Below are 216,918 nucleotides of genomic sequence, written 5' to 3'. Positions count from 1 at the left end.
TCTTTGGCGACTTTCCTCGAACCTGCTTTTCGTTGAAACCTACAGTAGGTAATGTAATTTCCTTATTTTGTCGTTGATAAAACCTCTCTTTCTCCGTTCAAAGTTCAATAAGAAAAAGGAAAACTACTAGAAACAGCTTAGGTGGTTGCAACTTGGGTTCGGCGGGTCAGGTTTTGAACCCTACGCTAACCGAGAAACTATCTCGGGTTGGGTCAGCTTGGGTTTTTTGGAAAACGTACAATTCTCAAACCCGGCCCTAGACATCATAACTTCTCGGTTGGGTTTTTCAGGTTGACGCAATGTTTTAACTCCTCCTCTAACTCCTTTTGTCAGAATAATCTGTCTTTAATAATTTGTTTGCAAAGTCTCTGACCTGAAAAGGGGATTCATAGCAGAAATTGTACGATGCCATTGATCCCTTTATTTTAATTGCAGAAATGGCTTAGAAATGCTAACACCAGTATCACAAAATATGCATCTGATCTACAACTCTCTCTCTCTCTCTCTCTCTCTCTCTCTCTCTCTCTCTCTCTCTCTCTCTCTCTCCAAATGTGAAAATAAGTCAGTGATTGAATAGCAGTATAGTCCCACTCAAACTCAACTCAACTCAACTAAGCCTTGGTCCCAAACTAGTTGGGGTCCATAAGGCTTAAAAGTTAACGATTTCTGTCAGGGGGGGTTGGGGAAGGGAAGGAATATCACTGCCCTAAAAAAAAAATATTATTATTTACCTTCACTGAGCACTTGAGCAGTCCCAGTAGCAGTAGCAGATGTCCTGATCCAATATAGTTATGTTTATTTTTTTATTTTTTAATGGTAATATAGTTATGTTTATGCCCCTCTGAAACATTACATGGTTTTGGAATTAACTACCAGAAGAAAGAAAGAGATATTGAAGAATCACATTAGGAATCCTTTCTTTTCTGCTACTACGCAATTTAGGGTGCTATAAATTCAACCAATCTTAGCTTTTTACATATAAAAGGAAAATAGCCATTAAAGGAGATACCTCACACACTTAGAGAGGCATTGCATTTAAGCAAGAAAAAATCAGTCTTCTTCAAGAGGGGAAAATAGATCTATACTCCCACGCATTACTCACGGTTTTATTTATTTTTTTCAAATCAGGGGCTTTTAAAAAGAGAAACAAAATAGAGAAACAAGAAAAGAAAAATCAACATACCTTGACATTTGTTGTCGATGCACCGAGGGGGTAGGAAATGTTACGTACATATGATTAGATATTTGGGTTAGTTTTTAGATTTAGTAGGATTCTTTGGATAAGGACTAGTGGTTAAATTTTTAAGTGTTTTATAGGATTAGGTCTCTTATTTGTTAATGGTACAAATAAATTGTAATCGGCTATTTTCAAATCAACGAAGAAACTTATTCCAATACGTGTCTTTGTGCACAGAGGAGGAACTATCCTTCCCTCTAAGTGGGTCAAGAGACTGATCTTCCCTCTGAGAAGATCAAATCCGTTACAAATCAATCCGGGCTCGTAACAATTGGTATTAGAGCAGCACGATCTGAGCAGTGGAGAAGAAAATCGAAGGAGCAATGGATCCGTGGGATGAGATAATAAGAGAGATCAAAATGGATCTAGCTTCCATGAATGCCAAGTTCAACAAGATGGTACTCTAGCGTGGCGTTGAGATAGAAGAGCCCCCATGTTTGAAGAACTTAAATGAAGAGTTCAATAAGATGATCGTTGAGACTGCTTGTGTGATGAAAAAGAAAAAAAGAAAAAGAAAAGAAGAAAAAAAGGGACAACAGAAGAGTGAATGAAACCAGATAGAAGAAAAGGAGAAGAAGGCACAAAACAAAGGTCACCGCCGAAGAGTCTACCATTCCTCTCCCTCTCAATCTGTACAACGCAATCGAAAAGATTCTCACCCACAACCATCCGTCAATCAAAATATAAATTACTTCAAAAGAGCACAAGCAAGGAGCTTCGATGAACGGCACGGTGTGATGACTAATCATAAGACGAAGAGAAGAAGAAAATGAGCACAAAGGAAAAAGGAAAAGAAGAGAGAAAATAATTTTGGAATGGCCTACAAAGGAAGATTTCATTTTTCACATATTGGCTTAATCTTTAGATATTTTGGACAAAGAAAAAAGAAAAAGAAGAGAGAAAATAATTGAGGACAAGGTTGATTTCAAGGGAGGTGGCATATTACATACATACGATTAGATACTTTGGTTAGTCTTTAGATTTAGTAGGACTCTTTGGATAAGGGTTAGTGGTTATATTTTTAAGTGTTTAATAAGATTAGGTCTATTGTTTGTTAATGGTATAAATAAATTGTAATTGGCTATTTTCAAATCAACGAAGAAACTTATTCCAATACGTGTCTTTGTGCACAAAGGAGAAATGACCCTTCCCTCGAAGTGGGTCAAGAGGCTGATCTTCCCTCTGAGCAGATCAAATCCGTTACAAACCAATCTGGGTTCGTAACAATAACTTGCCGAGGAAGACACGCCCTCCACAGAGAGGCAAAGTCTTGCGAATTTATTTCCAGCTTTCCTTTTTTGCTTAAGACACTAGAAATAAAACAAACAAACAAAGGAAATTGAAGTGGGGTCGGGTTTTACACCTTTATACTCGACCCTACCCTACCTTGCAACCCGTATATACCGAAATCCCCTAAAAAAAAAGGCGCTGATATTTGCCGCCCCCCCGCCCCCCCCCCCCCCAAGCTATTTTTCCCCCTTCACGGCTGGCTAACGTTAAACGTTAGGCTTTAACGGCTAACTCTAAACGGAGCTTATATTCCCTTTTTTTTTCCTTTTTTTAATGACGTAGTGTGTCCCCACCTCCCCTTGAATCATTTAGTGCACGTTTCCCACCTATAGACCCTCTCTCTCTCTCTCTCTCTCTCTCTCTCTCTCTCTCTCCACAACAGGAACAGTTGATGGGCTCCCAAAATTCTCCTCCTTGGTGCCCAAATCCAACCCACTACGACAATGTACCGCCCAGACCATAGGATGATCCAAGAAGTCCATTTGATATGCCACATCGTAAATAGGTTGTGTCCCAAAAAACTGTTTCCATATGATGATCCTAGCCCTCAGATATAAAGAGAAATTGCTTATTATGGAAACCTCTATAGATTGGAGGGTTGTGATCATCTTATGCAAATAATTTTGGGGGCACAACCCATTTACGTTATGGCCCATCAAATGGACGGCTCGGATCATCCTATGGTCTGGACGGTACACTTCATTTTTAAAAATATGGGTGGGGCCTAAATTGGGCCTTAATGATACTGTACCAACCACACCATAGGATGATCCAAACCATGAACGGCTTGGATCATCCTATGTTGTGGACGGTACGCTTCAATTTGAAAAAATATCAGTGGGGCCTATGATTGGGCCTTAATGTTACTGTACGACCAACTCCATAGGATTATCCAAACCATGGACGGCTTGGATCGTCCTATGTTGTGGACGGGCCTTAATGCTACTTTACTACCAACTCCATAGGATGATCCAAACCATTCATTTGATGGGCCACAATGTAAATAGGTTGTGTCCCAAAAATCATTTCCATAGGATGATCACAACCCAACAATCTATAGAGGTTGCATAAGATGTAGTTTCTATTTAGATCGGAGGGCTAAGATCGGCCTATGGAAATGATATTTTGGGAGGCAACCTATTTACATTTATGGCCTATCAAATGGACGGTTTGGATTATCCTATGGTGTGGTATGGGCGGGGCCTACGTTGTTCAAAGATGGGCCCACCATTCCACCAACGGTTTATTTGTGTGTGTGGAGAGAGAGAGAGAGAGGTCAAATGGTGAGAAACGTGACATATTCGTTACGTTAAAGCCTAACGTTTAACGTTAGCCAGCCGTTGGAGGGGGGGAGGTGGAATATCAGCGCTCTAAAAAATTCTTAATTAATTACCAATAGTAGAATTTTGCGCCTTAAATTGCTTTTAATTTTTTTTCCTTTTATCCATTTTACCTTCAATGTATTACTCTACGGATAAGGTAGAAATCCCTGAAATTTCTACCGATTGAAATTATGTCTCTTAGACTATAATAAAGGCAACATATCTCTCTTAAATAAATGAAACAATTCTCTAATTCTCTCTATCTTACTTGAATTCATCTCCCTCCCACCTGCCCGTAAGAATATCCTCTTTTTTTGTTAACTCTCTCTTAATTAAATCCATTCTTTGTGGCTTGGGCATGTGCCCATTCTTTAGAAACTTTGAGCATGAGGCATTGAAAATGGTAACATTCCTCATCTATGTAAGGGTTTTGAGAGAGAGAGAGAGTAGTTGTTGCTAAGTTTAAGAGCCCAATAAAGTAACGATTGCACCATATATATTTTTTAAAAGGGCAAAAAACGAATATAAATAGAGAGAAGTGTTTCTGAGCTCCAATTCTGTATCCGTCCAAAGTTTCTTCCACTTTTGGATGGGTTAGAATGATCCTATGGACTTGAGTTTTTGTAGGCACCATATCTATGTAAGGGCCTTTCAAATGAATGCTTTGGATCACCCAAAAAATGTGGGCCCACATGTGTTTTTGAAGCTCGAGCTAGATAAGCTATAAGAGCTCGTGTTCAAGGAACACTTTACTCGTATAAATATTAGTATTTATTTCCTAACCGAACCCATATAGTCTTCGTCAATTTTATTCAATCACATAAAGAGAGAGAAAATTACACCGTACCACTGTTTATTGTCCACAAATACAACAATAGTACAAACTTTCCTACTCATAGCATCTACATCTTCATCCAACGGTCCAAAATTCATCATCCCCATCTCCTCTTATTCGATCTCAATCTCATCTTCCTTGTTCTCAACAACCTACAAACACCAACCTTCTTCTTCTTTCCCCACCTCCAAATCCTTCCTGCTATCTTCTTCACCACTGATAAAACTCCCTCGGAATCCGATTCCACTAACACGCTCAATGCTCTCGTCTTCCTCTCCATTCTTTCCTCCAAATCAGTCTGAGCCACTAACACGCTCAACACGATCGAAGCTGAGTCATCCTCCAACGATTCCAACCTTCTCTCCCTCTCTCTCTGCTCTTCCTTAAGTAAATTTCTCTCCTTCTTCAGCTCGCGAAGCTCCATAACACTCTCTTCGTTGATCCTTTCCACATCTTCTAATTCCAAATACAACCTTTTTACCTCCTCCGTCTTCACGTCGAGAGCGTTTCGAAGATCGTCCATCTCGAGTACAACTCGCCTATAAGCGTCTTCGAGTTGGGTGACTCGGTGTAATGACACGTCAAAATTCATCTGGGTCTGATGGTTTTCGTCTGTAACATGACTCGGATGATCGGAGATCTCCATTTCTTCTTCTTATGGGCCCTCGGAAACCATGGCTGATGAGAGTAGAAAGAGTAGAAGGTAGGAGAAATGATTATCTTTGAAACATTAGCCTGTGGTGTGTAAAAGACAAAAGTAAAAGATGGGTCAATGGAGTCTTTTTTGTCAAAGTCGCTTTTCTGTATAATTCATACGTGTAATAGGGTTCGAACTAATTTGTAGTGGTTAGAAATGCTCGAGTGAAGCTTTCTTTGGCGACTTTCCTCGAACCTGCTGTTTGTTATTTTGTCGTTGATAAAACCTCTCTTTCTCCGTTCAAAGTTCAATAAAAAAAAAGGAAAACTACTAGAAACAGCTTAGATGGTTGCAACTTGGGTCCGGCGGGTCAGGTTTTGAACCCTACGCTACCCGAGAAACTATCTCGGGTTGGGTCAGGTTGGGTTTTTTTGGAAAACCTACAATTCTCAAACCCGGCCCTAGGCATCATAACTTCTCGGTTGGGTTTTTCAGGTTGACGCAATGTTTTAACTCCTCTAACTCCTTTTGTCCTAATAATCTGTCTTTAATAATTTGTTTGCAAAGTCTCTGACCGGAAAAGGGTATTCATAGCAGAAATTGTACGATGCCATTGATCCCTTTATTTTAATTGCAGAAATGGCTTAGAAATGCTAACACCAGTATCACAAAATATGCATCTGATCTACATCTCTCTCTCTCTCTCTCTCCCTCTCCCCAAATGTGAAAATAAGTCAGTGATTTTTTATTTTTTTTTGAAGAAGGCAACAGAATATATATTTATATATATGAATAAGCAGAACCGAGATGGTCCTGGCGGAACAATGAGCAAATAAAATAGCAAGACAATGACTCAAGGGGGGAGATAGTCAAAACACTCCATTTCGGCCCGAGAAACACCACTTTTAGCCAGAGAGTCGGCTGCCACATTGGCCGATCTCCGGACATGCTGAAAGACCATGGAGTAGCCCTTTCCTCTATCCTCTATCTCCTCAAAGAAAGGCACAAATCTCCAAGGGGGAGAAGCATCTCCCGAAAGCCAGCGAATAACATTTACGGAATCGCCTTCGACTATCAGACTGTCGCACTCCAAGCGAGGCATGGAAAGAATCCCACTGTGAACGGCTCGAACCTCCGCCTCAGACGAGTCGGCAAATCCAAGAGGCCCTGAATAGGCCCAAATGACTTCCCCTTTGTGATTCCGACATAACCCCCCCACTCCAGCCGCCCCTGGGTTACCGATAGAGGAACCGTCAAAATTGAGCTTCAGAGACCCCGGTGGCGGGGGGGACCATGAGGGTCGAGATTGCACTTTGGTAACCGATTCCATGCATATGGTTGACCACCCTTCCCAAAGGGCATACGCAGAAACAAAACGAAAAAGAGGAAGTGAACGGGCCCAGGAGATGACCGCTGCTACCACCTGTATATAAATCCAATATGGGGACCTGACTTTCCCTTCAAAGACCCGCGCATTCCGCTCTTTCCACAAGAACCACCAGGAGGCTAAGAGACACATCTTCCACAAAATTCTACCTTTCCTCTTCCACGGAGCCCAGTCCCAACTCCTAATAAATTCGGCCATAGAATTGGAAGCAACCCAACTGACTCCAAATCTAGAAAAGAGCTGACCCCAAATATATGAAGCAACCTGGCAATGTATAAATAGGTGGTCGATGGATTCCCCGGCGGATAGACATAGGGGGCAGTGATCAACCAGCCACATTCCTCTTTTTCGTAAGAAATCTATCGTCTGAATTCGTCCCCTGCTAACCGACCACCCAAAAAAAGCAACTCTTGGGGGCATGCGAGGCGCCAAACCGCGGAGGACGCATGCTCCATTAGAGTGGGGATCAGATGGAGATAAAAAGATTTAACAGAGAAAATCCCCGACGGATTCCAAATCCAAATACGACGATCTATGCCCGAAGACTTGATGAAGTAAGAGTTCAATAAGGAGATGAGGGCGTTGTAATCGCTTAACTCCCGGACAAAGAAGGCTCGACGAAACTTAGGAATCCACTCCACTTGCCCTTGGACCCGTTCGAAACATTCCGATACCCAAGCTTCTTTCTGAGAAGATACGATATATAAGTCAGGAAACAAAACTCGGAGAGAATGGGACGAACACCAAGGGTCCTGCCAAAACCGAATTCGATCCCCCCTATAGACTCTGAAGCGAACTCCAGGGGCAAAAACGGTCTTCAAACGCAATATGTCCCTCCATACCGTGATTCCTTTGATTTTGAAAGTATCAACAGAGTCCCAATTCCCATGAGATGAACCATACTTACTGTCAATGACCCGAACCCACAAAGAGGATTGTTCTTCTCCATATCTCCACAACCACTTACCCATAAGGGCCTGATTAAAGAGCTGGACTCTCCTGATACCCAAACCTCCTTTTTTAATTGGAGAACAGACTAAACTCCATTTAAGAAGGGAGACCCCTTTGGAAGTCCTTGAACCGCCCCACAGAAATCGTCTCTGAATTTGCTCGATGCTCTCAGCAACAGAAGCTGGACAATGAAAAAGGGATAGAAAATAAATCGGCATATTAGAGAGAACAGCCTTTATAAGCACCAATCTACCTCCTTTGGAAACCAAACGGCGCTTCCATGTGGCCAACCGACGCTCAATCCTTTGTATAATAGGAGTCCATAGGGTGTGTCTCGGACGGCCCACCCCGAGAGGGAGACCCAAATAGGTAGCGGGAAAGACATCTAGACCACACCCCATAATTCCGGCGAAGGATGAAGCCTCACTCTCAGATACATTAATCGCATACAACCGAGATTTACCAAAATTGGATCGTTGACCTGAGACCATCTCATAACACCGAAGCATGGCTTTCAGATTGAGAAGCTGGGAGAGGACCGGGGAACAGAACAGGAGGGTATCATCCGCAAACTGAAGCAGCGAGACTTCCACCTTATTGGTCCCAATTAGGAAACCTCTATATAGCCCCATATCACTTCCCTTTTTCAGTATACTGCATAAGGATTCGGCCACTATCAAGAAAAGAAATGGAGAGAGAGGATCGCCCTGCCGCAATCCTCTAGAGGATTTGAAGAATCCTTTTGCTGAGCCGTTAATTAGAACGGAAAACCATGCAGATGATAAGCAATTCCGGATCCACCCTCTCCACTTTTCCCCAAAACCCATACGACCCATAAGATAATCTAAAGCGGCCCAATCCACACGGTCATATGCTTTCTCCATATCAAGCTTACATAAGATGCCGCCTTCCCCTGACCGTCGGTAATAGTCAATTGCCTCATTTGCTGTTAAGGAACAATCAAGAATTTGACGCTTGCCTATAAAAGCACTCTGATTTACCGATATAATGGATGGAAGAACCACTTTGATACGGTCCGCCAGCACCTTCGCAAGCACCTTGTATAGGCTGCCCACCAAGCTAATCGGACGAAAATCTGATACTTTGGATGCTCCATCAATTTTTGGAATAAGGACTAGAAAAGTCGCCCCCGTCCCCTTGTCGAGAATAGCACCCTCAAAAAATTCTAGGAAGAAACGAATAAGATCCGATTTGACTGTGTCCCAACACGTCTGAAAGAAAGCCAAGCAAAATCCATCAGGGCCAGGGGCTTTATCCTGAGCTAGAGAGAATAGAGCGATTCGGATTTCCTCCTCAGAGAAGGGGATTTCCAATCCAGCAGAAGCTTCCAGGCTCAAAGTTGAGAAACAAATGTCTTGGGGTATTGGGCGAAGAAGTCCGTCAGCGGAGTACAAAGAACGGTAGAATGCAATAGTTTCCGCAATAATCCTCTCCCGGTCCGAGATAACAACCCCTTCCACCTCTAAAGATTCAATTCGGTTCCTTCGTCTGCGAGTACTGGCTATGGCATGGAAGAAGGCTGTATTTTTATCCCCCTCCATCAACCACTTGACTCGGGATTTTTGCCGCCATGAGATTTCTTCAAGCCTTAACAACTCTTTATGTTCTTGGATAAGCCTGCCTTGTTGCTCAAAATCCTCCGCCGTTGCCGATCCACTATCAGCCAATGAATGGATCTCCAACAATCGGTCCTCAAGGACCCTCTTCCTGCCGAGGGTAATCTCTTTCTGCTCCTTATCCCATGCTTTTAATTTCCCTTTGATAAACCTTAATTTTTTGCCAATGACGACATCACTGGGTCCCGAGAAGGCACAGTCCGCCCACCAACGGACTAATTGAGCCTCCAACAGGGGATTTTCCAGCCAAGCTAATTCAAATCGGAAGGGAGGGGGGCCCCAGGACTCCATTTTAGGGGACAAAAGAAGAGGGCAATGATCGGAGACAGAATGGGGTAATGCCTGCTGGTAAACTTCTGAGATACCTGCCAACCAGTCGCCCGATAAAAGAAACCTATCAAGCCGGCTCCGGTTCGTACCTCTTGCCCATGTGAAGGATGCACCGCCCAACGGTAAATCGACTAGTTCGTTGTTTGCGATAAAATCAGCAAAATTTCTCATACCTACAGTAATGCGCTGACCCCCAATTCGATCTCGTGAATCTAGAACTTCGTTGAAATCCCCCCCAATACACCAAGGAGCGGAACATAGGCCACGCCTCTGATTTAATTCTTCCCAAAAAGAACACTTGTCGGAAGGGGACAAAGGACCATAGACGCCTGTGAATAACCATTCTGATTGATCGTTACATTTGCGGAAGGCTACAGATAGTGAGAAGACCCCTCGCCAAACATCCGAGCTGGCCCACAAGACTGTATCCCATGCCACCAAGATACCCCCTGAAGCTCCTTTAGATGCTACGAAAGTAAAATTCCAATCAGAGTTGAACCCCATGCTACTCATATCTATGGAACTGATTTGTTCCATCTTAGTTTCCTGTAGACACACCACCTCGGGTCGCCGGTGTTTAACTATTGCTTTTATTTGAATTCGTTTCTCTCGAGAGCCCAAGCCATTGATATTCCAGGATAGAATCTTCATCAACAACTAGAGTGCGGTTAGATCCTCCCCTCCCCAACTCCAATTTTTCTTCCTTTTTTCGTACGCTTGAGACCACTGCTATGCGAGCCAGAGTCATAATTGATATCTGAATGAAGCCGTATCAATTCTCTCTCCGTACGTTTCAGATTTGCGTCGGATATAGGTGCAGGAGATGACACTACATCGACCTCCCTCAATTCTGCCGCCTTTATGTTGGATCGGTAATCTTCAGCCGGACCCGGATAAACTAGGCCCAAGTGGGAGCTGATAGACACTGTATGATCCACCATCAATTCAATCACCTGATGGATAGTAACTGGGCCTGATTCAACCCGAGAAGAAGAGAGTGATGGGGCACAAAGCAGGGGCTGGAGGACTGCCTTGCTACACCATCTTGGAGAAGGAGGATGGGAGTAGTTGCCGATTGAAACCTGGACCAGGGAACAAAAGGGCCGCCCCCTAGGGGTACAGTAGAATAAAGAACTCATATCACCCCAGCAACGATTGTCAAATAGCACCACCCTATGTCCCACCCGGCACTGAAGGGAAAAACAGTCTTCTCTAGGTAAAAAGAAACATCTGCTGGTGGGATTTATTGTCTTAGGTCCTCTCAATTGGCTGACCCCAGTCTCCTCTGCTGTCGCATAATAAGATCGATTGTTACCCGATGTACTGAAATTGGAAATAAGATTCATCTGGGTAGAGCTCAAAGCTGCCGAAGAGGAGGGGGTGAGTGAGCCAGGACATACGTGATGAGGCCCGAAATCCCTCTCCCCTTCCTGGGACCCAAGATCCGCCAGCGAAGAATCCCAGCTGACTTTTTCACCAACCCCTTGTGTATCAATTTCCTCGCGCTCCGAAGCGAGCACAATACTAACACCCACTCGAGAGGAGTCTCTTTGATACGGAGAAGATAAGATGGATAAAATATCTGCGTAGCTGTGGACCTGGGAGTACGGAGAATCGGAGTAGGGAAGTCCCTGAATAGGCCGATCAGCACTGTGCCACCTGATTGCCTGTGTGGGACCCTCTGTTTGAATTGGAACATTTGCCTCAGATGAAAGGTGGAGATCCGGCAACTCCTGCTGAACCCGAGTAGAGGCGATTGGAGGGAGCGCGGAATCCACCAGACCGGGGTTGGTGACATTGAAGGCTGACTCTGAGAGGATCTCTGTGACGACAATGGGTGCATTAAATGCAAGCTGGACTTCATTGATGAACGGTGGGTCTTCATTGATGGCACAATGATGATTTACCTCCTCCTCCTCACCCGGCATCTCATCTGTAGCAAAAGCTGGTAAATTGACACAGTGCTTTTCACCTTCATCAATTTCCCGGGAGGCGAGAATCCAGCGAAGGGTGCCATCGATAGAGCTCTGTATAGATAGTTCATTTCCAGGGCGACCTGCAGTTACGATCTTCAACCTACCCACCCCATATCCGGAACCAGCATAACATGAGACATCCACCTCCACCACCTGGCCTAATTTTTTACCGATGCGCCGAAAATTGTCTGCACACCAAGTCAGTGATTGAATAGCAGTATAGTCCCACTCAAACTCAACTCAACTCAACTCAACTAAGCCTTGGTCCCAAACTAGTTGGGTCCAGAAGGCTTAAAAGTTAACGATTTCTGTCAGAGGGGGGGAGGGGGAGGAATATCACTGCCCTAAAAAATTATATTATTATTTAACTTCACTGAGCACTTGAGCAGTCCCAGTAGCAGTAGCAGATGTCCTGATCCAATATAGTTATGTTTATTTTTTTATTTTTTAATGGTAATATAGTTATGTTTATGCCCCTCTGAAACATTACATGGTTTTGGAATTAACTACCAGAAGAAAGAAAGAGATATTGAAGAATCACATTAGGAATCCTTTCTTTTCTGCTACTACGCAATTTAGGGTGCTATAAATTCAACCAATCTTAGCTTTTTACATATAAAAGGAAAATAGCCATTAAAGGAGATACCTCACACACTTAGAGAGGCATTGCATTTAAGCAAGAAAAAATCAGTCTTCTTCAAGAGGGGAAAATAGATCTATACTTCCACCCATTACTCAAGGTTTTATTTATTTTTTTCAAATCAGGGGCTTTTAAAAAGAGAAACAAAATAGAGAAACAACAAAAGAAAAATCAACATACCTTGACATTTGTTGTCGATGCACCGAGGGGGTAGGAAATGTTACGTACATACGATTAGATATTTGGGTTAGTTTTTAGATTTAGTAGGATTCTTTAGATAAGGGCTAGTGGTTATATTTTTAAGTGTTTTATAGGATTAGGTCTCTTGTTTGTTAATGGTATAAATAAATTGTAATCGGCTATTTTCAAATCAACGAAGAAACTTATTCCAATACGTGTCTTTGTGCACAGAGGAGGAACTATCCTTCCCTCTAAGTGGGTCAAGAGACTGATCTTCCCTCTGAGAAGATCAAATCCGTTACAAATCAATCCAGGTTCGTAACAATTGGTATCAGAGCAGCACGATCTGAGCCGTGGAGAAGAAAATCGAAGGAGCAATGGATCCGTGGGATGAGACAATAAGAGTGATTAAAATGCATCTAGTTCTCATGAATGCCAAGTTCAACAAGATGATACTCTAGCTTGGCGTTGAGATAGAAGAGCCCCCATGTTTGAAGAACTTAAATTAAGAGTTCAATGAGAGGATCGTTGAGAATGCTTGTGTGATGAAAAAGAAAAAGAAAAGAAGAAAAAATGGACAAAAGAAGAGTGAATGAAAGCATATAGAAGAAAAGGAGAAGAAGGCACAAAACAAAGGTCACCGCCGAAGAGTTTACCATTCCTCTCCCTCTTAATTGTACAACGCAATCGAAAAGTTTCTTACCCACAACCATCCGTCCATCAAAATATAAATTACTTCAAAAGAGCACAAGCAAGGAGCTTCGATGAACGGCACGATGTGATGACTAATCGCAAGACGAAGAGAAGAAGAAAATGAGCACAAAGAAAAAAGAAAAAGAAGAGAGAAAATAATTTTGGAATGGCCTACAAAGGAAGATTTTATTTTTCACATATTGGCTTAATCTCCAACCTTGAGGACAAGGCTGATTTCAAGGGAGGTGGCATGTTACATACATACGATTAGATATTTGGGTTAGTCTTTAGATTTAGTAGGACTCTTTGGATAAGGGCTAGTGGTTATATTTTTAAGTGTTTAATAAGATTAGGTCTATTGTTTGTTAATGGTATAAATAAATTGTAATCGGCTATTTTCAAATCAACGAAGAAACTTATTCCAATATGTGTCTTTGTGCACAAAGGAGAAACGACCCATCCCTCGAAGTCGGTCAAGAGACTGATCTTCCCTCTGAGCAGATCAAATCTGTTACAAACCAATCTAGGTTCGTAACAATAACTTGCCGAGGAAGACACGCCCTCCACAAAGAGGCAAAGTCTTGCGAATTTATTTCCAGCTTTCCTTTTTTGCTTAAGACACTAGAAATAAAACAAACAAAAAAAGGAAATTGAAGTGGGGTCGTGTTTTACACCTTGATACTCGACCCTACCCTACCTTGCAACCCGTATATACCGAAATCCCCTAAAAAAAAGGCGTTGATATTTGCGCCCCCCCCCCCCCCAACAGGCTATTTCCCCCCTTCACGGCTGGTTAACGTTAAACGTTAGGCTTTAACGGCTAACTCTAAACGGAGTTTATATTCCCCTTTTTTTTCCTTTTTTTAATGACGTAGTGTGTCCTCACCTCCCCTTGAATCATTTAGTGCACGTTTCCCACCTCTCTCTCTCTCTCTCTCTCTCTCTCTCTCTCTCTCTCTCCACAACAGGAACAGTTGATGGGCTCCCAAAATTCTCCTCCTTGGTGCCCAAATCCAACCCACTACGACAATGTACCGTCCAGACCATAGGATGATCCAAGAGGTCAGGCCACATCGTAAATAGGTTGTGTCCCAAAAAACCGTTACCATATGATGATCCTAGTCCTCAGATATAAAGAGAAAGTGCTTATTATGGAAACCTCTATAGATTGGAGGGTTGTGATCATCCTATGCAAATAATTTTGGGGGCACAACCCATTTACATTATGGACGGCTCGGATCATCCGATGGTCTGGACAGTACACTTCATTTTCAAAAATATGGGTGGGGCCTAAATTGGGCCTTAATGTTACTGTACCAACCACACCATAGGATGATCCAAACCATGGACGGCTTGGATCATCCTATGTTGTGGACGGTACGCTTCAATTTGAAAAAATATCATTGGGGCCTATGATTGGGCCTTAATGTTACTGTACGACCAACTCCATAGGATTATCCAAACCATGGACGGCTTGGATCGTCCTATGTTGTGGATGGGCCTTAATGTTACTTTACTACCAACTCCATAGGATGATCCAAACCGTTCATTTGATGGGCCACAATGTAAATAGGTTGTGTCCCAAAAATCATTTCCATAGGATGATCACAACCCTACAATCTATAGAGGTTGCATAAGATGTAGTTTCTATTTAGATCGGAGGGCTAAGATCAGCCCATGGAAATGATATTTTGGGAGGCAACCTATTTACATTTATGGCCCATCAAATGGACGGTTTGGATTATCCTATGGTATGGTATGGGCAAGGCCTACGTTGTTCAAAGATGGGCCCACCATTCCACGAACGGTTTATTTGTGTGTGTTTGGAGAGAGAGAGAGAGAGAGAGAGAGAGAGGTCAAATGGTGGGAACGTGACATATACGTTACGTTAAAGCCTAACGTTTAACGTTAGCCAGCCGTGAAGGGGGGGAATATCAGCGCTCTAAAAATTTCTTAATTAATTACCAATAGTAGGATTTTGCGCCTTAAATAGCTCTTATTTTTTTTTCCTTTTACCTATTTTACCTTCAATGTATTACTCTACGGATAAGGTAGAAATCCCTAAAATTTCTACCGATTGAAATTATGTCTCTAAGACTATAATAAAGGCAACATATCTCTCTTAAATAAATGAAACAATTCCTAATTCTCTCTATCTTACTTGAATTCATCTCCCTCCCACCTGCCCGTACGAATATCCTCTCTTTTTTTGTTAACTCTCTCTTAATTAAATCCATTCTTTGTGGCTTGGGCATGTGCCCATTCTTTATAAACTTTGGGCATGAGGCATTGAAAATGGTAACATTCCTCATCTATGGCAAAAGGTGAAAAGCAATGTGCATTTGAAGGTAGGGGTGCAACTCGGTCGGGTTGAGGCCAACCTGACCCAACCAAAGGAACCCATTTTTCCAAGCCAAACCCGACCTGACCTTTTTCCGGGTTGAGCTTGACCCGAGTTGCACCCTTAAATTGAGGGTTTTGAGAGAGAGAGAGAGAGGTTGTTGCTAAGTTTAAGAGCCAAATAAAATAACGATTGCACCATATATATATTTTAAAAGGGCAAAAATCGAATATAAATAGGGAGAAGTGTTTCTGAGCTCCAATTCTGTATCCGTCTAAAGTTTCTTTCACTTTTGATTGGGTTAGAATGATCCTATGAACTTGAGTTTTTGTAGGCACCCTATTCATGTAAGGGCCTTTCAAATGAATGCTTTGGATCACCCAAAAAATGTGGGCCCACATGTGTTATTGAAGCTCGAGCTAGATAAGCTATCAGAGCTCGTGCTCAAGGAACACTTTACTCATATAAATATTAGTATTTATTTCCTAACCGAACCCAGTTAGGGTGTGTTTGGCGTACCGTTTGAAATAGCGTTTAAAACTCCATTTTGCAAAACGGTGTTTTGGTTCAAAACGGTGTTTTGCCAAACGGCATGTTCATGTTTGGTTGGCCAGATCAAAACGGCATTTTAAACGGCAAACGGAGGTATTGTGTGTTTGGTTGCAAATGCTCCGAAATGGAGTTTTAGTGGTAAAATGACCAAAAAGGGCATTGTTCGGTTGGCTTCAATGTAACTCAACTACTCTCTCATTAGGCCCAATATTAAAAGGTCATTAGGATCTCATTCAAACACTATTAAAATTTAACATCATTGCCAAAAAAAAAAATGGCTATACCTTTGGGGTTCTTCTCCTTCTTCTTCTCAACGGCCGGATTTGACGGACGAGTGGAGGCGCTGAGGCAATGAGGCGTGAGAGGGTTTGCAACTTTGCAAAGTAAATGAAGAAAGTAAGAAACTAGGGTTTCTTTTAATTCTTTTGTCTTTAAAAAATCAAAATTAAGAGATCATATAATGATATCAGCAGCCCCTTGTTTTGAATTAAATATTAACAATTTAACAAATTTGTGTCCTCAAGAATGATATTAACACCCCCACTTTTTTTACATTTGACGTAACGCATAAAATCGCACGCATATACGTAAAAAAGGGTTTTGGTGAGGGCAAACATGTAAAAACCCGTAGCCCAAAAACTCCGTTCAAAACGGCGTTTTGCAAACGGACCTCCCCCCCTCCGTTTACAAAACGCCGTTTTGAGGGTTCAAAACGGTGTTTCAAACGGCGTTTCAAACGGTGGCTGCGCACCCAAACACTCCCAAACGGCCGTTTGGCCCCAAAACGGTGTTTCAAACGCCAAACGGTGTTTTAAACGGTACGCCAAACACGCACTTAGTCTTCATCAATTTTATTCAATCACATAAAGAGAGAGAAAATTACACCGTACCAATGTTTATTGTCCACAAATACAACAATAGTACAAACTTTCCTCCTCATAGCATCTACATCTTCATCCAACGGTCCAAAATCCATCATCACCATCTCCTCTTATTCGATCTCAATCTCATCTTCCTTGTTCTCAACAACCTACAAACACCAACCTTCTTCTTCTTTCCCCACCTCCAAATCCTTCCTGCTATCTTCTTCACCACTGATAAAACTCCCTCGGAATCCGATTCCACTAACACGCTCAACGCTCTCGTCTTCCTCTCCATTCTTTCCTCCAAATCAGTCTGAGCCACTAACATGCTCAACACGATCGAAGCTGAGTCATCCTCCAACGATTCCAACCTTCTCTCCCTCTCTCTCTTCTCTTCCTTAAGTAAATTTCTCTCCTTCCTCAGCTCGCGAAGCTCCATAACAGTCTCTTCGTTGATCCTTTCCACATCTTCTAATTCCAAATACAACCTTTTTACCTCCTCCGTCTTCACGTCGAGAGCGTTTCGAAGATCGTCCATCTCGAGTACAACTCGCCTATAAGCGTCTTCGAGTTGGGTGACTCGGTGTAATGACTCGTCAAAATTCATCTGGGTCTGATGGTTTTCGTCTGTAACATGACTCGGATGATCGGAGATCTCCATTTCTTCTTCTTATGGGCCCTCGGAAACCATGGCTGATGAGAGTAGAAGGTAGGAGAAATGATTATCTTTAAAACATTAGCCTGTGGTGTGTAAAAGACAAAAGAAAAAGATGGGTCAATGGAGTCTTTTTTGTCAAAGTCGTTTTTCTTTATAATTCATACGTGTAATAGGGTTCGAACTAATCTGTAGTGGTTAGAAATGCTCGAGTGACAGCTTCAAGCTTTGCCATGCACGTGGCGTTTCTACAATGAATGGGTAGAGATTGAGGCAATTAAACTTATTAGACAATTCCAACCATCCGATTGATGGCTTGGATTTAGATGACAAAAATGTGGTACGGGCCCACACAGATAGTACGATTTGGGTTGAGTTTGGGTTGCCCCAGCCCTCAACCCAAACTCAACCCGGACCTGAAACCGAACTCAACCCAACCCAACTTTTTTCGGGTTGAACCCAACCTGAGTTACACCCCTAATATTGGTAGACCCTATATTCATCGGGGTTATACGTACTGGAGTGAACGGAAGATAACAAAATCTATCCTAGGATATAATACACTCTGGCTTGCTATCCATGGAGAATAGCCCCAGGTTTTAGATATGTAGGTCCCATTCAGCTAGCTCAATTTGGTCCATCCTCCTGGTAGAGCTAATTGTTGGGGGTTCCACGTTAAAGAAAAGATCCCACATCGGTAAGGTTGAAGGATGTGGATAGGGTTATAAGGGTTTGAGCACCCTCCCCTTAATGGCTGCTTTAAAGGGCGAGCTCTACCCAAGTCCCGACAAGTGGTATCAGAGCCAAGGCATGGTAAACCCGGTGTTGCCTCCGAGGACGGAAAGTTCCCTCAGGGAAGATACTAGTAATTCCGGTGTGCCTATGAGGACGGTGAAATTCGTTTGGAGAAGATCTTGTAATTCCTACGTTGTTGTCGCGTGGAGGGGTGAGATTGTCCACGGTGCTTCCTCGTTGAGGGAAGATTGTTGGGGGTTCCACGTGAAAGCAAAGATCCCACATCGGTAAGGTTGAAGGATTGGATGGGCTTATAAGGGTTTGGGCACCCTCCGCTTAACGGCTAGCTTGTAAGAGCGAGTTCTACCCCAATCCCAACTCTAATCTTGGATCTTCTATGAACTAAATCACTATTTAGGGAATCCTAACCAGAAACCATATCTTTTTCTTGATCAACCATTTGTAGGGTCTTTGCCAGATGGATGGTTAGGATCATCATGAGCTCTATGTTTTTTAGATGGTTGTAGGTACAATTGGGCCCCACGATTATGGGACGGTCTAGATTGACCAAAAGTTGGTTTCATCTCAAACTCATTTTGCTAAATACATGCATCTTCACCTACTCCTTTGAATAATTTAAAAATAAATATGGTATACTGAAAAAGTACTTAAATTAGTGAGACCTACCATGCAATTAAGGTCGAAGACTTGTTGATGAGTGATCGACATGGTCATGTGGACTGCGCAGCCCCAACCATAGACAACTTCATTCTCTCTTTGGGTTCTACGAGGGCACGACTATGACTTGTGGGATGAATAGAACAACCACCCGGACTGAATCGTCTGGATCAATGGTGGCGGTATGTACTAGGCTGGGGTTCTGTTTGGGGGAATCAAGACCATTGTACTTGTAGAAAATCAAGAGTTGATATGGGAGAATGAAGGGGGAGATTTTGGTAAGAGAGAGCATGAGAAGAGAAGGGGAGAGAAGATGGAGGCCCATATCCTCGATTATCTAGACATTGATAAAGGAAAATGACTACACAAAATGCCACTTTTACAAAACCGTTGATCTTCTAGAAATCACAGTGATGAATGGAGAAAATGGACCCACGAGAAAATTCACCATCAAAGGAGGGCAATCTGCAGCAAATGGAGTCACATGTAGAAGTTTCATAGAGACAGGTCCTCAAGAGTCAAGAAAATAGATTTTCACCTTTAGATACCTGGGAGGAATGGAGTCTCCATATTGAAGAAGGAAACGGAAATATGGAAAGATCTATCCTTTTGATGAGATCCCATCGAAGAAGACTCAAAGCAAAAAGTCCAAAGGAAAAAACGAATACAGAAAGCTGGCGACGAAGAGCACCCCCTATGAAAGAAAACAGAACTTCTCTATCAAAGAAAAACAGAACCCCCAAAGGTTCAGGAGTCGAGGAAAAGCTAGAGAATTCGGAAGTATAGCTAGAAGATTATGGACCTCCTGGATCATAGTAAACATGGCTTCACCTAAGTATGGGATCTTGCTTTAAGGATCATGTATATCCCGAGCCTCACCAATTGCTTAAATCCAACTTGTGTATTTCTTTTCTGTTGCTTGTTTTAAGTTTGTCTTCAAGAGTATCATGACCATAGTTGTTCTACCCTTTTCCTTGGACATTGTTCAAAGGATTGGGCACTGGTCTTGTTCTTGCTATCGTATCATCTTTCCATATTAAGGAAATACATTCCAGACTCCGTCACCTTTCCAGTATTTTTTGTTAACCTGGATGAGAAACGGACTAGCATATTTATATAATCAATGTGGGATTACAAAAGGAGCAGAGGCCCCTAGCCTCACAACCAACTAAAGATGGTGGAGTATACAGATTGTGTGAAACGTTTAGGAAGTTCATCCCAAGGTCCCTAGCCTCACAACCAACTAAATCAGACAGAGGATCAATAGCCTTAGATAAATCCAAACTGTTATAAGTTCATACAATCCATTTTAAATCCTAATTTAATAAAGTTCATCCCAAGTCCTAGACAGAGAGAGAGATCGTCGAGAGAAAGAGAGAGACACTTAGAGAGAGGTCATGTAGAGAAAGGGAAATTTAGTCATTCGAAAGTAGATTTAACATTTTCCGGATGAAATGGTAGTACTGCAATTTCCGTGGTCTGTCGATGACGATCTAGACCTGCAACCAGAGGGGTGCAACTATAGTCGGGTTCAACCCGAAAAATAGTCGGGTCTAGTTGGGTATTTTTCGGTTCAGGTTAGGGTCGGAAAATCTAAACCCGGTTGAGTTCCGGTTGCCAACGTCGGAAAATCCAAACCCGACAAATTTTTTTTTTTCTTTTTCTTTTTTAGCTTTTAAAGGTTAAAAACTAGGGTCTGGTCGGGTTTGGGCTGGAAAAAGGGTTCCTCGGGTTGGGTTGGGTTGAACCTCATCGGGTTAGAACTCGGGTCATGTCGGGTCAGGGTCAGGTTGAGTAAATGATTCCTCAGGTCGGGTTCGTTTTGGCCTCAACTTGGCCCAACCCTCCTCGAGTTGCACCCCTACCCTCAACTTCATTACCAATCACCTAAAACAAAATCACAAGAGCAAGGTTTTAAATTTCGGTCCTTGTCGAAACCATAAATTTAGGCCGAAATTTCAAAATTTTGGGCAAAATCTACGAAATCAAATAAAATATTCTTTTATTCCATAGAAAATTCGGACCGAAGGAAAGTATTATTTAATGGAAAGAAATCTACTTTTTGGTAGGGGTGTCAACGGATCCACTTCGGGTCAGATCCACCTATGTCACAGTCACGATCCATTCAAATTCCTTATCGGTCGGGTCGGAGTCGGATTGTTCTTCGGATCCACGTCATGATCACGATCCATTTAATTCGGACCGTCCATCGGAGTGTCCTATTATGTCCCACTAAGCTAAGTAAACAATTAATTTTTAAAAAAGAGAAAGAATGGCAGTCCACTATTAGTGCGTCTCTATGCATTTTCTTCAACTAAATTAAAATTTTATCCATGTCTAATCTATGTGCATAATAATGCTTATAAACAATAAAACTAATCAAAATTACATACACAAATATAATGTATAACTATTATCAAAGAATATGACGCATAAAGAACAAAACTCCTCTCTCTTTTACTTTGTGAAAGTATGAAATGAAACGACTGAAATGAGTGAAATCGCATTCCCTCATTAAGTGATAAAAGAGGTTTTGACCAAAATACCTTTCATAGAAGGGTTAGCATTAACAAAATTTGAAGGGTATTTTTGTAAACCATTTCGGATCGTGACTATCCAATGGGCATCTGTGGCGTGTCCATGCACAATCCAGATTTGATGATCCGAAATATGCCCATGGATCCTATTAATATGTTAAATCATGTTCATTAACGTTCGGATTCGGACGATCCATCGGACCGTGGATCCATTGACACCCCTACTTTTTGGTGAAATGAAATCGATCGAAATTTTTATACGGTTTCGAGCCTGACTACCAGTGGCAACCCCATTTTCTTCCCCAATTTCATCTCTTTATCAATCTCTGTTCTGTTTTTTCCTTTCTGCATCATTTTCCATGGCAAATGCCTGGAAAAGAGTGAAACCCTCATCTCTCCACTCCTCCTATAAACTCTTCCTCATCTTTCCAATCATCATTATCCTCATCCTCTTCTTCCTCTTCTTCAAAACCCAAACCCCAAATCTCACCAATTCCTCTTTCCTCCAAACCCTAACCCTAACCCCATCTTTTCCAATACAACCCTTCGATTGCTTCAAATGCCCGCAACCCTCCCCTGTTTTTGCCAACACAGTCGAAGGAGTCCGATACCCATTCCTCTACTCTCTCGCTGATCTAGGCCTACCCGAAAAACCTCACAAAAACATAGTCCGAATGCTCAAAGGAAAACCGTTTCGGAAACCCGATATTTCCGTTACGATTCAAGAGACTCTAGAGAGATTTAGATCACAAGGGAGAGATGGGTTTGTTGTTGATGTAGGGGCGAATGTTGGAATGGCGACGTTTGCGGCTTCTGCAATGGGGTTTAGGGTTTTCGCTTTTGAGCCTGTTTTTGAGAATTTGCAGAGGATCTGTGATGGGGTTTTCTTGAATCGGGTCGCATCTCTGGTTACATTATTCGCGGCTGTGGCTTCGGATCGGATTGGGAATATCACTTTCCATAAGGTAATTTGATTTATTTTTACTTTTATTTGTTTACTTCTGTTATGTTGAATTTGAATTTGTGATCTCAGTAATGTTGTGAAATGTGAACTTTATTTTTGATTTCCTTTCTGATGAGAGAACATTTCCTACACACTTGTGTAGGTAGCTTAAAATACAGTGGGGGCCCACATTGTTTGGGTGATCCAAACAATTCATTTGAATGGTCCTCACATAGATAGGGTGTCCACAAAAAATCAGATCCATAGGATCATCCCAACCCTACGATTTGTGGAGGTAAAATGGACGTGTATAAACCTTCACAAATTAGTCCATTTTTGCCTCCATAGTTTGAATGGTTAGGATGATCCTATGGATCTGATTTTTTGTGGACACCCTATCTATGTGAGGATCATTCAAATGAATGGTTTGGATCACCCAAACAATGTGGACCCCACTGTATTTTAAGCTAGTGTGTAGGTAACTTACCTACACAAGTGTGTAGGAAATGTTCTCTCTTTTTTGATATATATATATATATATATATATATATATATATATATATATATATAGAGGAAAGTGAAGCTACACCACCGGTGTAGCTAACTTAGCTACACCGCCGGCTTAAAATACAATGAGCACACATTGTTTTGGTGATCCAAAACATTCATTTGATTGGCCCTCACATAGATTGGGTGTCCACCAAAAATCAGCTCCATTGGATCATCCCAACCCTTCAAACTGTGGAGGCAAAAATGGACAAATTTGTGAAGGTTTTTACACGTTCATTTTTGGATGCCACTGACAATTGGTAATATGTGATAAAAGTTATCAAATGGAACTTACTATTGGCAGAGACTTTTATGGATGCCACTGACAATTGGTCTTCAGAAGCTAAGTACGGCATGGATGGGAACTTAACCTCCTTTTTTAATTCTTGTTTTTGAATGGTATTCGCTAACTATTATGATTGAATAGTGGAGTTTTTTTTGTTGATGTTACAATTGGTTTCTCTAATCTATGGAATCAGAAGAGCCGATTTTGGTGTGTAGAGAGAAGAAAAAACCTCTTTAGCATTGAGGAATACAAATCAAGGGTTGGTGGGGTTGGGGGTGGGGGCATCGGGGATCAAAGGAAACTGGCCGATTTTTATTTTCATCAGTTAACCTTGTGAAGATATCCGACCTGGTAGAAAGGAGCAGTGTCTGACAACTATTTTGCATGACTATGAGTGCGAGTGTTTGAAGCTCACATTAATACTGAATGTCAAACTCAAAAAACCCCTAAATTTCTGATTAATATATTCTACACTATTTTTGATCAGTTTTAAAATTTAATATGATAAAAGGGTTATCACCAGTAGCACATTGGGACATTTAACAAGTTAGCCATTGTGCCTTGTCTCTCGCCGATGAGGAAACGTGGACCATCTTTTCCTACATTGCAGTTTTGCTAGAGAATCCGTTTTTTTTTTGCCCTTTTTTTTTGTGAGCTGGATCTTGTTCGACCATATTGGGTATCTCTAAGAGTCGTGGGTTTTTGCTCTTTGGCCAGCTAGAAGTTGTAAGGGTTTAACTTTCTTTGTTTCTTTTGCTCCTCCAGAAGGAAAGGAGCAATAGAGTCCTCAAGGGCTCTTCTATGAGAGCTCACTCCATTGAATAGCAGATTCCATTTACCATTGTTTACTACTCAGCCGTTCTTTCTGATTTTCAAAGTCTTCTATCCGGTGCTCTTGGGTTGTGGTTCGGTTGAGTGAGGGTAGTGTGGACAAACCTACTTCTAGGTGGCTCTTGGGTTGTGGTTCGGTTGAGTGAGGGTAGTGTGGACAAACCTACTTCTAGGTGGCCTCTTCCTCGCCTATGCATTCTCAAGCTCAACTTCGATAGTTCTACTTTGGAAAATTTGGGTCCTGCTGGCATTGGGGGTCTGCTTCATAGAGCTAAGAGTGGGATTCGGTGAGCCTTCTCTAGTTTGATTGGTCAGAAGGATTCCAACAAGGAAGAAGTTCGAGTCTTCTTGAGTGGGGTTCAGTTCGTGGATCAGGATCTCCTTGATTCGCTCACTGTGGAACGAGATCCGCTAATTGTTATTCGCTGGGTGTTGCACGAGGTTAGTTATTATTGAAATTTTACAGTTGCTATTGAGGAGGTGCTGGATAGGATTGAGGGGCACACCATGCTATTTCCACATGTTTGGTGTTTGACCAATACCTGAGGCAGATCAACTGGCCTGCTTTGGGGCATTGAGATTGGAACTTGATATGTTCGATGATCTTCCTCGAGTTTTTTTTTGTTGTTTTTAGCTTTTTATTTGCCTATCTCGACCATCCATCTCGGAATCTGAGCTTTGCTCCTTAATAAAATATTTGCCACTAAAAAAAAAAGCTTACTATTGGGATGCGTTAAAGTCGAGACCTATGATAAATGTTGGTTTACGTGAGTGGAGCTCAAAAAAATAAAAAAAAAAGATCTAGACTTGTTGCACCTGAATCCTGAATCAGTGGAGTGTTGGAATATAAAACGCGTGACACATGTACTTTGCCAGCCAAGAAGTCATGCATCGTAGGTGGAGTTAGTAGTCATCAAGATCCACTTCTTTTGCAGTATTTTGTTCAGCTCCACCTACTGTCGGTTATGGTGATGGGTCCTCGAGCCTCATGCTATGCTCCACCCATAGTTTTTAAACTCTCCTGCGTCATTGTGGACTCCCCCGAGTTGACTCCCTTTTAACTTGGTCGCGTTCTGCGTTTTGCCCTGCAGTCAATAAAAACCATTTGACTCTCCCAAATTATGATTGCGTCAACCGAGTACTGAGCTGCGTCAACCGAGCACTTGAGTGCTTCGTGCTAAGTCAACTAGGATTTTCTTCATCCGCGTTCTGCGCCGCATCCGTGTTTTTAAACATTGGCTCCTCCTACTTTTATGCTTGATGCGTGGGCCACCTTGAGTGTTGCCGATTGCGTATGTGGCACATATAAAGGGTGATTAATTTACATCCTTTGCTTCTTCCTCACCCTGGATAGGCTGTGGCAGAAAAATCTGCTTTAAAAGATGATCCTATCCATCTAAAATATTTGGCGACAAATGAATTGCTAAGAAAAGTTATATATCTGCCCATAGCTTCAAAACTCTTCCGCGTCATCTTTGACTCGCCCGAGTTGACTCCTTTTTACCGTGGTCGCATTCAGGTCTGAGCCTGCATTTTGCCCTACAAAGTCAACCAGAACTCTTTTAACTCTCTCGAGTTATGACCACGTCAACTAACACCCCCCTCCCCCCCCCCCCCCCCCCCCCCCCCAGTTTATTTACCCTGCATATATGAACAACAACAATTAATCTCAAGGGTAAACCAATGCAGGGTAAGTAGATTTCTCTGAAATGGATTACCCCTCTGTTATTTACCCTTATTGGAACATACCTTAAGTGCCTTCAATGCCAATTCTCCAAGACATGATTCTTCCGTTGCTTTGCACATGATGCATCTGTTTGCCGTGTAGAACTTCATTAGCTCGAACCTGTCCAACTTGTTTATCTTTTTTCTTGTTGCTATCCATGAAAATGCTTGATCCTTGGTTCGAATTAGAGTATACCAAACCCTCCGCCAAGGAAAGGATGTACTCGCCTTCAAACTAAGCGCCTTGAATAATGACTTGATTGTAAAATTTCCTCTTGGATCAGTGCTCACTCTTACTCTACATTCCTCTGGTACATAGCATTTTTTTTCAAAATATGTAAAAGATTCATCATGCTATCGAATTCAGATTCTTTTAAATTCCTATAAAGTACCCAGCCCCATACTACCCTACAGCTCATCCTCTCATAACAATCTGAAATATTTTTGTTTGTATCTTTAACAAATCTAAAGAGGCTCAGGAAGGCTTGTCTCCATGGGTAGTCTCCTTGACAAACCTGGAATTTTTAGAAACTCTCAAAATATTATTACTGGCCACTTTCCAGTGGCCGCTTAGCTATCTCTATTGATGCCTTTTTGTCTTTAACACTAATGTTTACTTGCTGCCATTGAATCAGTTGGTGGGGCGACTCGACAACAGTGCTGTTTCTGAAAGTGGTGCAAAGTTAGCATTCAAATCAAATGAAGGGATAGCATTACAGGTAGTCTCCATCCCTTTAGATGAAGTGATTCCTGAATCTGAACGAGTGTTGTTGCTCAAAATTGATGTTCAAGGTTGGGAATACCATGTATTGAGAGGAGCCACAAGGCTACTATCCAGAAAGGCAAGTGAAGCCCCTTATCTCATATACGAGGAAGACGAGCGGTTGCTTCAAGCCAGTAACAGCAGTGCTAAGGAAATTAGAGAATTCCTTGGTAGCGTGGGTTATTCTCACTGTACTCAGCACGGAACAGATGCGCACTGTACGAAGGATTAGAAAGCGGTTTTACCATTTCTCTCTTTGATTAGTGAAAGGTAGTGATGGTGACTCGGGGGCCTTTAGAATATTTCCCCCCAATATGACGTCAACTAGCAAACAGTTCCTCGATGCTATACCACAGACAGAAACCTCAACCCAATATGGCGTCACAGTTTTCAGTCCCTCTTAACATGTCTAAGATCTTGAAGTCCTGATGAGCAGCTTGAACGTCACCGATTGCCCAATTATCTGCTTGTTTCTCATACCAACCTTACTTGAATAAAATTCTCTGATTTTTCAGTTTTGTTTTACTTAGGTAATTCTTTGACATTAATCTCATTGTAGAGCCATGATATGATTGTCATGTAGGTTAGATCTTGTTCCAGTTTGGTTTGGTGTAGATGCATTTGATAATTTCCATTTCTATTATAGGCGTGCTGCAAAGTGTCATCAACCATAAATTGCTTGCAGAACTTACTCCACTCTTTCTTTACTGCATTGTGCATGAATGAATTCAATCATCTTCTTCTTCAAAGGAAAAAAAAACTCACGTTCTTTCCTATTGTTCATTATTATCCAATCACTGGCCATTTTTCATCCCATGTACACATGTTGACCAGGCAACCTTGCGAAAATTGTAGAAGTCTCCGGCCATCATTATAGAACTTAATTTCCAGCTGCACATTTGCTCTTCATATTAAGTTCTATGCATTGTCCATGAGTCATCCTTAGGGTGTATATGGTTGCACAAAGGCTCAACAGCCATCGGAATTTAGCTTGGATTTGGCGTGCCATTCCACGTTTGGTTGCCAAATTAGCATTGGACTTTCCTTTCACTCCCTTGGATGTCTCGCATCTTTGGATGTCTCGCATCTGATAATTATTTGTCCTCTAACATAGACTCTTTGTCCCCTCCCTGTGACTTTTAAACCAAATTATTCTAAAAGTAAGGAATTTTGGTTGAATTTGCTAGGGAATGGTGCTCTCTCTCTCTCTCTCTCTCTCTCTCTCTCTCTTATATATATATATATATATATATATATATATATATATATATATATATATATATTGGTAATGACACCCCCTACTTTTTCTCCTACTCTCCAAGTATATGCCGCTCAACACAAGGTTTAAAATTTCGGTTTCGGTACCAGTTTCGGACCTTGAAATTTCGAAGTACAAAACCCGAAACTAATATTTTATTCAATATTAAATTTCGGTTGAAATTTCAGTGAAATATTAAATTAGTATTAAAAAAAGATTTTTTGGGTCAAATATTAAATAAATAACTGTTTCAGTTTTCATCGATTTCGGTGTCAGTCTCCACCGAAATCCAAAATTTCGGTCCGAAATCTCGGTTTTTTGTCAAAATTTAAAACCATGGCTCTACCAAACACTACTTACACTATTCTCCAAGGTAATTCCAGACAAATCAGGCGGTGAATTTCAGACATGGAGCTAGAAGGAGACCTTACAAAACTTAGTTCATTTTTTTTGGCCATCTAATTTTCAAAGTTGAGTGGTCACTGTTAGTTATGTGATCATTTCCCTTTTCTTTGTTCATCAGATAAAAAAACCCACCCCCCATCACCTGTTGTGTTTGTTTGTCTTTCTTGTTCTGAACTGGCCTTGCCCCTCCAAACATGTAGTTAGGAATTTGTGAGTTTCTTTCCTAGATTCTTATATCCACTATAGGGATGTAAACGAGCCGAGCCGAGCTTGGCCAGGCTCGGCTCGGCTCGTTAAGCTCACAAGTGAGGCTCGGCTCGGTCAGGCTCGCGATTATGTTCACACCCCTCATCTTCCCTGGACAGCCCTACTAGTGTAATTTGACTACTTTTTTTACACTATGGGGGGTGGTCCTAGTAACAAATGGGGTTCCAAAAATGAAGTGACATATTTTGCCCCCCCTTTTCACTCCATGGACAACCCTTTTAATGTATAGATTATTATATAATATATATATTTAAACATATTAAATTCTTAACTAGCCTTAACGAGCCGAGCCGAGCCTGGCCTAACTCGGGCTCGGCTCGTTAAGGATTCGAGCCGAGCTCGAGCGAGCTTCCGAGCCCGAGCCAAAATTGACACCCTTAATCCACTATGCCAATCTGCACAAGAGCAGGAAATCAGAATTAGCTTCTGGCCTTATCGGAATTTTGCCTATAAATCCCTAGTTTGTGCAGTATTTTCTAATTAGTTATTGAAATTATATAATAGCCAAGAAAAGCAATTTATTAGAAAGGGATTTGCTAGGGTCCATCACGAGAGGCACTTCAAGGCTGGTCTGTCACACATCAGACCAGCCACCTCGTGAATGGAGACAAAAGGCTGGTCTGACATGGACAGACCAACCACGAAATGCCTTCTGCGATAGATGCTAGCAATTCCCTACTAGAGAAATACTTTCATGAGGTAACTAAATACCTCATCAAACTTATGTCGATGAAGATGTCCTTCAATCAACTCTAAAACTATCATGTATTTTGCTTAAATCGACCCCATATAGGGCAGTGCTGAGAGAGAGATGAGGGTCGATTTAAGATACTAGCGGGTCCATTTATCATTGCCCAATTTATATCATCAAGTGTATAAATTTAGGGAAATGATTTCAACACAACCATGTTTTGATACAAGACGCTCATGTTTCTTGTCTTTTAGTATTTAAAGAGCTGTAAAAGGGTTTTTACGGTTCCCAAGAAGCACTTACGTGACAATTAAATGCTAAAAGACAAGATACATGAGCGCATGAATCAAAACATAGTTGTGCTGAAATCATTTCACTAAATTTAAGGACACTATATTTTCACATAACAACATGATCACCTCAATGAAAATAATTGTATCAATATATCAGAAAATAATTTTCTATGTTATTCAAGAGATATTTAAGAAAGTCACAGTACATCCGTATGAGTCGGGTCGGGTTTCAAGTTTTTTTTTTCTTTAAACCTGAACCTACCCAAGATTGAGTCGGGTTTTCCAATTTAAGACCCGGGCCTACCCAAAAACCATGTTTCTAAACCCGACTTTACCCGACCCAAGTTGCAGCCCTACTCTTGCCTAAATGTATTTTAGGAATTGAGATATTCTTTGCATTTATATCGTTTCTTTATCAGAGAAAATTATATGGTGCCCGACCGTGAAGTAGCGTCAAGGTGACACTTCAAAAGTACCACCCTTGATATTTAATCCAACAGCAGCCTCTTAAAAAGTGGGCAGCTGTTAGATCAAATATCAAGGACAGTACCTTTTTTACGGTGCTCGACGGTCGGGCTCATATAAAAACTCTCTTTTATCATATCAATCCCATAAATCAGAGATTTTATTTCTCTGGCAACATGTATATTCATATAAAAACTCTCTTTTATCATATCAATCCCATAAAAACTCTCTTTTATCATATCAATCCCATCTCAATTAGCTCTCTTTTCGACTCATCAACTCGGTCCATGGACCCAGAATCGGACCACCTCGTCTCTCTTTCGCTAATGGCTTCCGGGTCGACAAGGTGAGATTTTCACAACAAGGGTGACATTTTTTAACTGTTTAATTCAATTGACCCTTTTGCATACATTCGATTGTTTAATACTGAGAAGGGGTTTATTCTTGATTAATGCTACTTGTAAGTTCTAACAATATTTAAACAAGGGTGCTGGGAAAGTTGCCTTGTTTCCCAAGCAACTCACAGTTTGCAACTTTAGGTGGTAAACATTGATAGAAAGAACCCTTTTTTGAGCTCCCATTTTTTAGGTCTTCAGTAAAAACCTAGAATATAAATTGAGGTGTGGCTGTATGATAGCCAATAGAACTTTGGATTTCCTTCCTGTATAATAGCTACCAAATACAAGATTAGAAACCAACTAGGACTACTTAGGTCGGTTTCCAAATTGATGTATATCCTCATATGATCCTATTAGAAAGAACCCAAACATGTGGTCTTCCAGAGAAGACCTTAAAACAAACAAAATTCCCTAGACATTTTGCCTTTTTATAAACTAAAATAAATAAATTAATAGAATCATAATAGAACTACCCACATCCATAACCATCCTTCACATAAGTTAGGAAATTTCTCTCCATTCACACGCTCAAATGGGCCAAATCTAACTCTTAACGGATTCCTAAACTTCCCAATAGCTCATGCTAAAAAATCAAAACAGGGAGAAAAGACTTTGTAGGGAATTTAACTAGGTAGAACTCACCCTCAAAAACTAGCCGTTAAGGGGAGGGTGCACATTCCCTTATAAAGCCCATCCACATTATTAACTTCACCTATGTGGGATCTTTTGCTTTCACATGGAACCCCCAACAATCTCCCCCTCCTTGTGGAAGCAGTGGGGACAATCTCACCCATCCACATGGGTGAAACGTGAGAACTACGAGAACTTCTTCGAGGGAATTTCACTGTCCTCGAAGGCACACTGGGGTTACTGAGATCTTCCCGAGGGACTTTTCCGTCATCAGAGGCTAAACCGGGGTTACCATGCCTCGGCTCTGATAACACTTGTAGAGAATTTAACCGAGTAGAACTCACCCTCAAAAGCTGGCCATTAGAGGGAGTGCGCCCATTCCCTTATAACCCATCCACATCCACGCATTCTTTTCCGATGTGGGATCATTTGCTTTTGCGTGGAACCCCACCAATCTCCCCCTTCGCGTGGAAGCAACATGAACAATCTCGCACCTCCACACACGAGATACTACACCGGGGTATCCGAGATCTTTCCCGAGGTACAACTCTGCCCTCGGAGGCAAACCGAGGTTACCACACCCTGAGCTTTGGTACCACTTGTAGGATATTTAACCGGGAAAAACTCACCCTCAAAAGCTAGCCGTTAAAGGAGGGGCCAATTCCCTTATGTTGGGGTTCCACGCACAAGCAAATAGTTCCACATCGGTGAAGTGATTGGGATGGGGATGGGTTATAAGCGAATGGGCACCCTCCCTCTAACAGTTATCTTTTAGGGGTAAGTTCTACTCGGTTAAATTCCCAACAAATAGTATCAGAGCTCAGGGCGTGGTAACCCTGGTTTGCCTCCGAGGGAGGGATTGTCCCTCGGGGAGGATCTCGGAAACCTTGGTGTAGTATCTTGTGGTTCCCATGTTGCCGCCACGTAGAGGAGGAGATTGTTGGGGTTCCACGGAAAAGCAAATAGTCCCACATAAGTAAAGTGATTGGGAAGGGGATGGGTTATAAGGGAATGGGCACCCTCCCTCTAACAACTACTTTTAGGGGTGAGTTCTACCCGGTTAAATTCCCAACACCTTATAAAGCCCATCAACATCTCTTAATTTCACCAATGTGGGATCTTTTGCTTTCATGTGGAACCCCCAACAGACGCTCTTCAGATCTGTTCAGATTTCAAAAAAAGAAAAAAAATAAATCAAAACTCGAAACGTTGCTTAAAAATGTTTTTATTTTATAGGTAAGCTGGGGTTTGGCGAGGACCCGTGTCAGTTTATTTATATGAGAAAGATGTTGCTTAAAAATATTAGGAGTGGATAGAGCTGATCTTTGTGAAACTGGAGCCAAAAAGTGGTTACAGATCTCGGAAAACCCAAATAGCATACTTTATCTAAGCAGATGTGAATATTAAAATGGCAATAACCAGATCTAAAAAACAGAGAAAGTAATCTAAATGCGACAGTTAAAGTGATCAAATTGTCTTGTTTTGTTCAAAGATAGAAAGCCCTTCTCGCTTTTCCTTATGTGGTGTGAGAATTATAACAGTAAGAATAGAACAAAAGAAGAGTAGAAAAGGAGTCATTCCTTGCTTTCTCATTTTGGGAGGGTGAGAATCTCTGTCACAAATATTGTTCTCAGGAATTTCTTGGCAACGGAAAATCTCGGGATATATTAATTTTTTGTTTTATATCCGGGAAAAAACGGTAAAAAGAAAATTATTCAAAAAAATTATAAATATATAAATTTTGAGGAAAAATATAAAATAAAAACATAGTAAAAATATCAGGATAATATCATGATGTTATCATGATATTTTATAATGAAAATGAAAATATCGCTATATTTATAAAATCCGACGATTATTTTGGTATTATGTCAGTTTTATCAAAATGTCGTGATAAAAACGTGATATTTTGAAAATATCGGAGATATTTGTGACATAGGTGAATAAATAAAGTACATTGCAGCTATGGAAACGGCAAGTGCAACCGAGAGTGAAACCGAACATATCCATCCTTCCACATAGGCATTGGAGGGGTAGTTTTACCATAAGGAAAAGAAAAGCCCAAAAAAATAAGGGAAAGCTAATATGTGATTTGAAAAGGCTATTTGGTCAGTTACTCTTCGGTTTTACCATATCATTATTCAATAGGCTTCGTCTCTTTGGACGTAAAAACGAACGTAAAATTTGTTTTATGTTGTAGAAATGAACAGTAACCGCTCTTTCATGCAATATATAATGATTCGACATTTATACATCTCTGCTTAAGTGTAAGGATTTGGGGACAAGGATGACTGAACATTTTGGGTTAGAATCTTCGTGTGGGCAAATCGCGAACCACCTGGAATTGAGGGCGATTGGAGAAGGCTCGAACTTCGTCTTTTCTCCCTTATCAATCCATGTCGCCCTCAGCTTAGTCGCTACCGGATCAAATGGGCCTACATTGGAGTAGATACTTTCATTTCTGGGATCTAAAAGCATCGACCATCTCAACTCGCTCTCTTCTCTACTCATTTACTCGGTCCATGGATCCAGAATCGGAGGACCTCGTCTCTCTTTCGTCAATGGTGTCTGGGTCGAGAAGACTCACACTCTGAAATGCAATTTCGAGGTGATCATGAATTCAATCTACAGAGCAAAAGCTGCTTTTGCTGATTTTCAGAACAAGGTGAGACTTTTCACTTCTTTTTTTCTTCTATTTGTTTCTCTCTTTTTTCGTGGGAACTGAAGAATTTGGATCGCCCCAACAATGTGGGCTCGACTGTATTTATGGGCCGCCCACCATATAAATTCTCAGAAGGAGAAGCTTAGGAACGCGTATTTAAATCTCCATGAATTTTGATCTTCCCAAACAGCAGCTAAAACCCAGCAAAATATTCAGATTTCACAAAAAAATGTGAAACCACTGATTACTAAGCTTTTGGAGTAATTGGTTGTTTCATGGTATCAGAGCTATTGCCTCAAGTTCAAAACCCAACAACTCCTTGATATTAAAAATTTATGCATTCCTCCCCTCTGTGAAACAACTAGTTACGCTAAAAGCATAAGCTGTTAAGAGTTGGTGTTATTCTATAATTTATGCTTTAACACTCACCCTCATGTGTGGCCCCTCTATTGGGTTGACAGTACACTTAGACTTTTAATATCAAGGAGTTGTTGGGTTTTGAATACTTCACGGATTTTCAATATCAAGGAGTTGTTGGGTTTTGAACCTAAGACCTCTCCTAAGGCAAGAGCTCCGATGCCATGTGAAACAACCAATTACTCGAAAAGCTTTAGTTGTTAGAGTTGGTGTTATTTAATCATTTATAACTCTCTCTCTCTCTCTCTCTAACCCGGAATTTATCAATCTCTCCTTCTCTTTGGATATGAATCGTTTGCTTTTCCGTTCTGAAGCCTGATGAAGTAAGAAAGGAAGTAAATTCATGGGTTGAAAAGGACACCAACGGACTCATCAAAGATCTTCTTCCATGTGGGTCTGTGGATCACACAGCCAAGCTAATTCTTGCAAATGCGCTCTACTTCAAAGGAGCATGGAATGAGGAGTTTCATAGATCTGAAACCAAGGACTCCGAATTCTATCTTCTTGATGGAAGCTCTATTCAGGTGCCCTTCATGACTAGCAAAAAAGTTCAATTCCTCCCCGATATTGATGGCTTCGAAGTCCTCAGACTCCCCTACAAGCAAGGCGAAGATCAGGGATGCTTTTCCATGTACTTGTTTCTTCCTTATGAGAGAGATGGGCTACAAGATCTGATAGAGGAAATGGGTTCTGATTCAAGTTTCTTAGATAAGCATCTCCCGTACAGACATGTCGAAATTGGGAAACTCATGATCCCAAGGTTCAAATTGTCATTTGGATTTGAAGCCTCTCTGGTGTTCTCAAAGACATGGGACTGCATTTGCCTTTCTCAGAAAAAGAAGCAGAGCTTACAGAGATGGTTATGGGTTCTTCTCATGGTGGTAACCTTTATGTTTCGAGTGTTCACCACAAATCTTATGTTGTAGTTAATGAGGAGGGAACTGAAGCTGCTGCCACTACTGCAGTTTCAGTATTAGATTGTAGTAGTTATAATTATTGGCCGCGCATGGACTTTGTAGCTGATCATCCGTTTGTGTTTATGATTAGAGAAGATGAGCGGAGTCGTCTTGTTTATGGGGCATGTTCTCAATCCCTTGTCTGCAAATTAGTTTTAAGTTCTTTCTAGGACTTTCTGATCTATGTGAGATTGTTCTGCAAATGAACTGATGAAACATTTGTTAGATAAATAAATGGATATGGAAATGATTTCCACATCCTGTTGTTTCAGTTACGGCACTCCTGCCTCCATTCTACCTTTCTAATTAGATGATGATAGTATATGCTGCGTACCTGTCAAGTCCAGTATTTTGGGGAAAAAGTACAGTGGGGTCACTTCATAGGATGATCGAAACCGTTTATTTGTTGGGTCATAAAGTAAATAGGATGTACCCCATAGATCATCTCCATAGGATGATCCTAACCCTCTGTTCTATAGCAGTCTGTTTAATGTTCAGTTCCTCTATTGATGGGAGGGTTAGGATCATCCTATGGAAAAGTTCTACTGTGGATAGCGATCCCCGGAGTGCCAATATGCTCGAAATCAGTTCCTTAGCAGGTAATCGTAGGAGGGCTGGTGATAATTTTCCAATAGATCATCAATTTTATCAATAATTCTACATGAATACTAGTATGTACAACGATTTTGGTCACTTCATCAAGATTCTTTCTTCTTTTCTGCCACCTCTGTGATCAGTTTGATTCTATGATTCCATGAATGAATTCTTAAATTCCGAATTGGGTGCTCGATTGATCAGTTCCAATTGACTTATCTTGGGCTTCCGTTGTGTGTGGAACACCACCAATTCTAATCTTAAGCCGACGATAGCCTGAACAGAGATCGATCTTCGAAAAGAATTGATCGCCCTGAAGCTAATCAAATAGATCATCTATCTTTGGCAGTGGTTGTTGAGTTCTCGAGGTAATCACGGCGGTGTCGAGTGTAATAAGAATCACTTCATGATTTTCGTTACAAATCGGTACTCAAAATGCGAAGGCTGATTTTGAGTTCAAGATTGATTATTTAACTAAAAATTAAATGCAATTTGGAGTCTAGTGATTACTTTTGGACTCAAAATCCAAACGAACCTATCTTTCGACAATAATGCCATGTAGTAGTAGAGAAACTAGTACTTGTATCTTTGTTAAAGGATGTTCTAGTAAATTGGGCTACAAACAGCACCAAGTCATACATTGTGTACCACACAGGTGCCATGCTAGCTACAATGGTGCTACAATCAAGCTTTAATAGAGACCCGACCAATTCAATGCTGAGGACTCCATATGAAATTTGGAAGGGTAGGAGGCCCTCATTGATTCATCTGAGGATATGGGGTTGTCCGGGCCTCTCTCTCTCCATCTCTCTCTCCTTTAAATAACTTATCTTTTTGCACCAAAAAGAATAACTACTATTAAATCCCAATGAAGTAAAATCTCAATAGAATTTCACGGTATGGAATTTTGGTTTGGGACACCCAACAACAGCACTGCCCACACATTTTCATGTCTTGAACTCGCGAAATACGTGGGATTGAGTGATGTTGGAAAAGGCTCTAATTTTGTTTTCTCTCCATTATCAATCCATGTTGCCCTCAGCTTAGTCGCTTCCGGATCTAATGGGCCTACTTTGGATCAGATACTCTCGTTTCTGGGATCCGAAAACATTGATCATCTTAACTCGCTCTCCTCTCTACTCATCGACTCGGTCCATGGATCCAGAATCGGAGGACCTCGTCTCTCTTTTGTTAATGGGGTCTGGATCGACAAGACTCTTACTCTCAGACCCAATTTCATGGAGATCGTGAATTCAGTCTACAGAGCAAAAGCTGATTCTGTTGATTTTCAGAACAAGGTGAGATTCTTTTACTGTTTAATTCAATTGTCCCTTTCGTATAGATTCGATTGTTTAATTCTAAGAAGGGGGTGTTCCTCCGATCCGAATGTTAGAGGGTTGATCCTAACCCTCTATAGATCGGAGGGTTACGATCAACCTATAGAAATAATTTTTGGGGCACAACCCATCTAATGGACAGTTTGAATCATCCTATGGTGCGAGCCATACCTACCGTACTTTTAATAAAGTGAGGAGTGCCCTCGTCAAAACCACAGTAGTGCTAATAATTTGTTTTCCTCTTATAGAGGGACTGAATATTAGATTGTTGATCCTAACCCTCCGATCTATAGAGGGTTAAGATCAACTTATGGAAATGATTTTTGGGGCACAACCTATTTAGGATGTGGCCCATCTAATTGACGGTTTGGATCATCCTACGGTGCGGGCCATTCCGCATTTTTTAATAATGTGAGGAGTGCGATCATCAAAATAAGGTAGTGGTAATATCATTTTCCTCCATTATTAATGTCTTGACAAATAACCAAAATACACTCATTTGTATAAGGGGATTTGCTAGGGACTTGGAAATGGGTGGATCCAGAATAAGACTTGGGTTCATATCCGTTCGGAGGAAGTTGCTCCAGGACCCTTTCTAACAGTGTAATAGCAAGGGGTGTGGAAATATCAAATCCTTTTGAAAATAAAAAGTGGCCATGGATTTGATATTTCCACACCCCCTGCTATTAGAGCGTACTGGAGGAACTTCCTCCAAACTGTTCTGAAGCCAAGTTTTGTTCGTGGATCCAGGCCTTTTTGACACCTTTCCTATGCGTTAGCTTTAATAGTGGTATTTACACTCCCATGTTTTGATATGTACCCCCCTTTTTATCTTGAAACATGATATCCCCCCTTCCCTGTTTTGGTAATGGTGCTACTCTCTTTTATTAAACACTTTCTTAATTTATGGCAATTCTAACAACATTTAAACAAGGGGCCTTAATTTGTTCTCATTGACTATTGTCAATGAAGTAAAAGGAGTTTATGTATCAAAACAAGCTGGTAATCCCCACCAAAAATTGCCTAAGACAACAGACTTTTGGGAATCAACCTCCCTTCCCTTCTCTTTCTATTTTCTTTTTGTTTATTTCCGTTACGGCCGATTAGGCACACCAACGATTTGCGAAAGGTTTGAACACAATCAGTATAGAGATAAAGAAAATATGCAAAGAATATGAAAAGTTGAATACTATCCGTCACTGAAACAGACCTTCCTTTCTCCTCTTTCGATATGAATTGTTTGCTTTTGCTGTTGTTCATAATGATGTTGTTGTGAAGCCTGATGAAGTGAGAAAGGAATTGAACACATGGGTTGAAAAGGACACCAATGGACTCATCAAAGATCTTCTTCCTTGTGGGTCTGTTGATGACACTGCCAAGCTTATTTTTGCAAATGCACTCTACTTTAAAGGAGCATGGGATGAACAATTTGATAGATCCAAAACCAAGGACTCCAAGTTCTATCTTCTTGACGGAAGCTCTATTCAGGTGCCATTCATGACTAGTAAGAAAGATCAGTTCCTTTCCTCTTTTAATGGCTTCAAAGTCTTCAGACTCCCCTACATTCGAGGCGAAGATCAGAGACACTTTTCCATTTACTTGTTTCTTCCTGAAAAGAGAGATGGGCTACAAGATCTGATAGAGAAAATGTGTTCTGATTCGGGTTTCTTAGATAACCATCTTCCGCACAGACGCGTTGAAATTGGGAAACTCATGATCCCAAGGTTCAAAATCTCATTTGGGTTTGAAGCTTCTGATGTTCTCAAAGACATGGGATTGAAATTGCCTTTCTCAGAAATAGAAGCAGAGCTTACTGAGATGATTGTGGGTTCTTCTCCTATTGGTAACCTTCATGTTTCGAGTGTTCATCACAGGTCTCTTGTTGAAGTTAATGAGGGAGGAACTGAAGCAGCTGCTTCTACTGCGATTTTAGCAGTTGCTTTATGTGCTTTTATTCGTGATGAGCCGCCCATGGACTTCGTAGCTGATCATCCGTTTGTGTTTATGATTAGAGAAGATCTGAGTAGGGTTGTCTTGTTTATGGGGCATGTTCTTAATCCCTTGTCTGCAGATTAGTTTGGAGTTCTTTCTCAGACTTCATGGTCAATGTGAGATTGCTCTGCAAATCAACTGTTGAAACATTTGTAGGATTAATAAATCAAGGGATATGATTTCAGCGCTCAAGTGTTTTGATAAACATGCGCTCCACTTGTTTGTCGTGTAGTATTTAAAGGGATGTCAGAGGATATTACGGTTCTCAAAAATCTCTTAAAACCCTTTAAATACTACACGACAAACAAGTGGAGCGCATGTTTATCAAAACACTTGAGCACAGAAATCATTTCCCTAAATTAATGGACAAATGATATATTGGCACTCCTGTAACGATACTTCTTTGATTCTGCATGTCTAATTAGGTGATGATACTGTTATAAACTTTAGGTGCTAAATAGCCCACAATGATGACATGTTAATTGTCCAAACATTAAAGCCACACTTTTTTTTGTGTGTATTAACAATATGCAATGTTTGTCGAAGTTTTAAAAAGAAAAAGAAAAAAAGAAACAAGCCACAAGAAGCACACCGAGGATTTATATTGTCCAACCAAGATGCCTTCATCCACAAGTGACAACATGATCTTCAGTTAGGGGTGCAACTCGGGTTGGATTGGGTTGAGGCCAACCTAACCCAACCCGACCCGAGCCTCGGGTTGAAGATGGTCAACCCTAGCCCAACCCGCCTCTAAATCACTCAACCCTAACCTAACCCATCTACTCGAAATCGGGTCAGGTTGGTTCGGGTTCACCTTGGGCAAAATAGAAAATTACAATAACCCAAAGAAAAATATGATAAAATTAGGGGACGAAGGTTGGGTTCGGGTTGGGTTGGCGAGGCCTCCACCCTAACCCAACCCGAAATTAAATCGGGTTGGCCTTTCCCAACCCTAACCCAAGGAATTGCCAACCCAACCCGAGCCAAAATCAGGTTGAACATACCCAAGTTACACCCCTATCTTTAGTGTAAAGTGTATGCAATGTTATCATTGCAAGTCACATCAATCAAAATGTCTGAAAGAGCTGACGAGTCAGACAATGGTTGCAATTAAGGCAGTGGCAGTAATGCAGGGTGGAGGCACTTGCAAAATCCCTTTTATTCAATTGTTATGTTTTTCCAGATCAGTCTTATTATCAACAAAGTTAGAAACCACCCCGCCCGACCAATGCATGCAAAGTGTAAAGTAGTCCGCCCCCCTCCCCCGAGTGTAAATTCCTGTCCCCACGCCTGCAGTAATGGATGAAGGATAAAAGTAGACGAAGATGATTAATGAGAGGAGGGGCTACACTCAACATATGGAAGTGATTCTTAGTTATCGCTCTCATATTTTAGTCTATTTTTACTCTCATATTTTAGTCTATTTTTACTAAATTTAACTGATTTTTGTGAAATGACCAGTTACTCCAAAAGCTTAAGCTGTTGGAGAAGGTGTTATTTATACTTTTGTACTAGTTTATTTATTTGGTCTAAATTTAGCTTAAACACTTATCGTAAGATAATTTGGGGACAATATAAAGTTGATGTTGGTAATTTTAACTGATTTTTGTGAAACGAGTCATGGCTAAACAAAGAGAAGGGTAAAAAAAATTTACTTTTTGGCCCATGCAGGTCTCGAACCTGCGACCTTCGCGTTATTAGCACGACGCTCTAACCAACTGAGCTAATAGGCCATTTTTGACAAATGAAAGCATTAACAATAGATTTATAAAAATTATTGACTTTTATAAATTTTTTGGTATCCGCACGACGCTATTTTTACACTGCAGACTCTAATTTAAGACATCTGCACTAACAAAGTTTTAATAATTGCACAAACACGGCTTGTGTTTTCTTTTTTCAATCGGCTTCGGGAACCACAACATAATATCCTTTGCCAGTTCTTTAAATAATAAAAGACAAGTTGAGTTGGTGCAGTTATCAAAACATGGTAGTGCCAGCATCTGTAGGCCTTTTTAATGACAAAACTGTCCCTCGTGGCTGAACCAGTGATTTGAATTTGAAATGAAATACCGCCATGAAAAGAGGAATTCTACTTGCCCCAAAGACCACAAAGACTCTTCCTTCTTTCTCCTCAATCTCTTCCCAAACCCAAGACCCAGAGGAAAAATGCATCAATTTACTGAAATCCACCACTCATATTCATCAATTCAACCAAATCCTCGCATTTTCCTTCACAAATGGACTCAGAAACTCCAGCTTTTTAGCCACCAAATTTGTCGATTTTTGCAGCTCTGCTCACGATATGCGCCTTGCATCTTTAATCTTTCGCCAAATTCATCACCCAAGTTCCTTTGTTTGGACGGCTTTGATAAGGGGTTTTGCCCAAAACGGCCCTTATAACCATTCCTTACTCGCTTTTGAGCAAATGCATTTCAGTGGTACTTTCCCTAACCACCTCACATACCCTTTTGTTTTCAAGGCTTGTGGTAATTTGATGGCCATTTTAGAAGGGAAGCAGATTCAAACCCATGTTTTAAAAACAGGTTTTTTGTCTGATATTTATGTTGGGAACGCTCTGCTTGATTTTTATGTAAAGTGCAGGTGTATTGAAGATGCATGCCTAGTGTATGATGAAATGTCCCAACGGGATATCGTCTCACATACCTCAATTATTTCTGGGTTTTTCGGTGTAGGAGATTTGGGGTCGGCTCAATCGGTTTTCGATGAGGTTAAAGAAGTGGATGTTGTTTTGTGGAGTGCAATGATAGCAGGGTACGCTCAGAATGGAGCTCCAAATGAAGCTTTGGAATTGTTCGAACAAATGCAGAGTTTGGGGGTGAAACCGAATTCAGTTACGATGGTGAGTGTGGTTTCGGCGTGCACTCAATTAGGAGATTTTGATAAGGGGAAATGGGTTCATGATTTCATGGTTGGGAAAGGTATGGAGATGAATATGATTTTGTATACTTCTTTGTTGGATATGTATATTAGAGGTGAATTTGTAGATGAGGCTCGCAAACTATTCGATAGAATGCCACAAAGAGATGTTGTGTGCTGGAATTCTTTGATTAATGGCTATGCAAAGAATGGCTATGCTGCCGAGGCGTTGGAAGTCTTCAGAGAGATGAAAGATACTGGCATAGAGCCTAATGAAGTCATGTATTTAAGTGTTCTTTCATCGTGTGCTCAACTTGGAGCACTTGAGAAAGGGAAGGAAATCGAACACTTGGTTAAGAGGATTGGAATTGATTCTGATTTATTGATAGGAACCGCCCTTTTGGATATGTATGCGAAATGTGGAAGCCTTGTAGATGCAGGTCGAGTTTTCGATAAACTCCATCCTAGGGATGTTGTTGCATGGAGTGCTATAATAAATGGCTATGCCATGAATGGCCGTTGCAAAGAAGCGATTTCTCTGTTTGGACGAATGTTGAAGGCAGGCATTCGGCCAAATGAGGTCACCTATATTGGTATATTGATAGCTTGTTCTCATGGCGGTCTAGTCCGTGAAGGATACATGTTTTTTAATTCAATGATTGAGGATTTTTGCATTGAACCTAGAATGGAAAGCTATGCTTGTATGGTTGACATCCTTGGCCGAGCAGGACTAATTCATGAGGCTAAGAAGTTTATAGATAACATGCCGATTGAACCTGGTCCCAGTGTTTGGGGATCTTTGTTGGGTGCTTCTGCAACCCACAAAAACATCGAGATTGGCGAGTATGCTGCTCAACATCTTGATGAATTGGAACCAAAGGACGATGGGAATTATGTGCTTCTATCAAATATATATGCAGCCACAAGTAGATGGGATGATGTACATAATATAAGAACAACGATGAGATGCAATGGGACTCAAAAAACCCCTGGATGCAGTTGGATAGAGATTGGGGAGAAGATCCATGAATTTCTTGTGGGTGATAGGACAAATCCTCTGTGTCCTCAAGTATATGAGATCTTGGATAACTTAACTGAGCAATTAAGATTGGTAGGAAACTTTCCTCCTCATGAAAGTCTTTTGAGAATTTGAGCTAATTATGCGTCTGAATTTGTCTATTTCATTGGTTTTCTATACTAAGATCTTGGATAATTTACCTGATCAATCCAGATTATTTAGAAATTCTCCTGATGGAAGTCTTTTCTTTTTTTTTGAGCTAATTATGCATCTAAGCTGGTCCTTTTCATTGGCTTATGGGTTAAAATATCAAAGGAGTTACATACAGAACAGGGGAAATGTTAAGGAATTGGAAGGCGGGTTATATGGGAAAGGAAGATACCGGCAAAAATCACTCCTAAATAGGAGGCTCCACTGGCGGGATGGATGAAGCTGAATTTTGACGGTAGTTCTATTGGTAATCCCGGCAGGGCTGGGATTGGTGGATTAATCCATGATGATCAAGGAAGAACGGTGATGTCCTACTCAGGCCCGATTGGAATATGTGATGCAAACGAGGCGCAGAAATAAGAGCGCTGCTATTCGGTATCAAATGGTATTCATCTAATTCCTCTAGTCCTTTGATCATCGAAGGGGATTCGTCTAATGTGATTACATGGGCTACGGAAGGATCAAAGGGATCCTGGCGGCTTTAGAATTATATTGCGGAAGTGAAAGATCTAGTACGGAGGATCCGGCCTAAGATTAATCATAGAAGGCATTCAGCTAACGAAACAGCGGATGACTTGGCTAAAAAGGGTGTCTTGTTAGACTCCATGCAAGTTACACTCTCAGAGAATTTAAGGGGGGAGGGGATTCGGTAACCATAACATTTTGTAATGTAACTCCAACTGTATCGCCTTCAGGCTCCTGTATTTGATTCCTGGATGGGGGACATCTTGTCCCCTGCTCGGATCATTTTTGGTCAACAAAGTCATCTTTCAAAAAAAAAAAAAATTCATTGCCTTTCTGTATTATCGTTCTGCTAAATGCACCAAAGGCTAATATGGCCATTTTTCAATAGCTATTATAGATTATAATATGGTCTATTTGAAGCTAACTACAAATTGCAATAGCTCGAGGGTGCACAAAGAGTGGTATAAGAGAAAGAGAACATTTTTGGTGCCAATTGAGCAAGTGATGTTTGGGGTTCCACATGAAAGCAACGATCCCACATTGGAAAAGTAAAGTGATGTGGAATGGCTTATAAGGACATGGGCACCCTCCCCTTAATGGCTAGCTTTTAAGGGTACCACTTGTTATAAATTTAGGCTCTCAAACAGCCCATAACGATGACCTGTTAACAATCTCAATACAAAAGTGTCTTTTCGGTTTTGTGTGTTAACAATATGCAACATTTGTTAAACTAGATTTGCAAGAACAAAAATAAACAAAGTGCAAGATAATCACAAATAAAGCACACCAGATAATCAGATATACATGGTTCACCATGGTATGTGGCTACATCTACAGAAGAAGACTTCCAAACTCCAAAGTATGTGGATAGTAAAAAGATAACAAGAACCTCTCACCAGATTATACAAGCCACAAAGTTTCATCGAGATCAAATATTTGAGAAAAAATTGAAGAAGAAATTAAGAAAAGCAAGAAATACACAAATCTGTCCAGAAACTCAGAGCCGTTGGAATTTTGGAGAATTTGATGAATTCCATTGAAACAAAAGTGATGTCAGATGTTAAAAGATGTAGAAATCAGCTTGCAAACCCTCCCCCTCCATTAAAGATACACCAGAAACATTATCCTTGCAACAAAAAAATTCTCTATTAAAATGAAGAACTTTCTTAACATAAGGAAACAAAAATTTCAAAGCACATATAAGTTAGCTAAAGATTGACCTGGCAAACGGGTAACCCGTGCGGGTACGGATACCGGCGGGTACGGGTAAGAAATACCCGCACGGGTACGGGTAGCCTTTCATGAACCCTGAACCCACCCGGGCGGGTACGGGTATACCTGGCAAATTTAAAGAAGAAATTATATATATATTTCCGAAAAGAAATTATATGATGAATGGGTGTATGAACACATAAAGGTGGTACGATGGATGTACAAGCCTTGATATTTAATCCAACAGCAGCTTCTTAACAAGTCAGCGGATGTTGGATCAAATATCAAGGATGGGATGATGAGTACATGTTTATACGGCCATTCATCATACAATTTTTCATTTACTTTAACAAATGTTTGTTTTCGGACAACCAAAGATACCAATCACATGATTTGATTGCTTTGACTTGTTTTGTTGGCCCACCCACATAGTCTATTTTTTAGTGTTTAGGCCTTAAGAATAAAAAGTTGAAAACCGAATGGCGGGTAACCCGCGGGCACCAACGCCCGACCCAGACCCACCCGCGGGTCACGGGTATGGGTTGGGTGCGGGCATTTTTTTTCGCGGGTATTGAAATTGGTACCCATACCCCTGCGGGCCAGGTGTACCCGCGGGTACGGGTCCCATTTTGCCGCGTCTAGTTAAAGAGCACTGCTAGCAAAATGGAATCCTTTTGGAAAAAAAAAGGACAGGATCCTCTGTTGTGACACATGCGCAAAAAGACAAGAGGGTTGGAATCCCCACCAAACGCTAAGAACACCATGGAAAATGACCAGATCGTCTGTCTATTTCCACCTTGGTCTTTATTTTCCAAACAAAGTTCCATTTTCAAAGTGTTTTTCTAAGTTAAACGAAGCTTACTTAATCCTTGAACTGCCTAACTGCCTTGTTAAAATCAAGGCAACTTTAATAAAAACCAAAGGTACCCAAAAATGCCCAAAAGAGTTGCCCCAAAGAAGTGTTCACCGCCTTCAAGAGATTAAGGTGTGGGAGCAGCCTTTGCATTTCAGCCTAAAATAAAGTCATTTGTACTGAAATATCTGAAAATGATGAAGTATGAACTTTTGAGTTTGACTAGATTCCATTTTTCACTCACGTAGAGAGATGAAATCTGTGGGTGCAGGGACATTTTAAAAGTTAAATGTAATTTGTGGGTAAGTTTGCGATTTAATTGCACCTCAAATCCACTTAGATTGCAAGTTCAGACACAGCTGCACCCACAATTAAATTAGATTACACACCCAAACTAGTCCATAAGGTTGCAAATTTCCATCGACCTATGTTTCTTTGTATGTAAAATGGACGTAAAACAAATTTTACGTCCATTTTAAGTGAAAAATGGTTCTAATACACGGATTTTATGTCGAAAGAAACAGAGCCTAGGTTTCAAAATTTTCAATCCAATGTGTATGTAATTTTGAAATAGATGGTCCAAAGTACTGAATAACAATGCAATTGATTTTCCAACACCCATGAGGTCCAAAGTACTGAATAACAATGCAATTGATTTTCCAACACCCATGATATTCGGATGGGTAATGGATGGCTCTCTATTACTTGTTCTCAAGTTTCTCTACGCCGAAACCAACTTATGTAAGTCCCACAAAAAAGGTCCAATTTTAGAAGGAAATAAAGAAAAATTCCACTTATTTCCATGTAAATTGAGTTAGCCAAATGCTAAAAAACTCATTTTTCAAGGAAATGAATTTCCATGAAAACTTTTACCCTAGCCTAAGCTTTGTTCAACTCAACTACTACCAAGGTTTAAAAATCCGGTTTAGGTAACCGTTTTGGACCCCACCAAAAACCCAAATTTCGGTCCGAAATTTGGTAATTTGGTTCCAAATTCCAGACCCAAATTTCAAATTTTCAGACCCAAATTCTGAAATTTCGGACCTAAATTTTGTATCACTCTTTTTTTTTAATAAATAATGTTATTAAACGGTAATTTCGGTCCGAAATTTGGTAAAGGGCGAAAAATGGAATTTCAGACAATTCCGGTTTCGGTCCCCACAGGTATCCGAAATTTCGGATTTCGGTCGAAATTTTAAACCATGACTACTCAATAGCTACCCAAAAAAAAAACTCTACTACTTAAAAGAGAACGGAACAGAAAATGAGCATTGGGGCAAAAAGGGAAAGAGATAGTGGCGTTAGGAGAAAAGAAAACTGTAGACGTAGAATCCGCTTCAAATATCTATTCTTTTCCAAAATCAGCGTAAGCATTGAATAGCAATCCAGGTCATTTGTGCAATGCAGAACTGCCAAAACAGCACTTAAGCAGTGTGACCAAAATGCCCTTGGCATAGGTTTTTATAACTTCATGCATCTTACATAAACTAAGGGATGCTAAACTCGGGCGCCCCACATAAATAAGATGAAAGAGTGCTCCCATTGGTTGAAAATCACCAAAGTGCTTTATTGCCTTTGATTTTTACATTTTGAGTGCTATTATAAAGGCAATGTGGTGACTTTCAACCAATGGGGGCAACCTTGAGTTTAGCATTCCTCTAATTTTTCTCTCTTTCTTTTCTAAGGTAAAGGATATACTCATGAGATTTTATATTGTGTAAGCCCCTATAGGCCCTTATAAAGAAATGATATTTTCACCGCCTTTGTTTGTCTTTTCCTTAAAACAAAGATTAAAAGTTAAAACAAACCAAAGTGGTGTAATGCAGCCATTTTTAGGATAAGACAAACAAGAGGGTTGGAAAAAGCAGACATTTTTAGGATAAGATGATAGAGAGTGGAGGAAAATGGAGGGGCGGGTAGAAATATCATTTCCCTGTACTTATTTTTTATTGGCACTACATGTATTGATAATGGGCTTTAACTCACCTTCTTTTTATTCTTTAACCAGCTGTCAAAAGCTATAACAATTCCCAAAAAAGCTCTTAGAAACCAATTGAAAAGGAAACGACAAAACATGATAGTGCCAATATCAGTAGCCTTTAAAAAGTTGCAGGATGCTTATTTATAACCTCCTCCACAAAAGGCAATGTCTTTCTCATGACAGAGAAAGTGTAGTCACATGACTCACATGGGTTTCTCTTCTACAGTTCTCATAACCATTCTCCCAAAAACCCCACTTTTTCCCTTTAAAACTACAACTTAGAGAGAGACAGAGACAGAGACAGAGATGGAACCACCTCCTTCTCAAATGATTTCTAGCAAAGACTACCAGTCAGATGATATACAGGATAAGGTAATCAATAGATGGTGAGCATCTTAACCTTTGCTCATATGTTTTGTTATTTCTGATCTATTTTTCCCTTCTGTTCTGTAATTTTTTCTTTACATATTTTTTTTTGCAGCTGTTCCTGTTTGTATGACTGTTCAGAGAACTGCCTTGATTTCTTCTGTTGTTCCTTCATCTTTTAAACTTCATTTTTTAGTTGTATGGCTCTCAAGAATCAAAAGAAAAGAAATAGTGGAAAACCATGATATTAAAAAAGTTAGATGATCTTTCTTAGCATTTTTATTTAATCTCTTCTTCTCTCTTTTGTTGATCACTCGCCTCTGGTCTGTCGTAGTTAGCCCAGATTATCTGGACCATCTATATGCTTTACCCTACTTATTATGGTACAAAAAATCACACTGATCAGACAATCCTAGCCTTCTGATCATTACGGCAGATGAACCAAAAAGAGTACAGAAATTATTCAGACCACCAATGGCCTGTAATTGATCTAACGGTTCAACGATCCATATTCCACAAGAATTGTGCATTGAAGCAATGGTAACGATTGATCTGATGTGTATTTTTGTGCATGATGATGGATGGTCGGGATCATCCAACCATACATCCGCGTGAATGGTTGAGATGATCTAGACAATGATGGCAGACAATTTGTGTGTGGACTACAAAGGATTCTTTTCTTATGATTTTTATATTGAAAAAACAAAGATATGGTGGGGGGAGCATATATGCAGCCTTAAAAAAATCCAAAAGGTGGGCTTATCATAATCAGTGTTTCAAAACTTTGATGAGGTCAATTTTTTATTAACTCTAGCGAGTCAAAGGAGTTTTGAATGATTTGATAGGGAAAACACTTGGACTTTCATGACAACTCGGCTAAGTAAGCAATCATTGACTCAGGCGAGTCAACAATCGACTCGAGAAGTTTCCAAAGAGTGTCCATGATTTCTGTATCCACACTACACCACCAATTATAAACTGATTTAGTGAACTGATTTGACTATTTGGTATCAGGATAGGAACCTGAGAATGAAATTATTTTGTGGAGACATGCTCTTGCACTTAGAAATTATAACCGTTGGTTTTACTTATTGTTTATGGATGATTATATTCATTCCTCATGGATATTTCCAATCCACCTGATAAGTGATGTTGCATCATGTTTTTTTTTTTTTTTTTTTTTTTTTTTTGAATGGTGTGATGTTGCATCATGTTTTAAAATTAAAACCGTTAGGCACTGATCAAGAATTCACTATCTCAAAAGACTATGATAGCGGAGGAGAGTATACTAGGTGACCATTTAGATCCATTTTATCTGAGAATTTGGGATCAAGCACTTGATAATTTGCCCCATACATTCAACAAAATGGCATTGCTGAACACAAACACCATCACATTATTGAAATGTGATTGTCCTTATGAGATCACGCCCATCTCCCACAATGATTTTGGATAGAAGCCTTTCGACAAGCATCCACAGTATTAATTGGCTCACAACTCTTAAAGAGAAACTCTCCTAATGAAGCCTTATTTGGTCATTCTCTTGAGTACAACCACCTTCGGACGTTCGCTAACGCCTGTGACTGCTTTTGGTCCCATACAAGTCCAAACTAGACCCTTAGACTCGACCACACATTTTTGTTTGTTATGGTCATTTCACGTCATGTAGTTTTTGATGAAACAACTTTTTCCCTTTGCTAGACTTCACAATGACACTCCACCCTCACTATTGACCACAGTCACTATACTTCACAGACAATTTCAACCCCCTCCATCTTCAACCACACCTCCGCTCGCCATTATCTCTATTGTCTCTCCTCCGGCTACCAATTGTGATTCGTATTCCCTCTTCTTCCACTTTTACAGTCATTCCCTATTCTCTTGAACCCGTCCACTCACCCTCTCTTGTTACCACTTTACATCTTTTACCTTCATTATATAATACCCATCCTCTGATTATTAGCCTAAAATATGGTTTTTGAAAACCAAAATCTTTGCTTACTACCAAGCATCCTCTCTTATACCTTTCTAAGTTTCCCACAGTGAATAATCCAACATGCTTCTCTGAGGCCTCGAAATATGAATCTTAGTGCCTTGCTATGAACGAAGAGTTCAATGCACCTCTTCAAAATGGAACTTGGTCTCTTATCCAAACCCCTCTACACATCAATCTTTCTGGATTCAAGTGGGTTTTAAAAACAAACTTAAAGTTGATGGCTCCTTGGAATGTCACAAGGCTCGGCCTGGTGCCAAATGCTTTCACCAACAACATGGCATTGATTTTCTAGAGACCTTTAGCCTGGTCGTGAAAGCTCCTACCATAAGATTGGTACTTGCTCTATCCTGCTCTCCTCACTAGCCAATTCGACAACTTGACATTAGCAATGCCTTCTTACAATCTTACATGCCTCCCATAAACGAGATCGTCTAAATGCAACAACCTTCAGATTACTTGATTCGGCTGCCCTCACTTTGGTTGTTGGTTGCGCAAGGCCCTTGTAGTCTTAAACAGGCTCATTGTGCATGGTTTCAACGATTCAGTTCGATCCTTGAAGAACAAGGTGACTCCAATAGTTGCAGTGATACATTTCTTTTCTTTAAACACAACTCAATGGGTTCCATTCTTTTATTGGTCTGTGTTAATGATATTTTCCTCACTAGCAGCAATGCTTAATGGAATTACAGATTTGTATTTTTTTAGGCATTGCAGTTTCTAGGACTGTAGCCTCCTTGTCTATGTCACAATCCAAGTATGCTCTCGAACTACTTCAAAGGTCAGGAATCTCACATGCTTATAAGCTTCTTTCTACACCATCTGCTACTGGTTCTAAACTATCAATGTTTGATGGTGACCCTGTCTCTAGTCTCTAACATTACTACATATCACAGCATGTTGACATGGCCTGAATTTTCATACGCAGTTAGTCAAATTTGCCTAAACGGCACACTTAAATCTCTCATCGACTTTTCAAGCATATTCTAATTTATTCATTTGTGCCTACCACAATGGTCCATACTGGCGGTTGTGTGTTCTTCAGATCTAATTTGATTCTTTGGTGCTCTAAGAAACAACCGAATGTGTCTCATTCCAATGCAAAAGCAGAGTATTGTGTATTGGCCTCTACCATGAGTGATATTTGTTGGATTCAGTCTTTGATTCGGGATGTTTTGTATTTTCATTTATGCATTACCACATATTTATTGTGATAACACTGGTAGATGATCTCCATGTTTCTTTATATCCTACTAGGTCCTTTGTATAGCTAACTAGGACTCTATGGATACACATTGTATCCTATTTTTTATGTGGTTATTTTTATCTCATTACTAGTTGTCATTGCATTTAGTGCTGATCTATCTTCATCGAGATATCATATATAAAACAAGCACTCTGCAACTGTGATTAGTAAGCAGTACTCTTAGCAAATCTGGATGCATTTTCTCCTACCCTTAAACCTTCTATGAGGACTGGGTTTTTCTGGATCAGATTGTAATCTTCACTTATTAAGAAAAAATAAACTAAAATCAATTATCAAGGCAAAAAGTTTAATGTAAACATGAAGGCCAATTTATCATTCAAAAAAAAAAAAAAAAACATGAAGGCTAATTTTGGATTCTTAACTGGTAAGAAAGAGCGTGGTTTTAGAAACGGCGAGCATTACTTCCCAATACCAATAACAAAGGCCTACAGCACATTCACTCAAGATACTTTCTCAGTCCAAATCTAAAACCCAGTTCAGAAATTTTCACCAAAATTACTTACATTGACTGTGCTAAACTTTGCCAATGAAATAGCAAATCATTTTGCTTTACAAAAATGGCATAAATCACTGTCAGAACCCTGAATTCTACTTTCACGTTGTCACCAAACACAACGGTAAACTAATAATAAGAAAATGACAAGAAAAATAAGATTAAAAGGTGCTCAAACCAGAACCCGTGCCGCATGGTGGTTAACTTTAATCCTGCACCAGCAAAACAAATTAGTTGTAAGTATTGATGCTGTCAAAGACCGAGTAATATAAGCAATATTATCTACAAATGCTGCAGATATATCTGTAACTTAGGAGTTCCAGTCGGTAAAAACATAGAAATGGGGCAAAAAAAGAGAAAAAAAATCCATGTAAGGATATAGGCATAAATATGAAATAAAGTACTTCATATGGCAATTACACTTGCTAGGCAGATAGTTAAGCCGAACATAAATAACCCTAAAAGCTAAAAATATGTATCTGAACATCAGCATGTTTGTCTTACAACACAACCACATTTTCCCAAGAAAAAAAATATTCAACATTGGGATGATCAGAAGAAATGGATTGCCTTCTATGCACACTTGTCATCATGAAAATCGAGGATGGGCTTAAATTTGGCCTCTATGTTTTGCTACTCTTGACATTCGAAGAGTAATTCTGTGTAAATTTGATTTGAGCATCTTCTATGTAGTTCACTCAGAGATGCCATGGAAGACTCCTTGTGTCGACAGAAAACACCAGCACATGTCTTTGTCCAATTCGTAGCTTCAAAGTTGAGATTTAGGAATAAATTGGCCAGGGGAAGTTTTTGGGAAAAATGCTAAAAAAAAATTGTGTTTTTCTATTTAAGCACGTATATCTGCTATATCTGCTAATTTCTATAAACATGAGACAAAAAAAGCATATAAGGGTGGTTAAGTACATATGTTTGCTAGATTAAGATGGGAGTTCAATTTTCATTACAATGCCTTTTACAAGAAATATATGAGAAAATTCCAAATTATACATAAATTTTGTATTTGATTCAGAAAATTCAGATCTCATTCCAAAAATATTGGATTTTTTAAAACTCTAGTATGAGGCATAAAAAATCAGATTCATTTTTGAAAATTTTGTAATTATAACTCCAATTACAAGGTAGAATACTAAGAAATGACTTAAAGAACAAATGCAGTGTAATTAAGAGCTTGATATCAACTCACATCATCATCGTCGTCGTCATCATCATCATCGTTGTCTTCTGCCTTCTTGAGCTTTGTACTACCCCCTTCCCTGTTGAAGGGCAGTTTCATGGGTCCAAAGGGAGTGTCCACATCTATGTTCCCCTTCATCGAATAACCAGTGCCCCGCCCCCTTATCATATCCCAAAGTGCTGATCCAAAATCCTTGGGCCTAAACAAAATTGGAACCTCAATAACCCCATTCCCGTTCTTGTCGATCTTCGCAGACTTGGAAAGATTAGCACCACCAATGCTTACTTCCCCAAGCCAAACCTCATAATCCAAAGCATTCAATCCGAGATCAAAGTCATTCTTATTCTCCAATTTCAGATGAAGGGTTGCGCTTGTTTCTTCGAAAGAGAACCTATCAAACTTTATCTTCTCTAAATCTACATCTGGTTTGTAAGGCACCGGTATCTCGCCGGTCTTCTCTAGAGGCAGAGTAATGTTCCCTATAACTGGTACATCCACAATAAGCTCGAGTCTGACCTTATAAGGAATTATGCTGCCACCTTTAATATCATTGTAAGTACTCTTAATATCATCAAAGATTAGTGTTAATGGTACTTTAACAGTTTCAGTTCCATGGGCATGGACAGTACCCCCATCAGGGATGAGGCCGGAGACAAGCTTTCGACCATCACTTTCGATCAAATAATTTATGTCGACTAGAGGGATTGGAATTGGGTTTGGATTTGTGATGAGAACATCGATCACGAGGTCGGCCTTTTTCAAACCAATGGAAGGAATGTGGACTGCTGTTACATCGGCGGTGGGTTTGCCGAATCCTACGGCTTCTTCAATCTTCTCTCCAATGTCATGAATGAAATCCTTCACCTTATCCATGAAACCCCCCTTCTCCTCATCTCCTTCTTCTTTCTTACCCACTGGGTTTTCACTAGATGCCATCTTTCAACAGGGGATAGGCCTGATCCCAAGAGACAACGCAGAACATAAATGTAAGATTAATCTGAGGATTAATTTATCATAATATGATTTTAATTTAAAATATGAGATACTTTATACCAGTGAAATGATTCAATGATAAAAGTACAAATCTGAAAATAACTTAAATGAAAAAGCTAATGTCAAAGAAGCAATGATATAAAATTGTAGTGAAAACATTAAGGGGCCGTTTGGATGCGCGGATTTTAGAATCCAGGTTTTTAGTTTGAAAACAGTGTCAACGAGGGTTCATGATCAAGCTGTTGTATGCTGTTCTAACAGCGTTTCTTGGATTTTAAGTGAGAAATTTAGTTTTTAAAATTCTGACAGCGTTTCTTGGATGTTTCTTGGATTTTAAGTGAGAAATTTAGTTTTTAAAAATCTCTCCTGCATCTTGAGATTTCCAAAACCTGGAAATATGGGAGGATCTGCTACTCTCTTGCTGATGGAAAGAAGGGCGAGAAGTAAAAAACGACAGCTGGTCCGCTTCTTCTCTTGTCTCTTAGGTACAATTTTGAAGGCCTGATTCTTATCTAATCCGAAAATTTGATGCAAATACAATACAAAATGTGGCCTGATCAAAGCATTTTTCTCTTTTATTTTATTGAAGCAATCAAAAATAGGTTTATGGCCACTTTGGGATGCCACCAAAATTGGTTCTTATTAGCTGATATCATTATTTTAATTTTACCTCTTGTGCAAATTGGACATAAGAATTATACACCAATGTTTTTAGAGGCAACCAGAAAGGAAGTAATTATTGAAAGAAACCTGATTTTGATAGAATACAAAGGAAAACCTAACAATTAATTCACCCCAGATTCGAATGACAGACGAAAACTGCCTTGTTTTTTTTCCTGAATGCCTAAAAAATGCCTCGTATTAGGAAAAGAAAAGGAAATAATCAAACAGCATAAAGAAAATTTTGATCCATGTATCCGAATTAAAGATAATTGTTCTGAGAAGAACATTTCGAGAATGTAAAAGGGAAAATCAAAGAGTACATTTTTATTTATTTAAAAAAAAAAGGAAAAAAGAAGATGAAACCCATCATCTTGATTCTGATAATCCGGTCCAAAGTAAAGGTTTGGATTTCCAAAGTGTCTAAGTAAAGTTTTCAACGAGAAAATTCACCCCATTTTTCCTGTTTTGCCACCCCTTTTGTTTTTCTTCTTTTTGATACCTCATTTTGTTCAGCTATTCTTGAAGATGATGTCATTTTTAAGGAGAAAACAAACAAAAGGGGTGTAAATATAATTTCTTTTTAGGCTCCGTTACTTTCGACGTAAAAATGGATGTAAATTTTGTTTTATGTTCACACAAGCCTTGCACACTAGGCAATAGGCATGCACACAGCTTGGACTCCCATATTCCGCATTGTCTCGTAGTGTCTCGGCTCAAACGCGCCTCCTCCCGGATATGCATGCCGGTGAGCATTGGAATGCGCAAGTTTTGGGCGTTTTTGCCCGGATATGCACACGTATGCCCCGATAGGCCCGGTATGCCCCAGTATGCACGCGTATGAGCAATCACGCATGTTCTCTGCAACCAACCATCAATGCCACTTAATAGGGCCAACATAAGCAATCATCCACGGTGCCCTGGCGTCGTGCCCGTTTGTCTTTGCAACCGATCATGAATACCACAAAAAGTGCTAGGGCGTCAACACGAGCGAGCCATCATCCGCAGTTATAACATAAAACAAATTTTACGTCGAAAGGAACGGAGTTTTACATAAAGATTTAAACATTCCAACATTAATCGACAGGTAATACGAAAAAAATTTGTTTTACCTTTTGCTTCTGCAATTTGAAGTAAAATAGAGCAAATTCCTTACACAAAATCCGTGTATGAGAGAGAGGATCGGAGGAAGTTCTTATAGGGTGGTGGATTTTATAATTGTGAGTTTCCGGAGAATAGCCGGGAAGTGGGGCCAACCTAACGAAACTTTAAAAGGCAGTTGGCCGTTTGCGGGACTCCATTCGTTTGGCCTTAAAAGCAACAAACTGAGACAATTTAATTGTTAACCGGGGATAATTTGGTCAATTCACTGAGAATAGCCGGGTAATTTGTGCTACTATCAGTCGCTGGAGGAATGCTTCAGTCGACATAGAGTCCACCATAGTTGATCCAAACCGTCCATTTCGAAGGCGGGCATATTATTAGATGCTTGGATTGCAGAGACATCCACATCAAAACAAGGGGGAAAATCAGTTTCACCCGGATAAAGAAATGAATAGAAAAAAAAAAAAAATCTCTGCATGTCTCTTCTTCCCTTCTTTTTCTTCTTCTCGGCGTAAGGGTGGAGAGCCCCCACACCCTTACGGCCTTCTGCCTTCTCCAACAGCTTAAGCTTTTGGAGTAATTGGTAAGTTTAACATAATATGTGTCCAAATAGGGTGGGAATACACCAGCACAAATGTATTCGATCTCATCAAAACCTTACACAGTTAAACATACATAGCCAGCATGCCCAATGTGGGCCCCACACCCTTATGAGAAATAGAATCCTATTAAAATTGGATACAAGGTTCGAAATCTTATTGAAAAAGGAAAGACAACATAATCGTGGGTGTGTGCCAAAAACAATGAGATAAAAAAAATGAAAGAAGAAAGGAGTGACAGGAGGAGAAGAAAAAAAAACCTTTCATTTGCATTTTTTTGGGGTTTTGCTTTGGGATCAAAACCCACAACTTTACGGCAGTCTTCTTAAAGATTTTTACCACACCGTTTAATCCTCTTGATGTACAGACTTTGTGAGGATTTGTATTTCCTCAAGTTTTGGGTGAAAACTTGAGAGAGACCAAGGTTGCCAGAGCGGGGAATCGAAAGTGGGAATTGAAACGGGAATCGAAGGCTCCCAGGGAAGATTCCTGCTCAACGTTGCCAGAGCAGGAATCGAAAGCGGGAATCAAAACGGGAATCGAAGGCTCCCAGGGAAGAATCATGCTTCCTTGAGAGAGACGCTGTGATTTTTCCCTCTTAATTTGAGGGTTTTCCATGTAAATCTTCTCCGTTTTTTTGCCAGTTAAATTTTTGTCCTAGGAATAATCTAGTAAAATTTTGAACCCATCCCATGTTTGGTTGCCTTTTAGCACTAGAATTTTTTTAATCCCACTCTTGTAATGATTGCTTATGTGGTGACATGGACTCTTTGTCCCCTCGTTTTCTTTCCTTGGGAATGATGTCCTCTCTCTTTCTCTCTCTTCCCTTCCTTTCCCATATTTGGTAATGACACCCCTAAATTTTGGCGGGAAGTTCTGAAATTGTAGGAAAAAGAAAAACCTATTTGGCTTCACTGTTGGGATTAAAAAGTTCCCAGGATAAAAAAAAAAGTCCCAAGAGTTAGAAAAAACCCGGCAACCAACTCGCTTGTGTGATTTCTTGTGTGATTGCTCTCTTGGTGCTTGATTCTTAAATAAATCAAAATAACAAAAACATTAACCCGAGAAAGATTTAGAAAACGCCTATAATGGATCGCTAAAAATCACGCTCTCATTAGATACAATACCACCCCGTCTGCACTGGGTAGATCATCGTTTCTACAAACTCGTAATCACCCTTATCGCCAAAAAATATTAAAAGTATGAATACCAAAAGAGAATATAAAACCTTACTTTATATATACTATAGATAAAAACGGCAAAATACAGAGTCCATCTCTTGTAATTGGTTTAAAGTCAAAGAAGGGTGGGAATGATGAAAAGTGGGTGGAAATATCTTTTCCATGATTAATATCATCCCAAATTAATGGTGTCCTGTTCTTAATGTTAGTCTTCCACTCACCCTCATCTTTTCACAATCAGATCAAATGAAATGCCATTGTTGCATGATGACCCAATATAGTGATATGGTATGCCCACTTGATGAATTATAGGGATATAGTATTCACTCGCAAACAACTAAAATTTTTGTGTTAAACACCTTTTAATTTAAAATTTATTTGAAAGTGATTATGCTTTTTTTAATTCTTTCCCGGCCGTAAAGTGAATTTGGGCAGTGCCATTCCAAGGTAGGACGCACTAAGCCCATATTCAAATTACACCAGGCACACCAACTTACATCATACACATGCATAGCTTCCACAACTTGATAAACAAAATTAAACACTAATCGTGCCTTTGTTTTTTTCAATAATCTACTCTGCTTCAATACCTGTCTAAAAGTTCTTCAGGAAAACAATTGCCAAAGTCACACTACAATTCGTTTTTCAACACGTAAAGCTAAGTTCTTCATTCAGTCCCCACCCTTTGACATACAATTCAATGGCTCGTTTTTTATAATCATTCATCAGCCCTTAGATTTCTTTCTGTCTCTCGCCATGAAACAGTCCAAATAAAGAATCATAACTTTCTATTCCACTCATAGACTTTTCTATGACCACTAAGAAAGATCATAATTTGGAGTTTCGAATGACTCCATTTTGATTAGTGTTATCACCACTATCGGAATGAAAAACCCAACCATGCAAGCTCCTTCCTTTCTCCCAATATTTTTGCATATAAGTACCCTACAATCCTGCAGGAGTTCTCACTGCACTAAAGCATTTCATAGCAAAACCCAGTTGGCAATTAATCCATGGATTCCAAATATTCAATTCAGTTCTCAATTCTTCCACTGTTCTTCCTTTTGTTGCTAAGTCCCTCAGTCTACTGCCAACTTGACTACTATTACTATGACAACACTTGTCCCGATTTGACGAGGATCGTCAGGTACAGTGTGTACTCGGCTCTCTGGACGGATGCTAGGATGGCGGCCTCTCTCCTCCGCTTGCACTTCCACGACTGTTTCGTCGATGTAAATGGCTCTAATTCAAGTAATCCAGATGTGTTTTTTTTTCTTTTTATGGTTCAACAGATGTGTTTTGTTGATTGAATCACTAGGAGGTTTACTTTGAATGGTAATTTAAAACCTTAAACACCTTAATTGACTCTGATTTTTTAAACCTGGAATTGTGCACTAAGGCCCGGAGCTGGCCCAAAAATTTTATTAATACTTAAAAGAGCGATACACTGGTTTTGAGAAACCCTTCTAGATGGGACTCAAACTAATCTAAAGTTTTACATTACAAAAATTGAAATATGATTAATTAAGGAACAACTATTGTCCTTAGATTGGGTGAGGCCTATCTATGACATCTGCTTGCTCCTCTGGCTACTCTAGGAAGATCCCTCCATTTGTAGTATTGCATGTTATCTTGAGTAAAACGCCCCTCGTTGGCCAAGACGGGACTCTAATTTGATCATTTGATTTTGTAAACTTAGGAGAGTGAGTGTTTGGCCTATGGTAATTGCACCACTCCAATAACAAGGCTAGCTTATCAACAATGAGTATTCCATTGATGTAGTTTTGTGAATTGGAAAGAAACTGATTTCTAAGACGAATTTTTCCTTTCTGGGTGTACAGGGATGTGAAGGGTCTGTTCTACTTGATGATACAAGCAAGTTCAAGGGGGAGAAAAATGCATTTCCTAACCGAAATTCGGCTAGAGGTTTCGAGGTTATTGACGACATAAAGGCCAATGTGGAGAAAGCTTGCCCATCGACAGTCTCTTGTACAGATATTCTAACTCTAGCAGCAAGAGAAGCTGTTTATCTGGTAAGAAACTCTGATTCTTCACATCATTCATACATAAATACATGCCTTATGACGAAATTTTTATAGATAAAAATCGATCTTGCTCTTAAAGTGTAAGGTATTATTAACTATATTTACATATATATCAGATGTTTAATACGTATAGAGAAATTTACAAGCAAAAGATATTTAATAGATATAAATAAATTTACACGCATAAGATATCTTTAACATTTATGAAGTTTTAGATAACCTCATGTGTTGCCAAATTTTCTCATTCTATGTAGAGGAGTTCTAGCATTACATGGAGGGGACAATCCCCTCTTACACATCCTCACATTATATTATCAATAACATATACAGAAATATTGATTACATTTTAAGAGAAATATTGATACGACGGAATCTATTTATTTGGACGATTTAAACCATTCGTTTTTTGGTTCAGATAGGTCGTGACCCAAGTATCTTTTGCATTGGATGTTTTTTCTAACAGTTTGATATGTTTGATGTAAAATGAACAGCTCAAAAAAATTTAAAAACTATAGTATAGAAACCTCCACAAATTGAAAAGGCTTAAGATCATCCAATGGAGAAGATTTTTTCTCTACAACATGTCTTTGGCGAGAACCAAATAAATGATCAAGATATTCCAGATAGATTGGCCCCACCAAATAAATTACAACTTCCCTCTAGACCTAGGCATTGTGGAAGCTCCATCTACAAATGGATAATACTAATAAATCTTTAGTGTTGGCGTATATGAGGCGTGCAAAAGTTGTCCTCTTGCATAATATGGATTCCAAACATTCATGGTATGTATGTGAATGAGTTGTATATTTTAGGTAAATGAAATATTCGCCCTTTTTACTTACTTGGGCCACCCCCTTGTAAAAGGCAGCGAGTGGGGGCAGGCTTAGGGAAGAAAAGGGAGTGAATATATCACCTCCTATATTTTAATAGGAAGATGATATTATCGAGATGGAAATGATGAATAACATTAGGGCCCGTTCGGATACCTTATATTTTGTATTTGGATTTGGAATTGAGTTTTTGAGTACAAAATGAATAGATCTGTCAGCTCATGTTTAGGGAGATAGAGAGGGAAGGGGGACTTCCTACTGCAGGGGAGAGGTTGAGGAGCAAAGTGGGTGAAGGAAAGTGTCAATCTGTGGATTTCCAATTACTTATTTCCACAGCTTATTTGGAAATCTGATTTTTTTCACTGTCAACCGCTGAATTGGAAATTCAAGGATTTGATCTGGATCAGAATGTCAATGCAAAAAGGGCTGCAAATGTGAGAATTCCAAATCAAAATCTTCTCGGCATCCAAACATGGCCCTTTTTGAAATTTTGAAGTTGGAAACCCCAATATTTTCTTTATATATAGTATAGGTTATACTTAAATGACTATTAAAGAGCCTGGGTAGGTGATGATATTTCCACCCCTTATCTTAGCATTTCCACCCTCTTGTTTTCCTGCAAGTAACTTTATTTTCATAGAAAGACAAACAAAAAGTAGTAGAAATGCAATCATTTTTTGGGAAAACAAAGGAGGGTGGAAATGCTAAGAAAGGGAGCGGAAATATCATTTTCCTGTATGTATGTAGAATTTTTGTAATGATGTTGGGTTTGTGTCTTTTAGACAGGAGGGACTTATTGGTCAGTACCTTTAGGGAGGAGAGATGGCAAAACAGCAAGTGAAAAATCAGCTAACGAACAGCTTCCAGCACCTGTGGAGCCCCTTCAAAACATTACAGCAAGATTCATTTCAAAGGGTCTAAATGCCAAGGATCTTGTTGTGCTCTCAGGTAAGAGAAATGAATGAGAGAAAGAGAGAGAGTCTTCATAGTCATGAAATTAGATTTATAAATTCTATGAATTCTATTGGAGCATTCAAATACTAGGACTAAAGGAAAGAACATCTTAAGCACACCATCACTGTTCACTTCGTTGAATGATTGGATGATGAGTGCGTTGGATATTTTCAAAATATTCTTTTTTTAAACTATAAATTAAGTTGGCCTCTAGATGGACTTCACAATGCTGCGAAAGAGATGATGGCTCTTCGCAAAATCCTGGAAGCTTCCCTTTTTCAGAAAAAACGAGCTAAATCATGGGGTTGGATTTTTCAGAACACCTTAAAAATATCACCACTGGTCCACTTTTCATGTGGTGTATTATAAATCATAATAGGGATCAAATCTTTTGATTGTAAATCGTAAGATTCATTCATATTTACATGTAAAAAATTATAAAGAAATTAAAATAAGGGAAAATTACAGATACACCCCCTGTGGTTTGGCCATTTTCTGCTTTAAACCATGTGGTTTAGAAGTTACCAGAGACACCCCTTCAACTTCCTGACATTTTTAAGTACACCCCCTCGCTAAAACTAACTATGGTTAATATTTTGATGACAGAAATACCCCTTATCACTAGTTTTAAGCCATTTGCAAAGGGATTAGGGTTATGCCATTTCCCCCCGCTACAAACAATGAAACCCCACTCTCCATGGCTATATCAAACCCACATTTCAAGAGAAAAAAACATTATAAAAAAATAAAAAATCCCTAAAATATTAGGATTTATGTGCAAATCATGATAATGATGTGAATGAAGAAAAATAAAACTCCTAAATTGAGGGTTTAAGTTGATAAATAAACAAGGATTTGAATCAAACCCTAATTTTCAGTTTTAAAGTATGAAAACCCTAATTTCAGTTGAGGAAGACGAGGGCATAACAGTCATTTCCCCCTTTCCGTCGACTCCGTCACGTTAAAAAAAACCCACAGAAAGTTGAGGGGGTGTCGTTGGTAACTTCGAAACCACGGGGTTTAAAGCGAAAAATGGCCAAACCACAGGGGATGTATATGTAATTTTCCCTTAAAATAATAAAAGAGCTAATTATTCATTCTTCATCTAAATCTATTAATTAAAATAGAAACTGCCATGATTTTATTCAATATCATAATAAGAATTGTATGCTAATTGACTTTATCACATATTAATTATCTATTTTTCATCCATGTCCATGCAAATTGAATAATAATTTTTGAAATAGTAAAATATACAAGATCATAATACGAATTATAGTCATCTCCCTCATTATAGTCAAGAAATTTTGTATACTTTGTATAAATCAAAAAGCAATTGAAACACATTTACACATGTTTCAGGGGCACACACCATAGGTTTTGCCTCGTGCGCCAACTTCAAGAATAGGCTCGTCAACTTTAAGGGATCGGGTAAGCCTGACCCAACACTCGATTCATCGCTCCTCCAAAATTTACAGAGCATATGCCCCAAAGGAGACGGATCATCGGACCCCAACTTGGCTCCTCTCGACCCTGTCACAACCAACCAGTTTGACAATGTGTATTACAAGAACCTCATGAACAATTCAGGCCTCCTCCAATCTGATCAAATCTTAATGGGGGACTCTAATACTGCCTCCATGGTTATAAACTACAGCAATTATCCTTATTTGTTCTACCAGGACTTTGGGGCTTCGATGATAAAGTTGGGTTCTTTAGGTGTTCTCACTGGACAAAATGGAGAGATAAGGAAGAATTGTAGGGTTGTTAACTAACTTGTAATAGTTCAAAAAATGATGTAATTAATTTGCATGCTTACATGAAGAGGTGTATGTATAAATAAAAGTGGTGATTGCTGATGGAATTTCATATTTTACTTTGTTCTTTTCTTGGAGCTTAATCACAAATCAGTTACCCCATGTTAAGATCTCCCAAAGCTTTTGTTTTTATCTTCTTCTAGGGAAAAGATTGTGGTTTTAAAAGGAAAACTATATGCTAAACAATTCTAAAGGGAAATATTATATCTTCATTACCATGTAATGATAATGCCATTGCCCACTTAATTAAATACATTTTGGATTAGCTATCATAAGTTCTCGGGAGTTAGGCAACTTTCAACAACTGATAGAAAAGCGTAAATAAAGAGAGGAGCATCATTATTGAAATAAGGGGGTGGATGTTCATTTGGCATGAGAGTAGGACCATATGGGTCGCCTCACGTCAAATCAACAGTCCGATCGTACACAGATGTTCTGGTGTACGGGGATGACACATCATAAATATCTATAAATCCAAGGGTTATGATCATCCTATGGAGATGTCAAGGCACAGCCGATTTACGTTTGGGCCTAACAAATGAATGGTTCGGATCATCCAAGCAAGCACAATCCAACATGCATGGGCCCTAAACGCCCATTCTGTTACCTTGCTTATTAGCACTTAGTCTAGATCATAGTTGCCACAGTAGCAAGCGAGTGCGAAAAGGGATGCAAGAAGTGAGGGGGTATAGAAATGATAAAATGAAGTGAGAAGCTCCAAAAAAAGTAAAGTGAAACAACTTAGAAGCATCAACCAAGCCTCATTAAAAGCGAACAAGTACATAAAAAAATTGTAGTAGGTAAGGATTACAAGTAGCAAATGTCAAAGGACCAGTTACTCCAAAAGCTTAAACCGTTAGAGAATGCGTTATTTAATCTTTTATACTTTAGCACTCCCCCTCACGTGTGGTCCCTCTCTTTAGGGTTGGCCTATACATGGCACAGGTGACCCCTCTTTTGGGTTGGCCAAATAGATGTGGATTTTTAATATCAAGGAGTTTTGAACCCAAGACCTTGGCTCTGATACCAAGTCAAATGACCAATTACTCCAAAAGCTTAAGCCTTTACAGAAGGCGTTATTTAATCTTTTATACTTTAACAGTAATGAAGACTTCTCAACTAATTAGAATTACAAGTTTTAGGAATTTATTGTTTCGCTTGTTTTATTCAGGTTAATTTAATGTAAAAAATTTTGAAAAAGATCTTGCCTAAGTTTTATTTAAAACTTAAGGTGAGTTTTTCAAGTTTTAAATGCTCTCTTTTAAATTAAAAAAAAATCTATTCCTTTGGCATTATTGAAACCAGAAAACGTTCTTTTAGGAATAACTAATCACTACACAGGGAGGTACTCTTTCTTATAGGTAAGCGGGATTGAACCTCTGACCTCCAGGTGGAAGAACAAAGTCATGACCATTGAGCTAGAGGCTCGATCCCTAGGAAGGTTCTCTTAATTAAGAGGAAACACATAGAAAAGCATGAGGGAAATGCCCTTACCTTAAATTTGAGCAGCGGGAAGAACATGGCTAGGCGAGCTTCCCATCCAACTAGGAAGCTTCCAGTAACTATGGTCTAAATCCTCTTGAAACTTACAGTACACATCTTAGATCAGTCATCCAATGGGTCCCATCATGGAAATCATGGCCCCATGTCCATCTGATTAGAGACCTTTAAATTTACATTTTTTTTTCCTGAACCACTTATTTCAAAGGTACAAAATGAAAAATTAAGATTATTTAATCAAAGTAGTTTCTAACCTTTCTTTTCCGCGGATGGGGGAGGGCCCACACGATGAATGGTCCTGATCACTTATCTCATGGGAGCTCTTAGATGGGCGTACCTTGTAGAATGTAACACTAGCCAGTGAAGTTGGTAACCTTCTTTTTAAGCTCCAACAAATATGAACACAACCTCTTGAGAGAGCAAACCGCAAACACCGATTTTCTATTTGAAAATGAAAGAATTAAATTGAGTAAAACCAAACTTGCATAGATAGAGACGATTTTGGAGTCACCCCAAATTTGGCATCGGGACAAAAAAAAATCCTTGCTATTTTAGAGTTCATGAGAAAAACAGATTTTCTGTCACCCCATATGGACGGGTTTCGATTTTGGAGGCATACCAAATTTAGCGTCCAGACAAAAACCATCCTTTCTATATTTTTTTGTTCATTAGAATTAAGACATTGCAGTCACCCCAACTGGCCCAAGGTAAGCTGATATTGACATCTCTTCTTTTGATATTTGCACTCCCCTCTTGAGCTTAAGGAATGCTAGGCTGACAGGCGCCGTTGTAAAAGAAGGGGCACCCTAATTGGTCAAAATCTATTTCAACAGTGATGATGGTAATTTTTAGTGCCATCATTAATGGGTTTAGGCCAATAGGGGGGCCCTTTTCCTCTCTTGTTTTGCAAGGGTGCCTGTGAGTCTAGCATTCCTCTCTATCTCTATCTCTCTCTGTTTGTTTTTTTTTTTTTTTTTTTTTTTTTTTTTTTTGTGAAATGATGGTATTTTATTAGATAAGCAAGGCCATGACCAAGATGGTCATGGTTCAAGAAGGATACCTTGTTAATTTCTCTATGATGTTAAACATATGTTACTTTGTTTACCCTACAAGTTGATAAGAGTGGGACTGGGACATGCGATCACATTGGAAACCGAAGCTATTTTTAATTACCATTTTGTTAGACAAATATTAGGAAAATTCATAGTAAAAGAACCAATGGTGGAGTTAGAATCTAGATTCGATGGTGTGTAGCTTCCTGTACTTTGGAAGGCCAATGGTGGTTTGCAAGATAGCGGACTGGCAGCGACATCAATGGAAAAATCTTCATGCAGCTCAGAAACAAGCCAAGATCTTATATTGAATAGGACTTGTGATGCATGTGACGCTGGGAAACAAAATAGAATAAGAGGTCTTATACAGTTTTTAGTAAAACTAAAGAGAAGAGAAAACGTTCAGGAGCTTTCTCTTCGCGCGCGCACAATAGAGAGAGAGAGAGAGAGAGAGAGAGAGAGAGAGAGATTCTTATTGGGGTTTTCTCTTGTTTTTTCCTATTGGGTTTTTTTGGATTTCTCTCATGTTTATCTTGTATAAGGTCATTTTTTAGAAGACAAGGGAAATAGTTGGGGTTTGTGGGTTTGCGGGTTCACCCTATTGTAATCCTTGTACTTTGTTTTCTCTTAATAGATGATTGTGTTCTCACCCGTGGATGTAAGTATCTTAAACACGTAAAATCTCAGTGTTCATCATGTAGTTAATTTGTTTTTATTTATACTTTTTCATTAATTTGTGCACGATCAGATTGGATTTGGCTGAAGGAATTTCTCTACACACAAGGCCTAATTTGGATTGCAAGATTTTTTTTGTGAAAAAGTTTGGAAAGGGAAACTACTTCTAAAATTTCCTACTTTTTTAACAAAGGAACAAAAGATAAATTGAACGGACCCTATTTAATTTTTACTTAGAAGGACTTTCAATTCATGATAATATCCCTCTACATTAACTATATATAATTGTGATATCCCTCTAAATTATGGAAGGAAAATCCTTTTCCATTTTCTTGCAATCCAAATAGGGCTTTTTTTTTAATTCAAGGCTTCACTGGGATGAGACAGTGATCTCTCCCCTCCCCTTTCCTACTTCCGCTTGTCTCCCTATTCACCCTTTCAAAACCAGTAAAGACATGGTATGAATATAAACTCTCTTTTTATTCCTAGTCCCCCTACTTAGAGAATCTACTTTTTATTGCGATTTTTCAATCAATTGGAGCCGAAAAGATGAGATCTCGATCATATCTTGGGATTGCACGACAGGACAGCCACCTTAGATGAATTAAATGAATACAACAAAACCTGCTGAAAAGACAGAAAAGTTGTTCTCTCAAAGAAATTATACAGAATGGGCGTACAAACTCATCCTACCCTTGATATTCTAACAGCAGCACACTTTTTAAGGTGCTGTTTGTGTATCAAATATCAAGGGCGTTACTTCACTCGTACCACAGAGAACAAAACTTGGCTCCAGAACGGTTTGGAGGAACTTCTCCACCTCTCTAATAGCAAAGTATTAGCAAGAGGTGTGGAAATATCAAATCCTTCTCAAAATAAAAGTAAGCATTGAATTGATATCCACACCCCTATCTATGAGAGGGGTTGGATTGGAGGAAGTTCCTCCAAACAGTTCTGGAGCCAAGGTTTTTTTTTGTACCATAGATATGAGATTGTACGCCCATTCTTCATATAATTTCTTATTCTCTCATGCAAAAGTAAGCAGCAAAATGACTTTCCGCAAAATTGCCAACCAAATCCCTATCTTTTTATTGCAATTTTACCCTTCATTACCTAATATAATCTAGTATATGTATCACTAGGGATATCCTAAGGTCCATCGCAAAAGGCACGGCTGGTCTGTCGCATTTCACACCAGCCGCCTCGTGAATGGAGACAACAACTTTTGTCTCCATTCACGAGGTGGCTGGTCTGATGTGCGACAGACCAACCGTGAAATGCCTTTTTGCGACGGACACTAGCAATTCACATATCACTATGTAGTGATATAGAGCACTTTGTTTAGTAACATTCCACGCACCATGAGCCCCAATGGTACTCTACTAAATGGATGTCATTGTCAAAACATAACACCACTACAGTTAGCATCAAAACAATACGGATAATCACAAGTACTAGGCATATTTCTTCTAAAATCCCCATTTGATCTCTCAAACCATAACTCTAAAAGAGAAAGAAAAGGATTAGTCTTCCTAACCTCTAAAGGTCTTAAAGCCAGCAATGAAGATAGGGTTTGGGGAGTGGGGTGGAGGAATCCAAATGAATAGTAAAATGGGTACAATGTCTCACACCACATTCAAATAATCAATGGGCCAAACTTCCAATCTAGTCAAAAGAACAAAAAGAAGAGGAAAAGATTCCATACAGAGAGGGACTGCACTTTCAACGTTGTCTAGTCTCCACTTTTTCAAAAGATAAGAGTACTAAAAAAGACCTAACTGATATGGGTTTGTGTAAATTTGCGGGTACTTTGAAAAAGAGAGACAATATTTTATAATATAAAAGTGTGATATTTACACCCCTTTCTCAGCATTTCCAGACACTTGTTTGTCGTGTCCCGAAAATGAACGATAAGACACTAAAAAGTGGGTAGAAATTGAGCCTTTTGGGAAATGAACAATTACCGATGGGGGACAAATTCGGCGGAATTATCAAGAGCATCCGTGCTTTTCTGAAATTATCAACGAGGGACAAAAGAGGTCTTCTCAGTAAAAGCTGGACCAAAATGCCTTTTTCTTAAGCAACACGTTTTGCTTTTCCACTTTTCAACTTTGTTTTTTTTTGCCCTACCAGTCATCTTCTTCATCGTTTAGCCATCATTGGAGACGGAAAAGCTCGAAAACTTGAAATGTGAGTTCATTCCCATCTATCTCTCTGTATCTAGGCTTTGTTTTTCATTTGTTTTAGGGTTTTGCATTTCTCCTTCTCACTTTCAATGGCAGATGAGGAAGATGAATCGTAGAAAAAACTGTGAAAATGAATGAGTGAAAAAAACATGAAGTAAAAACGTATTCATAAGGGACTTGATAAGCTCATTCAGAAATTGGTAACCCCATTTTGATACTAGATAACCCAATCCCAGAGACTTGAAAACCCCTTTCCAAAACTCCAGTACCCTCCGCTAATTTAAAGGAACTTGATAAGCCTATTCGTAAATTGGTAACCCCATTTTGATACTAGATAATCCCAATCCTGAAGACTTGAAAACCCTCTTCCAAAACTCCAGTACCCTCCGCCAATTTTCAGGGACTTGATAAGCCCGTTCGGAAATTGGTAATCCTACTTTTGAGAGTTACTAACCCCCTTACAGAGAGTTGATAAACCTCTTCTGCTTCAAAACCCCTACCTATAGCAACTCTTCTAATGGCATTACAATTCTACTCATGATAGAAATAACAAAAGAAATTGATATTGTTTTCATTAAATGTGCTTCATGTATTACATCCCAATTTGTGTATTACAAAAAAAATTAAGTATATCAAAAAATGTGTAGCCATCCATTCATATATTACATCAAATTTTTCTTATACCACCACTTCTCTTCCTGAAAGTGAGTGAAGCCATCCATGCATTATCTCCAGAACACACCCTAAAATACGAACCGCTTAAACCCTTAACAAAATAAATCAGAAGCAGATGAATGAAAAATAGTGCAAAACCCTAAAAAAAGAAAAACAAAACCTAGATACAGAGAGATGGTAAGAACTCAACATTCAAGTTTTCAAAACTTGCCAATAATAATGGTGGCTGGACATGGAGGAAGATGACTAATAGAATAAAATAGTCAAAAAGTGAAAATGGAAAAGTAAATAAAGAGGGAAGAAGGAAAAAACAAGATGAAAATGTGTTGTAAATGCCAAAGGGCATTTTCGTCCAGCTTTAACTAACAAGACCTCTTTTGTCCTCGTTGATAATTTCTGAAAAGTACGGGCATTGTTGATAATTCTGCCTAATTTTGTCACCCCTTGGTAATTGTTCCTTTGGGAAAAGACAAACCAGATGGGCCAGAGTAGATATCAATTTACTATTATAAAATCCGTTTTGTTCTTTCAACTCATTCCCCACTGACATCTGTCCCCTCATCCTAATCGTATATACCGACCATTGGCATTAAATTGTATTAAATGGTACTTAAATGACAGCTATGCCCCTTAATATCAAGGTTTTAAATTTCGACCGAAATCCGAAATTTTGGAATTTCGGTCCGAAATTTAGTGGGACCGAAACCGAAATTGGAAATTTCGGAATTTCGGCCAAAATTTCGATTAAATGCCTTTTTTAATTAAAAAAAAATGTTAAAAAATTTCGGAAATTCGGTCCGAAATTTTGAGCCAAAGCCCGAAATTTGGGATTTTGCCGAAATTTAAAACCTTGCCCCTGATTATATAATAAACTGTATAATAGCCACTCGTTTTCGTTTGAAATGTTTGCAAGGGCATAAATGTCTTCTTGTAGCAATGTTTAAAAAATCCGAACGTTGAACAAACCAAAGAAGGTCCGGGATTGGTCCTAAGTCCAGACTGGCACACGATGGCTCTGTATGGATGGATTCTAGGGGAGTCAATGGGTCCAATTGGAATCGGATCATCCTACTCTTGGTCATAGTCCATTTGGATTTATCCTTTTCAAAGTGCTTTTCATATCCTTCCAAGTATGGGTCAAAATCCATTTCAAATCAGACTATCCATCGGAGTATCCTAGGTCCTACTTACATTATACAACATGGTTAGAACTTAGAACCATGGTTTCCATTTTAAGATTGTAGCTGCTCAAATAGTTTTTAGAAACTTACTCACGGTTTAATCAACTGGGGGTGAAAAAATTACTGTTTCAGAGCGAACTAAGTTTTTATTTTATTTTTTGGAATGGAAAAAAAAACTGACACATGGGTTGAGAGCATGTGAAATTACCATTCATTTTTAGTTTTCGTGAGAAACTACTGACTACTCTTGCCTAGTAAGTTTCCCCATTTTGATAGTAAAATTATAAAAATAACCCCTTCCCCTTCAAATAAATGATCTAAGGACGACCATGTCGAGACTCGAGACTATCATTGTCGTGGGCTCTTTTTACACCCAGTTTTGGAATTAAGATAAGTTTTTGTCTTGTAAGAGTGAATGATTCATTGGATATTAATTCGTTAGATTTAGGAGAGTTAGCCAGCAATGGTTATTTCCTTATAAAAACCATTATTTTCAACGAATTGAAATTTGAAATTCAAAATGGGTAGTTGAGACCAGTTGTGACAAGTTAACTCGTGGCAGCTATGTACTGTTCCATGGAGAAAATTTTATAGGCAGATGATTGGAGGTCCTGGACTATTGAACAACGTGTCATATCCACTTCCAGTTTACACCCCCTCTAGTTTCAGACATATCCACTTCCACCCCTATAGTTTAAAACGTGACAAATACACCCCTGTAGTTTCAATTTGTTTAAGGTTTGCCCCCTCAGTTGAAGGTTCGTCCATAGATTGAAGGGTTAGGATGATCCGATGGAGCTGATTTTTTGGGCACACCCTATCTATGTCAGGACCCATCAAATGAACACTTTGGATCATCCAAACAATGTGGGCCCACATTATTTGGATATTTTTTGGTAGTGTTTGGATTCGGGTATGGGCCCACATTATTTGGATATTTTTTGGTAGTGTTTGGATTCGGGTATGGGCCCACATTATTTGGATGATCCAAAGTGTTCATTTGATGGGTCCTGACATAGATAGGGTGTGCCCAAAAAATCAGCTCCATCGGATCATTCTAACCCTTCAATCTATGGACGAACCTTCAACTGAGGGGGCAAACCTTAAACAAATTGAAACTACAGGGGTGTATTTGTCACGTTTTAAACTATAGGGGTGGAAGTGGATATGTCTGAAACTAGAGGGGGTGTAAATGTAATTTTTCCTTTATTTTATCGTAGTTTTTATTTATCTCAGTCTGTAGTTTTGTCCAAGTACACAAACCCTGCTCCGTTTGGTTACAGGTAAAAATTTTGTCGGAGGAAGTTTTAGTAAAATTTTGGTCTCATCCCATGTTTGGTTGCCTTTTAGCACTAGAATTTTATTTAATCCCACTCTTGTAATGATTGCCTTTTCATCCCATCCCAAAATAATCCCAGGATCCAAAAATAAGCTTGAGAAGATTTTTTTTTCTTCCCAACAGTTCAAGCAACCAAACAAAGGTATTTGTTTTCCCCACCATAGTCCCGTCAACCAAACATGGGATTTTTATTCTGCTGGGATACTTCTAGGACTTTTTTTTTCCCACCAATCTCCTTGGATTTTTTTTCTCCCACATAAATCCCAGGAACCAAAAAAAACCCGGCAACCAAATACCGCTGCATATTCTCTATAAATGCATTAGTGTTTGTTATTTGACTGAATGTCTACTGCTTTGCTTTACTGATGTTGTTAGCATGATTTTGTGTTAGGCCTACATTTTGGTAAACTAAGTCCTTTTCTTTCTCTAAACAAGTATTAAGAGCTTAAGGAAGAAGTCGGGTTATTACGTAAATATATATAATAGGATATTAAATGAAATAATGCATAAAAGAGGAAGAAATTCAAGAGTGAGAAAAGTATATGGGAAAATAAAATATGGGATTTGCTAGGCAATTTTGCGGAAAGCGATTTACGGCTCACCTTTGCAAGAGTGAACAGCCACCTCATTGATTAAGACAAAATCTAATAAAAAGTGAACCTGTCTGGCTCTTCCCTGGGCAAAAGAGAGACGCAAAATGGCTTAGCAAACCCCATAAAGTATTTTTTGAGAGTAAGATTTTTTTACGTTTACAAAAACACCTATCATGAATAGACATAATTGAAACAAAATTCTCTCTTCAATAGGCATAAATCAACAACTACATGAAGGACATTCCATCATATTTGCGTCTGGGTCACGATACGAAGTAATTTTGGACCTTAAAATATGAATCCAATGTACACGGTTCGTTTGCAACTGTTAATCTCAAATCCTGTCTATTAGTGTTTAAATCCTTAGTGTGCCGGTTCGGTTCGGTTCCTCGGTTCGAACCGGAACCATGTCCACCCCTAGTACTGTGGGGCTTGGCAAACCCCTACGAACTGATGTGCCCAAATGCTGTCTATTAACGTTCGAATCCTTTAAATCGACAGGAGGGTCCGGGTCCATTGACAACCCTACTAACGAGGTATATTTTAGTCATTTTCTCATAGCATAGGATAGGCTGTAACCAAATCTCGAGTCAACACCCAAGGGGCATTTTGGTGAGGCTATCTAGGAGACTCTCCCAGAAAGACACACACACACACAGTTATTGTAGGAATAATATGTAATTGAAAATCCTTAAAATTTGACACCACTATTGTTTATTGAGGGAATGTTTTTATGTTTTGTGAGGCAGAGAAGGCCATTAAATTCACACATAAAATAGAAAGAAAGAAAAAGATAAGTCCCCTTAATCAAATGGGCAGCTTTCAATTCAAAATATTAGGGAGAATTAATAAGAAAAGGTCAAGATAATGATGATTGAGATTTGGTATTAGCTTTTGTATCCAAGAAAATTAGTTCCTAATTTCTATGCCTCACTATTGCATCTCATTACCATCACAGAAATGTTCTAAGAGAGATCCACAGTACTCCAAGACAAATACAAAAAGAAAACAATCAGCCTTTTTGTGATCTTTCACATCCATGAAAATCCCAGAAAAACCAACATAACACAAAATAAAATAGAAAGAAACAGACCCAAAAAAAGGGAAAAATACTCAGATTCAGCAAAGACAGAAAAAAAAAAAGCACAAACCCAACTCAAGATTCAGCATTTGCAGGTGGGTTTTGAGGAGATTGTTCAGCTTGCTTTATTTCTTGAGGGTTTTCAGCTGGAATTGCAATAGGAACAGAATCAGCACTCGAATCATTAGTATTCCTTTGTGGAGGTGGATCTATCCTTCCATCAATGCATGAAGAACATTTTCTTTCAATCCAACCTTCAAAATCATAATCACCATGGCCTAAAATTCTCCTGCCGGAACACAGGCGACCGATCATGCCGGCGACTACCCCTAAGATCGTGATCACGGCGAGAACCGCGATCACTGGCCCGATCGAACCACTTCCTGAGTGAGAACTATAAGCTTGTTGATTTATAACCATTGGTGGGGGCTGCTGATATAATGGCATTGACATTAGAAAACCCACCCAAAAAAAAAATCACTCTTTGGGTTGAGGATGAGAAGTGTAGAAAATCTACTGACAAGGTCTAATCAAAACCACCGATCAAAAGCAAGAAAAGAAAAAAAAAATCACTACTTGGGTTGAGGATGAAAAGTGTAGAAAACCTATGGAGAAAGGTCTAATCAAAACCCGCGATCGAAAGCAAGATAAATCAAACAATAAGGCCGAAAATGATGTGAACAAGTAGTAACTTCTCTTTGAGTATTGGACTAGAAAGTCTAGGGTTTTTGGGTTAGTGAGGATATGGCAAAAGTAAAATAGATTTGGGGTTTGGGGTATTGAAACTTGGAGGCGGTTGAGAGAGAAGATGGGTGGAAAGTTGGGATTTTAATGTAAAGTATTGGGTTTTCTGTACTAGGGTTGAAGGATGAATTTTTCACGATTTTAGGGCTTGAGATTTTTGGGTTTTGGAGTTGAGAATCTTAGAATGATCCTCCTTTCTAATCCTTCTTTAATCAATCTCTTCAAAAACTGTAAACCACTTTCTGGGTTTTAAACTATAACCAGTGAAAGTAGAAATTTTTTTTTTTTACTGACAACAGCCTTGAAGAATTTTGGTGTTTTGGGGGTTTCAATAAAAAGGGGAAAGGAGGGTGAAAGATGGGATCTTTAAACCCTAAAATTTCTGGGTTTATTTTTTTACCCTATTCTGAAACTAAGAGGAGGAAATGTTTGAACTGTAAGATAGAAAAGAAAAGTTTTTCCACCCAACAATTCGACAGCTTTGGTAAAAAAGTCAATAAAAAGGTTGGATCTTCAGTAAAAGTGGGTTCGCTCAAGACCCCAGAAAAAAAAAGTAACAAATGATGGCAACAGTTGAAATATCTGATCGCCAAAACCATTTAAAAAGCATTGTAAAATCATAGCTTTTTCAGGACCTTTTCTGGGACTGCAACAAATTCAAAAGGGAAACAAAAATAGCCCTAACTTTTGAAATTTCAGAAGCGGAGAGCCTATTTGGTAGACAAAATTCAAGAAAAAATGGGTTCTCTCAGAAAGCGCGTTATACCAAATTTAAAGGGAAAAATGGGTTCCCTCTTTTCTTACTTTGGGGTGTTATAGGGGCGAGAAAGATCTGGCCTTTCAGCTGAAAATATGGGATTTTAAGGATGAGCGATACGCCTTCCTCTGTGGGCTTACACGCATGCACTCAAATTATCATGAAGGAGGACTGAGGACTGAGGACTGAGGACTGATAGTTCTAGAAACTTGACATGGGCCCACCCAAATGATGCCATGATCCCAATCGTTGGTTGCGGGGCCCTTAATTTGTAGATGAAATGGTAACTGCCCCTTAATCTGAGGCAGTTGTGCGGGTTGGCTCGGAGACTAGTGGGATAAGATAAGAAGTTAAAAAGGAGGAGACCAGCATAGAAGATGTCTAGAATTACCACTCGGAGAAAGGGCCCGGGTTTTGAAAATAAAGCATCTTTGGTTGCGATTTGTGCACTTTGTCTACCTTATATTTTTTTTCTTAATTGATAATTTTAGCGAAGGGAGCGCATGCGTACTTTATGTCGGTGATAATTCAAAAAATATGAAGTAATGTTGAAGATACTTGTCCCAACAGACAAAAACAAGTAAAGTTTTTACAAAAATCATGCCATAACTGGATGTAGTGATGAAGGAAGCCCTAGTAATTACTGTCTTTTTAGCAATTTTCACTCAAGGCCATGATTGACTGCCATGAAAAAAATTTCAATAGAATTTTAGTTTTCTTTTCAACAAGCAAGTTGCGGTTGGGCAGGACCCCTACCAGTGTATTAATCATGAAAAATAAAAAAAAATTACGTTCTTGTATAAGGATCTCCTGATTTGTAGGCTATTACAATATCAAGAAGGCGAGAGAGGATGATAGGGAGGGGGATGTCCTCCCCTTTACATAGACAATCAATTTTGGATAAAAAATCCCGTGGTGAATTGGCTTCTCTCCATGTTTGTGATACTTTCCATGATCGTAACAGTTGGAGGTTGGCTTTAATTTTTACAAGTATTTGGTTCTTCTTCCAAAGGCATTTGTAGCTTCCTTTAATGGCATTCACTACATGTAGTGAATCCGATTCAATCCATAGGTCTGCAATCCCTATGCTTTTCGCTACGTAAACCCCTTGATGAAGTGCATTAAGCTCCGAAGTAAAGATTTCTTCAATGTTTGTGTTTATGGAAACGATACCTCTAATGAAACCATCAATATCCGTGATGCCTTCTATTGCTGCATTGTCAATCTTCATGAAAAGCAGAGCCTTAACCAATTGAGCTAGAGGTAACAGTGCAACTTGGCTTGGGTCGGTTTGAGCTTTTTTGCTAAACATTGAATTGGAATCATCCCGATCCCGACCCCAATTGTAAGGTAAAAGCTCAACCCGAATTCTCAAAAATTGACCTAAGTTGCACCACTAGCAAGAGGCTCAACCCCGGGAAGTGCCACGAAAGTTAAGAAGTTATTTTGTAATTGTACGTGCATACAAAGAACTAAAACATGACGATGGTTTGATAATACTGATAATACAATGATGTGGCTATCGTTAGTTAAGAAGGAAAGCCAAAATACATGATTTCATGGGGGGAGATAAAAATGAAAAGTAAAGGGAGAATTGCTCTAATTAAAGTTCTTGTTGTAATAGATACTTTCTTTTTTAGATTTTTTCTTGAAAATCCTTTTTGGTATTTTTTCTTGTTGTGATATAATGCCCCCCCACCCCACACACACACACACCCACGCCACCACCACGACCACGGGGACAGCTCCTTTTAGTGTATTTATGACTTCTCTTTTACACTCGAGAGGCTGTCCCGAGTAAGAAAAAGGGGCGGATATATCATTTCCCTATGTCCAGTTAACTTTAATTTGATGTCCTGCGACTTGTGTTGTATAACTTGGGTTAGAAATGATAATTTCAACCCCCCTTGCTTCAACATTTCTATGTCCTCTTCTTTGTCTTTTCCTAAAAACATAACTACATGCCTTTTACTTTATTTTCGAGAAAAGATGTGCAAAGTATCAATGAAGGGTCCCATGGATAGGATTTGGGCATATCGAAAGCAAGAAGCAACAGATTGAGCATTAGAAACGGAAACTTGGCCTTTGTTAGAAGACCTTGAGTTGGTATTACAGTAATACTATTATTACTCACAGACAACAAGCAGCTGGGTCCAAACCATGTCCATTGGATCCAAATCCAAAGGTCCAAGATTTTTTAGGATCGTTACAGAGACATAGTTACAAAATCCAAGGGGATCCAAACCCACAATTTTCATCCCATTTGTTAAAAATTGTGTCCTTACCAATTTTTAGGAAAAAGACAAACCAAAAGGAAGTTGAAATGTTGGAAAAGTGGGGTGGAAATATCATTTACGGTTTGTATCATTTTCAAAGAAACACGTGCGACATGGTGGATTCGCACGTGGGAGATCGATTCAGGCCGTTAACGAAAATCCCGTAGCTTCCCGCTAGAGACCTGTTCTCCCCATAAACCAACACAAGACTCTCTCTCTCTCTCTCTCTCTCTTCTTCTTCTTCTTCTCTTTTCCTATTCTTCTCTCTCTATCTATCTCTCTGCTTTTCATTTTTCAGTCTCTTCAGCTCTCGAGCTCAGAAATTTATCTGAAATTTAATCTCCGATTCATGGATGTAGAATATGATGTCATAGTTCTTGGAACTGGCCTTAAGGAATGCATTCTCAGCGGCCTTCTCTCTGTCGATGGACTCAAAGTAACCAAAAAATAATAATAGAAGGAATGTTTATGTTTATGTTTTGAGATCTTCATATCATGTTGACAGTTGGATTCAGATTTTTAAGTTGTTTATGATAAAGTATTAGATTCTGTGTACGCTATAAAGATTATTGTTTGATTATAAATACTGCATTGGAGATCTGTGATCTTCGATGTCTTGTTTTTAGCTGTTATTGTTTTGTTCTTCTACTCTCTTTTTTTCTTTTCTTTTTTCTGATTTGTGATCTGTATTTGGTTTTTATGGGATGATAAGAAGTGATGATTTACTTGCTGTTGAATTGGATCCATTTATTGTTATTTTCTTCTTGTTTATGAAGCGATGGCATGTATTTTTGGATCATATAAGTTTAGTTTTTGAGGATCATTTGATTGTGATTGTTTTCTCGAATAAATGTGGATCTTGATCATGACGAGTTTTCGACATTGTCTTGTTTCGATGGGCAGGAGATCGAATGTTTAGTGTAATTTTATGCATGAGGAAATTTGCATGTATGAGAATATCTACTTGTTTGTGGTTCATTTTCTACACCAATTGTGTGAATTAAGTTGCTTCATTGTGTTTGGTGGAACCACTCCCATTTCTTCTTTTGGGCTTCACTTAGAAGCATACCAAAGTGGTATATATTGGTTTTGTTATTCGTTTTAATATTCAAGATGATCAAAGAAAATTCATCATCTTTGCCTGTCAAAATCCATTACTGTTCACAATCTAAGTGTGGTTGGATCCAGTTAGTTCCTAGAAACTGATTAAAGCAAACCTATATACAATGTCCTTCATATATGGATTTCTATCCAGAAATATGAATCATCTTTTTTATGTTTGTATGTAATTCTTCTGAATGTGGTTTATTTCAGCTTCATTAAGTATCAAATACAAATTAATGAGGACTATTTTTATGAAAATTGTGACCTTTTGAAAGTCTGTATACAAGATAAACAAAGCGTATGTCTCTCATTAAGTATCAGATGTGTCACAAACCTGGCCCCAATTCAAGAATACATGATGCCTACAGGTAGGTACACTGGCATATATGTTGTGGGGTTACTAAAGTTGCTGATATGATGGCTGCCCTGTTCCACCTGTCTCATTTTTCAGGATCCAGAGTACATTATATGAAAATGTAGATTAGGGAAACACATACCCATTAAGCTTACATGGATTACTTTCTTCAGTATATTTAAGGAAAGGAAAAAAAGATCTAAAGGAAAATTTGGCAAAATTAAGCTCACAAAATGCATGAGTGAGTACACTTCCCTTCCATGGATTGCTTTCTTCAGTATATTGCATACTCTTAAAGTTTTGAACAAGAGTTAAAGACAAAACTGTATACAACAATACATCACAATGCACTAGAATTGTTAATTTTTTTAAAGTGTTTAACATTGAAATGACTTGAAATTTGTCTGATTCTGTTGTTGGCTGTAATTTGTTGAATAATAGAATTGCTTTCTATAGATTTAGCAGTAGACAGGGTTTATTCTGGTCTTGGAGGAATAATAGGGTCAAATCACTAAATTAACGGTTAGGTGCTGTGGAACCAGTAAGGTGTGGTGTTCAATATGCGTAACCGTTGATAAAGTGAGTGTAATGTGACTTCAAGTATGACTTTTTGACTATATATTGTAATCATTGCAGTTGAACTTTTGATTTATATTGAATATGCATCAATTATATTTTATTCATTATTCAGCTGTGTGGTTCTAATTTTTGTGTAACCACTTGAAATAGGTCCTTCACATGGACAGGAATGACTACTATGGAGGAGAGTCCACCTCACTTAATCTCAATCAGGTGCTTTTTTATATTGTCTACAGCTTGCTTTATTTTTTGATAAATACATCGTGTTTGCCGTAGCTCATTATACATTTTCTGGTTTGTAGCTTTGGAAGAGGTTCAGGGGTGACAGCAAACCTCCAGAACATTTGGGATCCAGCAGGGAGTACAATGTTGATATGATCCCTAAGGTACTCAAAGATTATTTTGATCTCTAGTTTAGGTTAATACTTTGAGAGTCCTTATGTTGAACTTTGGGAAGTCCTACCAGCAACCCAGGTCCGTGAGGGAATGGTGATTCGATTAAAATAACCATGGCATGGTGAAAGTAGCATCCTCTTGGAGTTGAGATTTCTATGAGGCTGAAAGATGTTAAATGAGATTTCTCTATCTATGACATATGGAAGTTGCTCTTTTCATGGTCAGCGAGAGGCAAACAAATAAGCAGACCATTTCACTGATAGTACTATGAGATTTTCTTATTATCTGAATCTGTCTCTGGTTGATACATGGCTATGTAATTCTTTGTACTATTACTCCTCTCTTCTTAGGGAAAAAAATAAAAAACTTCATTGATATGTACAGAGTTTGATAGGTCCACGATATATGTGTGCCCAATATAATTGTTGTGGTTCCTGAATCTTGCTCCTTGATGGGATGCAACTCTGGGATTCTAAGGAAAGGTCCAATATATTTAATTAGTGGGATAACTTAATGCAATTTATTTGCTAAAAGTTCCTATATATAATAATTGGAATTATTTAATGCAATTTATTGCTACTGAGAAGGTTTTTCATTTGGAACGTGCTGATGACTGATTGCAACTGCATATTCAGTGTTTGAGTCTGTAAAACTTGGTTGTAATGCAACTTTCTGTATTTAAGATTAGTTTTTTGTATTTTGTTTAGGGAAATGATATATTCGCCTCATTTCTTCACTGGGCCACCCCTTGGTATCGTAAAAAGAGTAGTCATAAATACACTAGAGGGGGTGGCCCAGGGAAGAAAAAGGGGCGAATACATCACTTCCCTTTGTTTATCCATGTCACCCTAATGCAAGGCACTATCTATAATCCTTTGGCAGTTCATGATGGCCAATGGTACTCTAGTACGCGTTCTCATCCACACTGATGTTACTAAATATCTGAACTTTAAGGCTGTTGATGGAAGTTTTGTGTACAACAAAGGGAAGGTATGACCGTCTGGTTTATCACAATTCATGATATTTTTATTTAACTATTTGTAGCATTTTAAGTCAAAACTCCTTGTGTCATTTGAACACTTTATTCCTACATCTTATTTTATAATAATTGCCAGATTTACAAAGTGCCAGCTACTGATGTTGAAGCACTGAAATCCCCCCTGATGGGTCTCTTTGAAAAGCGTCGTGCTCGGAAGTTCTTTATTTATGTGCAAGATTACGAAGAGAATGATCCAAAATCACATGAGGGCCTGGACCTCAACAAAGTTACAGCAAGAGAGCTTATTTCGTATTTATCTCATCTTTGTCTCTGTTACTTATTGAATTTGATAATTTGCTTTTGCCAGCTTTGTCAATTATGTTAAATTTGCTTTGCATTATTATTCTTGTTTAGTTTAATAGCTTCAAAATGGAGTCCTGGTATTATTTTTTTGTAGGGTCTTGACTTTATGGTCAGCATTATATCATAAAAGGATGATAATTTAAATTTCCTCTAATCTGTAATTTGTTTGAAATGATACTTTATTATTAACTTGGAGACTTCTCATTTTCTCCTCATTATTCCAACACTCCGACTCTTTAAAACTTATGTCTTTCCCCTAAACCCAAACCCAATTACCCTTCTTATTCATCTAGGTGCATGCTTACACAAAAGTAAGTTGAGAAGCAGTTCAGAGGATGCTGTTATATCATATGTACAGTTAAGATGAAGGTATTTCATAGAAAAAAAAAATTAATACTACTTAAGACATGATGAGAAAAGACCAAATGAATATAATCACTTACTAGTAAGTAGAAGTTCCAAGGTTACCTTCAATTTGAAAGTGCATGCTTACACAAAGGTAAGTTGAGAAGAAATTCAGAGTAATTACTTACTAGTAAGTATACTGTATAAGTGCCAAGGTAACCTTCAACAGATGACTCCCATAAACTATGCACAAGTAGGAACCTATTAGACATAGTTATTTCTGCCAAAACTTTTGTCTATCATTGAGACCCCTCTGTCTATCTTCATACATTTTCAGCTGTTCTTTTTAAAAAATCATTATTCCATTGTAAAAATGAAAATCACTTTCCCAGTTTTTGCTTCTTCTGAATTGGATATTCTGGGATTGTACTTTAATATTTGTGAACATGCTACTTCGTTAAGTTTAAAATTTAATCACAGTATTACATATCCACAGTAGCTGATCTTCTCTTATTTGGAATATAAAGGTCCATGTCAGATAACTGTAGGTCAAATGCTTTGAGATTTACAATGCGTAGCTGCTTATGGGTTCTGGGGTTAGGCCTTCTCCCAAGTATTTATGACTCATTCGTTGCAATGTTGATGCCATGGGTTCAACCCCAGCTTACCCATCAGAAAAAGACACAACGGAAAAAAGGACTGCATATGGATCGTGCCATCGTTAGGATTTGCCTTGTAAATTGTTTATTTACAATGATTTCTTTTGCAAGATAAAAAGAACATTTAGCATTTGGGAAAAAAACTATCAGATGTGTTAGTCCATTAAGAACGTAAGATTTTTTTGGAAACCTATGGCAGTTACAATAAAAGATATAATGACTTCTTGTATCATGTATGTGTACATTGCTTACATTTTCCCATTAATTTCAAATTTTGAGACAACCCCTTAAGAGACAAATTTTGGTGCCTCACTGTGATATTATTTGCATGGTTTCTCCATTCAAGATGTGAATCATCTATTGCTCTATCTTCGCATATTTAAAGTTTTCTTCTTTTTTTCTATGTAGGAAATATGGGTTAGAGGACAATACAATTGATTTTATAGGGCATGCTTTGGCACTTCAAAGAGATGATAGCTACTTGGATCAGCCTGCTATGGATACTGTAAAGCGGATGAAGGTGAAAAAGTGTCAATAACTCCCTATATTGTGATTATCTTATAGCAGAAAAACAAGTTTTTTTTTTTTCCCTTTTTTTCTGTTGAAAAGGAAGTCACATGATTTTTTGTCTTTAGTTCAATAGAGATTTATTGGTCTATATATCAATTCTATGAAATTTATAATGACTTCTTTTGGAAGTTTTGGAGCTGTTTGATTAAGTTTAGACAGATTCATCAGCAAATCTCAAGATTCAGTTAGTCTTTTTGAAACCTATTTTTTAGGTTTCATTTGTGAATGTTTTATTAATCATGATTTCTTTTTAGCATCAGATATATGGTTTTTGGCACCTGTTCATGCTTTGTGGGGCATTTAGTAAGGCACTTGAATCATTTTTTGGTAGGTAAGCTGGGATTGAACATACAACCTCAATGTTGAGATACAAAGCCTCAACCAATTGAGCTATAGGCCCAACCCCAAAATTACGTAAATAAGTGTCGTTGCCGGGGTTCAAGCGTGACACGCGGGAAAACTCACCATTATACTACAATGATGATGCACTTGAATCTTTTTTCTATACTCATGCATTTGTTTCTTTTCTGCATGTTTTGTTACTCATGCATTTTTATAGCATCAAAGATATATAGCATCAAAGATACGGTTTTTGGAACCTATTCATGCTTTGGGGGCATTTAGTAAGGCACTTGAATCTTTTTTTTGTTTTCCAATTTTCGAGTAGGGTCTGGCCCCCATTTTCCTTTGTTCGTGGCTTTGAAGGTGGTAGTAAGGCACTTGGATCTTCTTCTTTTTCAATTTTTGGGTAGTGTTTTGCCCCCATTTTCCTTTGTCTGTGGCTTTGAAGGTGGTTGATCGTGTATTGGATCATTTCATCTTAAGGTTCCTTTGATTTATTTTTTTTACTTGAAAATTCCAAAAAAAAAAAAATTGCCTTTTTAATGCAGATTCAAGTAGATAAAATCAATGAAAAAAGAAACAGAAAATGCAAGGATCTGATTCTAAGTTGAGAAAATTGCAGCAAGAAACACCCAGGTTCTGCCCAAAGGTTTGGGGGGTGAAAGTCAACACTTCCCATACATGTCAATCGATTTGTGTGCTTAGCAAACAAAGAATCACTAATGCCAAAACAGATCTCCACCCTCGATTAGATCTAATCTTAACCAACTATACTTAAGTGAAAAGACAAAGGACTAAAATACTACCTAACTTAAGTAGCATCTTAAAAGAAAGAAAGTAAAAGTTAAGCCTTGTCATCCTTGTGCAGCTGTTTGAAGAAGTGAAAACATGCCTGATACTTCATAAAATTGATCAACTAAAGCCTCTAAACTGGATGTCCCTTGCACCTGTTCATTTTGTCTCTCTTCTCCATGTAATCAAAAGCTAACTGACCTACAAACACCTTGGATATCTTTTTGGATGTTTGTATATGGTTTATGCGTGACTATTATTTTCATCTCCTATTTTGCCTGTCTATTACCACTCCACTTGTGTGCCTTTAGAGTCCCATTTTTTTATACAGTCGGGTTATGAATTGTGCACTTTCTACTTGGAGGATCTTATTGGTTAGCACACTTTTCCTCGAGGCATCTTGGTGCAATTTGTTGTTCACATATGCTCTAGAATATCTTCCATACACTGGTCTTAACTTGGTTACGAAATTATGCTTCAATTGAAGAGGATATTTTGATAATTGCATTTTGTTATATTTGTCTAATGCCGCATGTCCTTCGTGACTGTGAATAGCATAATGTAAACTGCTCTTGTGTCATGTTGATGTGATCCGGCCATGACTACGCATATTTAGAGACACTATTGATTTGTTTTCAGATTTTTTTCCATTTAGGACATGTTCTTAATAAATACTTTATTTTTTATTGGAATACCTTGCATGCGTCGGAGCAAACAAACCTACATGCATTAGTTAGGAACATCCATAATATCTTCCTAGAAAAGTACCTGAAGTATTGAAATGCAAGCACATGACCAAAGACTTCAGTTAACCTATAAATCATTCTCTGAAAGGGACTATTCAATTCCACTTCCACCATATGAGTTACAAACCATCCTATGAATATAGTAGTTAAATATGATTGCCAACATGAATATCATAATTGAAGATTCTCATGTTGCGATTGATCTTCTAGCTCAATGGTCAAGGCTTTTTTCTTCAACCCGGAGGTCGGAGGTTCAATTCCAGCTTACCTACGCAAAAAAAAAAGATTCTTATGTTGTATTTTCTTCTTTTTCATGATTTGTGAGGTGCTAAGTTATTCTAGCCTTGTTGTGCCTAGGTTTATGCTGAGTCCTTGGGGCGTTTTCAAGGTGGATCTCCATATATTTATCCATTGTACGGATTGGGAGAACTCCCCCAGGTTTGTTTTCATCAAATACACTACATGGATCTATAAGTAGTTTCTCAGACATTGCGACATAACATGTGCACAATTTGCAGGCATTTGCTCGTCTAAGTGCTGTTTATGGTGGGACATACATGCTCAACAAGCCAGAGTGCAAGGTTTTTCTTTTCCCCTTAAAATAAAGTAGGCTCAATAATGCCCTCTCTAGCAACAGAGTCATCCCTAATATCAGCACCTCATAAAATATGGGAAGAAAAAAATCTAGATCTTTACAAGAATCTCATAAATAATGTGGGCAAGTCTCCATATCCCCAAGCTATGCGATGTAGCCCAAGACATAGCATTTGACGAGTCACTTCTACCCAAATTATTGTACCTATTGAAGAGAGCAGGTTCATATCTTATGGTAGAGTCTTTTTCCTAAGACCATCTTTCATAACTTCACATTGTTGCATCTGGGGGAGTCATTGTCGCTCCCTTGATTCCTGTAATCATGCCACCTAATTGAGCAACACCATGAACTTAGTCTTAGGTTCTTCTATCATTTCACATGAATCAAAAAAGTACTCCACAATCATGAGCCAATCCAAGAAAGCTATCAGATAAGCTTTCCATGGAAATTGGATACTTTGTGTTGGATCAGAGGCTGGTGTTCACCTTGATTACATTGTAGCTGATTAGTTGAATTTCCTAGAGAATTTCTGACCTCTTCTCCAATGATACTTGAGACTAACTTATAACTTCATCCGTGTGCCCTCTTTTTCTTTCCATGTTTCCATGCCTCTTTCTTTCTTCTGATCTTCTCACCAAAAAAAAAAACCCTATCCATTTTTCTTGTCAAGCCCAAAATGTCTCGAAATATTATTAGGACAGCATCATCTCCCTTCCAATTTAATTTGACTCGTGATTCTTTGTTCTTCTCTCAACCCGTCCAAGGTGATAACTGTTCAATTTTCTCAACATTTCCAAATAACATCTCATTCCTGTGTACTTAAGACAATGCTTAAGACAATCCCACATCATATACATATTCATTCCATAGCATATAATTTATGAAAATTTCTAGCTTTAGTGATTTTCAACTATTTTAATCACCATCTGGTGAAACTGATTGAATTAGGATGTCCATGGATTCAAAAGTTTCTCAGTACCAATTAACAAGCAGAAATCAAGAACATTGCACCGGATTCTAAAATAAAAACCCCATAATAAAACTGCAGCAATAAATCCACACAAAAAGTAACAAAAATCCCCATCTGTCTTCACTCTTGATTTCAACCTAAAATAAAGATCAAAATAACTTAAATATATCGATTTTTTATTGGGGGAGTTCAAAAGAAAAGAAGGATTTGTTGGCCCACCTTCTCTTTTTTCTTCATTTACACTTATATAATGACTGGGTAAATATCAAATTATCTTCAAGAAATACCGTTCTTAGCAATACTGGAACTCATAGGAAAGAAAATGGATTTATGGATGGAATAAAATGCAATCTTTATGGACAAAAGTATTCAGTTATTAGGGAACAATCAGTCTCAAGAATGTCTTTTATCTTCTGCGAGCATTGGCATTTTATTGAGTGTTTTCCACACAACCGAAAGAAGTATTTTCCTTGCCTAGGACCTCTCGAACTTCTAAAACAACCAGTTGAACTCCAGTTAAACAAGATAAAAAACTTACTAGTTGAGATCATAGACCATCTATTTCATCCTATAGCCCCTCACATTAGTCTTGGGACAACCAATCCATATGGCCGTAAGACTTTTTCACGTTGTGGTACTCCTGCACTTTTCTTTTATTCATAACAATGTTGATATCTTCGCAATAATTCAGTTGTGTAAGCATTTAGACCAGGGATAACAGTAAGTTGACCTACTTCTATTTTTCTAATGATCTATTCTAATTTGATTACCCTTTCTTATTAGCCACTCTGTTATACTTTACTGGTTTGAAAATGACCTACAGAATTTATAGCTATTGTTTTTGTTCTCTTAATCAAATTCTGTCATAAATTTGCTAGCTTCAAAACCTTCTACTAAAATCTGATGCTGTGTGTGTGACAGGTAGAGTTTGATGAAAATGGAAAAGCTTTTGGTGTAACATCTGAGGGAGAAACAGCTAAATGCAAGAAAGTTGTTTGTGATCCTTCTTATTTGCCTGACAAGGTAATAATTATCAATTTTCAAGAAGTTTAATGATTTTATTGTGGACTTCGTTAGTCTCAAAATGGGCCTCCGAGTTGAAATTTTCGACCCACTGATTCCAATAGGTTCGAAAGGTTGGGAGAGTTGCACGTGCTATATGTATTATGAGTCATCCCATCCCAAATACCAGTGACTCTCACTCAGTTCAGGTTATTCTGCCACAAAAACAACTGGGACGTAAATCAGATATGTATGTTTTGTGTATCTTCCTCCTAAATTATGTGTATTCTTTGCGTATATTTGCAATTGTCCTGATTCCCAACCAATTCAAACTTTTTACTCCTTTCTGTGTGTAATGGGATTAATTAAGAACTGAAATGGCCATTTATTAAGTGGAGCAGGGGACCATTTTCTAGTCAGTGCATATCTGAGGTAGCTAGTTTGAGATTGAATAAAGCTGCTAAGTTACCTTGTTTAATAAATACACTGGACATAAAGAAAATGAAACCTTAAATTATGCAGCTGGGAAGGCTCAAACCCAACAATGGTCCATTGCATGTTTACATAAATTTCATATCACCAAACCAACAACGGATGGCTTAGGGCTATGCAAGCTTGTAAAGAAGCCAGAATACCAAATCAAAACAAAGAATGGTGTCACTAATTGGCTGAATATTGGAGCCTTAAAAGGAGCTTCTTACTTTCTATCTTGACTGTAGGTACCTATTCTGCTGCTCCTATTCTCACAATGTAGCTCCAAAAGGGAAATATATTGCTTTTGTTTCAACAGAAGCTGAGACCGACCATCCCGAGACAGAATTGAAGCCTGGGATAGATTTACTCGGACCTGTAGAGGAGACATTTTTTGATATTTACGACAGATACGAACCTACTAACAAGCATGATGTTGACAATTGCTTCATATCTACTGTAAGTATATTTACATTATACTGCCGGTTTATTTTGGTTTTGCAAGTTAAGATTGATGAATGCCAAATTTGCTGTCACTGAGAAAACTCAAACTCAAGACTATTTTGCTAGAACTTCTTTGTTTGCTATTCGATAATGCCCTTTCTGCCATATCAGATATGGGAAACTGTATCCTATTTCTTTTTGAAATGGCAATCTATACATGGTATTGCATCCAGCATTCATTTCTATGGTCATTCATTTTTGTAAATGACAAAGATATAAATATTTTTGGCTGCTGAAGATTTGGGCTGGGAAACCAGGAATTTAGAGAACTAGTTTTTTTGAGCTTTGGCCACTTTTTTTAACAACTGTATATAATGACAATTGTCCCTTGAAAACCTTAATGGTGGTAAATCTCAGTGAACAATTTCAATATTCTATCAGAAATCAGAGATTTGGTATCAGCGTTACATCCTCGCTTGTTCACAGAAGAAAATCGGCGAACTCTGAGGCAGACTCGCTAGCTAACGAGGGTGTTTCCTTACTATCTGTAGTAGTGTCGTGTTCGGATCTTTTACAAAGTTTATTGTAACTGTTTCTCTTTCCTTTGTGGGATGATGTCGCCTTTACTTTCTGGGGACTACTCGTCCCTGTTGTAATATTTTCTCTGGCATAAATTGTTATCTTCTCTCAAAAAAAAATCTCAGTGAACAATTTCCATTTGTGAAATCCGGGCGGGTGCTTTTCATTTTAAGAAAACATTGCTTTCTTTCTTTCTTTCTGAGTTTCCTTTTTTGTGGCAGACTTTTCACGATACCAAATATGTACCACTAGAACATTCTCATTATTAAATTGAGTCAATTGGCTTAGATGCCCCTGCCCATTAATGACTCAAATCCAAGCAGCAGGCCACTCTAGAACATTCCGACTATACAACGAGTCAACTGACTTTCCCTTCTTTTCTATTTTGATTTCCACAGTACTAATCATTGGAATTGAATTGCCTTACAGAGTTATGACCCAACAACGCATTTCGAATCAACAGTACAAGATGTGATCGCCCTGTACAGTCAGATAACTGGAAAGGTAAAATATTTTACTTAGTCTTAGTAAATTTAGAATTAAGCTGCACATTTTATTGTACAAAAGGAATAGTCCTGAACTTTTAAAAATGAAATAAATACTTTGGGTCTATAGAAAATAACCAAAGCAGCATGCAATTACATTTCCTTTTGAATTATCCACAATATTACATTATTACTATTACAAATGCATCTGAGAAAAAATTAATGGTTCCAGAGAACATAGAAAAATGCCTATAGCTTGATGGAGAATTTGGATTATAAAAGCAAAATGATGTTGCACATATGTATGTATATTACGTAAGAGTGTGTGTGTGTGTGTGTGTGTGTGTGGGGGGGGGGGGGGGGGGGGGGAGGGAGATGTGGAGGAGATTGCAGTTACTAATGTAAAGCCACAAAAGTCACTCCATATATCACTTCAGTTGGGCTTCTGTGTCAACAATTCCATGATTCAAACAAAATTCTTTCGTTTATTATGAAATATTTTTGTACCATGAGCGCATAATTGAAACTTTACCAAGAGGTCTTATCTGTTTCAATGGTCATGCAGTAGCTACTAGAAAGTGAATTCATTTCTCGTTAAACTGTGTTGTTTTTCCAATTGGATTTCAACCATAAATCACCTAAGACAATGGTTATATGCCAAAAGTGGCAATAGAAGTCAGTCAAACAACAAGTCATTTTTTATTTAATATCATCTTAGTTGGCTCAAGCAACACTCTACTTTCGATGAGCTATATCGAAAATCACATGATAATACATTTTGAAATTTTAATAAGAATTTGGACTTGAAGTAACATTCTTGAATGGCCATTGATTCTGTCTAGTATTGAGTTTCTTTTGTTCTTTTGTGGTTCAGGTTCTTGATCTTACCGTTGATTTGAGTGCTGCCAGTGCTGCTGCTGAAGAAGGAAACTCTTAGATGTTTTTTCGCGCACTTTTAAGTATCAGCGAAAAGCTTCAAAGACTCTTAATCTCCCCTTTTAGTTTTTTCTATTCTTTTATTAACTCTCAAAACATTGACTCTGATGTTCTCTTCTTTATTTTCTATTCAAAAGCATAGACGGAGTGATATGGTTAATATGTTTCTGAATTTGGGCTGTGGCTTACCGGAATTTTCCTTCCAGCTCGTGGGAAAAGTTTGTCGGCGGGCGTGTTCTTGGATCTGTATATGCTTTTGGCCCTGTTAATAAATTTGTTCACAATATTCTTTGCCAAGCCTTTCTACACTTGTGTCTGGAAATGGGTATGTCACCCTTTCAACTGTTCCTTAGCTGCCTCCTTTATAAGCAAAATGCTATTAGCATTTACCAGATAGTGGGTAGAAGGCTTATTATATTCTTTCATGTGGCATTTCATGGATTTTGAAATTAAATGTGGTTCCACTTTATCAGCAACTTGGTTTCAAATATCTGGTTTGAAATGAAGTACCTAATGTATGTTAACATAAGTAGAGCATTTAGGGACATTAGACATATTTTTTAAAAGAGTTACTTTTCGGCTAAATCATGATTCTTGATGACTAATCAATATATACTTATGGTGATTTGCTACGCAATTTCGCGGAAAGCTATTTCGCGGCTTGCTTTTGCAGGAGAGAACAGCCACCTCGGATGAAGTACATGAATAAGACAAAATCTGCTAGAAAGTGAGCCTCTGTGGCTGTTCTCTCCTGCAAAAGCAAGCCACGAAATGGCTCTCCGCAAGAAAATTGCCTAGCAATTCACTGCCAAATGAACTTGATACATGGATCTCAATCAATAGTGAGGGGTTTGTGGGGATCCATACCATTCATTTGTCTGGTCCTGCAATGAATAGAATATGTTCCAAAAATCCTCTCCATAACAATCCTAACCCTCTGTTTTTGCCCTCTAATGGGATTGTTGAAAAATTAAAGGACAGAAGCCAACATTCGGCATTTGGTAGGAAAGTCACCTCAACTTAGATGGTTAGGGTCATCCAATGGAGGAGAATTTTTGAGACAAAGAAATCCATAGTGGGTCTCAGTAATGAATGGTTCAGATCATTGAAAACTTTGCATACACCTCCAATATTGTCTGCTAGTAATTTACAACATAAATCATGTTCAATATTGATTAGCTAGGATTAGCCTTCACATTTGAAATTTGATTCCTTGAATGGAATAGATTGCTTACACTAACTGCATTCAGAAAAGGTACTGGTACAGAGATATTGTGAATCAATCAAAGGAAAGCAATACAAATCCTACTCGATTTGAGCTATTCTTTCCTAGACTTGGAGAGAGATTTTTTTTATTCCTTCTTAGACTTGGAGAGAGCTTTCTTCCTCTGTCCAAGCATATATCGGTACATGTGTGGACCCCCTGTAAAAACACCACATCATCCAACCAAAAAACAAAGTTAGCAATCAACAGAATCAATCACACAACTGAAATCCAAAATCATATTTAATAGAAAATAACAAAGTAAAGCTCCATGCCTGGGACATAGATTCCAAGGGCAATAACTGCAGCATAAAAGTAATCGAAAGAGAAGTTCCATTTGTTGGGCATCCTTATGCAGTATTTTTCCGAACTCTGCAATCATCCAAAGGGACTGTAAGCTATGCACCGAATAAGAGATGGAACAAACACTACCATCATCTGTTTGATTATTCAGGTTGGCAGGACATAGAGGACTGATTGAAAGAAATGAAATCAGCTACAAGAACAGTAATGTAATTCTGTCACCTCCATTGGACTATTAGGCATGTGTTTTATTTTGAATAATGGAACTATTAGACATGTGCTATTTTCCTTTTAGTTAGTATTTTATTGGATTTATTGGCATTTGTATTTAGCCTGGATGGGGGTATTCACATCAGCCTATAGCCCACCATGTCCCTTTTCCCATACGTATCCATGTTAAGAACATAACTTATAACCTTTTACCCATTTCTCGTGTATCTTATTTCCTATTGGCTAAAACCCCCTATTGGCCAGCTATAGGGTCCATCACTTAAAACAATTCCCCTCCTTATAAATAACCATTCCTCAATCAAAAAAGAGAATCTTAGAAAAAAAAGAAGTGAAAGGAAGTCTCTCTCTCTCTCTCTCTCAACCATATCTTCTTTCTTACATTCATCCCTTCTGCTCCCGCTATTGCTTCTTTGTCTTGACTCTCGCTATTTGTATTCAGATGTCTTTTAACCTCTTTTTCTCCCCTTGCCTTCACCCTTCCTGGTTGGTTTCATAACCCCTTTCTCTCCATTGGGTTCATAAACCGCTACCCCCGGGTTCATAAACAGCTCCCCTTTTCTACTCCTATCACCACTCTTTCTTGATTTGATCTTTCTTGTCTCTAATCTTGAATATCTATTCTTTCTCTCTCTTTCTCTTGGCTGTTATGCACATCAAACAGGCAGCATTGCAGCAGGAAAATAACATATTAATAGTCAATTCATGAAAACAATAGAGCCACTTAAGAGCAAAATGATGAAAGCAAGAGAAGCTATATTATAAGTCATGACAGGCCAAGCATATCCTTTCAAAAATTTGCAGGGAGGCTTCCTAAATTCTACATAAATGAGAAGGCCAAGTTACAGAAGCCTGCCTCCCTGCTTCTTAACTAGGTACGCAAATATTTTAAAAAATTACTCTCTGAATGAAGTTCCATCAATTCAGATTGTCTATCATTTGTTTCAAAGAGTCTCAGTGGTGTTTGCCACTTCCATGGCATATTGGTTGTCTCTGAAAAGGACTACCTTCTTGAAGATGAAATACTAAAATAATAAAGATAAATGACTTAAACATTCCATTAAGTCAACTGAGGATGTAGCATGTCATAAGGTATTCAGAAGTAAAAAGAGCCATCTAACATATAATCGAACACATTACCTTCATGTATGGCAAGGCAATGTAAATTAGACCAACCTCACTGACAATGCCAGTTGGGTACAACAGCAAAAATGTGCTGTACCTGCACAGTTTCAGTTCCATGTGAATAAAATAATCATTAACAGGAGCAAAATCAGTCCAACATCATATGGGACAAGTTATACCTGAGCCATAAAAGCCAAAAAGGAGTAACCCCAAATGCCTCCTTCATACCAAAGAAGGAGTACCGAATAATCTGCAATTAGAAGTAATGGAAGAATGTTCATGCCATAAAAGATTGTTACTTTATTTTTTAATGGCAAGATAGTTACTTTGTTCCAAATCTTGATTTTAGAAAACAGGTTTAACAAGCAGAGAGATAAAAGCACACTTGTTTCTTTGTTAAGCAGACATAGAGCAATATCTCAGTTGTCAAAATGCGCAACCCCCCCCCCCCCCCCCCCCCCCCCCCCCCCCCCGCACTCTTTCATCCACAACCACACAAAAACAAATGAGAATTTAAAATATCTAAAGATTAAATGGAACAACCATGATACGGTGACATACCCCCAATCCCCAGGCAGGATTTAGAATGTATTCCAGGCCTTGTTTTTTCATACCTTTTATTTGTGTACTTATCATACTTGGATGCGGACACGTGCCAGGTTATACAAATGACAAGGCGTAAGGGATGGCATAACACATCTATACAGAAGTTACAATATGTATGAATCTATAAAAATAAAAACCTAAGTACATAAAATATCTAACTATATCATACATCCAAATTAATCAAGAAGCACAAAACAAGAAAACTTATGACATCCAAAGTAAAATCATGTGTTTTCCTCCCTATTAGTGTAAGTATATCTGACATGATAATTTTTCAAAAAACATGAAGTGGCCTTGTTACATGGGTCTCAATATCTTCAGTGTTTATTTTGAGAACAACACAAATGTTATGGAGTTGTTTTCAGAGTTGTATTGCAAGGACCATAGCCTCAGAAAACAAATGTAGATGCAGACGTAGTCGTATGATTGATTTAATCACAATCCCGCACAGAGAAAACAAGCGGTCATCCAATCAAGGAGCAATATTCACTCTAAACACCCAAATGGCACTGCTAAAAAAAGCAGGCAAATACACCAAACAATGGAACAACATATATCCAAAAGGAAACACAGTAGCAGGTACGAAGATGACCTTGTGCCTTAGTGGATGCATGCAATTAACCAGATGACATCCCAAAATCCCAATGGCACTGATCATAAAAAACTGAGCAGATGCACCAAACAATGGAACAACAGACATTACAGAGCTAGTAGCAGGCCAAATGTTTACTCTGTGCCTAGTGGATTCATGCAATTATCCGGATTAAAAAACAATCTGATACATCCAAAACTCATGTCCATAGCAACTTGTATGGACATTGATTTTGGTGCAGCTGCCTCGTCACAATCCCAAACAGAGAAAACAAGCCAACATCCAATCAAGCAGCAATATTCACTCTAAGCATCCAAACGGCACTGGTAAAAAAAAGCAGGCAAATACACCAAACAATGGAACAGATTGAATTATATCACCATTCAAAAGAAAAAAAAGAATATTGAATTATATCTTAGACTTTTTTTTGAATGATCACGGAATTTCCTTTTTATTTACTCATAATCTTTTCTAACAGCTTCATACTTTGGGATCAGGGGAAAAGAATGAAACCCTGCTGTTCCATCTATGCAGGCAGTTACATAAATTATACATAAATACTTCTTTTTTCTTTTGCACACACACACGTGGGATTAGGGGAAAAGCTTCTTCTTTTTTTGTGATTGTGTGTGTGTATGTGTGTGATGTTCAAATCATCAGATCATGCTAAAGAGATGCACTATGCACATGGAACAAGAAGGGTTGTTTCAAGACCATTCAAAATAAATCTCGCACCCTTCTATTCTCAATAAAATACCAAGCTAAAGTTTTTTAGTATATAAAGGTACGAAGTTCAGAGAAAGGGTCACAATTTCATTGTCGAATTTAAAAATAAGGGATAATTACATTTACACCCCCTCTAGTTTCTGACACATCCACTTCAACCCCTATAGTTTAAAAAGTGACAAAGGCATCCCCTCTAGTTTCGTTTTGTTTAAGGTTTGCCCCCTCAGCTGAAGGTTCGTCCATAGATTGAAGGGTTAGGATGATCCGATGGAGCTGGTTTTTTTGGCACACCCTATCTATGCCAGGACCCATCAAATGAACGCTTTGGATCATCCAAATAATGTGGGTCCATACCCGAGGCCCACATTATTTGGATGATCCAAAGCGTTCATTTGATGGGTCCTGACATAGATAGGGTGTGCCCAAAAAATCAGCTCCATCGGATCATCCTAACCCTTCAATCTATGGACGAACCTTCAGCTGAGGGGGCAAACCTTAAACAAAACGAAACTAGAGGGGATGTCTTTGTCACTTTTTAAACTATAGGGGTTGAAGTGGATGTGTCAGAAACTAGAGGGGGTGTAAATGTAATTATCTCTAAAAATAAATACTAATTTGGTCAATGAATTATATGATGCAATGAAGAAAATATCTAAACAAAGGCCTAGTCAAAATTTAAAAAAAAAACAAGTGTATGGTAACACCTATACTCAAATTCATGTGGAACTCGAGAAACATCAAGCACAGATACTAACAAAGGTTCAGAGTTTCTGTTGTATCAAAACAGCAGTAAAAATGGTTGTTTTGAACAAAGAAAACACGAGATTCAAATCAATTTTCATACAAATTTAAATTGCAATCATATAACATCCACACCTCTGTAACAGACCAGCTGAGAACCAGAGAGCTGACAAGAAAATGCGTCCGAGTCTGCAAACAAACATGTCAGTTTAATCAACACAAACCCCTACGATCACAAAAATAACAAGAAATATTCACAGAACCTGTCATTGTTACCTCAGGGAAACTCCACAAAATACCCCAAGTTACATACAACCTCGAACTAATCTGTGGTAATGTTGCCGAAACCGGAGATCTTACCAAACCTTCTCAAGATTAATATAATAAAATCAGTTCTTTAGATCTCCTATTCGGACCCAAAACAGAGAAAGAATAGAACATAGCTCATGTTTGGATTGGAGGAATTTTTTGAAAATTTTGGAAAGGGAAAATATTTATAAATTCCCTTTTTTTTTACACATGGAAAAAGATAATTTGAATCAAACTTATTCAATTTTTACGTAGAGGGACCTTCAATTTATGATAATATCCCTCTAAATTAACCATTATCATATCATTTTGCTCTAAAGTGACTCGTGCCAAGTTGATGGAGTAAAAAGAGGTAGGGGCAGACTGAAAACAACTTGGGTAGAAACAGTGAGGAAAGACTTCATGGCTAAGAAAATAAAAGAGAACATGACCTTGGATAGGAGAGAATTGAAGAAAATGATCCATGTAGACGAACCCAACTAGTGTCAGGATTAAACTTATTCAATTTGAGCCGGGTAGATTCTTTCACCTTCTTCATGAAAATTTTCTAAGGATTCATTAGCCGACCCCAGCTAGTTTGGGACAAAAACTTAATTGAGTTGAGTTGAGAATATCATTTTGCTCTAAATATTGGAAAGAAATTTTTTTCCTGTAGGAAATATTTTTCTTGCAATCCAAACAGGGCAATAGGGAAGAGATTCAATACCTATAAGGCTGTGAAGAATCTGTCCAAAACAAAAGAAAAATTACAACTTACAGAGAAAAAATACGCTTAAAAGAATACTCTGAAATCATACAAAAAAGGAAAACAAATTCCATTATCTCCAAACCTCTATGAATGCCGCAGTCTGCACCAGTAGGAGCGGCCTTTCTACGGCATTATAGACCTTTTCATGATCGGATTCATTCAGAGTTTTTAAAGCAAAATACAACACTTGACACCTAAATCGATCAAAAAACAATCAAATTCATCAAGAAAAAAAAAAACAAAAGAGAAATTAAGATTTCAAAAACGAGATTTCGAGTTTTGGATGTTGAATTACCAGCCGTAACAGACGGTCCAGTTGTAGACTGAGAGGTAGAGCCTCTTGAGTGTGGATAAGAAACCTGCCATTGGATCTGAAATCGGAGATTTGGAGAACTAGGGTTTTAGTTCATGAGAGTGGAAGTATTGGGATACAAGAAGAAAGATTTATAGAGTTGAAAAGGAGGGAAAATGTTATCAAATGTGATTTGGCAAAGGTAGATGAACAACGTTGCGGCCTTTAAAACTCAACGGCCGATGAGGCCAATGATTAGGTTTTGGACTCATGATTGTTTGTCGAAAACTCATAATCGTTGGTTTTAAATTGGGAGACGATAAATTCGCACTCATCTACGATGATTCGCACCCCTTTCATGTGAATTGACGTCAAAAAGAAGCAAACACCATCAAAAAGCGTCAGACATTAATGCTTTTTGACGTCAATTCAGGTTTATAAATTTACAGCGGAATAGGAGGTGGAATGGTGGGGAGTTTGATGGTGTAAATAAGTGGGGGCCCACTTGGGTGTAATGAGATTCAATTTTGCAAGGGGTGCTCCATACTCATTCCTAATGATTTAATGCTCTTACGCTCGTTTATGCAAACGAAACGAAGACACGTTTGTGTAAGGGTTGTTTAAAACAGCCCGTCTCATATTGCCACGTGTATCTAAATATGAGTAATATTATGTAAGGGTATTTTTGTCATTTAAAATTGCCACGACATAACGTTGGTTTATTGGCATGATGATTGTCCAGGTAGGGCGATTGGTTTTTTCGCCCCCTGTAACGTGATTGATGTCAAAAAGCGCAATTCACGTTAGAAGGGGGCGCATTATCCTATGGGGGGCGAAAAAATCATCTCCCTCCAAATATTGTTGTGCCTGCCTAAATGAGGGTAATATTTGTGTATAGGGCTGGCAATTTCACCCGAAAAAACGGGGGTCCGCCCCGCCCCGCCCCGTTTGGGGAGGGGATTCCCCGATTTGAAAGGGGAAGGGGAATATAAAAATTCCCCGGTGCGGGGAGGGGAAGGGGAAGGGGATGGAGTTGTCCCCGCCCCGCCCCACCCCGCCCCGCCCCGCCCCGCTACGCCCCGCTAATCAATGCCATTTTTTGTAAATTTTTAAGTGTTTTTTTTAAGGAAAACTACTAGAAGCTCCGTGGATCGGCTACAAGATTCCCCCAAACATAAACTTAGCTTGTCTTTTCCTTTTAATTAGCTTCTGAGAGCATTTTGGGAACTATAATAACCTTTTCACAGATGTTGAAATAATAAAGACAAGCTGAGAGCCTGAGACGCTGAGTGTATGCAATTATCAAAAAATCGTAGTGCCAACAGAATTTTAGGGTTGGATTGCAGGTTTTAATTTTCAACAAGAAAAATTTAGCTACTAGAAATTTGTTTCATGTCAGCACTAGACTGAATTGCAGTTAAAGAAATAAGTCATTTGTTGATTTTGTTCTCTTCTCCATTCTCATTTCTCATGCTCATCTGGGGGTTAACATGCTATACAGAATGAACTAATGAACATTATTTTGCGTGTGTGAGCGCCCACTTATGGACTTTTAAAGTTCATTGTGACTACTGAAATAGTTACTTTTTGCACATTGGCTGCCTGATAATGAAGGTAATCCTGGTGCTCATTTCCTATTTATCATTCCATAATTTATGCAGAAAATTGCTGAAAGATGAGGTCCTGTTGTTATTTATGTTTGTTGTCTCATCCATGCATTTCTTATTTTGTCTATCTGTTTGTTGATCACATGAATAGAATCATAGCATTCATCACAATATTATCTGTAATGGACGTAGAAGAAAGAAGCTCTGTTTGCTGGTTTGGTTGGGTTCCAAAGAGGGGGCGGGGCGGGGATTTTGTCCCCGAAGGATGCGGGGAGGGGAAGGGGAAGGGGAAGGGGAAGGGGATTAGATATTCCCCGCGGGGAGGGGAGGGGGATTCCCCACCATCCCCGCAGAGGGGAAGGGGAAGGGGAGGGGGGGAATTCCCCGCAGAGGGGAAGGGGAAGGGGACCCCAACATCCGGCCCCGACCCGCCCCGTTGCCACCCCTATTTGTGTAGGGCATTTTTTGGTATTCATTTTTTGGGCCCCTATGCAATAGATTGTGCCTAGCAAATCATCTCCATAGGGTAATACTAACCCTTCTGTTGAGGTTTTTATATTGTGTTGATCAGAGGGTCCTAATGGAGATGATTTTTGGAGCATGGTGAGACCCAGTATATTTTTTAGAAAAAAAAAAAAAAATGTGCGCATGTAAATGCATAGAAATGATAAGTAAAAAAGAGACGAGAAGGAGATGGGTAGGAAGAGTCTTACTCGTCGTAGTAGCAATGAGATCTCCAGTTGCTCTTATGAGATCCAATTCTTTGGTTTTGCGCCTATGTGATTGCAGGAGATGTTTTCTCTTGAATGACCTCCTGTCATGAACTGCTTTTTTTTTTTTCATGGATGGCTAATCCTGGTTTGGTTTTATATTTTGTTTGTTTTATCTTTCATTAATGGAAATTGTTTAATGTAGTGAGTAATAGGGGCTCTGGTTGTTCTCCAACCCAGCTTGAGCTTGATTCCCCACTACCATCACTTCGCGTCGAGTGGAAAGGAAAGGGGGACAGTTGCCCCGCTTAATTTTTTGGAAAAAAAATATATATACCTTTATTTTTTAATATTTTTTTACACTTACCTCCTTTTTTAAAAAAAATGCCCCCATTTCCAATCATCCCTAAGATAGAAAATAAGTTTAAAATTTTAATTTTACCATTTTTATATCAATTCCTTGTGCAAAATTTACTATAATTTTTGCCTCCTTGTGCAAAATTTCAGATAGAAAAAAAATTACTATAATTTTTGCCCCCCTTGTGCAAAATTTCTAGCATTGCCCCTGCTTTTCACTAATCTATAATAATTTACAATAAGCATAAGGAGGAGTGTTTATATAGAACACTCAAATGATAAACAAAGCAAAGAATAAGATAATTATGGAAAACAGATAATTCTAATATGATCTGGGATACCAATATCTAAGGGTTGCCTCTTCTATCCACTTGTCTAATCCACCACATAACAGTCCATCTTGCTTAATCTAATAAGATGATCCAACGGTGAGATCTCTACACAATCCACCGATGAGATCTCACATATTCTAACATTGAGTGACCCACTCTATGGCGCAGCAGCATCGAGAGAGGCGTTTGGCAAGGTATCCTATCTCTCGGTTACCTAAGAACCAGGTCTCAAATAAAATCCAACGAGTTATTAACAATCTTGTTGTGCAGAAAAAGAGCGTATGTAAATAGATACTACGTTTGCACATGGATCCCTACGTAGTTACATAGACATTGTTGTCTGGAGTTTTTATATGATGCCTGACCGTCAAGTTCCTTGTGGGCGGTGCCACCCTTGATGTTTGATCCAACATCAGCTCACTTTTTTAGATGCTGCTGTTGGATTAAACATCAAGAGTGGTACTTTTATCGTACCATGCACAATAGACTTGACCGTCGGGCACCATATAATTTCTCTGTTTTTTGAACTAGAAGTGTTTGTTTTTTGTTCAATGTCGTACTATACAAGTATTAGTTTTGTTTAAGAATATTAGAATCTAATATGGCTCTTGATAATAAATGTGAGGGACTATTTGCTTGTTCCGTACTATGGGGTTCCCAACTAGGTTGCCATATTACTCTTAGCTGATTAAAATATGATACGGTAAGGATCTGATGGGCCATCTGTATCCGAACTTTTCATGGACACGTTACTATGTTACATGGGCAAATTTTTGAGACCCGAAATTATTACCGATCGGATCAAGACAACTAACAAAGCTAGTGGGATAGTCCTAAATCCGAGTTTACTATACTATTGTACGAAAATACTCTCTAAGTTTTTCTAACTTTAAAAGTTATTTCAAGGGTATTTTAGTAAAAATAAGCCATATGCAATTTCTTGAATTGCTCTTTCTTCTAGTAAACTTTCATTCGCCTCTCAAGTATGGAGTCACCCTCTTCTCTTCCTTCTCTAACCATTGACACCAAGTCTCTAGCTCACCACGTTGTTGCCGTTGCCGTTGCCGTTGTGGGTCACGGTCCTGCTTGTCTTCTGAATTTTAACTCTGTAAAATGTGAGTAGTACTTACTAGGACACTCCGATGACAGTCCAATTTGAAACGGACCGTGACAAAGACACAAGATTTGTCACAAGAAGTAGGATGTGGAGAGCACTCCGAGTCCCATCCGACTGATAAGAGATTTGAATGGATCATGACTAAGGGATAAGTGGATTTGTTGATATCCCTACTCCATTGAAACCCAAACCCAATGCGTAGATGGGGGCACGAATTGACTCATAGCCAGCACTAATAAAATTTATTACACCGCTTATTTTGATAATAACACCCTTTTTGAGAATTGTAAGTTATTTGTAACGGCTGGCAGCCGTTAGAGAAATGTAAATAGAGGAGTGACGTTACCGAAACTTTGGAATGCCGATATAATAAGCTTAGGGATGCCTATTTCATTTAATTAAAAGGCGAGAGCTCTTTCGTAATTTGACATTTTTTTTCAACCTGTGGAAGCTTCCCCGATGGAGAGGCCCTGCAATTCCTCTTTCCTTCCCTCTCCCTCCAACTTTTTTCCGTGATTCTGAAGCCGGAAGTCGAAAATTCCGCCCCCTCATGTGATAATTCGCCCCCCTTATAAGACCTCTTTATTATTCCAAGAATCTAAACCCTAATTTTCGTGAACTGACGTGATAGATCTTCGTTTTTTCGTTCCCAAGATGAGGGGTTCTTCCCAGAAGGATATATCCGTGTTCGAATTCGGAGGTGATGAAGATATGGTAGAATCGGTGTCCAGCGAAATCGTGAAAAAATTCACGTCTACAAACCCTAGCACCAAGAATTCTGACCTTACAAAGGATGCTTTTCTGCAAGTCTGTAAGTCTGAATTTGAAAACCCTAATTTTCTGCAATTCTGTAAGTCAGAATATATGTTTTTTTAAATTTATGAAGCTGTTTGATAGAGAAAATTTGAAAACTTCTTAGAAGTGAACTTTGAGAAAATTTGAAAACCCTAATTTCTGCAAGTCTGTAAGTCTGAATTTGAAAACCCTAATTTTCTGCAATTCTGTAAGTCAGCATAATATATATGAGAAAACGGTTCCTACACATATGTGTAGATGAGTTATCTACACACTAGCTTAAAATACAGTGGGGGCCACATTATTTGGGTGATCCAAACCATTCATTTTTAAGGCCCTCACATAGATAGGGTGTCCATAAAAAATCAGATCCATAGGATCATCTAACCATTCGAACTGTGGAGGCAAAAAATGGACTAATTTGTGAAGGTTTAAAGACATCCATTTTACCTCCACAAATCGTAGGGTTGGGATGATCCTATGGATCTGATTTTTTGTAGACACCCTATCTATGTGAGGGCCTTTAAAATGGATGGCTTGGATCACCCAAACAATGTGGGCCCCCACTGTATTTTAAGCTAGTGTGTAGAGAACTCTCTACACATATGTGTAGTATATTGAGAAAACGTTCCTCCACATATGTGTAGAGAGTTCTCTACACACTAGCTTAAAATACAGTGGGGGCCCACATTGTTTGGGTGATCCAAGCCATCCATTTTAAAGGCCCTCACATAGATAGGGTGTCTACAAAAAAATCAGATCCATAGGATCATCCGAACCATTCGAATTGTGGAGGCAAAAAATGGACTAATTTGTGAAGGGGCAAAAAATGGACTAATTTGTGAAGGTTTAAAGACATCCATTTTACCTCCACAAATTGTAGGGTTGGGATGATCCTATGGATCTGATTTTTTGTAGACACCCTATCTATGTGAGGGCCTTTAAAATGGATGGCTTGGATCACCCAAACAATGTGGGCCCCAACTGTATTTTAAGCTAGTGTGTAGAGAACTCTCTACACATATGTGTAGTATATTGAGAAAACGATTCCTACACACAGGAACCTTCTCTCGGGGTGCCGCTCCCACCTCGGAACTTCGATTCGGCGCTCCTTAGGAAGGAACTTCCAGGGAGCGCGACCCCAGAGAGACGGGAACCGCTCGAATAACGCTCCCAGCCTGCTTCTATTACTCTATAACTCCCACCATCACCAACTTCCTTACATCAAACTCCTCAAACTCTTCAAAGTACTTCATTGGAGCAAGCACAAAGGCGTGTGCGTCTTCAGAAGGCACGAGGAACGAGTGCACACAAATGAAGATGGTTAGAAATTAGCTTTAGATTTACTTAAATTTTGAAAGATACATATGAAAATGATTAGAAACTATTATTTTTTTGATGTACTTGAATTTTGAAAGATATATGAAGAAAATATTACATACACGCTCCCATGGCGCTCCCAAACTTAAACTCTTCTAGACCCCACGCTTCCCCACCCCCGCTCCCGCCCCCGCACCCGCTTCGTGCTTCTAAGTTCCCTACACACTAGCTTAAAATACAGTGGGGGCACACATTGTTTGGGTGATCCAAGCCATCCATTTTAAAGGCCCTCACATAGATAGGGTGTCTACAAAAAATCAGATCCATAGGATCATCCTAACCATTCGAACTGTGGAGGCAAAAAATGGACTAATTTGTGAAGGTTTATATATATATATATATATATGAGGAAAGTGTTGGTGAGCTTAAGCTCACCAAACTTATGGTGAGCTTAAGCGCCCCAATCACATGGGTCCCACATTTTCTGTGGTGATCCAAACCATTCATTTGCAAGGCCTTATCATAGATAGGGTGTGTACCAAAAATCAGCTCCATAGGATCATCCTAACCCCTCCATTTGTGGAGGACAAAAATGGGCAGATTTGTGGACAAATAATGTCTGTCCATTTTGACCTCCACAAATGGATGGGTTAGGATGATCCTATGGAGCTGATTTTTGGTACACGCCCCATCTATGTAAGGGCCTTTCAAATGAATGCTTTGGATCATCCTAACAAAGTAGGCCCCAATGTGATTGGGCGCTTAAGCTCACCAACACTTTCCTCTCTCTCTCTCTCTCTCTCTCTCTCTCTCTCTCTCTCTATATATATATATATATATATATATATATATATATATATATATAATTTATGAAGCTGTTTGATAGAGAAAATTTGAAGACCTTAATTTGAAAACCCGAATTCTCAATTTTATTATTTTCTGGATATGGTGAACGGTATTCGATTCTGTACGAGATTGAATAGATTTATAATTTTTGTAAGAATTCTTAGGGTTTTTTGGGGTCTTAATTTGGGAAGAGCTTACTTAAAGGGTAGTTTATTTGTAAGAAGTTATATAGACAAATTTAAAAGCTAATGGAATATTGGATACGAGTTTTCAGAGGTTTAGAGGTTTATTTTGGGTGTATCAGCTCTTCCTTTATCACTCTCAAAGTACTACTCACTAAGACTCTTATTCCTTTGCTGCAACATGAAAATATTCACAAACAACATTTAACCACGAGATATTTTCGTGATGAATGCCTCCTTGATAAAAGCTTTGATGTCTTTGGCCTTGTCTAAAGACATCACATGGGTACAAAGTCTTTAGACGTCTTTGGCCTTGTGTAAAAACATCACATGCGTAATGACTTGCGGTGCAATGCTACAATAATCAAGTCATGATTTGATAAGTCCTCATACCCAATCTCGTATCTACTGTTTTGGTTCGTTGTAACTTTCTTCAGTCAAAAATTTTAAATTATTTCTATCACTCAGTGCTACCTATATTAACTTAGCCCAGAGAAGATAATTGAGCTTATTCAACTTCACACATGTGAGTAGTATCCCTGATATATCCATAATGTTAGGTAGCCTAGGCTTAATCCCACTCATATAATAAAACACTACAACTTATCTAAATAATGAGGCCATCCCCTAACATCTCCATAATTTTGGGTAGCCTAGGCTTACTTCCACTCATATTATAATAGAAGAAAACAACTTTTTAAAATAAATGAGGCAGCACTTAGGTCACACAAGGAGTATAGCCACCCTTCAAATCACAAAAAAGGATCTTAACTAATAGAGAAGCAAGTGATCTAGTCTAATATGGATGCAAGAGATCACAAAATATTGGGCATCACACACATACACAAGGCTGATCTAGTACCGCAGCAAATATCCACACAAATGAGATAGCAAGAGGATCATTCAAGCCACTCAAACACTATTGAGTCACTAGTCAAGCCACCCAAACATCTTGATGTAGCTATACAGGGCACATGAACAACACAAAGGCATTACATGTTACACTCTCTCAAACTAGGAACTATTATGTTTCCTGAACATTGGTAATTCAATGCTTCCCTTGCTACCCAAGGATTCGTACTCATTCTAAGTTTCTTTGCCTTTTATTCTCAACACACCATAAGAATTGACATTGGAGATCTGATGAAGCATTTGCCTTTGGCAGTAACATAAAAAAACCAGGCATTTTCTTGCCACTCGACCACTGTACAATATTTAGTGTATTGTGACCAGCATTTTGTAGGATATTTCACTTCATCCCATGGCAACCAAAAGAATTCTCACTTACTATAAATTGTTTACCATTATGAACATGCCAATAAACATTTAAATGGTGAGTAACATCAGATAAATTTACTTAATTCATAAAACATAGACAGAAGCTTAAGTGAAGATGCCAATAAACATTTGAATGGTGACACTACAATTAGGTAAGTTTACGGCGAGAAACAAAAGACTGTTTGTCATAAGATTGATGCAGTTGAGAAGGCGCACATGGTTCTGAACACACTTTCATTTGTCTATGATAAGCTGTTTGTGATGTGAAAATCTGAGATGAGATCTTTCTGAGCTCTGCAACTGAACTTTGAACAGTTTATATCTAATAAATTTTGTTTTTTTTTGTTTTTTCCTTTTATTTATTTTTGGTCTTGTCCAATTAGCAGATATTTGGATATTATGTTCTGATTTTGTTTACACAAATTTTCCTTTGATAGTTAGACGGGGACACAATGTTCAACAATCAGGGATCAATGATGCAAGCAGCGATGATGGTAAAAGTAATAATTGTGTCTCCTATGGTATAGGCTCATCAGAAAAGGAATTTTCTGTTGAAGAAGAAACGCCTCAATTTGGTCAACAATCAGGGATCAATAATGTAGTGTGCGTGGATTTTGTTGAGAGCAGCGATGATGGTAAATGTAATAATTGCGCCTCCTATGCTATAGGCTCATCAGAAAAGGATTTTTCTGTTGAAGAAGAAACGCCTCAATTTGGTGATATTTTGGTATCCAATTCAATGACTAGTGATGACGTTAGTCACATCAGTCAAGATAATTTTGAAACGGGAAATCTCATCCCTGGGTGCTTAAGAGTGGATTCCCTTGCAATTGAATGTTTAAGTCCCGGAGTCCCTTGTGTGGGCAGCACACAACTGAATTCAACCCTTCTGGAGCTTCCATCCGATGTATTTTACGTTCCTCATTTTGACTGAATAACAATATGCAATAGTGTGTAGGCTTCATAATCTTCAATATTTACTCTGTTCTGAACTGCTGCAGAGAAAGCATGTTGATGTGGTTTCAGATGACGATGAAAGCTTGAAAGCAGGCTCACCCTCTATTTCTTCTTCTGATTGTGCAGAAACTGAAGGTTTCTTTCATGCTTCATATCCCTCTTGAGTTTATGATATTTTTTTTACACGCCATCTTTCTTACCATAGACGCCATGTAATTTCAGGTGCCATAGAACGCCCAACTTCAGATTATTGTACTGGTTATGTGGGAATGGTAAGCAATTTTGCTCTGGTGATGAAATCCATGGGAGTGATATACTAATATCAATCAGATGTATAGATTCATTGTATTGTGTTTGTTTACTTTGTTTTTATATCTTTCTGGAATTTGTTAGCCACATTTGTTAGGGTTACAACTTGTCATAGGTTCATTGTCTTGTAACTTATATTGTAATCATAATTGTCCTGATAGTTTATGTTAGAAAATTCATCTGGTCAATCAGGATATTCATGTAATTATACAACCCATCAATATAAAGTTCATGTAACTGCTATGTTTTTCTTTTGAGAAAGCACACACCATTGGGAACTTGCCTCTACACTTCCACTTCATTGATTTTTTACATGGTGTCAGAGCAAGGTTTCATTGTCTATAAAAATTTGATTCTCTTTCTCCCTATTTGAAATGTATGTCTTGGATATCTTCTTCATAACTCTGCATCTCTCTTCTGACTTCTCTCTGCATACCTTCGTATCTCTCTTGACTTTATGGATGGCTATCTTGCCTATCTTGACTATTTGATGGTTTCTAAGTGTGTATTTGTGCTTTTTCTAGTATTTCTCGAAGTTCTATCTTAAAATTCTATCATTTGCATATGTTTCTACATGTTTCCATCATTTTACTGGATTTCCGAGATTTCCAATTGAAACCGGAACATTTCCATTTCCAAACTGAATCCGAAATTTAAAACCTTGATTGTGTCGACATATCATATATATGTTATCTAAGTTATTTTTGATGAGAATGGGAACTTACAGAGTTACAGTTGACCCTTATGTTATTGAAGAAATGAAGTGGAGTTTCTTTTTAGTTCTATACAACCGGTCTTGTGTGGCATTTGACCAGTCTCTCCCTTTAGAACCCTTCAGTTTGTGAGCTGCCAATGGATGGTTTAAAAATGGAAAGGGTACAATTTGTTCAACAGGAAAATCTCCAGAAATCAATGGGTTGGCCTTGTTGACCCTGGCCCTATCAAAGCGTCAGCCTCCTGATTTTTTGATCTTTTCACTTGCTTATAAATTGATGGGAGCGCCTTCCACTTGATCTCGGATTTCGTTGAACCAGTGCTCGAATCTCCAAGGATAAGGGAGACTACCCGTCAATCACCTAATCACATTTAGGGAGTCTCCCTCTGCAATTAGACTATCTACGATGTCTGCCTCCATTAGCTTCAAACCTTGATGGATTGCTCTCACCTCTGCTTCATTGGAATTTGCAACTATAATTGGGCTTGAGAAGGCCCATTTTGTCCCTCCCCGATCATCTCCTATTCCTGCTGGTCCTAGATTCCTAATGTTAGAACCATCCAAATTAAACTCTAATTTTCCTGCTTCTGGTGGCTCCCACCCAGGGGAAGGGATCATTACATGCTCTGTGCTATTACATACCTCTCTGCTGCCCCGCCACAAATCATGGGCTGAAACAAAACTGAATTTTGGTAGGCATTTCATCCATGCAATGGTCAATGCTATGACCTTCGTGTAGATGAAAAGTGGAGACTAAACCAGGCCATTGAAGACTCGAACGTTTCTTTCTTTCTGTAGTACACAATGTGGCCAGTAACATCATATTCCATAACGTTTTACCTTTAGCTCGCCAAGGTACATGAGACGAACCCTCCAATAGGTCGATCAGCCTAGGTGGAAACACCCATATGATGCCAAATCTTACTCCATATTTCTTTTGACATCTTGCTATTTAAAAACATATGACGCACTGTTTCTCCTGACTCCACACATAAAGCACAATGGTCAACAATCAACATTTGTCGATTGCAGAAGTGATCCAAATTCTGTATCTTGTCTAAGAAGGCAGTCCATCCAAACTTGCAAACTCTGTGCAAAGCCAGAATTGCCCATACTTTGGCAAGCGGCGAAAGTCTGGGATCAGGGGTCAGGTGATGCTAGAATGACTTAACTGAGAAGGTCCCGGAGGTGCACCAAGTCCAAACCCTTTTGTCCCTACCCGTCTTCTTGATGTAACACGAATCCAATAAGTTGAGTAATATTTTGCTACCTTTTCCATTTCCATTTTTTTTGTCCCTACCCGTCTTCTTGACGTAACATGAATCCAATAAGTCGAGTAATCTTTTGCTACCTTTTCCATTTCCCTTTCAAAAAAATTCCTTATAACTGTTGCTCCTATGTGCCGATACTTGTCGTCGTCTGATATCCATTGACCTATCGATTCCCTAATATTTACCAGTATTTACTAGAAATTACCCTGCTCCACAAGCTGTTTCTTTCCTCCACAACCACTTCGCTAACAACGCATTATTAACTCTTTTCAGTTTTCTAATGCCTAGGCCCCACTCACCCTTGTGGGTTTGCACACTTCCTCCCAATTAACTAGATGGAATTTCCGCTTTATGTTTGAGCCACCCCATTAAATCCTCCTCTTTATCTGCTATATCCTCTTAATAATGCTTGCTAGGCATCTGAATACTGATAGCTGATAGATGGGGATGTTGGCTAGAACTGCCTTTCTGAGGGTGACTCTCCCTCCTCGAGAAATCATGTTTCTCTTCCAAGTGTCCAGTCTCTTTTCCACCCTCTCAACAATTAGCTCCCGTTCCTTCCTCTTTGGTCTTCCCATGCATAGCGGAAGCCCTAGTTATGTCGATGGGAATTTATTCACCTCACAGCCCTGGATACCTGCCAGCCCTCCTACTGCCTCGTTCGCCAAAGGAAGCCTACATAATTTGGACTTGTGGAAATTTGATCTCTGCTATGCAATCAACTCGTAACATCTAAGAGTATCCTTCAAATTAAGGACTTTTTCTACTTCAGGAGTGCTGAAAACCAAGGTGTAATCTGCAAATTGAAGATGGGAGACATGTAATTGTTGCTTTCCCACTTTGAGACATTCGATTAATCCCATGCTGCATCCCTTGTCTATCGCTCAGGGTTTGCTACTATCACAAATAAAAAAGGAGAGAGGGGGTCGCCCTTCGTTGGGCCTCTCGAAGACTTGAAGAAACCTTTGGGTGACATTTCCCATGGCTCATTGTACGTTAGGATTGTCTAATATAGGGGACATTGGCTCATTCATAGAGGGACCTAGCTGATTGGTTGGATCATCAAACATGTGATATCACTATATTACTTTTTCCGCTTGTATTATTTGTGGGGATATCATATCCGCTTCCGTTAGGAAAACCATTGCCATTTGAAAATAAAAAAATAGTTGGGGATCCAAGTGATCGTAGAAAAATTTGGCCATTTTGAACAGATTAATAGATATAGTAAAAAAACAAAAATACAACTGGGGAAATAATATGAGGGCCATAATAGAGCCCAATCAAATACAAATAAAAGCGTGTCAATTATAATGTTGGCGTATAGTGCAAGAAACAAGATTTGCACTAGATACATCAGAGGAATAGAAAGAAGAAAATATAATGAAACGCGAGAATACCTCTTTGTCGAGCAAGATACTTCAACGTTTTGAAACAAAACTAATGGCCATAATAGAGCCCACTTGAATAAAATCAAAAGCGTGAGGGTTACAATGTAGGCATATAGATATAGTGCAAGAAACAAGATCTGCACTAGATACACTGAAGGAATAAAAAGAAGAAAATAGAACGGAACAGGAGAACCTGTTTGTTGAACAAAAGAACTTCAATTTTTTTTTTAAGGTGCACGCACCTTTGTAGGTTTCCCAGAAGTAATGGGATGGCTAATGTGATGTGAAACCTCCTCAAAGAAAAAGCTCCTTTATTTCCCTATCCATATGACCGGCCAATCCGTGACCGTGACAACCTCACAGCAAAGAGTGAAATGCCAACCCAACCCCAACCCTAACACTAACATCGCAAGCTCGTGAATTTGAAATTTCTTAGTGAATGAAAGAGCCCCAGTATGGGATATTAGAGATTTTAGCTTAGATAGGGAGGACTGATCTGACTTGCACGTCTGCCTTCCTTTCATCACTACGACTTGTTTTCGAAAGAAGGCTTTCACTGAACCAAAGACCTCTAGAACGCTTGCCGCAAGAAGTCACAGGTTCGTTCACTTACCAGCAGTAGTTCGGATCTTAGCAAGCAAGCTGTCGCGATAGTATAAGTAATAAATATAGATTTTATAAATATTTAACATCCGTCCAAAAATTCCATTCTCATAGGTTCATATATATAAGCTTCTCATCTAACTTGATTCATACTTTAACTTAGCCTTCAATTCCTTAGGAAGTTGTTGATGGAATTAGAATTGGAGTAAAGCTTCTGAAAATTGAAAACTTCACAAAAGAAACTTAGGGCGTGTTCGGCAAGCATTCTCATTCGGTTTGGACTTAATGGGTAGAAGCAGATATTGAGAATCTTCGGAAGCGACTCCGCGTTGCTTCGAAAAATCTCATTCTTCACATGTTAAAAAAGCAAGATATTAGGAAGCGGACCTTGTGGGCCGGGATTGCCGAACCACTTATTTCACTTATTTCGTCTTTTCTCATTCACCGCCCCTTTAAAATCTAAGGAATCCATTTTAGGTATGGTTGCCGCACACAACCTTAATTAGGACTCTTCCCAAAAATCTAATAGAACTTATGTAAGCTCCTAATAAATGACATGATCTATACTTTTGGCGGAAACTTGATCACAGCCAATGTTACCAGGGTCGCTGCACAATCCCAAGTGTTACGTTCGCGATCCAGATTGCTAAAATGGCGACCCTGTCGTCCCGGACTACAACGAACTCGCATATCAAGCTTTTCAAGAGGGAACACTTCGGTGGACGAAGGAAAGACAGTTGCACACTAGCTTATTAGTTTGATCTTTTTTCTTATGTTTTTATTTCAGAATTGGATAGTTATTTTCTATTTGCTTTCTTTTAGGATTGAGTATGCAATATATGCTCATACTTTATTTAGTGATATTTTGATATCTCCATATTTTATATATTTTTGGTTTGGATTTGGAACTTTTTGAATAAATATGTATGGCACCCCATTGTGCCGTATATTGGGTTAACCACTGTACCCTGTACCCATTACCGTACCGCATACCTGAACAAACCACGTTCTAGGTAACATTGATCACAACGTCAAGATGAAGTAACCATTGTGTGTGACAGAACCCCTCTGCAGCCTTTCTATTTCTTCTTATCCGTCAGTTCTAGGTCCAGATGGTGCCTATAGTTTGCATCACATCTCCATCTCGAAGTTGGTACATGTATGTGGTGATCAAGGCTGTTGATCTGCAAATCCACTGCCAGGTAATTTAGTGGCTGCTGATCCCATGCAAAATGGAGATCCCATTTGCTCGATCATTGCCTGAAAAGATAAATGGTCTCAATAATGTTTTATTAAAATCTTTTTTGGACCCAAAATCAACTGTCAAACACTAAAATAGACATGAATCAACAGGTCATCTAGTGGCTGCTGATCCCACTGCCAGGTCATTTATTAAAATCCTTAGACATGAATATACAGTAACAGTACAACATATCTTGAACGACTTGGGTCCCCAATCCATTTATCAAATAGAAATTAACAGTAAAAAAAGTTAGAAATAATACTAAAAAATATTAATCTACATAAAAAACCCCCACACAACATTATACATCCATGGATCTAGCTTTAACAACATGGAATTGTGATGTTTTCATGGATTCAAGTGAAAAAAAGTGAATCGACCGACAGTAAGGCAATTTTCATGAGAGCTTAAATTCATGGAATCTCTGTTTATGAGCACTTTAATATTTGGAGTTTGATATATAACAACCTCTTTAAAAAAATTGAAATCCTCATATTTTCATTTCAAACAATAAGAAAAATGGACGTGGGAGTATATTTTTCAGCTGGAAACTGAAATGAATGGTTAAGGGTCTGGCCCAGCCGAAACTGTCTGTGTTGAGCCCATTTTGGTCTCACATGTTGGTTTTGGATCCTTTTTGAACTGAAACCATTACAATCCTGATATTTTTTTGCGTGTTTTGAACCTTGTTTCTTACCTTCTACATAAGCTTGAGGTGGCTAGATTCCGAGTGTGCTTTGTATATTGGTAAATTTAGATGCATTAGTTTATTTTTTGAGTTGATAAAATAAATTATTATTTTATATTATAACTGATAGTGTTCTTTTTACTGGTAAATTTACGAACACTATTAGCTGGTACTGATGTCTATGGCGATGCTGATCTTGACTTCTACTCTCTATTGTATATTCTTCTGCCTCTATCTGCCTGGACATTTTACATAATTATTTTGCAAATGGGGTTTTTACTCGAAAACTTGGACTGGTTTTCCGAAATTTTGAATTTCGGCCAAGACCGAAATTTAATACCGAAATTGAAATTTAAAAATTTCGGCCGAAATTATAAGAGTTACTCCGAAATTGCCACCGAAATTTCGTTTTCAGCTGAGTCCGAAACCGGAAACTGAAATCAAATCTTGCGTGCAGGTAGATGTTCTCGTATTATGACAAACACTTTTGTAGCTTTTTATGATACTTCATGTGTGGATTCAAGATTTTCAAATGCTTTTAAAGTGGCACTTCGTTGTCCCGCGAAGTTCTTTACATATACTAATATCTCTTTTCTCTGGATTCAAGATTTTAATCAACAAATGCTTTTGATGTGGCACTGTGTTTTCCAGCGGCATGCTTACATATAGTAATATCTACTTTTTTCTTTTCTGATTAATCTCCTATCGTACACCGTTTTTTTTTCTTACGTCATTATCAGTAATAACTCTTTAATTTATAACTAGGCATGTTTTGTTTGGCCACTTTTTGCAGCTTACTGAATTCTTGTATGTGATGAATAACTCTCTCTTTTTGTTTTTCTGCTTTAGTAGTTGTGTCCTTGACTGCTCTTCTTTGCTGTGTTGGCAGGAGATGGAAATAGACACGGAAGTCACTGTTTCGCCTGATTATGTTACATATGGGCATAGATATTTTACACAGTGTCAATTAACTTTCTACTCTGATTATATTAAGCTTGAAGATTCAAATGCATGTGGAGACTATGAACCTTATAGCTATGAGTGGGCAGTTGATGATGTTATTCATATTAGATGTCAGTGGAAAGAAAGTGTAGGTTCTTCTGATCTAGCCAATTGAGTTTCAAATGTACTGCTGCCATGTAATAGTTGCAATCGAGCAGTAGTAGTTTTTTTTTTTTAGTGGTAAGTTTCGCTAAAGTAGTTTCATGTCAAATTTGATCTGTTTACAGGTTGAAGTTGCTTCTGTTGCACTTCTGTTAAGACGAACTACTCCAGTAGGAGTTGAGAATTTACATGCCAGTTCGGGTGGGTGCTTCTACCAAAAACATTTGTGCTCGTCTTGGTGAAGTTTTATTTATTTGGGTTGGTTACGTTCTGCATCTCACTGGTTAATATTAATAGCCTTTGGATATGTTGGCCTTTCTGTCCTGCCCTTTTCGTGTATGACTAGTTTGAGATGTTATGAAAGCTGACTTTAAGTTACTGCATTCATTTCATTCTAGTCCTGTTGTTGTCAGATTTTGGTCTGCCTGATCGGACTTGTAGAAATAGAAAAAGAAAATCTGGAAATCTGCAAAAGGAGAATTAGTTTGGCTAGTTCTCTGGAAACGTAATTCCTTTTTAGACTACCAAGTTGAAGGGAAAGTTTTATATGACAGCTGTGAGGCCAGCCATGCTGTATGGCTCAGAATGTTGGGCCACCAAGAAGCAGCATGTGCATAAGATGAGTGTAGCGGAGATGCGAATGCTTAGATGGATGTGCGACCACACAAGGTTAGATAGAATTAAAAATGAAAACATTCGTAAAAACGTGGGCGTGGCACCAATTGAGGAGAAGATGAGAGAGCACCGCTTAAGGTGGTTTGGACATATCCAATGTAGGCCTTTGGATGCTCCAGTGAGAAGAGGCGACTTGTGCCAAGTTGATGGAGTAAAAAGAGGTAGGGGCAGACCGAAAACAACTTGGGTAGAAACAGTGAGGAAAGACTTGATTAGCTAGGAACATAACGTAGAACATGACCTTGGATAGGATAGAATGGAAGAAAATGTTCCACGTAGAAGAACACAACTAGAGCCAGGATTAGAGCCGGGTAGATTCCTTTCACCTTCTTCATGAAATTTTTCTAAAGGATTCATTTAGCCGACCCCAACTAGTTTGGGTCAAAGGCTTTGTTGAGTTGAGTTGACTGATTAAAGCGTGGAAGATTGTATCAAAATGGGCTGTTTTTACCTTTGCATGCCTTTTTTACTGCCTTCATGCTAGCAAAATATCAAAGAAGCACGCTTTTGTAGAAAATATTGTCACATCTCCTTTTCCGACTAAAAGGAAGATGCTTTTCTTATTGCCCCGAATATTTGAATCCATTCAAACTGATTCTTCTTTTTAAGGGATAAAAAAGATTTAAATATGATTTTTGACACTTGTTTGTTCCTGTTCCCTTTCTTTTCCTGCTGCATAATCTATCATCTCCATTCACTTGGTGCCAGGTACTAATTTCATGCTAAAATTTTTGTATAGGTATTGTGAAGTTGGCCTTTGCTGTTGAGGACCCTCAGTGGCTTGAAAAACAGCAGAAGATCACATCTTTGGCTTCAAGATACAAAGCTATTTGGAATGTTAGGCTTGAGTAAGTTCTTTAAATTTCCTGCTTCTTATACTTTGTGTCCTTTCTTCAATGACTGTTGTTTGGAAGGAAGGATAGTATGATTGGGTTGAGTTTATCCAAATAGAAATAGGCTAATGCTTGATGATATGACCTGTTTAGAAATGTGATGGTTTGAAACCTAAAAAGTGGCATGGCTTGTTTAGAAATGTGACATGTATTCTGATGGTTCACGTGCTCAGTATCAATAACACACCAAATGTTGCATGATGCTGGTGGTGGAGAGGTTGAGAAGCTTGCCACATTAAGGAAAAGCTATACCTCTTTTAGAGGTAGAATCACCCTTCACAGGGCCCCTCCTTTTGATTCTCGTGTACTTTCTCATTGTATTAAGGTTCTCGTTGTGATTTCTAAGAGGTTGGAAAACCTTCAAAGACATTTTCTTTGGGTAGGGATGGAAGAATGAAAGAAAGCTAACATCTTTGGTGTATGGAAACTTTGCTTGTTTCCTAGGTTACTTAATTTGGTGGGAAACCAAATAAAAAAGGGATTCTTTCTTTAGGTTTTGATAAAACCTATGATATACAAGAGGGCAGACGTGAGTATCCCTCTTGGCGTGAGAATGAGGAGAGAGAGACCATTCAAAAAAAATGAGGAGAGAGAGAGAGAGAGAGAGAGAGAGAGAGAGAGATTCTTGGGTTTTCTCTCGTTTACGATCTTGAGTGAGAGGACAAGGAAAGGGTTGTGGTTTGTGGGTTTACGGGCTAGTTCAGTTATAATCCTTGTATTTTGGTTACTCATAGTGGAAGATCATATTCTCACCCGTGGATGTAGGCATCTTGACCAAACCACGTAAAATCTCGGCGTCCATCTTTTGGTTTGTGTTTATTTCTACTTTTCTGTTTATTTGCACATGATAATATAAGAATTTGCCCTCTGGGTTTTCTCAACAAGTCGTATCATAGCTGTGGTTGGAGCGATCATCGTTGGGCTGCGATTGGAGCGATTGTGGGTGTCGTTAGATCACAGTTAGAGTGATTGTCAGAGGTAGAAAGATTGTTCGAGAGATTCTCGTTCGAAGTGGAGTTCCGCATCAAGGGTGATCTGTGATGGCCGTAAAATCGAGTTCTACCCAATTCAACATAGTTCAACATCGTCAGGTTTGACAAAAAAGGATAGTTTTACCGTAAAACCTGGCTAAGGTGTTGAAAGGAAATGATGAGTAGCCAGAGAAGATGACGGATACCGAGTGTGGCAAATTGTATCGTCCTATTGGGTACATTGTGACCGGTGTTCCTAAGATGGATAGTTAGAAATGACGCGTGGATGGCAAATACTTGCGTAGGCTTTCTTTGGCAGTTGGTGCAGAGACGGGTTTCTAGGACGACGATGAAGAGGTGGTCATTCCTGCGTTGGGAGGGCCCTTTGAGATCCCTCTCTAGGGTTGATTGGGTGAGTCAATGGGTTGGAAGCTACACATGTGCATTGGCCGTGTCGATCAAGTCTGTGGAGTCAGGACCAAGATGATTCGATGGTCTGTGGATGATTCGATGGCGTGTAACTGGTACTTCGGAAGGTCAATGTTGGTTTGCAGCGATAGCAGACCGATGGAGACATCAATGAAAAATCTTTGGTAGCTGGGAAACAAGCCGAGGTGGAGATTGTTGGGAAAGTTGCCTTGTTTTCCAGGTCACTTATTTTGGTGGGAACCAAATAAGAAAGGTGGGAACCAAATAAGAAAGGGACTCTTTCTTTAGGCTTTGATATAACCAATGAATTGCATACACACACACACACACACACATATATATATCACACATATATATATATGTGTGTGTGTGTGTGTGTGTGTGTGTGTGTGAGAGAGAGAGAGAGAGAGAGAGAGAGAGAGAGAGAGAGAGAGAGAGAGAGAGAGAGAGAGAGAGAGAGAGTCTCTTCTTGGGTTTTCTTCTCGGGTTTTCTTGATTTTATTTCGTGTCTGATCTTGGGTGAGGACAAGGAAAGGGTTGCGGTTTGCAGGTTAGTCTCGTTGTAATTTTTGTATTTTGTCTTCTCATAGTGGAAGAGCATTTTCTCGCTCGTGGATGTAGGCATCTTGGCCGAACCACGTAAAATCTCGGTGTTCATCTAGTGGTTTTTTTTTTTTCTTCTACTTTTCCGTTTAATTGCGCATGATTAGATCAGATTTTGCCTGACAATTTTTTTCAACATTTGGGTTGGAAATAATTTTATTAACCCAAGAATAGTGGGGACCTTTGTCTTGGGAGGTTGAGGTTGAGGAACAAGGCTCTCTTGGGAAAATGACTTTGAAGTCTTAGGGAAGAGAAAATGGCTCTTTGGGGAAAAATCATCCTTTGTACGCAATGGGTGGCTTGTGGTGTTGTAGTGTGTGATTTTGTTTAGATGTATAGCCTCATGGTCAAAGGTTGAGAAGGTTGCCATATTAAAGAAAGCTATATCTCTTTTAGAGGTAAAATCACCCTTTACAGGTCTCCTCGCTTTCTGATTTTGGTTTACTTTGTGACAATATAAGGTTCTCGTTGTGATTCCAAGAGGTTGGAAAACCTCCAAAGAAATTTTCTTTGGGTAGGGAGGTAAGAATGAAAGAAAGTTAATCATCTTTGGGTTGGAAATAATTTATAAACCCAATAATAGTGGGGACCTCTATCTTGAGAGGTTGAGGTTGAGGAGCAAGGCTCTCTTGGGAAAACAACTTTGAAGGCTTAATGAAGAGAAATGGCTCTTTGGAGTAAATTCATCCTTTGTACGCAAGGGTTGGGGGTTGTGTGGGTTGGTGGTGCGGGGGGTTGTGTACGATTCTGTTTAGATGTATAGGCGCAGAGATTGAATTCTGTTACAGCTTCTTGTGAGAAATTGATGAGGCGGATATGTTTTAATTGTTGTTTTTTTTTTGAGGGGTAAAGGGCAAGGAAAGGTGGGGGGGGGGGGGGGGGGGGAAGGATATTTGGTGTGGGTTTGTCTTGTTTTTCATGGCCTACTCGAGTTTATATAGGCAGGTGATCCATGATCCACACAGGGGTTAATAATGAAGAGTGCTGTACTAGAATGGGAGGAGAAATGGTGTGGTAATGGGTTTTTAAAAAGAATTTAGAACTTGATGAGTATGAGTTTGTCCTAGAACTTCATGAATTTGTCCTAGACCTTGATGAGTATGAATTTGTCCATTGCATAAAAATATTTGGATGATGGACTTCTAGGATAGCTTCTCTGTCAATATGACTCCCTATTTGTTATGCATAAGAGGATTTGGATGATGGGCGTGTAGGGTAGCTTTTCCATCAACTTTTCGAACCTCTTTCGGCTGCTAATAGTCCAACTTCTCCCATCACTAAGGTGTGGGATCCCCAGTTCCCTCTGCCAATGAAGCCTTTTAATGGTTGGATCTTCTTGGGTAGTTGAAGGCTTATTATATGCTTAATGAAAAGAGAGTTTGGATTGCTAATCGGTGCATTACTGCAGAGAGGTGGAGAAACCAATGGCTATTTGAAGGCTTGCGATATGCTTAATGAAAAGAGAGTTTGGAATTGGATTGCTAATCGGTGCATTATTGTAGAGTAATTGGAGGAATCAATGGACTATTGGGAGTTGGGACCACCTTATCATCCATCATATGTTGGGTTTTAGGATTTTGTTGACGATCCTTTTTGCTACAACATTCCTTGCATGTTCAGCGGAAGGGTGACTGATCCCTTTTCTGAATGGGATCTTCCTTCGGCTGGTGATAAAGGTGGGAATAGGATCCTATGATGGATATTGTGCTTACACAATGGAAGAAACAAGTAGTTTGTTCGACCATCATGTTTCTTTGCTGGGAAGCATTTTGGGGGTTATTGGGGGTGGACATCCTTTACACTAGGAATACCGTTTCTTTTTTGTTCGTCTAAGTCCAAGAAAATTGTGGCTTGATGGACCCTTGCCCTCGACAGTGTGTTCGAGGTGAACTGTGACGGAAGTTGTTGTGGAAATTTTGGTCATGTTGTAAGTGGTTTGATAAGAAGCTCTGGAGGGAAAGGTAGTCAAAGACAAATCCTGTCCAATTAAAGTGGACTCCACTGAAGCAGGAGACTTGGCTTGTTTAACTGGTCTTTGTCTATTCGAGGATCATTTGTTGGAGTCTTTATGGATGGGGACTTGGTGAATGTAATTGTTTGCACATCTCAAGCAAGTCCAGGTCCATGGCGCTTGGCTGATATTATTTTGGAGATAATGGACGATTGCTAGTTAGGGTTTGACACTTCAGTTTTTTTTTTTTGAAAATTGACAAATATATTCATACCAGCAAAATTTACAATGGGGACCAGTAGTCCCACCAGATTTACATAGTATGAATTGCCCATGAGCATTCTCCTTGGCGCAAAGGATAAACCATTCCCCCTAAAAGCCTCAATTGTATCGAATCCAACAAAAAGTGCCATATTTGTGGGCTCCACAAAATCAAGATCGTGACCTGCCACATCACATAGACTTCTCCACCACATTCGAGCTAGCGGATTCGATTTTCAAAAATCCTGCTACAAAATCGAGCTATTGTGCGCCTCTAACCGTGGACGATAGCCAGCAATCCATCAACATCATCCGATCTCCGGCGGCCTCCACCTTGCACCACCACCAAACTCCGGTGGATCCCCATTAAAAATATCTTTGTTCCTTCCACCATCCTCTCCATGTCCTACTTCAACTCAGCCCATCTATCTTCTCCTTCCAATCTCCATTGCTATTTCTTATTACCTTCCAATCTCCATAGCTCTGTCTCATTCGTGACCCTCTGCCCCTCTTCTTACCACCCAAAAAATCCTCCTCCCCACTAGAATCAGATCATCTAATTCCCATCCGTGACCCTTTGCCCCTCTTCTCACCACCCAAAAAGTCCTCCCCACTTAAATCAAATCATTCAATACCTATCCGAAAGTGATCTCCAAACTCTAACCCTAACCCTAACAACCATAATACTCCCCCTCCTTCCCCCTTTAAACCCTAACCCTAACAACTATAATACTCCCCCTCCTCCTTCCCCTTCAAACCCTAACTCTACATGGCTACTAACGCCTCCCTCAAGTCGGGGATCCCGATTTCCACCCGGAATTCCACCCCCTCCCGATCTCAACAAAATCCCCCACAATGGCCTCCACTTCTGGCCATTCATGCTCCGCAGGCTCCATCACCGAAATTCTAGAACACACCGCCATGTTCCCCGTCGACACCCCTCAAAACCCAAATGCGAGCCCGCTCCTGTTCGTCCCCCACCCTCGGCATCCGCCAAGCCCTCCGTTCCGTCCTTTCCACGAGGGTTCCATCGGCCTCTACCGAGGCATTGCCACCAGAGAGAGAGAGAGAGAGAGAGAGAGAGAGAGAGAGAGAGAGAGAGAGAGCCACCTCCCCAGGTATTCCGTCGACCTAGGGAGGGAGGCGAAGCTGGTTGAATTTGCTTCTTGAGTTGGGCCTTCAACTAGAACTACCCATCTATTTCTGATCAAAATCCTCTCTTTGCAAATATGTTGACTCACGTTTCGGTTTTGGACTACCCATCTATTTCTGATCAAAATCTTCTTGAGTTGACATTTCGGTTTTGGACGCCAAAGAAATGGAAACGTTCCTGTTAAAGTATAAAAGATAAATAAAGCCCTTCTCCAACAGTTTAAGCTTTTGGAGAAGTTGGTAAGTTAACATGGTATCAAAGCCAAAGATCTCGAGTTCAAACCTCCCGGATAGCAAAAAAAATCCACATGCGATGGTCGGCCCAAAGTGGGACTACATGTGCCACGTGTTTGCTAAGTGGGCCACACGTGCGGGTAGGGCTGTTCAATCGGTTTTAACCGAACCGATTTTACCGAAATTAACCGAACCGAAATATTTCGGTTACCTTAATTTGCTAACCGAAACCGAACCGAATTATTTGCTAACCGAACCGAGCCGAGCCGAAACCGAAATATAATTTCGGTTGTTCGGTTAGTTCGGTTAGAGCCGAATAAATCTACAAAACAACCCTAAAAGCACTAAAAAATTATATTTATTAGAGATTGCTGGAAAAAACTCAGACATTCATAAAAATAAACGGAAAAAAATTGTAGATGCAAAAACAGAGATCAAATCTCCAAACAGATATAGATGGAGCCGTGCTCTTGAACCTTTCCGGATCTACTAAAATACAAGGTCGGGCGTGAGAGGGATTGAAAGAGCGACGCCGTGGAGCCGTGGAGGAGAAGATCAAAGTGCGGGATTGGATTTCTCGGACTAAAAGAAAGATTGAAAGAGAGGAGAGAAATCAAAACCCTAAAATGAAAAAGAAAAAAAAAAGAAAAAAAAGAAAAAAAGAAGAAGGGAGAGGATCTTAGACTCTTACCGTGGAGGCGTGGAGTACTTGAGAGGTGGCCGGAGTTGACAGGTGGTCGGAGACTCGGAGGCGAAGTCGCGGAGGCTCTAACTGCAGAGACGAGAGAAAGAGAGGCGTAGAAAAGAAAACCCTAGCTTGAGTTTTTTGATAAGATGAAGAGAAAAGAGTAGAACCCTAAGTAAGTAAGTTTTTTAGCCTTTAGTTTTTAAGTTTTAAGCTATTCTCATTTCACCCCTTATTATTACTCAGGACAGCCCATTTTGTTTATTCGGTTTTTGAATAATAAGACAAAAAACAGAATTTGAAAACCGAGTTTTTTGGTCCAGACAAATGCCTCATTTAATTTCAAGTTTTCCAATATTACTCGGGACAGCCCATTTTGTTTAGTCGGTTCCAACATTCAATAAAAAGCATTAATGAGGGTATCGTACGCTAAACGCCACGCGTGCGAAGACAAAAAGTGTTAAATGCTGCTCGAGCTAGAGATGACAGGTGGCATAAGAGTCTGAGTTGTGTGAGCCCCTATGCCGCTTCATTAAATGTCCGACATGGACAACATTTAATGCCGCTTCATTAAATGTCGCAGAGGCTCCTGGGAAATAGTTGCTAGACTTTTTAAACAGCAGTCAAACCCGCCGTTCGGTTATTCGGTAAACCGAATTTTTTTTGCTGAAAACCGAAACCGATATCCGAAATTTGGGAGGACACAAAACCGAAACCGAACCGATATACTTTTTAACCGAACCGAAATAACCGACCGAATTCGGTTTTAACCGAAAAATGCACACCCCTACGTGCGGGGAGTGTTAAAGTATAAAAGATAAATAACGCCTTTCTCCAACAACTTAAGCTTTTGGAGAAGTTGGTAAGTTAATAGTTCCGATTTTGGTTGGAAATTTCGGTAGAAATCCTGTAAAATCACAGCAACATATGGAAACATACACACTATAGAATTTAAAGGCAAAACTTCAGGAAATGCTAGAATAAGCACAAATAAACACTTGAACCCATTACATAAGCAAGACAACAATCCATAATGGTTTAAAAACATCGATCATCGAGTGATATGCACTGTCGCTCGTGTATCATAATTTAGTATATACTAAATTTCATATGTAAATCATATAAATATTTATTCATAATACATGCACCATATTTTGCATGCAATTCCTATAAGCCTATAAGGGGAGTGATAAATCGACTCCCAAATATCTTAAATCGGCTCCCCATGTGTCTTTCTCTCTCTAACCCAGAGGAGAGAGAAAGACACATGGGGAGTCGATTTAAGATATTTGGGAGTCGATTTATCACTGCCCTTCATATAAATATAATTATGTAACACAAACTTATATAGTATACCACTATTACACTTTACCATTTTGACTTGTCCATTTTGGTCGTTTCGGTTTTGGTTTCGGTGGGGATGGAAACAGATGTGCTGTGATTTTAGTGGAGAATGTGGTGCTTCTGTTGTAGACTTGAATTGTCTTGTTACTTTTTCTGTTTCTTTTATTTTTTTTCTCCTTTTCCAATTCTATCTTAGCACTTTATGTGCCATCTTGTCCCTTTTATTGCAATATTTGGTGTCTCTTTTAATAATTTTTCTGTTTCCACTAAAAAATGTTTCTTTACTGGTGAAATCGTTTAACGTAGGTAACTGTCTTCCCATTAATAATGTTTTATAGTGTAGTATAACTATCTGTTCCATATGTAAGGCCATATCGTGTGCTTCTCTTCCCGGTCTCATGATGTAAGTTTAAAATTCCACTTAAAATTTCTTGTTTGATTTGATTTGATTCATATTTTTCACTCAATGATTTTGTAATAGTGATGAGATTGCGAATGAAGTGGATGACTTCATGGGGCAGACTGGCATCTTCGTTCTAAAGCATTTCTTTTCCAAGTGAGTGAAATTGACAGTATTTATTATTCTTTTAATTTATGAAATGAAAAGTCTGATGCTTAATGGTCAGTATAGATTCCATCTTTCTCTGTGAGGAGTAGAATCAATCACATTTTATTTGTTACATTACCTATTTACTTTATTGGATATTTGAAAATTTCTATATCTTGGGTTTGTCTTAGAATTTCATGCACTAGTGCATGTTAAAGTGTGATTCATTTTTTTTCTTGTCCCTTGCCTTTCACATTCCTTCCTATCTTATATGATCTTGAAGATCCCATATGGTAGGGCATATTGGTCAATGCATAAGGACAGGGTTATGCATAACTTGGTAATCCACATATTATCATTATCTAATGACAAGGCAGAGATGGTTCCTCTTGTCTCTGCCTTGCTTTGCGTTACTTATTTTGTCAATTATCTAATGACAACATCCTTCTATGACATTCTGTTAAAGTATATATCCATATATGCCATTTCTCCTCTTTCTTTAATTTCTGCCATGTCTCGTATTCTCGTGTGTCTAATGCCTGCTTTCATCCTTTGCAATATTATTGCAGTGATATAAATTCCAGCTTTGATGAGCCATCTGAAGAAGTTGTGTACCCAAAAGGAGATCCTGATGCTGTTTCTATTAGTAAGAGAGATGTAAAGCTATTAGAACCGGAGACATTCGTCAATGACACCATCATTGACTTCTATATTAAGTAAGTCAGAAACAGAAAACTTCAGTACTTATTTTTTCTGGACTACTATACTTGATATCCATATCTAGGTTTCTTCATTAAAGTTGTTCCTTCACGTTTTCTTATGAGTCTATTTTAATGTTATTTCTTATAAAGACCTAACCTTTTAATATGGCTACACTTGTGCAAATAGTTTACCGGTTCACACTTCTTTAGTAGGAGCTTGACAGCTAGGGTTAAGAACTTGTGTGGAAATGATTAGAACTACAGTGCATACCTCCTAGCCCCAGAAATGCAGAGTAATATCTTAAATCGACCAGTACCAATCTAGTGTTATTAGTTCTTACCTTATGATATTTATTATATGGACCTGTATTGGACGAGATGGATCTATGTGGCATGATACTAAGAAAGTTTGCAAACCCATTTTTATTTGCATTGTTTTACTTGTTTCGACTTAGGAAATGATTAGTGATTCAACCATCTCACTAATTTATGAAGAAAAACATAGCAAATATTTTATTGGTGAAAGGGAGACCAATTGTTTTGGATAATTTTAAAAAATTGAGGAATTGCATTTCTTGCTGTTGTTATTCTTCATTTCTTTCCGTCAAACACATGCAAGAACACTGGTCATGCCAGTATTTGGTCGGATTGGAGTGAAATTGTGTTTTTTTTTCGGGTAACTTTTTTTTTTTTTTGAATGATTGTATTTTGAGGTAGCTTATTAGTAATTTTATTGATATAATTGCGTTTTCTTTTATAACATTTGCATGATTCTCGTAAATTGTACCAACAAACAGGCTGGACCAGCAGTGTTTTTCTTGTCCATAGATCAGCGAACTGATCCTCATTATATTTTATTACCCCTGTTTGAAGTTTTAAAATTGTTCCCTTATTGTAGAGATTAATACTGTTACATTTTTTTAATCTTGTTTAAATGTCTTCAATTTCTACCTTCTAGAAATGTTTATGATATTTTACTTGACTTGCAGATACTTGAAGAATGAGATCCGAACTGAGGACAAGCACAGATTCCACTTTTTTAACAGTTTTTTCTTCCGTAAGCTTGCTGATCTAGACAAGGACCCTGGGAGTGCTTTAGAAGGCAGAGCAGCTTTCCAACGTGTTCGTAAGTGGACACGAAAAGTGAATATATTTGAGAAGGATTACATCTTTGTACCTGTTAACTTCAAGTAAGAAAGTATTGTTCATGAATCTCTTGTCCTTGTGAAGTATTCTCTCATATGCTAACAAGTGTGCATTGGTGTCTTTTGAATGACAGTCTTCACTGGAGTTTGATAGTTATCTGTCACCCCGGAGAAGTAGCTCTTTTCAAAGGTAAGTGTTTTTACGCTGACATTTCTGTTTTCGTTCTACAATTTTTATCCGTTACATTCATCTTCCATTGATGTATTTCAGATCATGAAATTGACAAGGCCCCTAAAGTACCATGCATATTGCACATGGATTCTATAAAAGGAAATCACCAAGGCCTCAAGAATCTTGTTCAATGGTGAGATGATTTAAGGCCTGCGCTATAATTCTTTATTACTTTTCCTGATCCATGTGGTCTGAGCAGCATGTTCCTTCTTCTCTTTATGTAAGAATCATGCCCTGTCCATCATACAAAAAATGCATTGTGTTTTTTCTTGTCCAAAATGACTTTAGGAAACAAACTCCGAGTGACATGTTCCTTTTTTTTTCTTTATGTAAGAACACGCCCTCTTCATCATAGAAAAACTGCATTACATGTTTTTTCTTATCCAAAATGGTTTTAGGAAATGAACTCCACTGAAATGTGTACATCATAGAAAAACTGCATTACATGTTTTTTCTTATCCAAAATGGTTTTAGGAAATGAACTCCACTGAAATGTGTAAGAGGCTATATTTGAATATTTCTACTTTTATTTTTATATCCACGGCATTTTTTCTTGTGAAAGATAGCAAAAGAACCTTTATCTCATGTCCTTATTTAGGATGCCTAAGGGGGTGGCTCATAAGATTCGAAAAGCTTCAAGGGGATTCTATATGGGAAGTTGTGGAGGGGGGATGGGATCAAACATTTGGAGATTTGGAAAAGGTGTGTAAAAATAGGAAGGGAGGCTTGGATTTGAGGAATACATTTTTTAGGATCTTGACACTTCGAGGGAAGTGGTATTGGAGGTTTTGAGAGGAGGCTCTCTTTGAAGGAAAATTATTGGAGGAGAATATGGGGAGGGTGGGAATGTAGAGACTTAAGTAAACACTGTTAGAATCTACATTGAAGGATTGAGAATGGAGAAGAGAGGAGAGGAGAGAAAAGATGGAGAAGAGAGTGCGTGAATCAGTGAGATCAGATTTCTCTCATGCACACTGATATATATATATATATATATATATATATATATATATATATATATATATATATATATATATATAGAGAGAGAGAGAGAGAGAGAGAGAGAGAGAGAGAGAGAGCGGTTTCTACACACCACACTAGCTTAAAATACAGTGGAGGGCATATTGTTTGGGTGATCCAAACCATTCATTTGATTGGCCCTCACATAGATAGGGTGTCCACAAATAATCAGCTACATAGGATCATCCCAACCCTACGATTTGTGGAGGTAAAATGGACGTGTATAAACCTTCACAAATCTGTCCATTTTTTGCCTCCATGGTTCGAGGGGTTAGGATGATCCTATAGAGCTGATTTTTGGTGGACACCCTATCTATTTGAGGGCCAATCAAATGAATGGTTTGGATCACCCAAACAATGTGGGGCCTCCACTGTATTTTAAGCTAGTGTGTTGATAACTTATCTACACTTGTGTGTAGAAACCGTTTTCTCATATATATATATATATATATATATATATATATATATGAGAAAACATTTCCTACACACTTGTGTAGGTAAGTTACCTACACACTAGCTTAAAATACAGTGGGGGCCCACATTGTTTGGGTGATCCAAACCATTCATTTGAATGGTCCTCACAGAGATAGGGTGTCCACAAAAAATCAGATCCATAGGATCATCCCAACCCTACGATTTGTGGAGGTAAAATGGACGTGTATAAACCTTCACAAATTAGTCCATTTTTTGCCTCCATAGTTTGAATGGTTGGGATGATCCTATGGATCTGATTTTTTGTGGACACCCTATCTATGTGAGGACCATTCAAATGAATGGTTTGGATCACCCAAACAATGTGGGCCCCCACTGTATTTTAAGCTAGTGTGTAGGTAACTTACCTACACAAGTGTGTAGGAAATGTTCTCTCTCTCTCTCTCTCTCTATATATATATATATATATATATATATATATATATATATATATATATATACGAGAGGTGTATAACATGATCATTCTCAACACTCTCTCTCAAGCTGGAGTATGTATATCATACATTCTTATCTTGTTACATAAATCACCCAATCTAGCCCTGTTTAGTGGTTTTGTGAACATGCCTGCTATTTGGTCGTTTGACGCTGTGAACACTATGCAAATTTTCCCTTTTTGAATCCTATGACGAATAAAGTGACAATCCACCTCTATGTGTTTTGTCCTCTCATGAAATACTGGATTCATGGCTATATGAATGGCGGACTTGGTGTCACAGTGGAGCGAAGCAGGTGACGAGTAGGGCAACCCAATCTCTGACATAAATGACCTCAACCAGATCAACTCGTATATGCCATGAACGAGCTCAAAAGGACTAGACACATGACTAGGTGATCTGGACGAAAATGAAACATGATGGGGTTTTCCATACTCGCAAGACTCACACTAAAAAGGACTAATAGGACTAGACACAACGGATGAGTGTTGCATGCAATCCGCTGGAGGATGACCAAGACAGCAGTGCAACGTAAATGAATCGATGGAAGTACTCAAGGCAGAATGTGAAAGTAACTGTCAAAGTAGTAGAGGCCGTCTACCTCATGACCCGAACCAATCCTCTTCCCTTTCGCGAATTTAGTTTGTTGTCTCTCTAATTCCTTTAGATTGCTTTCTTCTTCTTTCTTTTTACTCGGTTTTGTTCATAGTTTCTCTTTTTGTCTGAAATGATTGCTTAGGTTTTTTGTTTTTGTTCTTCAAGGTCTTGCTATTTGTTGAAGTATTTCTCTTTCTCTTTGCCTTTGTAGAAGGGGATTCGAGGACTGTCTCTTATGTTTCTAAAGTTTGAAGGACATCTTTTTCCTTCTCAGTCCACAGTTAATAAAAAAAGAAAATTCTTCCATTACATGCAATGGACTTCCTTTTCTTTTGTTCATTTTGAAACAATAATTCATATTGTTTTTTTCCCCTTTTTCTTCTCTCTAGCTATTGTCATAGTCAGTCTGCTCTGAATGCCTATGATTTTCAGTTCTCTAAAAGATTGCTAATGACTTTCTACTTCTATTTTTAGAATTTTAATTCAGCTAAAACCCAAAAGTAACTTTTACACTTCTCTTTTCCTACTTCCCTAGTTGCAACTTTTTTTAGTAGGTAAGTTGGATTTCACCTATGACCTCAAGGTTGACATACAAAGCCTTAACCATTGGGCTATAGCCCTAACCCCGTCTTAGTTCTAACATTTAATATCTAACTCTTAATTACATCCTTAAATAATCCAAGTCAGATTTAGAAATAAAAAGCCTCAAGCACACTATTCAGGTTTTCCCAACCAACCTAATGCAAAGCCATCTAAACTCATGCTCGAAATTATTTTAAATTGCAATAAATCACGGCTTACCCTCCATTTTTCAGCCCAAACATGTTTTTGGGCCCCCTTTGTTACTCTTTCTTCCATTTGAAAGTTGGCCTTACCATTTCCAATTTTTATTGTATGGAGGACCCATTAGTTTGCTCTACATCAGCAAATCTATAGTTTTGTTGAGATAGATTAAATTCCTTTGACTTCTCTAATATTTGTAAGTTCTAATGTGTATCAGTAACTTCTTATTTTTGATCATTTGATGGTATCTATTATTCAAGTCTTCTTCTATTTATTATCATTCTTGTTGTTCTCAGCAGTCATAGTTGTGTTTTTGTTTATAGTTATACATTTTAAGTTCCTACAAACTACTGTTGTCTTGTCATTCCAGTTTTCTTAGCCCAAAGCATGGTTTTTAGGACCCAGTTTGCTTCTCTTTTCTCCTTCTGAAGGTAGCCTCACCATCTTTAATTTCTAGTCTTGAAGGACCTATGAATTCCCACTGCATCAACTAATCTACAGTTTTTGCTGCGACAGATTAAAGTCAATATTCTAGTTTCTAGTACAAAGCACCTATTAGTTTGCATTGCATAAACTAATGTATAGTTTTTCTCATATTCTTCTAGGAGTTGCAAGTTTACACCAATATTTTACTAGATTTGTTCATTTGGTGGTTTGTACGGCATGATTCCTCATCTTTTGTTTTATGGTCAGCCTTATGGTTCTCAACGCATTCATATTAAGCAATTACAGTTCCTATGAACTATTACTGACATGTCACTTTAACTTGAGAGAACAGTTATCTATGGGAGGAGTGGAAAGAAAGGCACGAGGAGTCATCTGAAGATGTTCAATTAAAATTCAAAAATTTACGATTTGTACCTCTAGAGGTTTGCCTCTTGTCTTTGTTAGCATGTTGGATATCTCTTCATTGTATAATGGTAAAGAAGAATCAATATATGAGTTTTACATCGGGAAATAATATCCACAGTCCCCTTTTCTGATGATCACACTCCACACTTTTTTAACTACTCTTCTGATTGGGGATGTTGAGAGCATCTTGGGAGTCTTAAAGTTTTAAAAATCAATTAATAAAATATGGAGTAAGGGAGTGCCATTATTGAAACAAGGGAGTGTTGATATTAATTCTCTTTAAATATCGTTGCATTTTTCATGTCCTTTCGTCAGTATGACATATCCTACTATTTGAAGTTGAGGCATGAATTTCCTTGAACATGATGGGATATATGTGAAACAACCAGTTACTCCAAAAGCTTAAGCTGTTGGAGAAGGCGTTATCTAATCTTTTATACTTTAACACTCATTACGTGTGTAACTAACTATACGTAAATACCAATTACTCCAAATGCTTAAGCTGTTGGAGATGGTGTTACTTAATCTTTTATACTTTAACAATATACATGTTGGTAGATTATATTGAAGTTATGCGATCAAGATTTTTCCATGATTCATTTGTGTATCCATCACTTTTATTGTATTGTTACCATGTAAATAGTAAGTTCATGCATCATAGGACTCTTGTAAGAACTTGCTTTTGTAATTTTTTCTACAGGTTCATCTAATCACTCCTCACCTGTAAATTTGATCTTGAGTTGACTAATCTCAATTGTTTCTTATTATGTTTGACCTTAGGATGAGTATTTGAAAACTCGTACTTGGACAGGAAGTCGCCCAATGCCAAAAGTTAACCAAGTCGAGTTGGGCAAGTCAAAGACTTGTTGATCAGAATGTTCGAAGTTTTGTTGATTGACTTGGTAGGGTAAAAACTGAGTTGAGTTGGCTAATCAACGATGAACTTGAGGAGTTCGTAAACAGTGCTTGGGACATGTTATTTACCTCTCAATTCATTGGATCATCGTGAATGAATTTGGTTATCTTCACTAGTTTGTTTCATGCTAGATTCTTCTACTTTGAAGTGGGAGCTTGCCCATTCCTTGAATCAGCTACTCATAAATGTGGCTCTCTCTGTTTATCAACATATCATAATGGATTAAAAAATCAATAACATCACTGCAAATCTAATGTGTAGGCAGATGTGTCTTAAAATATGTTTAAGCTGTTCAAAAAATTGTTTTTACTAAATTTGCTTTCTTGTTCAATTCAGTAATAATTTACACCAGTTTTTCAATTGTTTTCATGAATATACATGACATTCATACTTTCTTATTGTTCTGTCTTCTTCAGTTGCCACAACAGGAAAATTTATATGATTGTGGCCTCTTCTTGCTCCATTATGTCGAACTTTTCTTGGAGGAAGCTCCAGTTAACTTTAGCCCTTTCAAGATATCCAAATTCTCAAATTTTGTGAGTTATTTTTCTCCCTTCAGACAATTTTGATGATATTCTCAGTTTTCTTTTCCATGCTTTAGGATCTGATTAACATATCATTTGTGTGTGTATAGATATTTCCTTGAATTTGAAGAAAATTTGTATGAAGGCATTGGGCTAGTTATACCTTCTTTTCTATTCTTGTGTTGACATCCTTTGCACAAGGAATGTGTTTTATTTTCTATATTATTATTTTTTAAGAGACAATGGGAATTTTCTTAGAGAGCAGGAAAAAGGAGGACAAACCTCGAGGACTGGGATGGTCGCCAGACAACTAGGGATGCAAATCGGGTTGATTTTTGGGAATTTAGGTTGAGCTTTAACCGTTAAATCAGGTCGTGTCAGGTTGATTCCAATTCATTTTTAGCAAAAGCTCAACCCAACCCGACCCAAATTGCACCTCTATAGACAACCAAAAAAAAACATAAAAAGAAACAACAAACCAGCTGAAAACATGACTGGATACAACAACTAACAAAGAAACACTAAGGTGGGAAAAAACGAGAAATACCTTCTTGACAAGGATCAACCACGATGTGCAACAAAACACCAAAAGAATGATGCAAAGAACACAATCACACAAGAAACACAAGATTTTATGTTGTCCGGCACGGCCTACATCCATGGGGAAAGATTTTCCGCTATTTCGGTCTAGGGTTACAAACTCTCTTCTTGGCCAAGAAAACACAAAGAAAAACATTAATCCCGTAACCCTAAGATGTGGCTTATATATCAACGCCACTGCATAGGGAACTTTACCAAAATACCCTCAAGAGAAAACACACAGGAAAATATTAATCCCATAATCCTAAGATGTGGCTTATATATCAACACCACTGCATAGGGAAATTTACCGAAATACCCTTAAGAGAAATTTACTATATCAACCCAAGCTCGACCCGCGTGTGTCGCGCACATTAGTCTGTTAGGGTCCTGTATAATGCCAGAATACAAGACATCTGTACAACAATCTCCACCTTGGCTTGAATTCTGCAACCACGTGAAGATCATACTCAGTTGTATGCTCTCTTAAACACAGCTCCGCACCTTGTGTACATGAGGTGCCCACGCTACTCCATGGGGTGCATCGCCAACCATCAACAACGACTGATATTAGCCAAGTCCAAGCAAAGCTTGAACTTGGTCGTTGTAACTGACTTTGTCAGCAAATCTGTTACATTGTCATATGTATGTATTTTCTTCAAGTTGATGCTCCTATCATATCTTTTTGAAAATTTTCCAAAGGATTCATTAGCCGACTCCAACTAGTTTTGGGACAAAGGCTTAGTTGAGTTGAGTTGATGCTTCTATCTGTCACCCATTCCCTTATCTTATGATGTCTCACATATATATGTTTCGTCTGACATTATATACTTGATTCCTCATTATATACTTGATTCTTCGCCAAATATATTGCACTTTGATTATCACAGTGCAACTAGACTTCTTCCTGCTTCAGCCCCATATCATGAACCAATCTAGCCATCCAAATAGCCACCTTGGCAGCCTCACATAGCATGTGGTAGATCTCTCATCCAAGTCTTCTGTATAGTCCGAGTCCACATATCATGTCAACCCATCTTCAATTTTTCCCATGGCATACACCAAGCCAAAATCCGTAGTGCCCCATAAGTACTCAAGAATCCACTTCGCTGCATTCCAATGCTCTTTTCCTGGATTCGCCATGTATCTACTTACCACGCTCACTGCACGAGTCATATCTGGTCTCGTAGAGACCATCGCATACATGAGACAACCAATGGCACTAGCATAAGGGATGTTAGACATATTTACCCGTTCCTCATCAGTGGAAGGGCACAAGTGCTTACCCAGTTTGAAGTGACCTTCCAAAGGAGTGGTAACTGGTTTTGCATTTTCCATGTTGAACCTCTTCAACACCTGTTCAATGTACTTGGCTTGCGAAAGCCAAAGTAATCCTTTTTCATGTCCCGTCTAATTTCCATCCCAAGGATCTTCTTGGCAGCCCCTAGATCCTTCATGTCGAAATCATGACTTAACATCAATTTCAGCCTATCGACTTCCTGCCTGGTGTTAGCAGCAACCAACATATCATCAACATACAGTAGCAGATATACATATGAATTATCATCAATAGCATGATAAACACAACAATCATAGCTACTACGTGTGTACTCATTCCTCGTCATGAATGAATCGAACCGCAGGTACTACTGCTTAGGTGACTGCTTCAACCCATAAAGAGACCGTTTCAGTTGACACACATGATCCTCTTTGGCCTTTTCAACAAATCCCTCTGGCTTCTCCGTGAAAATTTGTTCCTCCTAGTCAACCATGAAAGAACGCTGTTTTAACATCCATCTGGTCTAGCTCTAGATTATGCCTTGCGACCAGACTCAACAACGCACGAATTGAGGTGTGTTTTTACTACAGGTCAGAATTTCTCGTTGTAATCCACGCCCTCTTTCTGGGCGTACCCCTTTGCAACTAGACGGGCTTTGTAACTTTCTCCACCCGTATCAGAAGATGCCTCCTTCCTGTATATCCACTTGCAGCCAATAGCTTTCTTTCCCTTGGGGAGTTCACAAGAATACAAGATCCCACGTTTGATTTTGATGAAGTGACTCCATCTCATCTGTCATAGCCATAACCCACTTATGGCTTTCTCCACTACTCATAGCATCCTGAAAACACGTAGGTTCTCCGCTGGTAGTAATTAATGCAAAGGAACCAAAGTCACCAAACTCATACTTGACTGGCTGGTTTGTATTCCGCTTTGGCTTTGACATTGCTATGTTATGCGGCTCTCCTTGCTGCTCATCATGATTGCAAAATGATTGTTCTCCCCTGGTGGACTATATCATGTCCTTCCCATTATCAGATAATCCTGAGTCATCTATATCAAACCATGCTGCATCATGTTTTTCATCCACATCTACATCCTGTGACTCTTCTACCGGCCCACTAGTTTTCAGCATATTAGTCTCATCGAAGATCACATCCCGGCTAACAAGTATCTTTTTCGTAGTAGGATCCCATAACTGACTCTTCTATCGGCCCACTAGTTTTCAGTATATTAGTCTCATCGAAGATCACATCCCGGCTAACCAGTATCTTTTTCGTAGTAGGATCCCATAGCTTATATCCTTTCACCCCTTTCTCAAACCCGAGAAATACACACTGCTTAGACTTAGCATCTAGCTTGCTCCTTTGTGCACTCTGAATATGCACATAAGCCGGGCATCCAAATATACGAAATATAGAAAAATCAACTGACTTTTTAGTCCATACCTCTTCTGGAAGTTTGAAGTCAATTGTTGTAGATGGAGATATGTTTATCACGTAACACGCGATTTCTACTGCATCTGTCCAAAATGTCCTTGATAGATTCACATTGAGCCTCATAGCCCTGGCTCTCTAAAAAAGGGTCATGTTCATTCTTTCAGCTACTCCGTTTTGTTGTGGGGTACCTGGATTAGTGAAGTGACATTTGATTCCTTGGTCTTTGCAGAAGGCCAAGAAATCACCATCCTTGTATTCCATGCCATTGCAGTTTGTAGACATATCAATCTCCTTCCCGTCTGATTCTCAACTACCAACCAATACTTGAATTTGGAGAAAACTTCAGACTTTCTTCTCATGAAATACACCCATTTCTTCCTTGAATAATCATCAATGGAGGTAATGAAATACTCCATACCGCCCCATGATCTCATTGGCGATGCCCCACCCCCCCCCACACTCACACACACAAAAAAAAAAAAAAAAAAAAACATGTGAGTGAACATAATCAAGTATACCATCACTACTGTGCGTCGCTGTCCTGAATCTGACTCTGCACTGCTTCTCGTATACATAGTATTTGCTAATATCCAACAATTTCAAACTCCCTTAAGCAATTTTTGCTTATGAAGTTCCATCAACCCTCTTTCACTCATATGTTCCAGACGCATATGCCATAACTGTGAATCATCCTCGCTAGCCTCAACTGATGCAGCTCCACCTGTCACAGTATTCCCTACCAGCTTGTACATGTTTCCAAATTTCTCTCCCTTCATTACAACCAGTGCACCCTTCACAATTTTCATAACTCCTGCTGCTGTGCTGTACCGGCAGCCACTAGTATCTAATGCCCCGAGATAAATTAAATTATTCTTTAAATCTGGAACATTTCTTACCTCAGATACAATGTGTACAATTCCATCGTGAATCTTGATTTTTACAGTGCCTATCCCAATAGCCTGCAAGGCAGCATCGTTTCCCATGAGAATCGTTCCTCCATTTTATGGCTTGTACGTATCAAACCAATCCTTGTTCGGACACATATGATAGGAACACCCCGAATCAAGAATCCATGCATTTCAGAAATAGCCCTTATCTGAAGAAACTGATAAGATATCCACTTCAAGTTCGCTGGAACTTTCCATTGCAACACTAGCTTAATTTGTACTTCTTTGTTTCTTCTCTTCCAAATCGTGCTGGCGCTTCTTGCCGTCTCTTCTGATGTGCCCTTTTTTATGGCACCAGTAACATTCAATCATGCTTCCTCTCGATTTGCAGAATTGGCTTTCCCCTCACACAACCCCTACCTAGTAAATTCCTTGGCGTCCCGTTGTGTGAGGGGAAAGCCAAGATTAAACGATGGGACCTAATAATAAATAAAGTGGAAAGACACCTTTCTTCTAGGAAAAGAAACTTAATATGGATGGGGGCCAAAATCACGCTGGTTTTGCCCCGTAGGGTTTGTGTGAGGGGAATGTAGCATAGGGAATTTGTCCTCTGAGCAGCCTAGCAATTCTGCAAATCTATTCCTCTTCGGTAGAAACTATATCCCCATCAGTTTTTTTTTTTTTGAAAAGCGACGAGAAGATATTTATTAGCAATATACGAAGATTACGGAGTGAAGGGACAAAATGTCCCTTAGGGTACATCATATGGTGACCTAGAGGGTCACTCTAGTCCCCTTAAAAAACAAGAAACAATAAACACCAAAAAAAAAAACTATTCCCCCTACCCCCTTCATCTTGCATGCTTCTCACCCCAAAACATTTCCCAATTTGTGATCTTCCCATAAGATCCCTCCAAAAAACTTTTCACACTACCACCAAAACCTTTGCGATCTTCCTCGAAGATGTTGAAAGCAGAAGAGAGTTTCCCATCATCATTACAGTCCAACCACAAAAACCTTAATTACACCCTATCAAAAACTTGATTTTTTACAGGAGAATCAGAACCCACTCTCCTATAAATTCACCGTTAATCAGAACATTTTTCTAGAATCCCTAGAAGAGACTCAAGCTCAAATTCTATCTTGTCTTCTTCTGAAAAGAAAGCAGGAGGGTCCTCGGGGATTATTGCCACGATTCCAGAGGCCTTTTTCTTAGCAATCCTTTGCTCTAACTTCCTGATCCCTACCGCCTTATCCACCTCCCACGTAAAGCTTCTTAATCTCCTCTCATCGGCCATTAATTTGATAAAGAACAGGTGTTTATACAGAGGTGAGTGGGTTTCCTTTACGCTATGTGATCTAGTCAGACGGAAGAACTCCTCCGGCTTCCAATTGGCCTCATCCTTAAAAAGTTTCCATTGCCTGCTAAAGAAAGTCCTTAACAATTTCCTTCGAGGTAGGGTCAAATTTAGAAGCCTTCTCCTCGTTGTAGACCATTGCCTTCACCCTAGTAAGGATTTCCTCCAAATCTGTGACTGTGAGGTTCGTATAGCGTTTCCTTTTCCAGCCAGTGGAGCTGGATGAAGGGGAAAGGGTTGTTTTCTGCTCCATGTTGGTGTAGTTGAAAGACAAAAAAATTCTCCCTTTAAAATCTCACGGGGAAGCCAAGAGGCGCCTTTTTAAAGGGAAGACCGCCTAAGATATCCACTAATATAATCCCACTTGTCCACAGAAATGTGTGTGACAAGGCAAGCATTTAATGCGGTCAAGTTATTTCTATTTTCCTGATAGATCTCCTGGGAAGTGTTGTTACTCCCTATGGCGCCTTTATAATTTCGAAAATTCTAATCATGATTATCGTCCCATTCAGATATGCCGCCGCTTCCAGTTGCCATTTTCAATGATAAAATAAATTCCCAGAAAACCCTTTTCTATCCAGTTGTTTCTCCCTGCATCTTGATTTGTTAAGAACATTTCAGCATTAATAATAATACTAATATTAATATTAAATTCCAGTCCCTGATCAAAACAACCTTTGAGCCAGCTTCCATCATGGTAGGGGCTGGGGGAGCAAGAAGATCAAGTCTCCCCAGGACGATACAAGCCGTGGAGAAGGCCTGAGGGATATTCGGGACAAGGGGAATCCATTCAAACCCTTTTCCTTTCGAAGGGTTTCTTGAAGGGGGCTCTGAGGTAGTTTTCGAAATGTTAAAGAAACTTTTATCTGGGTAGCAGCACCCAAGGTGGGTTTTGAAACTCTTTGTCCGACTCTCTGTTTCCACAATGAAGCAACATTGCGAGGCTTGCAAACCATGGCAGATGGACGCGATCCAGAGGTCCCTTTCTTGGTAATGTCCAGGGTCTTTTTTGGCTTGGTAAGGTCCAAATCCTTTTTTGTCTTGACACCCTTCCCGAAGGCACCGTCGGGAGTTAGAACAGAACCCACAGATTTTCTATCAACCCCCAAGGGTTTCAAAACCCTGGATGCCTTGGGAACACCACCACCCGTTTTCTTTGGGGGGATTTGAATTTTAAACTCGAATGTACGGATCCCAAGGACACATCCGTCTTCCTGCAGGGGCTCCCCCGCTCAGCCGGCAAGCAATTGGCCAGCGCAGGGACCACTAACAACCCTCTATCCTGCTCAAGACCAACAAGTGGGTCAATTGCTGGATCCACGACCGGTGGAAATACTGGAGACACTAGAGACATCGGATTCATCAGATACGAATGTCTGGATTGTTGGGATACATTGTTATTTGAACACAAGTGAGGATTGATGTTTTCTTGGGAAACTTCGATTCCAATGGTGAAGCAATCATCCTGAATCGGGATCTGAATAGAAGGATGAGATAATTTCCCATCAGTTTTGACTTGCTAATTTTTTTTGAAAATTGACAGCTTCATTAATAATCAGGATGAGGACGAGAACCCTTGCGGAGCTGGGGGCGATCTCTTTTAAGAGAGAATAGAGCACCCTTAATTTCTTCTTCAAAAAGGCAGTTCACGCCAATCACTCTCTCTGGAGTTAAGCTAGTCGAAAGAGATACCATCCAGGATTGGAAAACTTGATCCCTTTTGAGAAATAAAAATTCACTTTCTTTAATAATGGCTTCCCTATGATCACATGGTACCATCAATCATCAAATAGAGAATTCTATCGTTCCATTTCCTAGCACAAGCAATCCCGTGAAAGAGAGCTGTGTTTTTTCACCTGCATTTAGCCAATTGGATCTAAATCTTTGTTTCCAAAGAGTGAAGATTTAACTGTCCGTGCTTTATCTAGAGGGAAGATCGAGTTTTATGTGCCCAAAAAGAGTTTGAGTGTTTTGCACCTTAGTTTTGTGTAGGAGCAAGCGATGTCCTTCTGGTAAATAGTGAGTGGAAGTTTGGTCTCTATGCTACGCTTTATTTCCTTTCATTTTTTATTGTGCATTTAGTTATGTGAACATAAACAAAAGCATGACAATGCTACACTTTGATGTAGGCTGAGAAGAGAAATTGAAGAAGAAGAAGAAGAAGAAGAAAGAAGAAGGAGAAAAGAAAAATTAGAAGAATAAGAGAAGAATTTAGGGAGGAGAAGAAGAAATTAGAGAGGAAGAAGCACTCAAAGCTTAACTCAATTCAATTAATCATCAAAAGGTTCCTAATAAGCTGTAACTTAGCCTGTAAATAGGCAATCAAGAGTCCTAAATTAAACAAAGTTACTAAATTAAGAATCCCTAAAAGACTAAACTACCTAAAATCAATAAAGACTAAAATAACCCTAATAACATCAAATATTCCCCCAAAATATCCCAAAGACAATAAAATAACAATAAAAGATCTCTACGGGGCTCCCCTAGGGCGGCCCCACCGAGAATAAACTTGCAAGGGATGTCGATCTCCATCACACTTACTACATCTCTTGTCAAAATAGTCATAACAATATATTGAATAGTGAGTTATGTTTTTTTTTTCTTTCTGCTTGTTTGGTTATCAATGGAAGCATGCTGAAGATCCAGGAATCAAGCATCCATGAGTTCTTTTTTAGATATATCTTGATTGTCTAATTTAAGTTATGCAAATCCAGCTTGTGTTTATATGTAGTGGGTTCTTCTTTTCAGCTTAATATGGACTGGTTTCCACCTACCGAGGCTTCTCACAAACGTTTCACTCTCCGGAAGCTAATTTGTGAACTTTTTGATGAGCATTCCGAGGAAACTCCTCCAGCGAACGGCATTAACCTGCATCATTCTTCCCAAATTCCAGAAAATGATACTGAGATAGAACCTGGTGTCGAACTCCTTTCTGAGCAATGCACTCTCCCCAAGAAGACTAGTCTTGGTAATTCGCTTTGCTCCACTGTTAACAGAGGGATTGAGATGCAACTGTTAGCTATATCATCTCCAGATGGTGTTCAGTATGATAAACAAACACGAGTTGTTCTGCAAAAGCTCTTTGAGCAAGGACCTACAGCAACATCTTGTCATGATGAGCGATACGAACGTTTTCACCAGAACACCCCTTCTCAAAAATCCGATTGTACTTTGTCACCAATAGAGGTATCTAAGAATATCTATTTTCCATTTATTTGTGATACCATATGTAGCCACCCTCATTTCTGGTTGTATTTTGTGTTTCTCAATAGGAAGATTTAGAAACAGGTGAACAGTTCATAAGCTCGCCTTCAGACAGAGGTGGTTATCCGCTGCCAGATGGAATCGCATGTGTGACATCATACTCCGCCAAGGATGTGGCGGTCCTTGAGAGGTCAAAGGAAAACTCGGATGATGATTCCTCATCCGAGTTGTTGGGTTATGAGTCCCCACATTCCGCCGAAATTGGGGTTGATGGGCATCCCCTACCTCTGCAAAGTAGAGATGTTATGAGCTTCAATGAGCACAAAGAAACAGAGAACTTGAGAAACTTGAGATCGGTCTCTCCAGAGATTTGTGAGGCTGCGGCTTCAGGCTCTAGTGAGAGACCAGAGACTGGAATTGTTGATGATTCCGAGGAATCAGATTCTCAGGAAGTGGATGCTATTGGTGAAAGCAAAGAGAGTGGGGAGTCGGTTTCCTCCCGCCAAGAAACTCTTCCTGCCTCTTCTCGTCAAGACATTGAATCAACCGAAAATGACGATTGCACAGGTGATGGTGTGCAATTGATTAGTGTTGTTTCGGAGACGAGATTGAAAAAGCAGGTCAACAAGCGCAGGAAGCTTATGGTGCCAGAAGGAGAAAGAAGACGCACGAGAAGGGTGGGAAGGGAATGCCTTCCTTAAGACTTGGCTGCCCAATTGAGATTACAGCCTTGTGGATTTTAAAGATTGACTTGGTTGGTCGTCGTTGCTGTTTTGTGTATATTCTCGCGGCCGTTCCGGAAGTTGGCTGTGTTGTGCATTTGATAGAACAGTTCGATCAGGTGCTTGCTACTATATTAGCTCTCCTTGGTACTTACTCACTCTCTCACTGTCTTTCGTTTTTCTCATTTATCTCTCTGGTGCTTATGTGAATCTTGTAATATATCATTTCTATAGCTTATACATTTCAGGCGAGATCGAAAGATCGAAATTCTCCGAGTGGGTTGCTGTAGTTTAGACCCGATTAAGGGCTTCCTTGGATATCCGTAAGAATTATTTGTATACAAGGGAAGACATTTCACGGATGGGACCCGATGGGCTGTCGCATGTGAGAGCTGCCATACAGGCTCACTTTTCAGCAGATTTTGTCTTCATTCATGAGGTGGCTGCTCACACATGCAACAGCCCATCCGTGAAATGGCTTTTGTGATGGACACTAGCAAATTATATGATTTATCTTATATGGAAATAATTGTTAAAATTATAATACCGTTAGATCCATCTTTATTTAATAGCGACCCTGTGACCTTAATACCCCATTTGCAAATGTGATTAACTTAAAAAGGGGTATCGAATGATTCTCTTCCTCTCGTTTCCACACAGGATTCTCTTTCTCCACTAACGGGAGAAAGGTGTGCCTACGGAAAGTAGTCTATGTCTTGCACCAGCTTCTGAGAGTTAAAAATTGCAGTCCTATGGAAAGGTGTGCCCTCCCAATAAAACTCACGTTCGAAGTAGCAGAAAGTGCTGGAACAAAAACTATCCGTTGTGTAGGTGGCAACGGTCAATTGAAGAAAATGGCAATGAGACAAATCGTCCAGTGTCATGATTCAAATCACTATAGATGAAGTGGGACGAATGACAGGTGGCATTCGCTGTTCTTCCTAACATTATCTCGCTTAAAGCCAATGTCCATTTTCATCAGGGGCATCTCTCCCTCCCCCTCTCTCTCCCTGTACATTTTCACCATTGTGTAATGATTGGGTCTGTAGTCTTATGGGTCCTCACAGCTCATTATTTAGTCCCATTTTTTGGAAGAGCTTTTAACAGAACATCACATAGAGTATTGCCTATTTTTGAAAAGCCACACTGTTGGTTTGGAATTATCAAAAGACTACCTACTATTTGTAGGTATTTGTCAAAAGACCACCTACTCCCGGTGAATTGACAAAGATAACTTTCTCCAAACTTCAGTTTTAATCATACATTTAGGCCATATCCGGCAGCCAGGAAAAAAAAAAAAAATTTCCATGATAAATTAGTGTCTTCAAGTGGTGAGAGTGTTAGGGCAGGTGGGAGGAGAGAGATTTGAGAGTGCACGAGGATGAGAAGTGACTAAAAGTCAGAAAAAAAAATAAAATTGATCTTATTTTGAGTAGAGTTTTTTGTTTCCTAATTTCTTACCAATTGGAGACACTAGTTGCCTAATTTTTAACCACTTCACCCACCCTACGCCTCTCATCACTTGGAGATACTACTTTATCATGAAAAAAAATCACGGTAGCCAAACGTGCCCTTAGGCTACTACTACCCGCACACCTTATGTTTGATAACGGATGACTTGCCATGTTTAACAATTTAATTGGCTTATGAGAGCTTTTTGGGAATTTTAATAAACTTTGACATCTGGTTAAAAGAAGTAAAAATAGGCGAGCTTCTCACATTATCAAACCACAGTTCTGTCCCCTTCTGTATTCATACAATAGTTAAGATTATTACTTTATTTGAATTTATAAAAAGGCAGGTATTATTTAAAACTCACTTATGTTCGAAGTGAGGGTATTCTCATCAGTTCAGTGATAGCAGGAGTCATTTTACATATACCCACAAACACTAGGTAGTCTTCTGATAATTCCAAAATCACTAGTAGATTTTTAAGAATAAGGGTAATGGGCCTTGATCCGTTAAAAAAAAAACCTTTCTAGATGGGTCTTGACCCGTTAACATCATGTGCCCTCCAATTTGGATTTTGGCCCATCAGACAAAGTGTCTTACTTGGGTATCTCGTGAATGACCAATCTTTTGGACTGCACTGGCTAAAAGATGGGCCCAGTTGTTGGCCCGTCTACATCAAACCAGTTGTCAGATAGATAGCCTAACGGCCCTAACCTGATCCAATTTACTTGTAATCGGATCCTATCATAATTCGGGTTATTCAACAACAAAAACTCCAAATCAATGGACATGAGGAATACCCACATGGCCACATGGGTGATGGGTGATTCTTTAGCCTATAAAATGGACGGTCCAGATCAATCAAAGGTGGGACCCGACCCACTCATTGTATTACATTGCATCTCCAATTAGAGATTAGCAACTAATTCCCAACTAGTCTAGTGTCGGTGCCACGAGAGCATTAAAGAGCAATAAGGAGGGTACAAAAATGATATCTACACTCCCTATCGTTTGTTTTTTCTGCTCACCAGTCACTTCATTCATTGTCCTTCCTTTTCCCTAAACAAGACGCCATTATAACACATCATTCTGCTACTAAATAAGACGTACATGCAGATGTCCAATACTGGTGAAGGAGAAATGGCCATTCCATGAAATCTAGGGTTAGGGTTTCAAGCAACAAAACGAATTCTAGACCTGATTATCAGAATATGAAGAACTACTACCAAAATCAATCTCAGAAAGGAGCACTCGCCGCACTTTTGGTGCTTTTGCTTCCTATTTTCTGCCCTAATTTGTTCAAACCCTTGGGTCATGCTTCGCCTTCGATCTTCTCGGTACTATTTTTACTCTTTATCTTTTTTTTTCCCTCTCTCTAATCGAATCACGTATGTCTCTTGTTTTGTTCTTTTTTTCTATTTCTTGAAATGTTTTGCTGCTTGATTGTATCTAATTTTGTGAGGATTTTGAGTTTCGATGAGGAGATGTTAGGGTTTGAATTTTTTTAATTTTTATAAATTTGGGGAGTTGTGATTTTCTATTGATTTTTTTCATGAAATGAGGAATGTCGGTTGAAGCTCGTGTCCACCACGGCGCACGTTAGAGTGGCACATTTAGGGAAATGGAAGGTGTAGAAATGCTAGAATTTTATGAATAAAAAATGAGTGGCACTGAGTCGGCTGAATACACAGCAGCTGAGTCATGGACCCCTTGACTCAGGACATGGGCGAGTCGACCTGGTTGACTCGGTGAATCGGAATTTCTTTCGCTGGCTTAATGAATAGTTTCAAAAATATAGGGAAAAAAAAGAAAAAGAAAATGTGGGTATGCCTCCAAGTGGATGTTGGTCAAACTTGGGGATGCTTGTCAAAATGCGGCCAAAGAAAATCCTAGTCGACTCAGCATGATGTGGTTGGGTGCTCGGTTGCCGTGGCTAAGTACTCGGTTGACATGCTCATGACTTAAGACATTCAAAGGAGTTTTGATTGACTTTATAGGGGAGTTTTGATTGATTTTATAGGACTGAAAGTGTCTTCGTCTTAGGGGGAGGGGCAGGGTCCGTCCGTTCAGGCTTGATTGGCTTGAAGGATTCAGATGAAGCCAATCATGTGCTCTTCCTACCTGTCTTCAAATATTCCATACCAAAAGTTCAAAGCGTGCATTTGGGTCGCAGCCAAATACGAGGTGTCCGACATGGCAACCCTTAAAACTTCAGAAATGGGGAAATACCTGTATACGCGTACATATGAATTTACTTGTTACTAATTAGAATTTGTAACAAGATAAATGTAGTATTGTTTAATGTATTAACAAATCCTTAGGTTAAGCAACTACAAGTCTAAAACAAACATGAGATAATAAGATAACAGAACATTCGTCAGAGTGCACCTGGTAGTTCTTCTGCATTTGCGTATGCGTACTTCTTATGCATGCGTACATTTTTATGAATGAATTTGTTAGCATTCAAATGCAAATTTGGATTTTATTTAGTCTTTTTAAATTTCTATCTAAACAATGCAATGTCATTTTGTAGGAATGGAATGCTCCTAAACCTAGGCATCTGCCACTACTAAAGGGTGCTTTACAACACCAACCAGTGAGTATTGATTAAGTTGTTTATTTTTCTCCCCTCTGACATTTTAATTTGCAATGCACTTAATGTCTTGTGTTTTACATGTTTCCCTTCAGTCGGATGGACAGCAGTCTGATCTCTGGTCTCCCTTGCATAGCCAAGGATGGAAACCATGTCTTGAGTCCCCGAATGCCCCTGGTCAGTGCTAGACAATGGTGAAAGATATTCGATTAGTTACTTTTTTTTTGAGAGAATTTGCATTAGAAAGAAAAGTTCATGAATTTTAGGAAGTAACATAGGAATAAAGATCAGGTTGTGTTGATGATTTCTAATTTAACTCTTCTTTTTTCTTTCTTTAATAGTGTTGCCTAGGGAATCAGAGGGATATATCCAGGTATTTCTTGATGGAGGGTTGAACCAACAAAGAATGGGGGTAGGTAATTTACATTTGTCAATAGGGTTTTTTTTATGTTTCTTTTTTACTTGAAGAGAAATATGCAACCTTCAAGCTGCCAAACTTTTTCTTTGTCTGCATGGACTTTGACACTCATTCATTTACACGTTTTATTTAAAGATATGTGATGCAGTTGCTGTCGCTAAGATTTTGAATGCAACGCTTGTGATCCCTCATTTTGAAGTGAATCCAGTTTGGCAAGATTCAAGGTACTTCTGGCATATGCCATCTTTACTTGTTCTAGTCCAGCATGGATAAAAAATGGGTTTGTGTTTACTTTGAACGAAATTAATAGTGAAGCTACATATTCTTTTTGCAGTTCATTTGCGGAGATCTTTGACGTGGATCACTTCATTAATGTGCTGAAGGATGAAGTTTCTGTAGTTAAAGATTTGCCAAAAGAATATTCATGGAGCACGAGAGAGTATTATGCTACAGCTATTCGCGCTACAAGAGTTAAAACGGCACCTGTTCATGCTTCAGCAAATTGGTATCTGGAAAATGTCTTGCCTGTATTGCAGAGGTTAGTAGAAAGATGAATCTTACTTTGGTTTACACTTACAATTCAGCTTATCGGCTGGTAATTGGACTTCGATTCCAAAGCCAGCATGACATGATTGTATTTTCCAATCCCCAATCTATTAGGCCCTGTTCGTTTAAGATAATGTCAACTGATTGTGAGTGCCAAACCAATTACTGGACTTAAAATTATGTTTAAATTTGAGTCTAATAATCGCTTTAGCACTCACAATTGGTTTTCATAATCTTAAACGAACAGGGCCTTACTGATGATATGATTAAGGTTAAACATTGTTCATATGAAAACTATGCTGTTAGTTAGCTGTATTCTGGCTATTGCACTCTTCTAAATATTTGAACTGCATTGGCAATTTGATTCTCACATTTGTTTGGAGTGAAGTACCATAAAATTGTATTGCTAATCTATAGCCTCATCTTTGATAAAGGATAATCTCAAGAATATAGTCCCTCAATGAGGCCCACGTAATCACGCTGAAGGGGTCTCGCTTTAGAATTGTAGCCCCCGATGTAGATGAAGAAAATACCTGCCATTTGCCACTGCTCTAATTTATGTCCTATTAGATTTATTTTTTTTTGATGTGACTACCGGTTCCAAAACATTATTTTAAGTTTTTCTTTGCACTTTCTAATATCGTCAATTCGTCATTAATGCATGAACGTTTCTACTTGAACTTTAAACAAGATTGAGCTTCATGGACCCAACCTAAACCTTTGTGAAATTATCATAAGCTCTGCTTTGCACTTCAAATGTCAAACCTTTGGCCAACAACCTCCAATCTTGTTTAACTTGAATTTCTTGGTTTTCTTTTCTTTTTTTTTAAATTTTTTTGAATGATAATTTCTTGATTACCTTTTGTAATATTATTCTTCGAGTAATACAATTTTGTATCCTTTCTTTGATCTTCTCTTTTGAAGTAGTCTCAACTATAGTTGCCAGAGTTGGAAGCAAATGTGAGAAAAATGAGAAAAAAGAGTGCTCTAGAAAAAAGAGAAATTATGGGAAGCACCAAGGCATGGATTGAGAAAGCAAAGAGAAAGTGGATTGGAAAAGCGAAGAGAAGACGGGGGGGAAATGTTATGGGAATTGAATATGAGGCATGTAGGAAGTGTAAAAAATGTTTATATGAAGAGACGGGGTGACGATAGTTTACAAAGGGAGGGAAGATGCCGGTTAGGGTACAAGTTAAGGAGGACTTCATGGTTAATCAAGCTTACAAGTTTTAGGGATTTAGTCTTAACAATTTTGGCTTTTTAGTTGTTTAGGTTTAATGTAAACCCTATTCTATAATTACTCGTGGCATTAGGATAAGTTTCTGAAGAAAAAATTGTGTAAGGTTTATTTCGAACTTAAAATGAGCTTTTTAAAGTTTTAAATACACTCCTTTAGAATGAATGTTGGAGTATTTCTGGTTTTAAGAACACTACTTTTCCATTTCCAAAAGGCGACAAACAGTTGTTTAGGGAAAAAAAATCCCTTAAACAGGATGTGAACTCTTAATTAAGGAGAAACTTCATTAAGGAGAAACATGACTGGAGCGCACTTCCATTAAATTTTGGAAGAAGCAAGATTCAAACAGTTCTAGGGTGGTTCCAGTAACTATGATCTTCCTTTCAAAGTTCCCACATCATCCAAAGGAAAGATCCTCCAAAATATGGGTCCCCTAGTATCAGCAACCATCCCTCTACAAAATCTCCACTGCCTTAGCATGGATGATTCACCAGATGCCAAAAAGATTTACAAAGTGGGAACCCCCCTCTATATAGCAAGAAATGAATAAAACAATAATCCACATTCAGTGCTTCCCTATGCATCATGCACATGTTTGCTTTCTGAAGCCCCTATTTTGTAGATGATTTCTAGCCAATAGTGTCCCATCCTCCTTTCCAATCAACTTATGAAGCTATAACAGAGATTGGCATCCTCTGGTCGGTTTCTTGCATTTAAACCTCGAAGTACCTGCATTGTGGAAGGATATGTTACTGCCATCTTGACTTCATTGAAGTTGCATACATACCTAAGTAATACTTGTAATTTTTTTAAGATAGAATTTGCATCTGTATATAATCAATCCCATAATGTCAAACATTTTTGGGTAATTGCTTCTGGCCTGTGGATCAAATCAAATATTTATTTTTCCATACAAATATTGTTTGTCAATGTGGGTGTCTTTAATTGGTCCAGTTATGGGATTGCCGCTATTGCCCCTTTCTCACACCGTCTAGCTTTTGACAACTTGGCAATGGATATTCAACGCCTTCGTTGTAAAGTCAACTTTCAAGCATTGGTTTTTGTTCCCCATATCAATGCTTTAGGGGAAGCACTTGTCAGACGCCTGAAGTATCCATCTAGCAGAAGCAAAGGCATGGATACAAATTACCTTCAAGAAAGAACAGATGAAATGCTCAGTCAGGGGACTGGAAAATTTGTTGTGCTACACCTTCGGTTTGACAAGGTATTGCCCAAAGTTCTGTTTGTAATACTTTACCAAACCATTTTTTGCTTTGCTGTTTTTAGTTTCTTTCCAACACACCGTTATGCTGAAGCATGAAGCAACAATTTCCAAATGTTTCCGACACACCCATGCATTTTGCTCACATTCTATGTTGTTACAATGCCAATGATCAATTCGCAATGTCCGTATGGTTATTACTTTTGAGTTTGACTTCAAGTTACAACTAACATAACTGGGTATTGTTTGTTATTAGAACATAACTGTGTGTTGTCAGGAAGGTAAGGTTTATACTGGGATGTTTACTTAAATTTACAATATTGCTTAGTCTTTATATATTACTTCGTATTAAATCAATAGTATGTTTACTTACATTTACATTATTGATTAGTCTTTATATATGATTGTGTATGAAAACAATTTGAGGTAGAAGTTTATTTCTTACACAATTTTGGTATGTAATTGTGCAATTCTCCAAACATGTTCAGATCATTACAAAATACTAATGTTGGTATTTTACGGGAGATGCTATTAGTGCATGGAAATATCACTAGTGCTCTGGAAGGATACCCGTCTAGTGGTGTAGCTGTCTTCTGTTGATCCTTGAGCATGGTATTGCACCGGTTTGATTGATAAGGCGATGCTCAATGTTCAACTAAGATGTGAAAATAGTCTGCCAACTTGCAGCAGCTAAATGTCACTAGAAATTTGTATTTCAGTGACAACCTCCAGGAAGCACCAAACTAAGCTTTGTGATAAATTTCCAGTTTATATGGTCGAATTTTGGCACATCAACTTTGATGCAATGCTATTTTCCCTTTTGACCTTTAGAACAAGGCACCGAAAACAAAACTTCCTACCTCACCTTTGGTTGTGAAACCAAGTTATACATGTGTATTCTGTTCAATGACTCCAACCTGTCTAAGTGAGTGCGGCAGGGAAAGAAATTGACCTGAAGCAGTCTTAATTGAATTTGGCAAGTTTTGTAATTGATTTCAATGTTTTCAAGAACATTGGTGGCAAATGGAACTGGCATCAACTGTGGTTCTAGAAATTTGGACCTATGAGTATAGCGATGTGGTCGTTCTGAGCAAAACACGAGATTCCTCTTTTGTCTTATTTATAAATTCATTTGACTTTGCGAACGGTTGTGCCCCACCCATTTATCTTAAACCTGACATGTGTGCAGGATATGGCTGCTCATTCAGCCTGTGATTTTGGCGGGGGCAAAGCTGAAAAACTAGCTCTGGCAAAATACCGTCAAGTGCTTTGGCAAGGGAGGGTTTTGAACTCTCAGTTCACTGACGAGGAGTTGAGAAATCAGGGTCGTTGCCCATTGACCCCAGAAGAAATCGGATTACTGCTGGCAGCTTTCGGCTTCGACAACAGCACCCGTCTCTATCTTGCCTCTCACAAGGTTTCCCCTTTCTGTCCTTTCCATAACCAGGGAAAGTCATTGCATTTTGAGTTTCAGAGTTGGAAACTTAGAATTCCAAATGGCTTTGTTTTTCAGGTCTATGGTGGGGGAGCAAGGATCTCAACTTTAAGGAAGTTGTTTCCATTAATGGAAGACAAGAAGAGCCTAGCTTCCGAGCAGGAACGGGCAAAGATCGAAGGAAAGGCTTCTCTATTAGCTGCACTAGATTACTATGTGGCCATGCATAGCGATGTGTTTATATCTGCTTCCCCAGGCAACATGCACAATGCATTGGTAATACTTAGTTTTCTTAAAACGCGATTATATCTTACTTTTTTAGCATAGAAATCAGAAACATTCAGCGAGAATTTCTGCCTAAACAGGTGGGGCACCGAACGTTCGAGAACACGAAGACTATACGACCAAATATGGCATTGTTGGGACAGCTTTTCCTGAACAAAAGCATGGGTTGGTCGGAGTTTCAGGAAGCGGTTCGCGAGGGGCACAAAAATCGGCAAGGGCAGATCAGATTGAGGAAAGCAAAGCAATCTATTTATACATATCCAGCTTCAGATTGCATGTGTCAGGTATGAAATTTTTTAGAAAATGCACTTGTGTACAACTTCTATGTTCTGTGATGGTTTGCCACGCTTATATTATGCTTGTAAAACTGAAAATAATCGAAGGATCCGATTTGGATGATTCTTCTTGCTAATCTTGTCGTCATTGGGCACCTGACTCTGAGTGAAAAATCATGCGAGGGCATTTGGGTCATTTCCCACAACGAGATTTTCAGTCCTGTGGGGGGTATAAAGGGGCCTGCATGTGAAGCCAAGACCATTGATCTTGTAGAAGATGATACATGAGTAAGATAAAGGACTACAATGGCATTTGGTTTTCTTGGTGGAACCTAAACAAGGCTCTATTGGATAGGGGCCTAGAATTATGTAATCAGGATGCTCTCAATGGCATCTGGTTTGGACTTAGGTCCAAGTCCAATGGCAAATGGACATTCACAAGATTGATGCATGCAAAGAGACTTTTTATAGACGCCTTTTTGTCAAGCTTGATGAAGGGTCTAGAATCATCTGATGAGAGTGGGACCGCCAAAATGTGAGCCAGAAGAAATAAGGTGGGGCAACAGTCCTAACTTGTGATATTTCACAAGAATTTGGAAAGGAAAATTAGTTAATCAAATTACATTTTACCTTTAAGAGGGGTTAGGGACTCATCAATTCGATTGATTTTTCATAAAATCCATCGTGTAAGGTTGTCTTTATCAATTTAGATTTAGGGTTCGTTTGGATAACTGGGTTTTACATTCCAGAATTTTAAAATCTAGGTTTTAATTTAAAAATAGTGTTTGGATAGCTAAACTAAAACTCCTGGACTTTTTAAACCCTCAACCTGAATTTTCAAAAGAAATAAGGGCCCTTTTGGATACCTCCCATTTTGTATTTGGATTTGGATTTGGGTTTTGAATACAAATTGAATAGATCCGGCAGCTCATGCAGAGGGAGACAGAGAGGGGAGAGGTTGAGGAGCAAAGTGGGTGAAGGAAACTGCCAGAGTGGATTTCCAATTTCTTATTTCTACAGCAAATTTAGAAATCCGATTTTTTTTCACTTTCATCTGCTGAATTAGAAATCCAAGAATTTGATCAAATTACAAAGCAAAAAGGGCTGTCAAATGTGAGAAATCCAAATCAAAATCTTCTCGGCATCCAAACGGGCCCTAACGTATGTTTTATTCCCTATTAGAAAGAGTATTTATATATGGGGTATGTTCCAATGGACTAAACTTCCCTATCTACTACTACTACCCATGGAATTCTAAATGTAATGGGGTTGTAATGAACGTCCTTTATCTTTTAAATCCATTTTTAACTAATCCTCACGTCCATTTTAGGTATGCTTCCTAAAACTCTCTCCTCTCATGCCGATATGCCATATATAAGAACCGCCATAATCCCAAAAATTTAGGGAATACTTTCTATTCCACTTCCACCTCTAACTAGAATTCAATTTCACAATCAAAATTTCATTCCTACTCAAAATCTTCTCCTAATAGTAATAATAGCTATAAGATAACTCCTAAAGACTTAAAATTTAGGAAGGCAACTTCGGATTCACGTTGTAACCCAAATTGAATCTATTAGTCCTCAATTAACAACTAATCCTAAAATATGTTCCTCATCCAACGGTCCAAGTTAGTCAAATCTAATCCCAAAGTCCTTTCAAATCCTCATACTATCTATTGGTGGCCAACACAAGAATGAACTAATTCCATTCTATTACACTGCTTATTACTTATTATTTCCCTCCATATGTTAAGCCAATTATAACCAAAATGACTCTTATACGTTCGGCCAAGCAACCATGAAAGGAACCTGGTCCGCCTATGCCACTTAAATTATACTTCTTAATTAGAGAATCAAGAAGTAAAATAAACAAAAATCTAATCCAAACTTCCAAATAAATTCTCTCTTTTCCATATGTCCAACCAAGGTGAATCCCTTGTTTTTTTTGTTTTTTTGTTTTTCATAAAGAAACCCATTTCAAAGAAGAAGTTACAAGCGCATTGGGACTGGGTGTTACAAGTTCCTCTATAGATCGGAGGGCTAGGATCATAATATGGAAATGACTTTTGGGGCCCAACCTATTTATGTTGTGTTCCATCACATGAACGGTATGTGGTCCATACAGTACTTTTTGAAAAATACTGGACTATAAAATCTCGGAAATTACAATACCTAGTTTGGGTTTCTCGGGGAAAGTCCCCAGTAAAGAAAGTTTCCTTGTTTCCACGAGGTTTTAATTTTCCAACGTTTCCATCTAAACATCTAGTGGTGGAGAGCAGAGAAGGAGAAACGAAAAGAGACTTAGGAAGGTAAAAAAAAAGGCCTAGGGGAAGAGATGAAAGAGAGAGAAAGGTGCTTGGGTTTATTGAGGGACTATTCGAATTCGATCCTTCTAAGAGTGGTTAAGTTTTTTTCAGAGAGGGTTCTTGGGGTGATGAAGAAGATGACGGCGGCATTGGTAAGGAGGTGGAAACCAGCTACATCTCCACATCGAGAAAGCAAAACCCAACATGCTCCCATCAAGCTAGCTAATTATTGAATTGGTGGGTCCTTATTAGTGAGACATGATCCTGATCTTATTCGCATGTCACGTGGATGCCCCATCTATAAAATCAATGGTTTAGTTTCTCTCGGGCAGACCAGCTAATGTGCTACGATTGTGCTTCTACAGTAGTTCAATGGGACAGGCATGGGGCTCTGAGAGCACACATTAGTAGGAATGCTAAAACGAAAGGCGTCCTTGCATAAACCCAGCCGAAAGGTGCCCAATTGGATCCGCGTCCTCAAACTGTATTTTATAAGGGCATTGTAAAATGCAAAATTAAAGGAATGATAAATGCGTTTGGTGACTTGGATCCAATGGGGTGCCCTTGCGGCTGCGTTTTGACAAGGGCACCCTTCACTTTAGCATTCCAATGTCATTCTAACAGACATCCTAAGAGCAGGATGAAGGAATAGTTAGCTCTCCTTTTTCTAAATAGTTTATTTCTAAGCTTCTTAATATAATTAAGAGATGGGTGCCCTAGGAAATAGGAATAGTTAGCTTTCCTTTGTCATTCGTTTCCTTTCTATGGAAATTTTTTATTGAACTTTGTCTACCCTAGAATTTTTTACACCACCCATCACCTTACAACACATGTTTTAATAAGCTGAGGCCCACAATTTTACACCCATGCATAACATCCGTGGGCTCCACTATTTTACACCTCATGTTTTGAATCTTTTGATATGATGGTATGCATATGATAATGCCCAACATTTCACAACCACGACTGGGCTCGCCATTTCCACCCAAATCCATGCATAGGATGGGGCCCACCATTTTACCTCATGTCTTGATGGGATGGGTATCAGGATCTACACCCAAGCCCATGGCCCACCATTTTACACCATGTATTGATCGAGGGGGGCCCAAATCCGCTTGTTTTAATAATGAAAAACCCCTTTATTCAACATATTTGACGACGATAGGCTATTATACACTACAATCTGGCATGTCTTCACTGTTCAGAGAGTAGGGAGTCTCATTACCAAAACAAAAGAGAGTGCATATATCATTTCCAGTGCAGAAACCTAAGTAGTTTTGCCCCGTACAATTCACATCAAATTACGAAGGTTTCAATTCCCAAATCTTAAAAAGAAACACTGAAAATATGAGCTTAATGATGAACACATCAATTGCGAAATTTTAATTAGAACACATGTACACTGAATCAAACCAGCTTGCAAAAACACAGCTTTTAATTCAACCCATCACCAGCAAAATCCCACTTCTAAACAGGCAAAAATAACATCTGCCTTGATCACCTCTCCTGATCGCGAAGATCACCGGACGCGGCACTGGGAACTGCCGGAATATGACCATCATTCTTATCCTTTCCAGCAGGTGAAGATCCACCGGAGTTACGACAAGCCGCAAATTCCTTTGTCTCTGCAGGAGTTGGAGAGGCAGTCATTCCATCCTCAATTGGGAGCGTCCTCTTTGAGCCCTCTAGAGCAACCCCAAGAACTATGTTTTCCTCCAAAGTGCGTGTGGCTATTGGGGCAGTTACTGGCGACTTCTCGCTTTCCTGCTTTAGATGAGAGGTGGCCGGAGGAGCACTGTCTGCCTTTTCACCACCGGATTCAGACATGGTGGCTGGAGACTTCTTGAATGCTGCTCCCAGTAATGTAATGTCTTTGGAATTCAGTCCCATCGAGTCCAACCCTTCAAGTTGCGGCTTGGGTGTTGGAGTTGACGCTGTCAAATCAGAAAAATCATTTGATCCAGGATTCATTCGAACAAAAGAAGGAATGACCTGGCCAGGTCAAGGGAATAAAAGAACCTTCGGGTGAAATCAAAGAGGTACTCTTTCTATTGAAGGTTATCTGTTTCGAATAGTTATCTAAATTGAATTTCTAATAAAATTCACTTATATAATAGGGAAATGATAAAAGCATAACTGCGGTTTAATAATTGCACAAATGCATCTTGTCTTTTCCTTAATAATTGGTTTGAAAGAGCTTTTTGGGAACTGAAATAACCATTGACAGCTCTGTAAATAATAGAAGACAAGATGGGATAGTGCAATTATAGCATAAATGGCCTTACCAGTCTTTGGGCGAGTGTCTCCTGGGGTAACCTTCTTGCTTTGCTTGTTTTCAGAGCCATTCTCAGCAAAGCCATCTGATAATGGACTCGCCGTTGCTGCCTTGGAATCGGAACTTACAGCTGCCTTCACCTCCTGTTCTTCACTTGTACGCGTGGAACGAGCTTTTGTTTTATCTTCCCTGTTAATTCTAGATGAGGGCTCAATCAGCAGTAACGGGCGATTAGTAGCCGCTCCGGAGCGAGAGAAAATGGTTTCTGCAACATTTTCCAATTCAGCGTCAGTATAAAACTTCTGAACCGTACGGATAGGAGTGGCAAGCCGGGCTCGGTGATGGCTGATAACTCTAAGGAGATCCAACAAAATGCCTTCCTGTTAAAAACACCAACGGAATTCAATGAGCTAAAAAGCAAACATTTCAGTACAATAGTCCATTGTCCAAATCATAGATCCTATGCATGTCGTGAAGATATCCATGCAAAGGATAATATGCGTAGATTCGAATATTAGTTAGCAAAAGCAACACCTGGCAAGGGCAAGATAATAAAAAGATTTGGACAGACATTGTTCCCTACCTCGATTTTTTTCATATAAAAAGAGAATTTGGAAGTAACCTACAATAAATACATAACATCATATATGATGCATCAAACTCAACTTCACTGAAAGCTCCCACTGAAGTCTGGAGCCAACTGGTGTTGGAGGGGTTTACAGGAATCATATCAAGGAGATTGCGAAGGTGGAGATTGAGAGCATTTTCTCCAGCCCCATTCGCATCAAAAGGGCAAGCATCGTATTTCTATTGATCTAATAGGGCCAAAATCAACTCAACCCAGGCAAAAAAAAAAAAAAACAAACTTGGGATTATTTTGGCAACTTCAGACACTTTTTTTTTTTAATCTTTTGGCACACGGCCATCTTGACACTGGGCATTTGTATTGGCTTTATCAATGAAATTACACTGCATTTCTAACATAATATATTAACAGAACATGATTAGAAGCATGGGAAGTATGTAAAGAAAGCTACCCAAGCAGGTCACCAGGAACAAAAGACACTACTTAATTTACTCTGTCAAGACTCAAGACCCTTTCTAAACGAATATCATGTCTAAAATGTTAGTCATGAATGTGTTTTGTAAATTTAGTAAATACAATTATGTTTGTCATTTTCAGAAAAATGGAAACATGAAAATTTATATTCTCTTCTTAATTGAAGGTGGATCTTAGATGGCAAATGGAACCCTCCTACCTTGACACAAAGGTATTCTTCAAAATGTGAGGTCTTCACAAAACAGGATATCAGAATCTGTAACAAAACACAATCCAAAGAACAAATATCAAAAGTTGATCATGTCATAATCTTGAAAAATAACTAAAAGAGATACCAGTGCATTTACACACAAGAAAAAAAAGAGACAGGTCTCATAAGCAAGGATTAAAAATCAGTAGTAAAGCACATACCAGTCAGCCAAAAAAACATGAAACGTATCCTCAGATACAGCAAGTACAGGAAATGTATTGAACATATTTTAAAATTTTAATATTATGCATACTGATTCCAAATTGTGACAATGGTATATATCGATATTTCATTTCCTTTGTTGATGATTACTCCACGCAAATGTGGCTTTACCTAACAGGATGAAGTACCACATGTTCTTAAAATGTTCCACAAATCATAAGGATTTTTAGGTCTGATAATAATTTGGAATAGTTTGAAAAAGGCCTTCGCCTGCACCTTGAAGAGAATGCGATTATTCATCAGAGTATGTATTCATCTATTCCCCAACAAAACAGTATTGCCGAGAGGAAGACTTGTCGCCTGTTGGAAGTTACTCGTATGCCATCCAGAGGACTAAAGTTTCTCCCCATCAGAAAGGGCAGTGTACCTCAACCTCTCATCCTATTGGGAAGTTTATTTCCTATGGATTTCACACATTTTGAGTCCTCTTCTATTTACAGTCCTCTCGTGCCTCTCTACAGAGAGAGAATATCAGTGGGGAGGAGAGGCTCTCCTCTCAATTTGTTTGTCTTGTTCTTGTTCCAATTATGGTTCCTGTTGATACTACACCAAGCCAAAGGAATTACAAGTGTACTCAATGAGACAGAACAGAGAGGTCATAGCTGATCTTCCACACTGGTTAGAATTTTTTTTAAAATTAGATTCATGCATACAAATTTTTGCCCTTGATTCTCTTGGTTCTTATGTTTTGGTTGATAATGACCCTACCCTTGATCCTATTCCTATCTCTATTCCCACAGATCCTATTATTGTTCCTGTTCAAATTGATCTTGATCCTACTATTTCCTTGCACAAAGAGAAGCGTACCTCAACCTCTCAACCAATTGCTAAGCTCATTCCCCATGATTCCTTATCTCCTTCATATTGTGCCATATATTGTTGTTTCCTCTGAGTCTTCCTTGTAGTGTTGCAAAAGCCGTTCCTTAATCCAAATGGAAGGACGCAAATGAAGAGATGAAGTAATTGTTGAAAAATAACACCTAGGAGATGGGTGACTTACCTAAGGAATAAGAGTCAAGGGATGCAAGTGGATGTTCATAGTCACGCACAGGGCAGATGGGTAGGATGAAAGATTCAAAGCGAGGTTGGCTGCAAAAGGATGTAAACAACGTTTGGTATGAACTACAAGATCTTTGCTCATGCAGTTAAAATGAATTTTATTAGAGTTTTGTTTTCTCTTGCTGCGAATTATTCTTAGCCATTGCCATTGTATCAGCTCGATGTGAAGAATGCCTTCCTGGATGGAGACTGTTGGGTACAAAACCGAGCACCAACCACACAATGCCAGGTGATTACTGGGCCCACGAGAGCCTTGAGGCGCATGGCAAGACACGTCATCCCCAGCTATGATGATCCTTTCAGGCCAGCACAACAATCTTCTCTAACATGACACCACTAACAGGTCATGTGCCACCCCGCTGGCCAATCACAAACTACCGACCGACCTTGGACAGAAGCAGCAACAGTGCCAATTATGTTAATCCCTGGAAAGGTCCCGTCCATGGTCAGAGCCACCTCGAAAAGGCTGAGCAGACCGGCAGCACCAGCAAAGGGAACAATGCCAGCCCTCGCCGAAAGCTTACGGCATTCCCACAACCCAAGTGAATTCCATCTATAAAAGGGAACTCACATCCAGCAGCCCAGGGAGGAGGCCAAGGTACACCTAAGTCCTTGATTTGAACCTAGTTGCATATGTTACCTCCAGAGCTGACTTAAGTGTAGAAGGGTTCCCCCGGAGTTCCCAAACTCCGGGTGGCCTTAACCCTTTGAGTTTGAGGCTTTGAGCATAGGTCCCTCTCCCAAGACCATCTTGGAGACCGGAGCACTTGGAGGAAGGAGCCATCAGAACAATCGATCAGATTTGGACCGCAACACTACATGAGGAAGTATAGAAGTTGCCACCTCCGGGATTTTGACCTCCATAAATCAAGGTGTGCCCTTTGAAGTAGTCCATTTATGGCCTTAAAAATCTCCACGGCTTGGTTCAAGAGATTAAGCAATGTGATAAAAAGGATTGGATACAAACAAAGCTATGTGATCACAGTGTTTAACGAGAGACAGAGAGAGAAAGCTTCTCCCCGCCCTCATTGTGTGTGTGGATGATATAGTGGTGATCTGGGAGATCTGAGGGACTTCTTGGCAAATACAAGGGAAATCTGAAGTACTTGGGAATTGAAGTTTCCTGTTGAAGAGGGGAGTTTTCCATTAAAAGTATGTGTTGGATCTCCTAAAGGATACTGAAAAGTTGTGAGCCAAACCAACAGATACTCCAATTGACCCCAATCACAAACTCAGTGAGTGTGAGAACTTCTTGACAATTGGAGTATGTATCCAAGACTTGTTGGTCGGCTTCTTTATTTGTCTCGAACTAGACCATGCATTGCTTATGTGGCGAGTGTGGTCAGTAGGTATATGCACGAATCTTCGGTTTACATTTGGAGGCTTCAGAGAGGATCTTGAGGTACTTGAAGACTACTCCAGGAAAAGGAATTCCATTCTCCAATCATGGTCGATGGTCTTTATTTGTCTCGAACTAGACCGTACATTGCTTTTGTGGCGAGTGTGGTCAGTAGGTATATGCACGAACCTTCGGTTTACATTTGGAGGCTTCAGAGAGGATTTTGAGGTACTTGAAGTCTACTCCAGGAAAAGGAATTCCATTCTCCAATCATGGTTGATGGTCGCAGATCTACTTAGACTGTTGTAATTCCATGCAAGGTGATCTCTTTACATGGATGAGTAAAATGCGATGTGTGATTGCAAGATCAATTGTCGAGTCAGAATACGGAACAATGGCTCGTGGGGTAGCTGAACTTCATAGTGATAATCAAGCAGCTATCAACATTGCTCATGACCCGAAGCATGATAGGACCAAACATAAGGAGGTGGATAGAAAATTTTATGAGTGAAAGAGTTGTCCCTAGATAAATGTGTTTATCTTATGTGAGATCTAAGGACCAACTACCTGATGTCCTTATGAAGGTGATAGTGAAGTCCAAACTTAATGATGCACTTGGCAAGCTTGGCATAATCAATACATGCCAAGGTTGGGGTTGGGGTGGGGGGTGTACACATTTGCGTTTTTATGATGGGGCTCAACCATTAAAGACAGCCATACATATGATATAGGACAATATTTTAATCTACGCACATGAGGAAAATACCAGATTTTAAAGATGGATAAGAAACTTGTTCGGTCACCAAGGTAATCACTAGTTGGAAACTTGTCAACCAGATAGTTTAGGTAACTGTTATAGGGATGAACCTGAAACAGCTACTTAAAGGACAACTCTTAACGCCCAAAACTAAAACCTGTTTATGAAATTCCGAGCAAAACCTTAATAATTTTCGTTACATCAATTTTCAAGAAAATGGAGCAAGATGACAGCAATATTTGAGTGATGCCTAAGCCCACCAGGTAAGCTGATTTTCACTCATCATTTAAAAACATATCAAGTTCATGCACAGAGAGAAATCTCGAGACACAAGAATAACCATTGGCTTAACATGCTTATTCATATGGCTATTCTCTATTTTGATCTTTTCATGTGCCAAACTTGGATTCAGCATAGTCATATCACTGTATTTATCATCGCTTGTTTCAAATCAAAGCCACAATCTGACACAAGAAAACAAAAAAGAAATTTACCATAAGAGCCTGATTTTCTGGATTAATATTCTCCAAAAATACTCTTCTGTGCAACCTCTGCTGCTCTACTTGAGGATTTTTTGCCAAGACTTTGCGCATATCTGCCACAATATTCTGCAAAAAGGAAACAGGTATAAACCATTACGCTATGACACAAAAAACATAGACAAAGTCCCTTTTCAGATTAAGCTTCCAACACAAGTTTTATGATTGGCAGATTCACCCATATTGTTCCTCACATTAATCTTATTGACATCCAAATGGCTGATGGCAAGGTGGGTTTTGATACGCCAATGAGTCTTTTGAGTGAGATTCTTCACAACGCTCACAGTGAACTTGTGGTTCGGTACGTGAACTGCCTCACGATCTTCACCTCTTATGATTGTTGGTGACCACCATCCCACATGCTGGAACAGCATCGAAGACTAATTAAAATGTGAAAGTGTGTCCCAGAGTTCGCATCTAGATGTCAAGCATAAACCATTTAAACTTATAAATCAAAAAATTTAGATATATCTATTCATCCAGAGAGTTTTTATTTTGCAAAACACGAAGTAACCAGGAATCTTCTATGTATCATTTGTTAACTGATTAAAAAATATCCAAAGCACTCCTCGTCCTAACTCAATACCAACCTCGACAGTACCAGAAACATCATAGCCTTCAATCTTAGTTTGAATCCATTCATTCACGACAAATGGCCGTGTCGCATGGATCATCACACTTGACAGGAAATTCGTGAAAATCTGCAAATATTGAACAATAACTTTTTATATTATAAAACAATATCCATCAATCGTTGGCATGAATTAAGATAGACCTATAAAAGCTAAACGCATTGAAAAAATTTAATTGCCCAGTAAGTATAAAAGCAAAATCATGATAGCCCAACGATAGGAGACACAAAATATTGTTCAAAAATTGATAAGGATGACAAAAAGTAGTGGTTGTCTCAAAAGACAAATGAGTAAATGGAAATATGGCTTCACCTCACGGCCAGCAAGAGTCAGCAACACAGTCCCGAGACCTCCAGCAGTTATCCATTTCTGGGTAGAGTAACCCAACAACTCCATGAATAACGAAACTGCAGCAACCCATACTCCAGTATACACAGCTTTCCCAGCAAATTGGAAACCCATCTGTATGAAGCAAATGAAGATTAATTCAAATTTTAATATTAGTATGAAAAACTCTGGTTGGCAATATCGTCATGGTCGGATACACTGATATAAGGTGGCACTGAAACTAAGCTTAATGACCAAGGAAAAGAAGAAGAAGAAGGTACTCTTTTAAGGAATGAAGAGACTGACTCCAAATAAAAAGACATATTTTCGCCTGGATTCCTGTACATATTGGCTGTGTAAAAATAATATAATTTACACACATTCCTTTGGCAGTAAACATCCCTTCTTGAATATCTTAAATTAAGAAAATGGTGGAACAGAAAAGGTGAAATGAATCCTACATATTTAAAATCAAAACTCCTTGTAACTTACATTAACTAACTTTCTAGATAAATCCAAAAAATTACAAAACAGTTACTCTTTTTTCCCTCCATTTCACAATTCTAAAGATATTGTATTTCTACAGTTGATAATCAATCTCAGATCCCAGGACTTGTGCCAAACTTGTGCGAATTTATTTCTTTCCAATAAATTTTGTACTTGTAGTATGATTTTGAAGTTATGAGTTAAAGACAGGCGTGGAAGAAAAATGCATAATGCAGAAGCAACAAAAACATACATTTCTTGTATCACTGGGGTCATTTGTCTCCGTAAAGAATTTTTGTACTTGTTGAATCAAGCTGCATAAAAAGAACATTACCATGATGTCACAGATGCAGTCGCTCAATATACAATGCCACCACAAAGTCTTAATAGATTGGAAACTAAACAGAATCAGTTCATTTATCAATAATTTATAGAAAAAGCCAAAAAAAAAAAATTATGATAAAAATAAATTATCAGTGATGAGTTATATGACAGCACTGCATATAGAAGTGAAGGATATAATGAATTTCAAATCATGAAAAAGAAACTACATAAATTTAAACGTGCAAATAAAATCTCACCGTCATAAAAAAATGTAAGAGGGCTGCTAGCAAAACGGGATCCCGATTGGAAGAAAAAAATGGGATCCCATGTTATGACACATGCGCAAAAGACAGGGAGTGAGCACGTATCCCCACAAATGTAAAAAAATCTTGTGAAAATGGCCTAATCGGTCATTTTCACCCCTTCTTTATTTGCAACACGGGATCCCCTTTTAGAAGTGTTTTCCAAAATGTAAATATGTCTTCAAATAACATGTACACGTTAAACACATTAAAAGAAAAATTCTTAATAAATTTTCAGCCATTATTATGAGAAAATTCATAACATAAACACTGAAAATTTTCTTAAGGCCGCGATTAAAAACAAAATCCATAAGCCATGATCATAACAAAATAACAAAAACCACGCTCACCTTGATAGACAATATGCAAAGGCCATCACAGTTGATAATGATCTTACAAAACTCAAAAGACGTTGTTTAACTGCTTGGCTTGCTTCTGATGGTAGAATAACAGGATCCAGCACCCTGTAGGAAAGCCTACAGTTGTCAGTAAAGTGGTCACACGGCACAAAGGTGTTGGGCAAAAACGGGAAAAAATGATGCAAAAATCAGTATACCGGCAAATGAGTGTTGCTCCGGTCCACAGCAGCAAGGGTTGAAGATAGGAGGTCAAAACATAATATGTTCTACTCTTTTTCCAACTACTATCATTCCGCTACACAAAATTGTCAGAAAAAAAAATAGTATGTTAAAGCACTTTGTGTTTCAAAGTATAAAAGGTTCATTAAGTATGAAGTTCCTAATGGAACATGACAAGGAGTTTATATAACATCATACATGGAGGAACACGTTTCTGCTGCGACGCATGAGTGGGCCCAGACCCCATACAGCAAAAATAATGATCCCCGCCGCTGGGACCAACTGAAGTACAATAGGACTTCCGTGCAAAGCATGATAAGACCTACATAATATCCAGGAATTTTTTACTTTAGATATTAAAGAAAATACAAGTGAAGAGAATCATAATGCTCAAATTAGAGACAAAGGAAATGATTGATATTAACTGAACCCGACATAGAACTTTGACAAATGTAAATCTATGTTGTTCAATTTGAAGAGGTGGAAGTGAAACTGATGTGAGGTGGACAGAATTTCCTTTTAAATGTGTATATTACTCAAATTAATTTTGAACATCTTGATGCTTGACAGGGTATACGCTGAAGGTGTCAAAGGATCAGCTAGGTAGTCACACTTTGGTGGGTTGTTGATGGACAAGTCATCGAGGGACTTAATGAGCTCTTTTCAAGGATAAGACCATAGTCAGAACAAGTTGAGTAAGCGCACCTAGTAGTCAGTTGAAGCCAATATTTAGTCATAGCAGCAAGGGGAACCAGGACATGCTAAAGTTCAGCGTTGAAATTGTAAAATACAACACAAAGGAATATTTATTTGGCTAGGGAAAATGAGAATGTGTACGTGGTAGCAGTAGAAAGTTTAGCCCTATGGAACGGTGCAACATTACCCACGGAAGTGCTGTAATATTTGGATTGAGAGAATGTCACTTGATGCCGTCAAATGGCTTAAAGGAGACTATACGTCTATACCCCTCCTTGGTAGTTGTCTTCCAGAAGTTGGGAAAACAGAGCATATCAACCACCGCCATTAAAAAAAAGAGCAATTAACTACATTTTCTCAGTTAGGCACTATGCTGAGGATTATTGATGTTACTAAGGGAATTCCTCTCCTTAGCATATGCTGTTTTGTCTTTCTTCTTTATGTTTTATCTCCTTGTATAACTTATGCAAATTTCCTTTATCTCTCATTTTATTGGCTAAGATCAGACCCTTTCAGATGCTTTTCATCTCTGCTCTAACTACCTCTCTTTCTTCTCTTCAAGTTTACTTACGTCGGGACTACCATGGCCGAGACCCTGTGCACTACCCAAGTACGGATTTCCCCTACATTCTTGTTTCCATTCCGCCTACCAATATTTTCCCTTTTGAGTCTCTCCCATTAGTTTTACAACCTTGCTTACCTTAACCAGCCTACATTCATTCCCCTTAAGTACCATATACCCAACACAGAACCCTTATCCCTTTATTTATATCTTCCCCCTCATCAAAGAAAATTAACCCGTTTGCATCAATACTATTGATTGATAAGCCACAAGCTTGTGACACAGCTTCCTCAACAAACCCTGATGATGTAGCACAAACTTCGTCGATAGGAAACCCACAAGCTTGCGACGAAGACTCAGCAATTTTACGTACCTTAAAACAGCAAAACGCACAAGATTTCAATAAAATGGCCTAAACAAAATATTTTGTAATAAACTGGAATTCCAAGCTCTAGAAATAAAACACAGCTTGCCCGCCCAAATCAGTGCCACAAGACACATTACATTTGTTTAGGAAGACATAGTGCATTCGTTTAGGAAGACACCAAAGCACTTGATTTTCGAACAACACAGCCCATATGACTCTTAATTGATTTTTTTACAGTTTGTAGTCTTGTTTGTTTTCGATTCTGAGAATTGATTTTGAATCCAAACTGATTATTGAACTAAAATTAAACACAAATTTGAGTCTAATAACCAGTTTTGAACTCAAAAATCAACTCTAAAAATGTAAAAATAATGGGCCTTGAGCATATTTCGGGCAATCTGACATCCCATATGTAGATCGACGCTACTATAAAGAAATCTCTACATATCAGAGGGTTAAAATCATCTTATGGAGACACAACCTATTTATGTTGGGGCCAACAAATAAATGGTTTGAATTTTTTAACAAGGTTTAGATCCGATAGATAGATTTTATCCTCTCAAATAGGATAAAATGATTCTCTCAAGAGGCAATTTTGGGAGGATATGGATGAAGTAGTCCAAGGAATACCACATGGAGAGAAGTTAGTTATAGGAGGAGATTTAAATGGACATGTGGGAAGAACTAGTGGAGGTTTTGAAAGGGTTCATGGAGGAGTGAGTTTTTTTTTAAAGTAATGAGGCAGAAGAAGATATTTTAGGGTTTGCACTGGCATATGATTTGATGTTAACAAATACTTTTTTTAAGAAAAGAGATTCACACTTAATAACCTTTAGCAGTGGCACCAACTATAGCCAGATAGATTTTATCCTCACTAGGAGAGAGGACAGAGCAGCGTGTAAAGATTGTAAAGTCATACCCGGGGAGTGTTTAGTCACACAACATAGGCTCGTGGTGTTGGATATATGCATCAAATGTTGGAGGAGAAAAGATAGAGATGTTAGACATCTGAAGACTAGGTGGTGGGATCTCAAAGGAGAAAAACTAAAGATGTTTAAGGATAGATTGCTTAAAGAAGGACCTTGGAGTCTTGACGAGGGGACTAATATTATGTGGAATGGGAAGTCTGGTTATATCAGGAAAGTGGCTAGAGAGGCACTTGGAGAATCTAGAGGAAGTGGGCCGCCGTCTAAAGACACGTAGTGGTGGAACGAGGAGCTCCAAAAAGCGACTAGGTCTAAAAGAGAGTGTTATAAATGTTTGCATCAGTGTAGAAATGAGGAGAACATTGAGAAGTATAAATTGGCTAGAAAGGAAGCTAAGAAGGCCGTAAGGGAAGCTAGAGGCAAGGCATATGAGGATTTGTAACCACAGGTTAGGGACGAAAGAGGGTGAAAAAGATGTCCACAAGCTTGCTGAGATGAGAGAAAGGAAGAAGCTGGGACTTGAATCATATAAAAACCATCAAAGACAAGAATCAAAGATTGTTAGTAAAAGAAAACGAGGTTAAAGAGAGGTGGAGAAGTTACTTCGATAAGTTGTTTAATGGAGAACCTGTAGCGAATTTAGGAGAACTTGATAATGCTTTTGTCAGGATTCGATCGTAGAATCCGAATATCAGAGGTAAGAGTAGCTATTAAAAAATATGAAATTCGGTAAGGCTGGGGGGCCTGACGATATTCCTATTGAGACTTGGAGATGCTTGGGTGATGTGGGTTTAGTTTGGTTAACTAGATTATTTAACAATATTTTGAAGACTAAGAAGATGCCTGATGAGTGGAGGAAGAGTACATTAGTACCTATTTATAAGAATAAAAGGGATATTCAGAGTTACACTAATTACCAGATAATTAAGCTAATGAGTCACACCATGAAGTTTTGGGAGAGGGTAATTGAGCATAGACTGAAAGAGACTAAGGTGTCAGAGAATCAGTTTGGCTTCATGCCCGAACGATCGACTATGAAAGCTATCTTCTTGATTAGGCGGTTAATTGAAAGATTTAGAGAAAATAAAAAGGACCTTCATATGATTTTCATTGATTTGGAGAAAGCGTATGATAGGGTTCCCAGGAATGTTATGTATTGGGTCCTTGAAAGGAAAAAAGTGCCTACTAAATATGTTGATGTGATTAAGGATATGTACGATGGAGCAGTAAGTAGTGTCAGAACCACAGATGGCACGTCTAGTGAGTTTCCAATTACAATAGGACTGCACCAAGGATCAGCTCTAAGCCATTATCTTTTTACACTAGTTATGGATGAGCTTACGGAGGTTATCCAGGATGAGGTGCCGTGGAGTATTATTTGCAGATGGCATAGTATTAATCAACGAAACCAAAATAGGAGTACATGTTAAGTTAGAGTTATGGAGAACTACTTTGGAATCCAAAGGTTTTAGACTAAGTAGGACTAAGACTATGGAGTGCAACTTTAGTAATGTAAGGAGGCGGGACGAGGATGTAGTAAATATGATTGGACAGGAGGTACCTAAGAGGGATATCTTTCGCTATCTTGGTTCAATTCTATATAAGGAATGAGAGATTAAAGAGGATGTTAACCATAGAATAAGAGCAGATTGGCTGAAGTGGAAGCTTGCCTCAGGAGTTCTGTGCGACCGTAAAATCCCTACAAAGTTGAAAGGAGAGTTTTATAAGAAAGCTGTGAGGCCAGCCATGCTCTACGGCTCAGAATGTTGAGCCACCAAGAAGCAGCATGTGCATAAGATGAGTGTAGCGGAGATGCGAATGCTTAGATGGATGTGCGGCCACACAAGGTTAGATTAGAATTAAAAATGAAGACATTCGTAAAAAGGTGGGGGTGGCACCAATTGAGGAGAAGATGAGAGAGCACCGCTTAAGATGGTTTAGACACATCCAATGTAGGCCATTGGATGCTCCAGTGAGAAGAGGAGACCCGTGCCAAGTTGATGGAGTAAAAAGAGGTAGGGGCAGACCGAAAACAACTTGGGTGGAAACAGTGAGGAAAGACTTGATAGCTAGGAACATAACAGAGAACATGACCTTGGATAGCATAGAATGGAAGAAAATGATCCACGTAGAAGAACCCCACTAGAGCCAGGATTAGAGCTAGGTAGATTCCTTTCAACTTCTTCATGAATTTTTTCTAAAGGATTCATTTAGCCGACCCCAACTAGTTTGGGACAAAGGCTTTGTTTGAATTGAGTTAAGATCCGTCAGACACGATTCAGTTCCATATCTTAGCGTGACGATCAGACCAAGACAAGGCTAAAAAATACCAGAGCGTCCTAGATTTGATTGGAAGTTGCTAGTGTATGAACATAGAATACAGCTTACCCACCCAAAATACTAAAGAGAAAAACGGACAGAGAGGAAGAGAGAGAGAAAACCTGAGTTCAAATTAGGGTTTCTGCTTTGCCGAGCGAAGAAGACGAAGGCGTGGTGGGGAGGCCGTCAGAGCGAAGAGGTCGCGCTTTAGGGTCTCTCTCTCTCCTTTCGTTTCTGTCGAAGTCGAGAGAATAGAGAAGAGAATAGTTGATACTCCTTTTTTTATAAACAAGCGGCCACATGACGGACCAATAGGAAATTACTTCTCTACTCAAGCGCAGATAGTGTATCTGAGCTCGAGCGCAGGAACACTATTCTCTCTCTCTCTCTCTCTCTCTCTCTCTCTCTCTCTATATATATATATATATATATATATAACTATATATATATATATATCTCACACATATCACTTGATTAGAAATTTTTAAATATTTTATTTTTTTGACACAAAACTGACCTGATATAAGCTAGGAATAGGTTCATTACATACGAGTCACATCGTATCAAAAGCTAGGAATGGGTTCATTACATATAAATCATGTTTTTTTAATGGCTACATAAAAATCATGTTATAATCTCATTTAGAAAAATCATTCAAAAAAAAAATCGCATTTAGAAAAAAAAAAAAAAAAAAAAAGTGGCATGTAATGGTACAATAAGTAGGGCAAAGGGACATAATTTAAAAACAGAATACTATTCGTTCACGGTATATAAAATATTTAGCCAGAGCCGCTCCTGTATAAGGCGCGAAGTCTCATCCAAAAACTCCTATAACTTCTATGTGGTCAAGACAAGACAAACTTCAAACTGAAAATAAGTCCACATAATCATTGTTTTGAAAATCTTACGATTTACGGTTCGATTTACGATTCTTAGGCAAAACGATTTGAATCCCATGATTGAATCTTAATTTGTATGAATCTTACGATTTTTATTGAATCTTACAATTTGATAGTAAATCGTACGATTCATACGATTTATGCGATTTATCCAAATTAAGTTTCGTATAAAAGAAAATATGTATTTCTTTCAAAAGACCTCATTTCCTTTCTACATTACAAGAAGCCTTTGAAATCCCTCTCATTAGAAAGAAGAAGACAGAGGAGTAGGACTTCGAAAGAATCGAACCAGTCGAGCACAAAGCATTTGTTGAGGGCATTACTCACATCGAGGTGGGAGTCGAGGTGGGAGACTACCATAATAACATTGATTCCCGTCTTTTATGATTGATATTTGTCATTTGATGTTTGAGACTTTGAGAATTGATATGATCTTGTGTCTTTTTTTAAAGATTATTAACCAAGATGCATGGGTTTGGATGAGAATGAGATGATTAGCATGTGTCAAGTTTGTCACCAAACAATTCATATTACGATATTGAATGCTAATCATGGTAGTTTCTGTTTGAATTAATGAATTTGGATGAAAAATGAATAATTGGCCATTTTTATTCTTTAATTTATTTATAATTTTTTATTATATATATTTTTTTATATTTTTGAATGGATCGTACGATTTATAATACGATTTACAATCCGATACGATTCGACCCCGATGACGATTTACGATTCGATTCCGATTTTCAAAACATTGCACATAATAAAGGGATGAGCTGTTAGCGGGACAAATTTGTTTTCAAATCGGAACCAGCCTAAATCCGCCGCCCATGCACTTGAGCTCATATCAAATTTAATATATGAAGATTATCGAGGTGTATCTGTGTCTATTCCGGTATGCAAAATGTAATGACGTATGTGTCAATGTGTGTGTAAACATGCATGTGTATGAGCAACCATGTACATATGGGAGGACATCAAAAGAAAACAATACCTTTTCAAAGCCACGGCAGCAGCTTTCAGAATGGTTGTCTCATTTGCTTGACCTGGTAGAAAAAATGACCGGCACTTGAAAACATTAGATCTGGAAGGACCAGATTGTATTGGCCTGTGTATACTGTCCGACAGCTGGAAGCTCCAAGCATCCTGTCGCTGCAAAGTAATAAAAGTGCCTTAAATCTTCATTTATGTAGCATTCAAACATACATTAGAAGCATTGACTTTGGGAATCTGATGGAAAGAGCAGGAAGAAAGAATGGACATAAAAAACATAGTAAGGTTCTTAGGCACAATTCATTAAAAATCACAGATTAGCCTTAAAATCTATGCTCCAAAGACGAGCCATCACGGAAAGACTACCTAGTGTACTGGTACTCCAACTGTTCCACAACACGTAGCTACTTATATTAATCCACAACATCTTGTTGTCCCTTTCTAAAACACATGCATATTCTCCTTTTGAATTCTGGAAGTTTACATACAACTTCAATTATTCTTTCTTGACTACATTCTTCATTTTCATTTTATTTTTGAATGGTGAAGACAATTTCAGCAACTCAAATAGGGATCAAGACGATCCCAAAAGTACAACAGACAGAGAAGGAAATGGGCCGGGACAAGTAAAAGACGGGAACATTGAGAGCTACGGAGGGAGAGAGTGGAAGAACTCAATACTCTCCCTGGATACACCTTCTTTGGCCAACCTATCTGCCTCGCCATTTGCTGACCGCCTTACATGGTTAAAGAGATAGACACAATCCCCATTCTATCCTGAATCTCATCAAACAGGGCAGCGAATCTCCAAGGAACCATAGTTGATCCTCTTAGCCATCTAATGACTTTTAGAGAATCTCCTTCCACCACCACCTTATTTAAGTCTACATTTTGACTACATTCTCTCATTATGTCAGCAAAAGCTGCAAATCCCATTTTTTTATAGTTATTGATTGGTTACAAGCATTTCTCTAAATTCCTTTTTTCCCTTTTTGGAAACTTATAATTGATTTCTATTTATCATGCTATAGACATATGAAGTTGCAGTATGATCCTTCCTCATTCACCTTGTTCACATCCAACTCGTACAATTGGACATAAGTAAATAACATTGGTATACCCTTTATCCCATATTGTTTATTATTTCTTTTTATAAAATTGTATCTATTTAACATTTTAAGCTATTACAAGATTACCTAGAAGATAAACAAGCTCAGACATACCCTCTTACTCACCTTTCAGAGGATGGCATGCCCACATACCAGTACCCCTGCCTTACTGGATACCAATACTCATACCTAGGCATGTCCACATACCAGTACCCTTGTCTTACTCGTTACCCATACTGAACCTAAGTAATATTGCTTAACTGGTTTAACAGATCATATGAAACATTTATTAGAGCAAAATAAATAAATTGCTCTCTACATAACCCTTTCACTCCCAATGATAACACACAAGAAATGCAGAAAGATAGATGACCGGGTTCAGAATGCCAAATAAGATTGTATGAAATACAGAGAAACAATGTTGCCAAAAAGCCATATTCCCTCCAAAACGATAAACCTAATTTCAAAGGACTTTGAATCATCCGAAGTAAATGAACCAGAAAAGTGGAACTTGAACGCAATTTAGAACTGCATCTATATCTTAGAAGGACACAGGACTCACAGGAATTTGTATCTGACATTCTCTAGTTAAGGAGTATTTTGCACCATGTTGCTCATGGATAATTGAAACTACTCAGTACTAGAAGGCATGGTGGGGTTCCAGTTTAAGGCATTGCAGAGAAGAAGTAAAATATTTAAAGAACAAGGCACAACTCTACGTGAAGCACACCAAAAATGCATGCATACTCTCACGACATCGGGCCCTGAGGCTCAGCAACTGCAAGGCGTATGAATCAGATGCAAGGTACACATCAAGCAGCGAGGCGGAGAACTCCAATGAAATGGTCTCAAGAAGCACTACTTCTAACCACCTCATCCATAAAGATGTTGGTTTAACATATCCGCATCTGAGAAATTATTTTGTTTAACATTTCTAACCCTATTCCTTACGAGAACGAGATACCCCCAAGAGGCGGGCCTTATAGGTGTGGGCCCTTCAGGCCTATATTATAATCATAGAGGACAGGAGGAATATATATGGATAGAATTCAAGACATAAATAAAAAATCCATTACATTCTACACCTAGGGACAACCTTTTTTTTTAATGGTAATGAGATTTTATTGAAGCAAATATAGACCGAGAAAGTCCCTAACAGTATAAGCACCCAAGAAACACCCGAGACACAGGAACAATATAAGCACAGTAAAGGACAGGCTAAGGGGGAAGAAAATTGAAGAGTTCGACACTTTCCTTAGCAACTCCCTCTCTTGCCAATCTGTCCGCCTTGCTATTAGTTGACCGCCTGATATGGTTGAATTGCATCGATGCAACCAATTCTATCTTGGATTTCATAAAAAAGAGCGGCAAATCTCCGTGGTACTGGATGTGAACCTCTTAGCCACCTGATGACATTGATAGAGTCTCATTCGACCACCACTTTATTCAGGTTGACATTTTGGAGCATCTTTATTCCTTGGTGAATGGCACAAACTTCCGCCTCATTTGAATCAGCCACCCCAATTGAACCTCTAAACGCCCATATAACAACCCACCCCCACCCCAAAAAAAAAAAAAAAAAAACACCTTCATCCCTCAGGAGGCCTCCTACACCACCAGAAGGTTCAGGGTTCCCCAAAGTAGAACCATCAAAGTTCAATTTCAGAATCCCTTGTGACGGAGGCATCCAGACTTGAACTACTTTTGGACATCCTAATTGCCTTCATCAAAGTTGTGATTCGAAGGAGGTACCCTATTTTGGGTCCTTTTGTCATAGTTCCTAGATTGAATCATGATATTAATTAGCTTATCAAGATACAATTTCATGACTGCATACATTTAGTATATGTTCCAAGAGGAATATACATGGATAGAATTCAAGACATAAATAAAAATCCATTACATTCTACACCTAGGGACAACCTTTTTTTTTTAATGGTAACGAGATTTTATTGAAGCAAATATAGACCGAGAAAGTCCCTAACAGTACAATCACCCAAGAAACACTCAAGACACAGGAACAATATAACCAGAGTAAAGGACGGGCTAAGGGGGAAGAAAATTGAAGAGTTCGACACTTTCCCTAGCAACTCCCTCTCTTGCCAATCTGTCTGCCTTGCTATTAGTTGACCGCCTGATATGGTTGAATTGCATCGATGCGACCCCAATTATGTCTTGGATTTTATCAAAAAGAGCGGCAAATCTCCATGGTACTGGATGTGAACCTATTAGCCACCTGATGACATTGATAGAGTCTCATTCGACCACCACTTTATTCAGGTTGACATTTTGGAGCATCTTTATTCCTTGGTGAATGGCACAAACTTCCACCTCATTTGAATCAGCCACCCCAATTAAACCTCTAAACGCCCATATAACCACTCCTCTCCCCCCCCCCCCCAAACACCTTCATCGCTCAGGAAGCCTCCTATACCACCAGAAGGTCCAGGGTTCCCCAAACTAGAACCATCCAAATTCAATTTCAGAATCCCTTGCGACGGTGGCATCCAGAGTTGAACTACTTTTGGACAACCTAATTGCCTCCATCAAAGCTGTGATTCGAAAGAGGTACCCTATTTTGGGTCCTTTTGTCATAGTTCCTAGATTGAATCATTACATTAATTAGCTTATCAAGATCCAATTTCATGACAGCATACATTTAGTATATGTTCCAAGTAGTAAAATGTGCGTCCATTTGTTCAATTTGGTTGATGGAATGGTCTCTTAATTTTAAAAATGTTTTCTATTTTTTTTTTAAAATCTACATGTCGAAGTATCTTTTTTGTAAGAATGGAATGGCCGGAACATCAGAACATTCCAACCAAGGAGAAAACATAACGGAATCGATAACTAAGATACAACCCAAACCCTTGATCCTCTTCTCTGTTATAATATCCAAATCCTCTTCCTTTAAAGGACATCTTGAGATTTAAACACAAGTTTGAAGAAGGAGAAAGATTCAGGGTCTATTCTGAGGACCGAATAAGGTTTTGGCAAGACAAATAGTGCTCTCAGCTTCCCTTGAAGGACATCTTCCCTGATCTATTCGTGATAGAAAAAGATTTATCCAAGGAGGTTTTAGTGAAAGATTGCTTTGAGCGGAGAGGCAGTAAGGTGTTGTAGACTCCGGCGTTCAGAAGGAACTTCTTCGATAGAGAACTCCAATCGGTGGCTAGGTTTCTTGAGACATTGGAAGAGTGCTATATCAATAAGTCTAGTGAGGATAAACGGGTTTGGATCTGGAATTCCTCTGGGTTGTTCACTGTTAAATCATTCTATCAACACATTGTGCCTTACCCTGCGCCTTCCAAAAAAGCTGGAGTTTGGACCTTAAAGGCGCCGCGCAGCCCTAGGTATGTACTTTTGGCAGAGCCACCCTCCTTGACAGAATCCAGACAGTCAACTTCCTGCACAAGCAGAAGCTACTGATCATTGACCATTGTGCTCTTTGCATAGAGGGGGGGGGGGGGGGGGGGGGGAGATTTCGAGCCGTATCATGAAAAGATTCAGAATTTCATGCGTTTTCCCCGCCAAGATTATAGACTTATTGGAGGAGTGGTCAGTTGTCCCATGGAAAAAAAAAAGGAGGAATTCTCTGGAACATAACGCTCTTGGCTATCATTTGGGTCCTTTGGAGAGAAAGGAATGCCAGAGTTTTTAAAGGATATTCAAAGCAATCTTCTTTCCTTTACTATAAAGTGGTAGCTCTAATTATCTCTTTGGTAAAGGTTCTTCCACGTTTCAAGTTCGTATCTGCTTATGACTTATGGAAGGGGTGGCAAGAGGTTTGGTGTTAGCAAAGAGGAACACCCAAAGGTCAACTACCACACAAAACACTTCTCCTCATGTGCCCTTAACAATACTGGGGCTATGATTGGGCGTATGCGGGCCCTATAGGTATCGCTAACACCAATGAGGCTGAGGTGAGGGTTGTACACCCGGCGATAAAATTATTAGCAGGCGAGTATCTCGACAAAGTGGTGGCGGAGGGGGACTCCCTCAACGTGATTCGTTGACTTTGAGGTTCACATGAATTTCAATGGAGATTTGCATGTTTCTTCGATGAGGTTCATGACCAGGTGTGGGCTTCGGATATTTCTTTCCAACATGTCAAGAGGTCCACCAATGGAGTGGCCTATAGACTTGCTCGGGAAGGGGTTTACAAGGAGGGTCTAGAGTTATATGATGATCTTCCTCCTTGAGTGGTTGCTCAGCCCATTAAATCTTTTTATTCCCCATTGTTTTTTTAAATTGTTCATATATCTCCTCTGTGCTCTTTCTTTAATGTCGTATTGACCATCTCGGTCCCCCTATTTTTTCATTAATGAAAGGTTCTGCTATTCAAAAAAAACCAACCCTCCTCTTCCTTACAGCAACCAAACTCCCTCCAAGTGACTCATTCCAAAGCCAGACCCCCCACCCACCCACGCACCCACCTCCTCCTCTTTATTGTATCCTTCCTCTCCTCTCTTCCCCTCTTCAAAAAGACCACCATCAATGTCTTTTCTCAACTCCCTTGCCACTGATTCATCTTAGGACCTTATAGTCAAGCCAACCTTCAAATCCCCTGGTCCTGAGATCAAACAGATGAGCCGGCTAGTTATATGCAACAAGAAGAAGATTTGACAAGAAATCACCCAAGGATGCAAACCACATATGCAGGCTACTCAAACGGGGCTGAGATTTTCTCCTTTCTACAGACTCATGGGGCTGAGCTAATATGGTGGATCTCGTTGACCTAAAAATTATGCATCCACTTTTTCTATTTAAGATAAGAAATGAGACAGAGTAAATGGAATATCCCAGCTGATTTCATATGATGCTTTATGAATTGAGTTGCATGATAATTTCCTCAATATTCAACAATGGCAGTTCATAAACTGAGTTTGCAGAAGATACAGAGGAAAAAAACCAAAAGATCCTTCATTAACAAACAAGGGCAATAGTTTTATAAGGTTTTTTCTGTCCTTACAAAAGTAACACTTGAATTTTTTATATCAATTTTTCATTTATTATTTCTCACCAAAACAACAACAAAAAGGCGCACAAGATGTGATAATCGTGATTACATAAAATGAAGTTTATTTTAATATTACAAAGGTTAAATTCTAATATGGTTAATTGAATTTTATCTATGTTTACACCCAAACAAGGCCTAAATCCTCTGAAATTTTTCTGAACTTTTTTAATTGCGTTTTTTTTTTTAATGGCACTTTTTCTTATTGCGTGTTTAATTCTTTTCAACTTTCATCTTAAAATGCAGAAAATAGTGCCTCGTGATCCACTGCAAATCTCAAAGCAGGCTGAATGCACGGCATCACTTTTTGTCTTAAAGAGATTGGACCTAACCACCCATTGGATATATCCTAACTAAACCACTAGTGCGTACTCCAACATCCTACAATTTCTTGGCAGGAAAAAAAGAAAGAAAACAGCAAAACAGTTGGAAGTACCCATTCATCGTGACCTAAAACAACTGCATCGAATTTCTTAAACCACTATTTATGGTTTACATACTTAAGTTAATATCGATAAAAGAAGAAAGCCTAAACTCATTTATTATGGAACAATTATTTGAAGGACTCCTTGTCACACACCCACATATCCACGTCAGAAAATGAACAATGAGCTAGTAGCATCATTGTTGCTCAAAACAATATCGTTCAAAGGTGCTCACTTCTACTTGCATATTAAGATGGTCATTAAGTTAGGTGTGGTCAAAATCACGTAAAATAAAATGAAATGCATAAATACATTAGATCACCACTATGGAAACACAAAATAATTCCAAAATAAAAATATTTTGTAAAATCTAGATAAAAAGAAACAGAAAACAACAAAATATTGTCAGAAAATATGATGATAATTTAAAGTCTTCAACATTGCGTGGTGATTTCTCACTAAGTACCGAAATTGCAAAACTTCATTAAGTCCAATTTGGATCCACATAAGCTACATGTCTAAATATAGATTTTTTTTTTCTTGAATGGTACATGAATAAAGATAGATGAAAGGGTAAAGAAAAAGAAAACTTGAAAAAATTCTAACACTTAGTAGAACTGAAAAACACATATAACCAAGGAATATGAATGTGTGTGTGTGTACACACACATATACACGCACGCACGCACTCATGCATTAACAATCACACGCCAACATACTTGTAGTACAACATAAAAGGTGTCTACATTTCTTTTCTTTTTCTTCTTCTTTGAGAAAACAAAAGGTGTCAACAATATAAACTAAAAGATCATGAATAAAATTTTAGAAACAAAAGACAACCTACCGAAGAATGTGATGAGAGAGAAGCGCTCAATAAATGTGCAGGGGCTTTCGTCACTGTATTCCTCTGAGAAAAATAGGCATAATCAAGCTCCACAAACAATATATCCAATGTGAAAATCAAACATGCATTAGATATAACATTGAGAAGACACAAACATGTACCTTAAATTGGTTAGTGCGTCCAAAGGCACCGTGCTGCTTGCAAATTCCCAATTCATGGGATAATTGCAAAGAACCAGCAACAGCCATGATTGAAACAATTGGGAGATGCAGCTAGGAGCACAAAATCATTATGTTGTTTTTGGGCTAGCAATTGCTTCTAAAAAAAATCTGGTGAACAACTAGTACAGATGCTGGAGGAATTGAAGGCACTGAATGAAGGACTACTACACAATATGAAACAATATTCAGAAACCAGTCAAAGAAAAATCTAATGCTCGGTTGGCGTGTAAAACATGATAGAAATTTACCCAACAACAAACCAGAAATGTCTGAAACTCTCTAAAAAATGGAAAACATCAATGAAATATTGCCCTGCAGATCACATCATTATTCCATTTCGTAAGGATATGATATTTATAACAAGTTAAATATGCAGAAATAATCCACCAATGCTCACAAAGTTAGCATCCCTACGACCACAATATCTGTTAAATCGATGGACAACTATAAATCAGTGTTTCAAAACACGGATGTGTGTCAAAATGCGGCCAAATCAAATCCTAGCCGACTCGGCACAACGTGGTCGAGTACGCAGTTGACAGGGGTAAGTCCTCGATCGACGCAGTCATATCTCACTAGAGCCAAAAGGATTTTTGATTGACTTGTTGAGCAAAATGTGGACTTGGACAAGAACACGGCCAGGGTAAAAAAGAGTTTACTCGGGGGAGTCCATGCGTCAGATGACGCAGAAGAGTTTTGACACTATGCTATAAGTACATTATTTGATTCTCTAGAATTTCCAACAGAAATTGGCAAATGCTGTACATGTCATGAACTGTTCTCCATAAGTTACAGTGTAATTGCAGCCCAATTATATTCCTTCAGGCAGTTTTGTATTGCAGAACTTTGCTAAGCATAATAAATACTTGGTATCTTCTGGGAAAAAAATTGCTTCATCATAAGTACTTAAAAATAATATTTGAAAGCAAACAGGAAAATCAGCTTTAAAATTCAAGAACAGAAAACATGCACACGCATTCCAGCGATCATGTAAGAAGACAATTCCCGGCACAATGGCACATTTATGCATTGTTAGATTTTTTTTCCTCCTAGCTACAATTGTAAAAAAAAAAAAAATTACTGCATGTATCAATCCATGGGGCGAGAAAATGTAATGGGATATAAGAATCACGGACGATCCTAAAACTATAACGATAATATCATCTCAGATATTTGGGCAGTAAAATGATTAATGGGCAAAGAACAACATGCAAGGTCATGAATTACATAATCAAATACCCTGACTCCCCTTCGTAGTTAATCTCTTTACTGTTTTTTTTCCCCTTTTGTGCGTGTGTTTTTTACCACCACGGTCATAGGGCTTCACCCTTTAATAAAAAAAATTACCTTTCAAAAGAAAACCTAATTTCAGAAAAAGTAATTATGAAAGTGAAATTTACAATCTGAAAACTGAAACCCTAGAATTTCAAAAACATCCTTCTAATCAAACCCTAAGCTGCTATAACTGCTAAAAGAAATTGCACCAATTACAAAATCCAGACCTCTGAAAAACAACGATTCCACAAAAAAAAAGTAATCGAATAGAAGAGAAATACCGATTACAGAGCTTTGATGGCCAAAAAACGGAAAATCAAGGAAGTTGTGGTGCGTTCCTTTTGTAGAAGCTGGATTTCGATATAGTCGAGGGGAATTGAAAGGAAATTTCAGATACGACAAAAAAATAGTAAAATTTTGCACAGAGAGAGAGAGAGAGGGAGAGGGATACGAGGCGTATCGAGGAGTTGGAAATGTCGGCCGCTCGAAGACGCAACGCTCATCTACCGGTGGTCAAAAGACTCAAAAACAGTGGCGTTTGTAAGAGGATTTTGTGTGGTCCCACAGTATATTTTAAGGAGGATGGTAAATTCGCACCAATATACGATAATTCACACCCCTTTAAAGAAGGGTATGCGGCAGACTTTAACGCTTTTTAGCGTCAATTCACGTTACAGGGGGTCGTATTATCCTACGTGGGTGCGAATTTATCATGGTCTAATTTAACGGAGAAGATGGACGCACATTCTTCGTCTAGGAGTGCCATTATTGAAACAAGGAAGTGTGAATATATCATTATTCTTTTCATCACGAGCTATATCCTCCAGCTGAATAAATCAGGTTGACTGGCTAATAATGAACAGAGAAATGATATATTCGCCCCATTTTATTCCTTGGGACAGCCACTTGTAGTGTAAAAGAGTAGTCATAAATTCACTAGAGTGGGCTGTCCCAGGGAAGAAAACCGGACGAATATACCACTTCCCTTGTGAACTAATTGGTGCTGAGTCTACTGGATGTGATGATGTAGTGAACAGAGCCCACAAAAGTTATATATTGTTAGGGGATATTTGATATGTTTGCCCTCTTTTATTCCCACGGCCACACCCTCTAGTGTATTTATGACCAGAGATTTTTACACTACAAGGGGTGGCTCGAGGAGTAAAATGGGGGAATATATCATTTCCTATATTGTTAATCTGGTGGGCTCATTGCAGATGAGTTAGAGAATAATCACCCTAATCTGATAGACTTGACTATTAGTTATAGATAATGGTCCCATTTCCATGTCTTTACCACAAGATCATTCCCTATAATGTCACCTTAGGTTGATCCGAGCCATCCATTTGATAGGCCCCCTGGTTGGATATCCAATGGCCCAAAGATCACACCAATTAGGCAATCATAAAATATAGGGAAATGATAAATGCGCCCCTTTTCATCTCAAGGGACACCCAACTGCAGTGTAGCAGCAATCAAATCCGTTGTGCTCGGTGTCCCAAGTGATGATAGGGGCCCATTTATAATTTCCCTAAATTAATATTGTAGATAACCATACACCGTAGTCATAACCCACAGATCTAAAGTTCCAAATTCTCTGGCACCACCAAAGTTGGGGTTGTATACCATGGGTACAGAAATCCTTGGATAAGTTGTTCCTACAATTACACGTTTTACTTGGATAAGTTTTATCTTGATATTAACTTGTTTGTTGTTTCCTATTTTTTATCCTAGTACAAAAGTTGGCCGAACAGAAAATTTCTATTCCTTCCAAGGATAAAACTAAGGACAAAAGTCGACATGAAGAAAGGATTGCTAGTTTATCAAGGATAAAACTAATCCTCAGCTTGAACAGTCCTATTGTTTCAACGATTATCCCCGTGTGATCAGTGTGATCAATGTGTGTTTTTGGGTTATATCTAGGGGTGCAACTTGGGCGGGTTCAATCTGGGAAAAGTCAGGTTGGGTTGAGTTCAAGTCGGGTTCGAGTTCAGGTTCGGGTTGGGTTTTCTCAACCCGGGTCGGGTTCTGGTTGAGGGCTTTGGCAACCCGACCCGAGTGAACCTGACATTTTTAATAATAAAAAAAATTTAAGCTTAAAATCCCGGGTCGGGTCGGGTTGAACTAGGGTTGGGTCGGGTTCGGGTGGCAAAAAGGGTTTCTCGGGTCAGGTCGGTCGGGTTCGGTTGGCCTCAACCCGACCCGAGTTGCACCCCTAGTTATATCTCAACAGCCATGGAAACCAACTTAGACTATTCAAACCTATATTTTGATTGATTAGGTGAATCTCATATGAGGAAAATGATTGTGAGCTTGAAGCTCATATAGCTTATATGAGCTTGAGGGCCCAAACACATGTGGGCCCACATTGTTAGGATGATCCAAAGCATTCATTTGAAAGACCCTTACATAGATAGCGTGTGTACAAAAAATCAGCTCCATAGGATCATCCTAACCCATCCAAAAGTGGAGGGCAAAATGGACAAACACCGTTTGCCACAAATCTGCCCATTTTTCCCCTCCACTTTTGGAGGGGTTAGGATGATCCAATGGAGCTGATTTTTGGTACACACCCTATCTATGATGGGTCCTTGCAAATGAATGGTTTGGGTCACCACAGAAAATGTGGGACCCATGTATTTGGGCCCTCAAGCTCATATAGCTTATATGAGCTTGAGGGCCCAAACACATGTGGGCTCACATTGTTAGGATGATCCAAAGCATTCATTTGAAAGACCCTTACATAGATAGGGTGTGTACAAAAAATCAGCTCCATAGGATCATCCTAACCCATCCAAAAGTGGAGGGCAAAATGGATAGACACCGTTTGCCACAAATCTGCCCATTTTTGCCCTCCGCTTTTGGAGGGTTTAGGATGATCCAATGGAGCTGATTTTTGGTACACACCCTATCTATGATGGGGCCTTGCAAATGAATGGTTTGGATCACCACAAAAAATGTGCGACCCATGTGTTTTGGCCCTAAGCTCACAATCATTTTCCCCTCTCTCTCTCTCTCTCTCTCTCTCTCTCTCTCTCTCTCTCTCTCTCTCTCTCTCTATATATATATATATATATATATATATATATATATATATATATATATGGGGAAAGTGATGGTGAGCGGTCGCTCGTATAAGCTATATGCGCAGTCGCACAATAGCCGTTGATTACAAACGATCATAGCCATTCACTCAAAAATCCATAGACAAAAGGGAAAAACCCATTCAAGCTTCTCTCTCATGTGCGATCGTCTCACCCAAAACCAGAGGGCATCTCCGACGATCGGAGAAATCTGCCGCCTCTCTCCGCACGGTGCCATCGACGTTCTCCCTCTCTTTCTCGACAGATGCTATCCCCGCACGGTGCCATCTCCTTAGACGCGCGCAAAATCCGTCCTCCCCTTCCTTCTCGACGGTGAAATCCGCCATCTCCGCTCGGTGTGGGCTCCTCCAACGAAGCAGGCGTCGTTCCCCTCCCCAGGTAAGTTCTATATTTCAGTTTTTTTTCTTTTTTTCCCTCTTCTAGGGGTTTCATTTAGGTTTTTTTTGTTTCTAGGTTTTTAATTGTTCCTTTTTTATTTTATTTTTCTAGGGCAACAAAAACAGTGATGGATTTTTGAGATTTTGTGGTTATTTTCCCCCTCTCTCTGTAAGTTCTACACAAGCTCACTTTCTTGTTGTTTTCTGTCTTCTCTGTCTAGTGTTTTTGGGTTGTGGATTTTCTGTAAGTTCTCGGCTTGTGAGGTATGAGCAGGAGATTATCGTCTTCATTGTTTGGCTTGAAAATGGGTTATCTCTTACTCTCAATTTTGTGAAATTTTCTTTAGTTTACTGCGTAAATTGGTTTCTTTTCAAGTGGGTTTTTGTGGGGAGGGACTGTTCTAGGGTTTCGTGGGTTAGGTGTGCTGAGAAAATCAAGCTCAGTGGGATGTGGATGAATGGGTTTTATAGTTCTGTGTTTTCTGTCTTGTGTTTTTGGGATGTGGATGAATAAAAAAGGAGTATTTAGAAGAAGGGATTTTAATGCATTAGCACTACTTTCTGTTAATGTTGTCTTCATCTACAATTGACATCAATTTATTTGTATGGAAACACTTGACTTCTTATCTGGATTAGTTCCATCAGATTTATTTATTTTAATGTTCTATAATTTACCTTTTATGATAAAGATATTTGTATGGAAACACTTGACCTCTTATCTGGGTTAGTGCCATACTGCCATCAGATTTTATTTATTTTTATGTTCTGTCATTTACCTTTTTATCATAAAGATGCTTATATATCGAGCATTTTCAACTCCCATCTTTTGCATTACTGATATTTCTTAGATTTGCCTTTGTTGTAATTATGCTTTGTCTCTAATAATCTTGCAATTTTATTGTTTGAAAGTAAAGGATATTTTAGCATCAAGATTTTTTGATCCTCACATTCGTATCACTGAAGGACCTTGGATTCGAATTCTGAATTGGTTCATGGATGTTTAGCATTTTTTGGATTTGATATTGGGTTTGAGTTTCAGTGTGATTCAGATGGGTACTTGATATGGGTCTCACGTGCATAGGCCCAATTATGGGCTGGGCCGAGTCTTGTAGTCTTCGAGTCTGTTAAGGGGGGTACTTGATATGGGTCTCACGTGCATAGGCCCAGGTATGTTTTCTTTCATGTTTGACTAGATGTACTCTTTTCATTTTCTATTGGGTAGTTTCTCCTCTATGGACCTCTTCTTGCAATGGTTCTTTATTTATATCCTTGACTTGGAGGAAGTTACTAGGCCATGGCAAGGAAGAGAAGTTTCTTCATGGGGAATACAAGGTCGATCGAGTAATCATATATAACCAATTTCTGATCTCTCTCTTTTTTATTTTTTTTTGGTTGGTATATATTTTTAAAATTGTTGGATGATTTGGTATTGGTCTGTTGAATTTTCTGTCCAAATTTCTGTTTTGTTTCTTTGTTTTTTGTCTTTTGAGGACAATGTGAATGTGGTGATTTTAAGTAGTTTTACAGTTATTATTATTTTTCTTAAATGATCTGAAATGGGCTGAAACTATGCCATCTCATCCTTTTCTTGTCATTCTTATGATTACTACTTTGGTTTAAGGAAAAAGGAAGGTTTGATTTTTTTAATAATTTTTCCTTCAAAAAATACTGGCCATACGAGCAGCTTCAATGGCGATGAGGAATTTGTGGGATTTAGTATTTTTTTTGTGGGATTTAGGGTTTGTGGGATTTTGTGATTTTTTTCTTCTGTGTCTGTGTCTGTGTCTGATGTTATTTGTAGTTCATATTATATTTCCATTGGTTATATGCAGATTCAGAGAGACTCAATTAATGGCATCCTCTCGCAATAGTAGTTCTAGCAGACGTGGTATCAGAATTGCAACAAGAAATTGTAAATGTGAGAAGAAAGCTTCTATCCAAATAACGCAGACGGATGAGAATGGCAATAGAGGCCGCGTGTTTTACGCTTGTGCCTTCTTCTGTGTAAGTAAGCAGTGAAAAATTCTAATTTTTACTAGTATGTGAAGTTTCAAATTCCTAACTCTTATACAACATGCAGGAAGGAAGTACAAAGAAGTGCAATTATTTCCGTTGGTGCAAAGAAGATATGGATGACAATGAAGTTGGTTCGAATAGGGATGATATAGCCGAATTGAAGAATGAAATAGCCGAATTGAAGAATGACATGGGCACATTGGTAAATTTATTATACGAATTGAAGGTGCAATCAGGCAAACGCTTCGACGGATTGAAGGTGCATGCAAATGAATTGAAGGTGCATGGAGGCAAACGCTTCCAAGTTTTTGAGAACCAACTTCAATGGATTAAAGTTGCAGTTGTTGGGTTGTTTATCTTGATCATTTTTGTGTCTCTGTTACTTAATGATCTAGGGCAGTGTTGTTTAGTTGGAGGTGTGGGGTTGTTTATCTTGTTTCTTTTTGTATCTATCCGTTAGTAAGTGATCTGGGGTACTGTTGTTTAGGTGAAAATGAATTGCTAGTTTATACTATCATCCTTATTTTCTTCTGCTGCAACATATATAGCTCCTTATGTGGTTTGCATGTTACAGCCAGAGAATCTGCTGCTAGATTCCAGTGGTGTTCTTAAAGTCTCAGATTTTGGATTAAGTACTCTACCTCAGCAAGTTCAAGTGAGTGTGATGACTTCTCTTACATGGAATATATGTTCAATGATCATACAAGGATCACCTGGACTGTCCAAGAATGGGACTGCTCTGTGCGTGGGCCTTAACCCAAAAACATTGCCCCCATTTGAACTGGTTCAGAACTTCAGACTTATGATGTAATGAGATCAGACAAAACGCGGGCACGGGTCGCGTTCGCCACGTCTAATTGATGGAATCAAAGCTGGAATTGGTACCCTATTCCTAATCCAGGTTTTGTTCAAAGGAAATGAATGGAATTAAGGGATGAGAATGGCATTAAGGGAATTACAGTTGGTGCTTTTATATTTAATTTTCTCGATAGAATCTTTTTATATGAAATATTAGAACATATTAAGTATTAGAGAAAGTAAGTCTATCACCCAATTTGTCTCGCAATCTCACTAACCAAATTTCATTTCGTTTTCAGCATCTAATGATGACAAGATGTAAATGGGAAAAAATGTTGGTATCTGTTTCCCACTACCAATAGGTGGTATTCTGATTTCGCCCTAGTACAAAAGGAATTCTTATTGAATGTTTTTCAAATTAAATTTTGACTACTAATGCCGGCACTAAAATGTTTTAATAATTGCACTAACTCAACTTGTCCTTTGTGTTTTGATTGGCTTTTGGGTACATTTTGGATGACATCTGTTTAAATAATAAAAGACAAGTGTGTTAGTGCAAATATCGAAACATGATAGTCCCAGAATCAATAGCCTAAATTTTATATTTTGATATTTTTCCATTCCATTTCCAAGTTAATTGGATTAAGAATCAGATTAGGATACCAATTTCAATTCTCGATCCCGGCAATCCAATTCAGCATCACAGGAAAAATATTTTCCCTATGAATTTTTTATTTCCACAATTCAGAGAGAGGATAAATTTTAGGGACATCATTATAAATTTAAGAGTCCTGTATATAGAACTTGAACTATACTTGAATACTTGATCAAGTCAATACAAGTAATCCAAACATGGTACACGAGATGAATTTGAGCAAGTGTGTGTTTTGTGACTGCTCTGAATGTAAGGAGATCAGTGGGTTTAGAGTGTAGAAAACAGTACTACACTGTTTTACAGTTACTGTACTGCTGCTTCTCATGCTCGCGACGGTATTTGGCTCTGCAACTTCAGTACTCACGCCGTAAGAATATTTGCCTCTAAGACAATAGAAACCAGTAGTACTGCTAGAAATGTCAGCTGTCATTCAACAAGCTGAGGAAAATGGAAAGTATAAACTAGAGAAATATATAAGGGAAAATAGATGATGAATCAGATCCCATCTTTGATCGAAATTTTTGCCCAGTGGGAGTATATAAACAAGCAATGTAAGGAATCTAAGGTACACTTGAGATAGAGCAGGATAACAAATAGCCACCAACATTGGCACATGTGATAGCTACATTAATTCTTTGCCACTTTCCAAGCAATAATGAAGTGCAGGTCCTTGGGTTTTCACTGGTTCGTATATATGACACCAGTATGGAATCCTTATCCCTTCCCTGCTCAATTGGCTCTGGTAGAATAGAAATAATGCTTTAACGCTTCCAGATCCTAGGCTCACGTAGTTATGACCTACAAAGAAAACTCCAATTGAAAATAAGAGGAAAAAGATAAACCCGTATACAAGAGAAATACTAAATCAACAAATCATAAAAATTGACAACACTATGGCATGGCACTCTTTCAGCACAATGGATTCAAAACTGGTTACAGACAAAGGATGGTAATGGTCCTGTTTGGATTTGATTTTCAAAGCCCATCCATATTTTGCTTCCCAGATAGGCATTCCTGCTGCCGAAAGAAGAAAGGCATGTAACTAAACATCTGTACATCCCCTAATAAAAGAAATCCAAAGACTCTAGTTCAGGTGATGACCATAATACCCTGTATATGACCCCCACATTCTAAATCACAAAGCTGGCTTTGACAATTGAAGTGGGTTCAATCATCTCAACCAAAATAGGCAATTAACTGATTTTCATTCCATTCAGAGTGAGAACTGTTCCGATCTTGCTAGAGCTATAAAAAAGACTGGAAATTTTAAGAAAGGAAAGAGCATTAAAAACCCAATTCTAAACATCTGTACTGGCTTTGCCAACACAAGTGAGTATGAAAAACATGAACAAAGAAAATAGTTTCTAAATTGTTATAATCAATTTTACACATGACAGAGGGGCAATCTTGATCCACATAAAGTTCTCATCCATTACCCACATTGCAATACAAACCTTCGTCACATTTCAAGTTCAAAACCTTAAAAGAAAGAAACCTTCGTCAAACAGATGCGATGTGGAAGTGAACTTCACCATTGCCTTCTCAACAAAATTCCCTGCAAATTATCATTGCCTTATCAACAAAATGTCATATACATAGGCTATTGAAGCAATAAACAATTATTCTATTACCGAAACAAGCTACCACATACCTACGCGAATCTGCAAAATCACGAAGCAATATCCACGTGCATTGACTCTTCATGTTCGTCATCCTCTTGCTCATCCCTTAAAGTCATCTATTTCGAAACAAGAAAAATGAAAAAATTACAACATTGATAAAGACAATTAGTAAGAATAAGAAATTGAAGAGGTTCACATAAGAAATCCAAACCTTCTGTTTCTTTTTATTTTCTTGTCCACATGTTGTCATGTAATGGCCAATTTCTCCACATTTCTTACACCTTCGTATCTGCTTTGGTTGGGATTGGGACTTTTCTATCGGGGATTTGAACCGGGTAGCAACCTTTGGACGGCCCTTGGTTCTTACAGGTTGGGGGTCGCGAATAGAAATCTCAACTCCTTGGCTAACAAAGTTGGTTACTACTTCGCTCCCACTGTTTGCCAAATCAACTTCCTTGTCTCTCATCTCCTTCTCAGAGTCCAACAACCAAGCATCAAGGGTTTCATTCACATTCTTGAAAAGAGTGTTATTATCTTTAAACCTATCTAGAAGTGTTTGAAACTTTGTTATTAGGCACCATCTGTGAAGTGGAGATATATCATTATTATCCAACTCTCTCATAAACACTCCATTATCCACACGATATCTAACCCCAGTTGTCCATCTATTTAAGATATATTGTTGGGGAATGCTCATCAATTGCTTCTTGGACATAATGCGGAGTATGTGTTTGCATAAAATTCCTTTCGTCTCGAACATCGCGCACTCACATGTTGCCTTTACCCCTTCAGATTCATCGTACACAACTTTGCACCATTTCCATTTCTCATCAACACTTAATCCAACTTTGTATACTGCCACGCTGCCACTCTTTTTCACCTTCTCATGATAACAGTCAATACTATCCTTAAATTCTGCCTGAAATATGTCAAACATTGTCTTCGTATAAGACTTACTAGCTTCTTCTTCCAATTTGCTCCTTGAAACAAGTACAGGCTTCGTTGTTTTAGACTTGAAATCTTCCTGAGACTCCGTTTTACGGCGTTCAATAAGTGCCCTATCATATTGCTCTACGAATTCTTTTAAGCTTGTGTTCTGATTTACATATCCATCAAAGAAAGAATTGATGCTTTCACTGCACGCACTGGATGTCATGCCAGCAGTGAATGTGTCCCTGAAATATGCTGGCACCCAGTGGGTCCGTACATCCCACATTTTTGCTAACCAACCGTTTTCCTCAATATGATATTTCTGAATCAAATTTTCCCATGCTACCTCACAGTCTTCCTTTTGTCTCGTGTAAAACCATTTCTTGTAATCCTTGGGAAATTCACTAGTGTGATCTCGCATTAATGGAACATGCTCAAGTAAGTGCTTACTGATGTGCCAAGAGCAAAATCTGTGACGCGTATTTGGAAAGACGGTTCTGATAGCATTTCGCATCGCCCCATCCATATCTGTGATGATACAACCAGGAGCTCTCCCGAACATGCAGTCCAACCACTGCTCAAATAGCCATGTAAATGTCTCTTCTGTTTCGTTTGCTATTAGCGCACATCCAAATAAGGTGCTCTGCATGTGGTGATTTACTCCAGTAAATGGTGCAAAAGGCATTCTAAACATGTTCGTCCTATACGTTACATCAAACACAATGACATCACTAAAGGTTAGATATGCATCTCTAGCTCGTGAATCGGCCCAAAACATTGATCGCAAGTTACCATTAATATCCAACTCCATTTTGAAAAAAAAGTTTGGGTCCTGTGATTGTTTCGCTTGGAATTTCTGTGCTACCAAAACGCCTTCATGACCCATATTATTCACCCTCTGTTTTCTCAAATGGCAAACCACCTGATTTGTCGTTATAGAACTACCAGATCCTTTATATGAAACATTAATGGCCTTCGCAATATTAGCAGGATGGATTGAGGCTGTACTCAGGTCATCCATCAAATTCTTAACTACCTGAGTCTTGATAAATTTGTTATGCGAATGATGCATTTGTCGTTTCAGTGGAGAAGTAAGCTCATGACAATGTACATCTTCAAAAGCTTTAACTTTCCACTTCCCATCAATTAATGAGATATCCATTTTCGCTTTACAACCCTCCCTGACAGTCCGACGTGGCTTCACAACTCTATCAACCACCACATTTTTAGCTTTACTGCTTTTGAACCCTGCTCTATCACAAACAAATCTCTTAAATATCACTTTCTTTGTTATCTTCGACTTATAAGTTGATGATTTCCGTACTCCAAAACCGGTGGCCAACCCATATATATTATAAAACTCGTATGCATCATTTTCACTATCAAATATCTGATCCAATAAGGGTTTCTTACCCAGATTCCTCTCACCACCATCATCAATATCAACAAATTCTACATCGCCCTCCTCATTTGGGTCTCCCTCCTCATTTCGGTCTACCTCCTCATCAACAGATATATATCCCACCTCACTTTCATCATTTCCTAACATATCGCCAACCATAATCAGTCTATTAGCGTCAATATCATCAATTGATAAACCAAAATCTATACAGTCTCTATCATCCATTAACTTGAGTGCACTTCTTCAATCCCTTCACTTCAAGACAATCAAATAAAACAAAAAACATGTAAGCCAAATCAATGTCAATTACATAATAATAAACGAAGCATAAACATAAGCACAAATCTATAGAAATGCTTTGTCTATCCAAATCACCAAATAACCAACAGGAACAGCAGGAAAACCTTAACAGTTAAAAACCTAGAAACAAAAACAAACCTAACTGGAACCCCTAGAAGAGGGAAAAAAATAAATGGCAGAGATTGAAACTTCAGCTACTTGAAGGAAAAAACAGCAAAAAACCGAGGATGAGATGCCATAGTGTCAGCCCATTTCAGATCATTTAAGAAAAAAAATAATAACTGTAAAATTAATTAAAATCACGACATTCACGTTCTCCTCAAGAAAAACAAAACAAAACAGCAAAACCAGACGTTAAAAACCTAGAAACAAAAAAAACCTAAATGAAACCCCTAGAAGAGGGAAAAAAAGAAAAAAAAATGAAATATAGAACTTACCTGGGGAGGAGAACGACGCCTGGTTCGTTGGAGGAGACCACACCTTGCGGAGATGGCAGATCTCGCCACCAGATAACAAAGGCCTGTTTGCAAAGTAGCCTTTCAGCTCCTGCTACAGAAAATATAAAGCCATCAATTCATCCATCCATAGCAGAACCAGTTGTCTGAAAGAATTGGGAATTGGATAAAATTCAATTGACAGACCTTAACAGATGTACTGTCCTCTAACAGTGGTAGCAACTTATGCACTATCCTCTAAGACTGGTAGCAACTCAAATGCACTTAGAATCTGCCTAAAGTTTGGAATGTCCCCGAACAAAATGTCCTGTAGATGAAGTAAATTTGCAACCACCATCAAATCTCATCAAAATATGTAGTTATAAATTTAATAACAAAAATCCTTCAAATAAAAGCAGAATATAATAAGAAAGAAAACACCCATTTATAAAACTCCCGCAGCGCACTGAGCTTGATTTTCTCAGCACACCTAACCCACGAAACCCTAGAACAGCCCCTCTCCACAAAAACCCACTTGAAAAGAAACCCATTTACGCAGTAAACTAAAGAAAATTTCACAAAATTGAGAGTAAGAGATAACCCATTTTCAAGCCAAACAATGAAGATGATAATCTCCTGCTCATACCTCACAAGCCGAGAACTTACAGAAAATCCACAACCCAAAAACACTAGACAGAGAAGACAGAAAACAACAAGAAAGTGAGCTTGTGTAGAACTTACAGAGAGAGGGGGAAAATAACCACAAAATCTCAAAAATCCATCACTATTTTTGTTGCCCTAGAAAAAAAAATAAAAAAGGAACAGTTAAAAACCTAGAAACAAAAAAAACCTAAATGAAACCTCTAGAAGAGGGAAAAAAAGAAAAAAAAACTGAAATATAGAACTTACCTGGGGAGGAGAACGACGCCTGCTTCGTTGGAGGAGCCCACACCGAGCGGAGATGGCGGATTTCACCGTCGAGAAGGAAGGGGAGGACGGATTTTGCGCGCGTCTAAGGAGATGGCACCGTGCGGGGATAGCATCTGTCGAGAAAGAGAGGGAGAACGTCGATGGCACCGTGCGGAGAGAGGCGGCAGATTTCTCCGATCGTCGGAGATGCCCTCTGGTTTTGGGTGAGACGATCGCACATGAGAGAGAAGCTCGAATGGGTTTTTCCCTTTTGTCTATGGATTTTTGAGTGAATGGCTATGATCGTTTGTAATCAACGGCTATTGTGCGACTGCGCATATAGCTTATATGAGCGACCGCTCACCATCACTTTCCCCATATATATATATATATATATATATATATATAGAGAGAGAGAGAGAGAGAGAGAGAAACGGAATCATGGATGGTGATGCCGGTAGAAAGAGACCCTCTTGTAGCATGTGACTACAAAGACTAGTGATTGCCCGTTTGGCCTTTCCTTACATTTGCAAAAATAAAACAGATATGTTGGGCGTGGTATCTACGATACACAATTGTGATCTTATTAGACAAGATCATGATTTTAAGGTGTTATTTATATTGATCTATTTTTACCATAGAGATATGGGATTTGCCAGGGACCGTCGCGTAGGGCATTTTTGCAGATGGGCTGCTTGTCGTATTCATTTAATTCATATGAGGTGGCTGCCCTCACATGCACAGCCCATCTGTGTCTGTGAAATGCCTTATGCAATGATCCCTAGCAAAGCCCTACACCTTACCGCCTCAACTCAAACGTCACAAGGGTGCGATTCTTTGGTTCTTGCCATCTCCCACACACGCACACAGGGCACGTAGGCAGGAGATTTTTTGCCTTGAGAAGTTTTAGGTCGCGCACGAGATTTTCCCCAACTGAGATTTTCTTTGAAATGGAACGGCGAGAAACTCTCACTCTCTATTGATACGGCGATAGTGTGGATTCAAATTTCAAATGTTCAGGCTAATCCTAGCTCATCAGTGATCCAAACCATTCATCTACCAAGACCCATTATGGATTGCTCTGTCTCAAAAATCTCCTTCATTGGATGATCCTAACCGCCTAAGTTGAAGCGACTTTCCAGCTGAATGTGGGCTGTTTTCCTTTCCAACAATCCCGTTACAGGCCAAAAACAGAGGGTTTAGGATTGTTATGGAGAAGATTTTGGGGACATGTTCTATTCATTGCAGGACCAGACAGATGAATGGTTTGGATCCCTCAACAAGTGGCCCCTGCAAGTACTTTTCACCCTCTAATACTTTTCAAGGAGATAAAAAAAATAAAAAAACATTCCCTTTCAATGCTTTCATATGGTGACTCTAAGAATGAAAGGTGCAACTATGGTTACTATTCTGTTATGAAAAAAACAAAGGGTTTTGCTAAGGTGTATTGGAAATTAAATTTTAAAGATGTTTTATAAAGAAATCTCAAAATAGGTGTAAACAAAAGTCTGAAAGTACGTGTAAAATGAATGAAAAATTTCTTTTCCAATGCACCTGAAGGTGGGTGCCCTTAGGGCACTCTTTAGCAAAACCCAACAATATGGGTACTTTAAGGACAAAGAGTAAAAAAAACAGGGGCATGTTTGTGAATAAACAACTGTGGGAAACACATCTACTAAAAGGTATGAGTATCCGGGACATGGCAAAAAAAATTTAACGATAAATTTGATTCTCCAAGTGGTGTGAGAGGGATAGTTGTTCAGGTGGTGGGAGGAGGAGAGAGTTGCGAGGCCCGGAATGATTAGACGAGAAGAGGCCAGTTTAGTTTGGGTAAGCTCCCAGAGTTTATAGAAGGTCATCAGGTTTGAACTTCATCAAAATAAAACACAAGGTTGTGTTGGAAAAGATCAGAGAGGGATTTATGGTGATTGAGCACACAAGGAAGGGAGAAATGATAGTTGATCTTCTTACCAATGTTAGGCAGAAAGCAATTTTCAAGGCTCATGCTACGAGCATGGGATTGATTGTATCTTTTGATGCACTTGGCTAGCAGGAGTTGTTCTTTTGCTTTGTCATATTGTAATAAAATTACAACAACTATGTACAGGCTTGATCCCACATCGAATACAGGCACTTCTTAAAGGTACCGAAAAGCGATTGATCTTAAGCACACTATAAGAAAGTTGGATTTTACCACGTGTAAAACTTGATGAAATTATAAACGAGGCATAAGGGTTTAGTGTCAAAGATGAATGCAATGGGATAGATAATATTGCTTAGCACAGAGGTTACAAAGTTCTAATAGATTTAGATTTGGTTAGAACCAGTTTTAGCAACACAAGGTGATGAAGGGTATACTTAAATCATAATAGAAGTTGGGTGTTAGAAAGACTGATGAAAGTCGAGAGATTTGCTTGGGGTGTGAAACTCTAAAGAATGAAATCCACATGTTGATCTCTTAACACCCTCTCTCAAGCTCTGAAACATGGGACGGATAGTCCCCTCCTCGTGAGCCCATAAATTGGTTGACCAATATTTGCAATTACATGAACTTGTAGAGAGCCATGTACAGTACGTTCTCGAACAAAATGATGAAGTTGGGTCCTAGAAATACACAGATGCCATTTTTAGAGGACTGGTCATTGGGCCCATTATTCAACATAGGGAGAGAGCCTCGTGGCCCAACAAATGAATGGTTTGTGGGCCCCACATTCTATAATCTCATTGGTCCACGTGTCGAGCAAGGTTGAAGAGGGCTCCACGCATATATATGCGCTGATATCCCCCCCCCCCCCCCCCCCCCCCCCCGCCCCGCGGGACGGCTGGCTAACGCTAAACGTTAGGATTTAATGTATGTGTCACTTACCCACCATTTGACATTTTGACGAGTCTCTCTCTCTCTCTCTCTCCACACACACACACACGCAACAGAAACAGTTGGTGGGCCCAACAGAAATCGTTGGTGGAATGGTGGGCCCATCTTTGAACAACATAGGCCCCGCCCATACCACACCATAGGATAATCCAAACCGTCCATTTGATGGGCCATAAACGTAAATAGGTTGCGTCCCAAAATATCATTTCCATAGGCTGATCCTAGCCCTCCGATCTAAATAGAAACTACATCTTATGCAACCTCTATAGATTGTAGGGTTTTGATCATCCTATGGAAATGATTTTTGGGGCACAACCTATTTACATTGTGGCCCATCAAATGAATGGTTTGGATCATTCTATGGAGTTGGTCGTAATGTAACATTAAGGCCCGTCCACAACATAGGACGATCCAAGCCGTCCATGGTTTGGATAATCCTATGGAGTTGGTCGTACAGTAACATTAAGGCCCAATCGTAGGCCCCACAGATATTTTTTCAAATTGAAGCGTACCGTCCACAACATAGGATGATCCAAGCTGTCCATGGTTTGGATCATCCTATGGTGTGATTCGTACAGTAACATTAAGGCCCAATTTAGGCCCCACCCATATTTTTGAAAATGGAAGTGTACCGTCCATACCATAGGATGATCCGAGCCGTCCATTTGATGGGCCATAACGTAAATGGGTTGTGCCCCCAAAAGGGTTGGCCCATCAAATGAATGGTTTGGATCATCCTGAGGTCGTACAGTAACATTGCGGCCCATCCACAACATAGGATGATCCAAGCCGTCCACGGTTTGGATAATCCTATGGAGTTGGTCGTACAGTAACATTAAGGCCCAATCGTAGGCCCCACCGATATTTTTCAAATTAAAGCGTACCGTCCACAACATAGGATGATCCAAGCCGTCCATGGTTTGGATCATCCTATGGTGTGGTTCGTACCAATTTAGGCCCCACCCTACAATCTAGAGGTTGCATAAGATGTAGTTTCTATTTAGATCGGAGGGCTAGGATCAACCTATGGAAATAATATTTTGGGACGCAACCTATTTACGTTTATGGCCCATCAAATGGACGGTTTGGATTATCCTATGGTGTGGTATGGGCGGGGCCTACGTTGTTCGATGGGCCCACCATTCCACCGATGGTTTCTGTTGGGCCCACCAACTGTTCCTGTTGTGTGTGTCTGGGGAGAGAGAGAGAGAGAGAGAGAGAGACCGGTCAAATGGTAAGTAAACGTCGTTAGCCAGCCGTAAGGTGGGGATATCAGCGCCCAAATCGAAACGTAAGAGAAAAAAAAAATGGGAGACGAAAAGGTGAAAGAGGAAGCACTACAGATCCTGGGTCTGTTCCAAATCCTCCCTAGATTAGTTGTTTTCGACCTCGATTACACTCTCTGGCCTTTCTACTGGTAATTTTTTCTTCTTCTTTTTTGTGAATTAGCTTCTGTGGGTCTGAATCACATGTGGGTTTTTATTTCCATGTAAACTTTGCTCTGATCTTCTAATTTCTAGAAACTGAACGAGTTATTCTCTTTCTTTTTTCTTGGAATTAAGGATCTATGTCGATAAGGGTCTGTTTTTTTTTTCTTCTGAATTTGCGATTTTGATATGATATGTTCTTGTTCGGTTGGGTTATTTGGGTTCCCTTCTTCTTGTTCGAAAATCTCGAATTCTTGCAACTAGGGTTGTGATTCCATGTCCTCGTGTCACTACCAAGAACCCAAGAGAGAAAAATGGTGAAAATCTCGAATTCTTATTTTGATAATTGTTAGGATAAATATTTATGGAATTATCCTTAGAGTTATTATAGAATTGTATCACTAAATATGTTAGTAGAGCTGCACATCTGCTCTGGCAACCATTCTCTGAATATATCCAATGGTCTTAGAGCTTTGGGTTGTCTACCAGTTACAAATACACCTTTTGTAGTTAAAGTATAATTCAATGTATCAATGACATTAATTACTGTGGAGAAAATTACAGCGGATTAATACCAAACCCGCCACTCTTTCCTCGTCCTCTCAATCAAGGTTGTACACAAGAGAAACACGAGTAAAACTCGAGAAAAAACCCAAGAGGAGAAACCTGAGAGGAACCTCACTCTCTCCTTCTCTCTTTCTCTCTCTCTCCCTCTCTTGTTTGCCGCAACCCACACTTGATCGTGTGAAGGCTTTTATCCCGAGGTTTTACCAAAACCTAAAGAAAACTTTCCTATTTCGGTTTCCACCGAATTGTGGGAAACAAGACAACTTTCCCAACAATTACAATAAAATAACTTCTGGGATTAATGACATTAATTCCAATGCTTCTACGTCAAATCAATGACATTAATTACAATAAAAATAACTCATGGGATCAAGTGCCATGCAGGTATAGTTTGATTGCTTCTAGATTTTTCATGCTAATTACAATTATTTTTGTTAGAATAACTTCAATAGCCTTTTGGGGACTCGAGTCTCTTTACCTTTCTCTTCATTGTTCTGTACACTTCTGTTTGAAGTTTACATGATTGATAGAACTAAATGGTTTTATTCTGCGCCTGGTTTGGCACTTCACAAATGACAAATCCTAGAATTAACTCTTCTCAACTGATTTTTCAATTTCCAAACAAACAAATAAAAACCTAGACACATAGGAGACTGATATCTACGCAGCCATGTTTTGATAATGGACAAAACACCATGTTTACACATTTTTAACTACTGTCAAAAGCTATTACAGTTCCCAAAAAGCTATCAGCATCCAATTAAAAACGTATAAAACAAGGTGATTCGTTGTCTTATCAAAACATGGACGTGCAGATATCAGTCCGCTATACACACGCACGCGCACACACATAAGTATATACATAAGCTGCTCATTTTATTTTAATGAGTCTCTTACTATTACTGATTAAATTTCTTTTCTGAGTGACTTTTCTGTTTCTCAGCGAATGCCGCTCCAAAAATGAAAAGCCATCTCTGTACCCACATGCCAAAGGCATATTGTATGCTCTCAAGGATAAGGGCATTGATGTAGCAATTGCTTCTCGATCACCAACTCCTGATATAGCAAAGGCATTTCTCAAGAAAATGGATTTTCAATCCATGTTCGTGGCCCAGGTGATTTCCATCACGAACGTTTTATTTTCCTCTAAATGAGCATGCTTTTATTAGTGTCACTGCTCTCACATTTACTCTTTTACTGGTGTTGAGACTATAGCAGACTATTCAATAAAAAAAGACTATAACTGAATATAGAAACTTCATGAATTGTGACCCAAACTCCCAGAACTGCCCAGAATTTCAGAAATCAACTAGTGACTTTACCTCTCGAAGAAACAATTATCTTGAAACATTTTTTACACTGAATTGTTGGAAGTTCAAACTCTTGGGTTGCTTATGTGGACCCATTTGTAATTTTTTGGAAGAGCAGGATCGTTTTGCCACCGTAATGAAGTAATATTTAACCCAAAGTTCATGTTGCCTCACTATTCAAGAAAATGAGAATTTGATGTCTGAAAGTTATGCTTGTTAATTTTAAACGAACTTTTTTTTGTTGTTCAAGGACATGGAAATATAAATTATTTTAATGATGAGACAATCCTCTTCTTTCATATTTTATTAGCAGGTTCTGCACACTGGTACAATCAGAAAATTTCTTCAAATCAAGATCATGAGACATCAATAATAAGAATCATGGGGATGTTATTTCGTATCTTATGGTGTCACTGGAGCATTACTGTTTCCCTGTTGATAATGTTTATAATTTGGGATTTGCTAGGGGCCGTCGCAGACCGGCTGTTGCATGAGAAAGCAGCCACATAAGCTCAGTTTATCTCTCATTCATTTAATTTATCTGAGGGGCTGCTCTCTGATGCAACAGCCGGTACCATCACAAAAGGCCTTTTATGATGGTACCTAGCAAATCCTTTATAATTTTATTACTCGTTATATAATATTGGGGAAAAATATGACTGCACCCCCTTGTTTTGATAAAGGCAATCCTCTCTTTATTTTGCACTTTTCTAGTTAACTATTAAAGGCTACTAGTTGCAGACCCGTGCGTTGCACGGGGCGAATAAAAATGAAAATGATTCATAAAAATTTGTGGGAAGCATGTTGAAAAGTTATATTGCAAATCCTAATATTAAATATTAAAATTTAAAAAGAAGAATAAATACTAGAAAGTATATATAATATTAAATAAATTTTAAAAGTTATTTGTGATTCTTCTACAGTACACACACACACACATATTAAATAAATTCTTAACAAAAAAAATTCTTGAATTTTTTCCACGATTTAGAGAGAAATGATATGGGCGGTTTGGATCATCCTATTGTGTGGTCCCTACATTACTTTTTGAAAAATAAGGGACTATAAGGGCTTACACCATATAAAAAGTCTATAAATTAAAGCTAAAAGAAAGATGAATTAAATTATTGAATCATGGCTTAAACAAAATATTGGCATACCCGGATGTAGGACTGTCAATCGGGATGGGCAAGCTCGAAGCCCGCCCGTTCAGCCCGCTAAAAGCCCGCCCTTAATTAAAATGAGAACAAGCCAAACCAAGCTTGGTCAAAAGTTGAAGCCCGAACTCTAATTTGGGCTGAGCTTGATCAAAGGTCGTCCAGCCCATTATAGGCCCGGGCCCGATAATATATTTACTATATAATTTACTATGCTAAATTTTAGACTTATCTTATGTTTAGATTGCTTTTGACTGGTGGATTGCTTCAATTTAAATGATGATTGGTTCAACATCCATTACCAGTATGGTTGTATACCTCATTCTCTGTTACTCTTTATGATATTAAATGGTTTTCTAGTTCAACACTTAAACAGGAATACGTTCAACAGGTTTTTTGGATGGAATGTTCAATAGGTTTTTGGTTGTTAACTTGTCTTTGAGCTGGTACTTGGTCACTCTGTGCTTGCCTTAGTCTTTTCTCGTGCAGAAAATAAGAGGTGATGGGCAAGCCCGAACTCGGCCCGAAGCCTGTTGTGGAGTTTGGGCTGAGTTTGAGTAAGCAAACTCTAATTTAGTCAGGCCCGAACTCGGCCCGTAGCCCGTTGTATAGACATGGGCTGAGCTTGAGCACCTCAGGCCCACCCAAGCTCGGCCCGATTGACAGTCCTACCTGGATGAGGACGGAGGTCACGGCTTTGAAAAGGATTGGTGGGTAGAAGAGAAGAAGTTTAAAACTTAATATAATTAAATCTCTCTCTCCACTGTCTCTTTAAAACGTAACTAAAAAAGAGGGAGAGATATTATACGAGATTTAATTGCTTGCTATGGAGAGAAATAAGGAAGTAGTAGAAATCCTTTTCATAGTAGACGGTGGAAAGAGGGGTTGCTTTAACTAATAAAGACGGACAGAGATTATAGGAGATTTAATTGGTTGCTATGGAGAGAAATAAGGAAGTTGTGGAATTCCTTCTCAAACGTAAACAGATCACATTTTGATGCTATACACAGTAGTGCGGTGTATATTACGCTTTCTCTTAAAAGGGGCTATACGCAGAAGTTGCGTGTATAGGAGGGTGCCACGTGGCAGCACCACGTTGTGCACCATTCAGCTTTACTTATATATAATTAGATTACAATTCTCAAAAAACTAACACCAGCCAATCAAAAAACTGGTTAATAAATTGAGTGCCATTGTAAAAGAAGGAATGCTAATATTATTTCCCAATATTTATCAGTTGACTATTGATTCTTATTGTATATTTAAATTTTATTTTGTTCTTGTTGCAGGAGATTTTCTCCAGTTGGTGCCACAAGACAGAGCATTTCCAGAGAATCCACAGGAGGACTGGGGTGCCTTTTAATTCAATGCTCTTTTTTGATGATGAGGATAGGAACATTGACGCGGTAATGTCTCTTTGTTTCACCTGCTTTTCTTGATACTTTGAACTCTTGCATTTTTCTTCTGAAGCATTTCAAATTCATTTATATCTTCGTAGTTTTCTGTATTCTTTCCATAGTTATAGAATATTTCAAGTTGGAAAATCCATTATGTATTTAGTTCTTCACCTTCTTACATTTATACCATTCATGTAACTTTGGTCAACATTCTCTACAGGTCTCGAACATGGGAGTAACAAGCATTTTGGTTGGTAATGGTGTGAACCTTGGAGCTTTGAGGCTGGGCTTAACTAATTTTGCTCGTGATTCTGTCTCTCCAGGTAGAAACAAAGGAAAGTAACTTGTTTCTAGCTCAACTGAATGGTTATCTTTTTGAAACCATGCCCCATAAAGTTGAGCTACTTCTATATATCTCATTGGGTTATTGAAATTAGTTTTTTGTGGCTATGAGCATGTCTATGTATTGGTGACCAATTTATTTTTAATTTGGGATTGAGAATCTGGATACAAAGTACAAACATTATACAGGTTTTTTTTGTTTGAAAAAAATTCTGCTTCTTTTACAGTCATCTTTTATATAGAAGATTAATGAGCGGCACTCACGTATAATTGGTTTGGATCATCAAATATATAACCCAGATCTATTTTTTCCTCCCCTAGTATTTTCTAAGAGAAAATCCTTTCGACAGTGACCATGTAAGGAGAATGGCAACTGTATGCAATGAGCCTACCTCCATGTATAGAGTTCGGGTCTATGAATACCAAACACAAGTTCAGGACATTGCCCCTTGAATATATGGATAGCGTGAGAAACTCTATTTCAGGGCAAAGTTATTAGTTGTTTGGGCGGTGTTTCGAAACTTGGACTAGGACAAGAACTCACTCAACAAGGTAAAAGAGAGTCGACTTGGGAGAGTCAATGAGTGGCGCGGTAAATATTTCATCAACATTCTACATTCAATAAGAAGATCTCAGCACTTCTTCATGGCGCAAAAAAAACCCACATAGATTTTGGCTATGGACATAAAAGCTTCAACTGTTGCTTGGGGTCTTTGTAGGGAAAAGCTTTGGGGCCTTCAAGCATTTCTCGGGGAAAATGCGCACACCAAGGTTCCAAAAGATGTTGATTGTAAATAAGAGGATTGCCATCAAATTTTTTTGTGCAAACCAGTTGATCCCATCTTATAGGATCAACTGGTTTGGTGATGCAGAACATTGATCTCCTAGGGTATCAATGTGTGATCATCATAGCGAAAATATACTGTATCGGCTTTAGATATTGAGAATTAATTGAGTCCAAAAACAGGCTACTGGAGTCAAAATTGCATTTAATTTTGAGTCATATAATCAGTTTTGGACAAAATCTAAACGAACAGGGCACACCTCAGATTTGTGGTGATTTTGCCCTTCTAACTTTTTGAACTGGCTATTTTAGAAGCCACAATTTCAAGGTCTAAGATCATCCAATGGAGAAGATTTGGGGCGTATTAGGGGTGCAACTTGGGTCAGGTTGGATCAGGTTGAGGCCAACCCTAGCCCAACCCAAGATAGCATTCCCTCAACCCTAACTGGAGCCTCGGGTCAATGATGGTCAACCCTAATCCAACCCGCTTCTAAATCTCTCAAGCCTTCCCAGCTTACCTACGCAAAAAAAAGAAAAAACACCTCTCAACCCGTCTAACCTGCTTTTTCCGAATCAGGTGGGGTTGGGTTCAGGATAATCTAGGCCAAACACAAGAATATGAAAAAAAACATTGCCCTGAGAAATCACGATAAAATTGGAGGACGAGTAGGATCGGATTGCCCAAGGCCCCTATCACAAACCGTAATAAAATCGGATTGGCTTTTCTCAACCCAACCCGAGCCAAAATCAGGTTGAACCAGTCAGGTTCGGGTTGAACCCGACCCAGGTTGCACCCCTAGGGTGCATGCCATAACAACCAACAAATGTATGGTTTGGATAGTTGAATAACTGGTAGACTTTGGCCTCATCTTAATATTTTACGAACATGGCAGACACCATATATACTTCCGAAAAAGAAAATCTATTCCAAACTCAGGGCACCCTTGCAAAAAAGGGCTGAAAGGGCGCCCCCATTGGCAGAACGTGGCTGCATTTAGTCCTATGACTCTTGCCATCATAAATGCAGCCAATTTCAGCCAATGAGGGCACCCTTTCAGCTCTTTTCTATAAGGACGCCCTTCAGTTTAGCAAACCTCCTAATATATTTTAATGAAATATTAAGTTTTATAGTTTGGAGTAAGAAGAGTTTAAGAAACAATTTCATATTAAAAATGAGAGGAACTCTAAACTGATGGAATTATAAAAAATAAAGAGGCATTAAACTGATGGAATTATAAAAAAGTCTTTTTCCCAAGACTGCTGAATCATTCTTAGTAAAAAAAAGAGGAAGTCTCATACTCTTCTAAAACAATTTAGTAAAAGGGAATTAGATGTCAAGAAAAGGATCTGCTGTAAGATCATCTTGTACATGCTATATGAAAAACTGAAGAGGATCAATCACTAAAGTGGAATGAAAGAAATTTCTCAGAGTGACTATAATCTGCTGTAACAAATGAACCCATCTGCTGAAAAATATGTTGAAAAAAATTAAGTACTAATGTTCCTCATGATTGAGATGATTTCAACAAATTTTAATGTACAGATGATTACCTTTTTGTCCAGTTTACTTAACTGTTGAGAGCTTTCAGTGGTGATCTCCTGTTAGGAATCGCCTCTTTCATTTCTTTGGCAGAAACAATGTGATTCCCATCTTTGTTAAATCTGAACAGCTCATCTTCTTCACAATCCTTCACTGGTCCCTCCTCATTTTTGGGCAACTGTACAATCCTTTCCAAGCTCTTCATCAATTCAGCGTCCTTGCCAGAGAACTCACCAATCTGATCACAAAATCCTATCATCTGATCCACCAGCTCCTCCCTCTCCGACACTAACTTCGTGTTAACTTCAAACAATCCCTTAATTTGACCTTTCAGTTCTGCAATTTGACCTTCTAACATTCTTTCAGTAGACACCATGCTTCGCATCTTACCCTTAAGTTGATCTATCACTCTCACTTTATCTGAATACTCCATCTTTAGTTCACCTTCAAGCTGCTCTGCCCTTTGCTGCATATCTGAAAATGCTTTCTCGCCCAATACCAGTTTCTGTTTTAAACTATCAATCTCTTCTTCCAGCTCAGTGACTGATAAGCTTTTGAACACAATTTCTAACTTGGCCAGTGTATAATCCATGGCAATCTTCTGCCAAGCCTCATGAAGTGTGGTAATTTCAAATTGTTTCTCTGCAAGTTTCGAATTAACAGTAACTTCGACTTGCTCCAGTAGTAGGATCTGTTGATGGAGGTCACTTATTTTCTTTTGTTTTTCTTCTGCAAGGCGGATAAAGCTCTCTTTCTGTTTAATAAAGAAGGCTTTCTCAGACTCCACTGTTGCAAGAACTTCTTTTTCTCTTCTAACACATGCTTCTTCCATCAAAACAATCTGTCTCTGAAGGTCATCTAGCCTCTCGTCTTTCTCCTCTGCAATACGGAGGAAGCTCTCTTTATCTTTATTGAAGGCTTTCTCAGTCTCCACTGTTACAAGAATGGCAGCTTCTTTTTCTCTTCTAACGCATTCTTCTTCCATAAAAACAATCTGTCTCTGAAGGTCATCTATTCTCCCATCTTTCTCCTCTGCAATACAGAGAAAGCTCTCTTTCTCTTTGATGAAGGCTTTCTCAGTCTCCAGTGTTGCAAGAATGGTCGCTTCTGTTATTCTTCTAATGAATTCTTCTGCCATAATAACAATCTGACTCTGAAGGTCTAGACTCTTCTCTTTCTCCTCTGCAATACGGAGAAAGCTCTCTTTCTCTTGCTTGAAAGTTTTCTCAGTCTCACTCTTTGCAAGAATAGAAGCTTCCATTTCTCTTCTCATGGATTCTTGCTCCAAAAAGACAACCTGTCGCTGGAAATTATCTAGCCTCTTGTCTTTCTCATCTGTAATCCGGACAAAGTTCTCCTTCTCTTGCATGAAGGTTTTCTCGGCTTCATCTTTTGCGAGGATGGCAGCTTTCATTTCTCTTCCCATGGATTCTTGTTCTTGTTCCATGACAACAATCTGTCCCTTTAGATCATTTATTTTCCTGTCCTTCTCTTCCACCACTGCATGGAACCTCTCCCTCACTTCTTCAAGGGTTCCCTCAGTCTCCATCTTGGCAAAAATGGCAGCTTCCATTTCTTTTCGAATCTCATGGTTATTGTCCTGATAATTTTTCAGTTGAGGTTCAGCGTCCTGTTTGGCCACTTTCATTTTTTCAGCGACTGATTTCCATTTTTGCAATTCAAATTCCATTTCGCTTCCTTTGAGTTTTTCCTCAGATAAATCACAATTTGCTTTATCTAAAGCATTTGAAACCTTGCTAAGATCCTCTCTTAGAGAAGCTTCCTTCTGAGAAGCTTGCTCTTTTAAGCGATCTCGACAGCTGTATGATTCTTCAAGCATTTCTTTATACCTTTCGAGATCTTTCTGCATCAGAAAATACTGCTGCTCCCGGGAATATGAGGACTCAATGCTCTTCTTTAATGATGCAATAGTCTTCCGTTCTTGTTCTATCTCCAATTGGGCTTTAACCAGGGCACTGTTCTTCTTCTCCAATTGTTCTGTTAGGAGGAAAATCTGTTCTTCTATCTTTTCTTTACATGGTTCCTTTTCAACATCCGGAGCTTTGAATTCCAAGCGAGGCTTTGAAATTTCTGATTTCAATACCATAAGTGCCATGGAAACCTCTTCATTTTGTGACTGCAGTAGAGCCATTGAAGAATGACAGTCTTCTAATTCTGTCTTCAACTCCTTAATATGTTTGTCTTGGGAGCTTAATTCTATTCGGCATTCATCCAAATCTATTTGAAACTTTTCTGACTGAGAACTCCATTCAGCTTCCTTCACTTTGAGAGTCAAGGAGCAAGCTTTGTGTGTCTGCTCCAGATTTCGAAGCTTCTGACGAAGTTTTGTTACAGAAGCAGCAGATCCTGCTTGATTGATTTGAGCTTCCTGAAATTCCTTAAGAGATCCTTGCAACTCCTGGTTCTCACGCTCAAGTTGAGCTCTTACGAATTCCATCTCCTTGAAAAGTGTGTCTTTCATTGCCAACGAGGCTCTCAGGGCTGCAATTTCTTCATCCCTCCGGACTGTCAAGCTTTCTATCATTGATTTTGCTTCTTCGTACTCCGCAGCAACATTTTCATAGCATATTTTTGTTTCAGACGCTTGAATTTCTAGCAATTTCCTTCTGCTTTCTTCGTGAGCTAGAGCTTGGTTGCACATCTGTAGCTTGGAACGAAGACCTTCTGAAGCTCTAGTTTGAGCTTCCAACTTTCCCTGCAACGAACAAATGCCATCAAGCAATTTGGATTTCTCCACCTGCCACTCATTCATACCAGCCCGAAATTGGTCCTGAAGCTTCTCATGTGCTTCTTCGAGATGTTTAAACTGCTCGTTCCTCCACTTGAGCTTCTCTAGAACTTTCTTGTTTTCCTCCTCCAATTGCAACAACATATCATCTCTCTGTCTCAGTTCCTTAGGGGCTTTAGATCTTTCTTCAGCATCAGTACACTTCTTCTGGGCGACAGACAAAAGTCCCTTCAGATCTTCAAGCTCCTCCCTGTATGCACAACTCTTTCTTTCCTGGTCCTCTATTTTAGCTCTTGCTTCATCCAAAGCAGAGACAAATTCTATCTTTTCCCTTTCGAGTTTCTGCACTTTCTCTTCACAACTGTTCCGGAGCTGATCATTTGTTGAGCTCAGATGTCTTAGAGTCAATTCTTTCTGCTGCAAATTAGATTTGAGATCTTCATACATTTGCCTCGCAAGAGAAATTTCCTCCCTCTTTGCATTTAGTTCTTGGATCTGCTTCTCAATCTCCATTTTTGCCTCCTGGACCTTAATTAGTTGTTCATTATGAGCTTTCCTTAAACTCTCGGACAGTTCAGTTTTTGCGTGATACTCTGCCGTCAGCTTTGCCATCGCAGCTTTAACTTCATCCAGTTCTTTACAGATTTCATCCATTTCCAAGGCTTATCAATATGGATTTGAAATAACACCTGCTCGAAGATTAAGGCAACAAATCAGACTAGAAATCAAATTAAACCTTTAGTGCACAGAAAACGTAGTTACCAGAAACTGCTAGATGCAGGGAACAGAGCTCCAATGGGAACTGCTAAACTAATCTGAAAGTGTTTATCTAAATTTTCAAAAAATCCTATGAAAACCCATTTTTCGAACATTGGAAATAAGATTCACAATGCTTTAAACCTGTTTTCCAAGCATTTCTCAATGGTTTTAAATGGCATTTCACAATCTTTTCAGAAGCAACAAGTTCATAGTGTTTCCCATTTTCAGAACAATTTCCTTTTTTTCTTTTTCCTTCCAGATAGGTTATTCATGCTTGTGTTTCCTATGACAGTTTCATTTCCTAGAAAGATGATTCTCTTCATAATGCAGCTAAAGTACATGAACAAATGGAGATGATCGCTTGTGTTTTCTATGACGATTTTACTTCCCAGAAGGATGTTTCTTTTTGTAATGCAGCTAAACTCCATGAATAAATGGAGATAATCCCTACAACAGTTATGAAAAACTGAAATATTGGAATTTTTCAAATCAACAGTTTTATGCAATAATGGAATAAAGAACATAAGGTATAACACAGAATGAGACCTGATAATGAATATTATGACCTAAAATGACCGAAAATACTTATTAGAAAGCTCAAGAAGTGATGCAGAAGATAATCTCCAGGTTAAAAACATTTCTGCTCAAAATGAGACAATAAACAGTCAAAACAAACACTAGACAAGCCCTGGGAAGTGAATCTGATCCAGTTCAAGATAAAAAAAAATTAAGAAAAAGAAAAGTCTCAGAAAAGGCAAAATCAGCTCCAGATCTGTGAAAATTTTGACCAAAGCACAAATCAACACAAAAAAGTGACTAATTTCAGCAAAAGAAATGAAATAAGGAAAGGGATCTGCAAAGACAAATACAAACTCTATAAGCATAAAACGGATATGATACAAACGATCGAAACCTGCATAGACCTAGAAATCAGGAGAAAAAGGAAAAGGAACAGAGAATCCATAACCAGCTACAGATCTGTGAAAATGTTGACCTAGAAGCACAAATCAACTCAAAAAAGTAACTAATTCGGAAAATAATGAAATAAGGAGAGGGATCAGCAAACAAAAAATGCAAAATCTATAAGCATACAACAACGGATATGACACAAACGATCGAAGCCTTCATAGACCTAGAAATCAGGAGAAAAAGGAAAAGGAACAGAGAATCCATAACCAACTCCAGATCTCTGAAAAAATTGACCTAGAAGCACAAATCAACTCAAAAAAGTAACTAATTTCGGAAAATAATGAAATAAGGAAAGGGATCTGCAAACAAAAAATGCAAAATCTATAAGCATACAACGGATATGACACAAACGATCGAAACCTACATAAACCTAGAAATCAGGAGAAAAGGAGAAGCAAAACACCTAGAAACCCTAAGAAACGAAGGGGAACAAGAAATACCTTCTAAAGAGAGTAGATATACGCCATTGAAGGTCGCTAATGGAGCATTTCCCGATCTGATAGATCTTTCTTTTTTTTCTGCAAATTGCTGTTGGGAAAGGAAGCGAAAGTGAAAAAGATGTGAACTGAGATTGAACGTTTTGAAAGTTCCGTTTGGGGCCTTTGGGCGGTCTAGGCGTGGATTTTGAATGTGGATGACGGAATTTGACGGCATTCCTATTTGGGTGATGATGAATTCGCACCCCTGTAGGATGGTTCGCCCCACTGTAAGGTGAATTGACGTCAAAAAAGCGGACTTTAACGCTTTTTGACGTCAATTCACTTTAAAGGGGCGTGAATCATCCTACAGAGGGTGCGAATTTTTCTTTTACCTACTTAAAATAGGTTTTGCTAAAAATGCTAGCCCGTTCATCTGGTGATCCTAGCCGTTTGATCATGGGCTGTAAATTAGCAGAAATCTACGGGGGAAAGATCTTCATGATCGATCAGATAACCTGATCCCTTAAATCCTTGGTATTCCTGGGTATAAGCGTGGTGGGCCCTACATGATTAAGGACCCTGATCACAATACACATCTTGACGATTACAAAATGCTAAGCCTTGAGATTTGAAACTGAGCCTGTTGTTAGTATGGTGCGATCTCATTGTAATAACATGATCTTGGACCTACGGGTTGCAACAACCCGACCCGATCCGAAGATTCAACCCAAAAGCCAAACCGATCTGAGTTCAACCCGACCCAACCCGTGTTTTTAAACTTTAAAAAATAATCATAAAATACGTCGAATTTCACTCGGATCAGCTTGCCCAAACCCTCAGTCTCGAACCCAACTTGAACTCAACCTGGGTTGGGAAAAGTTAACCTAAACCCGAACTCAACCCAACCTGACTTGACCTTTTTTTTTGGGTTGAACCCGACCCGCAATCAGGCACAAGCCGAATTGTGGGTCCCATCTAAGGTTAATCATGAAGATTCATTTTATTGTATGGTAGCGCTCACCTCTTTGGATGATCTATTCTATGTTCCTTTTCCAATTGAGTCAGCTCCTATTCCAATTGAATGGGAGATCATGAGAGTTGGCTCATGATGTTCTACAAGATCAACGGTCTCGATTTCATGCCCCTCCGCCCTCCAATATATGTAGGCTAAGGCTACTAATATTTGCAGTACCATATTTTGATAAAGGGACAAGCCCTCCTTGTCTTTTCCTTCTTAATTGTAATAGTTTTTGACAGCCAGTTAAATAATAAAGACAACGAGAGTTCATCTCATTATCAAAATATGGTAGTGTGAATTGTACCCGAGAGATCAACGAGGTCCCACCGAAGGCTTTTAGACCTTCACCCGACCCTCTCTCCCTCTCCCTCTCTCTCTCTCTCTCTCTCTGAGAAAGAAAATGGAGCCCTGCAACACACCACAAAACGGTCAAATCGAAAATGGAGAAGGAGAAGAAAGAAAAAAATTTCAGAGAGATGGTTCTCTACATGGCTTTGAATCGTTATACCAACTCCTTAATGCCTCTCTCAAGCCAGAAATTTTCCAGGTAAAACCTTCTTTCTACTTCTCTTCATATTCTACCCCGTTAGGGTTTCTGCTTTACAATTTAAAGCCAGCATGTTTCAATACTTGAAGCGATCTTAAAAGCCCCTTTCTTTCATACATGATCTCAAATTATTATATATGCTCTGATGCTTGAAGTGATCGATAATTTCTAGGGTTTTAGTTTGAAACCTCCCTTTTTATTACTTCCCTTCAGCAGTAGAGTTTAGGGTTTTAGGGTTTAGGGTTTGAGTTGTTGGGATTCAGTTGCTACTTTTATTTCCATATCAGATGTCAAAGATATGAAGTTCTACTGCAATTTCTTAATCCCTTTTTGCTTTAGATTCTGAGAAGGGATTGTGAATCCAAAACTGATTATTGGATTAGAATTTAGATCACTGATTATTGGATTAGAATTTAGACCTAAATTCTAATCCAATAATCAGTTTTGGATTCACAATCGGTTCTCATAATCTACAACAAACAGGGCCTTATGAAAATGGGGCTCCTCATCCTTATTCATTATAATTGCTGCAAGTTCTGTTTCATCACTTTCAAGTATTGAGTGAACAGTGGATATTATAGATTTTTTTTTTTGAAAATGAATTTTGAACAGTGGATATTACAGTGGATTTTGAAAATGGATATTATAGAATTTTGAACTTTTTTTTTACTTCAGTTAAATATCTACTCATCGTTTTACAGGAAGTCAGCCGCTTGATTCTGGGGCTGAACTGTGGAAGAGCTCTTGAACCCATTGTTTTGCCGAAGCCTGCAATGGCCCTCTCTACATCATTTGATTTTGATATGCAAGTAAGTTCTAGACATACTTTCCATTGCAGTATTTGTGTGAACAGATCATCTTAGATCAGACCATCTGATTAGATATCAGTGCTACAACTAAGTAGTTTAATGTGTTATATTCTGTGAGTGTTTAGCAATAAATAGTTTTGTCAGAATTTTATATATCAGTCAAAATATGTATTTACATGGAGAAGTGATGAGAAGGGACTCTAATGGGAGAGATGGTAGAACAAAAACAGAAGGCTACATTATGGATATCTCAACCTAAACCTGGCAAGCGCTGCAAGCTATCGGCGTGATTTGCTTCTCATTCAAATAGGCAACCCACTCTTCTTTGAACATAGGTAAGGCAAGTATGTCCCACCCAATCTAGGAATAACTCATTGGTTGAAGCCAAAGTCTATTGATGTGTTTGTTGCAGCTTGGAAAGTGAGATCCTGGTCGGCAAGGGGTAGAATGTTCTGGAATCTAAGCCTTCCAGAAGCCCTTTGAACGATCTTGACTGAAAGAAATAAGTGAATATTTGAAAGAAAGGTCACATCTACGAAGATAGGGTGATTGGTGAAATGGGCTGTGGCTTCAAAGATTTTCAAGGATGCTCAAGCTTCAGAAATTAGAATAAAATGGGGATATTTTTGAAACATGATTTTAAATTTTCACCGAAACCAACACGAAACTACCAAAATGTTTCTGTTTCCATCTCCACTGAAATTGAAATTGAAACGATCGAAATGTATAAACCAAAATCTCAAGTGTAATAGTGGTTTACCTTATCACTATGCATTACATAATTATATTTATATAAATTCCATGTGAAATACGGTGCCAGTATTATGTATAAATATGTAAATGAATTGCATGTGAAACTTGGTACGTACTAAATTATGTCACAATGCGTGTCACTAGGTGTTCGATGTTTTTAAATCATTATGAATGGTATTCTTGCTTATGTGATAGTTTCTAATTGTGTATGTATGCTTATTCCAGCATTTCGTGATGTTTCATCTTTAAGTTCTATCATTTCCATATGTTTTCTTATGTTTTCGTGATTTTACATGATTTTCACCAAAATTTCCAACAGAAACCGAAACATTTCCGTTTCCGCGGCGGCTGAAATCGAAATTAAAGCCTTGTATCTAAATGGTGATGTCCCCAAAAGAAAATTTTGTCCTAGTTGGAAACATTTACCTATGGGAAGTATAAAATTAGATTTTGATAGCTCATGTTAGGGGAATCCGGGCTGAGCAGGTACAGAGGTATTATCAGAGATTGAAATGGATCTACCTGCCTCACTTTTGCTGGGTCAGTAGGGGAGAGAATTCCCACCGAAGCAGAAGCTTTGGCCCTTGGGTAAGGAGTATGACTTCTGCTGTTGCTTTTTAGTGTGGAATATTTTATTCGAGATTCTCTCAGCTTGATTAGGTGGATTAGAAATGGGGCAGGCTTCCCTTGGAAACTTGCAGATGTTTTTGAGGAAGGTTTAGACAGACTTGATGGACATATCACATATCATTCACTTCTGCCATGCTTTCTAACGAAGGGGTTTCAGTATAGATCTTATTATCAGACGTTATGCCTGCTTTTCATTGATCATAGCTGATTAAGTTAAATGATACCCTTGCTGTTTTTGTTTTCATTTGGTATTTAAATATTCTGGTACTATTTTCTTATTTGTTATTCATTTTGGGCTGATCACCTCGATTGGGCCTTCTCATATTTCTATTTTTTTTATTATTAATAAAAAGTTATGAGGTCACGATGAGATTAACATAGATGGTTGTGGCGTTGAGAGCAAAGTGTGGAAAGCTGAGACCAGAAATCGACAAGATGCCCAAGGCCACAAGGCTACCTTGTTCCTAGCTTTCCTAGATCAGAGGATTAACCCTAATATAGGGTGTGTTCAGTTTGATTAATATTTTCATCCTGAATATGCACTTAATGTAGCCAAACTTTCTCCCACTGCCTTCTCACTCTTCATTTTTTTCTCACACTCGAGCTCATGCGATTCTGTATCACAGCAAGTCTGAAGTAGTTGTCATGTTTACTTTCCTAGTAAAGTTTTTCCATGTTTTTTATCATTTAATTAATTTCTCTATGCTTTTTTATTATATACACTTCCAAAATTATCTGTTTTTCAGAAACATGCTGTCTTACTAGGTATTCCATCGATTCCTATTCAACCTATGCATTTACTGTGTAACAATTTTCTGTTTCTCTATGCCTATGCATTTACTGTATGTGGTGATGCAATTCAACCTAATGGGACTTGCATAATCGCAGACACACACACATATATTCCTGTTATTTGATTTCTTATAACTCTTTAAACAATATTTCTTTGCTTATCCCTGATTAATGTGACCCCTGGTTTATTTGCTAGCAGTAATTAAGTTTATTGGCTGGTTATTTTAATTGAATTTTCAGTTCATTTGACTTTTATATCATCATTCTGCTTTTCTAAAGCGACACAACTCTTGTGTGGAATCTTGTGTCAGTTGATTTTTGTTCTCATTTTTCAATCTTAAACAGGCATTCTGCTTTCATGCCGATAAAGAGATTCTGAGGCAACCTCGGATAGTTCGGGTTGGTCTCATTCAGAACTCAATTGTGCTTCCAACAACTGCACCCTTTTTGGACCAAAAGAGAGCCATCATGCAGAAAGTGAAAACCATGATTGATGCAGCTGGTGCTTCGGGTGTCAATGTGTTATGCTTACAAGTAAGTCATTGCATAGATATTCACATGGATTTTTTTGTCGAAATCTTCTAACATTATAATCTAAATCCAGGAGGCATGGATGATGCCATTTGCATTTTGCACTCGTGAGAAGAGATGGTGTGAATTTGCAGAGCCTGTTGATGGAGAATCAACCCAATTTATTCAGGACCTTGCACAGAAATATAACATGGTCATAGTGAGTCCAATTCTTGAAAGGGATCTAAATCATGGAGAAACTTTGTGGAACACCGCAGTTATAATCGGAAATCGTGGTAACATAATTGGCAAGCATCGAAAGGTAAATATGATTCAGATTCAGGTTGCTAAAATGCCGGTACATGCTTTCCATTTTCCTTTTAGTTCTTAGTTCACGCTATTAGTATTGCATTTTGGAACCCGTGACATTGATTTCTGTCAGAATCATATACCAAGAGTTGGGGATTTCAATGAGAGCACATACTATATGGAAGGAAACACAGGGCATCCAGTTTTTGAGACCGCTTATGGAAAAATTGCTGTAAATATCTGTTATGGAAGGCATCATCCTCTTAATTGGTTAGCATTTGGATTAAATGGTGCTGAGATTGTCTTTAATCCTTCTGCTACTGTTGGAGAGCTCAGCGAGCCAATGTGGCCCATCGAGGTTTCTTCTTTCCCCTTCTAAGTTTTAACTTTGTACTAAGGTTTTAGCCCATCCACACACTTGGCTGCTTAATCTCTGATTCTGATGCTTACAGAGATGTTTCTAGCGATAGTTAAGATTAGTAATTTAACTGTTTATTGGAAGTAATGTTTTTAACATTTTTTTAGTCTCTGTGTTAAGGATTTAGTCCAAACTCATACTTGGCTGCTTAGTCTCTGATTCAGTTGCTTATAGAGATGTTTCTATTTTGTCAAGTGATAGTTAAGATTAGTAATTTAACTGTTTATTGCAAATAATCTGATATTTGAGATGGGTGACATGCAGGCTCGCAATGCTGCCATTGCAAACAGTTATTTTGTCGGGTCAATCAATCGAATTGGGACCGAGGTCTTTCCCAATCCTTTCACGTCTGGTGATGGGAAGTCTCAACACACGGATTTTGGTCATTTTTATGGGTCAAGCTATTTCTCAGCTCCGGATGCATCTTGCACGCCCTCAATCTCTAGATACAGGGATGGGTTGATAATATCAGACATGGATCTCAACCTCTGTAGGCAACTGAAAGACAAGTGGGGTTTTCGGATGACTGCTCGCTATGACTTATATGCGGATTTGTTGTCCCAATACTTGAAGCCGGAGTTCGAACCCCAAGTCATCGTCGATCCTTTGTTGCAAAAGAAGCCATTCTAAAATAAAACAAGTTTCAGGTAATAATAAAGGTTGTAATGCTGAATAATTTGGGGAAAATATCAATCTAATATGCAACTGACATGTCTTGCAAGCCTTGTTTGTGTATAATAGTTCAAGATAACAGTGTATTTCTATGGTGTGGTTGATGTTAGTAAAAATGTTGCGTAAAGAAGAGTTTGTTGCTCCTGTTTTGCCTTGTAGATCAATCTTATAGGGCATGTTTGGCAACCAAGAAAAAATATTCAATCCAATATTGGTGGGGCTAATTGTGAGAGATGGGCTGAGGGGAGAGAGACTTGAGAGGATGGGCAGAGGGGAGCACAAAAAGCAACTGGAAAACAGGGGCGGGGGGGGAAACAATATGAAGGGTATTAAACAAGAAAGAAAACAATATGAAGTAGTGTGTTATTTTTCACTGTTTTGTAGAGATTTCTTGTGTGCTCTCCCCCCTGTGCCTCATCGATTCTCTCCACTCCCTCCTCCTCAGCTCATCTTTTGCAGTTGTACTTGTGCCCACAAATATTCCATGGAATAATTTTTATTGGTTGCCAATTGCCCTTACTAAAACAATTTTTTCAATATTTGGTAGTGCCTTTTTTTAGGTAGAAATAGAAAAGGCTTTAGTTGCAATAATTTTCACCTTAAAAAAATAGTTAAGAAAACATGGAAAAAAATGTTTTCCGAGAAAAAATGTGCACGGTTGCCACATTATATTTGAGAGATTTTAGGAGGAAGAAACTGTTTCCTAAGCTTCTTAATTGATATATGCGCCCCTTCTCCCTGCTGTTGCAACTTGCAATAGCAGTTCCAAGCTAAGAAGAAGAAAGTCTCTCTACTGGTGTGACTGTAAGAATCCTTTCTCCATGGATTTGAGTTCAGATTCAAAGGAAAAAAAGAGTGATCTCAAGGTTGTAATTGCAGAATTATATATTATTCGCTAGTGTCCATTGCAAAAGGCATTTCTCGGATGGGCTGTTGCATGTGAGAACAGCCACCTCGTGAATGAAGACAAAATCTGCTGAAAAGTGAGCCTGTGTGGCTGATCTCACATGCAACAGCCCATCTGCGAAAGGCCTTGTGCGATGGACGCTAGCAAACCAGATTATTTATCTAAAATACAGTGGGGGCAGGGGCACCATATAAAAACTCAATTTTCCAAATGTCACTGAGACATTAGAATAGGGGGAACGCGTGAAACATATCAGGTAATACCTCAAAAATGCTTGCTAAATCTTCTGCCTAATGTATTTTACCCCTTTCTATTTGTATCATTCCTCTACTAACTAATATCAGTCATATCATTCAAAAAAAAAAGTAAGAAAGATATTGGAATTTATTGGAAAGGCATGCATCGATGTGTACAGTGTACACTCATGTATCAACAGGAACATCTCTTTCTGTCATACTATGTTACCATAATATAATATATTATTATATGAGAAATTATATGATGCCCGACCGTCAAAATAAAGGGCGGAGAGAGACAAACCATCTCTCCCTTGATTTTTAATCCAACGGAAAGCACCGTTTTTTACTTTTCCTTGTTTAGAAGCATGGGAAGTATGTAAAGAAAGCCCCCACAAAAACAATAGCAATGGGCCAACAGGTGGTTCACCCGATCAAATACATGAGGTGTAGAATGGCGGGCTTCACCATATCCATGGTCACAGTTGTACCCATCCCATCAAAGCATGGGTAAAAAGGTGGGCCCCACCTGATGTATGGGTTTGAGTGGAGGTGCGGAAGTCACCCTATCAAAAATATGGGTGTGAAATGGTGGGGCCCACCCTATGCATGGATTTAGCCATTTAGGTGGAGATGGGTCATTGGTGTAAAATAGTGGGCATTGTCACATCAAAACATGAGTTGTAGAATGATGGGCCTCACATTATCAAAGAGATTTTACATCTTGCCCGATCGGGCATGCACCCCCCTTGATATTTGATCCAACAGCAGCACCCTTTTTCATCTTATTAAGGGGCTGCTATTGGATCAAATATCAAGGGCAACTCCACCTTACACGAGCATGCCCGGGCATAATTTCTCTTTTATCAAAACATGTGGAACTACGAATCACATGCCAGGTTCAAATCATTGTCCATGTATTAAAAAACAATGCAGATGCTAACTTTGTACTTATTACCATATGCAATCCCCAATCGAGGAAAGCCTTGATTTTCTATAATTCATCTAATTGCTTTACTCTTTTCTATAATCCAAACAGTACTTTCACATAATGGAGTTCTGAAGCACATAAAAATCTATGAAATTGAAATCTAATAAAACCAATATGAAAATTTCAATATAATAAAAGGAAGATTCATCACAAACAGAGCAGGGCACTCTCAAGTACAAAGAGAACCCATAAACAACAAAACAAGACTTCAAAAACTCATGTACCTGAAGCCGTATATAGGCCTTTCATGCCATCGTTGAAACACAATTAGAAAATCCTTTATAAACAGATCAGAATGGTGTTGCCCTATGATATTCAAGGATCTGTTAACCTGCACTACCACTCAGAAGTGAGCTCAAAGTAGTAGGATTCATTTTTTTTTTACCCAAAACTACAATAAAATGAAAATAAAATTTCGATGGTCACATTTCAAGTAAACCTTATGTATCAAATAGTAAAAGAAATTGAATTAGTGTAATCTCACCGATATAGCAATGCTTAGAATGCGGAAGAAACAAACCTATGTTAGAACAGGAAATAATTTTACAAAACTGTTGAAGATTCTAACTGCCAATAATTCATTGTGGTTGTTACCACTATTTTGGCTCATCTTCATATTGGTCCCAGAAATTAAAATAACAAAAGTGAAGTCAGAAGCAAATAGATGTAAGTAATGAATGAAATAAAAGATGCATATAACAACCCAAATAGAGGAAAAGGGGGAAAATGAAATCTTACAGGCAAAGGAAATTAAATATCAGAGCATCTCCATAGTTGAAGTAAATCAATAGGCAACATTTAGGAAAATGAGTTGACTAAATCAATGTAATAATCATCTCAAAATGGACAAAAGAAATTAAATATTAGATAATCTCCATAGTTGAGGCAAATCAATATGCAACATTTAGGCAACTGAGTTGACTAAATCAATGCAATAATCATCTTAAAATGCCAGTTTAGTAGACAACAATAATCCGCGGATAAGAAATAATACGACAGCCCAAATAGAGGGGAAGGGGAAAAAATGAAATCTTACGGGCAAAGGAAATTAAATATTAGATCACCTCCATAGTTGAAGTAAATCAATATGCAACATTTATGCAAATGAGTTGACTAAATCAATGAAACAATCATCTCAAAATGCCAGTTTATTAGAAAACAATAGTCAGCGGATAAGAAATAATAAGATTGAGTCATGAACAAATCTCCATGCAAAATTGAACACACCTCGCCTTCCTTGGTGATCTTTTTAGGACATGGATAAGAGGAATATGATTGGAATGGGAGACTTGGAGAGGTTTTAGGGAGAAAGGGGAGAGATTTTGGAGAGAGGAAAATCGAGGAGAGATTTTAGGGAGAGAGGAGCGAGATTTTAGGGAGAGCCAATTAAGGATGTAAGTAATAAAAATTAAAAAATCAAA

General features: G+C 38.8%; 14 protein-coding genes, 1 long non-coding RNA gene, 1 other non-coding gene and 2 pseudogenes across 20 annotated transcripts; 11 read left to right on the top strand and 7 right to left on the bottom strand.

Moving 5' to 3' along the window:
• The first annotated feature begins 21,674 nt into the window (after nt 1–21,674).
• Nucleotides 21,675–27,098, top strand: LOC143875836 (FkbM family methyltransferase). Of its 2 annotated transcripts, XM_077377426.1 has the most exons (3): nt 21,675–22,441; nt 26,446–26,529; nt 26,603–26,741. In XM_077377426.1, exons 1-3 carry the CDS (start codon nt 21,836–21,838, stop codon nt 26,621–26,623), a joined length of 711 nt encoding a protein of 236 aa, XP_077233541.1. In that variant the 5' UTR covers nt 21,675–21,835; the 3' UTR covers nt 26,624–26,741. The 2 variants fall into 2 exon arrangements, with proteins under 2 accessions (XP_077233541.1, XP_077233540.1); XM_077377425.1 differs by having other exon boundaries at nt 21,682–22,441; nt 26,446–27,098.
• A 6,169-nt stretch (nt 27,099–33,267) lies between these two features.
• Nucleotides 33,268–35,168, top strand: LOC143875634 (serpin-ZXA-like; annotated as a pseudogene). The gene is made up of 2 exons (XR_013250161.1): nt 33,268–33,645; nt 34,374–35,168. The product of XR_013250161.1 is annotated as a serpin-ZXA-like (transcript).
• Nucleotides 35,169–36,348: 1,180 nt separating this feature from the next.
• LOC143875835 (serpin-ZX-like) lies at nt 36,349–39,184 on the top strand. Its single transcript, XM_077377424.1, has 2 exons — nt 36,349–36,907; nt 38,225–39,184. The coding sequence occupies exons 1-2, from the start codon at nt 36,509–36,511 to the stop codon at nt 39,020–39,022; spliced, it is 1,197 nt and encodes a 398-aa protein (XP_077233539.1). The 5' UTR covers nt 36,349–36,508; the 3' UTR covers nt 39,023–39,184.
• A 1,413-nt stretch (nt 39,185–40,597) lies between these two features.
• Nucleotides 40,598–40,671, bottom strand: TRNAI-AAU (transfer RNA isoleucine (anticodon AAU)). The gene has a single exon. It is a non-coding gene; the product is annotated as a tRNA-Ile (tRNA).
• Nucleotides 40,672–40,977: 306 nt separating this feature from the next.
• LOC143875834 (pentatricopeptide repeat-containing protein At1g08070, chloroplastic pseudogene) lies at nt 40,978–44,159 on the top strand (annotated as a pseudogene).
• A 3,437-nt stretch (nt 44,160–47,596) lies between these two features.
• Nucleotides 47,597–48,210, top strand: LOC143876289 (uncharacterized). The gene is made up of 2 exons (XR_013250346.1): nt 47,597–47,943; nt 48,039–48,210. It is a non-coding gene; the product is annotated as an uncharacterized LOC143876289 (long non-coding RNA).
• A 4,646-nt stretch (nt 48,211–52,856) lies between these two features.
• LOC143876288 (uncharacterized) lies at nt 52,857–55,751 on the bottom strand. Its single transcript, XM_077378025.1, has 2 exons — nt 55,637–55,751; nt 52,857–53,826 (listed from the first exon to the last, which is right to left on the bottom strand). The coding sequence occupies exon 2, from the start codon at nt 53,805–53,807 to the stop codon at nt 52,872–52,874; it is 936 nt and encodes a 311-aa protein (XP_077234140.1). The 5' UTR covers nt 53,808–53,826; nt 55,637–55,751; the 3' UTR covers nt 52,857–52,871.
• Nucleotides 55,752–58,301: 2,550 nt separating this feature from the next.
• On the top strand, nt 58,302–63,081 carry LOC143875833 (peroxidase 10-like). Its single transcript, XM_077377422.1, has 4 exons — nt 58,302–58,640; nt 59,250–59,441; nt 61,066–61,231; nt 62,600–63,081. Exons 1-4 carry the CDS (start codon nt 58,422–58,424, stop codon nt 63,010–63,012), a joined length of 990 nt encoding a protein of 329 aa, XP_077233537.1. The 5' UTR covers nt 58,302–58,421; the 3' UTR covers nt 63,013–63,081.
• Nucleotides 63,082–73,249: 10,168 nt separating this feature from the next.
• LOC143875832 (uncharacterized) lies at nt 73,250–74,950 on the bottom strand. The gene has a single exon (XM_077377421.1). The coding sequence runs from the start codon at nt 73,787–73,789 to the stop codon at nt 73,412–73,414; it is 378 nt and encodes a 125-aa protein (XP_077233536.1). The 5' UTR covers nt 73,790–74,950; the 3' UTR covers nt 73,250–73,411.
• A 2,404-nt stretch (nt 74,951–77,354) lies between these two features.
• LOC143876287 (guanosine nucleotide diphosphate dissociation inhibitor At5g09550) lies at nt 77,355–90,301 on the top strand. Its single transcript, XM_077378024.1, has 13 exons — nt 77,355–77,549; nt 79,302–79,364; nt 79,454–79,537; nt 80,430–80,537; nt 80,663–80,835; nt 82,302–82,413; nt 84,701–84,781; nt 84,862–84,924; nt 86,830–86,931; nt 87,036–87,160; nt 87,630–87,840; nt 88,834–88,908; nt 89,764–90,301. The coding sequence occupies exons 1-13, from the start codon at nt 77,463–77,465 to the stop codon at nt 89,824–89,826; spliced, it is 1,347 nt and encodes a 448-aa protein (XP_077234139.1). The 5' UTR covers nt 77,355–77,462; the 3' UTR covers nt 89,827–90,301.
• A 670-nt stretch (nt 90,302–90,971) lies between these two features.
• On the bottom strand, nt 90,972–97,041 carry LOC143875831 (very-long-chain (3R)-3-hydroxyacyl-CoA dehydratase PASTICCINO 2A-like). Its single transcript, XM_077377420.1, has 9 exons — nt 96,763–97,041; nt 96,550–96,661; nt 96,426–96,444; nt 95,687–95,775; nt 95,546–95,599; nt 92,925–92,995; nt 92,761–92,842; nt 91,365–91,461; nt 90,972–91,248 (listed from the first exon to the last, which is right to left on the bottom strand). The coding sequence occupies exons 1-9, from the start codon at nt 96,831–96,833 to the stop codon at nt 91,178–91,180; spliced, it is 666 nt and encodes a 221-aa protein (XP_077233535.1). The 5' UTR covers nt 96,834–97,041; the 3' UTR covers nt 90,972–91,177.
• Nucleotides 97,042–101,284: 4,243 nt separating this feature from the next.
• Nucleotides 101,285–140,744, top strand: LOC143876285 (putative ubiquitin-like-specific protease 2B). 2 transcript variants are annotated; one of them, XM_077378023.1, is made up of 17 exons: nt 101,287–101,434; nt 101,537–101,693; nt 105,741–106,210; nt 106,305–106,395; nt 106,483–106,532; nt 113,370–113,570; nt 113,710–113,785; nt 114,999–115,107; nt 123,264–123,338; nt 123,899–124,045; nt 125,020–125,220; nt 125,310–125,365; nt 125,447–125,540; nt 129,512–129,602; nt 130,918–131,037; nt 139,315–139,752; nt 139,839–140,744. In XM_077378023.1, the coding sequence occupies exons 2-17, from the start codon at nt 101,537–101,539 to the stop codon at nt 140,469–140,471; spliced, it is 3,009 nt and encodes a 1,002-aa protein (XP_077234138.1). In that variant the 5' UTR covers nt 101,287–101,434; the 3' UTR covers nt 140,472–140,744. The 2 variants fall into 2 exon arrangements, with proteins under 2 accessions (XP_077234137.1, XP_077234138.1); XM_077378022.1 differs by having other exon boundaries at nt 101,285–101,693.
• A 2,261-nt stretch (nt 140,745–143,005) lies between these two features.
• On the top strand, nt 143,006–150,092 carry LOC143876284 (O-fucosyltransferase 31-like). The gene is made up of 10 exons (XM_077378021.1): nt 143,006–143,281; nt 144,478–144,540; nt 144,633–144,714; nt 144,879–144,949; nt 145,091–145,179; nt 145,290–145,493; nt 147,693–147,963; nt 149,150–149,377; nt 149,474–149,671; nt 149,761–150,092. Exons 1-10 carry the CDS (start codon nt 143,096–143,098, stop codon nt 149,968–149,970), a joined length of 1,602 nt encoding a protein of 533 aa, XP_077234136.1. The 5' UTR covers nt 143,006–143,095; the 3' UTR covers nt 149,971–150,092.
• A 3,392-nt stretch (nt 150,093–153,484) lies between these two features.
• Nucleotides 153,485–178,554, bottom strand: LOC143876283 (mechanosensitive ion channel protein 2, chloroplastic-like). 2 transcript variants are annotated; one of them, XM_077378019.1, is made up of 15 exons: nt 178,345–178,554; nt 176,729–176,952; nt 176,568–176,630; nt 169,174–169,331; nt 162,612–162,735; nt 162,392–162,489; nt 162,186–162,299; nt 161,463–161,523; nt 160,709–160,858; nt 160,355–160,465; nt 159,959–160,126; nt 159,720–159,833; nt 155,798–155,854; nt 154,549–154,918; nt 153,485–154,197 (listed from the first exon to the last, which is right to left on the bottom strand). In XM_077378019.1, the coding sequence occupies exons 2-15, from the start codon at nt 176,813–176,815 to the stop codon at nt 153,761–153,763; spliced, it is 2,112 nt and encodes a 703-aa protein (XP_077234134.1). In that variant the 5' UTR covers nt 176,816–176,952; nt 178,345–178,554; the 3' UTR covers nt 153,485–153,760. The 2 variants fall into 2 exon arrangements, with proteins under 2 accessions (XP_077234134.1, XP_077234135.1); XM_077378020.1 differs by having other exon boundaries at nt 176,729–176,949.
• An 8,651-nt stretch (nt 178,555–187,205) lies between these two features.
• Nucleotides 187,206–189,192, bottom strand: LOC143875633 (protein FAR1-RELATED SEQUENCE 5-like). Its single transcript, XM_077377242.1, has 2 exons — nt 187,407–189,192; nt 187,206–187,216 (listed from the first exon to the last, which is right to left on the bottom strand). The coding sequence occupies exons 1-2, from the start codon at nt 189,190–189,192 to the stop codon at nt 187,206–187,208; spliced, it is 1,797 nt and encodes a 598-aa protein (XP_077233357.1).
• A 5,530-nt stretch (nt 189,193–194,722) lies between these two features.
• Nucleotides 194,723–199,944, top strand: LOC143876282 (Haloacid dehalogenase-like hydrolase (HAD) superfamily protein). Its single transcript, XM_077378018.1, has 4 exons — nt 194,723–194,902; nt 196,423–196,594; nt 199,236–199,352; nt 199,564–199,944. The coding sequence occupies exons 1-4, from the start codon at nt 194,793–194,795 to the stop codon at nt 199,684–199,686; spliced, it is 522 nt and encodes a 173-aa protein (XP_077234133.1). The 5' UTR covers nt 194,723–194,792; the 3' UTR covers nt 199,687–199,944.
• A 1,987-nt stretch (nt 199,945–201,931) lies between these two features.
• LOC143875830 (uncharacterized protein At4g38062-like) lies at nt 201,932–207,082 on the bottom strand. Its single transcript, XM_077377419.1, has 2 exons — nt 206,927–207,082; nt 201,932–205,447 (listed from the first exon to the last, which is right to left on the bottom strand). The coding sequence occupies exon 2, from the start codon at nt 205,410–205,412 to the stop codon at nt 202,038–202,040; it is 3,375 nt and encodes a 1,124-aa protein (XP_077233534.1). The 5' UTR covers nt 205,413–205,447; nt 206,927–207,082; the 3' UTR covers nt 201,932–202,037.
• A 1,194-nt stretch (nt 207,083–208,276) lies between these two features.
• Nucleotides 208,277–213,493, top strand: BETA-UP (beta-ureidopropionase). The gene is made up of 6 exons (XM_077378017.1): nt 208,277–208,470; nt 209,172–209,279; nt 211,800–211,988; nt 212,059–212,286; nt 212,407–212,631; nt 212,956–213,493. Exons 1-6 carry the CDS (start codon nt 208,324–208,326, stop codon nt 213,319–213,321), a joined length of 1,263 nt encoding a protein of 420 aa, XP_077234132.1. The 5' UTR covers nt 208,277–208,323; the 3' UTR covers nt 213,322–213,493.
• Nucleotides 213,494–216,918: the final 3,425 nt, after the last annotated feature.

The sequence above is a fragment of the Tasmannia lanceolata genome, unplaced genomic scaffold, assembly GCF_043159265.1.
Source record: "Tasmannia lanceolata isolate RefF3 unplaced genomic scaffold, GAP_Taslan_0.1 ptg000004l, whole genome shotgun sequence".
Classification (NCBI taxonomy): domain Eukaryota; kingdom Viridiplantae; phylum Streptophyta; class Magnoliopsida; order Canellales; family Winteraceae; genus Tasmannia; species Tasmannia lanceolata.
Note: the sequence above shows the minus strand (reverse complement) of the source record. Positions and strands in the feature narration are given on the sequence as shown.

Bases quoted from the DNA above. Each gene is read 5' to 3' on its own strand.
- LOC143875833 (XM_077377422.1), top strand. From the start codon at position 58,422: ATGGATTCCAAATATTCAATTCAGTTCTCAATTCTTCCACTGTTCTTC. The intron at 59,442-61,065 runs GTAAGAAACTCT...TGTGTCTTTTAG, and splicing joins CAAGAGAAGCTGTTTATCTG to ACAGGAGGGACTTATTGGTC. The intron at 61,232-62,599 runs GTAAGAGAAATG...CACATGTTTCAG, and splicing joins GGATCTTGTTGTGCTCTCAG to GGGCACACACCATAGGTTTT.
- LOC143876283 (XM_077378019.1), bottom strand. From the start codon at position 176,815: ATGGCTGTTGCTGGTTCTTTGCAATTATCCCATGAATTGGGAATTTGC. The intron at 176,631-176,728 runs GTACATGTTTGT...TATTTTTCTCAG, and splicing joins GACGCACTAACCAATTTAAG to AGGAATACAGTGACGAAAGC. The intron at 160,859-161,462 runs GTATGTTTTTGT...TGCTTCATACAG, and splicing joins ACCCCAGTGATACAAGAAAT to ATGGGTTTCCAATTTGCTGG.
- LOC143875835 (XM_077377424.1), top strand. From the start codon at position 36,509: ATGGAATTTTGGTTTGGGACACCCAACAACAGCACTGCCCACACATTT. The intron at 36,908-38,224 runs GTGAGATTCTTT...GTTGTTGTGAAG, and splicing joins CTGTTGATTTTCAGAACAAG to CCTGATGAAGTGAGAAAGGA.
- LOC143876282 (XM_077378018.1), top strand. From the start codon at position 194,793: ATGGGAGACGAAAAGGTGAAAGAGGAAGCACTACAGATCCTGGGTCTG. The intron at 194,903-196,422 runs GTAATTTTTTCT...TCTGTTTCTCAG, and splicing joins ACTCTCTGGCCTTTCTACTG to CGAATGCCGCTCCAAAAATG. The intron at 196,595-199,235 runs GTGATTTCCATC...TTCTTGTTGCAG, and splicing joins AATCCATGTTCGTGGCCCAG to GAGATTTTCTCCAGTTGGTG.
- LOC143875836 (XM_077377425.1), top strand. From the start codon at position 21,836: ATGGCAAATGCCTGGAAAAGAGTGAAACCCTCATCTCTCCACTCCTCC. The intron at 22,442-26,445 runs GTAATTTGATTT...CCATTGAATCAG, and splicing joins GGAATATCACTTTCCATAAG to TTGGTGGGGCGACTCGACAA.
- LOC143875832 (XM_077377421.1), bottom strand. From the start codon at position 73,789: ATGTCAATGCCATTATATCAGCAGCCCCCACCAATGGTTATAAATCAA.
- LOC143876285 (XM_077378022.1), top strand. From the start codon at position 101,537: ATGAGGGGTTCTTCCCAGAAGGATATATCCGTGTTCGAATTCGGAGGT. The intron at 115,108-123,263 runs GTAAGTTCTTTA...ATTTTGTAATAG, and splicing joins ATTTGGAATGTTAGGCTTGA to TGATGAGATTGCGAATGAAG. The intron at 125,366-125,446 runs GTAAGTGTTTTT...GATGTATTTCAG, and splicing joins AGAAGTAGCTCTTTTCAAAG to ATCATGAAATTGACAAGGCC.
- LOC143876288 (XM_077378025.1), bottom strand. From the start codon at position 53,807: ATGGCATCTAGTGAAAACCCAGTGGGTAAGAAAGAAGAAGGAGATGAG.
- BETA-UP (XM_077378017.1), top strand. From the start codon at position 208,324: ATGGAGCCCTGCAACACACCACAAAACGGTCAAATCGAAAATGGAGAA. The intron at 209,280-211,799 runs GTAAGTTCTAGA...AATCTTAAACAG, and splicing joins CATTTGATTTTGATATGCAA to GCATTCTGCTTTCATGCCGA. The intron at 211,989-212,058 runs GTAAGTCATTGC...ATCTAAATCCAG, and splicing joins TCAATGTGTTATGCTTACAA to GAGGCATGGATGATGCCATT.
- LOC143875831 (XM_077377420.1), bottom strand. From the start codon at position 96,833: ATGGCAGGTTTCTTATCCACACTCAAGAGGCTCTACCTCTCAGTCTAC. The intron at 96,662-96,762 runs GTAATTCAACAT...TGATCGATTTAG, and splicing joins TGGACCGTCTGTTACGGCTG to GTGTCAAGTGTTGTATTTTG. The intron at 91,462-92,760 runs GTAATGTGTTCG...GGATGATTGCAG, and splicing joins TTGCCTTGCCATACATGAAG to AGTTCGGAAAAATACTGCAT.
- LOC143875830 (XM_077377419.1), bottom strand. From the start codon at position 205,412: ATGGATGAAATCTGTAAAGAACTGGATGAAGTTAAAGCTGCGATGGCA.
- LOC143875633 (XM_077377242.1), bottom strand. From the start codon at position 189,192: ATGGATGATAGAGACTGTATAGATTTTGGTTTATCAATTGATGATATT.
- LOC143876284 (XM_077378021.1), top strand. From the start codon at position 143,096: ATGAAATCTAGGGTTAGGGTTTCAAGCAACAAAACGAATTCTAGACCT. The intron at 144,541-144,632 runs GTGAGTATTGAT...GTTTCCCTTCAG, and splicing joins GTGCTTTACAACACCAACCA to TCGGATGGACAGCAGTCTGA. The intron at 144,715-144,878 runs GTCAGTGCTAGA...TTTCTTTAATAG, and splicing joins TGAGTCCCCGAATGCCCCTG to TGTTGCCTAGGGAATCAGAG.
- LOC143876287 (XM_077378024.1), top strand. From the start codon at position 77,463: ATGGATGTAGAATATGATGTCATAGTTCTTGGAACTGGCCTTAAGGAA. The intron at 84,925-86,829 runs GTTTTTCTTTTC...TGTGTGTGACAG, and splicing joins TCAACAAGCCAGAGTGCAAG to GTAGAGTTTGATGAAAATGG. The intron at 88,909-89,763 runs GTAAAATATTTT...TTTGTGGTTCAG, and splicing joins ACAGTCAGATAACTGGAAAG to GTTCTTGATCTTACCGTTGA.